The 242,802-nt window shown below is 47.4% G+C and overlaps 4 protein-coding genes and 1 non-coding gene across 8 annotated transcripts; 1 reads left to right on the forward strand and 4 right to left on the reverse strand.

Annotated features, from left to right (window-relative positions):
- Positions 1-8,267: 8,267 nt before the first annotated feature.
- LOC118080897 (putative peptidyl-tRNA hydrolase 2) lies at positions 8,268-20,119 on the reverse strand. Of its 2 annotated transcripts, none has more exons than XM_035106912.3 (6): positions 19,995-20,119; positions 19,766-19,840; positions 16,210-16,290; positions 14,292-14,389; positions 13,983-14,097; positions 8,268-10,981 (listed from the first exon to the last, which is right to left on the reverse strand). In XM_035106912.3, exons 1-6 carry the CDS (start codon positions 20,088-20,090, stop codon positions 10,892-10,894), a joined length of 555 nt encoding a protein of 184 aa, XP_034962803.1. In that variant the 5' UTR covers positions 20,091-20,119; the 3' UTR covers positions 8,268-10,891. The 2 variants fall into 2 exon arrangements, with proteins under 2 accessions (XP_034962803.1, XP_060127224.1); XM_060271241.2 differs by having other exon boundaries at positions 8,268-11,008.
- An 8,392-nt stretch (positions 20,120-28,511) lies between these two features.
- Positions 28,512-44,395, reverse strand: LOC118080898 (SRSF protein kinase 3). The gene is made up of 12 exons (XM_088662669.1): positions 44,340-44,395; positions 42,022-42,132; positions 40,184-40,292; positions 39,769-39,856; positions 38,420-38,509; positions 36,560-36,664; positions 34,942-35,104; positions 33,875-33,960; positions 31,579-31,686; positions 29,715-29,784; positions 29,523-29,615; positions 28,512-28,811 (listed from the first exon to the last, which is right to left on the reverse strand). The coding sequence occupies exons 2-12, from the start codon at positions 42,065-42,067 to the stop codon at positions 28,627-28,629; spliced, it is 1,143 nt and encodes a 380-aa protein (XP_088518795.1). The 5' UTR covers positions 42,068-42,132; positions 44,340-44,395; the 3' UTR covers positions 28,512-28,626.
- Positions 44,396-49,390: 4,995 nt separating this feature from the next.
- LOC118080899 (ankyrin repeat and SOCS box protein 5) lies at positions 49,391-59,902 on the reverse strand. Of its 2 annotated transcripts, none has more exons than XM_035106915.3 (5): positions 59,776-59,902; positions 57,124-57,347; positions 55,889-56,082; positions 54,738-54,866; positions 49,391-51,916 (listed from the first exon to the last, which is right to left on the reverse strand). In XM_035106915.3, the coding sequence occupies exons 2-5, from the start codon at positions 57,332-57,334 to the stop codon at positions 51,695-51,697; spliced, it is 756 nt and encodes a 251-aa protein (XP_034962806.3). In that variant the 5' UTR covers positions 57,335-57,347; positions 59,776-59,902; the 3' UTR covers positions 49,391-51,694. The 2 variants fall into 2 exon arrangements, with proteins under 2 accessions (XP_034962806.3, XP_034962805.3); XM_035106914.3 differs by lacking the exon at positions 59,776-59,902 and adding an exon at positions 59,295-59,591.
- Positions 59,903-61,206: 1,304 nt separating this feature from the next.
- PLXNB1 (plexin B1) lies at positions 61,207-204,178 on the reverse strand. 2 transcript variants are annotated; one of them, XM_060271238.2, is made up of 39 exons: positions 203,628-204,178; positions 172,402-172,451; positions 171,251-171,375; positions 138,826-139,951; positions 126,514-126,696; positions 122,715-122,843; positions 119,983-120,083; positions 115,567-115,699; positions 114,432-114,588; positions 113,346-113,454; positions 113,149-113,257; positions 109,650-110,510; positions 108,877-109,002; positions 107,695-107,817; positions 104,080-104,173; positions 103,423-103,589; positions 100,840-100,991; positions 98,542-98,647; positions 96,003-96,139; positions 93,987-94,163; positions 92,947-93,115; positions 91,186-91,428; positions 89,197-89,373; positions 85,042-85,190; positions 83,526-83,626; positions 82,817-83,034; positions 80,978-81,156; positions 79,940-80,006; positions 78,243-78,389; positions 77,666-77,843; positions 76,305-76,408; positions 75,454-75,538; positions 72,714-72,880; positions 71,370-71,530; positions 70,682-70,829; positions 69,779-69,843; positions 69,604-69,679; positions 68,152-68,226; positions 61,207-67,265 (listed from the first exon to the last, which is right to left on the reverse strand). In XM_060271238.2, exons 4-39 carry the CDS (start codon positions 139,948-139,950, stop codon positions 67,161-67,163), a joined length of 6,603 nt encoding a protein of 2,200 aa, XP_060127221.2. In that variant the 5' UTR covers position 139,951; positions 171,251-171,375; positions 172,402-172,451; positions 203,628-204,178; the 3' UTR covers positions 61,207-67,160. The 2 variants fall into 2 exon arrangements, with proteins under 2 accessions (XP_060127221.2, XP_088518794.1); XM_088662668.1 differs by lacking the exon at positions 203,628-204,178 and adding an exon at positions 177,055-177,074.
- On the forward strand, positions 165,826-165,900 carry TRNAV-UAC (transfer RNA valine (anticodon UAC)). The gene has a single exon. It is a non-coding gene; the product is annotated as a tRNA-Ala (tRNA).
- Positions 204,179-242,802: the final 38,624 nt, after the last annotated feature.

A 242,802-nucleotide genomic window follows, 5' to 3' on the forward strand; every position in this document is an offset into this window, starting at 1 on the left:
CTGGGTGGCTGGGCTGCGGGAGGGGGGGTGACTGCAGGGGAGATTCGCGCCAGGAAAGGGGGTGTGTGCTAGGCTGGAAGCGCTCTCGTTACTTAGGGCAGGTTAGGGCTCGCACTGCTGCAGGATGTAATGCTGGCTTTGCCAGTAAGCCCTATTGTGGCGGCGGCGGCGACCCTCTCGTCTTTCCACCGTACGCCTGCTGCCCTCCCCACGCCAGGATCGACCGTCTTTGCCTGCTCTGCATCGCCTCGCGCTCCCCCGCCCCCCGTGATCTTGTAGCCCAAGCCTATAATGCACATATTTACTCGGTGCCCTGCCGAATTGGCCGGGATTTGCTCCGAAGTAAGCGTGCACAAGATCCGGAAAACCTAACCATTTGTAGCTTACCCTGTCCACCTTCTTCTACTCTATAAACATTGGCGGTGCTGTGCAGTAATTTCATCCGCCGCTCTCCTTGCGCAGCCTGAATTTGGGCGTACCTCCTTTTCTAACGTCCGTCCGCCCTTTCTCACAATGCTTCGTGTCAAAATGAGGAGCAGCGCTGTTTAAAGAAGGGAGGAAACGCGTGTGGAGAGAGATCAAGACCAGTTCTGGACCAACAATCGAGTAAAAAGTGATGGTCGGAGGAGCACCCTTCCTGTTGTGTCGCGATGGTCTTAGGTGCTCATTGCAAGTGCTCAATCACAAATAGTCCCCTTTGCCTGCTGACAATATGTTATCGCAGAATTCAGAGAAAGCCCAGTATCACATTTTGCAGTGCATTAAAGCATATGCTGCAGTAAATGTGTTAATCATTAAGGTGCCACACAAGTCTCCATTGTTTTCGCCGCAACAGGCTAAAAGGGCTACGCCTCTGGAAAGTCAAGATAGTGGCTGGCAAGTCCTCCAGAGCTGCCAAAGCTAAGAAACAACATCGATTAGAGTGATATACAGTAGAGGTACAAGGTTTAGAGGCTGGGGTACAAAACCAGGACTCCTCATGGGCAAAGATGGAGAATGTGTGGACTTGCAGGTGCTGTGGGACAACCGCTCACCTTGTCTATGACCTTTGGCTGTGCTGGGTGAGGCTGATGAGAATCCTGCCTACACCTGCAAGGCCACAGGTGTGTTAAAATGAGCAGCGTCCATCTCTGCCCATGAGGAGTCCTGGTCTCGTACCCCAGACTCTCTGTACCTTATGTGGGTCATACTCTGATATCTATTCTTGATCCGGGTGGGCTGTTTGCATTTGAAGAGAAGCCGAGTGTGGCCCTCTGGTCATCTGAAGTGTCTTTCTTAGATACATTTGCAGAATGCAGTTCCACGAAGTATTTTTCTCAGCCACCATCTCTCCTGTGTCTGTGAAGATTTGTTTCCCACCACCCCTCCCACCTCCCCCCACTTTGGGAGCCAGCTAAACAGACCTGCGTCTGCTGCAGAGCAGGAAGCTGCGCAGCCTGATTCTACGCCGAGCTGCGTGTACCTAACTAAGCCTGGCAAAATTAATGAGCATGCCCCTGGCTGCATGCATAGTTATATTTTCGTCCCTCTTTTCAGACCGGGATTGCTTCCCCAAAATGGGTCAGAGCAATTAAAACTCAGTACACAACGCCAGCGATGGGTGCCAAACAGAAATGGCAGAGGTGCGCAAATTAAAAGGCACGTACGGGGAAGGTGCTGGTGGCAGGGGAGGAGAGAGATCTGCTTGGCAATGCCAGGAAAAGGCGTGCGATTCCCTTTTGCTGTAGATTGTGCTGGGACAGAGGTGGCGTAGCTATCCAGCAGCTCTGGGTTTGGTGGGCACTGAGAGAGGGCCTTAACCTTCCCTCTGCAGTTGCTGCCACGAAGGAAAGGAGATCCTGTAGCAATGCCAACAAGGACAGGGAGAAAAAAGTGGGAACTGCAGGGATATGTTGCAATGTGGAGAACTCCAGTTTGCCAGTAGGGTGTGTAGATGAACATATATGGTGTTCCATATTTCATACACGGTAAGAGCAATCCACCTTTTTGGTTTTCTAGCAGAGCGGCTGTTTTTTTCAGAGCTACGTGACTCACAGAAAACCAGATGACTTTTCCCATGACTCTTATCTGCATGTTTGTGTGTGTGTGCGTGGAACTTTACCTACTAAATATCTGCTTTGTCACTCAGCGGCAAGTCCTGGCCGCGTGTCACCTCTAAACTCAAGACCCACGAACCTACAGCCTTGTATTTTTAGTTCTTAGCCCCTCCAAAACTCCCTTCCCCATCTCAGTATTCCCTGCCTGCGTTTGCAGGATGTAGTAACAGTTAATATCGGCGCAAGGGACAGAAGGCTGCCTTCCGGTAGGCCGAGATTTTGGAAGTCCCATCCCCCACTTTAAAAAAAAGAGAAAAGAAAAAAGCAGCAGCCACCACAACCCTGTTTCTATATCAGGCCCCATAATGCAACAGTCCAGCCTCCCTCCTCCACCAGGATGTGGAGAACAGGAAACTGGCACAGCTGCTCCCCATGTCTGTGGCAAAGCAGGGGACAGACAGCGGCACCTGGTGGCCAAAAAGGCATTGTACACGCTGGACGATTAGGTCATTTTCAGAGCGCTGGGCTGGCCACTGTGAAACACACCCTTGCTCACTTTCATCAGGCATGTTGGGTCTTCCATCAACAACTTAAATTCATATTGGGGGGTGGGGAGGTGATAAGACAGCAGTTTTCACCGCCTGGTCATATGAAGCCAGAAAACTGCCTCTCGAAGTATTTGTCCGTCTAGTCCACTATTGCCAAAGTCTGGGGTGGGGGGTGGGGGAACTGAGGCCTGCCAAATGTTTCTGGGCTACAACTGCCCTCTGGACTGCTGGGTGGATCTGAAGGGGGTTGGGGCCCACCATCCAGAAAGGGGACGGGTGCCCCAGGTCCAACCAAATCCGACTAAAACCCATCTTCTCCACCATCCTGTATCCCAAAGCAGCAGCAAACTCAATGCCACTGGGAAGTCCTAAGTAGGACCCCAATGCTGTAGCCCTCTGCTGTTATTTCACAAAATGATGAGAGTTGGACGGGGACCCAAGGGTCATCTAGTCCAGGCATCCCCAAACTCGGCCCTCCAGATGTTTTGGGACTACAATTCCCATCATCCCTGACCCCTGGGTCCTGTTAGATAGGGATGATGGGAGTTGTAGCCCCAAAACATGTGGAGGGCCGGGTTTGGGGGTGCCTGATCTACTCCAACCCCCTGCAATACAGGAATCTCAACTAAAGTACAGGGCTGCCTCGCAAGACGGATTTAATTCGTTCCGCGAGTCAATTCGGTTTGCGAAAAATTCGTCTTGCGAATCGCAGTTTCCCATAGGAATGCATTTAATTTTTTTTTGGCCCATAGGAATGCATTAATTAAATTTCAATGCATTCCTATGGGAAACCGCGATTCGCAATACGAATTTTTTGCAAAACGAATTCGTCTTGCGAGTCACCATCAGACCACAAGACGCATTCGTCTGCGAAAAATTCATCTTGCAGGGCATTCGTCTTGCGCGGTACCACTGTATCCAAGTCAAGTCACAGTCTGCCCGGACTGGCAGTCGTCCTTGAGGGTCTTCCCTATCCAATGCTCCCTGCTTTTTTTCTCTTTCAGATGCCAGAGGCTAGAACTGGAACCTTCTGCATGCAAAGGATGTGCTGTGGTGGAAATTATAATAAATGTATTCAATAGAATTTTAACCTCCCACATGACAAAGGAACAATCCTTCTCCCCAGACATCTGTGGTTAAGAGTCTATTGGTTCTCATTCCTGCTATGACTCTTGTACTTTTTTTGGCCTTGCTTATCTCAAGGATTTCTCTTCTCACAAACAGCTTTGTGCTCAAAACATGGAACCTCGTGGCAGATTTTTATGCTTAGGATCCCAAGTGTTGGAGCTTGCTGGAAGCTACGCCTCAACTCAGCTGGCTTTTAAGTTTCTAGCCCTCATGTCTATCAAAATAACACCTCCAATTATGTTGTAAATGAGACAGAAGTATAACATGCACTTTTATGATGGTAAAGGTAAAGGGACTCCTGACCATTAGGTCCAGTCGTGACCGACTCTGGGGTTGCGCGCTCATCTTGCATTATTGGCCGAGGGAGCCGGCATATAGCTTCCGGGTCATGTGGCCAGCATGACAAAGCCGCTTCTGGCAAACCAGAGCAGCACATGGAAACGCCGTTTACCTTCCCGCTGTAGCGGTTCCTATTTATCTACTTGCATTTTGACGTGCTTTCAAACTGCTAGGTTGGCAGGAGCTGGGACCAAGCAACGGGAGCTCACCCTGTCACAGGGATTCGAACCGCCGACCTTCTGATCAGCAAGCTCTAGGCTCAGTGGTTTAGCCCACAGTGCCACCTGGGTCCCTTGATGCTACTGAGGCATAATTTCCTTTTTTCATGTTTACTGATACATGAAATACTGATATTGGGTGGCATTCAAACAAACTTTAGTCCGAGTAGACATACTGACATTAACGGACCTAACCTAGTCATGTTCATTAATTTCAGTGGGTCTATCATGAGTAAAACAGAGCTGAATAACATCTGCAATCTGATGATACAAAGTAAGATTTACCCGGACTAGTATATTACTATAATGCAAGTTATTTAAATGCGATGTAGGATGTCAGGTATATGCAAATGTAACGTTTAATTAAAAACACAATACGCTTGGAAGCTTGCATACATTTTTAATCATTTATACAGCACTATCATTGTACATGGAACCCTTACGGCGCTGATTTAAAAAGAAAAAAAGGGAGGCAGGTCCCTGCCCCCATGAAGCAGCAATCTAAAATTTGACAGTATTAGGTAGAAAGGGGAAAGGAGAGGAATGGGAGCGAATGCTGTCAAAATAGACTTGGAGGAGTCTTTTAGTCTTCATCCACGCGGCTAATAATAATAGGACATGGCCAAAGGCTTCAACAAGGAAAAAACCCAGCAAATGCCGAGAGAAAACACGGTCGCTTCACACGGTATTCACACTGATGTATAAAACCAGACCAATGAACTGCAGTGCCACCCACCTGTCACCTGCATTGCAGAGAGTTGTGACCACAGGGTGGTGTCTGCACTGCTACACAAAGCCCTGCTTCCCTTAGTCGTCATGAAGGTGAGACCAAGGGGCCAAATCTGCTCCCCAAATTGCCAAATCCGGAGCCAAGAGGAGCAACAGGGGAACCGGTGGTGGCGGCAGCAGCAGTAGGAATGCCACAATTTTCACTTACCATACAGGTGTTTTAAAAAAAGGCACAGGAGCTACCCTATTAAGGGGGGGGGGCAAGGCAAAACTAGCAAGCTGAACGCCTCCTGTCGAAACGAGACAAGTGCAAAAGCGGCCGGGGAAGCACACAGCCACACACAACGGGTTAAAGCAACCGTCCGGCGGACGCACATCTATAGGAACGAGTTCTCTTGTAATAAGCAGGATTGGTCTTCGAGCCTTGAGAACAGGGATCAGGCTGTACACAGCTTTAACCCACCTAAGTGGAACCCGTAGCACAGATGGGAATGCCAAGCAGCTTCCAACAGGACTCTCTCCCGCCCTCTTCTTGCCTGCCTGCTTTCACTTTTTCTAAATCCTCTGCGCTTGCCGCTACAGAGAAGCGAGGAGACGGGAGGCAGCTGGCTCTGCCACCGTTCCGGCCCTCGAGGCTTGCCAGCGCTAAATACGCGGGGCCATTTGTTTCTTTACTTTGCCGGTACATAAACTTAGCAAATTGCACACCTACCAGCAGGACCCTGTATTAAGAGTCACTCCAAACCATCGGGGGGTTTATGACTCTGCTGTAAACATCACGTTGTCTTTATTCCAAGAGGCTCTTAACCTAGTTGCAAGCTTTTTTGTCTCTCCCCCCCACCCCACCCCCCGTCCGCCTGCAACATGGGCTTCTGCCAATAATTTGTCTCATTGTGTGGTGAAATACTTGACCTAAATGGCAGGGTGAGAGAGGCAGGCTAACAAAATGCTTTTATTGGATGACAAAAAAAAGGACCCCCCAGTCAACCGTCCTTACCCAGAAACGCTCCTTGTGACCTGTTAAAACGGGGCCAGGCTATTAAAGCTGCTGGTTCGTGCTGAACGGATCAGGCCAATGGCCCATCTAGTCCACCATCCTGTTCTCACAGTGGCCAACTGGATGCCCGTGGGAAACCCTCAAGCGGGACCCGAGCACAAGAGCCCTTTCCCTCTCCGATGGTATCCAGCAACTGGGATTCAGAATCATGACTGCCTCCCAAGTGTACGCAAGCGGCTAGACTTATCCTTCATGACTTTGCCTAATCAATCCTCTTTTAAAGCCATCCAAGTTGGTGGCCGTTCTTTATCTGTCCTGAATCTTCCAACATCCAGCTTCATCGGAGGACCACGGGTTCGAGGAGCAAAAACTTCTCTACCCACCTCCTCTGGGCCATGCCATAATCCTCTTATCAGGTCACCTCTCCTCCAAATTAAAAAGTCCTCAATGCTTCAACCTTTCCTCCACCCCCTTGATCGTTTTGGTTGTCCTCCTCTGAACCTTCTCAAACTCTGCAATATCCTTTTTGAGGCGAGGCGACCAGAACTGGACATGCCAGTATTCCAAATGTAGCCGCACCGTAGGTTTGTATAACGGCATGATGAGATTCTTTTCAGCTCCTTTAATAATGACTCCTAGCAGGGCAGTTGCCTTTTCCACAGCTGCTGCTGCTGCCAACATCTTCAGGTCTCAAGGTCTCGTTCCTGGTCAGTCACCGCCACTTCATATCCCATGGGGTTATATGCGAAACTAAGATTTTTCTTGCCCCCAACACTTGTTTACATTGAATGGCATTTGCCATTTTACCACCCGCTGGAGAGATCCTTTCGGAGCTCTTGTTGATTTAACAACACTGAACCGTTTAGTATCGTCAGCAAGCCTTGGGCCACCTTGTTGCCGACTTCCAACTCTTGATCCTGAATATAACTAGTTAAAAAGTGCAGCTCCCAATAGTGGCGGCGCTCCACTTTTTACATCTCTCTATTCTGAGAACTGCCCATTTATTCCTACTCTGGGGCCTCCAACCTAAGCAATTCCTGATCCTTATTCCAGGACTGCTAAGATTACTCAGGAGTCTTTAGTGGGCTACCTTGTAAAAAAGCTTTTTGAAAGTCACAAGTCCACTATGTCAACTGGATCACCTCTATCTATATGCTTGTTAACACTCTCAAATACCCCAATAGGTCCGTGAGACAAGACTTGCCCCTACAGAAGCCATGCTTGCCTCTGCTCCAGCAAGACTTGTTCTTCTACCGTGTTTCTCATATTATAAGACATGTCTTATATGTATTTTTTCCTCAAAAAACACACACTATGGCTTATTTTCAAGGGATGTCTTATTTTTTCCTCCTCCTCCTGCTGCGGCCGGCATTGCTGCTGCGCCTATCACTATGTCTTATTTTCGGGGTATGGCTTATATTCCTTGAATGCTTAAAAATCCTGCTATGGCTTATTTTATGGGTATGTCTTAAAATATGAGAAACAGGGTATATGTTTGGTTATTTAATCTTTAACAATACTTTCCACCAGCTTACCCAGGACAGGCATTAAGCTAACGGGCCAGTAATTTCCAGGATCCCTTTTTGATGTTACATAGGTTACTTTCCAGCCCTTGGCTATAGAAGCTGATCCGAGTAACTTTTTTTGTGAGAAGTTCTGCAGTTTCAACATTTGACTTCTTTGAGAACTTTTCAGGTGGACGCCATCCAGACCTGGTAAGTTGTCAGTTTTCATTTTGTCTGTTAGACCTAGAGTTTCGTCTCTAAACACTACTAACTGCCTCAGTTCCTCCAGCTCCCTTCCTGCAAAAAAATTAGTTCTGCCACTGCAATCTGCCCTGCAAACTTCCACTGAGAAGACAGATGCAAATAATTCATTCAGCTTCTCCATCTCCTTATCATCCTTTGGCTTCCTTGTCATAAAGGTCCAACCACATCCCTAGATGGTCTCCTGCTACTAATGTATTCAAATTCATTTACGCATCCATTACTGTGTGCATGCACTTGTTTTGCCAAAGCTTTTGCTTCCTTCTTGTTGCTTTTCATTTAGATAAGGCTTCCGTATTTTGAAAAGGGCCTCCTTAACAATTTCCCTGACTCTGCTCTTTAATCATGCTGGCATCCTCTTGGTCTTGGGCCCTCATGACATCGTACCTGGTCTGCCGCAAACATTCCTGCTGAGCTTCCAATATTGCCCTTTTTAACAACTCCTAAGCATTTTGGAGCGACTCGATCCTCTGGGTTTCACCTTTCAACTTCCTCTTTTTTTAAAAATCTATCTCCTCACTTGGGGAAAGTTTCCTCTTTTGAAGTCAAATATTGGGCCACATCACAATACTGTGCCGCGTTTTAAAGCAGGGGAGTTTGTCGGCAAATCTTATCTGGACTGCAATATCCTGGGACTGGGTGAATGGCCTATTTGCAACACTCGTAAGCTTTTTTTCCCTTTTTTGCAAATTTACTATAACAGAATCGTCGTAATTCTCATGGACACAGAGCTATGCAACCAACCCGCAGGGAGTATTTTTATATTAATTGAAGCTACAGCTAGAAAAAGACCTTCAACTAGAGTTCCACCTTAAAACAAAATTAGGGGGTGGGGGTGATATTACATCTTCCATTCCAACTTTTGGCACCCATTTCCACAGCTGTCAATGTGTACTGAAAACTGAACTGGACAAGCGGCAATACAGGTGTTACAGGTGGCATCTAGAGTTACCTATGTATTTTTTTTATTTTAAAAAAAACACTTAAAAATTAAAGCAGACAGCTTTTCTCATCACGTCATCTGCATGCTGGGAAAAATGAGACCTAGGGAATATCTGTTTCAACAGGCAGAGAGCCCCGTCGGAAAAGAGCTGGTAACTTTGGTCGAGCAAACCACACACCAGGTTTACCTTCTTTCATCTAGACAAGCTAACAGTTTTGGCCTTCAACTGGCTGGGCCACTGACATGGGTGTAGGCAAGGGGGGAGGCAACTCCCCCCCCCCAAAAAAATCAATAAAAACACATAGCTAACTGAGGTCCTGCCCCCCCCCAAACAAAAAACCTGGCTACGCCCACCGACACTGACCCAAATTTTATGACCCAAGACTTGAGCGAATACAACCCTATATAAAAGCTAAGCCGAGCCATGCAATCCCAGGCTCCCCTATTGACTGCACCCCCAAGTTTCTGCTGTCAGAAAAATTCAAAATGCCCACCATTCATTCCTTTCACAGCAGAAGGACGAAAAGTCCAAAAATGGAAAGGACGAAAAGTCCAAAAATGGATTGCAGGTTGCAATTTGGTATAGGGGGAGAGTCCTGGAAATATCAATGTCTAGCAGGTAGAAAAACCGCTACAACAAGAGACCCACGCCTCTGTCGCAGACCTGGTGTGCGAGCCTCTTGTTCTGAATGTCTTAGAATCTGGAACAAACACTAAAACATGCCTTAGGGAGGTGTTATGGGAACGGCACCAAGACTACTGGACTTCTGTTTTGCCACCTTGGAAAAGGCCCCGCCACTCGACAAGTACCTGCGCAGCAGAGCTCTCAAGTCTGTCTCCCCCTTCCCCCCGCTTCTCTTCTCAAGAGGCACGTTTTTCATTTATTTGTTGAATACTGTTGTTCTACCGAAACAGGAACAACTCACACTGGGCTTTTAATCGGACGGGAGGGGAAAGGAAGGAACGCACACCGCCGAACCCCAGCAAAGCTGCATTCTCTTCTACACCGGTCCTTAGCTCTAGGCTAGGTAGCAAACATTGGGCCTTCCAGGTTTTTGCTGAACACACCCCAGATTATTGGTCATGCTGGCCGAGGCCAATGAGAGTTGGGAGTCCAGCAACGTCCGGAGGGCACCATGTTGGCTACCCCTGCTTTGGCTGCCTCTCTCTGCTGCTTTCAACCAAGGGTGGGCAGCCTAATTTCATGTGGGTGGCTGGGAAAGGAGCAAAATTGGGGACGTGTGTGAGAAGGCAGGGGAGAAAAGACTAGGATCCCGCCCACTGCTAGCATGCAGCCCTAATGATTACCCCACCCACCCAGGAATACAGCCCCCCCCCAGCACAAAAGAAAAACGTTCTCCATGTCTGCTTTAACCCTCCTGTGTCAGCTATGGCCTATTCCTACAGCCATTCCTTATTCCATCCGCCCATCTGTTGGCTGGAGACATGATAGTACGTTGCGAGCTCTACTTTCAAAATCCGTCCTCCCCGCCCCCCCCCCCCCGCCTTGAAGTCATCTGAAAAGGGCAACAGGAAGGATGCCGCAAGGATTGGGAAAACAGTCCACGAGCAGGAATACAAAGACAAGGGTTTCCAACTACTTTTGGCTAAAACAGAGACAACGACGGCTCCCTAAGAGCAGTTCAGCGACATAACAAGCGGTCCAGAGAGGCTGCGGCATCTTCATTCCTTCAATAATAATAATTAATAATAATGCCCCAAACGAGACTGACAAATGCTTTAGGTACAAGACCAGCCGTTTCGCTGCCAGGTTACCCCGGCCTTCCTTCCATGGTTTCCCCCACACACGGCGCAGAAAGCAAGCTTGGGCGACACCTGTACATCATCTCACCTGGTTTGAGGGTGGTATGGGAAATGCAGAACTATCCATGACAAGAGCCAATTGGGGAGAGCACCCTAACAATCCAACTGGGAGAGGAGAGAACTTCAAAGCCTCCGCCTTAATGGAAAGAAAAAGAAAGGGGGGGGAGAAGGAATGCTCTTCTTATCATAAAGGAGAGACACCCCTCTATTCGGCATGCTGCCCTGACGGGCCTCGAGAGCTGCTGTCGGCAGGAGCTTCCTCTTCCCACGAGAAAAGCGTGCGCGCGCACACACACACACAGGGGCGGCTTGCCCCGCGGACTCCACGTGGGGCAGAGACAGAGCCACGCTCTGAAGCGCTTCTCAGTTCAGCAGTTTCAGCTGCCCGGTCACCTGGTTCACCATCTCTTCCTCCCCCATGATGGCGAGGACCGTGTGGGAGCCCGTCGGAACCTGAAACACAGAGAGGACACCCCACAGCTGGGGCAAGCAAAGCACTGAGGAGAGAGCTGCCAGAGAGCTGGGGCCGCCCCTCGATCTACCGTGCTCTCATTCGAGGTTCAGCACCGCAGACCCCCTGCTGAATACTTTTTTTTTTACACCATTAAATTTTTATTGTTTTCATTTAACATTTTTCAATTCTTAAATATAATACATACATAACATTTGGATTTGATATCCCGCTTTATTACTACGCTAAGGAGCCTCAAAGCGGCTAACATTCTCCTTTCCCTTCCTCCCCCACAACAAACACTCTGTGAGGTGAGTGGGGCTGAGAGACTTCAGAGAAGTGTGACTAGCCCAAGGTCACCCAGCAGCTGCATGTGGAGGAGCGGAGACGCGAACCCGGTTCTCCAGATTACGAGTCTACCGCTCTTAACCACTACACCACACTGGCTCTCTATTAACCAGTTTACCAGTAATTGTGTTGCATTGGGGTAAGGAAAATCACCTATAAAGCCTGTTCCAATTGCTCCTGAACCAGCTGAAATGGGTGGAGAAATGGGAATATTTTCTACAGTGGACTGGCAATGGGAGTTTTCAGAGCTATTCCCTTTAATTAAAAGCTGTATGTTTATAGAACATACAGCTTTGTCAAGCTCCGACTTCCCTCCCCCCCCCCACCCGCTGTTAAAATATATCTATCCGATCGTGCATTTACTTAATATCAAAGATGTAGGTTTTACATCAGTGGAAATTGCAGGAGGTACCCTCGATAGCGGAGCAGCGGATGAAAATGATAGACTACGTGGAGACGGCCAAACTAACCCATAGAATTCGTGACCAGGACGACGGGAGATTTCGGAAGGAATGGAGTAAATTTGTAGACTATGTAAAAGATACTTACAAAGAGATGAATACACTAGCGGGAGTGATGTAAAACCCCTGCTGAATACTTTCCCAATGTGGGATTTAACATCACTGAAGCAGTCAAGTACAACATTTCCTGTTTGCCCAGAGTGGACACACAGGGGAATGTTCCTCCAGCCAGGAGGACTTCCTGTCACATCTGGTCTGGAGCACCAACCCCCGGCATGGGACCAGGTAGATGGGCGTGACCCTGGCAGACCCTATAAAGGGGCCATTCACACAGCCATCTTCCTCTTACTCTCTTGATCCCTCCTCTCCATTATGCCTTTTGCTGTCTGCTGGATCTCAGCCAGCAGCACATGGACTCATCCCTCACAAGAGAATGAACCCACACATTTCTCTGTAATTGTAACCAGGGCTGGATTTAAGTTTGATGAGGCCCTAAGCTACTGAAGGTAATGGGGCCCTTTATATGTCCAGCTGTCCTTTGTCAACAACAAATTGTCGCTGTTTGTTGTGTTGAATGTATGCTATATGGTCATTTATGGACCTAATAGGTCTCTAAAGCCATTTGCTGTATGTAGGTTTTAATTTATTTGGTTTTTTTAATCTTATATTTTGGAAATGTACATCAAGGGCTTTTTTCCTTTCAATTTTTTGGGAGGCCCCAAGAGAGTGGGGCCCTGAGCTATAGCTTGTTTATCTTATACGTAAATCTGGCACCGATTTACTACAAGCTAAAGCCCGCCTTCAGGACCGTACTGTGAACTGAATGTAAGTAAACCTTATCATTACTTTTAAAAGAAGACTGTTGTGTCATTATTGTTTTTAAAAGGGAACTAAAGGGGATTTACCAGGAACAATCCAATCTGGATTGCTTAGCTCATACGATTCTCACAAATCCATCAACCAGCTTCCTGCAATGTACAAGGGAATGTGCTCTGCTACTAGCTCATTAGCGTGAGTGAGGAAGAATATTATTTAATCAATCTATCCTCTCCTACTAGCCTCAACATTCCAACGCTCAAGGTATCGAGAGATTATTTCGCTGGGCTACTAGTTTAAACCAGATCTTTGTAAGGATTCAAAAGAGGAAACTGTTGAGGTCAGCAAGATAAGCCTCATCTAAATTGGAAATATGTGGGGTTTTTTAAGTGGATGTGAATTTTGAATGTTAGGCTGAATTTTTCAGGTTTGTAGCTTGCCCCTTGGCAGCAAAGGATCTCCCAAAATGGCAACTGTACAGCTAGCCGCAGAACACAGCTTTTGTTATCACCTGGAAGGAACCTTTCATAAATAAAAGTTGCGTAAGTTGGGACCCAGGTGGCGCTGTGGGTTAAACCACTGAGCCTAGGGCTTGCTGATCAGAAGGTCAGCGGTTCGAATCCCTGTGATGGGGTGAGCTCCTGTTGCTCGGTCCCAGCTCCTGCCAACCTAGCAGTTCGAAAGCATGTCAAAATGCAAGTAGATAAATAGGAACCGCTACAGCGGGAAGGTAAACGGCGTTTCCATGTGCTGCTCTGGTTTTCCAGAAGCGGCTTTGTCATGCTGGCCACATGACCTGGAAGCTGTACGCCGGCTCCCTTGGCCAATAATGCGAGATGAGCGCGCAACCCCAGAGTCGGTCATGACTGGACCTAATGGTCAGGGGTCCCTTTACCTTTAAGTTGCCAACTCTGCTCAATCTTGTAGGGGGGGGGGGAACCTTAATAGACACCAGTTTCAACTACAGGCTTAGAAACAGCATTCCAGTGCTCAAAAGGCAGAAGCTTTGTTTATTTTATTTCTAAGTCCTCCCATAGCCAGCATTCTCCAGCATTCGGTGGAAACCTTCATCGTTTTGAAACCTACTCCCCTTAATGAATCCTGCCCTATAGAGAGCCTAACTAGAAAATAAAAAACATCCTTTTGCTCTCCTTCAAGTTCTGAAACCAGAAGTAATTAAGGTATTTGCAAACATACCCAATCTGCCCAAGAAGTCATCAAGCCCCACCCCATGTGCAGCAATTAAAGCCCTCTTCCATTACATACATACATACCTGCGTACTATCCCAGCAGAACTCAAGAACAAGGTACATTCGCTTTGTCCAAGGCAACATACCTAGGAAGCGCGAACCGACTTTCAGAGGCTTTGGCCAATTACCTGGGTCCTCCCTGCATCTTGCACTAGGTACGTTGGCAGTTCCAGGCTCAGGGCCAAGGCATGCAGCTCCAGCAACTGGTCCGTGTTGGAACCCTGCAGTACGACTTTCTTTGCGCTGAGAGAAAGGCAAAGCAATCTTGAGTGTAATACCAGCTCCCACGCCACCCCCGACGCAGAATCTTGCACCTCCAGCCCAAGAGTCTGCCCTAAGGCAGCTACAGAGACCAGCAGCCCAGGAAAAAGTTTGCTAACCCCTGTCTTAGGAGGATGGTGTCCTCCGCAGGCCTCATTCCCCTTTTGCTTCCTTACCCTTGTTCATCCCATTGGTTGATGATGTCCCTGTGAGACGACTTCTCCTGCAACAACTGGAACAGGCCAACTGCAGCATGCCCCACTTGAGCGGCGATCTGCAACAATAAGCACCAGGAATCAAAAAACGGAAAGAAGGCAAGGCCCCTGCCAGAGAGGAATGGCAAACCAAGCTGATGGACCAGGCCAAAATGGCAAAACTCCGAAACCAAGAGGACAAAAAACTTTTTAAAAGAATGGGGGGAAACTATAAGTTATTTAGGAGACCACTATAGGCAGATGGAAACACTGGCAGGATTTTTATTTCACTTGTAGTTTAACAAATACCATGGACAATATGGACTGATATAAAAGTCAGGATACAGGCAGGTAGCCGCGTTGGTCTGCCGTAGTCGAAACAAAATCCTTCCAGTAGCACCTTAGAGACTTAGTTGTGGTCTCTAAGGTGCTACTGGAAGGAATTTTTTTGTTTTGTTTCGATAAAAGTCAGGATTATGTAAGAATATGCAGTTGTAAATGTTCAAAATGGGACCCCATGGAGGGGGTGGGGGGCATAGCTGCCAAGTTATCCCTTTTTTTAAGGGATTTTCCCTTATGCTGAATAGGCTTCCTCGCGAGAAAAGGGAAAACTTGGCAGCTATGGTGGGGGTTAAGTCGTGAGATTCGGAGTAACCTCTGTACATGGATTTATATTTGGATTTTAATAACTTTGTATTTGTAAAAATCAAATGAAAATGAATTCAAAATGGGGGGGGCGGAAGAAACAAGAAACCCACTTCCCTCGCACGGCTTGTGCCAAAGCATCGTTACAAATCTGCTGTGCCTCTGCTGCGACAGAAGACAACAGCCGGCTGCAGAGATACCCTGCCATTACCTGCAAGGCGCAGGCTGGCAACAAGTTAGGAATCTTTTTTTAAAAAAAATGATTTTTATTATTTTCTCAAATACAAAACAAATATGTCCAAAGTAACCTTAATCCACAGTTTCCCATATTGATACACCTCTAATAAACATTGGTTATCATATTAATACAAACCTCTATTTTATACAATTAATACATCTATGATTCTATTTATACAGATTTTTCATCCATACTCATGTTTTGCCAAACCAGACTTCCCTTCTTCCCCTCATTTGGTTTTCCAATTTCTTCTCTTATTTTTATGTGCTTTCCCCATTTCCCCCGTCTTTCTCTTTAATATTTTCCATTTTATCTTATTCACAGACATAGGTATCTATTCTTTTTGTTGCAGTTTTTATGTGAATCCTACCAGCGTCTTCACATTTTTACAATATCCCTTTAAGTATTCCACAAATTTGTTCCAATCCTTTTGAAACCTTTGGTCTTTTTGGTCTCTTCTTCGTCCTGTCATCCTTGCCAACTCTGCGTATTCCATTAGTTTAGCCCGCCACTCGTCTATTGTTGGGATTTCTGCTGTTTTCCACCTTTGAGCTAAAACCACTCTCGCCGCTGTGGTGGCATACATGAATATTTTTCAATCGTTCTTACTAATTTCACTTCCCATCAGCCCTAGCAAGAAGGCTTCGGGTTTCTTGGGGGAAAGTATATTTTAGCATCTTCTTTATTTCATTATATATTTGCTCCCGGAATGTTTTCACCTTTTTACATAGGAATCATAACCCAAATCATCTTCTAGATAGGGCTCAACAATAGCAGGTAGACTTATTTCAGGAGCAATAGTATTGTTACTGGGCCTCCATCCACAAATTTATTGCAAAACCAGGAGCCCCTCATTACTCAAGGACTCTTGTTTGCTTTCACTTTTCAGCCCTTGTGTGAGCCAAGGATGAAGAACCTGAGGACCATCATCCTGCCCCCATGTAAGCAAATCAGCAAGCAAAGCCAACTGCCACTTAAAAGGGCCAAAATGCTGGAACAACCCATGAGTAGCTTTACCTTTCCAGTCCCCATGGAGAGCTCCATGTTCACCACAAAGACCATCTTATAGTAACCGCTGCCTTGTGCATCCTCTTCTTCCTGGAAAGAGATGGTGATGAACAAGTCCCTTTCGTCACAGCGCAAGTCACCTGCCTCTCCTGTTTACAGCTCAGGTTCACAGATAGTTGCGTCATACTGAGTTAGACCACTGGTCCAGCCATCTCCGTACTGTCTACACTTGGCCAGCAATGGTCATCCAGAGTTTCAGCCAGAGGTCTCTCCTAAGGCCTGTCTCTGGAGATTGAACCTGGGACCTTGAACATGCAACGCATGTGCTCTGCCACTGTGGTACAGCCCTTCGCCATTTCCCACAAGCCAGGTCCTGCCCACAGCAGCTAAAAAAGCCAATGCAATTCTGGGCTGCATCAATAGGAGTATAGCATCTAGATCAAGGGAAGTAATAGTACCACTGTATTCTGCTCTGGTCAGACCTCACCTGGAGTACTGTGTCCAGTTCTGGACACCACAGTTCAAGAAGGATACTGACAAGCTGGAACGTGTCCAGAGGAGGGCAAACAAAATGGTCAAAGGCCTGGAAACAATGCCTTATGAGGAACGGCTTAGGGAGCTGGGTATGTTTAGGCTGGAGAAGAGAAGGTTAAGGGGTGATATGATAGCCATGTTCAAATATATAAAAGGATGTCATATGGAGGAGGGAGAAAGATTGTTTTCTGCTGCTCCAGAAAAGCGGACACGGAGCAATGGATTCAAACTTCAAGAAAGAAGATTCCACCTAAACATTAGGAAGAACTTCCTGACAGTAAGAGCTGTTCGGCAGTGGAATTTGCTACCAAGGAGTGTGGTGGAGTCTCCTTCTTTGGAGGTCTTTAAGCAGAGGCTTGACAGGCATATGTCAAGAATGCTTTGATGGTGTTTCCTGCTTGGCAGGGGGTTGGACTGGATGGCCCTTGTGGTCTCTTCCAACTCTATGATTCTATGATATATAGCTGTTTAATACCTGTGGAATTAGGTTCGTTCTACTTCACCGTGGAAAGAGGTGCTAAGGAAGCCTTTACGAGGGTATCATGTACTGCAATCGCTTCACCAGAATAACAGGGTGAAACAGTTGCAGGACCAGAAATCTCAGCTATGTTATTTACACATGATAGCCCTTCGGCAGGCCTGCCAGAAGCTTCTTCCTGCAGCAGAGCTGAATGAACTACTACCCGTGTTTCCCTGAAAATAAGACACTGTCTTATATTTATTTTTCCTCAAGAAGACACTATGGCTTATTTTCAGGGGATGACTTATTTTTTTATTATGCGTTCAGGCTCGCCTCGTCCTTGGCGTCCTCCAGAACTGCGCCTATCACTATGTCTTATTTTCGGGGTATGGCTTATATTGCACAAATGCTTAGAAATCCTGCTACGGCTTATTTTATGGGTATATCTTATTTTCGGGAAAGCAGGGTATAATAATAATAATTTATTATTTATACCCTGCCCATCTGACTGGGCTTCCCCTGCCACTCTGGGCGGCTTCCAACAAACATTAAAATACATCAAATATGATTATTCTGAATGTGTAGACTAGGACTCCGAAGGGCCAAGGAGAAAGGTTATGTTTTATGTTGTGAACCGCCCTGTGATCTTCAGATAAAGGGCAATATATTACTACTACTATTACTAATAATAATTTTCTGCCACTAAGATAAAGGGCAGGTTTTTCCTTTTTCCAGTATTTTTTTATTAAAAGGACAGATTCTTCCCCAAGGAGTTTTAATCAGCAGAAGGCTGGGGAAAGAGGAAAGGTTATTTTCCTGATCTAACATTGCTTTCAGAGCAGGGCACCTATAAGCTTTCTGCTTCCTCTTGCCAAGATAATGTAATTGTCTCAGTTGAGGCAACAATTGGCTTCGTTTCTTAAAGCCAGTTGTGCTTCTGGCCCACAGAGAACCGCTAACAGTGTTCCCCCAGGATTGTCGAGTTATAGATTTGGGCTGTAAAGAGGAAGGCAATCCTCAAGCAGTCCTGGGCCTAAGTTATTCAGGGCATTGTACATCAAAGGATGGAAGTGTAGAGTTAGAAGGGAAACCCATGGTCATCTAGTCCAACCCCCTGCAATGCAGGAATCTCAACTAGATCCACACATGACAGATCCACACATCCAACCTCTGCTTAAAAACTTCATGGAAGTTGTCTCCCACACAGTGTGGGAAAAGGAGATACTTAAGAGGGGGCACAACACACAGTCAAAGGCCACACAGACTATAGAAACCCGGAGTATTGACAGGCAGCTGGAGGTTGAAGCCATGGCAGATTTGGTGGGTTCAGTCCTTTGCACAGGTCTGGTACAAAAACCTTGAAATTGGCCCAGAAGCAAATGGGAAGTCAATGCAGGTCTTTGCAGCAACACCATGTATTGCTGGTAGTCTCCTTCCTATCTAGCCAAAGCGTTCTGCACTAACCAACGCTTCCAGACCCAAGAGATTTGCACTAATCAAATCTTGAGGTTACCAACACATAGATTATGCATATTGTAAATCACAAGTGGACTTGCTTTTTACATAAAACAGGGCTTCTCATTTTGCAGGAGGCAGGAGGGATGTCTTCCTGCATGTGTCAGTACCCTCCAAAGATCAGTAGGCTTTCTGGAAACACTCTCCCCCCTTCTATTGATTTAATGTAAATCCAGCATTACGGCCTTCTGCGCATATCACAAAAATCTAGGCGCTAAATACTCTCGTTGCTGGTCATCCTCCATAACCATTCAGTATGAACCAGTTAAAGGGCACTGTGCCAAGTTGCATCCTAACAACCAGATAGGTGTGGTGGATGGGATCATTCATTAAGTAGGTTAGCAGAGCAAAATGGAGAATGAGGAGAAGAGCTCCAGTTATAAGTATTTAACATGCTTATAGTTAGGTGTTTCAGACACAGTTACTCAGAGACAGGCTAAAAAAGTAATGGCTGTGAAACAGGCAACAGCGATTAGTTTCTATTGTCACAGGTCACCAAGGTGGCACCCACAGACATACATAGACACGCAAGAGGCCTTCCCTGACACTCACAGGTTCCTATTATTTCCACTAAAATTAGGCTTGGGGAGGTTAATCCTCACCTGCGCTTTCCAGGAAAACCACACGCGAGCAAACACATTAGTGGGTGGGTGCGGGAAGGAAGCAAAAACCCGTCTTTCAAGGGATGGGGAGTAAGAATGCGTGCACGCGGTTGCTGGGCACGCGTGTACCGTCGCAACACAGGGTCAAAAAATCTCGGCGAGCTGCTCAGTCGCCTCTTGAGGATCACCTCGGGGCGCCACACCCTCCGACGCGGGAATCCCCAGTATCCAATTCCAGAGCGTGCCGGACCGCAAAAGAGGCGCTCTTCACATGCTCAGAAACCGCGTCAGCCGAAAGAAAGGTTTGCGAGTCAAGGATTTTAAAAAGCGTAGCAGCAGCAGCAAGGCAGGGTCGATGAAACAAAGAGTGCGTTGGGTTAGGCCGTAAAATGATCCCCGGCGGGATCAGGAGGCAGGAAAACGGGATCGGGCGGGGGAGATCGGGACGGATTACCTGGGAATCGAGGCCGCTGCTGAAGTAGAGCTGCGCCGCCGCCTCGGCCGAGCGGCCCCCGGTGAGCGCCAGAGCCTGCGGGAAGGGAAAGGGAGACGGCCGTAAGGATCGGCTTCAAGGGGTGGATCCCGGCCCACACCCGGCGCCGCCAGCGCCACAACGCGCAAGCGGCCCCCATCCCCTCCTCCCACCCCACGAGAAAAAGAGATCCGCCGGCCGGGCGACCCACCCGCCGCGCCGCCACCTCAGGGATCCCAAGCTCCAGCAGCGGCGCGACGAGAGACTCGTCCACGCCCGAGTCCGAGTCTAGCGCTTGCGACTCCATTCTTTTACAGCTGCTGCTGCCGGCGCTCTGCCCTCCTATTGGCCTCCCCTGCCGCCTCCCGGCCAATGGGAGCCGCCGCCGCCGCCTCTCGGCCAATCGCCGCGTTGGCTCCCCGAGGCTGCGACCAGTGGCCGGCGCCCGCCGAGCAGCGCTTTCCCCCTCGTGACCGCCGCGGCCAGTCCAGGTTCGTGAACTTGCGCGCGCCTTTGGTCGCTTCTTCCGCACGTGACGCGGTCGCGTTCCAGCCTCCCTGCTAGGTGGGTAGGCGGGGTAGGCATATATATATGCAAGCGCTCCTGCAAGGAAAAGCCCATATACAGTATATATATACGGTGCTGGGGCGCACATTTTTATTCTTATTTACGGTATGTATGCGGTATATATAATATTTATAATAATACATACCGTAAATAAGAATAAAAATCTGCGCCCCACCACCAAGTATGATTTCAATGCGCGGAATGTGTGTTTGAATGAACAAGGCCACACACAAAAAAAACAAACCGCCAATGGGGGGGGGGGGAAGAGGCCCAAAGGCAATACTGTATAAACCTCGCCTATGAATGTTGGCATTGCAGGGTGAAAAGAGAGCAATTTTGTGGAGCGGAGGGTCTCCTTGGCCTTGCACACATTCAGGCCACAATCCTATACACACTTATGGGCCGGAGTCAACACAGTGGTACTTACTTCTGGGTGAGCAAGTACCGTATAGGATTGCCTGAAAACCCCGAAGTAAATTGTGACAGACTGCACTTTGAATTAAATTGTGACAGACTGCTTTTTGCATTACTGTTTAAGCCCCACTCTTTACATTACTTGCTTCTTTTACACCCTCGTGTATAAAAGACGCCTGGATGGCTATGTCCAGTCAAAGGCGACTGAGGTGCGGTACTCGTCTCGCTTTTCAGGCCAAGGGAGCCGGCGTTTGTCCACAGACAGCTTTCCAGGTCATGTGGCCAGCAGGACTAAACCACTTCTGGCGGGACACTGTGACAGAAACCAGAGCGCACAGAAATGCCATTTACCTTCTCGCCACAGCGGAACCTGTTTATCTCCTTGCACTGGCATGCTTTCAAACTGCTAGGTTAGCAGGAGCTGAGACAGAGCAACGGGAGCTCACCCCCTCGTGCAGATTTGAACCGCTGACCTTCTGATCAGCAAGTCCAAGAGGCTCAGTGGTTTAGACCACAGCGCCACCCGCGTCCCCCATATGTAAATGTCCCTGTGACAACTTTCCAGGTCTCTGCTCAGCATTATGAGGCAGTAGTGCAGAGCTTTCCAAACACGTTAGTGTATCGGCTGCAGTGTAGGTGTGTTGCATGAACACTCCCTGTGCTCCTCCCGGGGTAGGAAAGGGGTTCGTTTAACCTCGTTTGCTAGTAAAGGTGAATTCCTGTGTCACAAAATGTTGCATGTCTAAAAAGTGTGCCACCAACGTGAAAAGTTTGGAAGAAGAGTTTGGATTTGATATCCCGCTTTATCACTACCCGAAGGAGTCTCAAAGCGGCTAACAATCTCCTTTCCCCTCCTCCCCCACAACAAACACTCTGTGAGGTGAGTGGGGCTGAGCGACCTCAGAGAAGTGTGACTAGCCCAAGGTCACCCAGCAGCTGCATTTGGAGGAGCAGGGAATCTTACCACTCTTAACCACTACACCACACTGGCTCTCTGCAGTCAGTGGCTGCTGCCCATTGAAAACGAGAGGGTAGAAGGCAAGGAGGTCAACAGCAGGGGGAGCCAGAGCCAACGACGGGCAGAGCCAAACCATCCTCATTCCCCCCCCCCCCGCCCACGATATCTGATTTTTCAACATCGTGATAAATGAGCAGCTAAACATGATATACCACAATGTCTGAAGCTGGATCAGAGTGGGGATGAGGCAAGGAGCAGTCATGAAGATTGGCTGCATGGAGGAGAGGAAGCAGAGTCTCCTCCATTGCATGGTTTGAGTGGGAGAGGGTGGTGATGGTGGTGGTCCATTGAGCTGCCTCAGTGAGACAGCCAGGAAAGATGCATGTCTACTGTGGCGGCGGCGGCTGCTTTTCTGCTGAATGAGAAAAGCTGCTCCGCCTCAGAGCCAGGGGGAGGTAGTGCCCTGGTCCCTTGAAGTGAGGGTGATCATAGAATAATAGAGTTGGAAGAGACCACATGGGCCATCCAGTCCAACCCCCTGCCAAGTGTGGGAGTGGCCGCCAGGACCACATAACACCGGTCCTGAGAGATCTACACTGGCTCCCAGTACGTTTCCGAGCACAATTCAAAGTGTTGGTACTGACCTTTAAAGCCTTAAACTGCCTCGGTCCAGTATACCTGAAGGGTATTCAGCCCGGACACTGAGATCCAGCACCGAGGGCCTTCTGGCGGTTCCCTCATTGCGAGAAGTGAGGTTACAGGGAACCAGACAGAGGGCCTTCTCGGTAGCGGCACCTGCCCTGCGGAACGCCCTTCCATCAGATGTCAAGGCAATAAGCAACTATTTTACTTTTTTAAAAGACAACTGAAGGCGGCCCTGTTTAGGGAAGTTTTTAATATTTGATGCTGTACTGTTTTTAATATTTGGTTGGAAGCCGCCCAGAGTGGCTAGGGAAACCCAGCCAGATGTACGGGGTATAAATAATAAATTGTTCATAGAATCATAGAATCATAGAGTTGGAAGAGACCACAAGGGCCATCCAGTCCAACCCCCTGCCAAGCAGGAAACACCATCAAAGCATTCTCGACATATGCCTGTCAAACCTCTGCTTAAAGACCTCCAAAGAAGGAGACTCCACCACACTCCTTGGTAGCAAATTCCACTGCCGAACAGCTCTTACTGTCAGGAAGAACAATCAGCTTGCTTGTTCTCCCTCAGCGTGAGGGGAAGGCAGCTCAGATCAGCAGCCTTATCGGCTGGGATCATTGTGCAATATTGGTGGTGTCTTGAAATTGGCTGCCCTGCAGAAGGTTACGTTCTACCATATGTGGTGGGATTGCAAAAAGGTAAAACTGTACTGGGAAATGATATACAATGAATTGAAGAAAATGTTGAAAATAACATTTGTTAAACAACCAGAAGCTTTCTTGTTAGGCATTTTAGGCCAAGATTTACCGAAAAAGAAGAGGACGCTATTTATGTACGCTACTACAGTGGCGAGAATCTTGATAGCACAAAATTGGAAGACTAGAGAAGTACCAACTAAACAACAATGGCAAGAAAAACTGATGAACTATGCAGAAATGGCAAAATTGACAGACAGACTTCGGGGGAAAGACAACAGTGACTTTGAAAGAGAATGGGAACCATTTATAATCTACTTGCAGAAACAAAGGAAGATATTGACTTGATGACAGGATTTAAATAAACACTCACACCTTTATCAACAAAAATATGTAGAAAATAAAGAAATAATATGTAGAAAATAAAGAAACAGCAGTGTGTAATAGGTGAAAAATAAATCAGAAGTCAAAGTTGGGGGAAGCCCAGGAGTGGTGGGAAGAGGGAATGCAATATGAATGTTATGGATATGTGATGTGTGTAATAATTGAAAAAGAAAATGGAATAAAAATTTAATAAATAAGAAAAAGAAATTGGCTGCCCTGCTCTCCCTTGGGCAATGAGTGATATATTCCTGCCTATTGCTGGGTCAAAAAAATTCCTGTGGGTGTGAATGGTTAGGGCTACACTGGGACCACACAGGAGGAAGTCTAGGAAGCCACCTCCTAGACTAGTTGTAAGAAAGAAGGCAGGAAGGAGTTGGGCTGGTAAGGGCAGACTTGAGGTCAGTGGGGCAATGTCCATTCGCCCTAATGGGCCAACCTTCCATGGCTGGGGGGCTCCCAGAGATAGCCAGCTTACTACATTCTGAAGTAGGTGAAACCATAAACATTGTCATCCCCGAAGAGCCACCACCACTACCATAAGGCCAACAAGTCCACAGTCTAGATAGAACAGCCTTTCTAAATGTTGGGTCCCCAGATATTGTTGGACTACAACCCCCATCATCCCTGGCCACCTTTGGTCCTGCTAGCTAGGGATCAAGGGAGTTATAGTCCAGGGGTCCCCAAACTAAGGCCCGGGGAGTCGGATGTGGCCCAGTCACCTTCTAAATCCGGCCCGCGGACGGTCCGGGAATCAGCATGTTTTTTACATGAGTAGAATGTGTCCTTTTATTAAAATGCATCTCTGGGTTATTTGTGGGGCCTGCCTGGTGTTTTTACATGAGTAGAATGTGTCCTTTTATTTAAAATGCCTCTCTGGGTTATTTGTGGGGCATAGGAATTTGTTCATATTTTTTTTCAAAATATAGACCGGGCCCCCACAAGGTCTGAGGGACAGTGGACCGGCCCCCTGCTGAAAAAGTTTGCTGACCCCTGTTATAGTCCCTTGGACCCCTGTTATAGTCCCTTGGACCCCTATTGACCCTTGGAGACCCAAGGTTGAGAAAGGCTGGTCTTGATTTCCACTGTGTTGCCACTAGCGTTCAAGTGGTGATTGGGGGTGGAGAAGGAAGGCGGCAATGCCACTGAAGGATAGGGAGAGACCGTTATGGAGGTTGTGGTAAGAGGAGAGAGAGCTTAGAGCTATGGGGAATTGTTGAGGTAGGAAGGGAGGGGGCTGTGGTAGCTCATGTAGAAGATTCCAGGTTCAATCCCTGGCTTTTCAAGGAAGGTACTAAGAGATACGCATGTCTCAGATCCTGGAGAGAGTCTAGTAGTGTGGACCAGTGTTCTTCAACCGCATGTCTCCAGATGTTGTAGGACTAGCCAGGAATGTTGGAAGTTGGAGTCCAACCACGTATGGAGACATGAGGTTGAAGAACACAGGTGTCAACAGTCCTGAACTGGATGGCAAGATGGGTCTGACTCAGTAGAAAGCAGCGTCCTAGGCTCATTTCTGCATGCTGCAGCAGCACCAAGGAGGACTCTTGACTTTCCACCATGAGGAGTTTTGTGCATGCAACTGTTCAGTTTAAGAATTTTGGCCAATTTTGCAAAAAATGGAAGTCGAAAACCAGAGTTATGTATACAGTATTTACACCAATGCATCCTTTGCTACAACTCATTACATTTTATTTTGCTAAACCAGTCGTGCTCTTTTCTGTATGTTTGCATTCTGTTCTTTGCTTGTTTCCTGCACGGATGCACACAGTTCTGCCTTCTTCAGATTAGCAGGCCATTCATTGTGGTTGCAGTCTTTTTTAAAAAACGGTATTTTAATGAAAAATCAAGTTATACATGGGGCCCCTACGAACACAGCCAAAAAATAATTTTGCCGATGAGGTGCGTTAACACCAAAGGTGACGTAGGGGGACCTTAAGACATCTCTGTGAGCTCATGCAGTACAGATCAAAAGTCAAAAACCAACAAAGGTGTCTAAGTGGAGTGGGTGGGGTGATGAACAGGTGTGCACATGCTCACAAAGCTCTTAAAAGTGGGTGAGGGGGAAAACAGCTTTGAATTTTGTAACATGGGGAACTGGATGGGCTGAAACATTCATCTAGATCAGTGGTTCCCAACAGGTGGTCCGCGGACCCCCAGGGGTCCGCGAGCTATGCCAGAGGGGTCCGCAAGATGCTATTAGAATAAAAAATATATTAAATATATTTTGTATGATAACAGATTTTTTGTTTTGGCCGCTTCCTGCATGAGCAGAGTCTAGCGCAAAACTAGCATTAGATAGAGGCAGTAGTTCTGCTGTATGCCGTTAGGTGGTGCTTTACAAACACTACTGTTTTGCAAAGAGGCAGCGCGCGCACTCTACTAACGCTCACCTCCCCAAGATGCTTTGCGCGCGTCGGCTTCATTTGTGTGCTACTGCGCAGGTACCCTGTCTTCTCCATTCCCCTCCCTCCTCCCTTTGCCTCTTTGCAAAACAGTAGTGTTTGTAAACCAAGCGTTGTTTTCCGCGGAAGCTACAGTTTGCGTAGTTAAAAATGGACCGTTGGTTAAAAAGTGGTTCGTTAAAACGACAAAGGCCTACAGATGAAGAGGAAGATAATGCATTTGATGTTCAAGCAAGTAAGTCAGTGACTCTCGAACCGATCTTGTCAGTGTCCATTGAACCTAAATCGTCGGCGTCCCTTGAACCTAACCCTTCCAAGATCAGTGTTAAGCTTACTGGAAAAATTAGATTAGGAATTAGGAATTAGATTTAGGATGAGGAATTAATGGGGGTCCTTGTCACAATAGCGGCTCGATGAGGGGTCCTCGAGAAAATTTTGTTGGGAACCCCTGATCTAGATAAATAGATGGAACATCATGAAAAGGTTACTACTGCTTGTTCTTATTAGACACTCAATTTCACATTAAGAGGGTGGAATTGGCGCACCAACCAACTCAGGATGAAGTATGGAGTGTGCAAGACTCTCAAGATTTCTGCTTAAAATCCTGCAAAACCACCAGGCACAGAAAGGACTGGGTGAACCCTGATGATGTTTCTAGAGCAGAGAAACCTCCATTTCCCAAGCACTCTGGTGGCAACTGTGTCTCCCTACTTTACAGGGGACAATCCTCTATTTGAAGGAGTCTTCTATAGGAAGGTCTGTCTAGTCCAGGTCTGTTTCAGTGATAAAGAACCATCAGAAAAGGGAGCAAAGGACCTGACGTTTCTCCACCACCTAGATAACAGACTGACACAGGTAACCTGGTCACAGTCTTTTCCTCTGCTGGGGAGGTGAAACTCGGAAAATTAAAATATCGTCGAAAAGTGCATTTATTTCAGTAATGCAACTTAAAAGATGAAACCAATATATGAGATAGATGCATGACATGCAAAGCAAGATAGGTCAAGCCTTTATTTGTTGTAATTGTAATTATTTGCCGGGTCAATTATAAATGGAATGGAATTAATGAAATGTAATAGCGATGTTTATTTTTGTATTATTGTAACTGTTTTATTATTGTGGAATTTCCAAAAGAAAGCATTTGTAAAAATTAAAAGAAAAATAAAAAAATAAAAAGTTGCATTACTGAAATAAATGCACTTTTCGACGATATTCTGATTTTCCGAGTTTCACCTGTACATGCAAATTGGCACATGCCGATCTAATGCAAATCTCTGCTGTCTCTTTTTGGGTGATGTATATGCGGCTACCCTAGGAAGCATTCTCACAATCATCTCCTTCCTCTCTGTGCTGTAGCTCTGCAATTATATACTGTATATATAGGGGTGTGTGTGTGTGTGCGTGTGTGTGTGTATATACTGCAAGCTTGAAGCAGAAGATCTCCTAACCTGTACCTGATGCTGATTGGCTTGCCCCTCCATGATGTCACTCCGAAGCCGGATCCCAATCCCCAGAGCAAATCTGCTCTTCTAAAACCACGGCAGCAAAAAGTCATGGGTGCATAAATGCAAACGTGGAGAAATTAAGGTTCTGAAGCCAGGAGGAAGCCAGGCTCACCCCATGGCAGAGGAGGGACGTGCCTTTTGTCTTACGTTACGCCGGCCCTCACCCTGTAGAACTGGTTTGCCAAGATGGATTAAGAGGAGACGTATCCAGAGTTAAACCATGACTGTTTGCTCTTGTGAGATGGGCTTCAAGAGCATCACCCATCCAAGACTAAGGGCAGCCAGACTAGGCATGATGTTGACTTCATCAATACAATTAATGTGCATGTGTTTTGTTACATAAGCAGATCTGGGACTCGTGAGGGTGGGAAGAATTAAATTCTCTCTCCCAGCTAAATTTGCCCCTCCAAAGGATCCACTTCCATTCCAGGGGATGCAAATGCAGTGGTGCCTCGCAAGACGAATTTAATTCGTTCCGCGAGTGAGTCAATTTCTTTTGCGAAAAATTCGTCTTGCGAATTGCGGTTTCCCATAGGAATGCATGGAAATTTCTCTTTTTTTGCCCATAGGAACGCATTAATTAAATTTCAATGCATTCCTATGGGAAACTGCAATTTGCAAGACGAATTTTTCGCAAGACGAATTCGTCTTGCGAGTCACCATCAGATCGCAAGACGCATTCGTATTGCGAAAAATTCATCTTGCAGGGCATTCGTCTTGTGAGGTACCACTGTAGCAGCTCCGGAGAGTTGTTTTGTGTTCAGTTTAGCAGGGAGTGAAATAACTGAACTACCTCTCTGCACCCCGTAAGGTCCCAGGCTGCTTAGGCGTCTTTGAGGCCGGGGCTGTTGAAGTTCAGTAGCTCATTGTGACAGCCCCTAGACAGCCACACCCCAAGGAGTTGTTGTTGTTGTTTTTAAAGAAAAAAGCAGGTATCAATCCATTATATCAGCTGCTATCAACTTCTGACTTCCCCTGTGCTACAGTGAAACTTGAAAGCCTCATTATCACCTCATTCACTTTCCAGAGCAGTAACCCCGCCTCTCCTGTAGATGAGGTCATCGCTCTCACTCCGAGAAAAATCCCAGATCTGTACTCCCCTGTGTTCCCTTGCCCACGACACCCCTGCTTGCTTACATAACAAACAAAAAAACCCACATGCACTTTAATTTAATTCATGCCTAGTGTGCCCCTAAGATTCCTTTGTGAGTGTATCCTACTTCTAAACCACCCTGGCAGAGAGAGCAGCAGGATCAGACCAAGCCTGCACTAGGTATTGAGCCAAGGATGCTGAAGGCATTTGTCAGCTGCTGCCCTCCTTTCTGGGGCATATTCCAGCATAGGCAGGAGAAAACTGGCAAGCGGAGATGCCTGGTGCTTGGGCCAGCTGTATTTATCCGTGAGGATATGGTAGAGGCCATAGGGAGAGAGCCAGGACATCCGAAGGAGAGCACCTGCCGAAGGAGAGAGGGGGAAAGTAGCCGCAGTCATGTTCTGGAAACCTGTTAGATTCCTCCTGGGGACAAGGGCAGGGACACTGACTTGAGCCAAGGTTATGGGTGTCAACAGTGCTGCGCCGCTTCCGAGGCCTCGCGAGAAACCGGAAGTTGCACTGGAGTCCCGCGTTGTGGGTGCTAAGCCCAGGGCCCCCTGGAGCTGTCACCTATAGACGAGGGTGTTGCATTTTTCCTTTACAAATTTGTCTTTTGCAATTGCACTAGGCAAGTGCAGAATTTCATACAAGACTTGGGCCTGACTATGCAAAGGCCTGACTATGCGATCCTATGCAATAGTGTAGTGCCAAATTCAGAAGCAAAAGGTCCTTCATGACAGCCACAGCCCCTTCTAAAATGATACAACCTTTGAGGATAATACAATCATCATAAAATTAAACATGCATTGCAAACATCACTGCAGATCGCCATGTGTTGCCTTTCAGCTAGATCTACTATTTTCTGTGCATAATATTAATATTATTAATAATATAATTTTATCAATAATAATAATAATAATAATAATAATAATAATAATAATAATAAGTGAATTAGACTTCTTCTGAAAAGCTCTCTGCAGAAATAGTATCAGTCCTTTGACACCCCACCCCCCACCGCCAACCCCTCCCACTGGATCTCTGCTCTTATCTCCAACTCCCGCTGCAGTCTCACCTTGTCTGTTGAAAAATGTTGTTGCCCGCTTCCAGAACAAAGCAACTTTGGGTGGGATTCTGCCCAGGAGTTCGATGATCCGAGCCACGTGATCTGAAAGGGGGGGAGGGGGACGGGACAAAGTTAGAAGCTTTACTGTACGGTTTCTCCTATCAAATGGAGTTTAAGAAGACAGGCTAGATTCTGACCTACCATCATCCCTGGAAAAATATTGCCCAGCCTGGGGATCAAAGAGACGGTCTCCAGTGGCCAGTTCAAAAACCTGCAGGATGACACACAACACACATTGAGTAAGTCCATTGTGAGCCAATTCATAAAGGTAAAGGGACCCTGACCATTAGTTCAGTCGTGACCGACTCTGGGGTTGCGGCGTTCATCTTGCTTTATTGGCCGAGGGAGCCTGCGTACAGCTTCCGGGTCATGTGGCCAGCATGACTAAGCCGCTTCTGGCGAACCAGAGCAGCACATGGGAACGCCGTTTACCTTCCCACTGTAGTGGTACATATTTATCTGCTTGCACTTTGACATGCTTTCTAACTGCTAGGTTGGCAGGAGCTGGGACCAAGCAACGGGAGCTCACCCTGTCACAGGGATTCGAACCAAGCTGGGACCAAGCAACGGGAGCTCACCCTGTCACAGGGATTCGAACCGCCGACCTTCTGATCAGCAAGCCCACAGCGCCACCCGCGTCCCTTGAGCCAATTCATATGGCCAATAAATACATTTGTTTCTACAATACACTTAGCAGTTTGATCCGAATGACTGTAAATATTAAAATATGCACTTTATGTTTCTGAACCATTTTCACAATGAGTAAACTAGCAGAGAGAAAAGTGTGAGACACACACAGGAGTCTCCAGGCAGGTATGTGTATCGAGGGTAAAATCTCAACTATGGTCAATCTCAAAGGTGCCTCCAGGCTATTTTACAGGAGGGATTCCATTTTTTATATACAGTGGTACCTCGGTTTATGAACACAATTGGTTCCGGAAGTCTGTTCATAAACTGAAGCGTTCATAAACTGAAGTGAACTTTCCCATTGAAAGTAGTGGAAAGTGAATTAATCCATTCCAGATGGGTCCGTGGTGTTCATAAACTGAAAATTCGTAAAACGAGGTGTTCATAAACCAAGGTTCCACTGTATATATTTCTGTTTTAGAGTTTAGAATATTCATTTAAACAACCTTAAAACATCATTGACTTGCCTTCTTCTCTTTCCATGGTTGATTTTGCACAACACAAATCGCCACATGTTTTACATAAACCAAGCCATTCAGTATTCCATTATTACATCCATTATTTACACTGCTGAATTTATCTTAATGCTGCCATCGTTTTCAAGTGCAATTTCCCCCATATATTCCAAAAAAACATTTTCCAATCTTCTTTAAATGTATGTTCTTTTTGTTCTCTTATTCTGTGTGTTAGGTCCACAAGCTGCGTATATTCCATCAGTTTAAGTTGCCATTCTTCTTTAGTTGGGACCTCGCTCGTTTTCCTTTTTTGGGCTAACAAAACACAAGCCAAGGCAGTGGCATACATAAACAACCTTATTTGACAACTGGGAATTTCCACATGCCATAAATCTAGGGTTGCACATTTAAAGTGGATTGAAGCACTCTGTCGCCCTGGCACAAGAAATTCGCAGATAAGCACAGCTTTTTTGCAGCTTGCCGAGTGACGAAAAAATGAATGAATGAATGATGAATGGGAAGACATGTAAACACCCCACAAGCAAATCAGGGTGAAGGCAGGATGACTGCTCATTGTCATATAACCACTCCAGAAACAAACCAGAACGAATGCTCAATAAAGCCTGGACATAATCTAAGCACTGCATAAGATTTGTGCAAACAAATTGGGATGAATGCTGAGCAAAAAGGTCATTGGGTCCTGATAGTCCCAAGGCTATCAGTTCATATCTCTGGCTGCCCAGTTCTTATCTTCCATGTTCTCCTTTTTGAATACAGTAGATGGTTGGGATTCTAATCCGAGGAGGACCTCCAAGGCTCTGTAAGAGCAGTAGCAGCGTCATTGCCAGAGAAACATTCCTTACCAGGCACGCTGTGCTCCAGATATCCGCTGGGGTGCCGTAATCTAATCCGAGGAGGACCTCCAAGGCTCTGTAAGGCTGGGTCTGGATCTTCTTGGAGAAGGGCTTGTACTGGAACAAAAGGGACAACGGGCTGAGTGAGAGTGGGTGGCCCAATGCACCTTTGGATAAGCAGGCGGCCTAAAACAGCGGCAAATCCTTGAAGACATAATACTGGGCAGGATTATTTTACTCATTTGTTCATTTCATAAGATTTAAAAACTGCTTGATAGCAAAACCAAAACCAAAACCACCCTCAAAGCAATTTACAAAACCATAAAAGGTTTAAAAGGTAAAGGTAAAGGACCCCTGTCTGTTAAGTCCTGTCGCGAACGACTCTGGGGTTGCGGCGCTCATCTCGCTTTACTGGCCAAGGGAGCTGGCGTTTGTCCGCATACAGTTTTTCCGGGTCATGTGGCCAGCATGACTACGCCGCTTCCGGCGAAAACAAAGCAGCACACGAAAACACTGTTTACCTTCCCGCTGGAGCAGTACCTATTTATCTACTTGCACTTTGATGTGCTTTCGAACTGCTAGGTTGGCAGGAGCAGGGACCGAGCAACGGGAGCTCACCCCCGTTGCGGGGATTCAAACCGCCGACCTTCTGAACGGCAAGCCCTAGGCTCAGTGGTTTTATTAAGGATGCAGACCTGGGAGTAAGCCCCACTGCAGTCAACAGCACGTGGTTAGGATTGTACTTTTCAGAGGATATACCTCCATATATAGCAGTTTGGGGGGGCGACAACAGGTGGAGAGGGCTTTTGCCTTAGAATCAGTGCTTTTCTTCTTACAAAAATGTTTAGGGGTACTCTCATTTTCCTACTCATATTGAAACACTGCCCCTCAATGAGACCAAACTTAGATTCACAAAATGTTTAGGGGGTATGCGTAACCCCCCCCCCGCGTCCCCCAATAAAAAAGCACTGCTTAGAATCATAATAATAGAATTGTGGGGTTGGAAGGGACCACAGGGGTCATCTCGTCCAACCTCCTGCAATGCAGGAATCTTTGGCCCCATGTGGGACTCAAACCCACAACCCTGAGATTAAGACCAGTGGCATAACCACCTGCCACACAGCCTGGAGCAGAAAGCTCTTGTATTGTGTTATTGGCTCGTGGCAAAGGGACAGATGCCTCTGCCAAGTTTTAGTTTCTCATTTTTCCAATTTCAATTGGATTGTTTTAAATTGAAGATTGAATAAAAATGTATCATTTTTTCCAGCTTCTATGGTAGTTTGTGATTTTTTTTTAATATAAAAATGAAGCTCATTAAAAAGTCATCAGCATTTTTTATACGAGTTTCTCCTACACACACATTTCTGTGAGGTTATTCCCCAATATTCATATATTTTGGAATCAATTTCCTCAAATACAATGCACTTTTGTACATTATTGTCTCCATGAACTTTTATGCATGCTTGACACTAATACAGTGGTAACTCGCAAGACGAATGCCTCGTGCAACGAAAAACTCGCTAGACGAAAGCGTCTTGCGATGTTTTTGGTGACTCGCAAGATGAAGTTTTCAATGGCCGTGCTTCGCAAGTCAAAGTTTTTTGGTGGTGGTTTTTTTTTTGCCGCGGCAACCCGTGCTTCGCAAGATGAAATTATCGCTAGACGAAGTGACTCGCGGCACAAATTAATTTTGTCTTGTGAGGCACCACTGTATCTGAATTTTTTTTGGCAGGGCAACACATGACTTGGCTGGAAAACTGCACAAGATTCAGAGAAGCAAAATTTTGAAGCAAGAAGAAGAAGAAGAGGAGGAGGAGGAGGAGGAGTTTGGATTTGATATCCCACTTTATCACCACCCGAAGGAGTCTCAAAGCGGCTAACATTCTCCTTTCCTTTCCTCTCCCACAACAAACACTCTGTGAAGTGAGTGAGGCTAAGAGATTTCAGAGAAGTGTGACTAGCCCAAGGTCACCCAGCAGCTGCAATGTGGAGGAGCGGGGAAGCGAACCCGGTTCCCCAGATTACGAGTCCACCGCTCTTAACCACTACACCACACTGGCTCTCTTCAGTTTGAAGAGTTGAGCGTTCAGTTTGAGCGTTGTTGCGGAACATGCAAATTGAGTGTGTTCACCTTTAAGCGCGAACTGACGGATTTCCCCTCCATCCCTACTACTTGTGGCAGTCTTGTGAAAAAGCTTAACAAGCCAGCTATGGGGTGATGGCTAGTGCACTTAAAGGGAGAGCAATGTACTCACAAGCAACAATGGCAGAAAAGGGATGGGTGGCTGTGCTGTCATAGACTCACCGTCCAGCAGGCACTTCCCAGGTCCGCAATTTTCACTCCCAATTTCATGAGGTTGCAGCAATCCAGGACAGCAGCCACGTCCTCCCCTGGACGGAACCAACACGAGGAAATAAGCTCCGGAGGCAATAGAAAACCGTGGGTTATATATCCCTTATTGCACCTGTATTTCACACCAGCCCTGACTCAACAGCAGTAGTGTGAGATCTCATCCTGATGGAAACCAATTCCGAAAGAAGACCATAAATGTATCTTGCAAGCTTCAGCCCAGGAGGAGTCGGCTGCAAATTATAGCACAGCAGACCCTCCAAGTGCCCCTATTTTCCAGAGACAGTCCCGGATTTACAGAAGCCATCCTGGTTTCTGATTTGATCCCAGAATGTCTTGCTTTTCCTTAGGACATCCCTATATTAATTGGAGAAATGTTGGCAGGTATAGAGTCATGCGACCCCCGAGCCAAGGAGATAAGTAACTATACCTTTAGAAGGCAGCCCTGTATAGGGAAGGTTTTTTTTTAACGTTTAATGTTTTGCTATGTTTCTGTATAGGTTGGAAGCTGCCCAGAGTGGCTGGGGCAGGCATCCCCAAACTTTGGCCCTCCAGATGTTTTGGACTACAATTCCCATCTTCCCTGACCACTGGTCCTGTTAGCTAGGGATCATGGGAGTTGTAGGCCAAAACATCTGGAGGGCCGCAGTTTGGGGATGCCTGGGCTGGGGCAACCCAATCAGATGGATGGGGTATTATTATTATTATTATTATTATTATTATTATTATTATTATTGAATAGGATGTCCCTAGTTTCATCAGAGAAATGCTGGAGGGTATGGCATAGGCATTGCCACCCTCTCCCAATTAACCTCCATCTCCTGAGTCGGCAACCCTAGGGCCTGCCCACCACCAGCATGCGGCTCCAGAGGTTAACCCACAAGGGGCTGCAGCCCTTGACCTAAGAAAAATGGTTCCCCACCCCTGGCCTGAAGTGACCAAAGAGGGATTCCTCAGTGTTCCTGGGGGGACGTGCTCTCCCCTTCCAAACAAACCGCGGCCTTTTCTCCTGCGCGGCGTACCTGGCCTCTTGGGCTCGGCTCCTGTGCCGTGTTCCTGGAAAGCCACCTTGTGGAGAAGCGTCTGCAGGCTCCCTTCCGCGACGCAGAGCAGGATGTTCTCCGGTTTGATGTCTGCATGGATGATGCGACACTCCTTGTGCAAGAAATGCAAGCCTTGGAGAACCTGCCGCAAAGCAGAGGCAATCAGTGGCCCAAAGCTGTTCCATGTGTATTGCGTTGGTATTTTTGCGGTACTGAAGAACATACAGGAAAAACTCCAGAGTTGGAGAGCGGGGCTCAGAGGCATGGTGGTCTGTGGGGCGTATGGAGATCGAAGACCCATATCTCTTTCTGCAGCAGGGTCCCTGTCTCCAGCACCCTAGAGCCGTCCGATCAGCATGGAAGGGGAGCTGAGAAGAAGTCTTCTCACTCTTTGGGCTGACTGGAGCTCATCAGAGTCACAGGGGAGGGGAGTCAGCCAAGGAGGATTGCCTCCTGGGATCACTCTGGAGAAGGCGTGTGGAAAGAAGTAGAGTCGCTCTCTATGTCCAAAACTAAGTATTTAGGAACACTGAAAACACAAGGGGCTTCCAAGGGAATGCTGTGCAAGTTCTGTAATGTACAAAACGCCAGACACTCCAAAAGAATATTTCCAAATCAAGATTTCAAGATATAGGGTGTGTATCTGAAGAAGTGTGCATGCACACGAAAGCTCCTACCTATGACAAACTTAGTTGGTCTCTAAGGTGCCACTGGAAGCATTTTTTAAAAAAATTTTTTTTACTACGTCAGACTAACACGGCTACCTACCTGTAACTAATCTCCAAATCAGTTGCTCATGTATGTGCACAGAAAATAAACAGAAGTAGCTAAAAGGCAACACCTTGCATTGGTCGTTGTAATGCACCTGTGAGTATTATTATTGTAGAATTATAAGATTATTGTATAATCTTAGAAGGGGGTGTGGCTGTGGCTATCATGAAGAGGCCCTGCGCTTCTGAATTTGCTGCTACGGTACGGATAGGTATTTGCCTTTAAAAAAAATCTGTCATGGACTGGATGTGCTCACACCTCAGGAAGGAAAAGGAGGGTGTAGCATTGACTGGCTGTGATTGGCGGGAAGTATGGGAGACCTCCGGATTGGCCTTGTTAAGTCTCTCATTCCGGGAGAAAATAATTCTGCACATGCTCAGAAACACCTAGGTGCCAGGGTCGCTTACCAACTTTGCACATGGCACAGGAGGGGGATGTGCCAGGGACTCAAGCAGCCCCTGCGGAGGGGGCGGAAACAGCCCGATTTCCATAACCCGCAGCGACTTTTCCCCTTCAGTTTTTGGAGGGAAAAAGTGCGGGTTATGGTCTGTAAAATACGGTAAAAAATTTTTGCTTCGGGGGGGCAGCTGCCCCCCCTGCCCCTCGCTGGGTATGCCCATGAATGGGAAGACACATGAATTTATACTGAGCATGCATGGATTCTGGTGAGGCCGGGGCTATGAAGAGTTCTCCCCTCCAGCCACCCAAGGCATCCTTTGCGGCAACTGTTGCCTGAGAAACATCCCCACAGCAACTGCCTTGGTGCATCTTGGCTGGCCCTGATGCTGCCTGGCTCAGCTCTCCAGGTAACCCTGTACTTACTTACCTGTTGCGTTGCTTTCTTCACAAAGGGCAACGGGAGGCCCTGGACTCCTTGGCTGCTCAGCAGAGACTGCAGAGAAGGCCCCAGCAGCTCAAACACTAAGCACACATGTGGGAGGAGATATTGTCAGGGATCCAGTAACTGGGAAACTGCTGGAATTTGGTTCACTTCAGCCGCAGCTCCCCAGGGTCTCATGCAGAGGGAGTGGAGGATGTGAGAAACAGCTTCCAGAGAACTGTGTCCCAGAAGGAAAGTTAACTGGGAGAGATCATCAGGGGGTTTGCGCTGGGTGTTCACCAGTATGCAGATGATAACCAGCTCTACCTCTCCTTTAAATCGGAACCAGTGAAGGCGGTGAAGGTCCTGTGTGAGTGCCTGGAGGCGGTTGGAGGATGGATGGCAGATATCAGACTGAGGTTGAATCCTGACAAGACAGAAGTACAGTGGTACCTCGGTTTGCGACCGCAATCCATTCCGCGGAGGCGATTGCTCGCCGAAGGCACGCTTCTGCGGGTGCGCGAAGCGCTGATAGAGCGCTTCTGCACATCTGACGCCGCAGAACCCGGATGTAAACCCTTCCGGGTCCGTGGCATTCGCTCGCCGAAGCGTTCGTAAATGGAGGTAGTCGTTGGGGGGACAGGGTGGGCGGGGGTGGGGGGACTCCCTGGTCCTGAATGGGGTAACTGTGCCCCTAAAGGACCAGCTGCACAGCCTGGGAGTCATTTTGGACTCACAGCTGTCCAGGGCAGCTGTCTACCATCTCCACTTGGTATGCAGACTGTCTTGCCAAAGTGGTGCATGCTCTGGTTATCTCCCGCTTGGACTACTGCATTGCACTCTATGTGGGGCTACCTTTGAAGGTGACTCGGGAACTACAGCTCATCCAGAGGCGGCTACCAGGGACCATATAACACTGGGCGGCTTCCAACAGAAATATTAAAATACAATAATTTATTAAACATTAAAAGCTTCCCTAAACAGGGCTGCCTTCAGATATCCTCTAAAAGCCTGGTAGTTGTTTTTCTCTTTGACATCTGGTGGGAGGGCGTTCCACAGGGCGGGTGCCACTACCGAGAAGGCCCTCTGCCTGGTTCCCTGTAACTTGGCCCTAAACGGCTTCGGCCCAGTATACCTAAAGGAGTGTCTCCACCCCCATTGTTCTGCCCGACACTAAGGTCCAGCTCCGAGGGCCTTCAGGCGGTTCCCTCACTGCAAGAAGTGAGGTTACAGGGAACCAGGCAGAGGGCCTTCTCGGTAGTGGTGCCTGTCCTGTGGAACACCCTCCCATTAGATGCCAAGGAAATAAACAACTATCTGACTTTTAGAAGACAACTGAAGGCAGCTCTGTATAGGGAAGTTTTTAATGTTTGATGTTTCACTGTGCTTAATATTTTTAATTTGTTGGAAGCCGCCCAGAGTGGCTGAGGCAACCCAGTCAGATGGGCAGCATATAAAGGAAAATACAGTCAAACCTTGGTTATCGAATGTAATCCATTCCGGAAGGCTGTTCGGCTTCCAAAATGTTTGACAACCAAGGCGCGGCTTCCGATTGGCTGCAGGAGCTTCCTGCACTCAAGTGGAAGCCGCGTCGGATGTTCGGCTTCCAAAAGCATTCAAAAACCGGAATACTTAATTCTGGCTTTTCGGAGTTCGGGAGCCAAAATGTTCCAAAACGGAGGCATTTGGGAACTGAGGTTTGACTATAATGATGTTGATTATTATAGCGAATTCCGTTAAGGACAGCTGGGTGTGTTAGGACAGCAGCTTAGTACAATATCAGTGGAAATGTCCAACCTTGTTTAAAAGCAATGCCCTGTCCAGCTTTTTGTACCCTTGTATTGCATTATCTACCAATCAAAGGATATGGAAGCCATTGTCTCCAATCATTTTGAAATCGTCCAGGAAGTGGATGACACGGTCGCTGGCTTGGTCTTTCCTCCTCTTGCTGTTCACCTGCAGAAATATAAATAAGAAGCGTGCACAAATTACTTTTATGAGGCCTTTGACAGCCTCCGGATGGCTTGCGATTAGAGGAGGTATCAACTGTTTTTGAAACGGCCCATTAACGTACACTCCTTGGTAGCAAATTCCACTGCCAAACAGCTCTTACTGTCAGGAAGTTCTTCCTAATGTTTAGGTGGAATCTTCTTTCTTGAAGTTTGAATCCATTGCTCCGTGTCCGCTTCTCTGGAGCAGCAGAAAACAATCTTTCTCCCTCCTCTATATGACATCCTTTTATATATTTGAACATGGCTGTCATATCACCCCTTAACCTTCTCTTCTCCAGGCTAAACATACCCAGCTCCCTAAGCCGTTCCTCATAAGGCATCGTTTCCAGGCCTTTGACCATTTTGGTTGCCCTCTTCTGGACACGTTCCAGCTTGTCAGTATCCTTCTTGAACTGTGGTGCCCAGAACTGGACACAGTACTCCAGGTGAGGTCTGACCAGAGCAGAATACAGTGGTACTATTACTTCCCTTGATCTAGATGCTATACTCCTATTGATGCATTTAAAACACAGTGTTAAAACAGTTTAATACAGCTTGCAATATTTTTTAGGTGTGCCCTAAAAATATGCATCTCAAGGGTCATAACCTTCAGGGGGTTTGGAAGAAAAGAGCTGGTTTGCAGGGGAAGCTGGTTCAGGAGGGCGAACAGCAGGGCTGTCTTAAGCATGCCCAGCACCGGGAGGTGGGCAGTGGATGGAAGGCGGCTCCTCCGGCACAGAAGAGGTGGAGGCTGGACACGGTGCCTCCCGGCTCAGCTGGCCGCTTCGTGCCACAGTGGCCACGGCGGACAGAGGCTCTGGGCGCGGCGCTGCTTTAGCGCAGCATGGCGGAGGTGGGCAAGGGCGGCGAGCTGATGCCGGGAGGCGCTGCGTCCAGCCTCCGCCTCCTCCCTGGCGCCCCTGCCACTAGCCTCTATGGGTAAGATGCCCCTGGCGAACAGGGCACTTGTCCCACCAAGCTCAGTCCTCTTCCAGCCCCTACCTATCAGCCTTCTCAGTTTATCAGTCCATAGGGTGGTACCAGCTAACGGCTCCGCCACCCCCGTCTCAGCATTGCACTCAGCAGGGGAGAGGATGAAACACAGCTGGTTCAGGTTGGCTCTGCCTGCCGTCAGCTCCGTCGCCACCTACTGTTGGCCTCCTGCCTTACACCCTACCGGCCCCAATGGGCCACCAGTCCCCCAACTGGCGGTTTGTTACCTACGCAGCGAAGGAGCATGACTTCATCCAGGGCTGCCTCAGCAAAATCCTCCCCGCCCTTGGGCACCTTGACAGCCACACACCTCTTCTTCCTGAAAGAAGATGCATAGATTGAGAGCGAGAACTGATCTCCGGGCTCTGAACTGTTTTGCAGCCCTCTTCCAACTGTTTCAAGGATGGGTTCAAACCTATCCACCCAGTCAGCAGAAGATTGTTGACCAGGCACTCCTTTCCCCACACCCCACGGTATAGCAGCCTACTTTGCAAGGTTGTTGTGAGGAGTAAATGATAGGAGGGGCCTCGTGTTCACTGCCCTGAGCTCCTTTGAGGAAAGGCCAGCCCTTCCTCAGCCAACAGAATGTGTTCCTACCACATGACTGGCCTCTGCAGTTTGGAGCAGGCCGTTTTTGTTTACTTACCCCAAGTCTTGGCAAAGCCAGACCGTTGAGAAGTAGCCGCACCCGAGATTCTGCGCTACGTGGTACCTTCCATTGAACACCTCTCCTTTCCTCACGGGATAGTAACCTTCTGCACAAAGGGAGGGAGGATGAACAGGCGTTAATGAAAGACACCAAGAGACTTAGGCTCTGCAGGTCATGCAATAGTATAAATCAGGCATCCCCAAACTGCGGCCCTCCAGATGTTTTGGCCTGTAACTCCCATGATCCCTAGCTAACAGAACCAGTGGTCGGGGAAGATGGGAATTGTAGTCCAAAACATCTGGAGGGCCCAAGTTTGAGGGTGCCTGGTATAAATCTTCCAAGGCTGAACAGTAGAAGGTGTGAAGCCTCCGATGGTAAGAATTTGAGAGATTCCCTGCAATTCTGTTCATAGAGGCATAGCGGACTACGCAATCTGGCGAAAACATCCCTATCTTCTACATTACACCTGTATTCTCCCATTCCAGTAAACAGGGTATGATTTATGGAAAGACAAAGAAACAGCTATTTCTGTATCCCCCCCCCCTTAAAAAAAGAAAAATAGAGAAAATAGGGTGCCGATACGGCAGCAGCCCAGATATGCTTGGTGCCAAAGGAAAATTACTTTTATGGCAGCAGATTAGTTTTTAATTAATAGTTCTACTTGGGTGGGGAAAACAGCTGTTTGGTGATGCTGGCTCATTTGCTGGTTGTTATGTACTGCTGACTGATCCGCAGGCCGCAGGAGCCACCCAATCCAGCTCCAGGTGGAAGTGAATCAGCAACCTGATTGGCCTGCAGGAGCAGCCAATCAGGCAGCTGGCATAAGTCAATCCGCAACCTGATCGGCCCACAGGTGCAGCCCTGAAGTAGCCAATCACGCAAGGCCCATTGTGTAAATAATGAATTTCACTGGTGGAAAAGCTGGTTTTATAAAATTGTGACCAGCTTCTTTCCCCCCTGCTAGGAACAATAGCTGGTGTGCAATCATGTATCTGGGAATGATAGGAGCTGTGGACAGTCCATCTTGGGCAGGGGTTCCCAAACTAAGGCCTGGGGGCCGGATGCGGCCCAATCGCCTTCTCAATCCGGCCCGTGGAAGGCCCGGGAATCAGCATGTTTTTACATGAGTAGAATGTGTCCTTTTATTTAAAATGCATCTCTGGGTTATTTGTGGGGCCTGCCTGGTGTTTTTACATGAGTAGAATGTGTGCTTTTATTTAAAATGCATCTCTGGGTTATTTGTGGGGCATAGGAATTCGTGTTCCCCCCCAAAAAAAATATAGTCCGCCCCCCAACAAGGTCTGAGGGACAGTGGACCGGCCCCCTGCTGAAAAAGTTTGCTGACCCCTGATCTTGGGGGAAGGCCGAATTGGACATTGTGGAGGGGTTCACCTGCGGCCCTCTTGTTATTGCTGGACTTCCTCTCCCATCAGCCACAGCCAGCCGGGCCAGTGCTATGGGATGATGGGGTTGGAGTCCAACAACATCTGGGAGGGCCACAGGATAGCTACCCCCCATGGAGACCAACCTGCATTCTTTAGCTGCAATTCACAGGGGGGGTGGACTGGATGACCATTGGGGTCCCTTCCACGCAGTCTATGTCCCCTGACTTTTCTGGATCCATTTGCCCATCTGACTAGCAGCCAGAAATATTCCCTCATCTATAAAGCTTTCTGGATAACCTTTTGCTGGCTGCTGTATCTCAACCTAATTGACCTTCCGCGTAGACGAGGGTAGGGAGCACAGCCTCCTTTGAGGGGGTGATAAATGTCACAAAGAAATTAAATGACACAGCTTGGGGCAAGACCTGTGCCTGCCACTTCCTCCCAACTTACCTGCGCAGGAGGCCGAGGCCTCCTTCTGCCACTCACACCCATCCATAGCAGGTGTGCAGCCCTCTCTCTCAAGGATGCTCAGAATTCTCCAGGGTTGAAGAAGCTTCACATCTAAGGGCAGAAACATTTAACTCTTACCCCTCAAGCTGCAAAGCTAACTGAACAGAACTCTGCCTTAAGCCATCACTGCAAAGACCACTTTGTCAGGTGAAAATAATTCAGAGGAATTCTGCAGTTCTACAGCATGGAGAGGGGGAATCTGTAGAGGTCACAGGATTCCGATGCCCAACAAGGCCAACTGTCAGAGGGTCGTCGTGGCCACTCTAGAGTAACTCCTCTTGAGTCCAGTTTGTCTTTAAAGACGTTTATTGTGCTATTTATTTACAGTGTAGAGACAGCTTAAAACATGGGGGAAATGTTTAAGCTTTTTTTTTTGTTAACTTTGTTTATGTTAAATATGTATTCTGTAGTTGACCTTCTTTGTAATGTTTTATTTTGAAATCTTTAAGATGATATTTCAGTTTTCTGCTAATTACCGTATGTTGCTTTGACTGTACAGTCATACCTCGGTTTGAGAACGCTCTGGTTTGAGTACTTTCAGTTTAAGTACTCCGCGGACCTGGAAGTGTTTACTTCCAGGTTCTGTGACACGCACATGCGCAGAAGCGATCTGCGCAGTTCGTGCATGCACAGAAGCGCTCTAGTGGCGCGTTGCGCATGCGCGCTATCGGCGCTCGGTTTAAGTACTTTTTGGGGAGTGAATGGCACCCCGGAACCAATTGAGTACTTAAACCAAGGTACCACTGTATACTAGGGCGTGTTGGTTTTTTCCACCTTTAAAAATCCTGATTTGAGGGGTGTTAAAAAGTTGTGGTATGATGAGGTAATTTGAAATCTATTTTGGTTCCTTGTAAATCTTGAGAGAACTACAATACAGTGGTACCCCACAAGATGAATGCCTCATGCAACGAAAAACTCACAAGATGAAAGTGTTTTGCGTTGCGCGAGGCGACTCGCAAGACAAAGTTTCCTATGACCACGCTTTGCAAGACAAATAGGAATGCATTAACTAAATGGGTAGACCGGGTAAACCGGGAAAATTTTTAACCATGCTTTGCAAGGTGAGTTTTTTGCTATACAAAGTGACTTGCAGAACAAATTAATTTCATCTTGCAAGGTACCACTCTATCTTGTCATCAATTTTAGGCACTTAGCAACATCGGTTTTCATCAAAATTGGGGAATAACCTAGATGTTTAGAAATGACAGAAAAATTTAAAAAATGTAAAAAAAGGAGGAACTTTTCACATAGAGATTTACCAAGCAAGACCTCAAGATTTACAAGGAACCAAAATAGATTTCAAATTACCTCATCATACCACAACTTTTTAACACCCCTCAAATCAGGATTTTTAAAGGTGGAAAAAATCAACACGCCCTACTGTATACGCTATATTTGACTTTCTTCAGAAATGTTTGATTCTGGATTGTTTTATTGATGTTTTAATATGCTGCAAAGCGCTTTGAGATTAAAGGTATAAAGGTAAAGGGACCCCTGACCATTAGGTCTAGTCGCGGACGACTCTGGGGTCATGCCGCTCAGTTCCCTTTACTGGCCGAGGGAACCAGCGTATAGCTTCCGGGTCATGTGGCCAGCATGACAAAGCCGCTTCTGGCAAACCAGAGCAGCGCACGGAAACGCCGTTTACCTTCCCGCCACAGCGGTCCCTATTTATCTACTTGCACTTTGATGTGCTTTCGAACTGCTATATTGGTAGGAGCTGGGACCAAGCAACGGGAGCTCACCCCGTCACAGGGATTCGAACTGCCAACCTTCTGATCGGCAAGCCCTAGGCTCTGTGGTTTAACCCACAGCGCCACCCGCATCATAAAGCGGTATAGAAATGAAATAATAATGATAATAATGATAATAATAATAATAATAGCTGATGCTTAATGATATTGTTAAAAATAACAAAAATGTAATACAAGGTTAATTATAGGGAATGGAACGCGAATTAGAAATAACTGGGGGGGAATGCAGCAACAAGAGGAAATTATGGGCACATCAAGAACGGAGTGCGGGAAACCGATGTTTGGAAAAATGGTATTAAATTTGTTTTAATTTGCAACATTAGGAAAAATAAATAAAAACGATTTGGTTGGCTCCGAGCAGGAGCTTGCTGGTTCAGAACCTGGAGGTGGAAGGAAGACAAGAGATGGGAGTATCTGCTGCCTTATACCATTGGCCCATCTAGCCTGGAGCTGCTTACACTGACTGGCAGTGGCTCTCTGCAGTCCCTGGCAGAAGGTGCCTACCTGGAGATGCAGAGCACTGAGCCTCGTCCTTCCCTCTCTCTTCCCCAGCTGTTATGACTTCCAATCCTCCTGGGGTTTTGCTTCCCCTTGAATTCTGAGAGTTGGCCTGGCAGGAGAATTCCTAGCATTTCTGATAGGGTCATGGCAGAGATTATTTCAGGGGGGCTGCACTGGGCCTGGGCTTTTCAAAATGACGGCAGCTATGCCCGTTCTGCTTTCCGCACTCCACTGAGCTGGACCAAGGCCAGGCTGAGAGCTCAGCTTCCTGGCTGCCCTTCCTTGGATTTTCAGATGGGATTAGTGAGGATTGCAAGGAAAGGCCCAGGGAGGCTTCCCTGCTGAAAGACTGCCCTGGCCTTCTGCTGGGAGCTCTCAGATCACCTTCTCCAGGCGAGGAGAAAGGAGAGGCTGTTCTCGCACGTTCAAGAGTTTCACATGTTGCACAGTTCAAACGTTTCAGAGTCTTTGGGAGGATGGAACCCTGCACGTCCGTCATGTAGCAAACCCCTTTTAGCAGCTGCAATGTTAGCACAGATCTGGTCCAAGATGAATGTTAGAATTATTCCAGTTCAGGTTGTCCGGTAGCACAGCAATCAAATCAACCTCGTGTTTGTGCGGAACAAAACGGACGGCACCACCAGCCAGCTTTCTTCCTCCTCTCCTCCCCTTCTCCGCTTTACTTACCATCTAGCCTGATGAAGAGTTATGCAGAACTAAAAAGCTTGCCCATTAATGGTCATGTGGGCATTTCCCCCCCCCCTTGCAAAAAACCTGACCCTTCCAACGCTGCTTGCTTGTGGATGCACCTTTCTTTCAAGATAAGTATTTAAACATCAGGAAGAACTTTCAGACAGTAAGTGCGGTTCGGCAGTGGAACAGACTCCCTCTGGAGGCGGTGGATTCTCCTTCCTTGGAGGTTTTTAAGCAGCGGCTGGATGGCCATCTGTTATGGATGCTTTAGCCGAGATTCCTGCATCCCCCGGGGGTTGGACTAGATGACTCTTGGGGTCCCTCCCAACTCTACAATTCTACGATTCAATCTAAGTGTTTCATTGGTTAGCGATATAAGAGTCTGGGGATCAAGAGCAGTGCCCAAGCTGGGAGTTTCTGAACTTCCTCCCCCTACTTTCTGTGCCCTCTGCAAAATTACAGAGCCAAACGACAGTGACTTAGGTACACAATCCCTACGTAAAAATGCGTGAAACTTACCTTCGTTGCGGTTCAGGACTTAACCAGCCCCGATCGTTCCATTCTCACCCAGGGAAAGGCAGCTTGCAGGGTTGCCAGGCTTCCGAGCTCTGGGGAGACTCGACCAACCAGCTCCCACTGCTTCCCTTTTTAGTCCCTGTTGCTGGAAAGGAGGCGGGGGGGAGGGGGGGCGTCCCAAGTCCCCCAGCATAGCTGTGGTGAGGATAGAGGGTCAGGATTGGATCGCACTGAAGTCTGTGGAAACACACGGTGCTTCGATACAGTTCACGGAGCCGGGACAGCTGGGAGGGTCTCGTTTTACCATCCCTTTTCAACCCTACACCTGTTGGAATAGCTTCCTGCTATGCTCTCTAATACTTTCCTGGCTCCATCTCTGCCCAGCAAAACCCGGAATCTCCAGGGTGTATATTTATAGATCAGCAGTGACCGATTGCCAAGATGGAAATGCAAACTTTTGCATTGTGCAAAATGCAGCCCTGTGCCTGGAAGAGCAAGTCTCAATGATGTCGGAAAGACTTATGTCTGAGCAGGCAGGCATAGGGCTGTGTGTTAATAAGCATACTAATACAAAGATTATTATTATTTAAATAAATCAGAATTTACAGATTGCTAATACATGCTACCTTATTTATTGATAAAAGTATTCGTATACCGCTGTCACACACAAAAAAAGGCTTACAGCAACCAAAACCATACATTAAAAAGCCATTTAAAAACAGAAATCAGCTGTTATGGAAAGACGTGTTCTTAATTGCCTGCATAGGCCTGGCAGAATAGAAATGTTTCCAGGAGGCACAGAAAGAGCCTGCTGAATCTCAATTGGCAGGGTGTTCCACAGGACTGGGCCAATGCCACGAAAGGCTCCGTTTCTTCTTGTTGTTAAATGAGCCTCGCCAACTCGGGGAATGAAAAACCAACGCTCCTGCGGATGATCTCAGCAATTCAGCCAAGATCAACCTTGGGAGTAAGGCCTAATGAACTCAGAAGAACTTGCGCCTGAATCCCTGGGCTTACCAGTGCCATACTACTTGTGCTATCACCAACATGGCCTCGTCGCTTGCCGTTGCTTTTATGTAATTGCCACTGTCCTTTTTGCACTTTGCTTCCCTCCATCACCACTCTACTCCAGCCCCCCATTCCCAAGCTATGTGTATATATGCCTGCTGCATCTGATGATTGCACAATAATACATTTGCCGGTCTTTACGGTGCCACAAGACTCTCCATTGTTTAGAATATAGATACAGACCGTCCTCTAGCAAAGGGTCCTACATTGTGCCAGAGGAAGACAAACCCAGGACACTTCTGCCTTGAAAATTAAGAACCTAGACAACCATTAACTCTGATGGCAAATCAGTGATGTCAAGGCAGTGGGTTTTTTTTTTTAAAAAAAGGAACGGTCTCAGCAACTGCGCTTGTGAACTCTGAGGGTGCATTCAGACATGCCTACTAAAAGAAGCCGCTCCATGTTTTTTCTGCTGCAGGGAGGACTCTTCCTTGCTCTTACTTTCATCCTTCTAATGACAACCACCAAAACCGGCTTAAAATCCAATGCTGATTTTAATTTTTTCTTTAAAAAACCATTTCTTTTAAAAATTCAGGTGGTTAGCACAGGGGGTCAGCAAACATTTTCAGCAGGGGGCTGGTCCACTGTCCCTCAGACCTTGTGGGGGGCCAGACTATATTTTTTTGGGGGGGGAAATATGAACGAATTCCTATGCCCCACAAATAACCCAGAGATGCACTTTAAATAAAAGGACACATTCTACTCATGTAAAAACATGCTGATTCCTGGACCATCCGCGGGCCGGATTTAGAAGGCGATTGGGCCGCATCCGGCCCCCGGGCCTTAATTTTGGGACCCCCTGCGTTAGCATGTTCATCAAGTTCAAAGGTAAGAACGTGGCCCTGAGACTGAAAATAATTCCCCACCGCAATCTAGGTAGTCAAATGATTACTAATCCCCCCATCAAAAAAGGGCCACTCCATTGTGTTGTTTAATGAAACCTTGCTTCAGACAAGGCAGCATGCTTGTCTTCTGTGACAGATTCTAATCCAACCTAGCATGGAAGAGGCACGGTTCAAATGAGTCTTCCTGATTTGTAGCTCAGTCTCTTAGCCACTAGTTTTCATTGTGGTCCCCTGCTTGTGGAATGCCTTCTTAAGAGAGGCTCACCTGCCAATCCATCACACTGTGGCCTTTCAGACCTTTTCATTTTCCCAGGCTAGTTTAACGGTTAATAGCCCCAAAAGCTTTGGTTATTGTGGCTTGATACGGTAGTAGCGTAGTAATGCTGGTGGTCAACAAAAGAGGTTTAAAGACTCTCTCAAGGCAAATTGATTTTTTTTATAGCATAAACACCGACATCTGGGAAACTCTGGCCTGTGACTGCTCCAATTGGAGAACAGCCTTTACCAAAGGTGTCATGGGCTTTGAAGAAGCACAAACTCAGGACGAAAGGGAGAATGTGCTAAGAGGAAGGCACGCTTGGTAAATCCACACCATGATCAATTCCCGCCGGGAAACCAATGTCCCCACTGTGGAAGGACATGTGGATCCAGAATTGGCCTCCACAGTCACTTACGGACCCATTGTTAAAACCGTGTTTATGGAAGACAATCTTACTTGACTATGAGTGATTGCCAAAGAAGAAGAGTAGATGAACGAAGTGAACATAAAAGCAGCAATGTAGCAAAATTTAAAATTCCGTGCACACAGTAGTAACTCAGGGAAAAACAAATACCAAAAAACAACAACCCAGCAACAGTTGTGGTAAGCCTTTGATATAAAAGTTTTTAAACTGCGATGTGCGTTACACACACACCTTCGACAGCAGATGAGGCTAAGAGAAGATCAAATTAAGGTATTATCATGGAGACAGACAGATAAGTCGTATATCCATAGCAGTGACCGAAGGAGAAATGACGTCTGGGAGGAGCACAGAGAGAAGAAATGCCATGGTGTACCTGAAACAGCAGGAAAACTGTTTCTGTTTCAGTGTATCTGAAGAAGTGTGCATGCACACGAAAGCTTATACCAAAGACAAACTTAGTTGGTCTCTAAGGTGCTACTGGAAGGAATTGTTTTTTATTTTTTGTTTCAACAGGAAAACTGGATGCCTTCATCTGCCCCAGCTGAAACAAAACATGTCTCTCCCACTTCGGTCTCTACAGCCACAACAGGCGCTGCAACTTTCCAACATCTTGACCTCACCCCCAAAGCACATTCAGGGCTGGTGCTAGGGGTTTTTGCGCCCTAGGCGAGATCACCTTCTGGTGCACCCCCGGCGTCTGCCTCCTCCCTGCAGACCTGGCCCAGCCTTCACCCCCTTCCCTTCCCAGCGCCCCTCCCGCTTACCTGCGACGTTGACAGCTGGGTTGCTCTGGCCACCCTTGGGCTTCAGCCATGGGCACAACAGCAGCTGCTCCTGCCTGCCCAAGAAGTAGAGCACGGTGCCGGCGCCTGGAGCCGAAAGCCCGGCTCTGGCGCGCGCCGCGGGAAGGGGCTGCTCTCGCCCCATATGTCCTCCACATGCTGCTGCCCTCGGCACTCTGGGCACCCCTGGGCTGCACCGGTGTTGGGGCGCAGCGGCAGAGCGAGTCCTGCAAAGCCAGCAGTGCTCCCCCATCGTGCCAGCGCCCCCTCCATTTTTGCGCCCTAGGCAACTGCGTAGTTTGCCTTAATGGACGGATCCAGAGACAGACGGATGCCAACATACAAGCAAAAGGAACAGGTGAAAAGAAAAAGGAGGTTCAAGCTGCTGAGATACAAACTGATTACTCCAGATAAAAGACCGTTTCAGTGCTGGCAGGGTCAAGAAAGAAAAAAGAGAGAGGTCATCATCCCAGTGATGAATTAGCTTTATTAATCTCAACATCAATTAGAACAAGAATCTTGGAGCTTGGGAAAGTGGATAGTTATGCAGTAGTTCGGACAGTTAAGGTATCAAATTATAGCTTTTCTTGTAATCAAGGCGCATATCACACCCAACTTCGTCGCCCTTTGCCGATTGGGACATATCGCTGAACGTGGGGAATTTTTTGGGAGTGATTGGGGCAAGAAGTTCCTAGGAACCCTAGCGCTTTACAGAGGATTTTAATGCCAGAATTGGTGGGGAAAGAAGTGAACATTTAAACTGGAGTGATCAGGAATTCCAGGGACTCCAAAATCCAAGTCCTGAGAGGTTCTGGTCGGTTTATTAGTCAAAGCTAATCTTCGTATGTTGAATGGCAATGAGGCAATGAGAAGGGAGAATTCACTTTTCTTACAAAGGAGCAAATGTAATGGATTATATGGTTGCTTCTCCACTCTGGTGGTATAAGTGGAAGAGTTTCTTAAGTTCTTCCCGAACTGGGACGTGACCACCAACCCCTCTTCCGAAAACTGCACACTGGAGAGGATGAACTGAAGAAAGCCCAGCAACGTACATCTTCTCATCTTAGGGGGAATAGAGAATTGGGTGTCTAAATTCAAGTACAGATCCGAGGACATTACAGATACCATATGGTATGCCTTCCTCTTGGTTACGAGCCAAAGCTAATCCACCCATGTTAGATTTTAGTAAATAATAGGATGACGGTAGTTTATTGGATTAAGTTATCCTATGGAAATGGCTGGAAAATTTCCAAGTTAACACTTCTTACTATCCTGGACCAGAAGATCTCTGGGAGATTTCTTACAATAATTTCTTATTCCCCCGCTGATTAACGGTGGGGGTGAGGGAGGGGGCAAAGGAGTAGCTTTGCTTTATTTGTGGTTTTTGTTTGTTTGTTTGTATGGAAGGACTATGAACCCAGTTCAGTTCTGTGGTACTTGAAACAAATTATTTAATGCTAACAGTGTGTCTTTTCACACCTGGCTCTGGTTTGTGGATCTGGTTTGTATTGTTCTTAAAGTAGGCCCTGCATGCTTGAAGCCTGATTTTCCCTTGCGCTAAAATGCATGTGGAGTCAGCTAGAGATAACAGGGGCAAGCAGCAGGAGAAGGTAAGGCATCACCTTCAAGTTCTCCTTACGACAGGGGTAAGGAACCTCTGCCCCCATGGACAGCCAAGGGTTCAATTAGCCCCACAAGGCCATTTCCCCACAACCATGTCAGCTGATGTCACCGGATGACACCACCTGATAGGCAGGGGAGTAGGGTTGAGTCCTGCTGGGTGCCGCTTCACTAGAGCGCAGGATTGGACCCGCTGCTCATCAGCTGGCGAGCAGAGAGTTCAATCCTGCTTGGTGCCGCTTTGAATCGGACTACTCCATCGCCACCCCAGGTAGGTCAACATTTGACAGGTGGTCATCATGATGGCTGACAGGCAGCTGGCCTCGTCTACCTGTCAACGTTGGGATGCAGAGAGATAAAAGATCTGGCCTACTTACTGTGCCAAAAAAAGCTCCCCCCCCTCGCCCCCCAGTTTACAAGCTTCCCAGCAATATCAGGTTTGGTCAGGAACAGAGAATCCAGGAAGGCAATTCGGCCACCCAAATGCCAAGATGACAAGCAGAAGAGACGAAGGGCGGCCAATAAGGAAGGAGGTGATTCGCAAGACCATAAGACACCACACACCCACACCCCACATCAAACCCATCTAGGCGAACAACCGCTTTCAGAAAGTGACCAACTAGTTTCCCCCGGGAAGTTTGCAAGTAGGGCATGAGCACAACACACATCCTCCCACTATTTGGAGAAATCGTGCCTCTGATCCCACGTGATCATTGACAACGTTACCCTCCGTACCCCTCTCATAGCCACCCAGTTTGGTGATGGTCGCAGCACCTTCTGGCAGCAAATCCCCTCATTTTATCAATGCGCCATGCGAAGGAGTCTCCCAGCACTGAGCTTCCTTGTACGACCCAGCCCTTGCGGGAGGAAAAAACGTCTTTGTTCTCTTTATCTGCGCTATGCATTGCTTTATGTGCCTTTCTAGCATGTTCCCTTCGCTCGCCTTTCCCTCCTCAGCTAAAAAAAGTTGACATGATCTCAGCCCCTCGTCTCCTTCTTGGAGAGCCCGACTCCTGCGTGAGATGACGCCGCCGGCACCCCAGTCGAAAGACAAAGGTGACATATGCTGGGCAAGGAAAAGGCGCCGCCAGGCCCTCTCGCAGCGCAGAAGCAGTGCCAGCCAGGAGGGGCCGATTCTGCGCCTCGCTGGGCTACAACCCGTCGAGCAGAGCCAGGTCTTCAAACATAAGGTATTGCTTCAGCAGAGGAGGAAGGTTGAAGTCCCCGATGGCTTGGAGCCTCCTGTGGCCCAGGGCAGTCCGGATGGACAGGCGGCTGAGGTGCTTGAGGGAAAGGGGCTGCTGGCGGCAGGAATCCATCCAGGACATCAACGCCGGCTGCGAGACGAGGCGCTTGGGAGGGGCTCCCGTTTTCTGCAGCCGGGAAAGAGAAAAAACAGCATAGAATCATAGAATCATAGAGTTGGAAGAGACCACAAGGGCCATCCAGTCCAACCCCCTGCCAAGCAGGAAACACCATCAAAGCATTCTTGACATATGCCTGTCAAGCCTCTGCTTAAAGACCTCCAAAGAAGGAGACTCCACCACACTCCTTGGCAGCATATTCCACTGCCGAACAGCTCTTACTGTCAGGAAGTTCTTCCTAATGTTTAGGTGGAATCTTCTTTCTTGAAGAAGCATTTCGGGTTGCGCTCCCAAAGTCCTACTTGGAGAAGGCGCACTGAAATTAGTGTACGTGAGTTAGCCCTGTTCCTTAACGCCAAAGGGTCTACTCTGAGTTGGGCTGGCACTCGAGGCAATTCTTCGGTTTGGGTGGCGAGAGATCAGATGGAAGAATGGCAGGGTAGCAGTGAAGCTAATCTGGGACACAGAGGAACTTTGCCACCTTGGAATTAGATATAATTATTATTATTATTATTATTATTATTATTATTATTATTATTATTATTATTATATTTTATATGCCTGTTGTCTTTGTCCATGGAGTTTTCTTGGCAGGGATACTGGAGTGGCTTGCCAGTTCCTTCTCCAGGTGGATCACGTTTAGTCAAAACTCTCCACTATGACCTGTCCATCTTGGGTGGCCCTGCATGGCATAGCTCATAGCTTCTCTGAGTTATCCAAGCCCCTTCGCCACGACAAGGCATTGATCCATGAAGGGGATCAATTGATCGGCTGATCGCCGAAGAATTGATGCTTTTGAATTCTGGTGCTCGAGGAGACTCTGGAGAGTCCCATGGACTGCAAGAAGATCAAACCTATCCATTCTGAAGGAATGAGTGCTCACTGGAAGGACAGATCGTGAAGCTGAGGCTCCAATACTTTGGCCACCTCATGAGAAGAGAAGACTCCCTGGAAAAGACCCTGATGTTGGGAAAGATTGAGGGCACTAGGAGAAGGGGACAACAGAGGACGAGATGGTTGGACAGTGTTCTCGAAGCTACGAACATGCGTTTGATCGAACTGCGGGAGGCAGTGGAAGACAGGAGTGCCTGGCGTGCTATGGTCCATGGGGTCACGAAGAGTCGGACACGACTAAATGACTAAAAAACAACATTATTATTATTTGCTATCATCTATTACAATTAAAATATTTATCATTGCTGGGAAAAGTACTGAAGAGGACTTTATTGTGACTCTGTAATCTCTAGGTAGGGTTGGGAGAGAACACTGAGAACAGCTCTATAGAGCTGCTGCCAGCCAGAGTGGGCAATATTGAGTTAGATGAGCCAGCCTGCAGCCCACAGGCCACATGCAGCATCAAAAGCCATTTTTTGGCAGCGCTCAGCAACAATCAAGAGAAAACACCTTAAAGCTTTAAAAACATATGTTTGTGCCATGCACTGTTATCGAAATGCATGAATCTGTTTGTGTATCAAATTTGCTGAATAATTAAATATATTTAATCTATTGTGGATTTGATTCTATATATTTATATTAATTGTATATATCAAATAATACTACTGGATGGCTGACTGTCGTGGATTCTTTCGCCGAGATTCCTGCATTGCAGGGGGTTGGGCTAGATGACCCTTGGGTTCCCTTCCAACTCTATAAAAATGGAAAATGAGCGAGGTCCCAACCAAAGAAGTATAGCAACTTAAACTGATGGAATACGTGCAGCTTGCAGAGTTAACATATAGAATATGAGAACAAGGTGAATGCACATTTAAAGAAGACTGGGAAATGTTTACTGAATATATGAGTGAAAATTGTGTACATTTAAAAACGCTGGTAGCATAAAGATGAATTCAACAGTGTAAATAAGTTTTGATGTATGTAACAATGGATTACTGAATGGTTTACGGTAGTTCATGTAAAACTTGCAGGGATGTATGGTATGCAAAATGAACCGCGGAAGAAGAAGGGAGGCCATTGATTTAAGGTTGTTGAAATGAACATTTTGAAATGCATATATATATATGATTCTATGATTTTACAATATGTTGCGACCGCTTTAATTTGTGATACAGAAACTGAACTTGGCGTGTGGTCTGCTTCGTAGGACTCTTGCAGCCCACTTGGTATGAAAAGTTGGGCGGCCCTAGCGGGCAACTCCCTATGTATGGGAAGACCATTTTCGGGGAATCCCTACGCTGGTCTTTGTGGGATGTGATACGTAAGTAGCAGTCAAGTACAACATTCCTTGTTTTCCTAGAGTGGACATGCAGGGGAATGTTTGGTCCAGCCAGTCGAAAAATTCCTGTTTCCTCCTGGCTGGGACATACTTCCTTTGCATGTGACTCGAGGTGGGCGTGACCTTACCTTTCCAGGTAACAAAAAGGACAAGGCACTCAGCACTCTCTCTTTTTTTGACTTCCACCGTTGTTGGAGCAGCTTTTAGCTAGAGATGCTCTGTTGGCTTCCAGCCAACAAAGGAAACTGGGATTATCCCCATATGGGATAGCTCCACATGTATATACTGTACTTTGTAACTAAGTCTGCCTTCAGGGATCCAACTGTGAACAGAATGTGAGTAAACTACTTTTACATACTTTACACAAGATTGCGGCGTGTTCGTTCATTTAAGAGGGATATAAGGGAACTTACCAGGAACCCAATAGTGAGAGGCTTACACAAGCCTGCAACCAACTACCCGCTGTGCGTTTAAAAGGGGAATGTGAAACTCTACTAAGTAAAGGAACTTGCTAGCGCAAGTTAGGAAGGATATTAATAAACAATATATCCTCTCCTGCCTCCCTGGAAATTCCCAGAGTCTTTTGTAATGGGCTACCTTGTTTCTGTAGCAGATGCAGGCCCCAGCCTGCACCAGCAACCGGATGCACTCTGTCTGTCCACTGCATGCAGCCAGGTACATGGGGGTCACCCCCCAGTTGTCCTTCAGATTCACATCTGCGCCGTGCTGAGGAGAAACAACAACTCATTAACACCACAGGCCTCACCCCCACCCCAAGTCCTGGCTTGCTGAAGCCATATGGTGTGAGCAAAGTCCAGAAGTCCATTCTGGGCATCGTTAGGGCCAAATTGGATGCAACAGATACCTGATTCCCTCTCCACCCACCACAGGCCAAACAGAACAGCTTCTGTGTAAATAATGTCCTGCAGTGATTGAATTTGCCCTCCCTTCCTCCTGCCACCCTCAGGAATGGCAGCTAGGAATGCAGGAAGCTGCCTTGAAATGCCTCACGGAGCAAAAAAATACCAAGGGAGCAAAAAAAAGCAGAAGGAGAAGATCCCTATACAGTACAAGAGAGGAATGGATAACAAAACTGATGGACTATGCCGAAATGGCTAAAATGACTGGGGAAATCAGAAACCAGGGTGATAAAAATGTCAATAAAGACTGGGGGGAATTTGTAGCTTATATCTGAGAGAACACTGTAAACAGTTAAAAATATTAGCAGGACGGCAGCAACACTTCACTTAATATTGAGTATATTGGATAGACAGATGACGATATGATACGCAACAGAAAGTGACTATCTGCGGACTCCACGGAGGGAAGGAAGGAAGTTAGAGAATTCTTTATTTTATGATGGTATTTTATGTTTGAACATAAAATAATTTTTTTTTCAAAATAATGAAATTATTTCTCTTGTGCAGAGAAACTTCTGAATAATTAAATGAAGTCAAACCACAACCGATACACAAATAATTAACTATTATTATTATTATCAACAGGCCACCATGCCCCTCTGGATCCAAGCAGTGGGGATGTGGATTAGGAGCAGAGAAATTTGCCTTACACCATTGGCCCTCAGCGTCACCAGCACTGGCTGGCAGCAGCACCAGATAAGGAGGTTCTCCCGCCCCACCTTAAGAGATGCCGGGATTGAACCTGGAACCTTCTGCATGCAAGGGAGATGTTTAACCCCTGGACGATGATAAGGATGATAAGGATGATAAGGCCTTTGACGATGTTACCTGGATCAGCAGCAGGGTGCAGTCGGGGAAGAGGCCGACGGCTGCGTGGAGAGGGGTCCCCCCGTGTTTGCAGCAGGTGTTGACGTTGGCGCCATGCTGCAAGAGCAGCTCCACCGAATGCCTCTGCCCCTTGTAGGCAGCCCAGTAGAGGGCCGTCTTGCCGTAATAATCTTTCCTGTCCACCAGCTCCCTGCCTGAAACCAAAGGGCAATGAGCACCTTCCCAAAAACAGTGCAGCACAGAAACAAACCGAGAACTTAAGAAAAGCCAGCCGGATCGGGCCAGTGGCCCATCTAGTCCAGCATCTTGTTCTGACAGATGCCCCCAAATATAATAATAATAATTTATTATTTGTACCCCCCCCCCAAAATCTGGCTGGGTTTCCCCAGCCACTCTGGGCTGCTTCCAACAAAGATTAAAAATACATTAAAATGTCACACATTAAAATCTTCCCTAAACAGGGCTGCCTTCAGATGTCTTCTAAATGCCAGACAGTTGTTTATTTCCTTGACATCTGATGGGAGGGCATTCCACAGGACGGGCGCCACTACCGAGAAGGCCCTCTGCCTGGTTCCCTGTAACCTCACTTCTCGCCATGAGGGAACCGCCAGGAGGCCCTCGGCGCTGGACCTCAATGTCCGGGCAGAACAATGGGAGTGGAGACGCTCCTTCAGGTACACTGGGCTGAGGCCCAAGCAGGACCCAAACACAAGAGCCTTCTCCCCACCTGTGGTTTCCAGCAACTGGTACCCGGAAGCATCGCTGCGGAGGTAGAGTCTAGCCATTGCGGCCAGTTGTCCTCGATAGCCCTCTCCTCTGTGATTTTCGTCTAGTTCTCTTTTAAAGCCCCCCAAGTCGGTGGCCATCGCAGCCTCCTGGGGCAGTGAGTTCCACAGTTTAACTGTGGAAGGGCATTCTTTTATTCATCCCAAATCTTCCAACATTCAGCTTCACGAGTTTCCAGTGTTAGGAGAGAGGGAGGACAACTTTTCTCTGGCTTTCTCCGTGCCATACATAATGGCCTGGATTAGGAGTGGAATACAACCACCCCCTTGCTCCCGGTCCCTCTTTTTTTTGGGTGTGGTACAGCATTTGGATTGCCTGTGCACAGAATTTTTTATTTTATGTTATGGGGTTTTAATAATAAACCACCCAGGCGCCTCTCCTTCCCAAAGTCGGGTTTGTTCCATTTTTAGCCCCGTGTGCAACCTGGAAACATGATATAGGACACACACTTGAGGTCAGCAGGAGTTCCTTCAGCTTCTCCACGTTGCCACGGCTGGCCTCGTAGTGCAGCTCTGTCCACCTGTAGTTGTAGCTGGGCGCCGCCTGGTAGCGCTTGGCAGCGGGGCGTGAGGACTCTGGCGGGGCCCCATTGCCATAGGGTGCTCGGGAGAGGGAGCTGATGTAGAAGCCCATCTCTGTCCGTCCTCCCTCTGTCCACATGCAAAGGTTTCCCCTGTATGGTAAGGTAAAGGACCCCTGGTCAAAGGCGACTATGGGGTTGCGGCGCTCGTCTTGCTTTCAGGCCGAGGGAGCCAGCGTTTGTCCACAGACAGCTTTCCGGGTCATGTGGGGACAGCATGACTAAACTGTTCTGGCATAACGGGACACCGTGATGAAAGCCAGAGCACACATAAACGCTGTTTATCTTCCCGTCACAGCAGTACCTATTTATCTACTTGCACTGGTGTGCTTTCGAACTGCTAGGTGGGCAGAAACTGGGACAGAGCAATGGGAGCTCACCCCGTTGCGGGGATTCGAACCGCCAACCTTCCGATTGGCAGTGGTTTAAACTCCAACGCCACCCGCGTCCCCTGTATGGACTGGGGTGTGTGTGTGTGTGTGCATTGAGCTTCAGGTTGGTGATAAGGTTAAGCACCCTTAGGTGTCACATGAGACCCACTGGCCAGATTCTCTCTACCACAGTGGTTTCCCAGGACTACTTTGAAACTGCTGAGGGTCTTGTCGGACCACTTTATGGTTTTTCTGCCCATTGTAGCAATTGGCAAAAGTGCTCCTAGCCATGTACAGGGTTCCTCCCTGCCATGTTCCCCCCCTCTCTCTTTCCCCACTTCAGCCATACCACAGCTTCTCAGGGACACAGGGGGGCAGACACGGTCATCCATAGGAGCCAACCCCAAGGGGCCAAGGTCCCTTCATAGAATCGTAGAGTTTGAAGGGACCCCAAGAGTCATCTAGTCCAACCCCCTGCAACGCAGGAATCTCAGCTAAAGCGTCCCTGACATAGCCATCCTTCTTCCCACCCCAATAAAATTTGCCTCCTCCAAGTTGATGGGCATTGCCGTTCAAATCGTGTGGGTGTGCCCCATCATGTGATCAATTATGCAGGGTGGGGCTTACCTCCCTCCCCCCATATTTTATTCAAGTTGGCACCCCTGTGGTCATCTGTCAATCCCACTACCACTAGGAACACGGCCTGCCCCATACCCAAGAGTGCCAGCTTGGCCCCCCCCCCCACTGTGGGTGCCATGCAGTGTGCATGGCCCTGGCACCAAAATTTGTGGGTGCCCGGCCCTTTCATGGGGAATGTTGTGGGTGCTTGGTAGGGCCAGAGTGAGGTTTGATGAGGCCCTACTGAAGGTACCGTAATGGGGCCCTTTATATGTCCAGCAACAAATTGTTGCTTTTTGTGTGTGTTGAATATATGCGATATGGTAATTTATGGACCTAATAGGTATCTAAAGCCATTTGCACATAACAAAATATGTATTTTATCAAAGTAAATTTTGAACTGAAATACAATTAAGAATAAATATATTAATAGTGAAAATTTTTGGTGGCCCCAAGAGAGGGGGCCCCTAAGCTATAGTTTGTTTAGTAAATCCGACACTGGTGCTTGGGAACCCAGGGGGAGTTGGCACCTATACCTTAACTCAGCTCAAGCCTCTTGCACCAGAAGCACAAGGCTCCAAAGAGTCAGAGAAACGAGCTCAGGGGTGCTGGAGCTTAAGACCCGCGCTCAGCCTTGGGTGTCGAGCGCACTTCTGAGCATGTGCGGAGTGCAGCGGCCCTAACCGACCCATTACTACTACGGTACCAGACCACGCACCCATCGGAGCTCGGGGGAAGGACCTCCCAAACTTTCCGCAGGGAGGACAGGGGGAAACTGATCAGGGCCGGCAAGAGACGTCTCTGTTGTCCCAGTTGCAGAACGAGAGGCTCCCGCTGAACCGACGCCTGGCTCGCTGGACCGAAACATTCCCTCCCCGTATCCGGCGCGGCGCGCGGATCCGGATTAAAATCCGCTTCGACACCGCCCCCCCCCGCCATGCATTGCTCCCTTGAACGCCAAGATGGGTCGTGGTCGGGGGGGGGGTGGCCGGCATCTCCCCGCTGCGGCGGCTCCCCAAATACCCCCCCCTCCCCGTTTCGGCGCGCTTACCCGGCCGCGCTACGCCCGGCGCCGGCTCGGAGAGACGCGGCCGGCCATCTCGGAGCGAGCGGCGGGAGCTGTTCTGCCTCGCGAGGCTCCGGGGAGGCCGCTTCCCAGGGCTTTCCTCAAGGCCCCGGGGGAAAGGCGGCCGAGCCTCCGAGCTCCCTCCCCGTCTCGCCCCGAGGGAGGAGGAGGAGGCGCCGCCTGCAATGGCTGCCGCGCGGAGAGAAGGAGGGAGCCGCCCGCCCGGGCGCCGCTTCCTCTGCAGTGCGAAGCCGCAGCGAGAGGCGAGCGGAGCCTCGAGGCGGAGAAGCCTGTAATAAACCACGCAGGGAACCCCGGGGTGTGTCGCCGGCGCGTGGGAAGAGGACTCTTCAATCCACACACCCCTTCATTTTAAATTCGTTTTTAATGCCGTGTAACAACACCGTGGTAATCATGGGCATAGTCAAATCCTCAAAAATCATGGGAAAGCATTAAAAATACTTACCGCTTGGTAGATAAGGTCAAAGAAGAATGGGAATGCTTCCAAAATTACCTAAATAAATGCGGTTCCAATAAAAACACTTGGCTGTGTTTGGATTAATTTCACAGAAAAAAAGGGGGGTAAATTATTCCTATTGTTTGGATAAACAATAAAACACAGATTATTTAATTGTAATGGTCGAGTCCAAACCGCGGAGAGAGGAAGTCAACTTCTGTAACTCACGAGGGAGTCAAACCAGGGACTCAAAAAAAACAAAACAAAAAAAACCAGCTGGAAGGACTTTGTGTACAGAATATTCCAAGTATTGGTTTGAATAATGTTCCTGAATAATGTTTTGTCTTAGAAAAATATTTCTTTCCTAGTTTTTGTCGTTTTGTTTTGGTTCCCCCCCTTTCTTATGTTATTCTGTTTACCTTATATCTTTAAATACTTCTACCATGTATATTGTAACACCTATTTTTACCTTAGAATATGTAGTTGAGGATCAAATTATTCTTTTTATTTGTTCTTTGTAAATTCTGAGAATTTAATAAAGTTTATTAAAAAATAAAATAAAAATACTCAATTAACTGAGTGTGACAAAAGCCTGCCCCCCATGATGTCCTCTTTTTTTGAGGGGAATTTGACGTGTGATCTCATTTAATACCCCACAACAACCCTGTGAGGTAGGTTAGGTCACCCAGTGATCCACATGGCCGAGTGGGGATTTGAACCCTGGTCTCTCCCAGCCCCTTGGCCAACATACCACGTCACCGCATGTGAGAGCATCATAAAAACCTTGCTGGATTAGCCCAATGGCCCTTCTAAAGTCCAGCAGCCTCTTCTCACATAGGCCTGCCAGATGCCTAGGATCTAGGATTCCCTGAAGTCCATCTGCTTTCACCAGTGTAATTACATGGCCAGTAGTCCTTGATAGCCTTATCCTCAATACATGTGTCTAACTCTCTCTAAAAAGCCATCCAAGTTGGCCATGCTGGCACTGCTGGGAGATGGTCGTCCTCTCAATACCAATTGCTAGGAATCGCAGGTGGGAAGAGTGGTGGTTGTGAGTTCGGGTCCTGCGTGCTGGCTTCTCACAGGCATCCGGTTAGCTGCTAAGAGAACAGCAGGCTAAGTAGGGCTCTTCTGTTCTTAATAGTACCAGTTAAGTGATGAGTTTTTCCAGGCCCACATCTTGGCTGGTGGCCTCCCACAATAAGGTTTGTTCACACACACACACACACACACAGCTTTGATCCTCTGCTTTTTTAACAGTAGTGTGGCACAGAAATTAAGCTGGTGAGGTTTTCCGCAGCAGAATATACAGTCTAGGAAAAATGCAGTTTCTAAATTTATGTATCCTTCTGTTAAAAGCACAGGAGCAGCGCCAATTTTTTTTTAAAAAAAGGCAATCAGACCTCCCACATCATTAAGGAACTGGAAACTCGAGCCTTCTTCTGTGTTGTATATTAAAGTTTATTGAATTACCGTGTAAGAATTTTGCTCTGTAATAAAGTCATCTGGGATCTAAACTGATTATTTACAGACAAAACTTCTCATTTGATGATAAAACTCCTACTTTGCTCGGAACAGTATCTACAATAACATTATTATACTATGGAACAACAACAAAATCAGGCTGGCTGGTTTGTCCATCAAGCTTTCCAGATTGGAGAATTTATTATTATTATTAATCAGTTGAGAGAGCGAGAGAGTGCATTTACGGAGCTGGGCCAGAATGGGAGAAAAAAAAGGGAAAGTGAGATGCTGAGCACCAGGGATGCAAGAGACTAGAAAAGAAACACAGGCAGAGTCCAACCCACCCACCTCCGGCAGCCCTTGCCCAAAAAGAAGCTACCTTACACTGAGTCAGGCCATTGCTCCATCTAGCTCAGCATTGTCTACAGCAGGCATCCCCAACCTGCAGCCCTCCAGATGTTTTGGCCTACAACTCCCATGATCCCTAGCTAACAGGAACAGTGGTCAGGGATGATGGGGATTGTAGTCCAAAACATCTGGAGGGCCAAAGGATGGGGATGCCTGGTCTACAGTGCAGGCAATAGACTCTACACTGACTGGCAGTGGCTGCCCAGGATTTCAGGCAGGCATTTTCTCAGGCCTACCTGGAGATGCCGGGGATCAAACCCTTCTGCATGCAAAGCAGGTGCTCCGTCACTGAGCTGTGGCAGGGGCCAAGAGCAGTTTCTTCCTACAGAATTTATTCCCCCCTTGTAGAAGTTCCTACCGCTGTTTACGCTGCAATGGAAATCTCTTGGGGGGGCCGAGCTGCCAAGACATATAACCTGAGGAAATGTCCAAGAAGCTCGGTCACCTACCAGCGCTTGCAGAGACTGGGCTGGTGTCAAAAACACACCACAACAGAGACAGTTAAAAGAAGAAGTTGGCATTCTGTTTCCCTTCTGCTTGTTGCAAGAGCACACGTGACTCTCGTGCGTGGCACAGGAAGGGTGGGCTACAGGACACGAGACGGGTCAAGGAGCCGAGAGGCAGAGGAGCTCCACCTTTCTTAAGATAGTGCTAAATATACGACATGCTCCCCTGGGCAAGCCGAGTTGTGCAGGGACCACTTTCCACAATGGACAGCTGCCGCTTTTCAGTCTCTGAATGGCCATTGCCACTAGAGGAGGATCCCTGGGGTTGTGAGTAAGCACCAGATTTACCACTGCTGCACCCAAACGCCTTTTTAGCATCCACAGAAGGCAGTGGGTGCTGGGACCCCCTAAGAGGGCTCACCACCTCAAACAATGCTCCCCTCTCACTTTGCTCAGAGCACCCCACAGGATTGGAGGCATCCCGAGGTGAGGAAAGGACTGATGTACGCAAGAGGGTACAGGGTGTGGGGGAAAGCATCTCTTAATACTAGAACCTGGAAAGAGAGCATTGAAAGTACTAGAACCTGGACAATCCAGGACAAAACAAGGTGCTTCTTCACGCTTGGGATACCGTTCATGAAGAATGCTTGTGTATTCGTGTCCGCAGGCACTCGGAGAACAGACTAGATGGGCTTTTGGCTTGACCCAGAACTGACTCTGCTGCCTTCCTCTCTCAAGAACCACAAGCTCCTAGGCATGATTAGAATCATAGGGTTGGAAAGGGTCCTTCACTCCCAACCCCTTGCAATGCAGGAATCTCAATTGGGTGGTTGTCTCCCCATCCAATTTGAAACCATACCGGACCCTGCTTAGCTTTGCAGTTTTATTATAGGAGGGATTACAATACGGAGCTCCTGGATTCAGAGGCGTCTCTCTAGCAACTGCTAGGGAGCAACAACGGGAAATGGATATTGCCCTTTGCGTCTCGCTTGTGGCCTTCCAGAGACACCTGGTTGGGCACTTTGGGGCGGGGGGGGGGGAAGAGAAGTATACTGGAGTAAACAAACCTTTGGCTCTTTCTTACATTCTTATCCTTGGGCAGCGGGGCTAAAGAGGTAAGTTGCTGTAGGTTGACGAGAGTCAGCTGGAAGGTAATGGCAATTTTGTCTCGTAATGCGGTGACAAGAGGCCACCCCATTCTGGAAAAGGAAATGGGCGCCCAATAATCTGTCTGTGCACGATATACACTTTTCGTGGTACAAATCTTTACGGGACAAATTCAGAGCTGAAGACTAAGGCTCCAAGTTACGAGCCTGGTTTTAACCATGGAACAGGGGAATAATAAAAGGAGCAAGAGAGGCCTGCTGAGCATGTACAATGTGCTCCCTACCCAGAGTAAAACCAGCCCCGCTCTGAGCTACCTGAAATTTGGGGGGAGGTTGTTCCAGGTCAAAGGGCATGGCTTCCAAGCAGGGTTGTGCTCTCACCTGAGGTATTAATGACTAGACTGAGATAACAGGTGGGAATATGTATGGCTGGACAGCCATGTTGGCTGGATCTGGAGGGCATCAGACTGGAGGAGGCCGATGCGGCCTTTTCCCGAAATGTGTGACACACATAATCTCAGCAATCCTTACAACAGCTATGCAAGGCATACCAGTGCAATTATCGGCGTTCCTGGAGCGTTGGGAGTTCAAGCGGCTGGCTTAAGGCACCTGGAGAGTGTTATGGCTAGGCTCTGATCTGAGCCAGCGGTGCCGGAGCTGGCAAAAGGTGCTCTTCCTAAAACCTGTGCTACCAAGGTGGCACCAGCCTTTGAATCTCTTAAGGCATGATGCAAGGAGATCCGTGAACAGACTCGCCTGCATTTTAAAAAGTCGGGGAGGAGAAAAAGGCGATTCGAATTCAGACCTTGGTGCTAACAGACGGGAGGGAGGGAGCTGGCCTTTTCGTGCTTGTGCCATTTCCTCAATTCAAATCCCCTTCCCCGAGGCTGGTGTTTGATTTGTTCCTGCTGCAGCTTAAAATATGCAAGCCCACCTGTATGGTACCTGGAAGTCTACCTGCCACAGGGCAAGTAGCAGCTTTTTTTGGGGGGGGGGGTTAAAATCAGGGAAATGGCACAGTTGAGAAAGGCGAACAAGCACTGCGACTCTTAAGCTGACTCCTCCTCCCACTCTGCGCCTGCTTTTAAATTACAACAAGGGTCGAAGATATATGCTATTCATGGATGTCCCACAACTCGCCTCATATGGCTCTTGTTGACCTATTTTGATGCTGGCATAGGCATTCTTTTAAAATTGCACAGAACTCTCCATAAAAGCTCACTGGAGTGTTCTAGGAAGCCGGACTAAAAAAAGCTGGGCATCTATCTGCAACAGAGCCTAATCCAAGGGAAACATGCCACCTCTTCTGTTTCGTTGCCTGACTGCGCAGCTGTTGAAGGAGCAGGAGCCCTGCCAAAGTAAAGAGATGGAAATCCTTCCCCCACGGCTTGCAAGGAAGTGGGCCAGAGCCTACGATGCAAAGCGGCAGTTTGGAACGGTTTACTGTGGCTGGATCTCGCCCGAAACTGTGGCATTAATGCTGTTTTGTGTGGGCTGCAAACATACAAGGAGAAGCCGAACTAAAACTGCAGAGGCAATAAAGGGGAGAAAGAAACCACCACAATCCAGGGTTTCTTTCCCCGCTGTGAGGAATGACATGGAATGATTCAACAGCGCTTCAAGTGATCGTTCCTTTTCAGCTAACCTAAGTAAGGTAGAGTTGTCAACTGACTGGGAAATAACTCATAGAATCATAGAATCGTAGAGTTGGAAGAGACCACAAGGGCCATCCAGTACAACCCCCTGCCAAGCAGGAAACACCACCAAAGCATTCTTGACATATGCCTGTCAAGCCTCTGCTTAAAGACCTCCAAAGAAGGAGACTCCACCACACTCCTTGGTAGCAAATTCCACTGCCGAACAGCTCTTACTGTCAAGCCGCAAGCCACCTGGGCTTGCAGCTTAAATCAGCAGGGGATAAATATTGCCTCCTGCTGATGCCTGTAGGTTGGCGGTGGGAACCTGCGACCTTCCAGATGTTGCTGGAGTTCAAGGGCGCTTCCAGACTGCTGCTATTTTGGGACGGGATCAGCAGTGCAGTGGCAAATGCAGAAGTGTAGGGCCCCTTCACCATAGGCACTGGCACGCTCCCTTCTAAGAAGGCTGCATAACTTTATAATTATACAATACTACTAATAATCAGGGGTGCATTGCAATGATAAGGGCAGATCTCCATGTGTTTCCTTTGCTCGTACACTGGCAAATCATTTGGAGTGCTCCAGTATCTGGAGCGACTTAAGCTGTATTTGTACATTACGGAACATGCACGAGATTCTCCCGAAACTGAAGCAGCTTGTGTTCTCAGTGCTCCTAAAGAATGACCCCGGGAGCCAATCCTCCATGGGTGGCTCACTTCCTTTCCCTCCAATCAGCACGAAGGGTGAGAAGACTTCTTCCAAGTAGCTAATAGACTTCCCTTTCCTGTGGCTTCAGGACCCTGGAGACAGAGACCCTGCTGCAGAAATCGTAACAGGCCTTTGACGCTTCACACCATCCCAGACCACTAACACCTCTGGGTGAGATTCAATCACTTATGGACAAATTCATGTTGGGTAAATAAATCTGATTTGGAGCTCTTGCTGGAGAACCTCATTCCCACCCCCAAATCTTCTTTTTTTTGTAATAGGGAAAGTGACAGGAAAATGCACTGGGAAGTGTGGTATGATATTGTGAAATTAAAAAAAAATTGGAATGCTAAATAAACAGCTGAGGTTGTCTAGCTTCCCCACATTTTTTGTGCAAACAAATCCCAAGTAAATAAACAGAATGTCTGGAAGTGACCCAACTCCCATCAGCCCGAGGACAGCATGGCCAATGGTCAGGGACGATGACGGGAGTGGTCGCCTAGCAACTTTTGTTGCAGATCAAGCAGCTCTCAAAGACACAGAATGAGAATCCGGCGAAGTATTGGCAACCGAACTGCAGGCAGAGAAACAGCAAAAGCCGTCACAATGGGCCTTGGGGGAAGCCAGAGGCACGGCCAACTGGTGCAGAAAAAATTCTGAGCTGCCTCTGGCAGACCCAGGAAAGACCCCCGTGGGGAAGGGGGTGTGGCGTTGGACAGAGCAAAGCCATGGCGTGAGAGAGACAGGAACACGAGGAAAGAGGGTGTTTACTTGAGGAGAAGTGCTAACTCAAAAGAGGAGCGGGAGAGGGGAGGAAAGGCTCCCCCTCTCTGCAGCTCTACAGTGCGATCCAGAGGTCCGTTTCCCCCCAAACAGCAGCAAACAGGAGGGGGCGAGGCAGTCGGAGGGAAGCAAGGTCTCCTTTGTGCTTTCTGGGGAGCAGGACAGGCTCTGTGCTTGGCAAGGGCCTCCCAACCAGGTGTGGGTGAGTGAGCAAGGCAGGCGCTGTTCCAGGAATCTCGGCGGGGTCCCAGCTAGTGGCAGGCCTTTCCCAGCCCGGCGGTGGCTCCTCTGTCCTCCATCCTCAGCCTCTTCCCTTTCGCTTGGTCCCAGTCTGCTTTGATGTGCCAGGGAAGGGCACTGCTGAAGAGATGCTCCCCCCCCTTCTCTGATTGCTTAGGCAGTAGGATGCTCTCTCCTCTCAGGGCGAAAGGGAGCCTGGAGGAAGCTCGCCCAAATCCAGAGGCTGCTGCCTGAGCCTTGGCTTCAGGCGTTGAGGCAAAAAAATCGCCGCCTGCGTGGCTACACTAGTCTCTAACCCTCTTGGCACATCCGTAACTCCCGGCCTCCTGGCTCAAGCTGAATGGGAGAAGCCCACAGCTTCTGAGGAGGGAGACACTCCCCTAAAGTCCATTACCATCATCATTATTGTTGCAAAAAAAAAAAGGAAAAAAGAAGAATAAAGTTCTCTGGCACCCTCGGCCCTCCGCGGCGCTTGGCATTTCCTGGTCTGCTGCTGCTGCTCCTCCCTCCTTCCACGTCGTCGGTGTGGCGTGCCTTGTCCCGGCTGCAGCAGGTGCCATCTGCCCCCTCCCCCCTCCTGGCTGACTGTCCCCTTGTGCACATCACAAGTCCGTGACTTTGTTCTCTACGGCGGCAGCAATCTGCTGCAGGCGGTAGCCCAGCTGCATCTTCTGCGCCGTCGGGTCCTCCTCCAAGGCGGTGATGATCTGCGGGGAGAGGAAACCTGGAGCTGTTAGCTGGTAGTGATCGCCTTCGCCTCTAGAGCCGGATTTTTTTGTTTTGTTTGGTGGTGGGGCAGCGGATGCTCTGCATCCTAGAGAGGCCTCTGAAGGGTTGGTGCATGGATTGCTAGAGGTCAGAATCTCCATCAATAAGCTACAATGCGAACCTACACGGGCCTTAAGACATCTGAAGGCAGCCCTGTTCAGGGAGGCTTTTAATGTTTAATAGACTATTGTGTTTTATTTTTCTGTTGGAAGCCGCCCAGAGTGGCTGGGGAAACCCAGCCAGATGGGCGGGGTATAAATAATAAATTATTATTATTATTATTATTATTATTATTATTATTATTATTATTATTATTGGAGGGCCTCTGCTCTAGGTGCCTTCCTTGTTGGCATCCAGGAGGAGCAGGGCCTTTTTGGTAGAGGCACCCCGGTTAAGGAATGCTTTCCTTTTTGAGGTCTGGGGTCAGCTTGATTCATTCTCCTCTCTGCTCTCAATTATCTCCCCACTTCTGCCTCCTCTCAGCAGCCAAGTGACAAGCACCAAAACAAATCCTTTGGTGGAGGGAGCAGTTTCGAGTTCCAGGGCAGCCACAGAGTTTCTTTGGGGGCAGTGGGCTCATTTACACCCAGTCTGCAATTTTCCTCGTTGTGTGTTCATTGTGCCACTGAGTTAGTAGTAACAACAGCAGAAAAATGAACTGAGAAACAGTGTCATATAAATGGTACAAAGTGGTACAAAGTGAAATTTGCACCCACGTTTGCCTCTGGCCCCACCCACCATGGGCATGTGGCCCCCGGCCTGAAAAATGTTCCTTTCCCCTACAAGGAAGTTTTGGGGACCACATTAAAAATGAGCCACATTTACCTGGTCATAGTACTTGTTGATGTACTTGTAGAGTTCATGCAGAGCCACCAAGGAATTGAGGTCACCTGAGTAATTCTGTAACCGAGAGAGGATAGGTTAACACTCATCAAGAGAGTAACATCCTGTGTCCCCCCCCCCCTTGAGTCACTTTCAATGATTTTGTGGTGGCCCAAGTTGCAAACAGGGCTGGCAATATGGTGAAGTCACTTCATGGCGGGGAACTCTCAATGGATGTATGGAACATGCCTTAAATAGGACTAGGAGAGATGACTTGTCCACCTAGCCCAGTTCTGTCTGCTCTGAGAGCCTCGCGCAGAGGTCCTTCCCATCATCACCTGTTATCTTGGTATTTTTAACTGGAAGGCGCCAGGGTCTTAACCTGGGGCCTTCTGCATCCAAACTTGTGCTCTGTCATTAAGGCACACAGTCCCAGTCCACAAGCTAATACTTATTTTCCTTGCAATAACCTCTACTCTAACCGAGTTGCTTCAGGGGAGCTGGAAGCCCCAGATGCAAGGAAGTTGGGATGGAGGGTCAAGATGTTATCTCGGCTCCATCTTGTCTGTGAGTCCTGTAAGACCAGCTTCCTGCCTTACAGACCTTTCCCACCTGGCCTGGGAGAGCAGGGCCCTGACTGACTCCAGCTACAAAAGTGCAGAGGCTGCTGAACAGACTCTTGGTCCGGGGTACTGTTTAGGGGGTTTTGTTTGGGGGGGGGCAGAGTTTCCTGTTATCAATGTTAATTTTTTTGCATCTTTATTTTCGATCTTATGCGTTTTTTCTGATGCTTCATTTATTGTTTATGACTGCTTTTGTTATGTTGTAATTACGTGTTTTGTTTTTGCATTGCCACCCACCTTGAGCATGGTTTCAACTACGCAAAGGTGGCATACAAGTTCAATTATGTCAAGTATGCATCTCTGCAATGGAAGACAAGGGTGGCAGAGAGCAACCTTCTGTGCCCATTATGCAACCTGACCTGGTAACTCTAGAGGAGCGGACAAATTCATGGAAGAGAAGGCTATTTTGGGCTACCAGCCACAAGGGCGATGCTCAGAGACAGCAATGCTTCTGAATACTAGTTGCTGGAAACTGCAGGAAAGGAGAGGCCTCTTGTGCTCAGATCTGGGTGACCACTGCCAGAATAGGATGCTGGATCAGATGGGCCAGCATCCTCTCCCCTGGGATAGCTCAGCTGGTAGGAAGAGCATGAGACTCTTAATCTCAGGGTCGCGGGTTCGAGCCCCACATTGGGCACAAGATTCCTGCATTGCAGGGGGGCTGGACTACACGGCCCTCGTGGTCCCTTCCAACTCCACAATTCTATGATTGCCTTGACCCAGCATGAGTCTTCTTCCGTTCCAAAAGAAGGCTCCTACAGAGGCCTTGGCTCAGCAGGGGGAAAACAGAGAAAGGAAAAAAAGACTGCGATGTAGCTCGTAGTCTACTTACTCGTGAGAGTTCAGCCAGGGCGGAATTCATTTCCTGGTCACTTGCAGAGATGGTTTGTCGGATATCTGCATAGTACCTGCAGGAGATAAATAACGATAACCATTCATTTATTTGGCATGTTTCCTTCCTTTTCTTTCTAGACACATCCAGCCGGCTCCCTGGCCCTCCTCCTTACCTTTCCACCATCTGCTTGTAACGTGGAATGTCGCGGGCGTAGAGAAGCTTGTTAATTGGAGAATCCTGGAAATGCCACAAAGGGAGCAAGACATTAGGAACAACACCCAGCAGAATTTTTAGGTGTCATGATAACGGCTATCCAAATGGTGGCAGCGATGAATAGGGCAAGGAAAGTTTGAAAGAGGAAAATTTGAAAGAGATGGGTAAGTTTAGGGTGTTGTTAGCGCTCCCAACTCCCTTCCGTCTCTGCCAGCATGGCCAAATGCTCAGGAATGATGGAAATCATAGCCCAGAAGTTCTGGAGCGCACCAGGTTCGGAAGGCCTGTTCTGAGCGCCCTAAGGTGCACACAGTGACTGACAACCGCCCTGCTGAATGGAGGTTGGAAAGCAAAATATTGGTTTGGGCAGCCACTCTCGCTGCAGAGAGGAAGCCTCGCATTCATTTTTTAAAACAGTAAATGCGGGCAGGGGCTCTGCACTCACATTACAATGAATGACAACAGAGACATTGCAGCAGCAACAACAAAAATGGGCTGGAGTCGTGTCCCTCGGCGTTCTTTGCATGGCAGGTACTAGCCAGGAGTCGTGCAACTGTAAGATTCCTGCATTTCAAAGGAGATGGGTCTCCTTTGGGCCCTTTCCCTACGATTCTCCGACAGGTTGCGTCAGTGCTGGAGAGAAGCTCATTTTCTGAGCAAGAAAGCACTGTGGGTTGTGCTCAGGAGAAAGGCAACATGCCCACAGCAGAGGAATGCCTGGATCCTCTGCAACAAAAGGGAACAGCCCCGCTTGACTTGCGTCAGGAAAAGATGGCGTGGAAAGCATACGGCTACCATATTTTTCCCGACTGACGTCATAGCAGAAACTCAAGGGAGCTGCCCATGCCTTCTCCAAGCTCACCCGGCCCAGCTTGTGGTCAGCGAGAGTGCAGGAGTCCATGAAGGTCTGAGCGATGACCAGCAGCACAGCATCCACATTGTCCGACGTCTGCACATCAAATACGAACTGGGGGTTCTTGATTATGTTGATCCAGAACCTCAGGGGAAGGCTGCGGAGAGAAGAGGAAACGGTCAACACACTAGCATGCGATGCGAGTCCTATGGGCTAAGTGCTTCGGGAGCTGAACTAGGGTAGCCCAGTGAACAGGGGCCAAAACCCACAACCCAATTGCAATCCTGGCACACAGCGACAACCCCATTAGGGGCAGCAGAGATGGGTGCTGTCAAAGTTCTGCTAGAGCATAGGTAGACAAACTAAGGCCCAGGGGCCGGATCCGGCCCAATCGCCTTCTAAATCCGGCCTGCGGACGGTCCAGGTATCAGCGTGTTTTTACATGAGTAGAATGTGTGCTTTTATTTAAAATGCATCTCTGGGTTATTTGTGGGGCATAGGAATTCGTTCAACCTTTTCCCCAAAATATAGTCCGGCCCCCCACAAGGTCTGAGGGACAGTGGACCGGCCCCCTGCTGAAAAAGTTTGCTGGCCCCTGTGCTAGAGTATTCTCTGTCACAGAGAAGTGGAGAGCATGGCAGCAGAAGACAGACTCCAGTGGGATATTCCACTCTAGGCAGCAGCTTGGGCTACACACCTGTTTGTCTTCCAGATGTGGATGGTCTCTGGGTCCGTGATCCCATGGCTCAGCGCTTGATCATCCAACAGGTCAAAGAAGTACTTCACAGCCAGCGGGACGGGGCGGGAGGTACTGAGGATCACCTGGAACAGGTCGTCTACAAACTTCTGCATCGTCCCCTGCAGGCGAACAACCCAGGTAGAAAGAGAAAAGCCATCAAGAAACATCTACAGTGGTGTTTTTCCAGCATGGAGCCAGCGGGGAAGAACTGCCAAGCTACATGGATTTCCATCGCTGTTTGGCGTGGGGTAACCTTGGTCTTCTTTTCTTTACATAAAAGGCTGCTGGGACTGTACAGTGGAACCTTGGTTCTCAAACTTAATCCGTTCCGGAAGTCCGTTCCAAAATCAAAGTGTTTCAAAACGAAGGCACACTTTCCCATAGAAAGTAATGCAAATTGGATTACTCCGTTAGACTTTTAAAAACAACCCCTAAAACAGCAATTTAACTTGAATTTTACTATCTAACGAGACCATCGATCCATAAAAAAATGAAAACAATGAACAATGTACTGCAGTCACACAATCAATCCATCAGCAGCTGAACTGGGTTCCACACAGTCACAAAAACAAAACAAATAAGAGCGGCAAAAACAAAAACGCAAAATAAATAGCAAAAACAGACACACCTCAGCATAACACTCAAAACGGAAGTGTGACACTCAAAGCACATTCGGCTTCCAAAATTTTTTCGCAAACCGGAACACTTACTTCCGGGCTTGCAGTGTTTGGGTTCCAAGTTTTCTGAGTACCAAGGCGTTTGAAAACCAAGGTACCACTGTAATCGGAAACTGAAGACCACTGGAGTGGGGGGGGTCTTCTTTCCCTCTTGCACCCTCTGTGGAAAATGTACCCCTCCTCCAAGCCTTTGCTTATGAGTGACAGAGCTTTACACGCCATAAGCAATGACAGTAGCAATTATCAATAAATAATAGCAATTACTGATAACTTATATATGTAATACATAAATTATCAATGCATCATGGAAAAACAAACACTAAATTGTGAAATGCATCAGAATTGACAGATGGAGCCATGTAAAATGTGTATAGAAAAGCAGTGATTTTCATTTCCAGATTACTGCCTTTCCCCCAAGTAGGTTCAGCAAGGGCATCGTGGGACAAGGTCCCAGGATGCAACAGGGTCAGCGATGCCAAGTCGCAATGCAGTTCTGTGCATGCTTACTCAGAGGTAAAGTTTCTCTGCTTTTCCACTGGGGCTTATGCCCAGGAAAGCGTGCCTAGGGTTGCAGCCTGAAAGGATACCGGGAATGGGAGGAGGAGAACAGGGAGCTCCTTCTTACCTTCATGGAGAGGAGGCGGGTGAGATAGATCTCAGGAATAGCCTTGGCCCTCTCTCTCTCCCGGACGCTCCCTCGCCGATGTTTAGGCAGCTCAGGCTCCTCTGTCGGTTTCACCAGGTGCCAGAGCTTCATCCCACCCTCATCAGCATCCTCCAGCATTGGGGTCTCTGTAATGCACAAACCGGTAAACACCAACAAATGTTTAGAATTTGGATCTGTCTTTTAAAATGTTTTCATTCTGTCTTTTCTCCAAAGGTACCAAGATGGCATAGATGGCTCCTGCCTGCCATTCATTCTTACAACAGTCCTGTGAGGTAGATCCCTTTGTGTGTGTGTGTGTGTGTGTGTGTGTGTGTGTGTGTGTATGTATTTGTGTGTGTGTGTGTGTGTGTGTGTGTGTGTGTGTGTGTGTGTGAGAGAGAGAGAGAGAGAGAGAGAGAGAGAGAGAGAGAGAAAGTGACCCTAACAACAACAACAACAATTTATTTATATCCCATCCATCTGGCTGGGTTTCCCCAGCCACTCAGGGCAGCTCCAAACAAAATATTAAAAACACAACAAAACATCAAACATTAAAAGCTTCCCTAAACAGGGCTGCCTTCAGATGTCTTCTAAACGTCAGATCATAGCTGCCAAGTTATCCCTTTTTTTAAGGGATTTTCCCTTATGCTGAATAGGCTTCCTCGTGAGAAAAGGGAAAACTTGGCAGCTATGCGTCAGATAGTTGTTTATTTCTTTGACATCTGATGGGAGGGTGTTCCACAGGGTGGGTGCCACCACCAAGAAGGCCTTCTGCCTGGTTCCCTGTAACCTCGCTTCTCGCAGTGAGGGAACTGCCAGAAGGCCCTCGGAGCTGGGCCTCCGTGTCTGGGCAGAACGATGGGGGTGGAGACACTCCTTCAGGTATACTGGGCTGAGGCCATTTAGGGCTTTAAAGGTCAGCACCAACACTTTGAATTGTGCTCGGAAACGTACTGGGAGCTGATGAAGGTCTTTCAAGACCAGTGTTATGTGCTCTTGGCGGCCACTCCCAGTCACCAGTCTAGCTGCCGCATTCTGGATTAGTTGTAGTTTCTGGGTTACCTTCAAAGGTAGCCCTATGTAGAGCGCATTGCAGCAGGTCTTTCATGGCCAGTGTTATGTGGTCTCGGCGGCCACTCCCAAAAGCTTCCTGGTCAAACGGATTTGAATGCAGGTGTGCTTAATGCGCTCAATGCTCTGACTACCACACCATATACTGTAGATCCTTGCAAGCGAATGACAGACCTTTTCTTTTTTCGCCTCTCTGATCCAGGGGCAGGCAGACTTCCAAGCTTAGAGAATTATGTTGAACCAAAGGTGAACTGTTCCAGAAGCTCTGCAAATGCCATCTTGGTAGTCAAGATAACCCCACAATTAATAGGCGGTTATTGCAGCAGTGAGCTCATATATGTTTATATTCACTTGCTCTGCTATTAAGCTAATTGGCTTTCTTTGATGTTGTCCTTATCTGTGGGCTTGGGGTGCTGGGCTCAGAGCCCAGAAAGAGGAGCTGTCTGTAAGATTTGGGTCAGGCATAGGCAAACTGCGGCCCTCCAGATGTTTGGGACTACAATTCCCATCATCTCTGACCACTGGTCCTGTTAGCTAGGGATGATGGGGATTGTAGCCCCAAACATCTGGAGGGCCACAGTTTGCCTATGCCTGATTTGGGTTGTTGTTTAGTCGTTTAGTCGTGTCCAACTCCTCGTGACTCCATGGACCATAGCACGCCAGGCACTCCTGTCTTCCACTGCCTCCCGCAGTTTGGTCAAACTCATGTTCGTAGCTTCGAGAACACTGTCCAACCATCTCGTCCTCTGTCGTCCCCTTCTCCTTGTGCCCTCCATCTTTCCCAACATCAAGGTCTTTTCCAAGGATTCTTCTCTTCTCATGAGGTGGCCAAAGTATTGGAGCCTCAGCTTCACGATCTGTCCTTCCAGGGAGCACTCAGGGCTGATTTCCTTCAGAATGGATAGGTTTGATCTTCTTGCAGTCCATGGGACTCTCAAGAGTCTCCTCCAGCACCATAATTCAAAAGCATCAATTCTTCGGCGATCAGCCTTCTTTATGGTCCAGCTCTCACTTCCATACATCACTACTGGGAAAACCATAGCTTTAACTATACGGACCTTTGTCGGCAAGGTGATGTCTCTGCTTTTTAAGATGCTGTCTAGGTTTGTCATTGCTTTTCTCCCAAGAAGCAGGCGTCTTTTAATTTCGTGACTGCTGTCACCATCTGCAGTGATCAAGGAGCCCAAGAAAGTAAAATCTCTCACTGCCTCCATTTCCTCCCCTTCTATTTGCCAGGAAGTGATGGGACCAGTGGCCTGATTTGGGTATTTCCCACCTATGCCCTCAGCTGGTCAGGCGAAGCAATGGGAAGTTCTATCCAAAGTTACGTGTGCTGCTTTGTGTATAAATAGTATGTAAACACCTTCCGAGGGACTCTGTTCCACTTATCAGAGCTGAGCTCACAGTCCTGTCTTACAAAAATCCAGTCCTAGTTTCCTCCAGAAGCTTTCTTCATTTCATCAGCTTAATTTACAGGGGGAAGAGGGAGGCTTTCTGTTGTTGCTATTGTTAAAACAACCGGCAGTCAGAATATTTTCCAATCTACTGACAAGCATTCAGAGATTTACCTTCTGCCCACCCAAGCTGGCACTGATCATTTCTCCAGATTTTCCTCCAACATTTAAACAAGAGTTTTAGAGTGACTTACTCTCTCCAGGGATATAGTCCTGATTCTCCCTGGGAAGATGCTTGGTCATACGGGGGACAAGAGCAACAGTGGCTCCATCGGGTACCTGAGAGTGAAGGGGGAAACTGAGTTAGGCAGCACCGCACATTCCTCTTTTCTCTCTATATAATAAAAATGTCATCATGTCATCATGCAGCCCCTACTGGTGGATCCTGTAGTGGCTCATCACAACCCTGGATTTGCATAAAGTCAGGATGGGATAGGGGAGCAAAACCAATGGCAGGATGCACAACACAGAATCTTAAGTGGGAAAGGACCAAAAGGCCAGGAAGCCCAACCTCCTGTCACAGAGTAGGACAGGGGTCCCCAAACTACGGCCCCCGGGCCGGATGCGGCCCAATCGGCCTTCCAATCCGGCCCGCGACGACCGCCGCCGCCCGCTGCCGCCGCCCGCTCTCACGGCGCGCGGCGCAGCGACGATCTAAAAAACTGGCAAAAAATCGCTGAAAATCCTTTGTGCGCATGCGTATGGGCCTCTCCCGACCCGGAATAGGTCATTTCTGGTGCACTTCCGGGTCGGGGGAGGCCCATACGCATGCGCACACTCCCCCGCCCTCCGGCCCGCTGCGCGCGCACTCCCCTGCCCTCCGGCCCACTGCGCGGTCGGCGCGGCGGGCACCGGCCCGCCGCGCGGTAAGTCTGGGGACCCCTGGAGTAGGACCTTTATTTCACCAGACCCTGGAGGTCAAGAAGAGGCTGAATCTGTAGAACCATTGCGCTCCAAAAAAGGTCCTTAGGGAAAAAACAGCTCAAGGCAACCCATGCACTGAGCCAAGCCACCCACTGTAGCCACCCAAATAATTCTCCCTCACCTTGTAGTGTTGCAGTGTGTTGAGACGCTTCCAGGTGCCCTGGACAACAGAAGTCACGTCCTCATCGGAGAGGATGAGGTGCCCAGCCAAACCTGATCTCCACTCTAGCACCATCAGAAACGAGGGGGAAACAAAAATCGATAACCAGGTTGGAATACAGCACAAAGTGGAGGCAAGCGGCTTTTAGAGGTGGCTCGTGCCCAGATGGGGAGAGAGGAAGGCAGGGAGATCAATAATAATAATAATAATAATAATAATAATAATAATAATAGGTGCAGCCCGATCCAGTTCTGTCCCCAACCTTCTCTTCCCTGCTTAGTTTTACAGGAACAACACTGAGACTGAGGAGGAGGAAGCTGGCAAGCAGAACAGGCAGGTGGAAGCTGGAAGAAGGGAGACTAAGGTTGGTCTGGCTGTGCCTCCTTCGTCCTAATGGACCAGACTTCACTGCGGCAGCTACAAACCCATAATGAGCACGGGGGCGGGAGACACTTCCTCTATGTATCATGTTCCCCACAGCAGGGACAGGAAAACCTGTGGCCCTCCAGACTGCTGGACTCCAACTCCCATCAGCCTCAGTCGGCACGGCCAATGGTCAGGGATGATGGGAGTTGAAGTTGAAGCATCAGTTGGGTGGCCACAGGTTCCCTCCATCCCTGTCTTACAGCCAGATAGTCCATCTCCTTGGGACCAGCTCCCACAGTGACTTCCGCTTCTCTGACTTGGGTTGACGAGGAAGTGGGTGGGGAGCACTGCTTGCCGTTGCCTACCAACCATGCTGGTGTTGGGAATTTCCATTCCACCTTTAGTTGCAGATACGGGATTACTAACTGTCTCATGTCTGTTTACATTCCAGCACTGTTTGCTGGCGTAAGCGGAACTTCTGCTGGGTTGTTGCTTTTGCTTTTACCTCTCTCCCCGAAGAGACGGCAAGGAGAGAGGCGACATGTTTCTCTGTTCTGATTGATGATTAATAAATCCGTAGTTCCTAGTATGTCTCCACAAGCTTCAAGCCTCTTTTGTTGCGCAGTTTTGCTCTGCTAAGTAAAGTGTGCCCATGTCCGCAGACTTGGGTCACTGATTTATGACGCACCAGAGGTCGAGGGATCTTCCAGCGTGCCAGCTGGAAGGAGACGATCCAGCTGGGGGCTAGCCAGCTGGCCTTTCGACCCCTGGATGCCAACAGCTGGGACAAGGATGGTAGAGAACGGCCTGGATGTAGGCACAGTAAGGGGGGGGAGTGAGGCAGAGTTTCAGAAGTGGGGGGGTGAGCAGAGGTGGATGGCCATTTGGGGTACCATACCGCAGAGCAGAGTCCCACCATAATCGCTCTTTCTTCCATTGCCTGGAATTCTACTCACCCAAGTCAAGCGTGTCTGGGTCTGGCCGGTGGCAGTAAGGTGTCCCTTTGTAGACCTGGTCGAGAATCTTCTCCTTCACTTGGGTGATGGTGTCGCAATCCAGCCCCTTCACCAACACCCCCTGGGAGCCCTCTGGTCCTCCCACCGTGCTTCCAGTTTGAGGCAAGGCTGTCAAGGTCTGCAAAAGCAAGGCGGGCAAAGATGAGCTGACTCCACTCGCCCCCACTTGTTTCTCGAGGCCCAAACGCTGACTAAGCACTATAAAGATGAGTGGCGGTGCTGCTGTGGTGCAAAGGAACAGACCGCAAAGAATTCTGGGAGCTGTAGTTTGTTAAGGGTGTTGAGAGTTGTTAGGAGACCCCCCTATTCTACTTCCAGAGCTACAATTTTCCGATTGGTTTAACAGTTCATTCCTCTTCCCAAGGAACTCTTGGAACTGTTAGCTCTGTGAAGGAAAAGGACAGAGGGCCAGAAGAGGAGGTATGCATTTGGGTGGCCAGAGAAGCCAGTGTTTAACTGAATGAGAGAGTGGTTCTAGGCGGGCCTCTCCCCCCAGCAGGACTTTGGTCGCTCTCACCAGTGTGCGGTATTCCAGGTCTTCTCTGAGAAGGCGGTTGTCATTCAGGGTGTACTTCGCCTTTCCCGTCACCCAGTCCACTGGCCCCTTATCCACCTGGTGCTTTATGCCCCGGAAGAGCATATAGAGAGGCTCTCCAACAGAGTCCTAGAGGAGAAATGGGGGAAAAAACGCCTCATCAGACACAACACAGCAGCTCTGGGAGCTTCTACCTGCCATTCTGGGCCATCTCACGACAGAAACAGGTCAGGTGGAAACATTTAACCAAATCAGGTTGAGTGGGTCAACTGGTGGGCTGAGACCCACCAGTGGGTCCTAGCTTTACCTAAAGTGGATCACACCAGCAGCGTTACCACCGCTGAAATGCAGGGTGAAAAAAAATTAAGGAATTAATCCCAAAATGCACGTTTGCGCTGAAGGTGGGCGATAGGTCTGAAAAAGTTGATTAGTGTTAGCACTGAGCCACGGTTCCTCTTTAAAACGTTAAAAATGTTCCTCTTTAACCAGGCCTTTGGCTGATTTGACAACCAATGTCCTTTAAAAATGTGTTGGGGAGCTTGTTTTTGTTCTTATTTATTATGTATATTGTGTTTTTTATATTGTGATTTTATGTTGTCACTGCCCTGAGACCTGCAGGTATACAAATGTAATTAATAATAATAAATAATGATCACGGTGTGCTCGCAGGTGTGAGTAAAAGCTGATTTAGCAAGCAGCTGGCTTGAAAGCATCTGGTTTCAGACAACAACAACAACAACAACAACAACAATTTATTATTTATACCCCACCCCTCTGGCTGGGTTTCCCCAGCCACTCTGGGCGGCTTCCAACAAAACATTAAAATACAATAATCTATTAAACATTAAAAGCTTCCCTAAACAGGGCTGCCTTCAGATGTCTCCTAAAAGTCTGGTCTTTTTGACATCTGGTGTGAGGGCGTTCCACAGGGCGGGTGCCACTACCGAGAAGGCCCTCTGCCTGGTTCCCTGTATCTTGGCTTCTCGTAGCGAGGGAACCACCAGAAGGCCCTTGGCACTGGACCTCAGTGTCCGGGCAGAACAATGCGAATGGAGACGCTCCTTCAGGTATACTGGACCAAGGCCCCACAGAGCACATTGCAGTGGTCCAAGTGAGAGATAACTAGAGCATGCACTACTCTGGTGAGACAGTCTGCGGGCAGGCAGGGTCTCAGCCTAGACGAGATGCTAGTACTGTCAAAGGAGGGGTTGTGTCAATCCACATTTCACTGTTCTGAAGGACAAATGTTCCTGGTGTGTCAAGACAGCCGACCTTTACATGGCCTGGGCTTTAATGTGTTGGGTTCCTGCTCCAGGGACACCTCTGAATCCTGTTCCCCTGATCTTGCCACCTTTATCTCAGGATAAAGCTCTTGCTTCTCCCTGCAGGCCAAGAGATTTTGACAGTTGTCCCCAATCTCACGGGGATGGGCCTTATTAAGTTATTCAGATGACAACAGCAGGCCAACTGCACAGGAAGTTGGCAGCATAGTGCTCTCCTGACGCAGTTGGCCTCATATTCCCATCATCCCCCGACTGTTGGCCATGCTAGCTAGGGCTGATGGGAACTGTAGTCTAACACCAACTGGAGGGGGCCATTTTGGCTAGCTCTGTTCCAGCAGCACATGCAAGCTCTACCTTGACCTCCTCTCCCCATGGATGACTAGGAGGATGTCTTACCCTCACGAACGTGTATAGGCAGATGGACATCCAGTTTGTCAGCAGCTTCTCCACCACCGTCTCTGTCCTGAAAGAGAAAGAGAAACCAAATTTATCAGGCTTCTGTCCAGAGTGGATAAAAATCAATGATTTTTTAAAATGATTTTTTAAAATTTAAATTGGATTTTTAAAAATTTTTAACGGATTTTTTCGATTTAAATTGGATTTTTAAAATAAAATGCTTTTGCAGGAAAAATCTTCCTAAAGATAGTTTTCAATTTAAGTTACGTTATAGTCCAAAGGCTATTCATCAGGAAATAAGGATTTGTTTTAAGTTTTTCATGTGTGCTAAAACTCAAGTCTAAGTTTGTTTTTTTTAAAAAGTTGTTTGCCCACATCAGTTAACAAACATGGATAACACATGCTACAATGTTATTATTTTAGTTACATAAATTGTTTAAATTGTTAATAAGGAAATGGTTACTTTTCTCCTTCCAATAAAGTACAGCAGAAAAGTTGTCCAAATATAACGAGTTAACTTATTAAACCTCACCACAATTTCATAATTATCTGTCTATGTATTTCTAATAGTACAGTATAACCAAATCAGTAACTTTTGATATAGCTGTAAAAACTACTCTGAAAATTCATTATTCCAAAAACGAAACCTTCATCTGGTTGTAAATATTAAGATTATACCAGCAGGAATGAGTCTTTCTGTAAAAAAAGAAGATTGAAATCAAGTCTTACTGACTAGTGATTTAAATCGATCTGATTTAAATCAAATCCACCCTGCTTCCATCTCACAGCTCAAAAGAGACAGTAACACAGGGGTGCCCAAACTTTTTTCAAAGAGGGCTGGATTAAATTGACCGGCGGGCCAAATTAGGCCCCTGAAACGGACTTTGGACATGCCTGCAGTAACACTTCTCTACGTCTCCTCCCCACAGAGATATGCTGGGCACTCAGTTTCCCCCCTAAAACATCATGAAGTTGGGCAGTGGGGCTGTCAACACCAGAAAAAGTGACGGACTCTCTCTCTCTCTCTCTCCTGCCCACCTTCTCAGCATCAGTTTGGGGTTCTTGGCGACATACTGCTCCACCAGGTCATTCAGGAGGGTCTTGAGGATGTCTGTGAAGTACTCGAGTTTCCCGTGCAGCGAGACTGTGAGAAGAGACGCAACGTAGGCCCGGTCCCTTGGGGAGAAAGTGCGCTGGATCTCCAAGGTGTGTATAAACTGGGCGCATCGAAGGAGGGGACAAAAACACAGAATTGTCATTAGGAAACAACTGATTGGTTGGGGAGGAGATATTTTAGCTGGTTGATGGGTCGTAATTTAGAGGCTGGCCCTCACTTTCCCATAAAAACAACAACCGTGGAGATTAGAAGCTGGAAGGGGTTAAATTTGGAAAGGCCAAGAGGGGCCAGAAATGCACAAGAAGCTCCCTACTCCTGTGTCAAGGCTCAGGGAATCCTATCCCTTCCCCGGTGGCAGATAACATGAAGAGTCCTTACCACATAATCTATTCGGTATTCACAGAGAAGAGACAAAGGAATGTAGTCTCTATGCCATGATGGCGTTGCTCTGAGCAAAGCCTAACCCCCTTCGTCTCTCTTATCGTATGTCACCCCTGCTTTCTGTCTCTGATCTTTCTGTTCAGCTACTCTCACTGCACGCCTAGTGCTTGGGGAGGGGGGCTCAGGAATGCTCTCCAAAGACACTGAGCCTGCCAGCTGTCTCTACCCCAGTGTTTCTTCTACCAGTATTTCCCAGCTTTTACCCTCTGCAGTCTCTGAACTATGTCCTTCCGCAAACCGCTGTTCTGAATCTATACTGCACTCCTGTTCTCGGGAAGGTTCAAAAGAAAAGGGGCGAGGGGCAACCATTCTTCCCCAGTCCAGCCCCCGACATCCTGCAACACCAAGTGATAGTTCAAGTGTTGAAATGAACACCTCCATCATGTGGGCAGTGAACAAAACAGCTTGGAAAACAGGGGACTGAGAAGAGATATGACAGCCGTCTTCAAATATCTCAAGGACTGTTACTCGGAAGTTTGTTTTCTCCTGCTCTGGAGGGTAGGACTCAAACCAATGGCTTCATGTTACAAGAAAGGAGATTCTGACTAAACATCAGGAAGAACTTTCTGATGGTAAAAGCCAGGGGTTGGCAACCACAAGTGGCACACGGGGGTCGTTTAAACGGCCCCCGAGCCGAGCCGCCTGCTCAGCGAGTCCCCACGCGCTGCACTAAACCGGCACAGCATGGAGTGGGGACTCACTTCTGCAGCACCAGAAATTGCATCTGCGCAGACACGATCCGGTCCATGGAGCAATCTCCACGGGAGTGAGCCCACCCAGGCGAAGTAAACTTTGCCGACCCCTGGTGAAAGCTGTTCAACACTAGATGGGACGGTGGAATGGACTCCCTCGGGAGGTGGTGGACTCTCCTTCCTTGGAGGTTTTTAAGCAGAGGTTGGATGGCCACCTGTCATGGATACTTTAGTTGAGATGCCTGCATTGCAGGGGGTTGGACTAGAGGACCCTTGGTGTCCCTTCAGACTCTACAATTCTATGATTCTAACCAGGGCTTGGGCCCTCTGAGCCACCCTCTAACAATGCCCCTCTCCCCGAATGAATGATAGCCCCACATTCTGATCCCTTTCTAAACCTACAGCAGAAACTGCCAATTAGCTTTCATTTTACCCCACAATAGTGAGAAGTAGAAGCTTGAGGTTGAGCAGCAGCACACAGTGGGCTTTTGCTCTGAAGGACAAGCGCTGTGTTCCGCAGCATGGCTTTAGCCTCCTTAGTGCTGCCTGAGACCTGCCTTGAAGATTTACAAGAGGCGTGATTTTTGTTTTACTTCAATACGAAGGCATCTGTTCCTGAAAACATACCTTGGTGAGAAAGAGCTTACTGTTGAGGAGGTTGGAGAGCTGCACCAAGCCCTGTTCGACCGTCTGCCTCCGGCATTCTGGCACGTCCAGGTCCCTTTGCAGCGGCGACTCGCGGTGGCCTGGGAAGAAGACACGCTCTGCATAGGACTTGTAGTCCAGGAAGGGGATCCCGGTGCCAACCAAGTCGCTGGTGAGGTCCATCATCTCCGTCATGAGGTCTGCAACGAAAGAAAAAAACTCAGGTGATGAGGAAGAGGACAAGAGTGTGGGAAACAGGAAATGAAAGGAAGCCTTCTTATATAAACTCAGACTATTGGTCCGTCCAGCCCAGTATTATCTATTCTGGTTGGCAGCTGCTTGCCAGCGTATCAGACAAGAGTCTTTTCAAGCCCTCCCTGGCTTGAAAATTGTGTTTATTTGAAAATGTGGGCAGCATTAAGATAAATCCAACAGTGTAAACAAGTTTTGAAGGATATAATAGTGGAATACTGAATGGTTTAGTTTATATAAAAATATGCAGGGATTTCTGTTTTGTAAAATGAATCATGGAAAGAGAAGAAGGGAAGTCATCAATATTTTAAGGTTGTTTAAATGAATGTTCTAAAATTTAAAAAAGAAAATTTAATTAAAAATTATAGAAAAAGGAAGAAGAAGGGAACCTGAATTTCCAGGGGCAGATCAAGGGGGAAGCTCCTTCCTCCCCTCTTACCAGTGAATTCTTTTTTGCACCGGTCCCGGACACTCGTCTCCAGATTTTCCAGCTGGATCTGAACTTTTTTGTAATCCCTCAGGGCCTGCTTGCTCTTCCTCCTGGAAAGAAAAACCATCAACAACATATGCCAAAGTCAATCCCCTCTACTCACAGCGTAGCTTTTTATTTCTGTGCAAGAGAATCACCCTGGGTTTTGCAACCACAAAACCAAATTAACCGTGCAAAAAGGAAACAGCGAGCTGTACAGCTAGGCTGATATTTTCATTCAAGCCATTTTTGGACATTCTCAGACGCAGCACAAAAAGGCTTTATCTTGAAGAGCAAAAAAAGAGGACAGCCAGAGTGTGGCGTTTGCCCGTTCTTTTGGAAATGTCTGTACAGGGGGAGAGAAAGGGTTCATAGGTAGACCAATAGAAAAGTCCAGAGGCGGAGCCTACCTGCTTTTAAAAGGCTTAGCCAGAAGTTTAGACAGAGGGGAAGACAGTTGGAAATAGAGAGACAGTTAGTTCGGTTGGTTTCTTGTGGGTGGCAGGCATAGGAGTCAGAGTGGGTTAGAAACAGAGAGAATGAATCGGATTACAGTGTTTCAAAGTATTTAAAACTTGTTTGCGTTCACAATAAACTGGAATCTTTGTTAATATGTTACAAGTCCTGGGGAAACCTTGTTGGTGGCAGTGGAAGAGAATAGACGTGGTGGCACCAGGTCAATAGTCTGTGGAACGACCGGGGGCTCTGTGTGAACACCCCACCAAGCCACTGCCAGCCCAGGCCTCTTTCCCTGGCTCGGGCTGGCAGCTGCCGCAGTGTGCCAAGCAGCCCAAGCCAAAAAACCCCAGACATTTCCTTTAAAATGAAAAAATCCGCTTGGATGGGCATGTTGGTCCCCCAAAAGAGGACATGTCTGGGTTTCCCCGGACGTATGGCCACCCTACCCCCCATGCTGCACTTTGACGTCCCAACAATCGAGGCTTCAAAGTGCAGCATCACCTGTTGTCATAGTGATGACAGGTGACTGGCCCTGACCACCTGTCTAGATTTATCTGTCAGGAGTCAGGGAGATGAGGATCTGGCCCAAAGGCAGAATATCTTCCTTGCTCCTGCCTTACAGGGTTGCTGTAAGGGATGCAACAAGATAATGCATGGGATGCTCTTTGAAAGCTCCATCACCAACTTTCCCGAAACTGGTGCCCTTCAGATATTTTGGACCACAACTCCCATCAGCCCCTGCCAGCTGCTAAGTATGATCTCTGGTGTGGAAACAGGAAGAAAGAAACCTCCAAGGTTTCCACTGCTCTAAGCAACTCTGAGCAGGTCCCTACAGAAAGCAGTTGCTGCTTCAGTGCCAATTTACTCTATCCCCCCCCCCCAAAAAAATCTGTGTTGTTGTTTTTCCACAAACAGAACAGGTCACACTACCCAACTGGCTTCTCTTGCATGTAGACTGCAGTGCCAGGCTAGGCCTATGGAACATGGTCCTGCAGACAGGCTGGCAAGCACCCTCCTTCCTCCTCACCTGTAGATGAAGACGATGATGAGGACGATCAGAGCAACAAAGGAGGCGACAACCCCCAAGCCAATCTGGGCCTCTACAGGAAAGGTCAGCTGACTCTCTGTGTCATATTGCACACGGCCCAGGCGGAATTGGTTGTTGCCCATTTGAACCTGCAGGAGGACAAGAGGATGGAAAACTGATTTCATGTGAAGATGAGGAGGAGGAGCCTCCATTATTAATATTATTATTACTGCTACAATTTCTATGATGTCTGTCCAAATCATTATCTATCTATCTATCTATCTATCTATCTATCTATCTATCTATCATCTATCATCTATCTGCACACATAGATTTACTAAATTTGGGAGGGATTATAATAGTGGGCTGACACGATCTTTCAATATCGCACATAGTTCAATCTGAACAAGGAAACCAAATGGAAGAAAAATAAACAAAACGATTTATCATCACTGACCATTTTATCTTTTTCATGGGGTTCAGCAAATGATGCTGTTGGAGATGCTTAAGATATGGGATGTATATTACTGCTATAATAATTTTTACTTTTTGTGCTTTACCAAGCTAAAGTTACTGAAACCTCAGTTCCTTCGTTAATGCATTAAAAATAAATAAATCATCCCATGAAAAATAAAATGCTTGTTGTTATGCCTTCAGATAAGCATACCTTATGGGCTAGCTTTTCAGATAGAGCCAAAAAACAATGACTCAGACCCTATTATACCAATACAGTATTCTAAAGTGGCAGTTTCTAAGTATTTCCTGTTTTTCCCCACCAGGTGGGCCCAGTGTCTCAGAAGACCAAAGATCTCCAGAACTTGGTGCTGGAAGGAGAAAGCATGGTGTGTGTTGTTGCTAGTTTGACGCTATTCTGGCATAGTCTCCATGCATGTAAGCAAGCATGCAAGGGGACGTGAGGGTGCATTGCTGAATCCTGCCCCCCCCCCCCGTATTATCGTTTTTCACCCACTTCAGCACCCTCCACACCCACTTAAGGGCAAAGGCCCGAAGTGGGGAGCCTCCATGATTCCTGCGCAATTACAAAAACCTGACTGCTCAGTAGGAATCATAGAGTTGGAAGGGACCCTAAGGGTCATGTAGTCCAACCCGCTGCAGTGCAAGAGGAAAGTGGAGAGGTGGCTCCTCACCTCAGAGTTTCGACCCTCAAGCTCCTGGAGGGCCGTACACAGAAGAAAGTTAAGGTGCCGGAAGAAGAGGGGACTGCCAAGATGCTCCCTGCCTGTTCCTTCTCATGCGATTGCTTATGTGTGGCTACAGGAAAAGGCTGGATTGGGCTCTGAACAGTGAGGACCTTCTCTCGTGATCATCCCAAGAAGGTACCTATCAGCTCTATCTCTGTTACTTTATGCCAGTGGTTTCCAAAGAGGTAAAGGTATAGGTAAAGGTAAAGGACCCCTGGATGGTTAAGTCCAGTGAAAGGCAACTCTGGGGTTGTGGCACTCATCTTGCTTTCAGGCAGAGGGAGCTGGCGTTTGTCCAGACAGCTTTGCAGGTCATGTGGCCAGCATGACTAAACCGCTTTTGGTGCAATGGGACACTGTGATGGAAACCAGAGCGCATGGAAACACCATTTACCTTCACTGCACTACACTGCAGCGGTACCTATTTATCTACTTGCACTGGTGTGCTTTCAAAATGCTAGGTTGGCAGGAGCTGGGACAGAGCAATGGGAGCTCACCCCGTTGCAGAGATTTGAACCGCCAGCCTTCTGATTGGCAAGCCCAAGGGGCTCAGTGGTTTAGACCACAGCACCACCAGCATCCCAAAGAGGACTCGTTTCCAAAGAGGACGGTACTGCCAAGAGGTGAGGGGATGGCAGGGGGCCCCTGGAGGTGTAAATGGGTCTTGGACTTTGAAAAGACACTGGATCAGACCAAGTACTATTTATGTATGCGACAACCGCGGCTAGAACTTTATTAGCCCAAAAATGGAAGACTCAGGAGTTACCGACGATTGAAGAGTGGCAGACAAAAATGATGGACTATACGGAATTCTTAAGGAAATCAGCCCTGAGTGCTCCCTGGAAGGACAGATCGTGAAGCTGAGGCTCCAATACTTTGGCCACCTCATGAGAAGAGAAGAATCCTTGGAAAAGACCCTGATGTTGGGAAAGATTGAGGGCACTAGGAGAAGGGGACGACAGAGGACAAGATGGTTGGACAGTGTTCTCGAAGCTACGAACATGAGTTTGACCAAACTGCGGGAGGCAGTGCAAGACAGGAGTGCCTGGCGTGCTATGGTCCATGGGGTCACGAAGAGTCGGACACGACTAAACGACTAAACAACAACAATACGGAATTAGCAAGACTGACTAGCAGGATCCGAAACCAGGGAGAGTCAAAGTTCCAAAAGGAGTGGAGTAAATTTGTGGACTATATGGAAAAGAACTGTAGAAGTTTAAAGACACTTGCAGGACTGAAATAAATCCTACGAATTGACTTTAGATAGAAGGAATAAAGAAACTGTAAGACAGGAATGGACAAAAAAAACCGACTGGGGGGAGGGAGGGAAATAATTTTTTGTGTTTATTATGTTGTGTTTGTTGTTGTTTGTTCCGTTTTGTTATTTGTTAGATGTGTTTAATTGGAAAATTTAATAAAATGCTTTTAAAAAAAGAAAAGACACTGGATCAAACCCATCCATTTTTGTTGAATTAATTAAACTAAATAATTTTAATTGGATTTTGAGTAAACGTGCAATTGATTATTTCTGTTTTGAATTCTATTGTGCTCTTGCTATCCTTAAGGGGTCGTGCAAACCTGAGCAATGCACTTCATAGGGTAGGGTCAAGGGCACAAGGGATGAGTTTATGGAACCAAGGGGGGCAGTGACCCAAAAATGTTTGCAACCACAGCTTTATGTGATATCCCTGCAAACTGCTTTTTACTGCCAAGATCCTCAATCCACCACAGTATATTAGGGGAATGATTGGCAAAGGGGAGCTGGATAAAAATAGCCATTCCTGCTCAGAAGCTGTGCTGCTTTTTAAACTTTTATCATTAAACTTTTGTCAAATTTTACTTCCAACTGCAATTGAAGAAGCAGCCCACAAATCGATAGAATACTATTGCAGGGCAAGAGGTATAACAGAAGAGTATTCTTGCTAGGGTCTGCCACCATGATTTTATTTTATTTTACAGAATGTGTGTACCGCTAATTGTATAGAAGAAGAAGAAGAAGAAGAAGAAGAAGAAGAAGAAGAAGAAGAAGAAGAAGAAGAAGAAGAAGAAGAAGAAGAAGCAGCTCAACACGATTTACATAAATATACACGTTAAAATGACGGGGGAAAGTCAGAAGCTTGAAAAAAACACAAGCTGACCTAAAAAAATCCAAAGGCAAAATATAAATAAAACCAGCATTTTATCTATCCAAGTGAACAAAAGGTTTTTAACAAGTTTGGCTACATGATGTGAAGCAGGCAGAAAGGGTCTCTGCTGTGGTTTTTTTTTTCCTTCCAGCTTTGCTAATTTGCGGCTCCACAAGGCCCACTTTGAAGATAAGGGACCTGTTGTTCTCAGAGGGCGTGTTTCACCCTTCCTTCCCACAGCCTCTGTAAGAAGTAAATCCCACCCACCCACCTCAACTGCTTTTAATCCCATGAGGCAGGCATGTCAAACCTGCGGCCCTCCAGATGTTTTGGACTACAATTCCCATCTTCCCCAACCACTGGTCCTGCTAGCTAGGGATCATGGGAGTTGTAGGCCAAAACATCTGGAGGGCCGCAGGTTTGACATGCCTGCCATGAGGGAACAAAAGAGCACCATTTATACCCACTCTCTCCACCCCTCACAACTCCCAACAACACCCCAAAATGGACTATTAATAACCACTTTTTTTTGAAAAAAAACCTAACAATCCAACTCCCCCCCCCCACAATGTACCCTCTTTTAGGCCCGCAAGAGTTCCTTACAGATGGAACTCTAAAGAAATTATTTTCCCTTCCTTTCCTCAGTCCTGGCCTGTTGTGTTCAAATTCCCAGCCCTGCAACTCTTCCACTAGGCATTCCCCCCTTCGCCCACTGCGTTCCCTGTGCCCCTCCCCGCATCTCATCCAACTCTTCCCTTTCCCCCCACGGTCCACCCTGCTCCCCATCCCAGTTCGAGTTCTTCCCGTTGCCAATATCCACCCCTTACTGTGAACTCTGGCAAAGAGTCTGTGCCCTCCCGCTTGGCCCGGTGCAGAGGGGCTGGTTGCTCGGCGGGGGGTTCGCAATAGAGGTGGTTCTTCGTCAGGGTCTTGACCGAGCAGACGCCGACTCCGATCATGGCTTTCACCTCCTCTTTGGAGATGGCCAGGTCCAGGTTCTCCCCCTGGAGGAAAGAGAATGAGGCAGTCAGGTGAAGGCAAAGCTGTTTTTATTGCTCAGTGGCCCAGTTTGCACGCAACGCCAAGCCAAACCACGGTTTCGTGTTGATATACAGTGGTACCTCAGGTTACAGATGCTTCAGGTTACATACTCCGCTAACCCAGAAATAGTACCTCGGGTTAAGAACTTTGCTTTAGGATGAGAACAGAACTCGCACGACAGCGGCACAGCGGTTAAGGTTAGGTTAAGAACAGTTTCAGGTTAAGAACGGACCTCCAGAACGAATTAAGTTCTTAACCCAAGGTACCACTGTATATCACCGTTTAGCTGACAACAGTGGCAGGAATGGAGAAGCAAAGTGATGGTTTGCCTTAGCGTGTTGTCTGAACGCAGACTTTTTTTTTTGTCTCGGTCCAAATAAACCATAGCCTGTAAACAAGGCTTGTTCTTCATTCACAGCTTGTGGCTCGTTTTGTCTGTTTATTATTCATAAAAAAAATACCAGAGTGATTTACATCAATTGTACATGACAGCATACGGTAAAATCTATATGAAAAAGCTGAAGCCAGTTAACTATGAGAGGAGACAAACTACGAGCCCGGGTTTGGACAACATGCTATGCCAAACCATGGTTTAGCTCGCAGCAGTACCGTAGCAGCAGCAGCAGCAGGACTGGAGGAGCGAAGTGTCCACAGTCTCAGCCCCAGAAACCATCCCAGTCGCGTTATAACATGTTTTGGCACTGCATGCAAACCGAGCCAATTTACTTTATTATCAATGCATCCCGCAACACTTTCCAAATTAAATAGTGCTATCGTTAAGGGCCGTTACAGGCACAGATATAACTTTAAAGGTCTTGTGACCTACATAGGACAGTGCTTTTTTGCATGACACTGGTCCATTAGTATCGTCTACACTAATCGGCAGCAGTTCTCCAGGGTTTCAAGCAGGGAGTCTCCCACAATCCTACCTGGATCTGCTGGCGATGGAACGTAGAACCTTCTGCATGCCAAGCAACTGCTCTACCACTAGCTATGACCCTTCCCCACCAAAAACAGTCTAGAGATTATGGCTTCTGTTGGCATAACCAGGCGGGGCCTTTGGGTAGCGTACATTAGGTAGGGCATTACAGAGGAAGGAATTCTTACACCACACCTGCCGCTTTCTACCCTGTTGCATTTGCACAATGCATAATGAACTTATTGAACTCACCGCCACAAGACACAGTGGCGGCGGCTGTCATGGATAGATTGCACAGGGGGATTAGATGGATGCAGAATTATTATTATTTTTTAAAGTTTTTATTTATACTTTTCAAGTTTATACATTTCATTAGTTTTACAATCAATTTACCATTTCAAAAACCGACTTCCTTCTCTCCCTTTCTGCGGCTCCTTAAATGTTTTATTTTAATACCTTCTGCATATCCAAATTCATTTCACTTGCTCCTTTAATTCTCTCCTGCAAATATATTCTCTTGTGAAACTGCAGGTTATTACAATAATCCTGCTAATGCTTTTAATCGGTTTATAATTTATCTGTAAATATTCAATAAACCATTTCCATTCTTTTATAAAAAGTTTGTTGTATCTTGATTTCTTATTCTTCCGGTAAGTTTCGCCCATTTCTGCATATTCCATGAGGTTTCGTATAAAAAGCTTTTGTATACAGAGATGGATGCAGAATGAGACCTTGCTTAGGAGGGACTGAGCTACCTTGGAAGACGAGTTGTGGTCTATACCCATATGGAGTACCCAAAATCTACAAGCAAGGGACAGGTGTACCTGCTCCTTGCATGGTGGGGCTGCACCATTACCTCCACAGAGATGACGCTTCCAGGCTTGTGACGATAGGGCTTGGTGTGGTCATCCATATTGAGGGGGTGCAGGACGGGATCCACCTCATAGGAGAAGCCGCTCGGATGCACGGAGTTGAAGTCGAAACTGAGGTTATCGAGGACAAACTCCAGCTTCACTTGCATGGAGAGAGAAAGCTGCTTAATGTCAGGCGTTTTGCACAGGATGAGGCTAGAGGAGTTGACCTCGCAGGGCTCTTCAAACTAGGATCGGAAATAAAGGAGAGTGAACGGCTGGGCCCCACTCTCTCCTAGACACACACATTCTCCAGGACACCCCAGAGCACAGGGAATTCCTGGAGTAGACCTTGCTAAAAAAACATCTGCAGGACACTCTCTGTAGAAGGCCTTGGGCGCATCCCTTAGAATCATAGAATCATAGAGTTGGAAGAGACCACAAGGGCCATCCAGTCCAACCCCCTGCCAAGCAGGAAACACCATCAAAGCATTCTTGACATATGCCTGACAAGCCTCTGCTTAAAGACCTCCAAAGAAGGAGACTCCACCACACTCCTTGGTAGCAAATTCCACTGCCGAACAGCTCTTACTGTCAGGAAGTTCTTCCTAATGTTTAGGTGGAATCTTCTTTCTTGAAGTTTGAATCCATTGCTCCGTGTCCGCTTCTCTGGAGCAGCAGAAAACAATCTTTCTCCCTCCTCCATATGACATCCTTTCATATATTTGAACATGGCTATCATATCACCCCTTTACCTTCTCTTCTCCAGGCTAAACATACCCAGCTCCCTAAGCCGTTCCTCATAAGGCATCGTTTCCAGGCCCTTGTCCAATTCCTCAAGACCAAAGCCAAAAGCCAGCCTACTTTTGAGGAAACCCAAGTCCAAATTGCCTTTCGATCATCTGACTGGTCACTTCCAGAATAGGATGTGGGACTATATAGGTATTGAGCAGGCATCCCCAAACTTGGGCCCTCCAGATGTTTTGGACTACAATTCCCATCTTCCCCGACCACTGGTCCTCTTAGCTAGGGATCATGGGAGTTGTAGGCCAAAACATATGGTGGGCCGCAGTTTGGGGATGCCTGGTCTTGAGCCTGATCCAGCAGAGGGTTTTTGGTCTGTGTGTTCAGCCTTCAAGTTCACTGGGTGAACTTGGGCCAGTCACATTCTCTCTCTTCGCGGGGCTGTTGTAAGAATAAACAATAATGTTTTTGCGGGGGATGGAGGCAGGGAGAAAACATGTCGTCGTCCGTCCCACCCACCTCCCCGGAGGTCCTTAGAAGAAGGGTAGAATCTGAAGGAAATGAATAAGGCCTGTCCCAAAAACGCGTTGATATTAAAAAGGGGGAAATCCAAAACGCCACTAGGGCTTGCAATGAGAAGTCAGTGGTCCCTCGACTTACGAATTACTCGACATCCGTAGGTTTCAACTTACGAACGGGGCAAATGGCCGCATGCTTACGAATTTTTCTACATCCAAACGGAAACCGTTGGCAGCTTTACATGTGGTTTTTTCGACTTATGAATGTTTCCGATTCCCTCCCCCGCCCCCCCGGGAAGCCGCATTTCGACTTCCAAACTTTTCGACCTACGAATGTGCATTCGGAACAGATTAAGTTCGTAAGTCGAGGGACCATTGTAATAGTAAATGTAGCTGTTTTTTGCTACCCTTTAATTTGCAACCTGAGGCAGCCAGAGATCCCTCACACACCCGGTAGCTTAGAACAGAATAACACACTGGCAAACATTGTACTGGCAAACCTACTTGCTGGACGCTGCAGAGGGCATTCTCAGGGCATTCTGTCTCCGGAATAATTCTGCGCCACCTGCTCAAGCCCCGGCGTCGGCGCTCCAGCGGAGAAACCGTGACGCGGATTTTGGGCCACTGCACGACATCAAGGTTGTGCCCACGAACTCGGATCTCCCTCCCACCGCTGAAATACACACACACACACACACACACACACACACACACACACACACGTTAGGGACTACAACCAGTGCAGATCTGAGGGCCTGCAGCTTCAAGATTTAAGATTTGCCCTTTAAAGCAAGTGCTGCGGCTCAGTGGAAAAGCACCTGCTTTTCATCCAGAAGGTCCCAGGTTCAACATCTGGCATCTCCAGGTAGGGCAAAGGAACATTCCTGCCTGAAAAGCTGGAGAGCCGCTGCTGGCCAGAACTACAGCCAAAACAAAAGTCTCGTGACACCTTTAAGCAGTGGTTCTCAAACTTCCTTCTCTGGGCCACACTTTAAGAATAAAAATTTGCTCATGCCACGCCAATTATGTGCATTGGTAAGAAATACATTGGAAAACAAAAAGAAACAACTCCTAGCCATGTTTGATTTATAGCCTAGAACATAACTCTTCGTAATATGATCACGGGGCATCCAGAAAGTATAAAATAACGCAGCTACATAAGAACACGAATCATTCCCAAAATATAATATTGATCGCCCTTGAATCTTCCCGCCACAATTGCCACCCTCTCCCTGTGGCACGCCACACCCTTTGAGAACCACTGCCTTAGAGGCAAACAAATTCCCAAGCTTTCTGGTCTTTTAAACTGTGATTGCATTGATTAAACTGCTTTTGCATTCATCTGTCCCATTTCCCTCTTCCTCCTCCCACAAGGTGGGGGTAGATACCAAAGGCAAAGGAAGGGTGGTCTGATAATACCGAAGTGATGGAGGACCATTCCAGGTAGGTGGAGCGAGAAAGCAAAGGGTAAAAGGCTCAATAATTTTTTAAAAATCGCCTTACAAACTTGTCTTGGCGGGGACGGGGACAGACAAGTCGTTTACCTCTGGAAACTCTTGGCTGGTTCTGCATACGTGATGTTGGGGTCCAGGGTGTATTTGAAGCGGGGGTGCTCCAAACTCCGTTCCTTATCCCCGTACTTGATTGTGACGTTGAGTTCCACAGATGCGTTACTGGCGCTAGTCAGGCACTGCAGCTCCTTCTCTTGCACTTCAGAATGACTTGTGGGAGCGAGAGAAAGAAAGAAAGAAAGAAAGAAAGAAAGAGAAAGAAAGAAAGAGAAAAGGGGCTGATTTCAATTTAAATATCATATATTCAGCCACCCGCCTACAAAATCTATTCTAAACTAGTTTTCTTCAGCCTTGGGTCCCCAGTAACTGTTGGACCACAATTGCCATTGTTCCTGACCGCATCGGGCTAAGCCAGGCATGGGCAACCTTGGATCTCCAGATGTTTTGGAACTACAACTCCCATGATCCCTGACCACTGGCCCTGCTAGCTAGGGATTGATTATGGGAGTTGTAGTTCCAAAACATCTGGAGAGCCAAGCTTGCCTATGCCTGGGCTAAGCTGTGGTTGGGGATCATAGAATCATACAGTTGGAAGAGACCACAAGGGCCATCCAGTCCAACCCCCTGCCAAGCAGGAAACACCATCAAATCATTCTTGACATATGGCTGTCAAGCCTCTGCTTAAAGACCTCCAAAGAAGGAGACTCCACCACACTCTTTGATAGCGAATTCCACTGCCGTACAGCTCTTACGGTCAGGAAGTTCTTCCTAATGTTTAGGTGGAATCTTCTTTCTTGTAGTTTGAATCCACTGCTCCAGGTCTGCTTCTCTGGAGCAGCAGAAAACAACCTTTCTCCCTCCTCTATGTGACATCCTTTTATATATTTGAACATGGCTATCATATCACCCCTTAACCTTCTCTTCTCCAGGCTAAACATACCCAGCTCCCTAAGCCGTTCCTCATAAGGCATCATTTCCAGGCCTTTAACCATTTTGGTTGCCCTCTTCTGGGCACGTTCCAGCTTGTCAGTATCCTTCTTGAACTTTGGTGCCCAGAACTGGTCACAGTATTCCAGGTGAGGTCTGACCAGAGCGGAATACAGTGGTACTATTATTTCCCTTGATCTAGATGCTATACTCCTATTGATGCAGCCCAAAATTGCATTGGCTTTTTTAGCTGCTGCATCACACTGTTGACTCATGTCAAGTTTGTGGTCTACCAAGACTCCTAGATCCTTTTCACATGTACTTCCTGACAGTAAGAGCTGTTCGGCAGTGGAATTTGCTACCAAGGAGTGTGGTGGAGTCTCCTTCTTTGGAGGTCTTTAAGCAGAGGCTTGACAGACATATGTCAAGAATGCTTTGATGGTGGTTCCTGCTTGGCAGGGGGTTGGACTGGATGACCCTTGTGGTCTCTTCCAACTCTATGATTCTATGATTCTACTGCTCTCAAGCCAGGGGATGATGGGAGTTGTAGTCCAATCACCCTTGCTAGTTGTTGCTGTCGTTTTGCCTAGGCTGAGCGGCCTCCAAACTATCAGGGCCCACCCAAAGGAGGTGAGGAGAGCATCCAATGATATGAGACTTGATGAAAGGCCTCTTCCTTATTTCTCCAGAAAGAGGTTGCTATATCTGACTAGTAACGACAGATTACCTGCTTTCTTCCTGAGCAGGTAAAAGCAGACCCGTTTCTCCTTGTTAAGAGGGCAATGTTACCTTAAAACCGGGATGGAGAATTTGTGACCCTTCCAGAACCCGTTGGATTTCAAAGCAGAAGCAGCCCGTACGGCCAATGGAAGCCAACATCTAAGGAGGCCTCAGGTTCCCCAACTCTACCTCGGATCTTTCCTGAAAATGCTGACCCAAAGCAAACTCTGGCTTATGACAGAGGGTCCCCATGGCTTACAATGCCCCTGACAATGTATAAAAACTTGTCGGGGTCTATGTCCCAGTAATCCAAATCAGCGACCACCCTGAGTCAATAGCCTGATGTGGACAAATTGGGGGGGGGGGGAGAGCAGCAGCCTGCTGCCCAGCACAGTTTCTTACATATAGCAGGGAAAGCGTCCGACCAGAATGCTGATTTTGCTGGGGTTGCCAGTCAGCAGCTTGGATCCCGTCAGTGTGAGGCAGGTTCCTCCAGCCTTGGGGCCTCGTGTTGGGTAAATGGATTTCAGCTCTGGGTTCTGAGCAAAAGGGAGAGGAAGGAAAGAAGGATCATTCAGCCAAAGGAATTCAAGAGGCAGCGAACAACATCTTAGTGTTTTTAAGTGTCAGGTGTAACTTCAGCCTGAACACAGCAGAGTTTGCGCAGGTTTTTCCGGAAGCTTCTGGAGGTAACTTAAATGACTAGACGTCTGGACGCAGAGTAAACTATATACAGGATTTATTAAAATAAAATCCAGAGTTTCTATGTACAGCTTTAGAACTCAAAAACAAAGTAAAATAAATCATTTCCTCTCTCTCTCACACACACACACAACTGATACAGCACCTCTCCTCCTACACTGACCACACTCACCACACCACGTACTGTGCTAGCTTTCTCTGATAACAGGTCTCAGTGCTGATCTCAACCAATGAGAGCGCAGTTACTATGGCAGAAGTAGACCTTGGCTTTCTGCCCAGTGTTAATTGCTTGTCCTAGAGTTGATTGTGTGAAGAAGCAAACTGATGGTTTCTCATGCTACCAATTTTGCAAAACCCGAACACAACAGTCCTGGCTTGGACTGAGAGTGCAAGGAGGAGGCCGAATGGCCCATCTTGTCCAGCATCCTGTTGGTGCCTCTGGGAAGCCAGCAAGCAAGACCTGATCACAAGATCTCCCCACCAAAGATCCCCAGCAACGGGTGTTCAGAGGCCTCTGACAGCAGAGGCACAACCTAGCCACTGCTTCTAGTAGCCACGGAGAGCCTTCTCCTATAGAAATGTGAAGAGGAACCCGGCTGGATGAGGCTGCCGCAAAAGGGTGACTTTGGGCATATGCTGTGCTTGCAGCTCCTTAGCTGCTTATGCACTTGCTGCTCAGGAAACAAACACTTTTCTGGCAACCATTTCTGGGAAAATACGGAGCAGCAGGTTCTCAGGGGCTGGTGGCAAAGCCGTCCATTTGTAAGGGCCACGGGTGGGAAAAAGAAGCCTTGGGGAACCTCAGGCCATGGGCCAAATGTGATCCTCCAGGCCTCTCTATCTAGCCTACACCAATATGGTGTAGTGGTTAAGAGCGGTAGACTCGTAATCTAGGGAACCGGGTTCGCGTCTCCGCTCCTCCACATGCAGCTGCTGGGTGACCTTGGGCTAGTCACACTTCTCTGAAGTCTCTCAGCCCCACTCACCTCACAGAGTGTTTGTTGGTGGGAGAGGAAGGGAAAGGAGAATGTTAGCCGCTTTGAGACTCCTTAGGGTAGTGATAAAGCGGGAGATCAAATCCAAACTCTTCTTCTTCTTCTTCTTCCCCCAGGCCACATGCCTCACCAGCCTTTGCTCTGCACCCCCCTCAAGTGTCTCTTGCCTGCCTAAAATGTGCCCTTGATGGTCCCTTGTTTGCCTGGATGGAGCACATGAGCAAACTAATATTTACTGATGCACTTGCTTTTGCTTCTGGCCCCACCCACCGCTGGCAGGCATGTGGCCCCTGAGCAGCAGCCTGGAAAGGAATGCAGCCCTCGGGCCGAAAAATGCTACCTGCTCCTGATGTGGCTGCTCTACGCAACTAGGGTGCTCTGTGCACAAAGGCGCTCCTATTTACATTCAAAGTGTTGGTGCTGACCTTTAGAGCCCTAGACGGCCTCGGCCTGGTATACCTGAAGGAGCGTCTCCACCCCCATCGTCCAGCCCAGACACTGAGGTCCAGCTCCGAGGGCCTTCTGCTGGTTCCCTCATTGCGAGAAGCGAGGTTACAGGGAACCAGGCAGGGGGCCTTTTTGGTAGTGGCACCCGCCCTGTGGACATCAGACGTCAAGGAAATAAACAAGTATCTGACTTTTAGAAGACATCTGAAGGCAGCCCTGTTTAGGGAAGTTTTTAATGCTGGGTGTTTTATTGTGCTTTTAATATTCTGTTGGGAGCTGCCCAGAGTGGCTGGGGAAACCCAGCCAGATGGGCAGGATATAAACAAACAAACAAACATTATATGCCCCACACAATGTGTTGCTGACACCAGGGCTAGCAGGGCATGGTCCCTCTCCCTAATCATGTTTACTGTATGTGTGGAGCATGCATGAATAGGACCACGATGCATTGTGAGTTTCCTGGTTCCTGCAAGTGGTACTGGGGAAACGTGCAGCATATCGGCATCACAACATACTGGATTGTTCCATGTATAAGACTAGGTTTTTTTACCTAAAAAATAATGTCAGAAATCTGGGGGCGTCTTATACATGGATACACCCCCCCCCCATTTTCTTAAATCAGAGTCCCCCCAAAACAGGGGGCATCTTATACATGGGGGCATCTTATAGGCGGAAAAAATACAGTATATTCCTTCCCTGTTATGGGAAGGAGGGACTTCTTCTTTTTATCTGGCAGGCCACGGGCGTTCTTGCAACCGGCCAGCTTTAGCCTGGGAGTTGCTGTCCAGAGACCTTACCTGGTAAGTAAACACATGTCCAGAAACTCCCTGTCCTCCTCCGGGAACCTCCACGACCACGTGCCCAGACCTCTCTACGCCGCTTCCGCCCGTGGTGCACACGATACTGCAGGACAAGGGCAGAAGAGAGGATGGAGAAGAACACCCCACCAAGGGGCACCACATGGGCTGCTCTAAACCTGAGTTAATGAGAGGGGGGGCACTTTTAGCTCTCGTCCTGGCCAAGGGGGAGACGTCACCCACCTGAACAGTCACGATGCCAAACGATTCCCCCCCCTTCCTCTGCCCCGCGTGGCTTGGCCCGCTCGGCCTTGAGCCGCACGGGAGAGAGTGAGCTGTGCAAAGCACTTTTCTGCAGCGCCAACAGATTGGATCGCACAAGGTTGCTGTTTGGTTATGGGGATTTGTGTGTGTGTGGGGGTGTGTGGCATTCCTGATGCACAGCAACTTGTCTCTGGGCACCTACCAGTTCCGTCATTCTATGTACAGTGGAACCTCCACGGAGGCGTTCGTAAATGGAGGCGTTCGCTCCCCGAAGGCACGCTTCTGCACGTGCACGAAGCACCGATAGAGCGCTGCTGCGCAGATCGCTTCTGTGCATGCGCGAGCTGCGCAGATCGCGTCTGCGCATCCGACGCCGCAGAAGCCGGATGTAAACACTTCCGGGTCCGCGGCGTTCATAAACGGAGGCGTTCGTAAACAGGACTGTTTGTAAACCAAGGTACCACTGTACTGCATTTCATTAACCTCATTTTCAGCCTAGAGGAACCACTTCAGGCAAGTTCCTTTATCCCTTTCCTCTTGGGCCCCACAGACAGGCACCAGCTTAGGAGATGGCTCAGAGTCAACACAGAAGAGAATATCCCTGCACTTTGCATGGCAGGTGGGTGTGATCAGAGCTGGTGTCTCTGCTGCGTCAAGATCAGAACGGACCAGAACCATGCCACACTGTTAATGTTCAATAAGACATACCTGCCAACGCTATACAGTACAGGTGAAACTCGGAAAATTAGAATATCGTCGAAAAGTGCATTTATTTCAGTAATGAAACTTAAAAGGTGGAACCAATATATGAGTTAGATGCATGACATGCAAAGCAAGATATGTCAAGCCTTTATTTGTTGTAATTATTTGTCGTTAGGCGGGTCAATTATAAATGGAATGTAATTAATGAAATGTAATACCGATGCTTATTTTTGTATTTTTGTAACTATTTGTTTTATTACTGTGGAATTTCCAAAAGAAAGCATTTGTAAAAAGAAAAAGAAAAAGAAAAAATAATAAGTTGCATTACTGAAATAAATACACTTTTCGACGATATTCTAATTTTCCAAGTTCCACCTGTAAACCAGGCATGTCCAAAGTCTGTTTTGGGGGCCTAATTGGGCACCCCAGCAGTTTATTTATTGGGGTAAAACCGTAAAATGCTCAAAAACTTAAACCCTAAAAAAAGCTAAAGAACTTCAATCATAAAAAAAGGTGAACAACTTTTGGGGGGGGGATCCGAAAAAAAGCTGAACAACTTTGGTCGGCCCTCACTTCATCAAATCTGGTCCTCTTTGAAAAAAGTTTGGGCACCCCTGCTAAACCTCCCTCCCTCTTTGCCCCTTTAGTAGCGAACAGCATCAACTATCCAGGCTTCTCCGCTAATAATTTTTTTTGCAGATTTCTTTCTCCGAAATGCAACTTCAGGAACAGGAGATTAGGAGGCAGGCAAATCAACGGGGAGTGAATCACAGGATAATTGGGGGTCAACCTTGCCCAATTAACATGGCGCAAGGCAGCGCTACTGTTACTCTTATTAATAATCATAACTGAATTTGTTAGTTGTTTTATCTTGCCCAAGGCAACCCGAAGCAACTTACAACAACCCAACCAAGAGTGCTGGGAGTAATTTGGTAGTTCTGCCCCCTTATCGGCCAGAAGGCATTAGAAGGCTGCCCGAAAGCTTGTCCAAAGGTGGGGTTTGTTGACAGTATATATCTTACACTTCCTTGGACGTGTCAGTCCCTGTTTCCTTTCCACCCAACGCCTGTCCTGCAGTCTTTTAGCCTGCACCTGTCTACCTGCCTTTCCTCTATGGGACTGATCCTCGGAAGAAGCCGCTTGTGCCAAAGCTACCATTCGATGGAAACGCAGTGGAATTAGAAGGACCTGGCTGAAAGAGAGAGGATTTTCTTTCCAAAAGCACTGCTATCTTTAAAAAAGGGGGGGGGGATTTCCACCTGTTGCTGCCTAGGTTATGATGGAGAGCCAAGTATCAGCTCCCTCCCGTGAGCCCCTGGGAAAGGCACTTACCTGCTAGAGATTTCATACACCAGAGCATCAACCTCGCAGGGGATTCCGGCCACGGTGACTCTCCCAGCAATGTCCTGGTGCTTCTGACCAAGGTTTGAGCCGGTGATGGTGATTCTGGTACCCCCTTCAACCAGTCCAGTTAAAGGATAAACCTGAGAAGGACAGAGGGGAAACCATCCAGGTCCAATTAAAAGCCAGGGAGAATGCAGGTGTTTCTGGTGCCAGGTTAAAAAAAATAGATTAACCTCCATAGGGAAGGGAATCTTAAAACTAGGGAGCTTCGAAACAAAAAGGCCCTTCCCCATGTTTCCAGTAACTAAACCTATTTGGATGATGGGGCGCATAACAAGACCTTGGGAAATGATACCAGCCTACGGGAAGGCTCATGTGTTAACATTTCTATCCCCAGCTTTTCAGGACTCAAACGTTAATGCTTAAAATTCTCCACTTCTCTGCCCTAGATTGCTCTTCTCATCTCTTGCTATCGGCATGAGCTTATCTCCAACACAGGCGTCTCTGCCTTTCATCTTCCTCTCCCACGCTCTCAGTGTTTTGTCTCTGTGCTGCTCTCCGGAGCCTTCACCTCCACTCTGCCCTCTATTCATTAAGCCTCTGCCGAAGTTCATCTTCCAAGACCTACTTCCTCTGCAAAGATTGCCCTTTTTAAAAAATTTAAATGGTATTGATTCCTCTCTTCAAGGTTACTTCTGCTATAATCCCTTGCAAACACACAAGGGAGCTGGGGAAACCATTCCCTGATTATGGGGTCTCAGATATGCATCTCACGATAAATCCACATGAGCAGGTCTCTTATCCTGCCCCACATTCATTCTGCAGGCAAAAATAATACAGTGGAACCTCAGGTTGCGAACATGATCCGTGCAGGAGGCACATTCACAAACCGCACCATTTGCACCCGCAGCACCACGTCTGCGCATGCGCGTGATGCAATTTAGTGCTCCTCAGCATGCACCGAAACCTGGAAGTAACCTGTTCCGGTACTTCCGGGTTCGGCACATCCATAACTCGAAAAAGTGCAACCAGCAACAATTGCAACCCGAGGTATGACTGTAATAATAAAAATTACTTGTGTGGGTGCTCTTTATAAATTATATTTTGCACATGTGCTTTGTACACTGGACTCAGCTTCCTGAACCCAAGAGTTACCACCGCCCTTCATAAAACAGTGCATTGGGCCGAGCTGAAAAGAGGGTGAACTTTTGTGAACGTTTTCCGCATCTTCCTAAAGCAGCAATTCTTTTGGTGACCAATGAGGGAAGACTTGAAAGTGCTTGCTAATTCAGACAACACTGCCCCCATTCTAACTTGGCATCCTTTGCCCCTTGTGACATAATCAGGTAGCCAAATTTGACTGGCTATTGTGATGAAATTCCATTCGGCATGTGATCCCTGATTGGCTGGGATCACCCCTCTGAAAGGAAGCATCACCATCACACACCATTAGCTTTGTTAGCCCTAAGTGAGAGCGAGGCCTCCCAATCTGATTCCCTATGTAGTGCCATTGTGACGTTGTCTCATTCACTACATGATCCCTGATTGGTTGGAATCACAAAAGTCACTATTCCCAGGAAACTATAAAGCAGGCTTCCTCAAACTTGGCCCTCCAGATGTTTTTGGCCTACAACTCCCATGATCTCTAGCTAGCAGGACCAGTGGTCAGGGATGATGGGAATTGTAGTCTTAAAACATCTGGAGGGCCGAGTTTGAGGAAGCCTGCGATAAAGCAAGTCAGCAATAACTCACAAGGTGTCATAGAGGGGTTTATTCAAAGAAACAAAACACCTCAGGCCTAGTGAGCCCAGCAGCTCTTCCCAGTACGTCATGCCCCGATGAGGCAGTTGCGAGGATGGAAGGTCCTTGCCTTCCCACAGCTCTCTTAAGTCACCTCCTCCCCCAGGTCCTTCCCAAGCAATATGAGATCTGAGATTCTGGTGCCCTGTCTGTCTCTGCTCCATCCTCTTCATACCTCTGTGGGTTCTGGGAGACTGGGGTGTGGGGGAGCTGGTAACAGTAGGAGGCGGAGAGCCCTTGGCTTCTTCATCAGCCTGACTCTCTGCCCTCCTCCTTCCCAGCCTCTGATCCTGAACTGCTCTCTACCACAGCCTCTTCCTGCTCACTAAAGCCTGTCGCCCCTTCAGCTTCTAACACCTCCTCCTCCCAGTCTGCTCCCTCTTTTCCCTCTGGCCACTCATCATCGTCACATCACCATTCCCTGGACTCTGAGCCTTCCTCTCTTGGGTTTTCCCCAGCTGGTGCCTCCCACCCCTCCTCTGCAACCAGCCAGTCCATAACCCCTAGCTGGGACAGAATTTGGCTGAAACGAGGCAGCTGCCTACGCTCCTAAATGCCAGGCTGCACAAAACGGGTGGGGATTCGTGCCCTTCTCCCTCTGCGGAGAGGGCAGCTGCTTTCCGGCATATCAAATTTACCACATCAAAAGAAGCCGCCCCCACTTCAATAGCAACCTTGGCTACCCTCGTTGGGCCATTTGGGAGCATCCTGGACCCCTGCCGGGTTTCTCCGCCAAACGCCTAGCTCCCACCCCACTGTGATGATACTCACGGCGTGAATCAGGGGAGCTGGGCATGTGTCCGCCACCTCTTCTTTGCAGGAGTCGTGGAACAGGCAGCTGGGCTGCTCCCCACTGCACCACACGCAGCCGTACTTGGCATCGGCGGTCTGGCAGCGGCTGCAGTCCAAATGCCCCACAGAACAATTGTACAGGGTCACTGCGGAGAACGAGGGAGAGAGAGAGAGAGGCACGGGTGAGCCCCCGCTAGCACAGTCCTCTGGATGCGGAAATGACATGTCCCATTTCATCTTGTCCTGGCTGCCACTCCCACTGCCGTACCTATCGCTGCTGGCACAGCTTCTCCACCCTCCTTGCAGTCTCCACCCCAGGTGGAGAAGAGGCATTGGCACCGGTGCCAATTTCGTGAAGAATCACATAAGATGCTTCCACACGGGGCTGCCACTAGGGGGAGCTTTCTGCTGCCTGAGACGGCTGCCCCAGTTTGCCTAACGGCAGAGCACTACACAACTGGACCTGCAACTAGACTGCAACTCCCATCGGCCGCAGCCACGGCTGCTGTGCTAGGTGGAGATGATTGCAGCTGCAGCTCGGAACATCTGGAGGGCACCAGGTTGGGGAAGACTGACCTAAAGCTGCAGTGATTCCCTGTCTCCCCCACGATTCTCCCCATGCCCCTTTTCCTGTACCGTGGAGATCATCGACGCTGTCCACACGCAGGCGCCTCTTCCGCTGCACGAAAATCACGGCACTGAATTCGAGCTGGGGGGCTGAGTAGCTGTACTGAAAGAGAGACCAAAAGCAAATAAATTAATAAATCGGTATTACACAGAGTTAGGAGAGTCACCGCAGCCCAACTCCATGCAATGCCTTCATCTTAGTAAAATAAGGGAGGGGGGAATAGTTCAGCTGGGGAAATCATAAGTTTGCCTTCGGAACAAAAAGGTTTTAATAAGAGAATGTTATTTTTCTTGGACCTCCAGACGCTGTGGCATTTGCAGGCAGACCTTGTACAGTTATGGAGAGCCTCCTCCTTGCAGAGGTCTGTTGGTCCCCCTTCCTGCTTTTGGGTGGGTTTAATAAAACCTTCATTTCAACAGGCCTTCAGAGGATGACTTACTGGGTGGGCTTCTTAAAAATTGATTTCCTGCTAGTTTTACCACTGCTGTTTCGATTGGGGCTTCTAAAAATGTGACTTTAGAATGATCTTCTGATTTCTTTTTAATATCCCAACCAGCTGCATCAAAGGGAGAGAGAATGGGCCAGTCCATCGGCCTGGCTGGGACCCACTGAGAATTTAAACCACAGAGCCTAATGCTTGCCGATCAGAAGGTTGGCGGTTCGAATCCCCGCGACGGGGTGAGCTCCCGTTGCTCGGTCCCTGCTCCTGCCAACCTAGCAGTTCAAAAGCACCTCAAAGTGCAAGTAGATAAATAGGTGCCACTCCAGGCATTTCTGTGTGCTGCTCTGGTTCGCCAGAAGCAGCTTAGTCATGCTGGCCACATGACCCGGAAGCTGTACACTGGCTCCCTCGGCCAATAATGCGAGATGAACGCCACAACCCCAGAGTCGGTCACGACTGGACCTAATGGTCAGGGGTCCCTTTACCTTTACCTCTCTAGAAATTTTCCCTCCGTTGGTCATTCCACCCAGTCCTTAAACATTCATGGTCTTTTATGAAAAATCAGTGCCTGATTTTGCTTGGTCTCAGGATCCCTCCATGTTCTATTTGTCTCATGACTCTTGGGCCCTGTCTGCAATGACGCTTCTGGCTGCTGAGAGTAGATGGGTTATGAACTCTTTATAAAGTGAGTGGGCATTGTTTTCTTGGAAGATGTTCAGTAGGGCCAGTTCTGGGGTGATTTCTAATACTTGTTTAGTTGTTTCTTGTACGACTGATGTCCAGAAGAGTTGGGTTTTGGGGCATTCCCGCCACATGGGGAGGTATGTGCCTGTGGAAGTGCAACCACTCCAGCATTTTGGGGAGGCTCCTGGGCGTATCAGCGCCAGTTTCCGTGGTCTTACGTACCACCTGTAAGTGAGTTTCAGGGTGGGTTCTTTTCTTTTCAATGATATGGATTTAAAGAGGGGGTTGAGACCACATTCAAGTCCATTGGGTGGGGTTCATTTCATAGCCTGTGTCGTCCTCCCATTGTTTTTTGATTATGTCGATGTCAGGGGGACTCCATGCAGGGACCCTCCCCCAGTCATCCTGACCAGCACTTCGCCCAGTGACAGCACTAGCAGCGGGTCAGGAGGAGGGAATGAGGAATGGGGCGGAGTGGAGAGGGGGCTCTCAGTCGTGTCAGAGCCTAGGCACCGACCCAGCTGGCCAGAGGAGGAATGACAGCGCAGCCTCGGCAACTCTCAAGCCAAAGGACGGGAGAAGGAACACAGCCCCTTCCGGCGCCCGAATTGAGGCGCGCGCCCACACGTAGGGCTAGGGGGAGGCGCTTTGGGGTGCCCAGGCTGTTATGCTGGTCCAAGACGTGAAGGAAGCCATTGCCAGGTTCTGAATCAGACCAGGCAGTCATGTTTTCTGATATCTCTGCACTGTAAATAATATGCACAATAAAGTTCTTAAAGACAGAGCGGACTGGAGCGTCTTTACTGGAGAATAGCCGCAACAATCCCCTGACAGTCGAGAAAGATTCTGGAGCAGCATTTAGTATATTATGGATACCACCCCCTTGTCGTGTCCCTTTGCTGTTAGGAGGAGGTTTTCAAAAGTGGTCACGGGTCTAATTGCTGCCGCTTTTACTACTGGATTGCTTAAGAAAGCATGCAATTGGTGGTGTGTTAGCCAGGGTATTTGGGTGTCCCCCTAGTTTGTTTTGTATTTCTGTGGGCTTATTATTTTTGTAGAAGTCTGCTAGGCGATATAGGCCTTTGACTTGCCAGGTTTTTATCTGGAAGTTTTGTGCTGTGTGGTGGAATAGTGGATGGTGAGCCAAGGGGATTAGTGGGGATGGGGTTGGGGACAGTTTGCCTCCTTCTTCTTTCCATACTTTAAACATGGTCTGTGTGAACCTGTTAAGTGTTGTGGGGATTTTCCTTAAGTTTCTTTTGAAGGAATGGCTATGCTGTGGTGGGGGTATTTTCGATTATGTCTCTCACTAGGTCAGGCATTCCCAAACTTCGGCCCTCCAGATGTTTTGGACTACAATTCCCATCATCCCTGGCCACTGGTCCTGTTAGCTAGGGATCATGGGAGTTGTAGGCTGAAACATCTGGAGGGCCGCAGTTTGGGGATGCCTGCTCTAGGTGTACAGGTTCAGGTAGGTAGCCGTGTTGGTCTGATGCATAGAAATATATATATATATATTTAAAAATCTCCAGTAGCACCTTAGAGACCCACTAAGCATGAGCTTTCATGTGCATGGTATCTGAATAAGTGTCATACAAAGAACAAACTTAGTTGGTCTCTAAGGCAGGCACCCCCAAACTGCGGCCCTCCAGATGTTTCGGCCTACAACTCCCATGATCCCTAGTGTAAGGGGGAGGGCTTATAGAGAACCCCCCCCCCTCATCCGAAGCAGCCCGTCGCCCAGCAGTCATGAGAGCGAAGGGTCTGATGGAGGGAGTCAGGAAACGGAGAGGGAGTGCCAGGGCTCTGGCAACATCCAAGAGGCCCTGCTCCATAGGCAGGAAGAAAGGGAGGCGGAAAGAGAGGACAGGAATCGGTCAGACAGAAGACCCGCCCCCCCCCCCGACACCGGAATGGAGGAGGAGGAGGAGGAAAGGGAGGCGCTTCTCAGTTCCGAGACTTTTATGTTGGTCCAGAACGCGGAGGGGGGCAGTGCAGGAATCTGACCTCAAGCGGGTAGACATGGAATCAGCAGTTCGTTACACTGTAAATAATGTGCACCAATAAAAACGTCTGAAAGACAAGCATGTGGAAGGTCATTACTCAAGAGTAGTCACTACAACCCTGACACCTAGCTAACAGGACCAGTGGTCAGGGATGATGGGAACTGTAGTCCAAAACATCTGGAGGGCCAAAGTTTGGGGGTGCCTGCTCTAAGGTGCTACTTGACATTTTTTAAAAAAATTAAAATATATTTCTAGGTGTACACATTGCTTCGTCTTGTTTTCTAGAATGTATGGGATTATGTGGCAATGTAGTATAGTTCTATGTTGGGGATTCCCCATCCTCCTTCTGAGGAGGGCAGGTGCAGGTATTTGGGGTTTATTTTGGGGTTTATTTTGTGTGTGCGAGGTGATAACTACTTCTCTTTATGAAGCTTCTGAGGTCAGCACTCGTGGAAACTCGAGCAGAGGCTCCTCTTCCGTGAAGGCCTTACCTGGTGCAGCTGGCATGTGATGTAGCAAAGGGATGGATTGCTTTCGTCCTGTTCGATATACGCCTCCACGCTCAAGGTCTTCCCTTCCAGCACCAACACACATTCATATTCCCATAGATTATCCTTTTAAAAGAAAGAAGAAGCACAGGGGCTGAATCCTACGAACCCTCACTACGGTGCTAAGCTCCATACAACACTGTGGTTGTCCCGTTCACTTTCACCATCTATGGCTAATTCCCCATGTCAGTGTCTCTATGCTCGGTCCTGTGGCAGAGCAAACAGCTTCTGGGGGAGAGGCATTTGCAGATCGCAAACTCCTGAGCCCACTTCTGGCATCTTTTATGATGGGATGGGCTGTTCCTGCTCATCCACACAGGTGCTCAGGGCACAGAGTGGGCTCCCTTTATTACTGCTGAGGATAATTTGTTGGGGGAGGGGTCTGCATGCCAGGAGTGGGTGGGGCCAAAGCCAAAAGCAGGTGGGCCCATGTCTATCTAGATGACGGAACATATCAAATATCCCTCCACGCAGCTCACAGTTGCATTGAACAAGAGAGATCTGCCGCCATTGCCTCTCTACCTTGGATCCAAGGGTTAAAAATCAGTGCCAGCATTGGATCAGCTCTTAAGGACAGATCAGCGGCAGAGAACATACCCCCCGGTATAGGGTGGTACATAAAATAAATAAATAAATAAAATTTTGCACAAAGAGGGTCCCAAGTTCAATTCCTGGCATCTCCAGGTAAGCCTAGGTGTGTGTCTGCTGCCGGAAACCCTAGAGAGCTGCTGCCAGTCAGTGTTGGCAATACTGAGCTAGTTGGGCCAACAGTCAGACTTGGTGAAACACAGATTCCTATTCTTATCCCAGATGTTGCCTTTTTCTTGGCCAGTTCTGATATGGTTGTTTCCTATTATTAATATTCCTATTATAATTAATAATATTATTATACATGTGAGTAGAGAGTGGTATAATAATAATAATAATAATAATAATATTGGATTTATATACCACCCTTCATCAAAAGATCTCAGGGCAATTCATAAGATAAAAACACAAGAAAAAAGCACAAATAGTTAATGAAACAGCAATCCTCCCCTTGGAAAGCTTTTGATAAGCATCTTCATAAGCAGAGTTTTGCACCGCCTCCCGCCCAGAGTGCCTGAGCTCAGTCTCTCAGCTTACCTGGTAGAGGTGGAAGTTGCTCCCTATCAGTGTGATCTTTCTCTGCACATTGACGGGCATCAGCGAGGACCCCTGAATGCCCCGCACACAGGGACAGGCTTCCGGTCCCTGGTTCAGCTCCTCATTCTGAAAGCACACAAGCGAGGCAGAAAGGAGTAAGGAAGACAGCTTTGCTGCTGCTCCAAAAAAACCTCCGGCCCAAAGAAGAAAGGCAGTGGATCAGAAATGTTACGGCATCGTTGGAAAATCGAAGGGGCTTGGACGAGATGGGTCTCTTACAACTCTACAGTTCCATGACTCTATGAAACGGGAGGCTGACTCTTTCAACCATGCTGGAAAGGCCATGGATTAGGGAACCATTACAATATGTTTCCATGGCAAGATTGGAGCTGTGTATTGCAGTTGTGTCTGTCGGGCCTTAAATAATCCTTCACCAACATGGGGGCCTCCATGTGCTTTGGACTACAACTCCCATCAGCCAACGGGGGAGGGCCACAGGCTGGTGAAGGCCGCAATAAAAATAGTTTGAACACAGCATACCTTAAGGCAGGATTGGGCAAACTGTGGCCCTAAATCCATGTGCAGCCTTTGGCCTAATTTCATGCACCTTTGGTTTTGCCTCCAACCATGCCTGCCCACCATTGGCATGGGGTCCATGGCAGATGACCCCCAGGGAGACACACCATTCAACAACAACAAAAGGTTGCTCCCTGCCTCGCAAAGTTCCAGTCCTCAAGTTTCTAGTCCTCATGCCTGAGGTTCTCGAGACTCACCAAGTCGAGGAACCCAGGCGCGTCGTACTGGTAGTCCAGGCCCGGGTTGAGGATTCTGGGGATATCGGAGATGTCGCTCTCCGAGGAGTCCCCGTCGCCCGAGAGAAGGATGGAGGCAGAGGAGGAGGACGTGTCGTTCTCGGGCGGCAGAGAATCCATCCATTCCGCACTGTCCTCGAGCTCAGAACTGTCCCCCGGAGGCCAGTCGGGAAAGCCCGTAGCAGGGGGCGCCTCAGAAGTCGCGAGCTCCGTCTCCAGATCTTCCGGACGCAAGTCAGCCGAAGAGTTGGGGGCGCTTCCTGTCTGGTTGGGGGCGAGGGAAGTTGGGACGGGAGAGGTGTGGGCCTCAGGGGCAGGCGATGGAACCGTCGAGTTTTCGGCATCCGGGGAAGGCGTCTGGGCCTCCACATGAGGCCACAGGGTGCTGTCAGCCACAGTGGCAGGAGGGGACGTGGACCAGTCTTCGGGGCCAAGGACCGGCTCAGAGGTAGAGTGCGTCATGGGGCCTTCTGTCTCCGGCTGGGCACTGGAGACGGCCTCGGAGGTAGGGCTGGCGGTAGTAGGCACGTCGGTTGGAGGCAGCGTCAGAGCGTCCGTCCCCAGCGAAGTGAGGCCGTCCGTGGTCGGGGCTGGCGCAAGCGTGGGGCTGGGGGTTTCCGGCGGCAGAGGGGTCGTGGCAGGAGTGGCCGGCGGGGTGGTGAGGGGGACGGCAGGTATGGTGGTGGGACTGGGAGCGGAGGTGGCCGCAGGCGTGGCCAGGAGAATGGCGGGTTCGGTGGCCGTGGTTGGAGGAGACGAGGGTGACACTGCTGCGTCTGGGGTGGCCGCAGAAGGCCATGGGGTAAAGGCTGGTATTTGAGCCTGGAGGGGCGGAAAGGGAGAGAGAAGAGGCAGCCAGTCAGGGCCAGAGGAAGACAACAACAGGAGGAAACCGTTTTTGGACTCTTGTGGGTGGGAAGAGAACAAAGTGGCTCCTTGCCTAGCAGGCATCCCTTCCAACTTTTCCTCAACAGGCCTCACAAGTTTCCTGGTCTGAGTGAAGGCCTCTTATGGTGAGTCAGACCATTGTTCTACCTACACTGGCTGGCAGAGGCTCCCCAGAGTGTCAGGCAGGGCTCTCTAGAATTGCTGAAAATTGAACCTAGGGCCTTCTGTACACGAAAGCACATGCTCCACCCCCACACTACACCCCAGTCCTTCCCCCCACTGCATAACTGTCTATTTGTTATCCCTATGCTGCAAAGCTCCTCTGGTTTCTCCATCACGCAAGAGCTTCCAGAAGGACAGTCTCCTGTAGCTCAGTCAGTAGAGCATGAGACTCTTAACCTCAGGGTCGTGGGTTCGAGTCCCATGTTGGGCAAAATATTCCTGTGTTGCAAGGGGGCTTCAACCAGATGATCTTCGTGGTGCCTTCCAACTCTACCTTTCTATGAGGCTCCCTGCAGATTTAACAAATACAGTGAAACTCGGAAAATTAGAATATCGTCGAAAAGTGCATTTATTTCAGTAATGCAACTTAAAAGGTGAAACCAATATATGAGATAGATGCATGACATGCAAAGCAAGATATGTCAAGCCTTTATTTCTTGTAATTGTAATTATTTCTCGTTAGGCGGGTCAATTATAAATGGAATGGAATTAATGAAATGTAATAGTGATGTTTATTTTTGTATTATTGTAACTATTTGTTTTATTACTGTGGAATTTCCAAAAGAAAGCATTTGTAAAAATTAAAATTAAAATTAAAAAATTAATAAGTTGCATTACTGAAATAAATGCACTTTTTGACGATAATCTGATTTTCCGAGTTTCACCTGTATATCATGGCTTAAGCTTCTGTGGGGCAGAACGCATCTGATTAAATTCAGAGCAGGTCTGCTACCAACAGCTAATATAGCAGGCTGAATTTTCACAAAGTGCTGCTTCCCCTGCTGCAGACCCAAAGCCCAATCTCTGGCAGATTGCCCTGCTTTCGGAGGAATTCAAAACGGGAGCAAAGGCAAAGGATATGCAGTTGGCACAAGGAACTTGTGGCTCCTCAAGTGTTGCTGAACTCCCATTAGCCCCAGCCATCTTGACTAATGGTTAGGGATTCTTCTTCTTCTTCTTATTATTATTATTAGCCACCCATCTGACTTGGTTGCCCCAGCCACTCTGGCGGCTTCCAGCAAAATATAAAAAACACCATAAACCATTAGAAGCTTTCCTATATTCGCAGGCTATGAAGGACTTGATCACAAACTTATTGACAGCTACAGGTAGGTAGCCGTGTTGGTCTGAGTCGAAGCAAAATAAAAAAATTCCTTCAGTAGCACCTTAGAGACCAACTAAAACTTAGTTGGTCTCTAAGGTGCTACTGAAGGAATTTTTTTATTTTATTGACAGCTGCACGAGTTATTCTAGCTAGGAAGTGGAAGGGGCAAGGTGAACATAAAATGGAAGAATGATATAAAGCGGTGTGGGACACAGCTATTGATGATAAATGAACATGTGCCATTAAGGTAAGACGGGGAATATGCAGGAGAAATGATTTTGAGGAAGGTGTTTGCAGAATTTGTACTGTTAAAACAGAAAGGGGTCAAACCATCGCAAGAGGTGCTGAAATTTTGGGAGGTTGGATAGTTACAGTGGAATTGTCTCAGGGGTGGAGGTGCACATTTTTTATTTATTTATTTATTATTATTACTTTGTCAAAATAAAATAATAATAATAATAATAATAATAATAATAATAATAATAATAATAATAATAAGCTTCCCTATACAGGTCCGGTTCAACACCCCTTTTCTACAGGGAATAAATTGTTCACTTGAGCAAAGGGGACTTGGGTTACTCATTTTCATGGTCCTGAGGTACCGTAGCTATCTTCATCCTAGATGAGCACCTTCTGTTGGAACCACCCACATACTCTCTAGAGCAGGCATGTCAAACATGCGGCCCTCCAGATGTTTTGGCCTACAACTCCCATGATCCCTAGCTAGCAGGACCAGTGGTTGGGGAAGATGGGAATTGTAGTCCAAAACATCTGGAGGGCTGCATGTTTGACATGCCTGCTCTAGAGCAAATGTAAGAAACCTCTGATCCTCCAGATGCTGCTGAACTACAACTCCCATCAGCCCTAGCCAGCACGGTCAATGCCCAGGGACAATGGAAACCGTAGTTCGGCAACATCTAGAGCAGGCACCCCCAAACTGCGGCCCTCCAGATGTTTTGGCCTACAACTCCCATGATCCCTAGCTAACAGGACCAGTGGTCGGGGAAAGATGGGAATTGTAGCCCAAAACATCTGGAGGGCCAAAGTTCTGGGGGGTGCCTGATCTAGAGCACCACAGGTTTGCCCAGCACGTTCTCTAGAGCACGGAAAGTTCTAGAGGCCCACTCTCTTGGTGCCCTGAATACTAGGGCTTCAAAATGGCCGCCCCCTGGCTACTGGGACGTCATCTGACAGGAACTAGTAGCAGACCAATCAGCAGACGAGAGCGACGAAAGACACACACACCCTCTCATTGTAGATAACGGTTCCTTTCTCGCAGGCATCTTTATGTGTACAGAGGTGCTGGTGGACGCACCAATTGCATCCCCAGTGGCTGCTCACGCATCCCTGGCACCTGAAAACGACGACACAAGAACAAGGTTGAGTAGGCCCCATCAAATTCTGATGCCTGCTGCGATAATGCGGAAGCGGGCAGGACTCACGGTGCCGATTTCCTCAGAAGAGCCACCGCCCTGCAGTCGTAGAAGGAGAAAGGCGTTGAGGTAATGAAGACGTCGTTGAAGCGCACCATCAGCTGAATGGTTACGTGGTCTGGAAATGGAAATAAAAAAAGGCATCCCTCAAACACAGTTCGGCAGCATCCCACCCTAGACGATGGGAAAAGAGAGAGAAACGTGTATCTACTCTAATGGAACATAGTCAAAGATTCTAGTTTTTAGCAGGTTTTTTTGTTTCTTTTAAAAGCAGGGAAGCCGCATTCTGCAAATCCACCACTTGAAGAATAAATTTTGCAGTTTTCTTCAGATCTTTTTTTAACGTGAGAAAAAAAACCTGCACGTCTTACTAAAATAAGGACGCATGATTGATCAGATGGCAGAAACAAATGTCTCTCAGCATCATCTTGCCGTAGGGGGTGTTTATTCATGACTCAGGCGAGGGCAGGCACTTCAGTCGCAAAATAGTGCATTGGCAGAGGAAGAGGAGGAGGAGGAGGAGGAGGAGGAGGAGGAGGAGGAGGGGACGTCAAGACTCATGAGATTTTTTTGGCAGGGATCACATGGGATCTTGGCAAGGGATCAGCGACTGGGGTCAACGGAGAGGGAGAGAGACGGCTGGGAAGAGAAAAGCCGTCTCTCTCCCGGCGTGGATGAAGGGAAAAGAAAGTGGGGAAAGACTAACGAAGCAACAAGTGGCCAGATGGGAAAAGACATTTTAAAAAGCAACAAGCTGATAAGAGCACAAAGGTTCGGATCGCTTCACAAATGACTCCCCCGATAAAAAATGCCGCGTTTAATCAAATGTTTTAATCTGTTGTGTCAATGTTTTGATCTGTTTTAGAATGTCCTCTTTGCTTTAAACGGTGCATCTGTGTGTCACCCTGGACTCCGTGGGGAGGAATATAAATTCAATAAACAACTCTAGGCAGCTACAGACCCTGAGAAATGGCCCAGTTGCCCTTCGTGAAACACTCACAACCATGCACACACTGTGGCTTTTATATCTATCTATCTATCTATCTATCTATCTATCTATCTATCTATCTATCATCTATCTATCCTGGCACTCACCTGTCCCTGCTTTCAAAACTGGCGCATGGCTGGGATCTGGTGAAAGACACATGATGCCTGATCCCATCGGCACTGCCGGGCTCTCATACTCTTCAAAGAAACACGTGTAGGACTCTCCGTCCAGCAGGGCCGGCAAATCCGAAAGAGTGAGGAATACCTGCCAATCAAGAGAACGAACAGATCAATACCTTGCCGCCCTGATTAGAATTATCTCACCTTCTGAAACTGGAGGAGAATTGGGGGGGGGTGCGCGTTATGGAAAGAACAAGGGCATGAAAAAGTAGGTGAGTAGAACACATTAAGTACCGGTTCTCAAGAGCTCGCAACATCTTCCTACTAACTCTTTTTATCTGCAGGTTATTATTTTTTTAAAAAAAAAATCCTCCTCAAAATATGCAAACTTAAAGCATCACGCAAACACCAAAGGCTTTGTTTCCAAGGCGCGTTTTCTAGAACTGTGAGGACGACATACTTTGTTTAATACAGAATAAAAGGAATGCATTGTTCTCCCAGACGCCAGATTCTGCACTTGCTTGGGGAACATCATAAACGCATGAGATGAACACGCTCTTGTACACGAGATCAGAGAATCATAGAGTTGGAAGAGACCACAAGGGCCATCCAGTCCAACCCCCTGCCAAGCAGGAAACACCATCAAAGCATTCCTGACAGATGGCTGTCAAGCCTCTGCTTAAAGACCTCCAAAGAAGGAGACTCCACCACACTCCTTGGCAGCAAATTCCACTGTCGAACAGCTCTTACTGTCAGGAAGTTCTTCCTAATGTTCAGGTGGAATCTTCTTTCTTGTAGTTTGAATCCATTGCTCCGTGTCCGCTTGTCTGGAGCAGCAGAAAACAACCTTTCTCCCTCCTCTATATGACATCCTTTTATATATTTGAACATGATAGAATCATAGAATCATAGAGTTGGAAGAGAGATGCTACGGTGCATCAGCAACATAGGCTCCCAGTCTATTTATTAAACAGCTATTGCACACGTGGGGGGCAGTGCAAAGCACAAACAACTTCCCAACCCCCCCCTTCACAAATGACTTCACAGCCTTCAAAAATGGGGGCATGGCGGGGCTGGGGCGGAGAGGAACATTTTACTCATTTTACTCATCGTCACAGCTCACGTTTTTCTGCTCTTCTCTGCTGATGTTGGCCGGGCTCAGGGACTGGACGGAGAGACATTGCTGGGTGGACTCAAAGCCCCACAGCCACTGCTCACTCACTTTAAACCTGGAGCACTCAGAGCGACGGCTGCACCTGCAGAGATACGTATACAGGAAAACAGAACGGAGACCTTAGACTGCCCTAAAAGGGAGAGGACCTTTTTTCTCTCCGGTCAAGTGCTCATCCATAAGCAAACAGACAGAGAAGATTATCTGGCACAAAAATGGATGCGTCCAGAATGTCAGGCAAGTTTCTCCCTGCCCAGAAAGCACACAGCTGTTATGAATTTGCTGAGCATGATCCAAATGACATCCGCATAATGCTAAGCCATGGTTTGCCTGGCCTAGGCGTAGCTTGCTTGAACGTCCGAGCCCAGTCTAACAGACTAGCTATGGTTTGGTTCCTTTTATTATTATTATTATTTTTGGATAAGATTATTTAAACATTAGACAAGTATACAGTCATATCTTGGTTCTCGAACGCCTTCTTACTCGTACATTTTGGCTCCCGAACGTTGAAAGTTAAGTGTTCCGGTTTCCGAACATTTTTCGGAAGCTGAATATCCGATGCGGCTTCCGCTTGAGTGCAGGAAGCTCCTGCAGCCAATTGGAAGCTGCACTTTGGTTTTCAAACGTTTCAGAAGTCGAATGGACTTCTGGAACAGATTACGTTCGAGAACCAAGGTATGACTGTATATGGAAATGTAATTGTTACCTTTTATAATTATACAACAGGCCTTTTCATTTTCATTTTGTTCAATTAAACAAAAAAAGCTATGGTTTGGCTCCTGATAACAAACCATGGTGTGGTGCCATGGTTTGTTGCTGGCTTGCTTTAACTGTGGTTCTGCCAATGCCCTGCTATGTTGTGGCACTGAGTCATTCCACAAGCACTGCTGGCAGAATAGATGGTGGCCTCAACTGTGGCACACTGTGTGTGTGTGTGTGTGTTTGTGTGTGTGTGTGTTGTGAGGATGGTCCCTGACAATTGTAAAACCTTGCAACTGCCACCACTTCCACTAAGCTCTTCTGTCCCAAAACAAGTCACGCAGAACAGTTATCTCCCTCCAAGCTGGCTGGTAGCTCCCCACTCTCCTCTGAGTACAGGCTGGATGGGGTATCTGTGGCTCTCCAGATGTAAGAATCATAGAATCATAGAGTTGGAAAAGACCACAAGGGCCATCCAGTCCAACCCCCTGCCAAGCAGGAAACACCATCAAAGCATTCTTGACATATGCCTGTCAAGCCTCTGCTTAAAGACCTCCAAAGGAGGAGACTCCACCACACTCCTTGGTAGCAAATTCCACTGCTGAACAGCTCTTACTGTCAGGAAGTTCTTCCTAATGTTCAGGTGGAATCTTCTTTCTTGTAGTTTGAGTTCATTGCCCCGTGTCCGCTTCTCTGGAGCAGCAGAAAACAACCTTTCTCCCTCCACTATATGACATCCTTTTATGTATTTGAACATGGCATACCCCTTAACATTCTCTCCTCCAGGCTAAACATACCCAGCTCCCTAAGCCGTTCCTCATAAGGCATCGTTTCCAGGCCTTTGACCATTTTGGTTGCCCTCTTCTGGACACGTTCCAGCTTGTCAGTATCCTTCTTGAACTGTGGTGCCCAGAACTGGACACAGTACTCCAGGTGAGGTCTGACCAGAGCAGAATACAGTGGTACTATTACTTCCCTTGATCTAGATGCTATACTCCTATTGATGCAGCCCAGAATTGCATTGGCTTTTTTAGCTGCTGCATCACACTGCTGACTCATGTCAAGTTTGTGGTCTACCAAGACTCCTAGATCCTTTTCACATGTACTGCTCTCAAGCCAGGTGTCTCCAACTCCCATCAGCCCCAGCAAGCATGTCCAGTGGCCAGGGCTGATGGGAACTGTAGGCCAACAAAATCTTGAGGGCCCATAGCTGCCAAGTTTTCCCTTTTCTCGCGAGGAAGCCTATTCAGCATAAGGGAAAATCCCTTAAAAAAAGGGATAACTTGGCAGCTATGTGAGGGCCACAGGTCCCCCATCCCTGGCCTAAGGTGTTTGCAGGCCGACAGCTCCCAACACAATTCATTTGTTGTTCCTTCGCCATAAACTGCACACCTAATTCCAATGACTGCTCTGTGGGGGTGATTGCACACTTTGCAATTTTCTGTCCAAGTTAGCAGGCAAAATGCAGCCCTGTGGCTCGGAAAGATATAACCCACCACCCAACTAACGTATTTTAAAAAATAAAAAAATAAATCCCGTTCAATCCCAAGTGTCAATCTCTGCTCCTCCAGCGCCCTCTCTGCCCCCTGGCCAGTTGGCCCAGCCTCAGCCACCAGCTGGCAGAAATCCGAGCTGATCGGCCTGCACCCCCCAGGGCGGCTTCTTCTGCTGTGATCCTCCTCTGGGGGACAGGAAACAATTCCCTTCCCTCCCTGCAGAAGATGTCATTGTGTTCCCCGCCTCCTTTTGAACCCCTGTGGCCAGCCAAAACAGCTCCTCTCTCCTGCGCTCAAAACGTAAAAAAAACCTAGGGTTTCGGAGGAGAGTTTAGCCAGTTTGAAGCAAATGAGGAAACTTTTAACTCTCCAAACTAGCTTGTCTCTCCCTGGGACTTGTGCAAGTTGCAGTCCTCTTTCAGAGACCGCGAGCAACTCTTGATGGAGTGATCAGTTTCGAATTAAGAACATAAGAGAGCCCAGTTGGGTCAGGTCAAAGGCCCATCTAGTTTTATCAGCTAAACCCGGCTGGGTCAGGCCCGTGACCCATTTAGTCCAGCATCCTGTTCTCACGGGGACCAACTAGATGCCTGTGTGAAACCCATCGGCAGGGCCTGAGTTTCACTGTGTTTCAATGATGCCAAGGCTAGAGAAGAATGAGAATCACATGTGCTCTCCTGTCTTGGGCCAGCCATTTGCTAATGTTACATTTTTTAAAAAATACTGTTGGCTTGTGTTGTGTTGTGTTGTACTGTATGTTGAAAACTCCTAATAAAATAGATTTTCTAACAAAATTACTGCAATTGTGCTGTTGCGCAACATGAAAGAGCTCTGTTAACATACATACGTGTGTGTGTGTGTGTGTGTGTGTGTGTGTGTGTGTGTGTGTGTGTGTGTGTGTGCAGTCATACCTTGGTTGCAGGTATCAGATTTTTAGAAGACATCTGAAGGCAGCCCTGTTTAGGGAGGCTTTTAATGTTTAAGAAATTAGTGTATTTTAATGTTTCTGTTGGAAGCCGCCCAGAGCGGCTGGGGAAACCAAGCCAGATGGGCGGGGTATAAATAATAAACATATTATTATTATTATTATTATTATTATTATTATTATTATTATTATTATTATTATAGTTCTGGAATGCCTTTGACTCGAATATTTTGGCTCCTGACCACCGCAAACCCGGAAGTGAGTGTTCCGGTTTGTGAACGTTTTTTTGGAAGCCAAACGTCCAACGTGGCTTCCAATTGAGTGCAAGAAGCTCCTGCAAGCCAATGGCAAGGCGTGCCTTGGTTTTCGAACGTTTTCATAAGTAGAACGGACTTCTGGAACAGATTCCGCACACACACACACACACACACACACACACACACACACACACCCCAGTACAGGGACAATTTAAAGGCAAAGCAGTAGGAAGAGTGGAGAACACATGCTTTGCAGGGGGAAACAGGCTTTTGGGAACAGACTGCTTTTAATGAAAGGGCTGGTGCCATGCTGTTTTTATTGCGATGACAGTGGTACCTTGGTTTAAGAACAGCTTAGTTTATGAACAACTTGGATTAAGAATGCTGCAAACCCAGAAGTAGGTGTTTTGGTTTGTGAACTTTGCCTTGGAAGCAGAACATGCTTCGCTTCCTGTTGAGTGTGTTCCATTTGTAAACTGAGTCCCCCGCTGCTATGGGAAAGCGCGCCTTGGTTTAAGAACACTAATGGTTTAAGAACGGACTTCCGGAACGGATTAAGTTCGTAAACCAAGTAACCACTGTACTTGCAAGGTTTTCAATGATTTTATCATAGAATCGTAGAGTTGGAAGGGTCCATAAGGGTCATCTAGCCCAACCCCCTGCAATACAGGGATCTTAACCCTATGTGCGGCTTGAACCCACAACCCTGGGATTAAATATGTCTATAGTTTTAATTCTATCCATGTTTGGTTTTTAATGATTCCCCCCCCCCCCGCCCCGGTTTTCAGCAGTTAGCGTTTTTATCTGTAAGCTGCCTTGAGTGCTGTTAAGGAAAAAGGGTGGTAATAATAATAATAATAATAATAATAATAATAATAATAATAGCTAAATCAGCCATTGCCCTCCCCTCTGCCACTGCACCAGCCCTCTTGCTGCCACAGGAAGCATCGTGCCTGCAAAGCAGCCGCTGCATTTTAAAACTGGGTCTTACCTTCCTTGGAGGACGCACCAGCCACAATAGGGGTCCCTCAGAGCCAAGCACGACTCGCAGTCGGGGTACTGGGAACACTCAAATATGGGGATCTTGGTCACCTGAAAAGGCAGAGCCACAGAGGGGGCCTGTCAACTGGCATCCACAGATTGGGAAGTCTGCCCATGGAAGCCCCTTTGTTGCAGCTGTGTAAATCTCTGGGGTTGTCCATCCTCCCCACTGTTGGTACTCCAATAGCAGAGATGACGACAGGTTGGGATTGGGTCAGGGAAGCTTCTCAAACGCTCCCAGATTGGTTGGTGGAGGGGGCAAGTACGTGAGACCTTAAACTGGCATACAGATTTCCCTATTTTTTTTAAAAAAGGGAAAGCCCCCCCCCAAAGGGGAGGGGAGGCAGCACCCCCACCACCACCACCTTCCTTGTGTAAATACAAAAAGGTTTTAGATTCGGCAGTTCATACACAACCACTAAACCCCACCCCTACCAGCACCCTTGCCTTGTTAAGAATCACGGCACCTTTTCAGCCGCTCAGTGTTTCCATCTCACGGTATTCCCAGATAAAAGTGAGATACGAGAAAGTACATCAAGAACCAAGGAAGAGAGCCACGCTCTTTGAAGGAAAGGAAATCAGAACATTACTCCAGCGCTAGCAGGATTAAATAGAAGCAGCCTTCCATAAAACTTTGTGTTCCAGGGAAACAGTCCCGCCCCCCCCCCCACTACCCAAACATTGCAGTTCTGCTTGTCGCCATCTTACATTAAAACCATTGTCCAGTACAATAGATTAAGAAATGTTCCTGTGCGCCACGTTTCAGAATGACAGAAAAGCAAAAACGTTACAGGGCCGTATTGCGTCTTGGTACTTAATTGTTCCGAAACTTAACCAATAAGGTCCAACGTTCGAAGAACTTACCTGGTGGCTGTTCCCATGATCTTATGCCGTATGCTAATTTTCTCATTATTACAATACCCCATTATTTTTCTTTATCCCATTAAAGAAAAATACCCACGCCATTCTTAGCAATGCTGCAACATTACTTTTTGTTTCCCTTTCATTTTGCGAAACCATTTTCCCACCCCCGCTGCGGTGAGCCAAGTAGCCGACGCTTCTATTTCTGGAACTGAATGCTTTAAAAATAACTCAGAAGCAGCATTTCAGGTTTCATCGGTAATAAATAACCTGAAATTTCATTTGCTGCATTTCTGGTTTTAATTATATGGAACATACGCCCCTCCAAGGCTGCCTCTGCCTCTGATGGGAAAATTACCAAAGGAGTTAGCAGACGACAAGCCCGGAAGGGGTGATTATGCTGCCTCTGGGGTTGGAGATGGAGGGGAGCGAGCAGCTCTGGCTTGGAGCAGCCAAGGGAGCCTCTCAAGGTTTGAAATTCCCAATCGACTTGGACAGGGCACGGTCATGTGAGTGGGAACCTGGTGGAAAGCGCATAAAGAAATAGACAGTGATAAATGACACCCGGCTGGGGGAGATGCTTAAGATAGCCTGGGCTGCAGAGCAGCCAGCCCAGCCTCTTTGTCTTAACGGACACTTCCCATCTGCTGGGTTTTTCTTTCCCCCGCTGCGCTGTCTGCTTTTTGTCAGGAAGCCCTTCTTATTTGTCCAAACCACTTTTACAATCAGAAAGATGTGGTTGAGTTAAACACACACGAAGGGAAGGAACCGAGATGCTTTGATTTGGTGGCGCTCACCTGCGCGGAAATCTACAACACGGTGCCCCCTCTAGGTGTTGCCGTACTACAACTCCCACCATCCCACGCTGGCTGGGGCTGACGGGAGTCATAGTCCAGCAACATCCGGAGGGCATCACGTCGGCTATCCCTGCGCTACAGGATGCAGTGACGCCAGCCTTCTCCAACCTGGTGCTGATGGGAGTTGTAGTCCAAAACACCTGGAGAGCACTCAGCAGGTTGGGAAAGGCTGGCCTACACCCCACTCTGTGAGCCACTGTATGATGAAGGATGGTATATATAAATCCAATTAATTTATAAATAATAAAATAATAAATTAAAAAACCTGGTCGGGCTTAAGTATTGTTACTGACCTTGCACCCTCGGGATACAACAGGGTAGGGCTCAAACAAGGTAAAATAAATGAAATGAAAGCACGCTTAGGAACCGGGTCCCCTTCTCAAGCCTAACCATTTTACAACTGTTAATGAATGAATGAATGAAGGCCTTCCTCTTCCATTACTCAACAGCCTTCAGATGTTCATGATCCCTCTGGGATATTAGCATGACTGCCGGAGCTTTTGTTATCTATAAATAGATATGGATTTTCATCCTCCTCTGCGCTACGAGTTCAAAGGAGGTCACAACATTCAGAAGGCTCTCCCCAATTATTCTCTGCAGGACGCAGGGAGAGAAATCCATCAAATGTGCTTGAAAGCCCAACAAGAACCACTGCGGTATTGTGAGGATCTCAGCAATTCCAAGTTGTTCTACATGACGGTATTATTTTGGCAGGGTACTTTTTTTGACCATTAGATTTTTAACCCAGCCTCTCAAGGAATCTGTTTGGAGATTGATTGACTGACGAGTGATTGATTGGTTTGTTTGTTTGTATTATCAGGTTTCTAGGTGAAATAATACATTTATTTTTAAATTTATCCTAGTGTTTTGAAATGTTTTAATTTGTAATGCCAATAAAGGTATTATTGTATTGTACAATGGCTGACATCAGCAATACACAGCAGGGACTTTCACTTGCTCTCACCATAGACTGGGTCATGACATACAGGTGCTTCTTGGGCAGGTCGAAGAGGAGGTCTCCACTCACGGCACTGTTTGGCTGTATCACTAGAGAAGCGTACAGGTTGGCGTCTCCCGTAGGTCCCAAGTACACCTGCAAGGCAGCCAATGAAAACAGGGAAAGAAATAAAATGCCTGGGGAGGGACAGCTGGACGCCATTGTTGCCAAGCCTAAGACTCCTTCAGTAATAAATCTATTCCTCACACTCAGTGAGCAGAAACCCTCATTGAATGTGTCCAGAACAAACCAGGCAAACTGGGTGCCTTTCTGCGTTGTAAGTCAAACCAAGGACCAAATGCCATTTTTGCTTTTAAGCAAAGACCACAAGCTCCCAAAACACAGTATTTTCTCCAGGAAGTACTGGGATGAGGGAGAGAGAAAGCTTGATGTCTTGCACAGGGGGGAAATGACTGCTGTTTGCCTCCTCCTGCCTCCTCCATATTCAAGCAGAAGATGGGAGTGCACAGCTTGCAAAGAAAGGGAACGAAAACAGCAGGGCGCTTCTAAAGTATCAGGCCATTGCATCAGAGGCAAGAAGGGAAAAGGGAAGGGTTTCCCTTGCTGGCGTTCGCATTAAACAGGGTTTCCCAAACTTGGGTCTCCAGCTGCCTTTGGGCTACAACTTCCACCACCCCTAGTTAGCAGGACCAGTGTGGTCCCAAAACAGCTAGAGACCCAATTTTGGGAAGCCTTGCATTAAATGAATAAGGCCGGGTGAGTGTTCCACAATGGAGATGGGCAACTGTCTCCAAAATATGATGGAAAGGCAAATTGAAAAACCCAGGTAAGTTGCTTGTTGGTAGGGAAGTAAGAGGAGACGGTGTCCCTCGGGTTATCTCGTTCGGTCACACACTGGAAAGAACATTGCCAGAAGAAGAAGAAGAAGAAGAAGAAGAAGAAGAAGAAGAAGAAGAAGAAGAAGAAGAAGAAGAAGAAGAAGAGAAGAGTTTGGATTTCATCTCCCGCTTTATCACTACCCTAAAGGTAAAGGGTAAAGGGACCCCTGACCATGAGGTCCAGTCGTGACCGACTCTGTGGTTGCGCGCTCATCTCACATTATTGGCCGAGGGAGCCGGCGTACAGCTTCCAGGTCATGTGGCCTACATGACAAAGCCGCTTCTGGCAAACCAGAGCAGCACATGGAAACGCCGTTTACCTTCCCGCTGTAGTGGTTCCTATTTATCTACTTGCATTTTGACGTGCTTTCGAACTGCTAGGTTGGCAGGAGCTGGGACCAAGCAACGGGAGCTCACCCCGTCACAGGGATTCGAACCGCCGACCTTCTGATCAGCAAGCCCTAGGCTCAGTGGTTTAACCACAGCGCCACCCGGGTCCCTTGTTATCACTACCCAAAGGAGTCTCAAAGCGGCTAACATTCTCCTTTCCCTTCCTCCCCCACAACAAACACTCTATGAGGTGAGTGAGGCTGAGAGACTTCAGAGAAGTGTGACTAGCCCAAGCTCACCCAGCAGCTGCATGTGGAGGAGCGGAGACGCGAATCCGGTTCCCCAGATTACGAGTCTACCGCTCTTAGTCACTACACCACACTGGCGTGGAAAGTTAGCAGCTCCTGGATGTGCCGACTGCCACAAAACCCAGACAAGGAGCTGAAGCCCAGGACCACCACTCAGCAAAGTGCAAAAGGTGGCAATTGCTTCTGGAGGGACCTGGGGCACATTGTGGGGACAAGCTGCCACCTGCGCTGACTTTGGAAGAAGGCCACTAGGTGGCACTGAGGCACAACAGTTGACAGGGGAAAGTTGTGAGCAACCAACATTGCCATTTTTGCAGGGCAGCTCCCAAATGCCCATTGGGTTGATAGGTCAGGCTAAGTGGGAAAAGGGGAAGAGACTGGTAGAGTGTTGGTTTAAGACAGGCACCCCCAAACTTTGGCCCTCCAGATGTTTTGGCCTACAACTCCCATGATCCTTAGCTAACAGGACCAGTGGTCGGGGAAGATGGGAATTTTAGTCCAAAACATCTGGAGGGCCAAAGTTTGGGGATGCCTGGTTTAATTAAGAGAAGGGCAAGCCAGGACTCGCATCAGCCTCAGACAGCCAACGGTCAGGTGATGGTTTGCTTTATTTCTTAGTTGCTTTTCTTACAGCTCAAAGCAGTTTAAATTAAAAACTATGGAAAACAACAATAAACACCTAAAGGCTAAACAAAAAGGCAGGGCTATGTGTCCCACTTTCAGTGAGATACCGGTAAGAAAATCATGGAATCACAGAATTGAAGAGCTGGAAGGGACACCAAGGGTCATCTAGTCCAACCCCCCGTTCTGGGCTTTTTAAGAGTGAGAGTCTTGCTAAAAATGCTGCTGCTGCAGTAATTTGGGCACACTTCAGTTCCAGGGTTGATGCCCCAGGATACCTACCACATAGAGGAGAATGAGGCTAAGGACGAACTTGCGAATTCTGTAAAGTGTGCATAGCAGAGGAAGGGTAACCTTCTAACTACATCTATCAACACCCTGGGTCTGTTCATGCCCCCAACTGAAGCGGATTTCATTTTTTTGGCTGCGTGCTCCCCATTTTCTTGAAGTGCAGACACTGGGGCTGGATGCAAAACCTTAGAGATTTAAAAGAATGTATCTTAAAAGCAAGTTTCGGGCCCTCGGTGCTGTACATAAAAGGTGGGATTTGATATAGCAATAAGGAGATTGTTCCATCTGCGCAAACATTTCTGCTTGCCCAACGGAACCATCTTCTTCTGACCTTCCAGAGCAGATGTAGTGGAGGTGGGGGTCATATGGGGGGAGGAGGGTGGGGGGAAGCCCCGTTGCATAAGTGGGAGTCCTTATACTGTCTTCCACTAGTGTAACAGTTTAGCTGAATCCGGCCCAAAGGCTACAGAGCTTGTATGAGTCTGGTGAAGTCGTGGAAGCCAGAAAAACAGCAGTAAGCAAGATTTCCAAGGGTCAGTAGTGGTGTGGGGTGTGTGTGTGTGTGTGTGTGTGTGTGTCTACATCTACATCTATCAAAAAAAGGTAAAGGTAAAGGACCTCTGGACGGTTAAGTCCAGTCAAAGGTGACTATGGGGTTGCGGCGCTCATCTCGCTTTCAGGCCAAGGGAGCCGGTGCTTGTCCACAGACAAGCTTTCCGGGACATGTGGCCAGCAGGACTAAACTGCTTCTGGTGCAATGGGACACAGTGACAGAAACCAGAGCACACGGAAATGTCGTTTACCTTCCCCCTGCAATGGTACCTATTTATCTACTTGCACTGGCATGCTTTCAAACTGCTAGGTTGGCAGGAGCCAAGACAGAGCAATGGGAGGTCACTCTGTTGTGGGGATTCGAACTGCCGACCTTCCAATCAGCAAGCCCAAGAGGCTCAGCGGTTTAGACCACAGCGCCACCCACGTCCCTATATAGAACCTGAGTCTGCACCCCTCCTGCTAGGACCCATCCAATCAACTATATAAAAGAACCAAATAATATTCCTGCACTTTCCACAATTTGTAGAGGTTGCAAAATTCAGCTCCCCTCCACCCCGATCCAATTTGCAGTTCATCTGAGCACGCACAGCCCTGCCTGTACCGGCAAGCACACATTACGTAATGAACACTTTTCCTGATCTGCGGATCAATCTTTGTTGAGACAAGATATTATGCAATGCAAACCTCGCCTTGCTCGTTTCAAACACACACCACACGACTCCACTTAATAATAACGGGGCACCCAGCATTAGTGACGGGCTCCATGGTATGTTAGGGCAGGCGCCAGCCCTCCTTCCCATGCCAGGCCCACCTCGCTCCTACCTTGTGCAGGCAGCCTTTGCTGTCTCCCAGGAAGATGACAGTGTGCCCATCTTCAATGCTGACGGCCACAGCAGTCAGGCGGGCGTCCGGCTTTTCCAAGATGGGCTCTGCTTCAAGAGGCACACGGCTGGCCATTGGACTGGGGGTGTGGTCTGAGCCACAAGGGTAGGCATCCAAAGTATCCTTTTTTGGGGAGAGGGAGAGAAAGAAGATGATGATGAGAATAAAGCTATTCCAAGCCAGCCAACATTTGGGAGGTTGGTTGCAATCATCTGATATAAACAAAAAATACATTAAGTGTTGGAACAGCAGAACTTGGGAGCAGCGGAGGATCTGCTGGGATCTACTGGAAGATCGATTGAATATTTGCACTAGAATATGCACAACCTGCAAGGGATGCGGGTGGCGCTGTGGGTTAAACCACAGAGCCTAAGGCTTGCTGATCAGAAAGTTGGTGGTTCGAATCCCCGCGACAGGGTGAGCTCCCGCTGCTTTGTCCCAGCTCCTGCCAACCTAGCAGTTTGAAAGCACGTCAAAGTGCAATTAGATAAATAGGTACCGCTCCGGCGGGAAGATAAATGGCGTTTCCGGGCACTGCTCTGGTTTGCCAGAAGCGGTTTAGTCATGCTGGCCACATGACCCGGAAGCTGTACACCGGCTCCCTCGGCCAATAATGCGAGATGAGCGCCACAACCCCAGAGTCGGTCACGACTGGACCTAATGGTCAGGGGTCCCCTTTACCTTTACCTTATGTTTTGATGCAAACTATTTGAGATCTACTGACAGTAAGCCATCTATAAATGCCTTGGGGTGCATCCGGACTGTTAGTATTTTGTGGGATAGATAAATGGACCTAATGGTCAGGGGTCCCTTTACCTTATGCACAACCTGCAGACTTAACATACAGAATAGGACAGACATAGGCAAACTCAGCCCTCCAGATGTTTTGGGACTACAACTCCCACCATCCCTAGCCAACAGGACCAGTGGTCAGGGATGATGGGAATTGTAGTCTCAAAACATCTGGAGGGCCGAGTTTACTGTGCCTGGAATAAGAGAATAAGAAGAGCATATATTTAGAGAAGACGGGGAAACATTTATTGAATGTATGGGAAATAACTGTGTATAGCTGAAAACGCTGGCAGCATTAGGATAAATTCAACACTGTAAACAAGTTTTGATGGATGCAATAATGGAATACTGAATGGTATAGTTTTTGTAAAATATGCAGGGATTTATGATATGCAAAATGAACCATGGAAAGAGTAGAAGGGATGTCATTGATATCTTAAGGATGTAAAATAAGTATTTTAAATTGTAAAACAGAAAATTTAATAAAAATTATATATACAGTGCCTCGCTTAACGAATGCCCTGCTTAACTAAATTTCTGCTTAACGAAAGGATTTTTCGAGCGGAGGTTGCCTCGCTAGACGAATTTGTTTTATGAAAAATTCGTCTAGCGAATCGCGGTTTCCCATAGGAATATGCACTGAAATTCAATTAATGCGTTCCTATGGGCAAAAAAAATTTCAAAAAAAATTTCAATGCATTCCTATGGGATTCGCTACACGAATTTTGCGTTATAAGAAAAGACCCGTGGAACGAATTAAATTCGTCTAGCGAGGCACCACTGTATGTATATGTATATATATATAGAGAGAGAGAGAGAGAGAGAGAGAGAGAGAGAGAGAGATTTGCACTAGATCAGCAAACGTTAGAATCCCAACAGTTTAACAACAGCAATAACAAAAAAGCCCTAGTACAATTCCCGGTGTGGAGTAACTCAGGTGTAGATTTGTCCTTTCAGATTCAGCCCAGGTGAGTATAGGGTTGATAAGGTTAAGTGGCTCCAACCCAGGAGGGTCACTGCTTTGTTCCTAGCTCTGGTTGTTTGATTGTGGAGCTCCAGTAAAAAAAAGGGAAAACCGATCCCATGAGCCTGGAATCTGCCAGCGCTTGCGTTATTGAATATGGCACTAGGAAAACGGGACTTTATGAAACTCAGAAAGGCGGTGAAACAATTTGCGCATTGGAACGTAAGAACATGGGAAGAGGGCAGCTGGATCATGTCAATGGCCCTTCTAGTCCAGCAACCTGTTCTCACCGTGGCCAACCAGATGCAGGAACCGATTGGATATATACACAATATACAATGTGAAAAAACAAAGAATATGTATGTTTAATATGTTTTAGCTTTTTATTTTTGTTCTTTTGTTCTTTTTCTTGTCTTGTTTCTTTTTTCTTTGCTTTGTGTTATTGTTGTATTTTTTTTTCTGGAAAATGCTAATAAAAATATTACTTAAAAAAAGGAACCGAGTGGAAGAGCACTGTATCTCCTTGCCATTTCTGGGAACATTACTGCAACCATGGAGATAGAGCATAGCCCTTGTGGCAATAGCCATTGATAGCATGCTACCCTTCACAAATTTGCCTAATCCTCTTTTAAAGCCATCCAAGTTGATGGCCAACACAGCCTCCTGTGGGAGTGAGTTCCATAGTTTAACTACACGCTGCATAAATAAATACTTTCTTTTGCCCGTCCTGAATCTCCCAACATTCAGCTTCACCGGGTGTCCACGAATTCTAGTGTTCTAAGGAAGGAGAAATGTTTTTCTCTATCCACTCTCGCTAGGCACATTTCCTCCTTGCATGCACACACACATGCTCTCTCCACCCCAACATTGATGGTGTCAGAATTCAAACCCAGACCGGTTCCTAAATCTAGACCTGGCTTTCCCAACCTGGTACCCTCCAGATGTTTGAGACTACATTTCCCATCATTCCTCGTCAGCCCAGTGCTGCTTGCTGAGGCTGATGGGAGTTGCCGCCTAAGACGTCTGGATTGCGCTAGGTCTGGGAAGGCTGCTCCAGGGCTTAAGGGCTAGCCTGCAGGAAGGAACCAGCCAGTTTGCCATCTCCAAGCTCTGGCTAAGGGAAAGAATGACAAGAGAACAAGCCTGGCCAGCAAAGGAACCTCTTCGACATCAATAAACTGAAGCAGATATTGCAAAGGAAAAGAGAGGGTGATCTTTCCAGTTCAGGTTTTTGTTCCTTGGTCTCCGGGCAACAACGGGACTCAGTTTGTTGCTGCTGCAACCTGGCAGAAGCCAATTCTTCTGACGAGAAGCCAGCTTGTAGCACAAGGAACCCAACAACATGGTGTCGGAAGCACAGTTTGTGCCCAACATCATGTCCTGCTCTGACAGACATTCTACCTCTGGGCTTCAAGCACTAAGGTTAATAGGAAGCTTCCTAAGACCAGATGGGGCTCTTTTGGGCATCTGGCTGAGCATTGTAAATTATGACTGGCGGCAGCTCTCTGGGGATCTCAGGCAGAGATCTATCACATCACTTGCTAAGAAAACCTTTTTTAAAAAAGGGGGGTGGTGAGAGAGAGATGCCAGGAATTGAACCCGGGACCTTCCGCATGCAAAACTACGAGTCACTGAGCTGCAGTCCCTCCCCCCCCCCAACAACTTTACACTGTACTAATGCTAACAATACTATTTGGGGAAACGTTTTGCAACTCCTTGCAACCCAGCCGTTGCTCTGCTCTTCTCCGATTCGGCCGCCTTTAGAACAGGACACACCTGCCTGATTGCCAATCATTTGCACACAAGAGAGGCCAGTTTTCAAGCTGTGGACCTCCAGATTAAGAATGGGCACAGCTGTCAATTTGGACTCTCTCAATCAACCTCTCTTTCCAATCTTAAATTCACTTCTCCACATATTGCAGCAATTTGACCCCCCCCCAAAAAAACACCCAACAGTTTACTAAAAAGAATCCTCATGAAACTTCATCAGCATTTGGGTGCAAATTTCTCCTAATGAACACAATTTTGTACGCAGTTTATCTAATGTACACATTTCGGCAAGCCAATTTTTTCCTTAAATGATAATTAAAAAAAAACCACAAACTAATGTAGTATCTTCATTTTTATGCACACTTCATTAAGGTATGCATTTTTATGCAAACACTGGTTGGAGAACTGCATTGCAACATTCAGGCGGGTGTGACTTTTGATGTGTGTGTTTCACTTCACTTAGTGCTTGGGGAAATCGCCATGCAAATTAATTCCTTTTAAGCTCTCCCTCCTGGAGGTGCTGTTTGCTGCAAACACAGAGAATGGGGGGGGGAGAGGGGCAAATAACACCTGCAGAGAGAACATTTCAGCAGAAAGCAGCGCAAGGAGGACAGGGTTAAGCTTCTCTCCACTCCCCAAACACGTTTCCAGTGCCGGGCCGACCCATCCGTGAGGCAAACTGAGGCAGCTGCCTTAGGCAGTGGAATCCAAGGGGTGCTGCCCAGGTGCCCACACCACTGCTGGAGAAGTGAGGACAAGCAGTGGCAGCTGTTTCCAGGTTCCAGAAAGATTTTGAAAGCTATGCATGCTTTTTCATTTTCTAAAAAGGATGCTTAAAAGTATCGTACAGGCATAGAATCATAGAGTTGGAAGAGACCACAAGGGCCATCCAGTCCAACCCCCTGTCAAGCAGGAAACACCATCAAAGCATTCTTGACATATGCCTGTCAAAGTATTCCTGACATATGTCTGCTTAAAGACCTCCAAAGAAGACCTCCACCACACTCCTTGGTAGCAAATTCCACTGCCTCGGAAGAATGCAAGCAGAAGGGGCCACTGCAAGAAACCAGCCAAGCTCAAACTGCCTCCAGGGTGTGTGTGTGGGGGGGGGGGGAACTGACAGGCATTTCATTTGTAAGCTGAAACGGAGTAATTTGGGAACTGGCCACAACAAAACATGCACAGCTCGATACAAGCGTTTTAATGGCAAGCCCCTTCCCAAGGTTGGCGTTCACATGTGTGGTGTAGTGATTAAGAGCGGTAGACTCGTAATCTGGGGAACTGGGTTCGCGTCTCCGCTCCTCCACCTGCAGCTGCTGGGTGACCTTGGGCTACTCACACTTCTCTGAAGTCTTTCAGCCCCACCCACCTCACAGAGTGTTTGTTGTGGGAGAGGAAGGGAAAGGAGAATGTTAGCCGCATTGCGACATCTTTGGGTAGTGATAAAGCGGGATATCAAATCCAAACTCCTCTTCCTCCTCCTCTTCTTCTTCTTCACACGCCACAGGATAAACACACCATAAAACAAGGTCTGTGTCCGACACATGCCACCTTTGCGTTCTAAACTATGCAGCTGGAGCCACAGAACGCAGAGCCAGAAAACTCTGGAGATTCATGTCCCAGAGGCCTTCTTCCCCTCCTTGCTCGGCTATTTATTTTGATATTAAATTCCATTTATAATGGCATTCACCCCCCACCCCTCCTCCTAGTCCGGTACGCTGCACATTTAAGATGTTTGCAAAAAAATAGGAGTTTGTGCTTCTGCTAAGGAAGGACCAAGGGTCTCACAGAAGGGAAAGCTAAGAAAAAGGGGTGTTGGAATTATCTGCTGATTTGTCGCCCACAGGCTGGATTTAGAAGGCGATTGGGCCGGATCCGGCCCCCGGGCCTTAGTTTGTCTACCCATGTGTTACACACTGGAAGATTCAAATGAAAGTACTTCTTTGCACGGTGTATATTTAAATTGTGGAATTCACTCCCACGAGGATCAGGGATGGCCACCAACGTGGACGGCTTTAAAGGAGGATTAGACAAAAATCCTCGGAGGATCAGGCTGTATCAGTGGCTACTAACCCTCGTGGATCTGTTCTACCTCCACTGTCAGAGGCCATAATGCTTCTGAATACCAGTTGCCGGAAACCTCAGGAGCGGAAAGCGCTGCTGTTCCCTGGCCGTTTTTGCAGGAATCTGGTTGGCCGCTCTGAGGAGGTGGGAGGCTGCACTCGATGGACCAGAGGGCTCCTATTATGTGCTTACGTTCATTCTGAAGATGGCTTGGAAGCTGCCGCTGGTTCTAAATAAGGCTACTGGACTGTCGCAAGCATACTGCACTTCTGCATTCTCTCTCTTTTGGGGTCCAATCCAAAGGAAGCTGCCCTATACCAAACCTCCTAAATAATAATGCAGCTTCCTAAGCTCCTGCAGGTGGGACGCAGGTGGCACTGTGGTCTAAACCACAGAGCCTCTTGGGCTTGCCGATCAGAAGGTCGGCGGTTCGAATCCCCGCGACGGGGTGAGCTCCTATTGTTCAGTCCCTGCTCCTGCCAACCTACCGTGTTTCCCCCTTTTTAAGACACCGTCTTATAACTTTTTTCCCTCAAAAAAACACACAGTGGCTTATTTTCAGGGGGTGTCTTTTTTTTAAAAAAGTGCTGGTACAACTGGGACCCACTGGCTCAGGACGCTCAGTGCTCTCTTCTGCGCGCTGCTGGGCGCGTTGTTGGCGCTGCCAGTTCCGAGCGCCTGCAGGGTGGGGTGGGGGTGGCAGTGCTTTAAACCCCCAACCCTTTAGAAAGCAATGGAAGTTATGGACCGTAACAATCCTTAAGAGGCGCAGGTCTTAAAAAACCCCTGGTATCACCCTTGAAGCACAGCCTTCCAAAGTCAGGGGGGAAGAGGTCTGTTTAGACAAAGGAAAGGATCGGGGGTGATTCTGCGCCCTGGGACCCACAGAACTACTTTAAAAATCCCAACCTGGGGGGGGGGGGTCAAATAGTGAAGCCCCATAGCCCTGTAGCAACAGAAGGCACATTCTGAAGCACCCGAGCTGTTCGGTTCCATAAAAAATCCAGGAATTGTAAAATTAACAACAATAATGGGGGGGCACTCTATCCAAAGAGTTAAGAAGGAATGGGAAAGTGTTGAGTTATATATGGAAAAATATGGAAAGGAAAGTTAGTTAAAGATAAAAAATAAATAATTATCGCAAGGGAAAAAATAACATCATAAAGGGTAATAATATTAAATATAAAATAGACAACACAACAGAAAAAGCAAGTATATGACTAAATGAGATCGCACAGGAGTGAGGGAAGTGGGGAGAGAGGGAGGGGGGGTAAGGAATGGAAGGAGGCAATGGCTGGAGGAGGGTATAGGGGGATGAATTAAAGAAAAATTAAGACTGAGAGGCGCATGGTTTTTGTTTTTTAAAGATGCAAAGGCTTGCAATCAGCCAAAGTATAGAGCCCAACTTCCAGGAGACTGCGATCTACTTGCGGATTTATAAACTGGAGGTGATCTACTCCCGTTTTATTGGTGTTCAGGTCAGAGTTGTTTTTAGAGAGAGGAAATATCCCATTTTTGAGGTTAAAGTAAAAGTTCCTGACCTTTTTTTTATAATGAGGAAATGCTGCTAAAACTCCGTTCTTCATTCCACGAAGGGGAGAGGGGGCGGGGCCGGGTGCTCAAAGACAAAAGAAATGGAAAAGGAGATAGCGATCAACTGCAGCCTCCTGCAGCCGCGGGGAGAGGCAAGGGCTGCAGCCGAGTGCTGCTTCGCAAACAAACGGGGGAAAGTGCTTAGAACCCAGAGAATCCAGCTGAAAAACACGAAGCAGCAACAGCAATTGCACACACACCATCCCAAGCCAGCACAGTAACCAAGTCCCAAAAGCAAGAAAGGACTCAGCAAACACTGCTGCGGCCGGCGTTGCTGCTGCTGACTCGGGGAGCTCAGTGCTCTCTTCCGCACAGCGCCTATCACTATGGCTTATTTTCGGGGTACGGTTTATATTTCTCAAATGCTTAGAAATGCTGCTATGGCTTATTTTATGACTACGCCTTAAAAAGGGGGAAACACGGTAGCAGTTCGAAAGCACAAAGCACAAAGTGCAAGTAGACTAATAGGGACCGCCCTGGCGGGAAGGTACAGTGGTGCCTCGCTTAACGAATACCCTGCTTAACGAAATTTCCACTTAATGAAAGGATTTTTCGAGCGGAGGTTACCTCGCTAGATGAATGCATTTTACGAAAAATTCGTCTAGCGAATCGTGGTTTCCCATAGGAATGCATTGAAATTCAAATAATGTGTTCCTATGGGCAAAAAAAATAATAATAAAAAATTCAATGCATTCCTATGGGATTCGCTAGACGAATTTTTCGTTATAAGAAAAGACCCGTGGAACGAATTAAATTCGTCTAGCGAGGCACCACTGTACTGGGGAAAATAAAACGGGAAGTTTGTCCTGAATGGCAGCCCTTTAAAAGTGAGATACTTTTCAGCATGGCTTATTTTCTCAGGTTGGGGGGTGGGGGGAATAAGCTTTTGCAGAGCTTAAAGGTAAAGGTAAAGGGACCCCTGACAGTTAAGTCCAGTCATGAACGACTCTGGGGTTGCAGCGCTCATCTTGCTTTAGAGGCCGAGGGAGCCGGCGTTTGTCCGCAGACAGCTTCTGGGTCATGTGGCCAGGAAACACCGTTTACATTTTTTTTTTGCCCATAGGAACACATTAATTGAATTTCAATGCATTCCTATGGGAAACTGCTATTCGCTAGACGAATTCTTCGTAAAACGAATTCGTCTAGCGAGGCAACCTCCACTCAAAAAATCCTTTCATTAAGCGGAAATTTCGTTAAGCAGGGCATTCGTTAAGCGAGGCACCACTGTAGATGATCTACAAGTCTCCCTTAAAAATACATTCTGTGCTCCTTTTGTAATGGAAACCACAAAGTACAGACAGAGAGAGGCCTTCTCTCTCCAGTTGCCCTCCAGACGGAGCTGGTCCAAGATTTTGTAGCTGTTGTTACCAATCTTCCTATGCAAATTAAAACTTCCCCGTTTTTTGGGGGGGGAGGAAGGGGGTCCCGGGGTCTTACAGCAATGTCCAAGGTCAACAGGCATGCTATTTCTCTCTCTCTCTAAGTATTTTTTTACTTCCTTCCCTTTACAAGGGTGCCTATCCATGCCTCTGGGCAGCGGAAAGAGATTACGAGGCTCTTGAGAACAAGGGATATAAGGCTTGCCAGCTTTCGAATTGGCCCCTGGAGCCAGGCTTTTAACGCCTCTTTGATCTGAAGCAATTAGCAGGTGACTGGGCTTATCTCAGTGCCCTTATCTCTGTCCCTTTTACCAGGTGTTGGCTGGTAATTCTGCATTCCAAAGCTGCTGTCTGAGTCACAAGAGCATGTCCACAGCAACAAAGAGAGGCTTGTGTCCCCTTAAAGAGTAAGAGCCACAAATAGCCACTCCTATCAGCCCATCACCCATTCCCATAACCCCCACCCCCCACCCTCTGAATATACATAAGGGTCTGGCTACTTCTGTTTCGGTGTATCTGATTAAGTGTGCATGCACACGAAAGCTCATACCAAAATAAAAAGTTAGTTGGTCTTTAAGGTGCTACTGAAGGATTTTTTTTATTTTGTAGCCACAAATAGATTGGTTAAGCTTTTGAGGTGCCAGAGGAGTCATGAGTGTGGGTGTTGTGCTGAAACAGACACAACACCAGGCTCCCACCCACCGACCCCATCAATTGTCAACCCCAGCGGACAACTATTATAAGACAAACTTCTAAGTCCTACCGTCTTCCAAAGCAACTACTCTATTCCAAACTTTAAAATGGAAAGTGTAATGCTGGTGGTCCACAAAAGAGGTTTAAAGACCGTCTCAAGGCAATTTTTTAAAAAAATGTAGTATAGACACCAACAATTGGGAAACACTTGCCTGCGAGCGCTCCAATTGGAGAACAGCCTTTACCAAGGGTGTCATGTGGGCTTTGAAGACACTTGAACTCACGACGCAAGGGAGAAACGTTCTAAGAGGAAGGCATGTTTGGCAAATCCACACTGTGATCAACTCCTGCCTGGAAACCAATGTCCCCACTGTGGAAGGATGTGTAGATCCAGAATTGGGCTCCACAGTCACTTATGGACTCATTGTTAAAACCATGTTTATGGAAGACAATCTTACTAGGCTACAAGTGACCGCCAAAGAAGAAGAAGAAGAGAAGAAGAAGAAGAAGAAGAAGAAGAAGAAGAAGAAGAAGAAGAAGAAGAAGAAGAAGAAGAAGATCCCTTTTCCCAAAGGGAAGGTGCTCCCTCACTCTCCAAGGAACTAGGCTTGTTCACACATTGCGCTGAATATGGGTGTAAGCTCCCTCAACACATGCAGTGTTAGAAATTTCCCATTTTTTGTGACTGGCGCAGTTCCAATTGTGACCGCGTGGTGATCTCTGGATGCCAAGTTGGCAACTGATGTCTCCATCTGGCTGGCCTCTCCAGTTTTCTTACGCAGGTAAGCAGAAGTATATCCAAACTTAGGAGTGCATGGTTCACCTCCCTCCTCCAGTTAATCACTACAATTACCCAGTGAGGTAAGCTTAAGAGCCTGTGACTGGCCCAAGTTCACCCAGTGGGGATTGACTGAGTGGGGATTCGAACCCGGATCTCCCAGGTCCTAGTCCGACACTCTGACCACCATACCACACTGGCTTCCTAGAGTACTTCTGCTATGGGCTGCTATATAAATTAAGTAGGGAAATATATATATGGGGAAAGCAACATGTCACTTAGAGAAAGGTCTGCAATATTTTCCTTGAAGCTTGAATTTGTTTTGTTCTGGATTACTTTTTTTGATGTTTTAATGTGCTGTGAACTGCTTTGAGTTTTCCCCCCTTTAAAATATAAAGTTGTATAGAAATGAAAATATCCACCAACAACAACTGGGGGGGGGTGGTACTTAGACATTCCATTGTGGCGACCGTAATATAGGTTTAAGGTGACTAGGTTTAAGGCTGACCACAATAATTGCAAGCAAGAAGAGCTTTTCAGCTATGAGCGATTAAATCTGCCTTCCTGACCACTCCCTCTCAGACTTCTCCATCTTTTTTCTAAGAGGAAAGCAGTACAAACATATATTCAAAAGACTTGCCCTGGAGTTATTATTTCTGAATTACAATCATCGTTTATAGAACTCTAAACAACCAGGTGTAATTTGAAATTCAATGGCGGAGTACAAAAGACAACAGCTCCTGCGGAGATTTTGATTCTTGCAGTGCTCATTATATAACGCACTTAATTGTCGTATGCATTTCAAGTATTACTACTTTTATACTTCATCATATTTCTCCGAGATGCAAAAGAGGTGTTGAAGTATGGCTAATATCTACCTGAGTCAACTGAAAGCGTTAATCAGCAATCTTTCCTCCGTACATGGCTGAAGATTTAACAATTTTTTACTTTCTTGGAAAGTGGTCAGTGGCAGGGGTGGGCAGACTTCAGGCTTGCGAGATCTACTTAGGGTTTTGTTTTTTGTTTTCACTAGAACCCCAAGATCCACCAAACAGAGGCTGGTGGAAGAAGAAGAAGAAGAAGAAGAAGAAGAAGAAGAAGAAGAAGAAGAAGAAGAAGAAGAAGAAGAAGAAGAAGAAGAAGAAGAAGACACATGCAGAAGAAGAAGACGACGACACACGCAGAAGAATCAAAGGCTGTGGAGCCCAGGAATTTGTACTGAGTACCATGACTGAACACAGCTCACCGGGTTGTTGTAGCCAACGGTAGAGTAGGCCCACTGAAGTTGACAGACATTACTAACTTAGGTTTCATTAACTTCAATGGGTTAATGAACTCTTGAGTAGAACTCACTTGGTGAGCCCCATCAGCAGAAGCCTGCACAAGAACTTCCACCTGCGCAATGGAGTTTCCTGCCTGTGCTAGAGAACCCCCAGAACAGCATGCGGGGGGGGAGGGGGGAGGAGATGTGGGACCATCCCATCAGAAATGCCCATCCCGACAGAACCATCAGCCTAGCAGCATGTTGAATGCCTCCTGTACTCTTTCCACAAAGAGGTCCATTCCTAGTTACATACCCATCCACCGCCACTGGGGGAAGGGAAGTTGTTTTTTTTAACAATTGGGATTCAGAAACTTGTGCTGAAATAGTTCAAATTTTGCAGAAATCAACCGGGAAAGGCACCTACCCATCTTCTACCTACCTCTGATCTGTGGAACTCGCAAAGGTGAGTTCCTTCTGCCTATAGGTTAAAAAAAGAAGTAAAGGACCCCTGGACGATTAAGTCCAGTCAAAGGCAACTATAATCTCGCTTTCCAGCATTTGTCCACAGACAGCTTTCCAGGTCATGTGGCCAGCATGACTAAACTGCTTCTGGTACAATGAAACACCATGAAAGAAGCCAGAGCACACAGAAACACTGTTGACCTTCCCGCTGCAGTGGTACCTATTTATCTACTTGCACTGGCATGCTTTCGAACTGCTAGGTTGGCAGGAGCTGGGACAGAGCGACGGGAGTTCACCCCGTCACGAGGATTTGAACTGCCGATCTTCCGGATCAGTATGCCCAAGAGGCTCAGTGGTTTAGACCACAGTGCCACCCGCACCCCTTTATCTCCTGCCTATAAACCAATCTGGCACAATGAACGCCATCTTGCCTCCTTGAAGGTGTGGGTTCCCATATGCACGTCGCAGGACCCCCCCCCCAAAAAAAACTTACCGCTGACAGCTGGACACAGTTGGAGCTGACGTCGTACTCTATATAAGCCACCTCGACACCTTCCTCCGATTTCCCGTCCTTGGTGTAGCAAAGGTCCCTGGTCCGCGTGGCGAGGCGCTCCACCTCGTCCATCGTATAAATGCAGAGTGCAGATTCCTCGCTCAGCTTCCCGGAAGAAGCCTGCCAGGCGGAAAAGGCAACAAAAAGCACGTCTCCCCGGGCTCCGCCGACACCGCCTTCTCCGCCCGGCTGGGAGACATAGGCGGCCTGGAGGTGGCTGTACGTCTTCCCTTTACTCCGGCAGAGCAAGGGCAGCTCCACGTAGGAGTAATAGTGCACGTCATCCAGGCAGATGCGGGAAATGTAGGTGCGGTACTCGCGCGAGTGCGACTTTAGGTCCCGCCGGTAGAACAGAAAGTAGACGCTGGAGCCGTGCGTGAACGACTTGACAAAGTGGTGGTTGTATTCCGAGAGACGGCCCACGGCCAGCTTGGCCGTTTCCTCGTAGGAGAAGATGGAGTGCGGGTCTTGCCCAGGGTGGGTCCCGAGATTGCGAGTCGTAATGGGCGGGATGCTGCCCCCCACCCCCCGGCTGGTGTACCCCCGGCCCACGAAGAGCAGCGGCATGTTGTCTTTGGCATATCCGATCAGCCCCACGGTGGAGATGTTAGGGTCGTTGGCTGCCACGTACTGGGTGTCCCCCGGCGTCTGGGGCTGGAAGAGGATGCGGTCGATGAAGCCGAGTCTCCTCTTCTCGCAGATGCCCTGCCACACGCTGCCGCACACGATGAGCTCCTCCTTCGGCGAGTTGACCAGCAAGAGCTTGTTGTAGTTGTCCGTCTCCTGCGCTTGGGGGCATTCGTGCTTGGTGACGGGCGGGAGGCAATCCTTGCTGTCCAAAGAGGGCCCGGTAGAGACGGCTTCCTCCAGAGCCAGGCCCGACGTCAGCTGGAAGAGGAAGTTTGTAGCCCCCAGGTAGAGAGTCCCCGAGTTGGGATCCATGATCAGATGGAGGAATTTGGTGGCGTTGTGCGAAAAGGTGGCATACTGTAGTCCCGGCGGAATAACTGCCCCCAGGAAACACAGAGCAGGAAGAAGGAGTACCCCCAGAGGCATCATACTCATTCTACGAGAAAAAGGTTGAGGGGGAGACACACAGAGAAAGTGCGGTTAATTCATCTCAAAAAGACTAGCCATTATCAAGTCTTTCCCTTACTCTTTCATTATAAAGAAATTTCACAAAGAGGTTGTAGCACTGGGAAGGTCTCACATATATCTAATTTATATTCTGCATTCTTGTAAACAAAAAAAGGAGATCAGGAAATTTCTGTATATGACTTATCTGCCATCACCTAATAAAGGTAGGCGGATTGGGGAAATGGGTGACGGTGTAATCTGTCTTGAGATCCTTAGAGGAAAGGCAGGATATGGTTGTAATAAATAAAATCTCTCATGCGGCCTTATTCAGTCAGTTTCGCCATTAAGACTACACTCCATGTCCCCTAAACCCATTTTTTTTCCCATGCTGGAGGATTATGACCATACGGTTCCAACACAATTGCTGATTTTTTGCTGCAGTTATTTAAATTCCCAAAAAAATATATATCATGTTCGCAATCGAACCACGTCCGCAGATTCTGAGCAACATAATCAACAGATTAAGTGGGAGAGAATAATTGTCAAACCCAAATCAGTCATATTTCCCCTCACAAAAGCCAAGATCAGCTTAGTTCTTCCAGTGATTCCCAACTCTTCATCTATGCATGTCCAGTATTAAACCAGCACCGAGTCTTAGAAACAAGAGCTGAAAGAATTTTGTATGTTATTAACCTCGTTAGCATATCTTCTGCCGAAATTAGAGTTGGTGGGCAAATGTCACTTTTCCCGCAAAAGCTTTGTGCAAGAGAAAATCCTCATCCTACATCAAGGGAATCCAAATTCTTCATTTAAAAAAAGCTGAATAATGCAAGTTGCATGCATTTCCATAATTCTCCATTTGCTTCGGCTGGCCATGTGGAAGGGAAAGGAGCTCCTCATATCTGAAACATTGGAATGATCTAGTAATTCCCTCCCCAGTTAAAAAAATTGTACTACATGTTGCCTACCCCTTTTCATAAAAAGGTAAAGGTACCCCTGACCATTAGGTCCAGTCGCGGACGACTCTGGGGTTGCGCGCTCATCTTGCTCTATAGGCCAAGGGAGTCGGCGTTTGTCCGCAGACAGCTTCAGGGTCATGTGGCCAGCATGACAAAGCCGCTTCTTGTGAACCAGAGCAGCGCACGGAAACACCGTTTACCTTCCTGCCTTTTCATAGGGACATAAAAAAGCCCTGCTGTATCAAATTAAAGGTTCGTCTAATTCAGAATCCTGCTTCTCATAGCAGCCAACTGGCAGGTGGGTTGCAGTCATGTGCTGGGAGGGGCAAGGTAGCAGGGAGGTTGGTGGGGTGCAAACGCTCCCCTGCTGGCGCATTTGCACTGCACTGACCTCCTTGCCCTGCCCTGCTCTCTCCTGGAAAACAACAGCAACCCACCTGCCAGGAAGTTAGCACCATAGCTGCCAAGTTTTCCCTTTTCTCACGAGGAAGCCTATTAAGCATAAGGGAATTTCCCTTAAAAAAAAGGGATAACTTGGCAGCTATGGTTAGCACTCTGGCTTCATCCAGCGAACTGCTTCTGTTCATAGGAAGCCCTCTGTGAACACAGAGCCCCCAAGGTCTGACGGCAGCCTTCCAGGACTTTCTCTTATTGTTAGGATAGCTCAGCTGGTAGAGCATGAGATTTTTAATCTCAGGGTTGTGGGTTCAAGCCCACATTGAGCAAAAGAATCCTGCATTGCAGGAGGTTTGATTAGAAGGTGTCCAAACTTTTTTCAAAGATGGCCAGATTTGATGAAATGAAGGGCCGTCCAAAGAGCCAACCAAAGTTGTTAACCTTTTTGGGGGGGGGGTTTGAAGTTGTTGAGCTTTTTTATGATTTTACCCCAGGAAATAAACTGCCACAGGGGCCGGATTAAACCACCTGGCAGGCCGGATTAGGCCCCTGAAACAGATTTTGGATGAGATCATGAATTAGATCATGAAGCGAGATGAGTGCCGCAACCCCAGAGTCGGTCACAACTGGAACTAATGGTCAGGGGTCCCTTTACCTTTACCTTTAGGCAAACTAAGGCCCAGGGGCCAGATCCGGCCCAATCGCCTTCTCAATCTAGCCTGTAGACGGTCGGGGAATCAGCGTGTTTTTACATGAGTAGAATGTGTGCTTTTATTTAAAATGAATCTCTGGGCTATTTGTGGGGCATAGAAATTCATTATTTCTTGCAAACTATAGTCTGCCATCCACCCCCAAGGTCTGAGGGACACTGCTGAAAAAGTTTGCTTATCCCTGGATTAGATGACTGGCCCTGGGAACTTTCCTCAGCCCACACCCCTGATTTGTGCCCCAGGTGTTCTGGTCTGGCTGGAAGAATGCATCCTTGAATTCTAATGACTGGCTCTTGTTTGCCTGGATACAGGATAGAGTGGAGGAGCAGGTGTGTAGAAACTAGCCTACTCTACAAAAGCTAAAATGTACATTTGTTCCTCTGCCCAGTTTTGCCCCTGGCCCTACCCACCTCTGCGAAGTGGCTGTCGGAAGGTTTTCCAGAAGAAAATGTGACCTGCGGACTGAAAAAGATCTCCCCCCCCCCCCGCCACGACTTAGCCCAGTACCGTGGCACCTCAGTTTTCGAGCGTCTATGTTTCGGTTTTTGAACGCCAAAAACCCGGAAGTAATTGCTTCCGTTTTCAAACGTGCTTTGGAATTCGATCTGCTTCCGCTGCATGTCTTTCAATTTTTCCAACTGAACTTGCAGCCAGCCCTTTGCGCCTCGGTTTTCAAACGTTTCAGAAGTCGAACGGTCTTCTGGAACGGATTATGTTCGAGAACCAAGGTACCACTGTATTACCTCCTTTGACTGGTTGTGGTTCTCCAAAGTTTTATCCAGCTCTGCTACCAAATATCTATTACAGTACAATGAAGATACTGGGGACTGAAGATGGGATCTCAAGCAGGCAAGAGGTGTGGTCTACTATGTAATATGAGGCCGCGCCTATCCCCCGCACTGTGGAAATACATTCACAATGTTTATGATGGACATAGTTATCCTCCTTCTGTACTGAGCTTGAAGGAAGGTGGTTCTGTGGTGCTTGGAGCAGGGCTGACCAGCTGGCAACTGGGTTGCGCAATGTACACAGTGTGAACTCACCAATAGTTGTGGGTCTAGAATCATAGAATTGTAGAGAGTTGGAAGGGACCGTCCGTAAGGGTAATCTAATCACTCAACCCTTCTCCAGAAAGTGTGCTGTAGTTTTTTAAGGTGTTCAATTAAAGCAGACATAGGCAAATTCGGCCCTCCAGATGTTTTGGGACTACAACTCCCACCATCCCTGACCACTGGTTCTGTTAGCTAAGGATGATGGGAGTTGTAGTCCCAAAACATCTGGAGGGGTGAGTTTGCCTATGCCTGAATTAAAGGATAAATGCACGAGTGTTCGTGTTGCAGCTGACGCTTTTTCAGAAGCACAATTCCTCTGTAAAAATGTGATCTGCTCCAGGAAGGAAGGCTCACAGCCACCAGCCACTTAGTATTGCAGACAGCCAGCGATCAGCCAATCAGCACTGCAAACAGCAAACCCTCCAGTAAAAAAAAATATCAATCAATCTGCAGAACCAGTGAAAAATGGGGAGGGCACCAGATTCATCTCATCAGAAAAATAAACTGCATGGCAACAGCTGTTTACAGATACATCTACCGGACTATGCACATACCCCAAGGGTGCTGAAATGGTGTTTTATCATCCTTACAACCTGGAAGTGGATTCCATAGGGCTAGAGGAGAATTATCGCTTATAATCAGGGCCTTACGTGTCAAAATCACAGATCATCTCTAAGCAAGGTGCAGCAACAGAGCGCAGCAGTGCAAATATAATCATAGCTGCCAAGTTCTCCCTTTTTTAAAGGGAAATTCCCTTATGCTGAATAGGCTTCCTCACGAGAAAAGGGAAAACTTGGCAGCTATGAATATAATGGAGGAAGCAGTTGTAACAACGAGCACAAGGTGATTCCCAGAAAGGAGGGAAGCTTGTGGGTGCTAGTTGTCCAATTCTGCAAAACACACCCACACACCAAAAATCAGAGACCGGCAGACAACAGCGCTAGGCCGGTGGAGGGGTGCAACATCAGCCGGGTCTTATTGACAAAACTACAGATCCTCCCAGTTCTTAATCCGTTGTTATGGAGACTGCCCATGAAGGCGTGAAAGGTCAAAGTTGCCTTGGTGGTGAGAGCAAAGCCCCAGGCGATACTTCCCCCTGTGAAATCCCGGAGCTGGGAGTGATCTTTGCCCCACCGCACTCCAATTCGCTGGCAGGACAAGCGTTATCGAAGTGTGACTGGCCACGACTTTCAGGGCCCACTGGAGGGAGGGAACAGGCTGTCCTCTGGGCCAAAGTCTCCCTTTGTTGCTGCTGCTGTTTTGCTTGACCTTGTGGAGGGTTTTTTTTTAAAAAAAGCTTCCAATCTGGAAGCTTTTCAATGCAGTTTCTTGACAGTGGTTGAAAACCGGGCCGGGGGCGGGCGGGCTTATTGACAGGGATGTTACTACTCAAGTCTTTTGAGATCTCTGCCAATATCACTTTGAAATCAGTGTTGCTTTTGCTTTTATTTAATTCCCCAGCGAAGGGAACAAGAATCTTAAGCATCCTAAAAATCATTCCGGGGCAGCTGTTTCGCCCCTTCTCCATGTCCCCTGTATCATAGAATCATAGAGTTGGAAGAGACCACAAGGGCCATCCAGTCCAACCCCCTGCCAAGCAGGAAACACCATCAAAGCATTCTTGACATATGGCTGTCAAGCCTCTGCTTAAAGACCTCCAAAGAAGAAGACTCCACCACACTTCTTGGCAGCAAATTCCACTGTCGAACAACAGTATCGGATCAGACGACGAAGCAAAATGTACAAATTGCAATATATCATGGACGCTTTAGCTGAGATTCCAGCATTGCAGGGGGTTGGATTAAATGATCCTTGGTATCGCTTCCAATTTTATGATTCTATACTGTATTGTGAAATAGTAGTAAGTAGCAACCTGTTAGGCACTTCTGCTGCCATTTCTGCCGTCGAAAAACCACAACATCAATGGTGAAAGCAAGAAGAGCTGCTGGGCTGGGGCTCTATTTGGTGGAAGAGTTGATCTCTCGCCCTGCCCACTGTATATTCAAGAAGGATAATGACAAGCTGGAACGTGTCCAGAAGAGGGCAACCAAAATGGTCAAAGGCCTGGAAACGATGCCTTATGAGGAACGGCTTAGGGAGCTGGGTATGTTTAGCCTGGAGAAGAGAAGGTTAAGGGGTGATATGATAGCCATGTTCAAAAATATGAAAGGATGTCATATGGAGGAAGGAGAAGGATTGTTTTCTGTTGCTCCAGAGAAGCGGACACGGAGCAATGGATTAAAACTTCAAGAAAGAAGATTCCACCTAAACATTAGAAAGAACTTCCTGACAGTAAGAGCTGTTCGGCAGTGGAATTTGCTACCAAGGAGTGTTGTGGAGTCTCCTTCTTTGGAGGTCTTTAAGCAGAGGCTTGACAGGCATATGTCAAGAATGCTTTGATGGTGTTTCCTGCTCGGCAGGGGGTTGGACTGGATGGCCCTTGTGGTCTCTTCCAACTCTACGATTCTATGATTCTATATAATTACAAACTCTCCCCACTTTCAAAAGCAGTTTGAGCAGAAGCCCAAAGGGCTGTCCTTCAGACACAGATTTCTCATAAAGTCTCCCTGTGGTCACAGAACCAGTTCCACCGTCCTTTTGATCCTGGCCAGCTGGAGGGCAGGATCCTGCACACCGCATGACATTGGTTCAATCTGCTAATGCCATTCACAGATTCTTAAAGAGAGTTTAGGAATTCTATGCAAAACGGGCCAAAACTCTGTGAGATGGTTCTGGAGAGCAGATCGTCTTTCTCTGGGATGTAAAGCCCTGTTGCATGTTACCCTCGAGGTACCTTCCTGCCCACGTCTCTCAAAATGTAGTGGTTGGAACGGAAGGATCGCCTAGATTTCCTTGTGGGTTGACGGTCCCCTGTCCAGGGTTTGCTCTACCTGGAACACAGGGGTCCGTACATATACAGCCGCCCGTGTGCGTAACCTTCGTGCCAGGGCAATTGAGCACAATGGCTCTTGTGATTATAACGGCCAGCATTTTGTTAAGCTCCAAAGTCCAGCTCTCCATGCTTATTTTAGGTAAGTAAGCAAGACGGCCGGGACACTCGCGCTCACTGATGCTACTTTGGCACGCTGCCCTCGAAGCTCACATACGCCGATTCACATCACACCAGCTCCGGCTGCTGTTTAGGTGGCACAGACAGAGGGGCTTTTGTTCCTGGGGGGATAATGGGCACTCAGAATTCCCTCCCTCCTCCCCACCACCACCACCAAGCCTCTGGAGACACTCGCTTCTCTTGCATTCCCAAGCAACTCTGCCCTGGGCTGCGGAGATCATCCCTTCCCACTCTCCTCTCCCTTTTTCAGGCTAAGGGATGGGAAAGAGAGAGAGATGGAGGTGCATTTAGTGTAACTAGATAGTCTTTTGTGGGGCTTAGGGCAAGGGTTACAGGCCCCCTAACATACCTGCCCTCCAAGTCACTACAGGGCAGGGAATAAATGGTGTCGTTCCCCCCCCCCCAAAAAAACTTCTTCCTATCAGCTTTTCTGTGGACCTAGAAGAGAGTGATTAGAATTGAGTGCATGTGAGAGGCATTAATAGGGTTAACCTAAGAATGTTAAGCCCTGCTGGATCAAGACCATGTGGAGTCCGCAGCATTCTGCTTCCCACAGCAGCAGCCAATCAGACGCCCCGGGAAGCCCTCCCGAAAGGCTATTGGCCACAACGGCTATGCTCTGCCTCCAAGGTCAGAAGCAGTCATGCTTCTGAATACCAGGCAGAGTCTTCATGCACCCAGGTCTTGCTTGCGGGCTTCACACAGGTTGGCCTTTGAAAGAACAGGATGCTGGACCAGATGGGCCACTGGGCCACTGATTCTTATGTCCTTGGGGTAACCCTGAAGCACAGCCTGGTGGCAATTGTCCCCTCTTTCTGCTGTTCCTCACCAACCAAATTCAGAGGTGTGCTGCTTCTGAATATGGCAGTTTCATTTAGCTGCTGTGACTAAAAAGCTGTTGGATAGACCCACCCTCACTCACTCAGAAGTGTTTGGAAGCCATACCTGAATTCCTGCCCATCTGCTACAATGGTTATAGCCATCAATGAAGGCTTAGAAGTATCGCAACACTACCTGAAAGCCAAAGCTGGCAAAGAAATCTTGTGGTAACACCTGAAGCCTGGTTCTGGTCATTTGAGGCCTTTTAATATGACTGGGATCAGTTAACGCCCTCCCCCCCCTAAAAAAACAAAACACCCTCTCATTTCCGCCTCTTAACATCCATACGTGTTCACGGATGTTAATCGCAAGTGGATGTGATCCAGGCGAGACTCAACGACATCTAGAGCGAGAGCAGACACCGCTGACTCAATTTCCTTCCTTCTTAGGAAAAACTACCCTCTAAACCAGGTGTGGGGAGCCTGGTGTGATAATAGCAATAATCCAATCTGGATGTTACCAGAGCATGGAGTACAGAGTAGCCTATATGCATTGATCTTATCACTTACAGGCCCCCATTTGTGCAATCGTTCAGGGACAAGAGAACAATGATCTAGATTGCACCTACACGTGTGTGCCACCGTTGGAGCATAGCATACAGTGAGTGTCTGGTGGGCGCATGGGCAGAAGCACTAGGAGGAGACAGTGGTAGACAGGCTAGTGCAAACCCAGTCCTGCTTCGTACATGGGAACTTACATACCTGCAGAAGACTTGAGTGGCCTTTGAATGGTGCAAGACAGCCGTTCAACGCCTTGAGATGGGGTCAAGAATCCTTATGGCACAGTGAGTCGGATTCTCATCTCCTGCTCAGTGGTCAAGTTTGACCTAAGGTGCCTGACAGGCGGGTGGGACCCCACCTACCTGTCAAAGTAAACCTGCATGGAGGGGGTCTGCTTTCTTGCAGGGAACATGCTGGTGCCGGCAAAGAATTTAGGGTGACATGGGAGATTTTCCCCGTGCAGGATGCTGATCCAAGGGGGTAAAAGGTAAAGGTAAAGGGGCCCCTGACCATCAGGTCCAGTCGTGTCCGACTCTGGGGTTGCGGCGCTCATCTCGCTCTACAGGCCGAGGGAGCCGGCGTTTGTCCGCAGACAGCTTCCGGGTCATATGGCCAGCATGACAAAGCCGCTTCTGACGAACCAGAGCAGCGCACGGAAACGTCGTTTACCTTCCCGCCGGAGCGGTCCCTATTTATCTACTTGCACTTTGATGTGCTTTCGAACTGCTAGGTGGGCAGGAGCTGGGACCGAGTAACGGGAGCTCACCCTGTTGCAGGGATTCGAACCGCCAACCTTCTGATCAGCAAGCCCTAGACTCTGTGATTTAACCCACAGCGCCACCTGGGTCCCTATTTGTGCAATCCAAGGGGGAGGGGGGCACAAAATTGAGGAAATCGATAAATGAGAAGATCCACTTGGGGTCGCCCAATTCTTGCCTCGCACAGGGCGCCATATTACGGAAGATTACCAAAATCTGCCCCTGATGGCGTAGCACAGGCATCACCAAACTTTGGCCCTCCAGATGTTTTGGACTACAATTCCCATCATCCCTGACCACTAGTCCTGTTAGCTAAGGATCATGGGAGTTGTAGGCCAAAACATCTGGAGGGCCGCAGTTTGGGGATGTCTGGCGTAGCATCACCCAGCTAGATTGAACGCTCTGCTCATCACCTGTCAAGCAGGTGTGGATAAGTCCTGCTGCTTTGGAAGGCATGGCCAGTGCAGAACTGAACCCCACCTGTCAGCTGACATCACCTGCCAATCACAGTGACACCAGCTGGTTGGCAGGGTGGGCGTAGTTTGGGGAAATGGCCTTATGGGCCACATTAGACTCCCTGGAGGGCCAAGAGTGGCCACCCACCCACCTTCCCCTGACTTCCCACCCTGCCTTCAAATGTCATATAGACTGGGATTATAATCAGAGGATTAACAATCCTGGGGTTAACAAATCCTGTTCTGGAAACCACAGGAGCTCTTGTGCCCAGGTCCTTTTGGGCCTCTATTGGGCACCTAGTTGGCCACAGTGAGAACAGAATTCTGGATGTGCTGGGCAACTGGCCTGATCCAGCTGCCTCTTCTAATGTTAAGCTGACCGTACAAATGGAGGGGGAAATTACACGTTACATGAAATGCTTAAAATGGAACCCTGCTGTTGTTTTAATGAAAAGCAGTCACTCCCTGTGCCAGGATTCCAGCTGCATAATTGCCCTTTTAAAACACACACATCTGGAACCCGGGTAGAGGAACAGATTGGGGGGTGATTTTCACTTTTAAGATGGCTACCAGGCGCTCTTCCCAGCCCCACCCCAGCAACACACAGAGCACTCCTTCGCTCAAAATAGCAACCTCTGGAGAGACTACTTTTCATTTGAGAGAAATACCTGCCTGGGCTTTGTTATGTACATTTGTGCATAAAGTGCAGTGTTGTGTATTGAGTCCAAGGATTTTATATCTGTATTATTATTGCCTTTATTTGCATTAGGATAAAGTAACTGCCTTTTGGTTCCAGAGGGTACAGCTACTACTGGTTCATTTAAGCTGCTGTATTTGGATCCTCTGTCTTATTGGTTTCCTCCAAAAGGCATCACTGTGATTGCCTGATATTGTTCCCTCCAAAATGTATTCCTTTCTAGCTAGTCCCCTGTCCCTATAAATGTAGCTTTGCTCTCCTCAGTCTTCAGTCTTGTTTACTTTAATAAAGACGTGTTACTAGAGAACTGTCTCCAGCATATTATGTCAAGAGAGCTGAAATCACAAACCCCACGTCGCAACATGCAGAAACTAAAATTAAAATCTGATATATATATATACACCCCAGCTCTGGACAAATGTTTGACATCTGTACCTGAGGTTTTGAATGTAATTTACAATCTAAACATTCAGTCTTGCTAACAAATGTTAAAAGGTAGTAATGCCAAGCACAGCTTCCCCAACCCATCTTTTTTTTTACACTCTGTTTTTCTAAAACCCTTGCCTCCACCAGCACCCATAAATGTGGATCACAATATTACAATAGGGTTAATTATTAGCAATTATTTCAAAGTAGCATTAAACAAGCCCAGGCAGATGGGGAGGGTGAGCATCGTGCCATACCTAAAAAAAAAAAAAAAGCAATTGCCTTTTATAATTTTGTAGCAGTTATAGGTGCCTGTGATGGCTGAAAAGAACCACTTTGCAAATGTTTACACAACCAACAGAAGACAAAAGGGAAATAAAAGCTACCACCAGCATTTGGCAGAATGGAAGAAGATCCTTAAATGTTTTGCTTTGGCAGAGGGCAAAACAGAACAAAATTGAAGGAATGACATGCAAAGGGTTGCCAAGAAGGAAATAAAAGATGAGAAGGCAAACAGACAAAGACCAGGAAGGAAAATGGAGAAAATAGGATTGGGGAGGGGGGGCATACAGCCCAAAAGGTCACAAACGCCACCGCTCATTCCCACAGGAAGCTGATTTTTTTTCCATGAGCTCTGCAGAATCTATCACAGCAAAAGACACTGGACAAAAAGACAAAAGCTCACTGAACTGCACTTATTTTGAATGAGACCATCTGATGTTACAAAAAAACAGCGCATCATGTGGAAATACTTTTTCTAGACCAGACCACTTGATACTTCAGGTGAGGGCGATATGATTTCAGTGCTCTCTGTGTACAGAAAACTAGATCTTAGGAGGAGGTTCCTGGCTTTCACCACAATAAAGTTTTGTGTGTGGCTCAAGTATTATTATTTTTAATCTTTACAGGGAAGCATTGCAGCATTTCACTCTTCCATCCACCTGCCACCCGAGATGGTATATAGTCCAGGAATGTGTTACCATGTGCTTTGCTATTTAAAAGGCCTTTAGGTCATCTTTAAGGGGAAATCCCTCCAATTAAACCCCCTTATTATGTGACACTTACAATGCTATCCTACATGCATCTAATCAGAAGGAAGGCCCACTGAGCTCAATGAGATTTACTCCCAAGTAAGTGCATACAGTATAGGACTGCAGCTTTAGTGGGTTTAGTGCAACTGCATGGCAGGTGAGCAGAACATAGGCCGCCTAACTCAAATGATAATACAACGCAAGAAATAAAAATCAATAAAATACAATTGGAAGTTAATATGAACATTTAATGCAATGTTATGTGCTATTTCCTGTCTTCCGCCACAAATCCATAGGCCAGCTGCAGGCCGCCTGAATGAAGTTCATGGACTCCTGGTGTACCGGAAACCAGAGTTTGGGTACCCCGTGGTACAATCCTTAGTATTTGGATGGAAAACCCATGAAAGGCACATTGTCATCAGCTTTCTGTACATGGGATCTTCTATATCAGGCATGGCCAAACTCGGCCCTCCAGATGTTTTGGGACTACAACTCCCATCATCCCTGACCACTGGTCCTGTTAGCTAGGGATGATGGGAGTTGTAGTCCCAAAACATCTGGAGGGCCGAGTTTCTATATTTTGGTGACCTGTTTTGCTTCATTCATTCATAGACAGTTGCTTCTCCCACTTGCAGCGTATTATCTACACAGCTGGACTGGTCTGGTATTGGGCAAGAACTCAACACTGCAGCTCCTACGACAAACTAACCCGGGCACATTGATACGCCTAGACAACACCTTCCCACGCCTGCCTTTGGGTGATGTAGCGCCATATTGTTAATGCTTCACTGCTTACAAGAAGCATCCAGTTCAATTTACAGCCGAGCAGATTAAGATCAGGTATCAGGAAGTACCATAAGAATGCAGGGGGAAGGAGCGGGGAGGCATTTAGCTTGCATTCTCCAAGCACGTCCCACAGATTATTAAGAGCACGATGACAAGCATAAGGGTTTTTCGTTTTGAAAGCTAAGCTTGGGGATCTGGGCAGCTTAAAACCACTGATCTTCAGTTGGCAGGTCGGCCCGGCCCTCGACTGGGTCACAATCTGGTTTAAGACGGGTTGCAACAGCAGCACTCGCACCGTACCCTCCAACATTTCTCCGATGAAAACAGGGACATCCTATTCCATAATAGCAATTGTATTATTTATACCCTGCACCAGCCACTCTGGGCAGCTTTCATCATATATAAAAAGATAATAAAACATGAAAACACTTCCCTATACAGGCCTGCCTTCAGATGTCTTCTAAAGGTTGTATAGTTATTTATCTTTTAGGCTCGGGGGGCCGCATAACTCCACACACCCCAACATTTATCCAATGAAAATAAGAATGTCCTAAGGAAAAGCAGGACATTCTGGGATCAAATCAGAAACTGGGACTGGCCCTGATAAATAGGGACAGTTGGAGGGTCTGCTCTCCTTACCTGTGATTCCCAGTATTCAGACATTCTCCCAAATAATATTTACTCATTTTATATGGAAAAAAAATACAAAATACATAAATATACAAAAAAGATCATAAAACACAAAGATACAAAATACAAAAAAAGAAAAAAGAAATTCATATTTATAATTCTTTTATCTTAACATTTATGACTTCCTCATGCCCCCCACTGTGCATAGCTGCCAAGTCTCCCGTTTTTCACGGGAAACCCCCGTTTTTAAAGCCGTTTCCCGCTGTTATCCTGAATGGCGAAATATCCCGTAATTCCCCTGGATTTTCAAAGCAACTCCTGCCAGCCACGGAGGCTCCTTCTGCGCATGTCTGGACATGCGCAGAACCAATTTCGGGTGCCGCTCTGCCCATGTCTGGGCACCGGAAATCGGGCAGTGCTGGCACAGGAAGTCGCTTCTACGCATGTCTGGACTTCCGGTGCCGCGCCGCTGCTGATCCTGGAGATTTTTCAACCTGGGCGTTGACGGGTATGTCACTGTGTTTCCTTGTAAATCATCTTTAGTATCATTCTCATTCATGCTTTGCATTTTTGCAGAACGCAAAAATTTCCGACTGCTCCTAAGTGTGGACTGTCAGTGAGGCTTCTCTCATGCACTAGAAATTAACACCCGAGGCTGCCTCGTGGCGAGTCAGCCTATAGGCCCGCCTAGCTCTGCCGAGACTACTGGCCCCACTCTTCTTCTATCTGGAAATGCCAACTGTTGGATCCGGGAGGTTGTGCTTGCAAAACACACAGTCTACCTTGTCCCAGCCAGCCTTCTACTGGGATCCCTAGCTTGCCCTCTCCCTACAATGTCTCTCCATGAGCCTCAAGCCCAGGAAGTCAACTTCTTCTCCACCCACGGTCTATTAGGCTCTTTTCTACAGGGGCCAAGAAGCAGCATCCCATCGGCCTGCATGGCTCCCTGCCCAATCCCAACGGGAGCACAAACCTGGAAAGCAAGGAAGTGTACATGCGCTGCCCACACTATCGTGTGGGTTGCAAGAGAAGGAAACAGGCAAAACCCCCAGGCCCTGCTGGGCTCAACCTGGTTTTTTAGTGTGCTGTTTTCGTTTATCCTTTTCTACATTCCATAGGTGCTGTGAGAGCTGCTGTGTGAAAAGTGGACTACAGTGGTACCTCGGTTTGCGACCGCAATCCGTTCCGCGGAGGCGGTCGCTCGCCAAAGGCACGCTTCTGCTCGTGCGTGAAGCGCCGATAGAGCGCTTCTGCGCACGTGCAAGCTGCGCAGATCGCGTCTGCACATCCGATGCCACAGAACCCGGATGTAAACACTCCCGGGTGTTCGCGGTGGTCGCTCGCCCGGGTGTTCGCTCGCCCGGGTGTTCCCGGGTGTTCGCGGTGGTCGCTCGCCGAAGCGGTTGCTCCCCAAGGTAGTCGTAAACCGAGGTTTGACTGTACAGGTCATCTCCAAGGCTGCTATTCTGCTTGCGCAACAGAATTTCCCTCTCCTCTTCCCTCCATCAGCATCACACAGAGGTTGGGGGACCCCCCTGCAGCAGAATCTGGGGTTGCAAAGGGAGAAGAAGAGGCAGTCCTGTTGCACAAGCGCAACATCGCTCATGCAGCTATAAACCCTAGTAAACGAAGCAAAGAGATAAATGGCGTCATTTGAACAGATCAGAAAATCTTGGCAAACTTTTTAAGTACACTGAGTTGCACATCCTTGGCTAGAACCTCCCTGCTTTCCTCTGCCCCAACTGCTTCTGAAAAATAGGATATACACGCGCCATTCCTTCCTTCCTGCTTTTTGTAGCAGCAAAAAACAACACAAAAAACCCTGCCTGCTCTGCACTGATGCTCTGCATAACTTTCTAGTACCACTTTGAGTAATCCCAGCATCATAATCCTTAGCAGAAGGGAGAAGGATAATTTGCATATGCATCTGCAGATTTTGTTGGAATTGGCTAAAATATACTAGTACAGCCGCAGCACGTTGCTCCTGAGCCTCTCCTCTCCTGCCTGCTCACCGAGATCCCCCTTTTAGAAAGACACAAATCAGGGTTTCCGGCAGTTTCTCGATTCTCCTTCATCAGGAAGGTGTCACAGTATATATTGTTTCATATACCTCCCCAAGGAAATTTCCCACTCCTCGCTGTTGAAATAACACTCCCAGGTCCAGTGTATTTAATCTGGAGTGGAGCAGAAGGCAATACGGGATTAATTGCTTCTGCAAGAGAAGCCTATATCTCCTGTTACGTGGGAACTGCGAAGGAAACCTGTGACATTTTAGGAGTTCCTTTGTGCTTTTTTTAATGAAATGCACGTTGATTGGTATTGAACTGCCCTCCTCTGCTGTGAGTATGGTGGTCTTTGAGCTCCTCCAAAGGCAAGAAGTAAGAGAGATCACACACTTTTGAATTCTCCACCCACCTACCCTGCCACCAGTGGCAAATTTTAATCCCATAGCTGCACTCAAGAGATTGATTTCAACCCTTTTTTATTATCCACCTCAATAACAATTCCTTGCTCCCTCCTGGATGCGTCAAGTGATGGAGGATGATGCCTTCTGCTTCCAGGCTAGATTTCACATTATTAGTTAATAATCCCAAAGGAGTTTTGTAAACAAAAGCCTAGCCACTAATAAATGCTGCTTTCTCTAGTGTGCAAACAACCAACATGCTTCAGGAGAACCCCTAAACAGAGATTTTTATTTTTTTAAAAAAAGGATTTATAAAACTGTCTCCATTCCTGAGGCTGAAAGTGTTGGGGAGGTTGTGGGTGTGTTTTATCCAGTGCTTCCGCAAAGAATGGCATAGCCAAAGGAGACTGAGCCATTCCTAGCCATAGCATGACTTCAGGGCCGGCTCTAACGTTAGGCAGGGTGAAGTGACTGCCGGTTTTCATTTGGCAGCTGGCTTTTCAACTACCTGCTCTTATCTGTTGCTTTATGATTGTTCTGCATTTCTGCATCTTGCTATGCTTTGCATGTTTACATTAAATAACTAACAGTGATTGCAAATAAAACATTGTTAGGGACGGAAGAAGCACCGCTCTCTTTGCACACTCCCATCCATCTGACGGGCCCCAGCTGCTGCTTCTTGCTGTGCTCCTAATGCCCAAATGTGCAGCCATCTATTTAAATGGCAGATTTTTCACCCACTTGGAAAACAACTCGTGAGATGAGTAACTATTTCCCATTTATAATCCCGAAGAGCTATTAATAGCAGGCAAATAAAGTGCTTCCTGCCAGTTTGGTGCCTACCCGTTATACGTCTGAGAGACGTTGGAGGAGCGCATATCTTTTTAAGGCTCAGCGGAGCAAATATTTATTATAATCGCCAATTATAGAAAAGGCAGAAGAAAGCAACAGAGCTATGGCACTGCAGGTGCTCCAGTTTGGTTTTAATTAGGAGATAGTAAAAGAATCACATAGAAGAATATTGCAGGGGCGGCTTTATTTTTTTATTTTTTTAAAAGAGTAAGGCACTTTTGGGATTTTGTACGTCATTTGGATACCATGATCCCCCATACAGGCTTTTTATATATTTGCAGGGATTTTTAACCATCTTAACAACCAGTCCTGAGAAAGACCTCTGTGTGGTTAAACAACCCGATCATACACAACGAAAATTACCTGGAGGGGAGAAAAGTCTTTTTGCTGAGTTGATACTTGTTCTGCTATGTATATGTACATGTTTTTACAGGAATTTGGAATCGATTGTGTTGGTTTCGTGCTGTGGGTTGTGGGAGCTATGATGATCCAAGGCGATCCATCGCTCGGCTACATGAAAGAAGACAAAATTCTGCAGCCAGGCCCATGATTCTATCACGAACTACCGTATGAGCTATATATCATTTATCATGATTGCCACTGCTTGTCGGTAAGAGCAGTTTGACAATGGAACCAAATCACCTAGCAGGGTGGTGGGCACACCCTTGCTGAAAGGTCACTCAAGCAGACGCTGGACAGCCCCCTCTTGGAGATGCTCTGGCTTTCCCGTGTCAAGATGGCCAACAATGACGATGTGCAACCTCATACCCGGGGGCCAAATATGGGCCCCCGGGGCCTCTCTATCTAGCCCTCTTGACCACCCACCCTACCCACAAAGCCATGCCCCCTCACTGGTCCTGCTCCGCAGCCTCCTCCCATTCTTTTGCCTGCTGAGAAGATGCAGCAGAAAAGGGCCTACGGTTGATATCCATCTCCCATCCAGCAACAGTCCGGCTTTTGCCCAATATACCTGAAGGAGTGTCTCCACCCCCCATCATTCTGCCCGGACACTGAGGTCCAGCGCCGAGGGCCTTCTGGCAGTTCCCTCACTGTGAGAAGCAAAGCTACAGGGAACCAGGCAGAGGGCCTTCTTGGCAGTGGCACCCGCCCTGTGGAACGCCCTCCCATCAGATGTCAAAGAGATAAACAACTACCTGACATTTAGAAAATATCTCAAGGCAGCCCTGTTTAGGGAAGTTTCTAATGTGTGACATTTTAATGTATTTTAATACTTGTTGAAAGCCTCCCAGAGTGGCTGGGAAAACCCAGCCGGATGGGCAAGGTACAAATAATTTATTATTATTATTATTATTATTATTATTATTATTATTATTATTATTATTAGCACTACCTGTTTCCTAGGTCCGGATTTACTGCGCCATCCATCACCAACTTGTTTGTGAAACCATTTATAAAGATAAAGGTACCCCTGACCGTTAGATCCAGTCACGGACGACTCTGGGGTTGCGGCGCTCATCTTGCTTTACTGGCCAAGGGAGCCGGCATACAGCTTCCAGGTCATGTGGCCAGCATGACAAAGCCGCTTCTGGCGAACCAGATCAGCACACGGAAATGCCGTTTACCTTCCCGCTTGGAGCGGTACCTATTTCTCTATTTGCACTTTGATGTGCTTTCGAACTGCTAGGTTGGCAGGAGCTGGGACCGAGCAACGGGAGCTCACCCCGTCGCGGGGATTCGAACCGCCGACCTTCTGATCGGCAAGCCCTAGGCTCTGTGGTTCAGACCACAGCGTCACCCGCATCCCGTGAAACCATTTATAGTGGCATGCTAAATTAGGAGCAGGCCTGGGCTATGAGCCTCCGGGGCTGTTCTCCAGCTCAGTGGCTTGAGGTGCGGCACTGCGGCAAATGCTCTGTTGAGTAGGCAAAGGCAGAAGGAGCAGGCTCCTGGAAGATACACCAGGCCTGGCCGATCCAAAAGCTGCTGCTGACATGGCGCAGTCCTTCTGTTCCTTTCTGCTCCTCTAGTAGGATTGAGACAATACTGTGGACAGTAGCTCACGAGACTATGGCCACATACACACCACACATTTAAAGCACTATCATAGCTTCCCCCAAAGAATCATGGGAGCTGTAGTTCATCAAGGGTGCTGAGAGTTGTTAGGAGACTCTGATTCCCGTCACAAAGCAACCGTTTCAGAATGGTTTAACCATCAGTCCCTCTTCCCAGGAACTTCTGTCACTTTTTTCCCTTAACAAACTACAGCCCCCAGCATTTTTTCCCTTAACAAACTACAGCCCCCAGCATTTTTTGGAGGAAGTCATGACTCTTTTAAAGTCTTGGCCTCAAGTGGTGAAGTCCCCGTGGTTCGAGCTCTGGAAACTCCTCCATCCCAGCTTGATGCTGGGATGGGTAAGGGGCAGCTGGGAACTGGGAAGGCAAGTCCTTAATTGTGGCCCAAACATGGAAGGACCTCTGCCTGACATCCTGTAGATCTGCTGCCCATCAGAGTAGACAATACTGGTCTAGATGGACAAAGTTGCAAGATGTCTGGTATAACGAATCATCCTACGAAAACGAGGACTTCTTTTTTCTCCCCACTCTGTCCAGTTTCTCCACTTGCCCAGGTATGGCACTCAAGCTACCACCCGCTTGGTGGTCTCTGAAACAGCCAGTGCTCCTGTATCCCGCCCCCCCCCCCTCAGGATAAGCGCTGAAAATAAACAAAACACAGCGAGATTGTGCTCCACGATGTGGGTGACCAGTTCATAGCGAAGCAGCTTCAAGTAAGCTGCTCCCGAGATGTGTGTGTAATTTAGCTATTGTTTAAACAGCTTTCATAACAGACAAAGCCTTAAATTATCCCCTCCCCACCTCCACACACACACACACACACACACACACACACACCCCTCAGGCTACTCAGAAGCAGCCAAGTTTTTACAAGATACTTTCCAAAAAGAAAAACAGCCAAGCCCCGTTCAGTGGCTAAATATAGAGAAGAGCCTATTTTTTCATTAAGAGTGCGATTCATGACCCAGCGACGTTTAAAGCCCAAACTATGCAAACGGCAGGTCTCAAGGTAGAGCGCTGCTGCTGAACTGTACCTACCAGATGGTGGTGGTGGGGATAGATCACATGACAGAGGAAGCCCCTAGATTTAAGCAGCAAAACAGCCAGGCCAAAGAAAAAAACTATGGTTTGGTGAAGGATTTTAATGCAGACTTCCCCACAAGAAGCTGTTCTTTCTCTTTAATCAATATACAGTCATACCTTGGATCCCGAACGCCTTGCGAGTCTAACGTTTTGGCTCCCAAACGCCGCAAACCCGGAAGTGAGTGTTCCGTTTTGCAAACGTTTTTTGGAACCCGAATGTCAGGCGCAGGTTCCGCGGGTTCCGATTGGCTGCAGGAGCCTCCTGCATCCAATCAGAAGCCACGCCTTGGTTTCTGAGCATTTTGGAAGTCGAACGGACTTCCAGAACAGATTCTGTTCGACTTCCGAGGTACGACTGTATGCCCAATCGATCACTGTGCTCTGCGGGAGAGGGCCTCCGGAAAATACCATCTTAACAGGGGGTCCATGCCACACAATACATATAGGAATTTGGGATCCTCACCTCACCTCAGTTAAATAATAGGGCAGCACCACCTTTGTTGTCTGAAAATGTTCCTCTTCCCACCAACCTTTTAAAAAGCAGAGATCTTTCGCAGTCAGCATCTGTGCTGGAATTGCTTTTAGACATTTTATCGCTTTTGTGCTTGCCGCACCAGACTCCTTTGGGAGAAAGGTGGGATATAAATTAAATAAACAACAAACAAATCATCCTTAAGATCTGAAACAGTGGTGTCCAGAAAGCTGCATAATCTGCTGCTTTTGTTTAGTGGGCCATGATTCACTCTATGAAGATGATGATGGGTTCAGCATTTAGAATCACGGAGCCGGAAGGGACCCAAGGGTCATCTAGCCCAACCCCCTGCAATGCAATCTTAGCTAAAGCATCCAGGACAGATTTATCGCACAGTATCCACTGAAGAACAAAAACTGAGGCCTTGGACGGCTGCTGCAAATTAAAGAGTTGGCCAGGGATTCCACAATTATTCCCACTTTGAATGCTGGGGCAGATTATGCACTGTAACAGATGTTGAAGCATGCCTTAAAAAATTAAGCTACGCCATTGGCCATACTCACTGCCCCTCAAGAGTGGGCAGGCCACATGCAATGCTAATCCCTCCATTCCCCATCACACTCAGTCACTCACTGCCAGTAAATGACCAGTTGCATCATCCTGATCACACCCTGGGATTCCCCAATGCAGCCTGCACTGCAGGTGACAAAGGTGAGGGAAGTTCCGAAGCATCATCATTGCTCAGAATCTAGCCAGGGTAGCCTATGAAAGACCTACATTGGCTCCCAGTACGCTTCCGAGCACAGTTCAAAGTGTTGGTGCTGACCTTTAAAGCCCTAAATGGCCTCAGTCCAGTATACCTGAAGGAGCGTCTCCTCCCCCATTGTTCTGCCCGGACACTGAGGTCCAGCTCCGAGGACCTTCTGGCGGTTCCCTCGCTACGAGAAGCCAAGTTACAGGGAACCAGGCAGAGGGCCTTCTGTGGAATGCCTGTGGAATGCCCTCCCACCAGAGGTCAAAGAGAACAACAACTACCAGACCTTTAGAAGGCATCTCAAGGCAGCCCTGTTTAGGGAAGCTTTTAATGTCTGATGGTTTTCTGTATTTTAGTGTTTTGTTGGAAGCCGCCCAGAGTGGCTGGGGGAACCCGGCCAGATGGGCGGGGTATAAATTAATTTATTATTATTATTATTATTATTATTATTATTATTATTATTATGAGCCAGTTTAGTGAAATGGTTAAGAGACCAGGGTTTAAATCCCCACTTAGCCATGAAGCTCACTGGGTAAATTGATGGCAACCTCGCCTACCGCCCCCACGCAACTCTTAACCTAAGCTACCTCAAAAGGGTTGTTGGGAGGATAGAAAGAGGTGGGGAGAACCCACATACGTCAGCGATGGCCGAACTTGGCCCTCCAGCTGTTTTGGGACTACACTTCCTATCATCCCTGACCACTGGTCCTGTTAGCTAGGGGTGATGGGAGTTGTAGTCCCAAAACAGCTGGAGGGCCTCGTTTGGCCATCAATGACATACGTCATCTTGTGTGCCGTAGGATATAAAGGCAACATAAATAAATAAAACCCCAAAGTCTGGGCGAAATCTGGGCAAATGGGAACGGATGGAAGGAGGGGGTTGTTGGTTTGTTCCTGTTCTTGTTTTTCATTATATATTTTGTGTTTCTTTCAGTTTTTATTTTGTGAACCACCCTGAGATCTACAGATGATACACAAATTTTAACAATAACAATAGGCCTATCCTTCATTTACAAAGCAGGGTGCCTGCGCTTTGTTCTGGGAGCCAAGTGAGAACAATGTGAGTGTCTATTTGAGTGGCATGTGTCACAGATAAACTGTGCCACGGATACAGTTGGTAAACTTTGGTCAGCAGAGGCCTAGATGAGCCAACGTCCTGACTTAGGATAAGGCCGCTAATAACCTTTCCCGTATTCTCTTTCTGGTCCGTTAGAAACACACCGCCAACCGGTACTTTTTGTCAGGCATTTCCATATGTTTCTCCACACACAGCCTTCCATCACGAGGGAGAGAAATGGATGTAAATCAAGAGTCTGAGGACCTAGGTGCCAATGGTGAAAAGGGCAGGATTCACGTTGCCCATCTCAGTGGCAGCCGCTCAAGACCTCTGGATCCTCAGCTATAACGAGCGCACAATAACAGCCATAATGAAACCACAGAAAGCTCCTGGGCCAGACAGTGCTGTTATGCGAGAGGGATATAAATTGACAGGAAAGCGACAGTGATCAATTGTCTAGTGACATACTGGGAGGAGGCTCTGGCTGGAGCTGGCAGCCGTTCAGTAGTATTCAACATTTTAATTAGATATTTGAAGGGCTGTGTGGTAAATACAGTAGCTGGATTCATGAACGGTTTGAAACTGAGGAGGGAGATGGTAAAGACTGTGGACAGGGATCATAAAATAAAAAAATAAAAGGAGGCCTGACCTCAATAACATGGAGAAGCAGGCTGAATTTCTGGCCTGGTGCCACACAAAAGCTTATACTCAGCAGGCTTCAGAGAAGCCTTTCTAGTGTATTTTTAAAAAAATTAATGGATTTGAATTCTACCAGTCTTAAAGGATTTAGGCTAGAAAGCACAGAGCATCTGCTTTTCTCTGGGGCAAATCCCCTGCCAACGTACAAAGTTCAGCTTCAAGGGGGGGGGGTGGCAATATTTTGGGCAGTGTGGGTAGGAGAGATTGGAGAAGTGGAACTTAATTGAACCCGTGGCCGTGTACCTTTTTCTCGGCCAATCTTGTAACCAGCCAGCCCCTCCCTGCAGAATTTTCACTGCCAGTGAAAAAGACCCTGGAAAGTGAAGGAAGGCAGTCACCTGCTGCTGCTTGGACTGGAAACTTTTAGGCACGGAAGGAAATCAGGGAGGGGAAGGAAGGCTGGCATTATGAGCGAAGGCTGTGTACGGTGTAAGAGTCAAAGGCTACCATATCAGGCCCAGGAGGTTGCATTGGAGAACAGGTGGCGTATACTGTACATTGGTACCTTGGTTTACAAACTTAATCCGTTCCGGGAGTTTGTTCTTAAACCAAAGCGTTCTCAAACCAAGGCGTGCTTTCCCATAGCAGCGGGCGACTCAATTTACAAATGGAACACACTCAACAGGAAGCAAAACATAGAATCATAGAATCATAGAGTTGGAAGAGACCACAAGGGCCATCCAGTCCAACCCCCTGCCAAGCAGGAAACACCATCAAAGCATTCTTGACATATGCCTGTCAAGCCTCTGCTTAAAGACCTCCAAAGAAGGAGACTCCACCACACTCCTTGGTAGCAAATTCCACTGCCGAACAGCTCTTACTGTCAGGAAGTTCTTCCTAATGTTCAGGTGGAATCTTCTTTCTTGAATGTCCTGCTTCCAAGGCAAAGTTCACAAACCAAAACACCTACTTCCGGGTTTGCAGCATCCCTAAGCTGTTCTTAAACCAAGGTATCACTGTAATATAAATCGCATACAATAAACACACACTTTTCTCCCACCCTCCAAGGAACTCAGGGCAGCATACTTACTTATTCCCCCTCCTTTATCCCCACAGCACAGACTGTGTTCAGACATCAGGCTAACCCATAGTTTAGGCTAGCCTTGCACTCACACCCTTCTCCTCCTCCTCTCCAGAGTCCAGAGCCATAGTTTCAAGGTAGTTAAAAAAAAAGTAGTGGCTTCCGGTTCAGCGCCAGCGCCGATCGGCGGGGTCTCGTCTCGCCTCCGAGACGGCCCGTCCCTGCTAGGAGTGGGGAGGGCAGCGAGAGCGACGCTGCGCCCCTTAGAACCCCGGGAAGGGCGTCCCGGGGGCAAATTTTGCTCGGCAGAGCCCCAATCCGGACTCCCCAACTCTCCGGCAAGCTCTAATAAGAGCTCCGGAGTGAGGAGGGTAGAAGTCGCGGGGGCCATTTTGAGCGGCAACGTTATCCTAGCGGTGAGAAGCTTCAAGCCGAAGGCGGAGAGCGCTGGATTCTTCTGAAAATAAAATGATTGGAAATAAGACTGTAAGTAACCTCACGATTTGGATTATAAAACAATTTGGATCTGGGAGAGAGGGGAGAAAAGAGGAAGCCACCCCCCCCCCCACGGCAACATAAGAGACAGTAAATAGAAACCCGAAGCCGTAAATAGAAGATTTCAATTTAAAAGGATCCCTCAAAGGCATCAAAGAGAATCTCCCCTAAATGCAGGGTAAAAGGGGAGAGAGACTGTGGTTGTGAGTGCCCTGCAGTAAGAGGTAAAGACTAAGAAATACCTTTCTTTTCCTCGGGAGCCGGCAGCCCAGACAACCCAGTGAGTTGATCAGGGTTTATAAGTCAAATTTTATTTCAATTTTTATTTCTGGACTTTGTGGAAATTCTTTTTTGGTTTAAATGTTTGTGAAATGTGAGTTCGAACTTTATTTTTAATAAGACTTGAAGGATGCAGCCAGCTTGTTAAAGTGGAGTCGAGAAAATAAACTGTGATCATATTCCACCCCATGTGACAAGTTTTGACCTTGACAGGATTGAACTATGTCAACAAAAAGGTATTCGCCTGAGTTCCAGCGGACTGTTTTGACCTTAATGTGGGAAGCAAGAATAGAACTATGTCAAGAGGAGACACAACGGCAAGAGTTACAGCAACAATTCCAGATGGTGATGGCAGAATATGATTTTTTAGAAGATGAAGCTATTGAAACTGAAGAAGACGAATGTGAGAATGACAATGATGGTGACTGTGATTTGGAAGGAAAAGATGAAGATGAGGACTGTGATAATTTAACGCAAAATGAAGCCCACCACGAAAAAAATGATGATTTTACTCTACAAAAAGTTGGACGGAGTGCCTTTCCTTCGAGGGGGGCACGATTGGTATTACTGGAATTTCAGAATGCCCACAGGGAAGAGGGAAAAAATATGCAGAGAAGAGAAGAAACTCAGGGGTTTTGTATGGAGGCCTGGATGGCAAAAGGTTGTAAACAGGGGGTGGGGTGAAGGGAAAGTGAAGTTGTGATTACAAGGATGGATTAACAGGATTACAACTGGTCTGCTGACTATGGAATTTGCTGGATTGGGGGGGTGGAGCCGGTAATCGGGGATGTAAGGTTAGATTGGGAATAGTTATAGTTTCAAAAGTGAATTGATTCTGGAAAAATGTGAAAGTATGGAGGCTTATAGAGGGGGTAAAAATTAGGCACGGGAAGAAAAAATGGGAGTTTGATTTTTTTTTTTAGTGATTTGGACATTAGGTGAAAATGATAATAATCAATTTATAAGTAGTATAAGGTATAAAGGTGTATTTTTATAAAATAAGAAACTGTTGAAGATGATAAAAAAGGGATGAAAACCGGGGAAGGGGGGAGGGTGGGGAAGCCCACAAAATATGGTTTAATAATTATGAATGAAAGAAAGATTTTTTCTGTTTTGTATTGTCTTTTTCTCTTTTTTGTTATCTTTTTCTTCTCTTTTTTTTTCTTTTTTCTATTTTTACTCTTTTTTTTTTTTTGGTATGATAATAGATGGTTGGATGGATGACCTCCTGCGTACTGCCCTGGTTTACTGGAGCTCCCTGGTGGCAGGGGGGGGGGGGCTTTGGGGACAGGGGAGGGGGAGGAGGACAGAAATCCAAGCATAAAATGGACCATCTCTGACTGTTCACCTACGTGGGATACTTCTGTGGCAGGGGAGGACCCATGGAGGGGGGTGGGAAGGAGGTGGAAAAGGTGTTTATGTATGTACCGTCTTTTGTAATTTGTAAAATCAATAAAAATTATGTTTAAAAAAAAAAAGTAGCTTGAGGGGAGTGTGAATCAGGCCCCACCCCACCCCCGCACAACAAACATTAAACTATGGAACTCACTTCCAAAAGACAGCTTCAAAACTGGACAGCGCTACAAGGGAACTAGACAAATTCATGGAGGATAAGGCTCTCATGGAGGATAAGGCGTGCTAAGGTCCATGGGGTCACGAAGAGTCGGACATGACTAAACGACGAAACAACAACAAGGCTCTCAATGGCTGCAAGCCACGGTGGCTTTGCTACACCTCCTGTGTCGGAGGCAGCAGGCTAGTTGCTAGGAATTGCAAACTGGGGAGGGTGCTGCTGAATTTAGGCCCTGCTGGCTGGCTTGCCTATCTAGTTGGTTTACTGGGCTAGATGAGCTGGCCTCTTCTTATGTTTATTTTTTGCGCTGCAAACTCCTCCAACCACAAAGGTCCCTTCATCTGGACTTGAACTCTCTACCAACCCACATTTTGCAACCACACATGCCTTGGGGCTATAATGACAGTTTGCTGCAATTCTGCCACCGCCACGGCCACGAATTCCGTGCTAAAACAAGAGCTGAGCGGAGCTCCGGCAGGGCAGGGCAAAAGAAAAGGAAAAAGAACAACAAACCGAAATGAAGAACTGCCTAATTTAGCAGGGTTATAGCCCCGCAACAAATGTAAACGCAGTGTCTTTCTTCTTCTAAAACTCTCATCAAACTGCTTTTTACCGGGGTGTTTTCCTTTTGGTCTCTGGGCTTTTGATGTTGCCCACACAACCTCTTCTTCTTCTGTTTTTACTCTGACCATTTTCGGCTTCAAGAGGAGCTGCAGGAGGCCTGACATTTTTGCTCTGTGCTTCCCCTTCCACCCGTGTGGTCCAGAGCAGACATGACAACATGGCACCACGGAAAGGATGTAGCTCAGTGGTAGAGCATCTGTTTTGCACTCAGAAGGTCCTGGGTTCCATTCCCAGCATCTCCAGATAGGACTGGGAGAAACCCTGGAGAGACGCTACTGGCTTTGCGTACGCAATACTGAGCTGGATGGAGTAATGGTCTGGCTCAGTAGAAAGGCGGCTTCCTCGGTTCCTAACGCTTACCCAACCAGAAAGCCTGCAAAGCTGGACACGAGCACAACAGCGCTCTGCCCACCTGTGAATCTCAGCAACTAGTATTCAGGCTCCAAAGAGTGGAGACAGACATCCCCAACACTTGTATAAATTACATTCCAGAAATCATTCACCATCACCACGGATGCCATTCTCTGGTGGAACAGTAGTTAAGTTCATTCATGGTTCTGGGCTTTGAAGAGGCTCGAACTCAGGACAAAAGGGAGAAACGTGCTAAGAGGAAGGCACGCTTGGCAAACCTTCACCGTGATCAACTCCCACCAGGAAACCTATGTCCCCACTGTGGAAGGGCGTGTGGATCCAGAGTTGGCCTCCACTGTCACTTACGGACTCACTTTTAAAACCGTGTTTATGGAAGACAATCTTATTCGGCTACAAGTGATTGCCAAAGAAGAAGTAGTAGTACAGAAGCTGCCGAAATAACCAAACAACCATAGGAAACCATTGCCTAGAAAGGCCCACAAAGTCCAATTCCTTTCTTGCCTCTGTGCTCTGGAATACCCAGTCTGTCTGATCATCTGAATCAAGGTGGAACTTAAGGCCCGGTTCTGCAATGAGTTTGCTGGAAGGCTCTCTTTCATCATGTGAAACGAGAGAGGGCGAACGTCTTGTGGGATCTACTTTGTTGTTGTTTTCTACCAGAATGCCAAGATCTACCAACTGGTGCCAAAGACAACAAGGTAGAATTAAGGAATTCTGAGCCCGAGGAATTGTTTCAAGTACCAAAACCTCACAATCCTTCCACAAAAATAAAAACACACCCGCTTTCCCGCCCCCAATCACCAGCTTATTTAGGGGGCTCTTTTGTTGCTGCTACTGTTGAACAAATGGGCATAAGAAATCCTTGCCAATGTACTTAAGATACTGATCTACTTGCAGGTAGCTAGAGGTGAACAGAAGACTGGGAAAAGTGAGGCTTAAACCCTAGCAGAAGTATGCTCAAACATTATCACCTCCTTCCCCTGAACCTGCAGCTGATCTGTAAAAGATGCAGGGACACATCCTGTATCAGGCAAAAGTGTGAATAGTCAGACAACAGGGGGGGGGGAATTAAAACAACACTGCTACCTCATCTCATCCTCTTCTGCATTGCAGACTAAACACTCTTGATGCTTTTACTTCCCCTTTATACAGACACCCACTCAGAAGCTTTTCATCAAAGTTTCCAGGCCTCTCTTTTGTCTAAGCTCAGCTGTCTGACCACGAACCCAGTCATAGCAGTAGGTAATATCTGGAGGAGGCCTGTCTAAGGTGGACACATGGGAACAGGTGCTCCTGCACCTTTAATAGCTGGGTCCCGGCATTTTATGGATGACAAGCCAAAATTCCCATTTCCATGCAACAAAAAAGGTGCAGCAGCCCTCTCCTGTTTTGATCCTGGGCCCCCTAATCTTGTCCTAGACTAAGGAGACAAAGTCTTGACATGTGTGGGCCTTAGGTATGTCCCTCTCCTACTGCTGCCTAAAAACTAACAGCACAAATTACTATTAATTATTATCACTGAATTTATTTGCATCCTGCCTTTTTTCCCCAAGAAGAGGTTCAATGTGGCTCGCAAAAGAGCATTATAAAATACCATATGTATCAGTAAAGGTAAAGGTAAAGGGACCCCTGACCATTAGGTCCAGTCGTGACCGACTCTGGGGTTGCGCGCTCATCTCGCATTATTGGCCAAGGGAGCCGGCGTATAGCTTCCAGGTCATGTGGCCAGCATGACAAAGCTGCTTCTGGCAAACCAGAGCAGCACATGGAAACGCCATTTACCTTCCCGCTATAGCAGTTCCTATTTATCTACAGTGGTGCCTCGCTAGACAAATTTAATTCGTTCCACAGGTCTTTTCTTATAACGAAAAATTCGTCTAGCGAATCCCATAGGAATGCATTGATTTTTTTAAAATTTCTTTTTACCCATAGGAATGCATTAATTGAATTTCAATGCATTCCTATGGGAAACCGCGATTCGCTAGGCGAATTTTTCGTAAAACGCATTCGTCTAGCGAGGCAACCTCCGCTAGAAAAAACCTTTCGTTAAGTGGAAATTTCGTTAAGCTTGGCAGCTATGACGATTCGTTAAGCGAGGCACCACTGTACTTGCATTTTGATGTGCTTTCGAACTGCTAGGTTGGCAGGAGCTGGGACCAAGCAACGGGAGCTCACCCCGTCACAGGGATTCGAACCGCCGACCTTCTGATCAGCAAGCCCTAGGCTCAGTGGTTTAGCCCACAGTGCCACCTGGGTCCCTTTTATGTATCAGTAGTGGCACCAAATTAAAGTTGAATGGCAATAGATGTGTGATATTCACAAAGAGTGAAACACAAGGCAAAAGGATAGACTAAATTGACATTCAAAGCAATTGCTATCACCTATTAGGGTTCACACCCAGCACGATTCAAAGCATTACTCAGAAGCTCCTTTGGCTTTAGTGGGACTTAAGAGTGCAAGCCTACATATGTTTACTCAGAAGTAAGTTCCCGTATGCTCAGTGGGTCTTAGTCCCAGGTAAGTGCTGTGTGGTCCAGAAGCTTTCATCCAAATGGCTGAGGGTCTTGGTAGACCAATTAACGATTTGCATAGCTGCCAAGTTATCCCTTTTTTAAAGGGATTTTCCCTTATGCTGAATAGGCTTCCTCGCGTGAAAAGGGAAAACTTGGCAGCTATGACGATTTGTCCGCCTGTTGCAGCAACCTTAATTCACTGTGCTAGATGCTGTATGATTTGTATTGCTTTTTAGTTTTTTTATTTTGCCTTACAATTTGCATTCCACAGTTCTGCGATACAATAAAACGCAAGGTAAAGAAAATTAGAAGAAATACAGTGGTGCCTCGACTTACGGATTTAATCCGTTCCGAAGGCACCTTTGTAAGTTGAAAAATCCGTAAGTCGAAAAACGCCATTGGAAACGCGATTTCCCATAGGAACGCATTGGAAACGGAAAAATTCGTAAGTCGAAGCAACCCTATCTAAAAATTCGTAAGCCGGAAAATCCCTATCTAAAACCGCCGTGGTTTTTTCCCGGATGTTGAGAATATTCGGAAGCGCACGGCCATTACCCCCATTCATAAGTCGAAAAATTCGGTTGTCGAGTCGTTCGTAAGTCGAGGTACCACTGTAAAAATACTACTGTATTAAAAACCAACAAGAGCATTTCATGCAGGCATGCCACAGACCACCTGAATGAAGGTCGGACCACTTTAGGAACCCCCGTTTTAACCTCTGGTAATTGTCTTTATTTCATTTACTGCACTTGCGGCTTTCTTGCATAAAATGCATTCAAGGAAGCTTATAATAGTAATAATATAAAACATAGCGTTGCTGACATCAGAACCCAGCAGGTTAAGAAATGAATAGTTCACAAAGAGGCAATTGATTTCAGCCACGCTAAGCACTTACTTCCTGCCTTTCTCCCACATTGGCACTCTCAGCAGCCCACAGGAATCTCCCAGGTGGCTTTCCATCCAGGCTCCTACATCAGGTGTCTTTGGACCATAGCCCTGGGACGGCTGAGCTCTGCCCTTATTCAGGCTGCCCAACTGAGGACTCCAGAATGACACTTCCAGCAAAAGGTGGCAGCCTGCTGTGGGGTACGAGTCACGGCTATTAAGAGCCAGCTGCATCCTGCGGAGCTGCCAATCAGCTCTCCTTAAGGAAGTAGGAAGAGGCTGCTGGTCAGCAGTTGCTTCCGCTCTGTGTTCTTGCCTGTTTCTTACATTGCCCTTTTGTTTATCTTGGTCCGTGTTTGTGTCATACGTTTTAAGCACGGTGATGCCAATTCAAACCGTTATGGTGCCCCCCCAAGGAATTATGGGAGCTGTAGTCTGCTAAGGGTGCTGAGAGTTGCAAGGAGAGCCCTATTCCCCTTGCAGCTGGCACCCCCAAACTTCGCCCTCCAGATGTTTTGGGACTACAATTCCCATCATCCCTGACCACTGGTCCTGTTAGCTAGGGGTGTTGGGAGTTGTAGTCCCAAAACATCTGGAGGGCTGAGTTTGCCTATGCCTGCCTTGCAGTTCCCAGAGTTCCCTGGGAGGAGGGGCTGACGGTTAAATGCAGGTATCCCCAAACTTCGCCCTCCCGATGTTTTGGGACTACAACTCCCATCATCCCTAGCTAACAGGACCAGTGGTCAGGGATGATGGGAACTGTAGTCCCAAAACCTCTGGAGGGCTGAATTTGGGGGTGCCTGGTTAAATCACTCTGAGAATGTCTCCTAACAACCCTTAGCAGACTACAGTACTAGAAGGGTAGACAGTACAGATCTTTTAACAATGGTGTCACATATTGTCAGCCAGATGCCCCCATCAGCAGTCTGGCTATAGCACTGTGCACCAGCTGGAGCTTCAAAAACAGGCCCAAGGCCATATCCACATGGAGTGAATTGCAGTAATCCAGTTTTGAGGTTACCACCACATGAACTACGGTGGTCAGGCTATGCGCAGCTTCTCTTATTAACAGCACTTGTACAGAATGGTAATGTTCAAATGATCCTCCACACCATAGTTTAAATCAGGCATCCCCAAACTTCAGATGTTTTGGACTACAATTCCCATCTTCCCCGACCACTGGTCCTGTTAGCTAGGGATCATGAGAGTTGTAGGCCAAAACATCTGGAGGGCCACAGTATCGGGATGCCCGGTTTAAAAGAATCAGGAACGATTATCATGGCTCACGTGCCCCCTTCTCCCTCCCTCACACGCACAGCGTAATGTATTACTTCCTGTTTAGCTCAAACTACCATGGTTTGATCAAAGCAAAGTTTGCAACATTCAAACACGACAGCAAACTATGGTTTAATCGAAACAAGCAGGGAGTGCAGGTGTGGAGCTCATTCTCAGTCATCCAAACTGTGGCTTACAGGATGACCAGCATGCAGCCAGCAGAAGTCCTTTTCTTTTGCTACCTAAAAGCTGCCTGCGACAGCAGCACAACCATGTTCCAATACGGACAATTTTGCCATCAAGGGGACAGTAGATTTCAACTAGAAACACCCAATTTGGCTTTGAACACCGGGATCTCTGCAGCCAAGGTACAACGGGAAGTGTGGGTGCCCGATTAGTCACAAAGAATTATGAAAGTGTGGTGATTTGTCCTCCAAAATGGCAGGAACTTTCTTCACCTGCAAAAACTCGACAAGCAGCCATGCAATTTTTGCTCTCCTCTGCACAGCGAGCTGCATGCATGTTATATATCTCAGAGCAAACTTACCTGAGTCCTATAGGCAAGCTCTGGCAGGAGTCCACAACCGATGCAACGGCAGCAGTTGAAAGTCTGCTGGTAAATAGCTTAGAGCCGCAGCCAGAAATGAGTGGGATACCTGGGGTTCAGGCAACCTTTAAGAAAGAAAATGGGGTTGGTGGGTTGGTTGGTAAACTTAATCTCCTACTGGTCAGTATAAAATGTGCATAAACCTCCCTCCTACAAACAAAGTAAAAACCACACGTGTCTAGGTTTGCTAGGTTGCAATCCAGCGATGTAAAAAATTCTGAGCTTGCATGAAGCAGTCGTGGCTGCTCCTGCCACCCCTAATAATAATAATAATAATAATAATAATAATAATAATTTATTATTTATATCCCGCCCATCTGGCTGGGTTTCCCCAGCTACTTTGGGTGGCTTCCAACAAAATATTAAAATACAACAGACCGCCAAACATTAAAAGCTTCCCTAAACAGGGCTGCCCAACAGCCCAAATACATCGCCCAACACCAGGACCAACCTGCCCATGAGGCAGATTGAGGCAGCTGCCTCAGGAAGCAGAATCCAAGGGGCACCACTGTGCCCCACCTCCCAAAAAGTCAAGAAGAAAAGCGGCTTCAGTGGCTTCCAGTAAGTGAGGCTTCAGTGGAGGGTGGTACCTTCTCATTTCACCTCAGGAAATATATAAAAGGATGTCATATAGAGGAGGGAGAAAGGTTGTTTTCTGCTGCTCCAGAGAAGCGGACACGGAGCAATGGATTCAAGCTACAAGAAAGAAGATTCCACCTAAACATTAGGAAGAACTTCCTGACAGTAAGAGCTGTTCGACAGTGGAATTTGTTGCCAAGGAGTGTGGTGGAGTCTCCTCCTTTGGAGATCTTTAAGCAGAGGCTTGACAGGCATATGTCAGGAATGCTTTGATGGTGTTTCCTGCTTGGCAGGGGGTTGGACTGGATGGCCCTTGTGGTCTCTTCCAACTCTATGATTCTAGGAGCCCAAACGGAATAAGCCACTCCTGCCCAACACCCACTTTGATTGACTGCAAATGGGGCTTCTCATTCTGGGCCAAGAGCATCACCCAGAGTCTCACCCTCCCTGGCCTCTGGTCCACAGCTTGCTCCTCAGTAGTACAGCATGGAATTGTAACACCTTTTACTTACCATCTGGACTGCCTGGGCTTCATTTCTCTTCTCAGTCAATGGACCTCAAGCTGTAAAAAAAAAAACACAACGAGAATGTCTCATCCCAAGCAAAGCAAATGCAAGTAACCTTGGGCCTATATATTTCTTTAGACGCATGGTACATTAAGAGTTTGGGACTACTGTACTCTCTGGAGAGTTGACTAGTTGTGTTAAAAAAGCTCAGGGGCAGAGAAGCACGGATTGCTTTATTATTGATTGGTATCCTTTTATTCAACACATGACAACAACTGGTGTCAATAGAAAGCCGCCTCGCTCCCTGCCAAAACGGGGGGGGGGGGGGATGGTCAGCTGTAGCTAGATCGAATACCAGACTGATCCCTCCCTTTACAATAATTCTTTTGTCCTCTATTGTCTCATCAAAAGATGCTTGTTTATGATGCAATATTGTCTTCTTCCTGAATTCATTCTGCACTCTCTTCCGCTTTGTTTTGCAGTTTTGACTTGTAATTTTGACTTAGAATTCGATTAAAAAAAATATGTTGGGCCTAAATGTAATAACTTGTTCTTTCCATATGTGTGCTTGGGGCATGATGGGGCAGTGGCAGCACTTATCACAACCTGAGTTCCTTGGAAAGGCCGGGGGGGCGGGGCGGCTGTAATAAATAAAGGAAGGACCACACATCTTCCGTCAATGCAGTACTGCAGCATAATATTGACTCAAAAACAGGTACATAAGCTTTCAGGAGCGATCAACCATATTCACAGAAGATGGACCTCTCAATCATCAATCAAATGAACAGTAGTGGATGGCTGGATGGGGCAGTGGCACTCACCTGACCTCTCTTTGCCTGCATCACTGCAGCCAGGGCAGAGAATGGGAGGCTGGCACGGTGCAAACACACCAGCAGGGCCAATCTGATGTTGCCATTGGTGCAGTTACATCCCACCAACCTCACCCCTTTCCCTCTCTGTTTTGTTACACAGCAGTGGCACAGGCAACTAGAAATCAGGTGAATGCCAGAATGCCACTCCACAGGCCTTTGTTGCAAATTATTAATGGAAGTGCACTGGATGCTAGGAACAAATGTCAGGGTGATGTGATAATGAATTAATGAATGGCCAACCAAGGACCCCATGCACGCACATGGGTGCATACCTGCACCTTACATCAGAGCAACGTTGTGATCCCAGAACATGAATACCAACTGTAAAAAAAAGTAAATAAAAGAGCACAACATATAACTAACTTATAGAATTTATGGCTGCAGGTTATGGCGATGACTCAGCTAGCTTTAAAATGTGCCAGACAAAGTAATGCAGAACAGGCCTGCTGATGGCTGCTACTGCAACTTGTAAATAAGCTCACCCAAGTTACTAGCCTGCAAAGATGTTTACTAGCCTGCATTTCCATGTTAGGGTAGCAGCCAACTTAGCAGGCTTGTAAAAGAGGAAAGGGAAGGGGGAGAAAAAAATTCCACCCAGGAGAAAGAGTGATCTACCCCTCCTCCGCAAGCTCTGCTGGTCATGATGGGCTCTGTGGTTGGCACAGAGGAGGAGGACAGACTGACTGGTCCCGCCACTACCACCCACTCAACTACCTTGAATTCCTGGTTGCCTTGGTTTCCCAGTTGTTAAATACACGGCTGCAAAAAGTATTACAATTTGTCATCGCTAATGGGTCCTCCATGTTCAGGGACAATATGCCTCTGAGCAGCAAGTACTAGGGACAAACAGCAGAGGACATTACAGGGGTGTAGCTCGTCGAGAGCATACCCTCCAAAATCCAGGTGATCCCAGTTGGGATGCTCTGCTGACACATGCCAGAGTGCTGGACCAAAAAACAGGACATTCTGGGATCCAACCAGAAGCCAGGATGACTTCTGTAATTCCGGGATGTCCTGCTTAAATCGGGATGGCTGGGCAGCATGTGGTACAGCCCCTGCTTTGCAGGTGAAAGGTCCCAGGTAGGACTAAGAGTGTCCCTTGGTTGGAACCCCAGAGAGCCACTGCCAACCACTGTCCATAAAACTGAATCATGAAGCAATGATTCTTCAACATCATGTTGTGCGGATGCCTGATGATCGTCTTCCAAAGCAACTACTCTATTCCGAACTTAAAAATGGAAAGCGTAATGCTGGTGGTCAACAAAAGAGGTTTAAAGACTGTCTCAAGGCAAATCTTTAAAAAATGTGGTATAAACACTGACAACTGGGAAACACTGGCCTGTGAGCGCTCCAGTTGGAGAACAGCCTTTACCAAAGGTGTCATGGGCTTTGAAGACACTCAAACTCAGGACGCAAGGGAGAAACATGCTAAGAGGAAGGCACGCTTGGCAAATCCACACCATGATCAGCTCCCGCCTGGAAACCAATGTCCCCACTGTGGAAGGACGTGTGGATCCAGAATTGGCCTCCACAGTCACTTACGGACCCATTGTTAAAATCGTGTTATGGGAAGACAATCTTACTCAGATACGAGTGATGGCCAAAGAAGAAAGAATAATACTGAGCTGGACTGACCAGTTGGTGTGACTCAGAATAAGCTTCCTATGTTCCTGTGCTTTGCTTCCAATAAGCTTCCCAGAAACTTCTGCCTGGCCACTGCAGGAAACAGGATGCCGGACCAGATGGACTTTTGGCCTGATCCAGCAGAGCTCTTCTTTCATTCATATCACCCAGCAAAGGCAATTCTTAGGCTCAAACCTTATAGCCCAAGAGGATGCTGGTGAGCCTAGCTGGGCTATGCAACAGCTAGACCAGGGGTCCCCAAACTACGGCCCCCGGGCCGGATGCGGCCCAATCGGCCTTCCAATCCGGCCCGCGACGACCCCCGCCGCCCGCTGCCGCCGCCCGCTCTCACGGCGCGCGGCGCAGCGACAATCAAAAAAATCGGCAAAAAATCGCCGAAAATCCTTTGTGCGCATGCGTACAGGCCTCTCCCGACCCGGAAGAGGTCATTTCTGGTGCACTTCCGGGTCGGGGGAGGCCCATACGCATGCGCACAAGCGATTTTCGGCTATTTTTTTTCCGCCCGTGTGCGTGTGCGCATGCGCACGGGCGCGCACTCCCCCGCCCTCCGGCCCGCTGCGCGCGCACTCCCCTGCCATCCGGCCCACCGCTCGGTAAGTCTGGGGACCCCTGAGCTAGACAATCGCTGCATGGAAACCGCCTTCCCTTGCCAGTTTGTCAAGTTTTGGCTCGTCTGCTTCACCTTTTCCAAACAAGGATGGAGACAGAAGACACCCATCACCCCCTGGGGGCAGAGAGGGTGGGAGATTTTGTTGGCATGGTGACTGACATTAGCCCTCGCTTCCTTTTAACTAACAGGAATAAAAATGTTTTGTTCTCATTAAGGAAAAAAGGAGCTGCATTCCTGATTGGTGAGTAACGTCTCTGCCTGTGAGTTAATCTCCCAGAAAGTTGTGGCAGCCTGGGATGGGGTTTCCAGTCCAACCCACTCATCCACTTTTCTCCTGAGCCTCTCTAGATACTCTTGAAGAGGGAGTTTCACCCAGGTCGGGGCTCACACTGCCCCACCCCACTTCGTGCTAGGGTCCCAGAATAGACAGGTGTTTCCTCACAGTGCTCAAGGGGGTATTGAGACGCACAACTGGTTGAAGGGGTGGGGTGGAGGCAAGGATGCAATTCTTCAACTCTTATTTGTGATAAGGCTGATCAGCCATCAAGGTTCGCAGTTTTCCAGGTCAGGGAAAGCTTTTCACACCATTCTGTCTGATGAAGCATCTACCACACTGATTCCAGCACGTTGCAAAGGATTCGGGGGGCATGTTCTGGGGTGCACGCTGTGTTCATACAGGCCACTGTGGCCAGGGCTATCAGCCCATTGAACCACTGAGAGTGCACCCTAGAATACACACCACAGTCTTCTGCATTTCTATCTATTGGGCTCAGAATTGGCAGGGGGTAAGGGAAGCTGGGAGATGTTAGGGAGGTGGGAAGGGGAACAAAATACCGGTAGTTTTTGCAGCAGCAGCTACTGCAAGCAAAACTGTTTCAGATAGCCGCATTGCAGTTACACATTGCTGGCGAAAGTATCAGCAGCAGCAAGCAATTTTATCATAATCATAATCTTTTTCGTAAACCGCCTTGAGGTTTTTTTTTCTACGATCAAGCAGTGTATAAATGTTACGAAATAATTAAATAAATCACCAAGCAACTTGCTTTTCAAGGAAACTTATCCACCATTAATAACCTTTGAATTGTGGAACCCCTCCTCCTCAGATAAGTTTCCAAGGAAATTCGTGGTTCAAAAGCCAAGTTTTGCAAAAGCTTGTTTAAATTTGCTTCTGGGGAACTGAGCTGCGTTGTGTGACTGACACACACACAGCTTTGATCTAGCAAGCTCAGCATTTGGAAAGCTGACCTGGATTGCCAGCATACTTGAATGAAGGGCCACGCCGAAAGGCCTGCATTTCAAAGTGTTAAAATGAAATAAAATATGGCCATTTGTTAAGGGTGCTGAGAATTCTGTTAGGGATCTCCCAACAGTTCTCCCAGGAGCTTCTGACAGAGGGAAACGTTACTAAAACCCGTCTCTTCTGTAGCATAGAAAGGCTGCAAGTATCCTTGGATTGAATTAAACTGGCTTTCTCAGCACCTTTGCAAAAAAGAAAAAGAAAACTCAGACAACAGCCAGGAGAGGACCCGTTACCTGAATTTCCCCCTCTTCTTTTTGTGCCCAGAAGAATGTGACTTGCAGATCTAGCTCGCAAAGCATTCCTCTTACAATGCCGACTCCCTGGCAGGTGGCCGAGGAGCCCTCGAAACCATCTGTGATATGAGCAATTAGCGCAAAATGCCAGCTTCCCAACTGACAACATGGGCAAGTTATTTCCAGCGGACAAGGAGTTGCGTTCCAATAGGCCCAGGCAGGCATTTCACACCCTGGCATCTAAGCTTGCTCTCGGGTAGGAAGTTCTTCTGCAGCTTATACCCCACCCCCCACCCCTCCTCCAGAGAGACAAAGGGCCTTCTCACAAAACACCTCAATGAAGGAGGCAGCTGAATGAACAATGATGCAAACCAACCTTGGCTAACAAGCTCTGCCCAGTGTCCATTAGCTCAAATTTCTCCCAGTCCAGTGAGCAAAGCTGAAGAGGCTACAGCACTGGGCACTTCTGCCCACCCACCCACCCATTCACCCTGCCTGCAAATTTGGGTATTTGTGGGAATGACTCCGCTCCTTACTCACACACACACACACACACACACACACACACACACACAAATGTATACACTAACCAAGCATTGGCTAGAATAGAGCACAACCAGAAACAGCTGGTCATAATATTAAGAGCTCAGAGCCATTCATTGGGTTTGGCCATACGATTTCTTCACACATTGTGTCTATCTACACCAGGCATGTCCAAGGTCCGATTCGGGGGCCTAATCTGGCCCGCTGGTCGATTTAACCCGGCCTCTGTGGGTAAAAACCTAAAAAAAAGCTCAATCCTAAAAAAAGCTCAACAAGAGCTCACTTCATCAAATCCGCCCCTCTTTGAAAAAAGTTTGGGCACCCCTGATCTACACCATACGTTTAAAGCAGTATTATACCACTTGTAAACAGTCATGGCTTTCCTCCAGAGACTCCTGCGGTTTGTGAAGGGTGCAGAGAGTTGTTGGGAAGAGGGGTTGACTTTTAAATACCTCTGAGAAATGCAGCTCTGTGAGGGGAAGTAAGGGATCTCTTAACCCTCAGCACCGACAGTACCCAGGGTGGCAATAATAATAATAATAATAATAATAATAATAGGTTGTCCCAGTCACACTGGGCAGCTTCCAGCAAAATATAAAAACACAATAAAGCATCAAACATTAAAAAACCTCCATCGCGGTGGGGTGGGGGAAGCAATGCCTGTTTAAAGTGGTATGATCCTGCTTTAAAAGTATAGTGTAGACAGGGCCAATATGTGAGGAAATGGCTCCTGTTGCCTCTTCTGAATGTAGCGCCATACCCATTTCATTGATTTACGCCGGAATACACTTCCACAAAGATGTGTTGGCAGTCTCTGCCTCGGACAGGTTTAAAAGGAGATCAATTCTTGGGGAAGGTTAAGTGTAGCAACCACCACTACTAGCTATTTTTGTTTTATATGAAGAAGTGTGCATGCACACGAAAGCTCATACCAAAATAAAAACTTAGTTGGTCTTTAAGGTGCTACTGAAGGAATTTTTTTATTTGTAAGAGACGCTCTAGCCTGCCCTCTGTCACGTGATCCAAAGGCAGTTCGTAATAATACTGTGAAACGACACCGCCATAAAACCAAATCGACAGAAAGGAGGTCAAAATAAAGTACGCCTTAAAAAATATCCCAGCGAGCCGCAACGTGGGCTCTCCACTTGCAGTACCGATGGGATTTGTAATAACATTAAAATGTCCAGGCAAAGAGGGCAGTTTTCACCTGGCACCAGCATGACAAACATTTTAAGAACATAAGGAGAGCTCTGCAGGATGAGGCCAGAGGCCCATCTGGTCCAGCATTCTCTTCACACAGAGGCCAACCAGATTCCTGTTGGCGGTAGTTGTGCCTGCAGGGCAGAGGTGGCCAACATTTACGGCTGAAGGGAGGCAGACACAGGTTGCTGTGGTCAAAGTAACTGTGCCCTCTCGCCCACAAACACACATGCACAAGCAGATACTATGCATGCAGACCACATGCACACGCGCACAAAGTTTACGGTCTGCCTCCACAGTTGGAGGCAACAATGCTTCTGAATACCAGTTTCTGGAAGAGTGATAGCTTTTGTGCACAGGCCCTGCTTGTACATTTTCCACAGGCATCTGATCAGCCACTGTGAGAACAGGATGCTGGACTAGGTGGGCCATTGGTCTGATCCAGCAGCCTAATAATAATAATAATAATAATAATAATAATAATTTATTATTTATACCCCGCCCATAATAATAATAATAATAATTTATTATTTATACCCCGCCCATCTGGCCGGGTTCCGCCAGCCACTCTGGGCGGCTTCCAACAAAATATTAAAATACAGAAATCCATCAAACATTAAAAGCTTCCCTAAACAGGGCTGCCTTGAGATGCCTTCTAAAGGTCTGGTAATTGTTGTTCTCTTTGACCTCTAGTGGGAGGGCATTCCACAGGGTGGGTGCCACTACCGAGAAGGCCCTCTGCCTGGTTCCCTGCAACTTGGCTTCTCGTAGCGAGAGAACCACCAGAAGGCCCTCGGCGCTGGACCTCAGTGTCCGGGCAGAACGATGGGGGTCGAGACGCTCCTTCAGGGTATACTGGACCGAGGCCAGTATTCATGGTCACTGAACACCAGGCACTTTGCTCTCTCTCAATTTACCTAGTTATGAATGGAAGGGAAAGTGCCACGGAGATAACACTGAGGTAATACATAACCTGCTTGACATTCTTTTTATATATAAAAAAATAACAACTCTTTGAGGAATGAGCACTCCAGCACATGAGATGGCAGGGCACTAGCAGAGGAGGAGGAGGAGGAGGAGGAGGAGGAGGAGGAGGAGGAGGAGGAGGAGGAGGAGGAGGAGGAGGAGGAGTTTGGATTTCATACCCCGCTTTATCACTACCCGAAGGAGTCTCAAAGCAGCTAACATTCTCTTTTTCCTTCCTCCCCCACAACAAACACTCTGTGAGGTGAGTGAGGCTGAGAGACTTCAGAGAAGTGTGACTAGCCCAAGGTCACCCAGCAGCTGAATGTGGAGGAGCGGAGGAGCGAACCCGGTTCCCCAGATTACGAGTCTACCGCTCTTAACCACTACTGCACGTTAGCCATGTCCAGATGACCTGTTCAACAAATATTCGTCCCGATTTATTTTTTGCAAAGAGATAAGATGATGATGCCCATTTAATGAGCATTCCTCCTTTTTTTGTTTGTGGGAAGGTTTAACCCCCTTGCCATCAAGCGTCATCCCATACTTTTCAATGCATTTCCCCCCAACCCACCCACACTCTCCTTATCCCCCCCCCCAGTCCAATCTTTTCAGGGAAGAAGGGGTTTGTTTTGCGAGAGCTTCAAATCAGGTTCAAATGTGCAGCTGGAATTTGGTGGTCTTCTTACTGTTTGAACTGTGCATCTGCTATAAAGTGGATAGAGTGTTGGGCCAGTCACTGTCCCTCAGCCTAACCTACTTAGAATCATAGAGTTGGAAGAGACCACAAGGGCCATCCAGTCCAACCCCCTGCCAAGCAGGAAACACCATCAAAGCATTCCTGACAGATGGCTGCCAAGCCTCTGCTTAAACACCTCTAAAAAAAGGAGACTCCACCACACTCCTTGGCAGCAAATTCCACTGTCGAACAGCTCTTACTGTCAGGAAGTTCTTCCTAATGTTTAGGTGGAATCTTCTTTCTTGTAGTTTGAATCCATTGCTCCGTGTCCGCTTCTCTGGAGCAGCAGAAAACAACCTTTCTCCCTCCTCCATATGACATCCCTTCATATATTTGAACATGGCTATCATATCACCCCTTAACCTTCTCTTCTCCAGGCTAAACAAACCCAGCTCCCTAAGCCATACTTCACAAGGTTGCTGGGGGGGGGACTGACTGGATATGAGCTCCTTGGAAGAAGGGATATAAATTGTGCTCATGTCATCCCGTGCTCCCAATCAATTCTCCACCACTCTGTCATTTCCTCCCCTTCCCACATCGCCTGACTTGCACCTGTTATTTTCTGGTGTTTATCATCTTATCCACACACACAACGTAACACATTTTCCTCCATGGGATATTTTGCTGCTGCTGCTGCTGCCATTGCCATGTCTGTTTTGTTTGTGCTGCAGTAAGCATTCAAAAACCCAAAAGTTTGGGTCAAACTGAGGAAGGGGCTTGGATATAAGAGAGGGCAAAATTGCCTCCCTCATTTTTGCATGTTGGGGGTAAATTTACGGCTGGGGGAGCAGAATCAATTGGCACATGAATGCTCCGAAAGTTCCTATGCTGCTGCTGTTATTTAACACTGACACAAGTGCCTAAAACTTGGTTAAGTGCTGCACATATATTAAAAATATATGAGTTGTGGCCTCAGACCTCAAAAGTTCCTTCCACCACAACTTTCTTCCTCTTTGAGGTGCCACATGGGTCTTAGTTAAAACATTTTAGGATATTTGAAAAAGAGAAGGATAACTGAGAGACCGGAGGTAATGTTGTGTGAGTTTGAGGCTGGCCAACATCTCTGTTTCTTGCCCTAAAAAGAAAATTATATAACATCTTTTACCAATATATCTGCATGGATATTAAAGATTCATAGCACTGCTGGAGATGTGTGGCAAGTCAAAGCCCTGGCAGTGGAGGCAGCAAAAGTTTTGTTTGTGCTGGAAAACTTTCACCTTCTCTAGGAAATCCAGGTGACAAGGGCAGTTTCCTTTTGCTGGGAGGCAAGAATCGCTGGGTGGTCTTGTGGATCTTTGTAAAAAATAGGCCACAAGCTACCCTAATGGACTGCAGGTACTTGCAATGATCTGCCTTGTAAAAAACTTTTGCCTTGCACTTAAGGTGAGCAAACAGCCACACAGAAAATAAAAACATATGCAAGTTCTTGCGGGAAGGGTTACAAAACATGGTTCTCCATGCAACAACAAAAAGGGGGGGCGGAGAGGAGAGAAGCAAGCACCTATCTGAGCAGGTCTGAGGGGAATAGCTTTCTCTTAACTGCTCTCAGCTCCCTTGGGGGGAAACTACATTTCCCAGGATTATTTGGGGTATGGGAGAGGAAGAAGCCATGACTGTTCAATAGGTATTATAGCGCTGTGGTGGTCATGGGGCCCTGAATTTCATTACAGTATTTGGCTGCCGCTGTAATGCAGAACGCCATGTCAGAAACGCATGCCCCTCACCGACAAACTCCTTACAATAATAATTTATTACTTATACCCCGCCCATCTGGCTGGGTCTCCCCCGCCACTCTAGGTGGCTTCCAACACACATCAAACTACATTAAAATATCACAGACTAAAAACTTCCCTAAACAGGGCTGCCTTTAGGTATTTTCTAAATGCCAGGTAGTTGTTTATCTCCTCTGGTGGGAGGGTGTTCCACAGGGCGGGCGCCACTACCGAGAAGGCCCTCTGCCTGGTTCCCTGTAGCTTTGCTTCTCGCAGTGAGGGAACCGCCAGAAGGCCCTCAGCGCTGGATCTCAGCGTCCTGGCTGAACGATGGGGATGGAGACACTCCTTCAAGTATACAGGACCGAGGCAGTTTAGGCCCAAGGTGCCCCCCACCTATAGGGTTGCCAGACTCAATAGAGGACAGGACTTCTGTGCCTTTAATTGCCCTGCTCTCTTTTGAGTCTGGAAACCTTAAAGAGAAACCAGCAGACCCTTTGCTTGGAAATTAAACAAAGGGTCTGCTGGTTTCTTTTTAAGGTTTCCAGACTCAAAAGAGAGCAGGGCAATTAAAGGCACAGAAGTCCTGTCCTCTATTGAGTCTGGCAACCCTACCCACCCAGCCCCACAGCTCCCAAGTGCCTGGCTGGCCACTTCCTGTCCGGCACCTCGTGGGTTAACGCGAACATTCCTCTCTCCTTCTGACCTGAGCAGTGCAGCTTGAGTCCGAGGCTATTCTTTGCGCTCTTGATAAAAGCATGTGAAAGCTGAAGGCCTCACACATTCCTCCATTCAGGGCTTGGCTGCCTGCCTGTAAACTGTCACTCCCTGGCACCCAGGCCAGAGAGGGAGAGAACGGCAGGGAACGCAAGCCAAACTCCCACCAGGGCCAGCTGCACTTAAAACTGCACCCTCCCCATCTTTCCCCACCAGGGAGAGCAGATCCCTTCTTCCGGTGAGTGGAATAATAATAATAATAATGCTCCGTTTTGGCTCCAGTCAGCATCTTTCCGCAGAAGCCGCCCCCTGTCCCCAAACCTGTGCAAAGGAGAGCGCCTTAACCATCCCTCGGGAACAACTCAGAACAAGCCCCGCTAATAGCAGGGTTGTGCCCTGTTTACGTAAAACTTTTGAGAAAGGCGGGAGACAGGACTGTGCTAAGAAGGTTCCTCGGGATGCAGTGACATTTAATTACCCAGGCCCCACCTGTCCCAGGCCGCAGACTGGCATGGCTGCGCAGCAGGCAGTTACGGGAAGAACATGTTTAACAGCACATCGTGCTTATATTGCGAGGGGATCTTTGCAACCCCTGGGAAGCTTCCGTTCGTTAAAGACACAACAACCCAGAACCAAATTAAAACCAGCAACGCCACCAAACCCAGCTCAGTATTGGCCCGTAACACTTTAAAACCACCACCATCATTTTTTTAAAAAACAACAACAACAACCACCCAAATCACCTTATTTTTCTTCTCCTAACTTTATATTGCACGTAAAGGAGCACATTTTTTAAAAATCAATCAATCCCGTGTTAGTGACAATGAAGGTATTTTTAGATATTATATATATTAAAAAACCAGCAATCTGGAAATGGGTGATGGGCAGGCAAAGGAGCCTCACTTCACCCGTCGGATTTGCAGCTGTAAACTTGCAAGGCTCAGGGCTGTTTGAAATTCTGCGCCCCGAGTTTCTTAACATCAAAATTCTGCACTAAGACGACAGACAGGAAGAAGGAGGGAGGATTGGACAAGTACGGGCACACATTAAAGGCAAAGCCAAGAAAGGAGGAGGGATTAAAAAGAATAGCTACAGGGAGCTTTAAGAATCACAAACACAGTGCCAAGATGATCTGGCATTTGCGATCAGTCACAAATGAGGATTGCTCACAAAAGCTTTCCATGGGTTTGTACTTTGCTTTGTACTTCAATTCACTTTCTGCCACTTTTTTTGTTTTTGATTGTTCTTTAGCTTATTATTATTATTATACTCTGTACATCGCCTTGGGCCATAAGCAGGACTGATAGCGACAGCAGATCTGCACTGGCCGGGTGGCCCTTGGCAGATCATCTGTTGCCACAGGTATCCCTTCTGCCCCTAGTTTTTTACACTACGCACAGCAGCAGCTGCAGCAAGCCTTGCTGCTAGCACATCTCCACAATCAGTGGGTGAGGCAGGTGTTTCCATTCGCCATGATCGCAAGAGTGCTGGCCCATTTTATGCATTAAGGCTTCCCTCCAGCCTCGGAAGTGCCCAGCATATACCTCTCAAGTCGCACTCAAGCGAAACCCCACCTGACACAGCCCGAGCTGACAAGGGGCCAGCTGCTCCCGTTGGAAATCGAGAGGCGTCAGGAGCTGAAACAACGCAGGGACGATTTTGAGAATGGACACGCCAGGGCCCTTAGGAAGCTAAAGGAAATGCCATTTCTGATGTGAGACATTACAGCTTTGGGCCGCCTCCGGATGTCACAATAAAACATGTCCTTTTTCCCCTGCAAGGTTTGGGGAACCTTTTTTTCCCGGGGGACCTTCTGGGGTCTGCATGGAGTCATGGGCAAAAGCAGAAAGAGGGATGGCTGCGACTTCCACCTCCCAGGAGGCTACATTCCAACCACACCAAAGTCAGAGGTTTCTACATGCACCCATCCAAGCAAGCAAGCAAAAGGGTGTTCTCATAATTCAAGGACATGTCCCGACCCAGGAAAAAGCATGAAAGGAGGGCATGAAACAGGGGTGTGGCCTATGGAGAGTCTGATAAGAGAGGCCTAGACTGGGATGCAGGTCTGAGGTTCCCCACTCTTGGGTTATTTTAGTGGGAATGAGCCTGTGCATGTTTCAGGCTCACACAATCCCCGCTCTCCTAGGCCTGCATGGCCATGAGTTCAGAAGCTTTCACTACCATTTTCGATTAGTTACAGTTTAGTTAATTTGGGGTGCTAAGGGAGAAGTATTATTATTATTATTATTATTATTATTATTACTATTACTATTACTATTACTATTACTATTTGAATTTATATACCGCCCTATACCCGGGGGTCTCAAGGCTGTTCACAGAAGAAAATCAAGATATAAAACCACAAAACACATAATAAAAATAAAAATGCAACTTTCAGAAAAAGGTACAGCTCATTTGAGCACATCAACAACAAATTTTTATTACGGTCGTAGACCAGCATAAGGAGGGAGGGGTACAATAATTTAAAATCATTTAAAATCTAAACAAAAAACATGTTTTGGTTTTTTTTTATTAAAAAAAACCCTAAAAGGAGTTTATATATATATATATATATATATATATATATATATATATATATATATATATATATGTATATATATGTATGTATGTATATAGCCCATAAGAATCCAAAAGAAGCCAAGAAAGTCTAAAAGAAGGGTTAGGAACATCAGACAAGGGTGAAAGAGCGCAAAAGGCTGGTATATATAAGACCACAGCTATCAGTCTACAGAACACTCCAATACGAGTGCTCATTATCGAGCACATCATCATTCCTAACACTACTCTAAGAAATACACAAGTGGTCAAACATTAGTAAAATGTAACAATAGAGCCAAAGCGTACATTGATTTTTCACTACTCTATCTAGGCTTCTAACTTTATTGACTCAAGTACCGAACGTGCTTCTTTATATCCTTCAGCTTCTTCCAACTCTTTTTCATTTTCTAATAGCTGAGCTAGATCTGCATGTGCAGCTTCTAACCTGCGTTGGCAATCAGGAATCATCATTCGAAATTCTTGCAAGATCTCAATCTGTTTTTCAATTGCATAATTTTCAGAATCTTCAAATCTTCTCCTCTTGCTTGTTTTGCTTCTTTTTCATACATAGCCTTTTATTTTGCCAAACGCTTCACTAAGCCCGTTTAGTACCTCTGCTGGGGGAGACACATTGTGCTCCTTCTGAGGTGGGTTGTCCACCTTTGGTCCCCATCCTGCACTCAGCTCTCCCCTGTGGTTCCTAGCTGCTGTCAGCATGCAACAGCGGCCGCACCCAGGAATGGCTTTGACCAGGTGAGGGTAGCCAATGGGTCTCAAACCCTGGATGAGTGGACTTCCCCTGTATGCAAAGACAGGCACTGGTGGATTAAGGAGACGAGACCAACAGCGGGTCCAACAGTCAAGAAGGCATTTTCTGCACATGCTGCAGAGGGAAGTAAGGGGCAGGTGGGGCTTGCCAACCTGGGAAGGTAGCCCATCTAGAAAAAGGAAAACTCTTATCCTATGCTGCCTTGAGAGGAGAAAAGGCTAAGGAGTAAACCCTACATGAATCCGGAGTGGAGTCTCCAAGACGGTTGGATGGCACCTTAGATGCCTCCTTCCAGCAACTCCTGCGGCCAAGCTGGCTTCAAACATATTGCTCTGCTTGGACCACATCAGTCTTGTCATCTGGGCAGCCCAGGACCTCCAGACACACTGCCCAGGCTTTAGCCCCAGGGAGGTCACTTTGGTGCACAGGTGCCAAGTTCTGGATTGAAAAATCCAGGATCAGCAGCGCCGCGGCACCAGAAGTCACTTCTACGCATGTCCGGAAGTGCGTAGAAGCGACTTCTGGCGCTGTGGACATTTTGGAAATGGGCACAGCAGCATCGGAAGTTGCTTCTACGCATGTCCAGAAGTGCATAGAAGCGACTTCCGGTGCCAGCGCAGCATCAGAAGAACATTATCGCCGGCAGGAGCTCCGTAATCTGGGGGAATATGGGGTATTTTGCCATTTGGGACACCTGCGGGAAACAGTAAGAAAATACGGGGGTTTCCCGGGGAAACTGGGGTACTTGGCAGCTATGCTTTGGTGCTGCTAATTCAAAGGTCTGACTTCACCTCCAGAGACATACTCCATTGTCTCTCGAGACAGACGGATGCCAACAGCAGTTTAGAACCCCAAATTGTGGTTAATCTTAACTGGAGTTGGTTGAATCAAGCAAACTTTATAACCCATGGCTCATGTCCAACAAAGCACAGTTTAGATTAACCAAAGGTAGGGTTCAGACAGCACCATGAGCAGTGATTTATCTGAAAAGGGTAGGAAAGCTTCCAATGTTCCCTTTGCAGCGGAGAGGGGAGTCGCCAGCCAAAGGCTCACATAGGTTTGTTACCATCACAACCCTGCCCACATGCAGATGACGACCAAACACAGCCAACTGAGGCTAAGCGCAACTTACAGTCTAGAGCAGGCATCCCCAAACTTCGGCCCTCCAGATGTTTTGGACTACAATTCCCATCTCCCCCGACCACTGGTCCTGTTAGCTAGGGATCATGGGAGTTGTAGGCCAAAACATCTAGAGGGCCACAGTTTGGGGATGCTTGGTCTAGAGCAGGGCTTACACGGGTTCAAAAACCCTGCTCAGCTATCAAGCTAACTAGGCAGAGCCTATATTGCAGGGTTACCGCGAGGCCAAACAAGGCAGGGAAGAACTATGCATGCTACCACAAACTCCTGGGAGGAAGGGTGGGTAATATATGGCATAAATGGTTTTTGTTTTTTAAAGGCCAAATTCAGTGGTTACTAGTGGTTACGAAACTGCATTGCTACTAGCAGCAGATAACTATGACCGATTAGAGGCTGATTGCTCAATTTCAGAATCCCAGTAATAAGTGGTGTTTTTTTTTTAAAATCAACTAGGTTACACTTACATTTTACGGCACTTCAGTAACCTCACAGAAGCTTACCTGGGGCTCTCCGCTGCCCATCCAGGTCGAGCTAAAACTTGTTCAGCTTTAACAAGGTAGCAGCATCAGTACCCTCAAACCATCCCCTGGAATTATCCTGCTTCAGCTTTTCTCCTCCAGGCCCGCAAGGCACCAATTTCCCGCATGATGCGTCCTGTGTTGTTTTGCTTTCCGCCCCAGCAACCTCTCCTCTCACATTAACATGGGTGCATGTGCCAAAGCGACTAGGCCGTAGCTGTAAATGCCTCCAATTGCCGGAATCAGATGATGGCAGGTGGGAAAACTATGTTCTGTGTCCTCTTTCCCTCCTCACAAGCAAAATTCCTGCCTGCTATTGAGCGTGGGGCACAGAAGTGATAAGTAGGGTTTCCAGACTCAATAGAGGACAGGACTTCTGTGCCTTTAATTGCCCTGCTCTCTTTTGAGTCTGGAAACCTTAAAGAGAAACCAGCAGACCCTTTGCTTGGAAATTAAACAAAGGGTCTGCTGGTTTCTCTTTAAGGTTTCCAGACTCAAAAGAGAGCAGGGCAATTTAAAGGCACAGAAGTCCTGTCCTCTATTGAGTCTGGCAACCCTAGTGATAAGTGTTCCTATTTGGCTTTAAAGGAAAATGAAATGCAGGCACAGCAGTACGCTACACCAAGGCAGTTTGGATTAAGGCCACACACTCATGCCATACATTTGAAGCTGCTCCAGTTCAGCTGCGGTTTGTTAAGGGTGCTTGGAGTTGTTAGGAGACCCCTCACAGAGTTACAGTTCCCAGAGTGACTGAACCGTCAATTCCTCTTCACAGGGAACTCTGGGAATTGTAGTTCTGCCAGGGGAATAAGAGGCTTCCTATCAACAATCAGCACCCTAAACAAACTACACTTCCCAGAATTCTCTGGAAGAAGCCACGATTGCTTAAAGTGGTATCATAGAACTTTAACAACAACAACAACAACAACAACAAACTTTTATTCATATCCCGCCCTCCCCGGCCGAAATCGGGCTCAGGGCGGCTAACATCAAATATATAACATTAGTATAAAATCAAACAATAACTAAATTGCCTCCTAAAAACAGGTCAAAATCAAATGTTTAAATGTTTGCTGTGAATGGCCTTAGGGAAGACAATACTCTTAGTTTAAGTGTGAACAGGGAGGTTCGTCTGACACTTTCCTTACATATCTTTAGGCACCAGGCAAAAAAACCCCACACCTTCCTCTGCTACCAGGCCTTTGGCTCATTAATATTCTACAGCCTTAAATGTGTTTGTGGCAGAGGGGGTTACTGCTTCGCTGATTCTGTTTTAACTATAGTGGTGCCTCGGTTCTCAAACGTAATCCTTTCCGGAAGACCGTTCGACTTCCGAAACGTTCAGAAAACAAGGCGCAAAGGACTAGCTACAAGTTCAATTGGAGAAATTGAAGAACACGCAGCGGAAGCCGTTCGACTTCTGAGGAGTGTTAAAAAATGGAAGCAATTACTTCCAGGTTTGCGGCGTTCAAAAACTGAAACATTCGGCTTCCGAGACACTCGAAAACCGAGGCACCACTGTATTTATTTGTGCTTTTATCTTGTGAGATCTTTTAATGAAGAGAGAGAGATAAAATAAATAAACTAAATATAGAAATAAAAATATCCACTCAAGAAACTGCTATATTGATGTAGTTGGACCAGAGCTCCCATCAACCCCAGCCACTATGGCCAATGGTCAAGGATGATGGGAACATTTGCAGAGCCACAGGTTCCCCATCCCTAGAGCACCAGATGCTGAGAGCAAACTACAGTACATGGAGGTTTCAGGCTGGTTGCTATCAGAGGCAGAGTGCTGGGTTTGATGGCCCAATGCAACAAGTATGAGGGATCTTCCTCGGGAGTTTTTCCAAGGCCCAAGCATTTCATAGAAGCAACTTAGGGCACTTTGACGGGCTGCCCTTTGGTCCCGAGGGCAGCTTTTAGCACTGCATTTTAAAATCAGTTTTATTGCATTTTAAGGTGCTGGTTTTACGTCTTTCGAAATATATAGTCACCCACCAGAGCCTGAGGAAGTGGACAGGTTTACAAGAAAACACTTGTGAATCACTTGAGGCTCCTTGAAGACTACTTGGAAACTACAACTGCTTCAGAACAGCAGCCAGGTTGTTAACTGGGCCCTGCCATTCTGAACATTTTTCAACAGCGTTCAAAGTTCTTGACTGGCTTCCAATTTGTTTTCTGGGAGCTTATTTTGACCTGTTGCATGTATAATGGCAAAACAACTGAGTGCTGATCCCTTTCGCAGCATAATGGCACAAGAGGAAGGAATTAGCATGCCTGAGGAACCCCAAGCTTCGCAAAAGGATAGGACCAAAAGAGGGGTAATGGAATGGTTGTTGTTGTTGTTGTTGTTTAGTCGTTTAGTCGTGTCCGACTCTTCGTGACCCCATGGACCATAGCACGCCAGTCACTCCTGTCTTCCATTGCCTCCCGCAGTTTGGTCAAACTCATGTTCGTAGCTTCGAGAACACTGTCCAACCATCTCGTCCTCTGTCGTCCCCTTCTCCTTGTGCCCTCCATCTTTCCCAACATCAGGGTCTTTTCCAGGGAGTCTTCTCTTCTCATGAGGTGGCCAAAGTATTGGAGCCTCAGCTTCACGATCTGTCCTTCCAGTGAGCACTCAGGGCTGATTTCCTTCAGAATGGATAGGTTTGATCTTCTTGCAGTCCATGGAACTCTCAAGAGTCTCCTCCAGCACCATAATTCAAAAGCATCAATTCTTCGGCGATCAGCCTTCTTTATGGTCCAGCTCTCACTTCCATACATCACTACTGGGAAAACCATAGCTTTAACTATATGGACCTTTGTAGGCAAGGTGATGTCTCTGCTTTTTAAGATGCTGTCTAGGTTTGTCATTACTTTTCTCCCAAGAAGCAGGCGTCTTTTAATTTCGTGACTGCTGTCACCATCTGCAGTGATCATGGAACCCAAGAAAGTAAAATCTCTCACTGCCTCCATTTCTTCCCCTTCTACATTTGCCAGGAGGTGATGGGACCAGTGGCCATGATCTTAGTTTTTCTGATGTTGAGCTTCAGACCATATTTTGCACTCTCCTCTTTCACCCTCATTAAAAGGTTCTTTAATTCCTCCTCACTTTCTGCCATCAAGGTTGTGTCATCAGCATATCTGAGGTTGTTGATATTTCTGCCTGCAAAAGGGCGTGGCTGGCTTAAACAGGGGAAGTCCATGCTGGATTTTGCTGCAGGTCTCACTGATAAAGCTCTAAATGACCTGGGATCATAAAACCCAAATTGCTGAGGTCTTCTGGTGGACCACATTTGGTCCACCATGAGGTTCAGCTGGCATTTACCCAGACGCCCAACAAGAGATGGGACTTACTTTTGAGTAAACACACACAGCGTTGTGCTGCATAAGTACTTGGCTTTAGCTAGGCTAGGCTAGCTGAAAAATCCATGAGAGCTTCCCCCCCCCCAAGACATTTAAAACTGGAATATGAACGCACGTTTTATCTGACCTTGAGTTTGTGTTTTATTCTTTTAATTGTCTCATTAGCAGCACATCGTTCAGCTCTGGCATGAAAGACACCTTGAACTTTTCAAGTCATAGTAAAATAAAAAAATTCCTTCAGTAGCACCTTAAAGACCAACTAAGTTTTTATTTTGGTATGAGCTTTCGTGTGCATGCACACTTCTTCAGATACAGTGAAATGGAAGTCAGGTAGCCGTGTTGGTCTGGATCGAAGTAAAATAAAAAAATTCCTTCAGTAGCACCTTAAAGACCAACTAAGTTTTTATTTTGGTATGAGCTTTCGTGTGCATGCACACTTCTTCAGATACAGTGAAATGGTACATTTTTTTTGGAATTTTTTAGGAATTTTTTTATTTTACTTCGATCCAGACCAACACGGCTACCTACCTGTTTTCAAGTCATAGAATTCTAAGTCCACAAGCCCATCAAGGAAAGGAGAGTTGGGGGAACATCTGTAAATCTGTGTCTTGTTACCAAGTGTGTGCTGTGGGTTAGGGCCATCATCATCATCATCATTATTATTATATTTGTTACCCACCCTTGACCATAAGGTACCAGGGTGGATTATATCTATATATAAAAATGTAATACAACACAGTAAAACAAATAAAACAACCCTTCCCCAAAATACCATGCAGCAGGGGTGGCCAACTCCGAAGAGACTGCGATCTACGCACAGAGTTAAAAACTGGCAGTGATCTACCCCCTTTTGGGGGGTTCAGGTCAGAGTTGTTAAGCTTTTCTGAGGCAGGAGGAAAGCTCTGTTTTGGGGGGTGAAGGGCTAAAATGTCAAGCATTTTTTAGGGGAGCCAAAGTTGTTGAGCTTCTTTGGAGGGGAGCCAGTGAACTACCACAGACGTCTAGTGATCTACCGGTAAATCACGATCTACCTGTTGCGACGTGCCTGCCATACAGTATACATGTCAAATAAGGTCTTTTTTAAAGGCTACATCAACTCCTTTACAAGTTGAAGAAAACATACCGGTAGCTTTTTTGTAGTGCATAAAGGTAAAGGTAAAGGGACCCCTGACCATTAGGTCCAGTCGTGACCGACTCTGGGGTTGCGCGCTCATCTCGCATTATTGGCCAAGGGAGCCGGCGTATAGCTTCCAGGTCATGTGGCCAGCATGACAAAGCCGCTTCTGGCAAACCAGAGCAGCACATGGAAACGCTGTTTACCTTCCCGCTGTCTGTAGCGGTTCCTATTTATCTACTTGCACTTTGACATGCTTTCGAACTGCTAGGTTGGCAGGAGCTGGGACCAAGCAACGGGAGCTCACCCCGTCACAGGGATTCGAACCGCCGACCTTCTGATCAGCAAGCCCTAGGCTCAGTGGTTTAACCCACAGCGCCACCTGGGTCCCTTTGCTAACTCCTGAGAGGAACCGGAGCCCCAGGGGAGGCCGTTGTATGTATGAAGCTCTGAAGCAAAATCTGCCATAGTAAAAGGGTGGCGCTTGAAGCGAGAACAGGAAGGTGTCAGAGTCGAGAAGAGAACAGTTGTCCCAGTATAGGACCAGCCCTATCATTATGCAGAGTGAGGCGGATGCTTCGGGGGGAGAAATCGGAATTGTCATGAAAAGAAGCACAAATTTATTATTGTCGTAAAGAGGTGGAGAGGCACTTGTGGGACAGTGCCACAAAAAGGGGGGGGAACAACTTGATGGGCCTTTGGCACTAGAGAAAAGGGGAGGGCACTACCTCAGGCAGCAAAATGTCTTGGGCCAGCCCTGACACTGTGACTGCTTTGTCTGAAACTTCCTTAATAAAATATATCACAGTAAGTTGGAAATGACTGGTTTTGGTTACACTAGAAGTGGCACATGAAACACCAACTCGAGTTAAGGAGCAGGACTGAGGAACAATGGTCAATAGCGGGGGGTTATGGGACTTGTAATCCAACATCATCTAGAAGACCAAAGCAGGGCCGTCTTGAGCATATGCAGCGCCGGGGTGCAAAGATCTGCCTGCCGCCGCCCCCCCCCCCGGTTGCCCAGAGTTGTTGACCTTTTTTTAGGGAGTTGACACCACACTTATCTCTGCGCAGGAAAAGAAAGAAAACAGGAAGTATAAGGAGCCCAGCGCAACAAACCAGCCCAAGGCATTGGCGACTGAGCAAAGCCGGGCACCTCGTGGCGTAACCAGCGTACGCTGGGCAGGCCTCTCCATGGCCCTATGCCAATCCCAGGCGCGCAGGAGGGTGGAGCCAGCCGGCCGCCTCAGCACCTCGCTGGTTCGGTTGCCCCCAAACTCACGGCGCAGAGCCGATCACAGCAGAAGAGTGCTCTAACCAGCGGGCGGGCTCTTCCTCAGACTCCAACTCTCAGGCCCCGGACTCTCAGCCTGGCACCCCTGAGAGCTAGGCGCCCGAGTGCCCCACACCCCTGCCGCCTATGGTTAAGACAGCCCTGGACCAAAGTTTCGCCACCCCCAAGGATGTCAGATAGCAGTACTACTCTGGAAGGCCCAAAGGAAACATCATGTGCTCATTGTTGTTCAATGCAGACTTAACATTACAAACTTAAACCACCATTAAAGTCTTATTGTTATTCCTTGCCAAAAGGAAGTTGGGGAAATGCGAGCATTTGTGAGGGACCAATACAGTAAAGTGGTGCCTCGCAAGACGAATTTAATTCGTTCTGTGAGTCAATTCGTTTTGCGGAAAATTCGTCTTGCGAATCCCACAGGAATGCATTGGAATTTTTTTTTAAAAAAATTGCCCATAGGAACGCATTAATTGAATTTCAATGCCTTCCTATGGGAAACCGCGATTCGCTAGATGAATTTTTCACAAAACGAATTTGTCTTGCGAGGCAACCTCCGATCACAAAACCCATTCGTCTAGCGAAAAATTCGTCTAGCAGGGCATTCGTCTAGCGAGGTACCACTATATGTCTCTTCTGTATCAGTCTTTACAACCACAGCATGCACAGCATCCAATCGTTTGACTTCCCCATCAAAGGCACACTCATCCACTGTCTTCCGAGACAGATGCCAACAAGTTGGACTAGGTATAAGGTAGCTTCCTACCTGGGACGCGGGTGGCGCTGGGTGTTAAACCACAGAGCCTAGGACTTGCCGATCAGAAGGTTGGCGGTTCGAATCCCCGTGACGGGGTGAGCTCCCGTTGCTCGGTCCCAGCTCCTGCCAACCTAGCAGTTCGAAAGCACGTCAAAGTGCAAGTAGATAAATAGGTACCGCTACAGCGGAAAGGTAAATGGTGTTTCCGTGTGCTGCTCTGGTTCGCCAGAAGTGGCTTTGTCATGCTGGCCACATGACCTGGAAGCTGTATGCCGGCTCCCTCTGCCAATAACGCGAGACGAGCACCGCAACCCCAGAGTCGGTCACGACTGGACCTAATGGTCAGGGGTCCCCTTTACCTTTACCTAGCTTCCTAAGATAATAAATAACCTTTACGCCTTCTTCATTTGCCTTTTCAGTCTAGTTCCTACCTCCCCCCACCCCCACCCCCCGACAGGGGCTAACTAAACCTTCCATCCCAACCTGGACTTTCTGTATTCCATCTTTCTCCTAGTCTGGCTCCAAAATATGGCACCCTGGGCATTGTTAGAAAAATAAGAAAGAAAGAAGGAGGGACTCCAGCTAGAGCCAAAAGGAGCAGCAGAAAGGAGCCTGCAAAGATTTCCATGCCAGCACATTCTCCCAGGAGATTAACAGTGTGCTATGGGGAAAAGGGGAGGGCGATCTTTAACAAAGCTGTTTCCCAAATGAGATTTTACAAAACTACAACAGATGTAGAGGGAAGGAAGAGGGGAACTGGTAAATTATTAACCTGTTTGGCTAATTTGCAGAGAGAGAGAGCGCATACGTTTGTGCAGCAACGCAGAACTTAATACAGATTTCTCGCAAAATACAAAACTAACTTTACTGATCAAGTCCATGCTGCAAATGCAGAGAACACACTTTCATCTTAAAGTCATCTGTGAGACCCCTTACGAGCATTCAGTAGCTGAGAAAGAGGAAACATTCCCAGATCTCCTGCATGCGTTATCTGTACTGGAGATCTAATATAAAGTATTTGGCTTCTTTGACACGCTTCCTTCATCCGGAACTAGCAGCTCCCACAAACACCTTACTGTGATTCATTTTGTCACTGGTGCCAGGAGCTTGTGGCTGATGTAGAAAAATGAGAGGGAGCCAGCGCAGAGGCTTAAGGAGATAAAGGGTGATAGCGACGGGATAAGAGTGATGAATTTAGCAAAGATATTACAAACTGTGCAACGGAAGGCCTCCCATCACGTCTCTGGCTACTGCAGACTGACAGGTGCTTTCCATCTGCTGCCTTCTGTGATTCCTTTCCCTGTCCTGTGATTGAGGTACATCAGAAACTTAAGCAAGCCTTAATCTCTGCACATGCAGGTACTTCCTTGCTTGCCACTGGAAATCCTTCACCCTCAGTGTGAGGATTGTTCGCATATACAGTGGTACCTCGGTTTATGAACACAATTGGTTCCGGAGGTCTGTTCATAAACTGAAGCGTTCATAAACTGAAGCGAACTTTCCCATTGAAAGTAATGGAAAGTGGATTACAGTGGTACCTCTACTTACGAATTTAATGCGTTCCATTACGCACATTTGTAAGTCGGAAAAAATTGTACGTCGAATCCCATAGGAATGCATTGGGAGAAAAAATTCATAAGTCGAAGCAACCCTATCTAAAAATTCGTTAAGTAGAATAAATCCTATCTAAACCGCATCCAAGATGGCGGACCGGAGATCCATTCATAAGTAGAAACATTCGTAAGTAGAGGTACCACTGTAATCTGTTCCAGATGGTCCGCGGAGTACTTAAACTGAAGCGTTCATAAACTGAAGCGAACTTTCCCATTGAAAGTAATGGAAAGTGGATTAATCCGTTCCAGACGGGTCCGCGGAGTACTCAACCTGAAGCATACTTAACCCGAAGCATGGGTGTAATTGGTTCCGGAAGGCTGTTCATAAACTGAAGCGTTCATAAACTGAAGCGAACTTTCCCATTGAAAGTAATGGAAAGTGAATTAATCCGTTCCAGATGGGTCCGCGGCGTTCGTAAACTGAAAATTCGTAAACCAAGCTGTTCATAAACCGAGGTTCCACTGTATGTGAATGTCCTACCAGCGGCATTCAATCGGAAACATTGCTGGTTGTCAGAGAGCTATTTCAGCTATAATGAGATCACCTTGTGAGTTTCAGGTGGGAGATAAAAAGCACCAGAATGAACACACGAACATCTCAGTGTCAGGTGCTTGGTCCATCTAGGTTGGTTTTGTCCACACTGATGGCTCTCCAGGGTCTCAGACACTCGCCTTCCCCAGGCAAAGTACGTGAAGCTCCTCCCCAAGATATCACAGTATCTCGGACTTTTCATAGAATTGGAAGAGGGTCATCTGGTCCAACCCCCTGCAATCTGTTCCCCAAAATGGGGCTCGAATGCACGACCCTGAGATTAAGAGTCTCATGCTCTACTGACTGAGCTATCCCAGAGCATCAGTTGGGAGCACACCCTAACTATTTTAATGCTCCCATGAATTAGTCATGGCCAAAATGGCCCATTCGTGTGCTGAGGAGGGTTTTCCCTCGCCTCGCCCATTTCAGACAATAAATAAATAAATACCCCCCACCTCACTGCCTGATTTATTATGAGTGAACAAGGCACACAGGTAAGCAAAATACAAGTGGGTGCCCCATCACATTTGCCTCAACCCTCCATCAAGGTCTTCCTCAAAGCTGTTTCTGAACTTTCAGCTTTCCCCTCTATTCAGACCAGTTATTGATAAGAAATACATTGGAAAACACAAAGAAGCAACTCCTAGCTGGGCTTGATTTACAACACAGAACACAACTACTTTGTATTATTATCACAGGACACCCAGAAAAGTATCAAACAACACAGCGACGTGAGAACATGGATCATTCCCAAAAAATAATTCTAAACCAGCCTCTTAAATATGAAGCGTGTATACAAACTCCATGAGAGGTGAGTAATCTCCTTTATGTGAGGTCTAATTTGAGACAAACATACTCTCGTCTTCTCACACAAAGAAGCCTTTCTCTTTTCTGATCTTTCGTATTTGTTTAAAATCCCTGTTCACAACAATATGTTGTGGAGAACCAGAGAGCAGAATAGCCAATATTCTTGGAGAGAGGCATGGATACTGTTTCTGGTTGTATACACACACACACACCCAATTTTTATTATTATTTTGATACTATGCTATACTGTACTCTGTTACAATGCACTGACATGTTTACATGTTCCTTTGATTGTCCATGAATCTTTCCGCGGCACTTGCCACACCCTTTAAGAACCACTGCAAACCTTCCCACACAAACCTGCCATGTGCTTTCTTTTTCTGCAAGGCCATTTGTACACCTCGAAAGCAATGCAGAACTTTTAACAGTACAGATAGCTGCTGCAAGTACCTGCCGTGTGTTTGGGTAGCCTGCGGCCTATTTTACAAACATTAGAGAGCACCCAACACATTCAAGGCCACCCAACGATGCAAAGGGAAACTGGCCTGGGTTTCCTGCAGAAGGTGAAAGTTCTCCGGCACAAACAAGGCTTTGCTGCTTTCCAGTGCCAGGGCTCCAGAAGTGCCATGAATCTTTAATGCCCATGCTTTTTAAAAAAGCTGTTATGTAATTTTCTTTTTAGGATGACAACCAGAGATGTTGGCCTTGAATGCACACACCAAAACCTCCAGCCTCTCAGCTATTCTTTTTTCCCAAGTATTCCAAAACGTTTAAGACCCCTGCAGCACCTTAAAGAGGAACAAATTTCTGGTGGAATAAACCTTTGTGGATTCATGCCCTAGTACAGGCATCCCCAAACTTCGGCCCTCCAGGTGTTTTGACCTACAACTCCCATGATCCCTAGCTAACAGGACCAGTGGTCAGGGATGATGGGAATTGTAGTCCAAAACATCTGGAGGGCCGAAGTTTAGGGATGCCTGCCCTAGGAAAACACCCATGCGTGTGTGTTCCTGCTTTCACCTTTTTAACCTCAACTTTGAAAGCAATTCTTCTCTCTACTATGGATGCACTGTATACCCCACACCTCATGACCCTCCTGTTGTCGCTGGACTCCAACTCCCATCAGCCCCATTCAGCATGGCCAATGGTCAGGGATGATGAGAATTGTAGTCCAACAACATGCAGAGTCTCCCTCTCAATCTGGCAGTAAGAACAGGTTGAAAAATGGAACCAACAGAGGGGAAAGCGTTCTCTCTTGCTGGAGATCTTCAAGCAGATGCTGAACCACCATGTGCTCAAAAGTTTGCACCGGCTGCCCATATGATACTGGGCCAGGTTCAAGGTTCTTGGGTCAATTTACAAGGCTCTTAACAATTTGTGGGCCCAATTTTACGGAACTCTTTCCAGGTGAGGTCAGACAGGTTCCCTCCCTATTGAACTTCCAGCGCCATTATATTATTATTATTATTATTATTATTATTATTATTATTATTATTATTCCAGCAGGCGATTTAACTGTTTTTTATATATATTTTTGTATTGTGTCTTTGTAAACTGCTTTAGAGACTACTGTAGTTAAGTGGCATATAAATTGTTTAAATAAATGAATAAATTGCAAGCACGCATAAGCCAACGGTTGGGTGTTCCCTGATCACACTACAAAGGGAAAAGGTAAGGTAAAGGACCCCTGGACAGTTAAGTCCAGTCAAAAGCGACTATGGGGTTGCGGCGCTCATCTCGCTTTTCAGGCCGAGGGAGCCGGCGTTTGTCCACAGATAGCTTTCCAGTCATGTGGCCAGCATGACAAAACCGCTTCTAGCGCAACGGGACACCGTGATGGATAATAATAATAACAACAAACAACAACAACAACAATTTATTATTTATACCCCACCCATCTGCCTGGGTTTTCCCAGTCACTCTGGGTGGCTCCAAAGAGAATTAAAAGCACAATAAAACACCAAACATTAAAACCTCGCTAAACAGGGCTGCCTTCAGATGTCTTCTAAAAGTCAGATAGTTGCTTATTTCCTTGACATCTGATGGGAAGGTGTTCCACAGGGCGGGTGCCACTACTGAGAAGGCCCTCAGTGCACGCAAACACTGTTTACCTTCCCACCTATTTATCTACTTGCACTGCCGTGCTTTCGAACTGCTAGGTTGGCAGGAGCAGGGATAGAGCAACAGGAGCTCAGCCCGTCGCAGGGATTCGAACCGCCAACTCTCTGATCAACAAGCCCAAGAGGCTCAGTGGTTTAGACCACAGCGTCACAGAAAAGGACTTTTGAGAAGCCGGACAGATGGATGCATGGGGCATCCATAACCTTCAATGTCCATGTTGCACATCAGATTATGAAGACACTTGCTTAGAAAAACCTGGTCTTAGTCCTATGGACGCTTTCTTTCTTGCTGCAAGAGACTAACACGGCAACCCTCTGTGATTGCAAACCTACGCAGGGAGACCACAGAACCAAATATAGTATTCCAAAGCCTTCATTCGTACACATGGTTATATTGGGGCTCCTTGTCTTTTCTTCCCACACCCATGCACCCAGTGACTTAGCCTCTGCTAAACGAATGAAACAAAATCTCGGCACCACCCACTTGACCCCAGTAAATCCAAGAGCCAACAACCAGCAGCAGCGTTGCCAGATGTCCTTCATTTAAAGGAATGTTCCTTCCTCTCCCCCAAGCCAACCCGGCTCAGCGTCCCATGGAAGTGGTCCATTATTTCTGGACTTTTGACCCAGCAGCGCTGTCAGCTCGATTGGAAATGCAGTTAAGTGGCTTGGGGGCGCAGATGCCCCCAAAGCCCTCAACAGACGATGGGGCGACAATAGGATTTGGCCTAAAAGAAAAGGCAGTGGTTTAACAAAGCCACCAAGCCCAGCCTCTGCCCGGAGGAGAGGGGGAGAGAGAGAGAGAGAGAGAGAGAGAGAGAGAGAGAGAGAGGGCATCCCCTCCTCCCCAAATCTTCAGGGACTCTTCCCATTTTTCTCCAGTGCAGGGGGTGACATCTGCTGGCAAACGGTCACACCACAATGTGTTACATTTGCTCCTCTGCAGGCAGCGCAAGGTGATGAAAGTGGCCGTCTGCCACAGCTGTTGGCGAAGAGAGTCTCGATTCTCCCCCCTCTCTTTTGATTCACATCTGACACACTTGCAAAGGAAATCTCCTGGCAACCCACCCACAGCGCAGGCAACGCTGTCCTCCCCAAAGCACGAATTCCCCTCTCTCTAGGTCAGCCACAGCAAAGTTTGGCAACTTTTCCAAAGAAACACAATTATTTTGTACTATGAGTCCACAACTAGTAATATTTATTGCCAGGGCAGATTCCCAAGTCTACACTGCTAAAGGAGGAGGGCTGGTCCTTTTGGGGAAGAATTGGCTTTTTTATAAAAGAGGGGAGGGTTTCACGTCTCAGGTTTTCTGTAATATCCAGTAGCTAGAGGGCCGGTGGGAAAGGCAAAATCCCACTAGCTGTCCCAGCAAGGGGATAGTTGGTTTTCTTAACCCCCCACCCTGAAAACAAGCCCAGTTATTCCAAACTGAAAGGGAAGCGTTCCCTGTCGTATTGATAGATTACATACCCACCGGGTGCGCTAATGGTAATAATGACTCCTTTACGGGGAAATCCCAACCACGTCCAGCCCAGAAGCTCTGCTGGATTAAGATCGGAGGAAGGGCTGTTGCTGAGTGGGCAGAGCATCTGCAGTGTCAGCAGAAAGTCCCAGGTTCAGCCTCCAGGAACTCACAGGTTCACTCCCCAGAGTGGGATTGTCCAGCGTCTGAAATTCTGGAGAGCTACTGCCATTTGTTGCAGACAACACTGAGCTCAACTGGCCACTGGGCTGACTCAGCAGAAGGCAGCTTCCTATGTTCCAGTGGGGTTTACTCCCAGGTTAAGTGGCGCTTGGATGGCAGCCTCAGTTGTGACCCAAACGGGGGTCAGGGGAAAAGAAGGACCCCCCCCCCCGCTTGCTTTTGCCACTTTCCTATCCTTTTTTTAAAAAGATAATATTTTATTGGGTTTTCTGCAAGTGCAACAAACATCGCAAATGAACAAAAGAGAAGAAACGCTAACAAATACTACAAGAACAAATTATAAAAAGAAAAAGAAAGCCATATTCTTATTCTGACATCTGATGAATGAACACAAAGGCCTCCACTGTCAGAGGCTGCATGACACAGAATTCCGGTTGCTGGGAATCACAGGTGAGCAGTGCTGTTGTGCTCCTGTCCTGCTTGGAGGTTTCCCACAGGCACCTGGCTGGCCACTGTGAGAACAGCTTGGCCCTGCAAATGCCCTTCCCCTTTTTTTTTAGCCATAAACATCTGCCTCTGGGGGGGGGGACCTGATCCAGACTGGGACCAGAGCCTGCGGGAGACAGGGGTTTAACCCAAGCCACAATCCCGACCCCGCCAAATAAAAAATAAAAAAATCCAGAAGGGGAGCTCCTGTGTGTGAATTATAAACTCTGTTGATAAATGAATCTGTCTTTAATGAACAACTTCTAGCATGCTTGCAAAGCACACACAGGTTTGATTCCGAATTAATTGCCATGTAATAACTACCGTTTGCCCAGGATACTGTACATAAATTTTTTACTACCTCATTAACATGCACAGAGGGGGAGAGAGGGTGAATCATCCCATTCGCCTCTTTGATTGGGATGAGCACAAAAGGATGGTCAAATGGGGAACTATACCCAACAATTAAGTGATTTTAAGCACACGATTGTTGGGTGTTTTTTTTTACTCAGAAACCGCCAACTCTGCAGACAAAGTTCTTGCACGCCATCAAATCTGGGCATGCTTAGCCTAAAAGTTGGGAAGAGGTGAGAGTGCAAACTGAGATCTTCTTTACTTGCACTGAACATCTCCGAGAATCTTGTTGCTAACAGATCACAAGAAGGGTGTGCATGTGCGTAATAATGTACACAGAGAGGGACACTCCCTGTTCAAAACACAGAGCAAAAATCGCTGGAACTTTTGCAGGGCTATCTTCCGTCTCCCCTTCAGCAGGACTTTCCCTCCCTAAAGCCCTTCAGCCTCTCCCTCTAAGCATGCACATGGGCAAAAAAGTACACCAGCTATTCTGTCGTCGTCCCCCCATTGCGTGCCCCCAACTCCCCATAATATAGACAGGTTTCAGAGAGGAGCATGGGGCTCTCCCCGCATCCACCCCACTTCTCCCTCCTTCTGGTAAGCAGGTTTCGTGTTTCTTCCAGAGCTCCCAGTGGGACAAACAAGCACCTCCATCTGAACAAAGGAGGCAGAGGGGGTGGGACCAAGTCCAGCCCTCGAGTGCTCGGAGGGGAAGGGTCTCTGCTGCTGCTGCTGCCACTGCTGGATGGCTCTCCTCTCCCCCTTCTTCCTCCACCAGACAAATGGGACAGGGAGATGGGGGCCACTCTAGAGGGCTATGATGGCTGAAACCGAGAGATTCCCAAGGAACACTGCTGGTCTCTTTGGAGGGAAAAGTCCAGCCAAACCCATCTTCCCTTGGCAAGGCTTAAAAGTGGCAGAAAGGCGCCCTTACACACACACCCCTCTTGCTAAGCTGCCGGGGTGGGGCTGCAAGCGAAATGGGGGGGAGGCGAGCGGGCAGGCAAGAATAAAAGGGTCATTCTGGAAGGCCGGAGGCTCTCCTTGTAAACACACCTCGCTCTCCCGGGGACGCAGCGGCCGGCCAACTCACACACAGACGCACAGATGTGTATACAAGTGCTCCTCAGTGCCCGGCGAGGGAGGCGACGCCGGCCCCCCATCCCACCCCCCAAACCAGATCGGCGGCCTCCCAAATAAGTTCCGAGGGACCCGGCCCAGCAAACCGCCCAAACCCGATGCCCTTTTGCGCGGCGTAGAAAAGTTGCATTCAAAAGCCGCGTGCGCCGCCTCGATTGCGCCGGGAAAGGGAAGGGAAGGGAGGGCAGGGGAAAATGAATGAGCGCCGGAGGGGAAAACTTGGGAAGACGAGGTGCAGAAAATGAAACTGGGGGGGGGAGAAAGATGGGGAGGGGGAAGGGCTCTGCGCGATCCCCCTTTCCACCACTCTCAATGCAAAAAATATTAAGCACACATACCACAAAAGCCCACTTTCCCTTCTTTTCTTTTCTTTTCTGCTGCTGCTGCCGCTTCTCCCAGCCCGGGCAGAAGCCACCAGGTCTCGGAGGGAGCGTGCAAACAAAAGAGAGAACGCAAATTTAGCCGGGGGTGAGGTGGGAAAAGCAAGTGAGCAACTCACCCAAAATGCCATCTCCGGCGAAAGTGGACCGGGGAAGAAGCGGAAGAGAGCAGGGGTGGTGGATCGAGTCGTCTTCTCCCTTCTTGATCCAGGACAATAATAAGGGACGTTAAAGCAGTTAAGTAGCAGAGCCTCTTCCGCGCACAGCACTCTTTTGCACCAGCTGCAGCCGCCAGGGTCCCCCGTCACCTTCGCGTTGGGTGTGTGTGTTTCTGTGGTGTGTGTATGTGGGGGGAATTCCAACTCCCGGGATCGTGCCTGTGTCAACAAGCCCCCCCACGGTTATCCCTCCTCTTCCTTGGGCGATCGGGCTGCGCGGAAAAGGCACGGCTCCTCCAGGCACGCTGCCGCGGGGCGCCCCAGTCAATCCGTCGGGTTTCCTTGGAAGAGAGTGCGGCGCGCGCACTCACACGCGCACAAAAACCCGGGAGGGCGACGCGGCTGTTTGCTGCTGCTGCTGCTGTGTGCGCAAAAGTAGTTCTGCGGCCGGCCCGCCGCTAAGCAAACAAGGAGGCAAGGCGAGGGAGCCCCTGCTGAGAGCGAGCGGCTACTGCAAAAAGAGAGAGAGAGAGAGAGAGAGAATGAAGGGCGGACAAAAGCCAAGCCAAGCCCCCAGAGCTGCTCCTTCTCTCTCTAACCCCCACAACTCCGCAACGCCCCGCCTGGAATGGTACACAGCGCTGAACCCAAGTGGGGAGATCCCTTTGGCAACATAAGGCGGACCCAGGAGACCACCGCGCTGCCTGGGACTTTATTAATCCCCGGCACGTAGAAAGGGTAAGACAGGAGCGCATGGGACGCCATGCGTTCGCCCAGCTCTCCAGCCAAGCCAGGCTTAGGAGTTTTGTTCGTAGGTACTGTAAGTTTAAGAGGGGACCCGTCGCCACCCAAGACGAGGCCCGCGTTCAGTGGATAGGATCGGGTCAGGTGCCCCCCGCCCTTCCCCAAGTGTTGGATGCAAATGATGCAGACTTAACTGGACGCGCAGGAGACTCTCAATTTACACGGGGCACCAACACCGCATATAGCCAAAACACATTGGGTTCAATGGCGTGGGTGGGGTTACCAAAGTCCCCCCAGATGGACGGGCTCCTTTCCACCCCCTTAAAAAAATTTTTTGCCAGGCACATAAAGGTGAAGATGTTAAATGTGCCTAAGTTGCAAGTTACATGTGTGCCTGTGTATTATTAAATGTGCTTTGAAATGTGGTAAGCCAGCCCAGCTGCATTCTGGGGACCTGGATGTCTGCCCCAAAAAACTGCCCTGGTGGAACCCACTGTGTGCCATGCTCCCCTAGCCTGCCCAGTCTCCTATGCAGGGTGCTGCGTGGAGAAAAGAGCACTTCTACAAATGTATAATGTTGCATATGGAATATATAGATATGTAGACTTACTTCATTAACCACAATCATCTCAGCAACGCTGAGTAAATTATCACCAATTTGCTATTGTAAAAGGTGAGCCCATTTAGCATAATGCTCTAATGATCACTGGCTGCAGTTATTTGCATCTCGTTGCCATCCATCCTGCATTTTACAATTTTCTCCTTCATATGCTTGCCAATTAAAATTTCTCTTAATGCATCTGACGAAGTGGGCTTTGAGTCCACGAAGGTTTAGGCCAGGGATCCCCAAACTAAGGCCCGGGGGCCGGATGCAGCCCAATCACCTTCTAAATCCGGCCCACGGACGGTCCGGGAATCAGCATGTTTTTACATGAGTAGAATGTGTTCTTTTATTTAAAATGCATCTCTGGGTTATTTGTGGGGCCTGCCTGGTGTTTTTACATGAGTAGAATGTGTCCTTTTATTTAAAATGCATCTCTGGGTTATTTGTGGGGCCTGCCTGGTGTTTTTACATGAGTAGAATGTGTCCTTTTATTTAAAATGCATCTCTGAGTTATTTGTGGGGCCTGCCTGGTGTTTTTACATGAGTAGAATGTGTTATTTTATTTGGAATGCATCTCTGGGTTATTTGTGGGACATATGAATTCATTCATATATATTTTTCAAAATATAGACCGGCCCCCCACAAGGTCTGAGGGACAGTGGAACGGCCCGCTGCTGAAAAAGTTTGCTGACCCCTGGTTTAGGGCATTATAAATGGGCTAGTCTTTTAAGGTGCCTCAAGTCTCTTTATTATTATTTTTTTGCTACTCTTAAAAAGGCCTTTTGTACCATTTGCTAATTGCAAGGATGGCATCAGGTCTTGTTTGCCCCCCGCAAGCCCAACAAAGAACAATCTTATCTTTCTTATACTAACTTCAATCTTTCACATTGTACATTGTGCTCTGCCGAGAACCAAACCGCTGATTACCTTAAGCATACTGCTTAAAAACCACTTCAGAACCTGCCACTTTTCTCAAAAAGGGAGGTCAGGAGGAGGAGGAGCGGAAGCAGAGATCTGAAGGTTGTTATTTGACTGGGCAACTTCCCGTCCTGCAGGTTTTCGAGTTGCCATGCCAGCTTGCTTGCCCTCGATTGACTGCAGTGCATGCTATTTCATGCAACAGGCCATTTCGGATTCTACTGTTCGTGCTCATTGCTTCCCCATTCCTTTAAAAAAGGACAAACATCTTATCTATGTGTCCGAGGGGCGGTGGGGAAAGGAGTGACTTAAACTGCATTAATATGTGATATTCCTGAACTTTATTCCTTAGAACACAAGCTGGGTTGGTGCTGTGCTGACTGCACAACATCCTAGGCAAGGAGTCGTCTCTTTTTTTTTGAAAACCTCTTACTATGTTCAGGACCAGGCACCCCCAAACTTCGGCCCTCCAGATGTTTTGGACTACAATTCCCATCTTCCCCAACCACTGGTCCTGTTAGCTAGGGATCATGGGAGTTGTAGGCCAAAACATCTGGAGGGCCGAAGTTTGGGGGTGCATGTTCAGGACATTTATTCACAGCTGCAAATGTGGGTTTTTTTTTTGTTTGTTTTGTTTTTTTGCTCCTGAAATGGAGAAACCACAGGTATCTGTCACACATCCATTGCGTTCTGGGTATGGTGAGAGGAGAGGTTTATGCCCTTTTCCCCAACTTTTTTTTTTTTACGGCTGTGTTCTACACCACATCGTTGCACAGTAATAGTGCATTGGTGGCAAATTTATACTGGACCATCCACACATCACGCCGCTGTATTAGTTGTTCTGAGATGCTCCCCCCGTGCTGCCACATGATTGCCATCCAGAGGGACACTCTTGCACTATAGGATGCCAAAAGTGGAACAAGAATAAATAAAGAAACAGAAAATTTGATTGGCTTCTGGTTGGCCACTGTGACAACAGGTTTCTGGACTAGATGGGCCACTGGCCTGATTCAGCAACCACTCTACAGTGGTACCTCGGTTTACAAACACAATTGGTTCCGGAAGTCTGTACTTAACCTGAAGCAAACTTTCCCATTGAAAGTAATGGAAAGTGGATTAATCTGTTCCAGACGGGTCTGCGGAGTACTCAACCTGAAGCGTACTTAACCCGAGGTGTGAGTGTAATTGGTTCCGGAAGTCCGTACTTAACCTGAAGCGTACTTAACCTGAAGCGAACTTTCCCATTGAAAGTAATGGAAAGTGGATTAATCCGTTCCAGACAGGTCCGCGGCGTACTTAAACTGAAAATACTCAAACCAAGGCGTACTTAAACCGAGGTATGACTGTATTATGTTATTTTGGAAATGAAGCAGTATGACTGCCCCATAACTTTTGCAAATGCAAACTGTATTGAAGACAGGATTGTGTATAATTGCCCTGATTCTATCATGAATGCACAATTTAAAAGAATGTCTGGAGGAGCCCTAAATGCACATGGCTTCCCATTCAAACTGCAGACCTGTTTGCTTCCGCAGTTACTAATACTTGTTCCCCATTGCAAACACTAACCAGCCTAGAGGGCACTATGATATTGAAATGCCCCACCCTGATCTCAGAGCAGCGAAAGGCTCAGTTCCTGCGCTTATCCAGGTTTGGTTTCCTTGGAACGAAGGCCAGCAAAGATTGTGGTGTCTTTAGGATATATATGGTTTTATTTGTACATATTTACAACCCAAGCATAGGGTGGAGGGGCTCACGGCATTAACACCCCAACAGATCTTGCCTCTTCATTAGGTTTCCAGGGGAACCCCAAAGAGCAGCACAGAGCAAGACATGCAGCTTCCGGCTTTCCACCTCCAGTTTCCAGCTCAGATACACCAGACTCTGGCTATTGTTCTCCTACATACATGGGAGCGGGGCAAGGCCAACCCCGCTTGCTTCTATGGCACAGCGCAACTTCTTTGAATATGCTAAATTTTAGCAGGCATCCCCAAACTGCGGCCCTCCAGATGTTTTGGACTACAATCCCCATCATCCCTGACCACTGATCCTGTTAGCTGGGGATCATGGGAATTGTAGGCCAAAACATCTGGAGGGCCGCAGTTTGGGGATGCCTGTGCTAAATCATGCTGCTTACTAGCCAGCCAAAGCCATCACCTTGACAAAGGAACTGCAAGCTTCCCCGATTACATTCTACCTTCACAGACACAGGGTCGCAGGTCTGGAAGAGGACGCAGGGTTTTATCCAGAATGACATGCACACCCCTTCATAACATTATCAGTATGCAGATGACACCCAGCTCTACCTCTCTTTTAAATCCGAACCAGTGAAGGTGGTGAATGCCCTGTGTGAGTGCCTGGAGGCGGTTGGAGGATGGATGGCGGCTAACGGATTGAGGTTGAATCCTGACAAGACAGAAGTAGTGTTTTTGGGGGACGGGGCAGGCGGGTGCTGGGGACTCCCTGGTCCTGAATGGGGTAACTGTGCCCCTGAAGGACAAGGTGCGCAGCCTGGGAGTCATTTTGGACTCACAGCTGTCCATGGAGGCGCAGGTTAATTCTGTGTCCAGGGTGGCTGTCTACCAGCTCCATCTGGTACGCAGGCTGAGACCCTACCTGCCTGCGGACTGTCTCGCCAGAGTGGTGCATGCTCTGGTTATCTCCCGCTTGGACTACTGCAATGCGCTCTATGTGGGGCTACCTTTGAAGGTGACCCGGAAACTGCAATTAATCCAGAATGCGGCAGCTAGACTGGTGACTGGGAGCGGCCGCCGGGACCACATAACACCTGAGAGATCTACATTGGCTCCCAGTAGGTTTCCGAGCACAATTCAAAGGGTTGGTGCTGACCTTGAAAGCCCTAAACAGCCTCGGTCCTGTATACCTGAAGGAGTGTCTCCACCCCCATCATTCAGCCCGGATACAGATCCAGCAGCGAGGGCCTTCTGGCGGTTCCCTCATTGCGAGAAGCAAAGCTACAGGGAACCAGGCAGAGGGCCTTCTCGGTAGAACACGCTTCCAACAGATGTCAAGGACATAAGCAGTGATCCTATTTTTAAAAGACATCTGAAGGCAGCCCTGTTTAGGGAAGTTTTTAATATTTAATGCTGTATTGTTTTAATATTCAATTGGGAGCCGCCCAGAGTGGCTGGGGAGACTCAGTAAGATGGGCGGGGTACAAATAAAATAATAATAACAATAATAATAATAATAATAATACCTAATAATTTATTTTTGTTCTTGAGTCAAAACACTGGCTGGCTTGCTATTGTGCAGAGTGTACAATCTTGTGGAAGGCATCAGTGTTGCTTCAGGTTGTTGGGTATCTTTAACCAGTTCTACGGTAACTTTTCAAAAAAACCTGCTGCTGTTTTTGGGACGCTTATTCAGGGCGGCAGATCTGTGGCCCTTTGTATCTTCTTGCTTCCCAAACCAAGAAACGATGGAGATTCCTTGCATCCCCTTTTCCTCCACACACAGTGAACAGGGCAAGTCCTGTCCAAGGCGAGGGAAAAGTTCTGCATTGCCATCTGCCCATCTGCTCCCTTGCCTGAGAAATAGACGGCCCAGTTTTATGCACGGCTGCGCGAGAGCCAACTGCATGATTGCCTCTTTCCCAAACCGTGTTGGCAGCAATCTCTTCTCTCAATGGGAGGGCGGGAGCAGGAGGCAGACTGGGATGAGGCTGGGCATGGGCAGGAGGAGGGGGTCCTCTGCAGGAAAGGGGGAGGGGAAAGAGCTTTGCTTATAAGAATTCTGAAAGTTTCTCTCTGCAGCAGCACCAGCACATAGCTGCCCTTCCCACACGCCCCTTGGTCGCGGGCAAACCTTCCTCCAGGTGTTTCAAAGCATTCCTGCCATGCTAGAAAACATTCGTGGGAGCCAAGCACACTTTAGAAATCGGGGTTAGGCAGGTATCGATTTTTAAGGCAGAGACAAAGGCGACCTTTTACGTGCCATTTACGTGCCGTTTTTATTTCGCGCGCACACAAAAGCAATTAAGCTGGCTGGTAGTCATGCAAGCCCAGAGAGAGCCAACCTTTCCTTCATCTCTTCCCCATTGCTGCCACCACACCGATTTTTTTTTGATTTTTTTATTTGCAAGGAGGGAAGATTCTCAGGAGCCTGCCGGGGAGGGAGGAAAAGACTGACCTGGAAAGTTAACAGCTATGCCAAGGAGAGCATCGCTGTCTCCCTGTGGTTGGCAAATCTTGATCTATGTACACATTAATAGCTCCACTTCAGCTTCCACAGTGAGAGAGGCCAAAGGAGGATCTGGTGGGGATGGAGAGAGAGAGAGAGAGAGAGAGAGAGAGAGAGAGAGAGAGAGAGAGAGAGAGAGCAGTCAATCTATCACTGTCAATCAGCCAGCCAGTCACTAAGCACAAAGTGCAGTCAGTTCAGTTGGAATTCAAAGCAGCCACACAACCTCTGGACCCTAAGGAGAGCTGAGGGCCGTCCTGCATGTTTCTCGGCATTTTCCCAGAGGTGCCGGCAGAACACAGAGCTGGAAAGAAACAAAATGGAAACTCTTTGTTAGAACAAAAAAGTTAAACGGTGGTGAATTAAGTGTCTGCAAACCCAACCCCCTTAGCTGAAACTAACAAATTATGACAGGAGCCTAAAATTAAAAGGACAGTAGCTACCCACTAGAAAAAAGCTGCCATGTTTTGACCAAGTGATAAAAAAACAAACCAACAGTGATGGAGCCTCCTTGGAGGCACCACCATTCAAAAGGCCCTGCCTAGCCACCTGAAGAATTTCAGCCAGTGGAGAGACTCGGAGCAGGCCCAGCACCTGATTTTCATTTATGTACGGCGGTACCTCGGTTTACAAACACAATTGGTTCCGGAAGTCTGTACTTAACCTGAAGCGTACTTAACCTGAAGCGTACTTTCCCATTGAAAGTAATGGAAAGTGGATTAATCCGTTCCAGACGGGTCCGCGGAGTACTCAACCTGAAGCGTACTTAACCCGAAGTATGAGTGTAATTGGTTCTGGAAGTCTGTACTTAACCTGAAGCGAACTTTCCCATTGAAAGTAATGGAAAGTGGATTAATCCGTTCCAGACGGGTCCGCGGAGTACTTAAACTGAAAATACTCAAACCTAGGCGTACTTAAACCGAGGTATGACTGTATTTGCTCCTTATTTATTCCACCCTTCCTCCAAGGACCACAAGGCACCACACGTGAACCTCCTCACTTATTCTCCTCACTTATCTCCTCCTTATTCTCACAACCTTGTGAGAGGTAGGTCAGGTTGAGAGACGGTGACTGGCCTAAATGAACTTGCGGGAGGTGGGGATTTGAACTCAGGCCTCGCTCCTCCTAGCCTGACACCCAAACAAATGCACCACACTGGCTTAAATCCTGCAAACAAACCGGCAGCCCATGCTAATCATGTATGTCAGCCACTTGTTCCGTATCTTATGGTTGCCGTATAAGTATATGATGTTTTCATTATTTCGCTGGTACTGTTAATGAGTCAGAGGTTTATAAATACAGCATTAGATAAGAATACAGTGTTTTACTACAAATGTATAAGAACAGAGTTTTTAATATTGTAATTTACTTGTTGAAAGGGATCCCTAAGGGTCATCTAATCCAAACCCCTGCAATGCAGGGTAGTGTAACTAGTAGTAGTACTACTATGAGTAGTAATAATGTTTCATCCTTCCAGCCTCAGTCAAAACTCTGGTGGCAACTTTTTCTCCTTTTTGGGTAGCAACTGAGTTTTCTGGAGACTTTTTCAAGCTGGCCCCCTTACAGCAGCCCAGTTAATAGTTTATTATTATTGCTGTCATGTTAAGCGTTGATCAAGGTAATTAACAGATTCCCTTCTTAGCATAAAAAAGCACACCCTCTCGAACCGTCCTCTTTGAAAGAGTGTCTTTTCCTAGCATTTTGATGCTCTCCTATTAATCAAGGATAGATGTCAGTGCAGGGCCCAGCGTTTCCCAAAGGAAGAAGGGAAAGCGGGCGGGTGCGGGGAGGGGGAGAGGCAATCTGTCAAATTCTGACAGGTCCAGATCTTCAACGCTAGACTCGGGTACATAACAATTTATTAACCATCTGTGCCATCCAAGGTCACACACCACGCTGAACTTTTGTTTAAGCAACGTATCGCGCAGCATTAAAACGGCTTAGCAAAAGACTTTCGCTGCCAAGCCTGTGAAAGTCTACTAAGAGGTAAGTCACATTTCAGGAGTCCTGTTCCAAGGAAATACGGTATGATCAAGAGCTAAAGGCAAAGAGAGGGCAGACCGGGGGGGGGGGTTCCCCCACTGGTTGACCACAAATAAATCTACCATTAAAAAACAACAACAACACGAGATTATTAAGGTCATAATGCAAGATTCAGGGACAATAGAGAGTGATATAGGAGTTATGACGCCTGAACTGCTGAGTTTAAAAATGAAACACTGTGAAATATCAATATGCCTCCTGAAAGGCAAAACCAGGAATCTAATAAAAATGGGTCAAGGAGGAAATTGTCTGTCATGGAGGAAGAACTGTAGGCTCCCTTTTAGATCCTATTAAATGGATATGCAACTAAGGATTACACTGAATGCATCCGATCGTCTGACTTTAGACTGCAAAAGCTTATGGAGCAGAAGCTGAAGGAGCGTCTCCACCCCCCATCCTTCTGCCCGGACACTGAGGTCCAGTGCCAAGGGCCTTCTGGCAGTTCCCTCGTTGCGAGAAGTGAGGTTACAGGGAACCAGGCAGAGGGCCTTCTCGGTAGTGGCACCCACCCTGTGGAACGCCCTCCCACCAGACGTCAAAGAGAACAACAACTACTGTACCAGACTTTTAGAAGACATCTGAAGGCAGCCCTGTTTAGGGAAGCTTTTAATGTTTAATAGATTATTGTATTTTAATATTGTGTTGGAAGCCGCCCAGACTGGCTGGGAAAGAGGGAATCTAATGAGTTAATTTACTGACCGGCCTGCAGCCGCAGAAGAATTATTCTAGTACCTTTAATCGTATTAGTCATTGCTATGTCAATCGCTTTATTAACCTAATTCTCTTCACATGTTTGAGGAAAAAGGAAATGGAATCATGTATGATCCCAGCCGGTGGTCTGCTCTTTAATTAAATTCTGACTTTGAGCTAACCGCACGTGAAGTGCAATTCTAGACTGTGTCTAATGGGACTCACTCCCAGGTCTAAGTGTGCGCAGTGGAGGTGGGGAGCCTGCTGTGGCCTGTGGAGTCAGCCCCAGTCAGCATGGCCAGTGCTCAGAGATAATGGGAATTTTAATGCAGCAGTACCTGGAGGCCACAGGTGCCCCCAAACCCTGCTATATAGAATTACATTGTTACGGTGCAAGCTTAAATAGGTCGGCTCAGAATAAGTCCCATTGAATTCAAGAGGGCTTACTCCCAAGTAACAGGGTACAGGTTTGCAGTCACAAACAGCTCTTCCACATCTGGTTGATGCTGAAATCAATGGGTGTTCCCCCACCCCACCCCCGAATCTCAAATCTACAAGTGGAAATTCGCCCTCAGATTTTCACATTTGAATTTTTGACTGCAGACATCAAAGAATCAAAATACCTCAGCCCCTCATTTTTTTATTTTCCGGTGCGTATTTTGTCTGATAGGGTCCTATGCCCCTCCTGTCGTGCCCCATTCATGTTCACATAGCATGAGATAGCCTGTACAGAACAAAAAATATTGGCATGGTTTAAATCCAAAGCGGAATCTCTCAAGTCACACCTGTTGTCAATTTCCACATTTCATTGTACATTTAGAACACTATTATACAACTTCAAACAATTGTGGCTCCCCCCGCAAAGGATCCTGGGAACTGTAGTTTGTTCAAGGTGCTGAGAGTCTTTGGGAAGATAATAATAATAATACTAATAATAATAATAATAATATATTATCATTATCATTATTATTTATACCCCGCCCATCTGGCTGGGTTTCCCCAGCCACTCTGGGCAGCTTCCAACAAAAGAATAAAATAATTGATTAAAGATTAAAAGCCTCCCTAAACAGGGCTGCCTTCAGATAAGATAACGTTAGCCCGTTTGTCTTGTCAAAAGGGACAAATTACTGCCCCCCCTCCAACATCTGCCCTTACACGGATTCTTCAAAACAGAGATTGGGGACCTCTGGCCCTCCAGATGTTGGACTCCAGGGGTTCCAGCCACCATGGCCAATGGTCAAGTATTTATTTATTAGATTTATTTTAAATTTATATCCCACCCTTCCTCTCAAAGGTGCCCAGGGCGGCAAACACTTCTGTGATTAGAAAAGGCAAATAAAATAAAAAATAAAAACATGCTGAAAACATTTGAAAATATCTAAAAGCAATTAAAGCACAACAAAACATTTAAAATGAATTCGGAAAATAGAAATAACCAGATTTTGTGTCTGGATGAAAATGGTAAAGGTAAAGGCAGTTAAGTCCAGTTGCGAACGACTCTGGGGTTGCGGCGCTCATCTCGCTTTACTGGCCAAGGGAGCCAACATTTGTCCGCAGACAGGTTTTCCGTGTCATGTGGCCAGCATGACAAAGCCACTTCTGGTGAAACCAGAGCAGCACACGGAAACGCCGTTTACCTTCCCGCCGGAGCGGTACCTATTTATCTACATGCACTTTCTTGGGGTGCTTTCGAACTGCTAGGTTGGCAGGAGCTGGGACGGAGCAACAGGAGCTCACCCTGTCACGGGGATTCGAACCGCCGACCTTCCGATCGACAAGCCCAAGTCTCAGTGGATAGGCCCATCTGAAAACTGAAAAGTTTTCAGCAGGTATCTAGAAAAGTGTAGTGACGGCACCTGCCTAATTGCAAGAGGGATGGTGGGAGTTGTAATCCCATGACATCAAAAGGATTGCTATCCATGGGCAATTCAGACTGCTGATATTTTCAGGCAGAATTTAATCACATACCAGCAAATTCAGGGTGCATTGTCAAACTCGATTTGGAACTGGTGTGCAACAAATTCACTTCCTGCATCCTCACCCGGCCCTCCTAATTGGACTTGGAAAATGCCCTGGAAAGTGTGGGATGAGGCTTGCTTGACACAATGTCATGTAACCTCCCCACAAACAAATAATAAACAGCCGGGGTCTAAACTCCCTCCTCACTTTGTGAATGCTCAGTTAACAGGTCACCTGTTAAAAGGATGAGCAAAACTCTCTTTGAAAGAAGGTGTGCTTCTCGATGCAGCAAAAAGTGTTTGTGAAATACCCACCCACTTTCAGCTCAGCCCTGTTTGCTGTTGAGAAACTGCTAGATAATGTATGGATTGCAGACCATGGAAGTCTTTGCCCAGAAGGCTTCTGCAGTCTGGCACTCGGGTCCTCCTGGCAAGGCAGCGCTCCTCCAAGCACTATATCTCAGCCCCACTCCACTGTGAGCTAAGCAACCTTCGCCTTCCCGCATTTCAAGCAAATCTCTGGTTGCACTAGTAGACAGCAGGAGCACCTGTTCAAACGGCCTCAGGAGGAGTGTCCTTGCCATGACTTCGCACTGGTAAATCACGCCTTTTAAATGACAGAATGTGCTCATTCCGAATGCGGGCAGGAACATCAGAGCCCAGAGAACAGTCCTTGAACAGCCGCCTCCCTCCCTGCATAAAACATGTGGCTTTTGACTGCAAGATTCCAGGGTAGGGCAATCTTCTTCCTCTTTTCGTTAAAGCCAAAATCAAAAACCATTGCCTTTTACTATCAACCATATGGTGGGCCAGTTGGGGAACAGATTGGAAAAGTATAGAAGATTTACCCTGCCAGATGCATCAATCATTCAGTTGCATTTGGAATGCCCTGGCATTTCAATTATTAACATTCGGGTGGTGGAAAAAAAAGGGCATTCAAAGAAGAGACAGCCGAGGAGAACATTATGTCCTGGGAAGGGCAAAGAGGGTAGAGGATCTGCTTTGCACATGGAAAGTCGCAGGTTCAGTACCTTGCATCTCCAGGTAGAGAGGGGAGAGACCCCTGTCGGGAATGCTGCTGTCAATCAGAGTACAGTGGTACCTTGGTTTTAGAACAGCTTAGTTTGTGAACGACTTGGAAACAGAACGCTGCAAACCTGGAAGTAGGTGTTCCGGTTTGTGAACTTTGCCTTGGAAACAGAATACGTTCCGATTCCTGTTGAGTGTGTTCCATGTGTAAATTGAGTCTTCGGCTGCTAATCAGAGGCTTCCTGGTGAGTGTGTCAGCTGTTGAGTCCCAAGCACCTACCCAACACAGAGGTGATATTTGGAGCTTCTGTTTTTGCTATTTTTTTGCGTTTTTGTTTGTGTGGCTTTTTTGTTTTATGTTTAGCCTGGAGAAGAGAAGGTTAAGGGGTGATAATGATAGCCATGTTCAAATATATAAAAGGATGTCATATAGAAGAGGGTGAAAGGCTGTTTTCTGCTGCTCCAGAGAAGCAGACACGGAGCAATGGATTCAAACTACAAGAAAGAAGATTCCACCTAAACATTAGGAAGAACTTCCTGACAGTAAGAACTGTTCGACAGTGGAGCTTGCTGCCAAGGAGTGTGGTGGAGTCTCCTTCTTTAGAGGTCTTTAAGCGGAGGCTTGACAGCCATCTGTCAGGAATGCTTTGATGGTGTTTCCTGCTTGGCAGGGGGTTGGACTGGATGGCCCTTGTGGTCTCTTCCAACTCTATGATTCTATGACGGTGACTGTGGCTTGTGACTTCGTTTTTGTGACTTGTTTTTGTGACTGTGTGGAACCCAGTTCAGCTACTGATTGATTGATTGTGTGACGGCGGAAATGGATAAAAGCCCCCCCCCTCCAAACAATGACTATTATCAGTGCACGTGAGAGAAAAAATTAATTTGTATTTTTATCATCTATTTATTTTATAGTACAGTACAGTGATACCTCGGTTTACAAACTTAATCTGTTCCGGAAGTCTGTTCTTAAACCGAAACTGTTCTTAAACCGAGGCGCACTTTCCCTTATGAGGCCTCCCGCCGCCGGTGCCCTTACACCGTTTGGCTTCTATTCTTAGACTGAGGTAAAGTTCGCAAACCGGGAAACTACTTCTGGTTTTGCAGAGTTTGCAAACCAAATAGTTCGTAAACAGGGCTGTTCTTAAACCGAGGTACCACGGTACATTGATTTTTGCTTTCATTTTATGGATCAATGGTCTAGTTAGGTTAGTAAAATTCATGTTAAATTGCTGTTTTAGGGGTTGTTTGTAAAAGTCTGGAACGGATTAATCCATTTTGCATTACAGTGGTACCTCGGTTTATGAACACAATTGGTTCCGGAAGTCTGTTCATAAACTGAAGCGTTCATAAACTGAAGCGAACTTTCCCATTGAAAGTAATGGAAAGTGGATTAATCCGTTCCAGACGGGTCCACGGAGTACTCAACGTGACGCGTACTTAACCCGAAGCATGGGTGTAATTGGTTCATAAACCGAAGCAAACTTTCCCATTGAAAGTAATGGAAAGTGAATTAATCCATTCCAGATGGGTCCACGGCGTTCGTAAACCGAAAATTCGTAAGCCGAGATGTTCATAAACCGAGGTTCCACTGTACTTTCTATGGGAAAGTGCGCCTTGGTTTTGGAATGCTTTGGTTTTGAAATGGATTTCCGGAACTGATTAAGTTTGGGAACCAAGGTACCACTGTAGGTTAATACTGAGCTGGATGGATCAAGGTAGCTTCCTATGGAATTATGGGAAATGAAATACAGTACAATGAATTGGGGAAAAAAATATGTAAAATAACTTGTTAGAAAACCAGAATCCTTTTTGTTAGGATTTGTAGGTGCAGAGATTCCGAAGGAACTGAAAAGACTGTTTCTGTATGTTACAACAGCTGCAAGGATGCTTCTTGCCCAGAGTTGCAAAAACGAGAAGACCCTTACCAGGTGGACTGGCAGATCAAACTATTGGACTACGCAGAGATGGCAAGACTAACCGGGAAGATCAGAAACCAGGAGGATCAAAACTTCAGTAAAGACTGGGACAAATTTATATTATATTTGAAAGACCACTGTAAATACTTGAGCGCTTTGGCAGGTTTTAAATAACTCTTGCAGTGGTAGACAGACATTGTATATAATGGGGGACTGTAAATTAGATCAGGCACCCCCAAAGTTTAGCGCAAATGACAAACATTTCGGTGCAGGCAACAACTTAGAGCATGTCGTGCTCCTTCCAAAAGCCCAAATCTAAGCATCTCTCTGAAACATCCTTTGTTGGGGGATGGCATTTGGAGGCTGGAGTTACGTTACTTGGCCTGCAAAATATTTTTAAAGTCCTGCTGGGGGCCAACAGAGAAAGGATGGAGAGCTTCAGGCCTCTTTCAGAAACAGCTCGCTGCATTTTTATGGCCGGAGCCAAGGGGGGCGGTTTCGCACCTCTTCTAACAGCCTGTTTGGTTTCCATGTGAAGAGCTGAGCTGGCTTGCGAATTTTTTGCTTAAGCCCTCAGGAAAAAATAGTCAGAGAATTCTCCCCAAATGCTTAACGGACATGTTTTTGCAAACACCCCCTGATACGACACATTTTTAATATTATTTTTTGTTGACGTATGCATTTGTATGCGCAATTTATCATAGTTACACGTTTTTTGCACATGGATTGGCTAGAGAAATGCATCACAACGTTTTGAGATGCGCCAGTTTTGAAGACTGGCTCCATTTTGGCTTGTGTTTCGTTTCAGAAAGTGCCACTTAGGTAGTGAGTATGAATTGTGATCCATTCTCTCCTCCATCCCTCCCAAAATGCAAGGCTGGGTTCAGCTGCTGTGGGAGGGCTGTTTGGATTTAAAAAAAATAAAAATATTGACCAATGTTGATGTTATTTCAGGTGTTGTTGTTTAGTCGTTTAGTCGTGTCCGACTCTTCGTGACCCCATGGACCAGAGCACGCCAGGCACTCCTGTCTTGCACTGCCTCCCGCAGTTTGGTCAAACTCATGTTCATAGCTTCGAGAACACTGTCCAACCATCTTGTCCTCTGTCGTCCCCTTCTCCTAGTGCCCTCAATCTTTCCCAACATCAGGGTCTTTTCCAAGGATTCTTCTCTTCTCATGAGGTGGCCAAAGTATTGGAGCCTCAGGAGATAGGGCAGGAAGTATTAGAAATCACCCCAGAATTGGCCCTACTAAACATCTTCCAAGACAATAATGCCCACTGTCACATTACAAAGAACTCATAACCCACCTACATTCAGCAGCCAGAAACATCATAACCAGACACTGGAGAGACCTGTCAGGAGTAAGCATGGACCAACGGTACCGAATAGTATGGGAAACAGCCCTACTAGAAAAATGAACCAATAAACTGAAACTGTCATGGGGACAAATGGAAGAAGACGCCTTCACCCCAGTATGGCTCCCCTTTATCACATACACAGCCCAACAAGACAACGACAAGAATCCACCAACAGCATTCGAATCAATATGGCTAACCTGGCTGTCTACCAGCTCCATCTGGTACGCAGGCTGAGACCCTACCTGCCTGCAGACTGTCTCACCAGAGTAGTGCATGCTCTAGTTATCTCCCGCTTGGGACTACTGCAATGTGCTCTACGTGGGGCTACCTTTGAAGGTGACCCGGAAACTGCAATTAATCCAGAATGCAGCAGCTAGACTGGTGACTGGGAGCGGCCGCCGAGACCACATAACACCGGTCCTAAGAGACCTACATTGGCTCCCAGTACGTTTCCGAGCACAATTCAAATGTTGGTGCTGACCTTTAAAGCCCTAAATGGCCTCAGTCCTATATACCTGAAGGAGCGTCTCCACCCCCATCGTTCAGCCCGGACACTGAGGTCCAGCGCCGGGGGCCTTCTGGCGGTTCCCTCACTGCGAGAAGCAAAGCTACAGGGAACCAGGCAGAGGGCCTTCTCGATAGTGGCACCCGCCCTGTGGAACGCCCTCCCATCGGAGGTCAAGGAGATAAACAACTACCTGACATTTAGAAAACACCGAAAGGCAGCCCTGTTTAGGGAAGTTTTTAATCTGTGATATTTTAATGGATTTTGGTATTTGTTGGAAGCCGCCCAGAGTGGCGGGGGAAACCCAGCCAGATGGGCGGGGTATTAATAATAATAATAATAATAATAATAATAATACCTGATTCAAAAACACCCACCCACCCCACTCACACACGAAAACAAAGTTCACCACAGCTAACCACAAACAAGCAACCACACCCTAGGCCAGGCTTCCCCAAACTGCGGCCCTCCAGTTGTTTTGGCCTACAACTCCCATGATCCCTAGCTAACAAGACCAGTGGTCGGGGAAGATGGGAATTGTAGTCCAAAACATCTGGAGGGCCGAAGTTTGGGGGTGCCTGCCCTAGGCCAACCAAAACTTCTCTCATCACCAAAGGAACACAAGCAAATAGCACAAATGAAGCTGACACAACCCCACACATACAGTAAGTAAAACAGAAACATCGCCACCCGACCTGACCCCAACCCACCATGGCCTTCTCCATCTCTTCCCCCCCCTTTTCTTGCTAATGTAACCCTAATGTTTCAACAAATGAAACTGACCTACAGGAAATGTAATTTGAAAAAAGAGACATTGTGCATACCTTTGTAACCCAAGAAATAGGGCGACAACACTGGGATGCAACAGTCTGGGAGCAGTGTTGTCTGTGAAGTTAAAGAACGATGGGGAAAGCAGGTGCTCTGGGGAAGCAACTTAAATGATGTGTGAGGGAAACTTGTGTGTTGTTGTTGTTGTTTAGTCGTTTAGTCGTGTCCGACTCTTCGTGACCCCATGGACCATAGAACGCTAGGCACTCTTGTCTTCCGCTGCGTCCCGCAGTTTGGTCAGACTCATGTTCGTAGCTTCGAGAACACTGTCCAGCCATCCCGTCCTCTGTCGTCCCCTTCTCCTAGTGCCCTCCATCTTTCCCAAACTCAGGGTCTTTGTGTGTTACTTGTGTGTTACTTGTGTGTTACTTGTGTGTTACTTGAGAACAAAGAAGGGAAGTGCAGGAGGGAGCTTATGTTAGAGGATCTTCTCCACCTACCACATGTGAAGGAGCCATACAAAAGAGAGGGGGGGGATTTGAGGCTCAAAGGACTGTATCCAACGTGGTGGGGAGGAGGAGGAGGAACATAAGTAAGACCCTTGTATATGTCCTTAATGTATTCCCTAAGTGTGCTCCAGGTAGCAAAAAGCCAAAGGTTTTGCCTTTCCTTTGGCCAATTTCATACTGAACATCAATTTTACGTGAGTACATTACGCCAATGTCTATGGAGCCATCGCTGCAAAGTTAAGCTGACTGGTGGCTTCCAGGGTTTTGCGATTTCTAGTCAAGCCTGATGTCCTTTTTATTGTACATTCATTGTGGATTTTGCTGCTGATGATATTGAGCCGGTGATCCTGTTTTCAGGAGTTTGCACCTGCGAAAGGTTCAGGACAGAAACACTGGTTCGTTCCCAATCAGTGTGTGTCCCACAGCTTCCTCCCGAAATTCTTTTACTTTTAATTCCACAAATATTTCGGGGCGCGCTGTGTCTCCCACTTTTGTCGCACTAAGGTGCAAGAGCGCACTGCCAGACAGCGATAATGTATAGTAACATTGGCGGTTTCATCACAGAACAACTAATAAAGCAGACTGATGCGTGGACATCCCCCTAGAAACCCACCACAAAATGCACTGTCATTGCCTCAGGGACATGTTGCAGAATACACCCCACCCCCCACCCCCGCCAAGAAAAAGTCTGTATTGGCCCAAAGTAGGTATACGTATTCTATTATCGCAAGCTTTATTTGCTTTTTAAACTAGCCCTGGCTTATGATTACAGATGATTTTGCGTTTTTACGAGTTAACACCCCCCCCCAAACAGAACACATTAATGACTGTTGAAACAAAATCCACTCAGACATGGGAAGTTGGCGCCAGAATCTAAATGGCTTGCCCTGCGTATGACATACTTGATTCTGTCAAGAGATATGAATGTGCTATCTCCAGAGGAGGCCTGGCAGCTCCCAAGACAGAAAACAGGCGGGCCTGATTGCTAAGAATAGGCCCTGCAAAGTTTTTATTGCGCTTATCTTTATTTTCCCTCCCCGACACTGTCCAAAAACAGCCCTGAAATTGAAACTGGCCCTGCCTAGAACATGATTTTTTTTGCGTTGTTCATCGATTTAAGACGCAGGGCCAGATTAGGACCAAAGCTCAGCCGTCCTGGATGATGATGATGATGATGATTGGATTAACACCAAAAAAGGACATAGCACAGTGTGTTATGAATGTAAATGAACGTGGGCAGAGCCACTCATTGTTCCTAGATATCTCAATTCATATTTCACAGCAATACAGAGAAAACGATAAAAGATTCAGACGGCAATAGTCTCCGGACTGTATGAACAAAAACATTTTCCCTTAGGTGTTAGAAGGACTGCAATGGAGGTGCCTGATAACCCACTCTAGAGAGGATGCGGGTGGCGCTATGGTCTAAACCACAGAGCCTAGGGCTTGCCGATCAGGTCACTTGGCCAGTAAAGCGAGATGAGCGCCGCAACCCCAGAGTCGTCCGCGACTGGAGAACGGTCAGGGGTCCCTTTACATTTACCTTTTACCACCATGCCTCTGCTTCTAATTGCTTGGTGATTTTGGCCATGTCTTACGTATAATTTTATCAGCACACCACCTGGGAGTGTATTTATTTTTTATCAGAAGGGTTTGTAAGTTTTCTAAGCAAATAAATAAACGATCGGCTTTCCTATCATGGACAGCAGATACGGGTTTTCTGTATAGCTGGGAAATGCAGTTTTTTAGTCCTAGAATTAATGACTGAAACACGGCCGCTATCAGCCGGACCCTGGAGCGCGTGTGATACTGCTTACTGTCAGCCTCGCAGTGAATAATTACAGTTGTGTAATCTGTGCGTCCCCGTTTTGTGCTGACAAATGTACGAAGGACTTTCCGAGATGGTGACAGAAACACACACAAGCTGGAGAGGCAGCCTTCTGCCAGGAGCTGTGTCTTGCTTGTGCACCCTACATTGTTTGTTGTTTATTCGTTTAGTTGTGTCCGACTCTTCGTGACCCCATGGACCATAGCACGCCAGGCACTCCTGTCTTCCACTGCCTCCCGCAGTTTGGTCAAACTCATGTTCGTAGCTTCAAGAACACTGTCCAACCATCTCGTCCTCGTCTGCTTTTCCTAGTGCCCTCAATCTTTCCCAACATCAGGGTCTTTTCCAGGGATTATTCTCTTCTCATGAGGTGGCCAAAGTATTGGAGCCTCAGCTTCACGATCTGTCCTTCCAGTGAGCACTCAGGGCTGATTTCCTTCAGAATGGATAGGTTTGATCTTCTTGTAGTCCATGGGACTCTCAAGAGTCTCCTCCAGCACCCTACATTAGTTTGAACCAAACAGCCACCAAAACTTGCCAGCTCTTCCCTTCTTATACCTGAAGGAGATTGCAAGGATTTAGGCAACCGGCAGCCACTGGTGGCAGTACACAGACTCCCTCCAAACCGAGCCACCAATCTGGAATCACAGCTTCGTATGCGCAAACATTTCTGCCAAAGGCTTTGGCCAGAAGGAATTACACACAAAAAGGGGAACGGTCACCCTCTGCATATCAAGAAGACCCCACCAGCTTCCTGGTAGGAAAGGCCAGCAGCCTTTCTCATATGCATTTTTTTAAAAAAAATAATGTTTATTAAGTTTTCCAAATAAACAAAAAATAAAGAAATTTTTTACATTCCATCTTATATTCCCCTCTCATTTCAATTTCGCTCTGCCGAGCTGCGACTTCCCTCCCTCCCTTCATTCGGCTTTCTTGTTCCCTCTTATCTCACACTTGCTTTATACAAACATAAATAAATAAAGTTCGTAGGATTTCTTTCAGTCCTGCAAGTGTCTTTAAACTTCTGCAGTTCTTCTCTATATAGTCAATAAATTGACTCCATTCCCCTTGGAACTTTTGTCTCTCCTTGGTTTCGGATCCCACAGGTCAACTTTGCTAGTTCTGCATAATCAAACATTTTCGTTTGCCACTCCTCAATTGTTGGTAACTCATGTAATTTCCATTTCTGGGCTAATAATGTCCTCGCCGCGGTTGTGGCATACATAAATAGTCTCTTATCCCCCTTTGCTATTTCCTCTCCCGTTAGTCCCAGTTTGGTTTTTTGGGAAGCGTGTAAATAAACATCTTTTTCAACTCCTTATATATCATTTCCTAGCCTTTCTCATATGCATTTTGACACTTCTGACGTGGAACCTTTTTCATCAGGGAACAACCCCTCTTCTCCTCCCTCCTTTGCATCGCTATGACTATCCCACAGACTCCTCCACCCTGCGAGGCTGCTGCATGCGAGCATCAGCTGTTGCCATGCGACTTAGAGGGGGATGCACTGGTGCCCTTCCCCCTCTGCTCGTTCTCAGTCGGCCGGTCGGAGTGCAAAGTTGGCTCCTCTCAGAGTATGGAGATCAAAGGCAGCTCCCCCAGCCTTGGCAAATGCAGGCCTAGAACTCAAGGTGAACAGAAACGAACATGTTGCATCTTTGCCGGAGAGTCAGAAATCAGATTACGGTTCCTAGTCAGGGCTGCCAAGCGGTCAGGAAAAAACTTTTTTTCTGACAGTACCTAGTGGAGATAGGTCAGGGCTTCAAGATCTGGGGTTGTGGCGCTCATCTCGCATTATTGGCCGAGGGAGCCGGCGTATAGCTTCCAGGTCATGTGGCCAGCATGACAAAGCTGCTTCTGGCGAACCAGAGCAGCACAGGGAAACGCCGTTTACCTTCCCACTGTAGCGGTTCCTATTTATCTACTTGCACTTTGACATGCTTTCGAACTGCTAGGTTGGCAGGAGCTGGGACTGAGCAACGGGAGCTCACCCCGTCGCAGGGATTCAAACCGCCGACCTTCTGATCAGCAAGCCCTCGGCTCTGTGGTTTAACCCACAGCGCCACCTGTGTCCCTTAATGCATCAAAACATAGAAATACATAAACCACCTCAGCAACTTAAGAAGAAAAACTGAAGTACAATACAGCACAGTATCCAAATAACTAGCAATAATCGTAAAGCAAACACTTTTTTAAATTAAGATGACAAATCAAACAAAGACACAGGGATTACGACAAATGATTCAGGCACTTACATCTTATATGAGCATATTTGCAAGCTGCTGTCACACAGGGACGCAGTAGCAAGGCATGTCCCCTCCTGGTCCCAGCTGAGAGTATCCATGGTAACTGTCCTCACTTATCAGCCAATCCACAGCATAAAAATCATACCAGTCCATACCCCATTCAGGATCCCCTCCTGGCCTCTCTAGGATATTGATGTTATTGCTTTGCCACAGCCTAGTTGGTTTCCTTACCGTATCTCTTCCCGGTTTACCACACTATCAAGGAAAGGTATGTGCTAGCATCTACACTACAAGCACTCGAGTTTACCTTTTGTGGCTTCCCACAAATTTTGGGAGTGCTAAGAATTATCCGGTCTCAAGCCGTAACCCAGCCTTCCCCAATCACCAGGCACTGGTGGACTACAACTCCCATCATCCCTGGCTATTGGCCATGCTAACTGGGGCTGATAGGAGTTGTAGTCTAAAAAAATCTGAGAGGCACTACAATGGGGGAAGATTGCAGTGCAGACCCTCCAGGTGTCCCTGTTTTCCAGGGACAGTTCCGGATTTAGAGAAAGCCTTCCCAGTTTCTGATTCGATCCTGGAATGTCCCTCATTTCCTTAGGATGTCCCTATTTTCATCGGAGAAATGTTGGAGGGTATGGAGTTATGTGACCCTCCAAGCCAAGGAGATATGTAACTATACAACCTTTAGAAGACATCTGAAGGCAGGCCTGTAGAAGGAAGTGTTTTAATGTTTTATTATGTTTTTGTATATGTTTCCGAGCACAATTCAAAGCGTTGGTGATGACCGTTAAAGCCCTAAACAGCCTCGGTCCAGTATATCTGAAGGAGCGTCTCCACCCCCATCATTCTACCCAGACACTGAGGTCCAGCGCCGAGGGCCTTCTGGCGGTTCCCTCACTGCGAGAAGCCAAGTTACAGGGAACCAGGCAGAGGGACTTATCGGTAGCGGCACCCACCCTGTGGAACGCCCTCCCACCAGATGTCAAAGAGAACAACAACTACCAGACTTTTAGAAGACTTCTGAAGGCAGCCCTGTTTAGGGAAGCTTTTAATGTTTAATAGATTATTGATGGATTACTGTATTTTAATATTTTGTTGGAAGCCGTCCACAGTGGCTGGGGAAGCCCAGCCAGATGGGCAGGGTATAAATAATAAATTATTATTATTATTATTATTATTATTATTATTAGCCACCCAGAGTTGCTGGGGCAACCAAGTCAGATGGGCAGGATATAAATGTTGTTGTTGTTGTTGTTGTTGTTGTTGTTGTTGTTGTTGTTGTAATAATTTATTTATTCCCCACCCATCTGGCTGGGTTTCCCCAGCCACTCAGTGCGGCTTCCAACAAAACAATAAAATACAATAATCTGTTGTTGTTGTTGTTGTTGTTGTTGTTGTTAGAATAGGACATCCCTATTTTCATCAGAGAAATGTTGTAGGGTATGAGAATGGTCGGAAGGCGTCCAACATGCTACTGAGGAAGAGCGGAGGCCAAGTACAAGTAGATTCAGAGCTGATGAAGCGGCTGGGCCAAAGCCGAAAGGACGCTCAGTTGCGGATATGCCTGGAAGCGAAAGGAAAGTCCGATGCTGTAAAGAAAAATATTGCATAGGAACCTGGAATGTAAGAACCATGAATAGAGGTAAGCTGGATGTGGTCAAAAATGAGATGACAAGAATAAATATCGACATCCTGGGCATCAGTGAACTAAAATGGAAGGGAATGGGTGAATTCAGTTCGGGTGACTATCATATCTACTACTGTGGGCAAGAATCCTGTAGAAGAAATGGAGTGGCCCTCATAGTCAACAAAAGAGTGGCAAAAGCTGTGATGGGATGCAATCTCAAAAATGACAGAATGATCTCGATACGAATCCAAGGCAGACCTTTTAACATCACAGTAATCCAAGTTTATGCACCAACTACCGGTGCTGAAGAAAGTGAAATTGACCAATTCTATGAAGACCTACAACACCTTCTAGAAATGACACCAAAGAAGGATGTTCTTCTCATTACAGGGGATTGGAATGCTAAAGTAGGGAATCAAGAGATAAAAGGAACAACTGGCAAGTTTGGCCTTGGAGTTCAAAATGAAGCAGGGCAAAGGCTAATAGAGTTCTGTCAAGAGAACAAGCTGGTCATCACAAACACTCTCTTCCAACAACACAAGAGACGACTCTACACATGGATATCACCAAATGGGCAGCATCGAAATCAGATTGATTATATTCTCTGCAGCCAAAGATGGAGAAGCTCTATACAGTCAGCAAAAACAAGACCTGGAGCTGACTGTAACTCAGATCATCAGCTTCTTATAGCAAAATTCCAGCTTAAACTGAAGAAAGTAGGAAAAACCACTGGGCCAGTAAGATACAATCTGAATCAAATCCCTTATGAATACACAGTGGAAGTGAGGAACAGGTTTAAGGATTTAGATTTGGTGGACAGAGTGCCTGAAGAACTATGGATGGAGGCTCGTAACATTATACAGGAGGCAGCAACGAAAACCATCCCAAGGAAAAGGAAATGCAAGAAAGCAAAATGGCTGTCCAACGAGGCCTTACAAATAGCGGAGGAGAGGAGGCAAGCAAAATGCAAGGGAGATAGGGAAAGATACAGGAAACTGAATGCAGATTTCCAAAAAAACAGCAAGGAGAGACAAGAGGGTCTTCTTAAATGAGCAATGCAAAGAAATAGAGGAAAACAATAGAATGGGGAAAACCAGAGATCTGTTCAAGAAAATTGGAGATATGAAAGGAACATTTCGTACAAAGATTACTATAATCAAGGACAAAAGTGGTAAGGACCTAACAGAAGCAGAAGACATCAAGAAGAGGTGGCAAGAATACACAGAGGAATTATACCAGAAAGATATGGAGGTCTCGTACACCCCAGGTAGTGTGGTTGCTGACCTTGAGCCAGACATCTTGGAGAGTGAAGTCAAATGGGCCTTAGAAAGCACTGCTAATAACAAGGCCAGTGGAAGTGATGATATTCCAGCTGAACTATTTAAAATTTTAAAAGATGATGCTGTTAAGGTGCTACACCCAATATGCCAGCAAGTTTGGAAAACTCAGCAATGGCCAGAGGATTGGAGAAGATCAGTCTACATCCCAATTCCAAAGAAGGGCAGTGCCAAAGAATGCTCCAACTACCGCACAATTGCCCTCATTTCACACGCTAGCAAGGTTATGCTTAAAATTCTACAAGGCAGGCTTAGGCAGTATGTGGACCGAGAACTCCCAGAAGTGCAAGCTGGATTTCGAAAGGGCAGAGGAACCAGAGACCAAATAGCAAACATGCGCTGGATTATGGAGAAAGCTAGAGAGTTCCAGAAAAACGTCTACTTCTGCTTCATTGACTATGCAAAAGCCTTTGACTGTGTCGACCACAGCAAACTATGGCAAGTTCTTAAAGAAATGGGAGTGCCTGATCACCTCATCTGTCTCCTGAGAAATCTCTATGTGGGACAAGAAGCTACAGTTAGAACTGGATATGGAACAACGGATTGGTTCAAAATTGGGAAAGGAGTACGACAAGGTTGTATATTGTCTCCCTGCTTATTTAACTTATATGCAGAATTCATCATGCGAAAGGCTGGACTAGATGAATCCCAAGCAGGAATTAAGATTGCCGGAAGAAATATCAACAACCTCAGATGACACAACCTTGATGGCAGAAAGTGAGGAGGAATTAAAGAACCTTTTAATGAGGGTGAAAGAGGAGAGCGCAAAATATGGTCTGAAGCTCAACATCAAAAAAACCAAGATCATGGCCACTGGTCCCATCACCTCCTGGCAAATAGAAGGGGAAGAAATGGAGGCAGTGAGAGATTTTACTTTCTTGGGCTCCTTGATCACTGCAGATGGTGACAGCAGTCACGAAATTAAAAGACGCCTGCTTCTTGGGAGAAAAGCAATGACAAACCTAGACAGCATCTTAAAAAGCAGAGACATCACCTTGCCGACAAAGGTCCGTATAGTTAAAGCTATGGTTTTCCCAGTAGTGATGTATGGAAGTGAGAGCTGGACCATAAAGAAGGCTGATCGCCGAAGAATTGATGCTTTTGAATTATGGTGCTGGAGGAGACTCTTGAGAGTCCCATGGACTGCTAGAAGATCAAACCTATCCATTCTTAAGGAAATCAGCCCTGAGTGCTCCCTGGAAGGACAGATCGTGAAGCTGAGGCTCCAATACTTTGGCCACCTCATGAGAAGAGAAGAATCCTTGGAAAAGACCCTGATGTTGGGAAAGATTGAGGGCACTAGGAGAAGGGGACGACAGAGGACAAGATGGTTGGACAGTGTTCTCGAAGCTACGAACATGAGTTTGACCAAACTACGGGAGGCAGTGGAAGACAGGAGTGCCTGGCGTGCTATGGTCCATGGGGTCACGAAGAGTCGGACACGACTAAACGACTAAACAACAACAACAAATGAGAATGCCCAATTAAGGAATATGCAGCTGCCCCATATGGGGATCGAACCTGCAACCTTAATGTCATCAGACCACGCTCTAACCAACTGAGATCGATAGATGAATACAGCATGCAGAGGATAGGCCAATAGCACCCCAGGAGATGACATCGCCATCCCTTCGGTGACATGTGACCAAGCGCTAACTGCCCCTGCTCCTCTACATCACGGCAGAGCGGCGCATTCTGCTTCTTTCACCTTCGTTGGAGATAGTGTCCAGGTCTGTATTTAAGTGCCGCTGTCTAAATCCTGGCTCTACCCTGACCGTTTCCAGCGTTCCCTGAAGCCAAGAGGGAATAACAAACGCCTCCTGGCACGGCAGGTAAGGGGACTTTAAACCTTTCCCTGCCCCCGTGATCCCAATCCGGATTGTCTCCCACCCACTTGCTCCTTCTGTTCGCATTGGGGAGAAAAACTGCCATTGGAGCTAACTGCGCCAGTTGCGCCTCATCTGATTTATTTGGCCCCCTCCTGATCTTTTTATTTGAAACGATGGTGCTTTCGGTTTTAGCTGCTTCTTTGTTAATAGCTATGGGTTACCTAGCCAGCCCTACACTACTCAACTGCATGCCTGCTTCGACCGCTATGATCTACTGTAAGTTGATCCAATAAAAGATATGATTTCCACCGTACTTCATACCTCTTTGAAAATGAAACAACATAAGAGCTTTGAGCCTGACATTTGCTATTTCCTCCTTACTCTATCAAGCCCATTACATTGTGTTTGGCTAAAATGTCCAACCTTGATTCCAAGGCCGCAAGGCTTTGGAAAATCCATCACTCTCCGGGCAGAGTTCATCCTCTTTAATAAACAGTGGGCTCCTATTTCCAGTTTGAATTTGTCTTGTTTTATCTGGCCCCTTTGTCATATTAAAGCCTTTCAGAATCCAGAAATATTCCTGTGTGACATAATTAATCATGCTCTTGGGGCAGCAGCCAGTTTGATCCTGGTTTGCGAGCCGGGTTTGTAGTTAAGAACTGAAACCAGTTTCCTGGTTCAGGCATTACAGGTATGGTAACTGCGGTGTAACAAAACTCAGAAGTCTTGCATCAAGGTGCGTGAGAGAAACATTTGAACAGTGCCCACTGCCATATGTTTCATAGGGGTAAAAAAAAAAAAGGTAAATAAAGACATCATTTTAATAAGGCCTGGTGCACAATGTAGCCTTGGCACTTTAGAAACCATGGTTTGTAAACAAAAAAGTGTGCTCCTTCCTCTTTTTTTTCATTCTTCCAAAGTTTAGTTCTCCCCATTTTCACATCGATTTGTAACTTTTTTAAAAAAAGTCTTCACGAAAATTCACCAGCATTTCACTGCAATTCCCCCCTCAAATATAAACATTTCAAAGAATTGTAGAGTTGGAAGGGACCACAAGGGCCATCTAGTCCAACCCCCTGCAATGCAGGAATCTCAACAAAAGCATCCATGACAGATGGCCATCCAACCTCCGCTTTAAAACCCCCAAGGAAGGAGAGTCCACCACCTCCAGAGGAAGTCCCTTCCACTGTCCAACAGCCCTTACCCTCAGAAAGTTAAAAAATTCCTTCAGTAGCACCTTAAAGGCCAACTAAGTTTTTATTTTGTTATGAGCTTTCGTGTGCATGCACACTTCTTCAGATACACTTGAAACAGAAGAGCCAGACCCTTATGTATATACAGAGGGTGGCGGGGGTGGGAGGGAATGGGTGATGGGCTGATAGGAGTGGTAAACCTGTTGATGGCTGTTAACGACTGCTGATGACTGCAATTGGTCCTGCGGGGGAAAAGCAAGGGCTGAGGCGCTAAAGAAAGCTTGATCATGCATAATGAGATAAGAATCCTATGTCTTTGTTCATCCCAGGTGGCTCCATGGTTTTAAGCTTGGTAATGAGTTCCAATTCAGAAACTTCTCTTTCCAGTCTGTTTCTGAAATTTTTCTGTAATAAAACAGCTGCTTTGAGATCTTGAATAGAATGTCCGGGGAGATTGAAGTGTTCTCCTACTCCTCAGAAAGTTATTCCTGATGTTTAGTTGTTATCTCCTTTCTTGCAAGGCTAGGGAAGTCTACTTCCTCTCCTTCTTCTGTGGACCAAGCCAAACATAATGTGGGAACGTAATGTGGGAACGTAATGCTGTCTGGCTTCTTCCTCATAGTCTGGTGTGACTGACCATGCCCTGCTCACACACAGGAATGCTGGTGGCACTGTGAGGATAAAATAAAATGTCTTGAGCCAGAAACTTGTTCCCACACACATTGCTGGCATTTTAGAGAGCAAAAACATCCCATTTCGTGGAGTTCCATTCTTCTCTCAGCCCCTTTATGTGCCAAACCTCCTATCTTAAAGAAACGGGATGCTTAACACTGTGTTCATAAGCAGCGCAATGAGGCCATAGGAAGTACCACGATCCCTCTTTGCAATCAAATCACGACCGCCATCACAACAGCCGATTCCATCGGGACAGGAAAGAAGTGGTGTCCTTTTGTGGCGGCTTGGTAACCTGAGGATATGCTTCTCAGTCCTTTGGGATACAATTGCCTAAAGCTGCAGTTTGCAGACTCCGACCACATCCATATTCTACATTCTACATCAGAGGTCAGAGAGATAAACAAATGCCTGACATTTAGAACAGGCATCCCCAAACTTCGGCCCTCCAGATGTTTTGGACTACAATTCCCATCTTCCCCGACCACTGGTCCTGCTAGCTAGGGATCATGGGAGTTGTAGGCCAAAACATCTGGAGGGCCACAGTTTGGGGATGCCTGATTAGAAAATACCTAAAGGCAACCCTGTTTAGGGAAGTTTTTAATCTGTGATATTTGATGTATTTTAATGTTTGTTGGAAGCCGCCCAGAGTGGCAGGGGAAGCCCAGCCAGATGGGCGGGGTATAAATTATTATTATTATTATTATTATTATTATTATTGTTGTTGTTGTTGTTATTATGGCACTATGAACAGTCATGGCTCCCCAACCCAAGAATCCTAGGAACAGTAGTTTGTTAAGGGTGCCAAGGGAACTATAATTCCCAGAGTGTTTTAACAGCCAATCCCTCTTCCCAGGAAGATTCGGAGGGAGATTTGGGTGGAGTAATGTCTACCAGCTGGTAGCTGCTCAGTGGTGGTGTGAAGGCATGACTTTGGTACAGAAGTCCAGGTTTCCACACCTCAAAACAATAAGCCGCCTGATTGGCTGCTCCTGCAGGCCAATCAGGTTGCGGATTCACTTCCACCTGGAGTTGGATTGGGTGACTCCTGCGGACCAATCAGACTGCTGATTCTGGATCCTATTGTTCTATGATTCAGCTCAGTACATAACAGCATGTTATTATCTAAAAGGGGGAGGGAGCAAGACATTGTCAAGAGTATAAAATTACCTAACTTGTGGGATGGGACCCCTGTGGCCCGCTTGACATTGTTGGACTACAATTCCCATCAGCCAATGTGGTCAGCGGTCGGAGGTGATGGGAGTTGTAGTCCAGTAACACCTCCAGGTCCCTGTAACCTCAGTGCACCATTTTTTGTGGCTGACACATTTGTAGCAGCAAATGTGTGTGAAAAGGGTTCCCTGGAGGTGGAGGGTTTGAAAACTTCAGGCCTAAGACTGTCCTCCATGAAAATATGGGAGCAGAACAGGAATTTGCAGAATGGTTGCCGCATACACACCATAAATTGACTACACATTCCCACCCACTCCTGGGAATCCTGCGAACTGTAGTTTGGGTGCTGGGAATTGTAGCTACGGTTCCCAGGATTCTTGCGGAGGTGGGATTGGGGTGGAGGTTTGCTTCAAATGTATTTTGTGTGTGTAGCCTAGACACAGCAGACACAGCTTGATTTTGAATACAGCTACCTTGGACCCAGCTCCTGCCAACCTAGCAGTTCGAAAGCACGTCAAAGTGCAAGTAGATAAATAGGGAAGGTAAACGGTGTATAAATAGGGAAGGTAAACGGTGTTTCCGTGCGCTGCTCTGGCTCGCCAGAAGCGGCTTTGTATTGCTGGCCACATGACCTGGAAGCTGTACGCCGGCTCCCTCAGCCAGTAAAGCGAAATGAGTGCCGCAACCCCAGAGTCGGTCACGACTGGACCTAACGGTCAGGGGTCCCTTTACCTTTACATCTCATGTTTGCAATGTGTGTGTCAGAGTGGCTGCTAATTCAGAAGTTGTCCAACCTGGGATGTCAGCGAAACAAGGCAGGAGAAAGACAAGCCCTTTTTTTCTTTGCTTGCTTTCCATCCTCTCATAAGCCCAAAGGGTTCCAAGTTATACATACTGATCTCACAGCAAAGGCCTTTGGGCCTGCCCGCCGGTCACACAAACATTTTCTCTGCTCCCCAGACACTCTAAAACTCAAGCAGGGTTTTTATTTTTTTCCTTTCCCCTTCCTTCTCCCACCCAAATCCCAAACTGGTAACTAGGAGACGGGAGCCAAAAACACACTTTTTGCCTTGCTACGATCCATTCATGACTTTTAAACACTAATCCCCTTTGTACCTCTCCTCCGGAGCCAATCCTTGCCTGCAGCCCATTCAACTGGGTACAGAGTTTTCTTGCAAGCTTCATTTAAAGGACGGGGAAGGGAAGGGAGGGGCAGGGAAAGGGGGGGGAGGGAGAGAGAGAACATTAAAAAGGAAAGGTTGGAAAAAAGTAGTCTTTTCTTCCTGTCCCGATCTCAGTCTGGAGTGGAGAACTGTGTTTGTATGTTCTGTGTCTTTGGAGCAGCGTAAAGACAGGGCTTTCACTGAGAGCGAGTGCCTGTCTGTCACAGCTCAGAGCATTCATTCCCAAACACTGCATGCCATTCACGGCCTGCCAGAGCCGGGCTCAGAATACAGCTTAACTCAGGAGACGACCACGAGAGGCTGAGAAAAGGAGCCGAAGTGGGGAAAGGAGTGGAGAAGAGAGAGGCCGAAAATGGAGGAGAAGGACGGGCCATGGGGTGTTGCTTTGCGCGTGTGGAAGAATCGCCAAAAGGAGAATGGGAAGGGCGTCATGTTCAGACCGGCTTCAAATTTGCACTCTTCAAGCTCCCTGGGTGTTCTGGTGCCTGCCGCTCCCACTAGGCCTGAGCCTACCTCACATGGCCGTTGTGAGGGCAAAATGGAGGTGTGTGGGAGCAGCAGCCGAAGCCGGGCTCTCGCATTTCTGCGGCGCCCTGTGCGTCGCTAAAATCCGGCAGCCCCACCTCTGTTCTGCAGCATCGTTGTGGCGCCCCCTCGGCGCAGCGTCCAGTCACCCTAAAACTGCCTCTGTGGGGAGCCACCTTGCCTTCACGAAGGAAAGGTGGAATGCAAATGTAATAAGGAATATAAATTAAAAGCTGTCCACGTGTGTGTATGTAGCAACCTGGGTCCACCAGGTGCAGCTTTTCCTGACATGGTAGTGTTACTAAAACTACCAAAAGTTGTGGAGCTTTTTTTTAGGAAGACCACCTAAAAAAACCACCAAACGTCATTGAGTTTTTTAAAGACAAAAACGCCCAAACCCCCACAATATTTTGATTGACTTGCCAAAGCATCGGGCGTCAATTCTGCCTTTGAAATCCTACTGATGCCCGTATGGCAGCCCTATGACATGTGAATGCAAGAGATGAAGCACCCCTCTCTTCTAGGTCAGATGCCATGACTTCCAGATATGATGTACCGATAGGGTTGCCAGACTCACTAGAGGACAGGACTTCTGTGCCTTTAATTGCCCTGCTCTCTTTTGAGTCTTGAAGCCTTAACGAGAAACTAGCAGACCCTTTGTTGAGAGCAGGGCAATTAAAGGCACAGAAGTCCTGTCCTCTAGTGAGTCTGGCAACCCTACCCAAAAATCAGGAAAAATCAATACAAGTATGAGGTTTTGCAACCCCTCTCCACAACCTAGCACCCATGCTATGTGATTCCCCCCCCCAATTTTGAAAAAAAAACTTTGCCTGTTGAGTATCTGCTTGCTCGCAAAATAGATATTAAAATTGCAGAACCACTCCTATTGGGGAGTGAGGTTGGGGGAAGGGGAATTAGTACCCTCATTTCAGAACTTGTCTTTTGTGCTGGAGAGTTCTTCCCCCTGCTGGTTCGCAAGATGAATGTGGTCTGGTAGTTAGCGGGAACTCTTGGCGAGCCCAGGGAAGATTGGTTTCTATCAGGGGGTAAATAGGAGGATGGCTGAATATCTTCCAGGCAGCCTTCCAGCAGCCACAAAAAGCCTCTCCCAGCTTGCCCTCTCCCAAATTAAACATGGAAATTAGTCAGTTCCCTCATTACAGGCACCTGGGAACTGGAGAGGGCTTTCATTGTTTCTATAGTTGCTTTTTTCTCCGCAAAGCCGCTGCTGTGCTGAATAAGAGGCGAGTCCACAGCCCTCTCCCACAGCTCGATGGGGGATACTTTTCGAGCCTTTGGTTTCTGCTGGAAGGCCAGAATGAGGCCAGAGTGCGACCCGATTGCAGAGCCGAGCGCTAACAAGCAGGGCATTCTTTTGGCTTGGCCAACGCCGGTCTCAGTCACAAGGCAATTGTGACCTTTGCTAGCCTAAAAGAAACAGCTCAGTAACCCCCCAAAAAGAGCTTATAAATAAACCCCCACAATTCCGGCCGAGTTTTACAGGGGATTGTTCCCAGCTTCCTCCGAGACCAGAGTGTTGCAAGCGTCGAAAGAAAGGCACCATTAAATTAATAATTAGAGCCCTTCAGGGGGATGTCAAAATTTCTTTCTAGGAAGCGTTCAGGAAATTGGCATACAGAGCTCTAGTAAAGCCAAACCCTTTAAAAAACTTTTGTGGGCCTGCCTGCTTTGAAATAGCGGCCTTGGGTTTCTAAATAGGTCCTTTGTCATCCGAGTTTCTCCGTGGTTATGACCGAGGGGTTTCCTGAAAACAACCTTGGGAGAGGTAGTTTGAAAGGTTTGTGGGTGACCAAATAATAATAATAGTAATAATAATAATAATAACAATATGATAGCTATGTTCAAATATATAAAAGGATGTCATATAGAAGAGGGTGAAAGGTTGTTTTCTGCTGCTCCAGAGAAGCAGACACGGAGCAATGGATTCAAACTTCAAGAAAGAAGATTCCACCTAAACATTAGGAAGAACTTCCTGACAGTAAGAGCTGTTTGGCAGTGGAATTTGCTGCCAAGGAGTGTGGTGGAGTCTCCTTCTTTGGAGGTCTTTAAGCAGAGGCTTGACAGCCATCTGTCAGGAATGCTTTGATGGTGTTTCCTGCTTGGCAGGGAGTTGGACTGGATGGCCCTTGTGGTCTCTTCCAACTCTATGATTCTATGAGTCTATGATTCTAAATGGCAGGCTGCAAATTCACCAGGAGCAGCTTTTCCTGGCATGTCAATGCAAGGCTGGTGGAAAGCCAATGCTAAGATATAAAAAAAACAGTATCAACCCTGAAAAGAAAAGAAAAGAAATTAAACATGAGCACAGAAGCAAAAGTCAGTTTGATATATATGAACGCTCAGGGTGGCATGAATCTGTCTCACAGAGACCTGGGCCAAGCAGTTCAGTGCCAACAATTTTAAATTAAACTGAGATTAAAAATATTGTTATTGCACTACACGTAATAAAAATTTATTAAGGGTAAACAATGTAATCAATATTTTTTATCATGCTGCACATTCGCTTACTGATGCCAGGATGCCAGTGCTATCAGTAACTGTTCCTCCTGAATGGCTCCCAGCTCCACAACAGGCGATACTGTACTTCTATACAGAGTATAGAAGAGCCGTAGCTCAGACGCAGAGCACCTGCTTTGCATGCAGAAGGTTGCAGGTTCAATCCGTGTTATCCTCCCAGTAGGGCGGGGGGGGGGGAGTCTCCTGCTGGTCAGTGTAGACCAGGCGTCCCCAAACTGCAGCCCTCCAGATGTTTTGGCCTACAACTCCCATGATCCCTAGCTAACAGGACCAGTGGTCAGGGAAGATGGGAATTGTAGTCCAAAACATCTGGAGGGCCGAAGTTTGGGGATGCCTGGTGTGTAGACAATAATAAGCTAGAATAGACCAATGGCCTGACTTGGTGTGAGGCAGCTTCCTACGATTTCCTCGAATCATTCGGGAGGAATTTTAAAACACGAAATAGACTGGGTTGCATCCAGCTTTCTCTGCCTGCTAACACAAGGGCTCTTGAGTTAATGGGTGGTTGAGATTTAATGCTGGGCAACCGAGAGGAATCTGATGAAACAGCTGCGCAAGCAGAAACTCCTCGCACAATCAGTGTGTGCGTGTGTGTTTTTTAAAAAAAACCTTCATTGGATGTTTTTAAACAGAAGTTGGATGGCCAGCTGTTGGGGATTCTTTAGCTGCGGTTCCTGCACTGCAGGGGGCTGGACTAGATGACCCTTGGTTCCCCCTTCCCATCCCACAATTCTATGAAAGTTACCAGCAACCCTGTTTAATGCGCTGTCTTGTGAAGCAATGGTCTGCAGCTGGTGCAGAAAATTTCAAGTATCCCACTAAGCGAGTTGGCACCACGCTGGATGCAACCCACTGATCCTGGCAACCATTAACTGATTATCTGTAAGAATACTGTTTTAAAATGCTTTTAACTGTGTTGGTTTTTTTAAAATATATATATATGGGATTATTCTTTGCAGCTTTCTGTTCCTTTGGGAGTAAGGGCAGATGGACAGAAATCTAATAAAATAAATTTAAGCTTGGATTAGGAACACAGGAAGCTGCCGCATACAGAGTCAGACGCATTGCTCCATCTAGATTGGTATTGTCCACACTAACTGGCAGCAGCTCCATAGGGATTGCGGCGGAGAGTATTTCTCAGCCCTACCTGGAGACACCGGGGATTGACCTTCTGTGTAGAAGGCAAATGCTCTGCCACTGAGCTACCACTCTCCCCTCAGTGATCACCAATTGTAATGTTTTGCATTTCATTGTCATTCAATTCCCACCTTGCAATTTTCTCCTTTACATGCCTGCCAACTAAGATTTCACTTCATGCATCTGACAAAGTAGACTTGAATTCATGGAAGCGTTAAAGCCTTTTAAAGTGCCGCAGGGCATCCTTGACTGTTGTACCTTCTGTTGTGGCTCTTGCCCCAATCCTCTCCTTCGTCTGTCCAGTCACCTTGCCCTCTTGTCTATTGCAGCGGGGGAATGAATGAATGAATGAATGAATGAAATCTTGCTTACTTTGGATCATAGGAGAAGAGGGAGGATGGCCTTTCAGCAGAGAACATGGCCGAAGCTTTTTCTGCTGCTGTGGAGCATTATAGAGACTCTTGTGTACGACTGGCTCCACCATGAGGCAAAGAGGCTGCCCTTTTCCCTTGGAATTCTCTCTCAGAACACCTAATTATTCCCATTAACTATTATTATCATTATTATCCCACCTCTTACCCAGATCATGACTCAAGGCGGCTTACACATATAAAGCAGTACAGGTAAAATGGATAAAACTAAAAGCGTGTAAACTATAATACAGTGGTACCTCGGAGCAGGGCCGGCCCTACGGCCAGGCTGGGTGGCGCAGGGCACCACGGTGCCAGCCCGCCAGGGGGGCACCACGAGCTGCGCCCGCCCGCTGGCCGGCCAGTCCGCCGCGCAGCTGTGCCCACGGCAACCGCATTGTGCCTGGCCACCCGCCGCGCAGCAGCGCCTGTGGCAGCCGCGCTGCGCCCGCCCGCCCACCATGCTGGGAAACGGGGCGGGGGGGCGTCGGAGGGATCCGGCGCACCACGGCGCCAGGGGCGCTTAAGACAGCCCTGCCTTGGAGGTCCGTTCTGGAGGACCGTTCTTAACCTGAAACTGTTCTTAACCTGAGGTACCACTTTAGCTAATGGGGCCTCCCACTGCCGCCATGTGATTTCTGTTCTCTTCCTGAGGTAAAGTTCTTAACCCGAAGCAGGCCCGGCTCTAGGTGTAGTCCCGGTGGCGCGGGGCGCAAGGGTGCCGGGCTGGCAGGGGGGCGCTGCACGGTGAAGCCGCGGTGAAGCCGTGCTGCGTGCTGCGAGGGCGCCGGAGCGATCTCCGCGCCTCAGCGCCAGGGCGCCCGACCTGCTTGAGACGGCCCTGACCCGAAGTACTATTTCTGTGTTAGCAGAGTCTGTAACCTGAAGTGTCTGTAACCCGAGGTACCACTGTAGTTAAAAAGCAATTAAACTACAATAGGTATATTTTGCAGAGTTGCAGAACTGAAAACAATAGTTGTTACAAAGCTCTTGGTTCTCAAACTTAATCCGTTCCGGAAGTCTGTTCCAAAACCAAAGCGTTCCAAAACCAAGGTGCACTTTCCCACAGAAAGTATTGCAAAACGGATTAATCCATTCCAGCCTTTTAAAAACAACCCCTAAAACAGCATTTTAACAAGCAATAAACAATGTACTGCATTCACACAATCAATCAATCAATCAATCAATCAATCAATCAATCAATCTGTAGATGAACTGGGTTCCACACAGTCATGAAAACAAAACCAAAAAGCCGCAAAAACAAAAACGCAAAAGAAATAGCAAAAACAGACAGACCTCAACGTAACACTCAAAACGGAAGTGTGACACTCAAAACGGAGCACATTCGGCTTCTGAAAAATGTTTGCAAAAAAGTTTGCAAACACTTACTTCTGGGTTTGCAGTGTTTGGGTTCCAAGTTGGTTGAGTACCAAGGCATTTGAGAACCAAGGTACCACTGTACTTGCATGCAGCCAGGCAGAGTCCTGCAAGGGGTATGGTAGGTGCAGACAAGCACAACTCCCCCTGCACCACAGGAAAGGTTGTGCCATGTGAAGTGAAAAATAAATTGGGGGGGGGAGTGCGAGGCAGGGATGGAGGTTTGGCAGCACACACTCCCCCTGCAAATGTGCATGGACTGGCCTCACTGTGCTAGAGCTGGTCCCAGGCCCCTCCGCCTAGCCTAGCCTACAAAAATGGTGGTGAAAATAAAAGGGGTGGGAGAATAAACCCATCCATGCAACCTGTCATGAAGGGTAAGAGAGCTGAATGGCATAATGGCAGCTGATGGGATCAAGGGCTTGAAGAAGGATGGCATATAAGCCCGAGGAACGAACAATACAGGCACAATTATTGACTATCGAGAGGAAATCGGCAAAAGTCAGCAGAGATGTTTAACCTTTTAGCACACAGCTGTACATTAATAATAATAATAATAATAATAATAATAATAATAATAATAATTTGTGCCCCGCCCATCCAGCTGGGTTTCCCCAGCCACTCTGGGCGGCTTCCAACAAAGATTAAAATACATTAAATGTCACACATTAAAAACTTCCCTAAACAGGGCTGCCTTCAGATGTCTTCTAAAAGTCCGATAGTTGTTTTTCTCTTTGATATCTGGTGGGAGGGTGTTCCACAGGGCTGGTGCCACTACCGAGAAGGCCCTCTGCCTGCTTCCCTGTAACTTGGCTTCTTGTAGTGAGGGAACCGCCAGAAGGCCCTCGGACCTGGACCTCTGTGTCTGGGCAGAACGATGGGGGTGGAGACGCTCCTTCAGGTATACTGGGCCAAGGCCGTTTAGGGCTTTAAAGACACATAGACACAGAGAGCCAAGCCTTGGTCAACCATGAACTGTAGCAGCCGAGTGTGAGTTCGACAAAAGCTAGGGGAGGTCAGGTGACTTGTGTCTGAGACAGGACATGGGCTTTCAATCCAGCACATCTCTGGGTACGAACAGCGCAAGCTTTCCCTGCCTCCATTCTGAATCGCAGTTGCTCATTCTGACCCAGGCAAACGGCCCTTTCATTCTCTCCATCCTGGCCTCTCTGCACCTCGATGACTCAACCCCATTTCCTGGAAAAGACACAGGGGGAGCTTAGCACACCCGCTATGAAGGTCTGTTGACCCACAAGAAAAATCAGTTAGCTGCGAGAGCTGATAATGGTCTGAGCAACCCCGTCTCCCTTTGTCTCTGCTATAAGGGGGGGGGAACCCCAAGCTTCTGCTGCTGTTTGTGGTAGGATAAGGGAAGCAGGGTGTTAGGTCTGCTCATTGTGGGAAAAAATGGCTGAGCTGCCTAATGAAAGTCCCTGGGGTTTAAGCTGTAGGGCTGAACACTGCCCAACCCCACAGCAGTGGCTAGGGCAGGACTCTAGAGCGAGTGTACTTGTTAGTGCCCTCTGAAAATCTTTATCCCGGGCAACATCCTGGCAGCAGGATGACTTCAGAATGGCATTGTTATGAGTTTGGGTGGGGGGAGGTAATCTGTATGCTGGATCCTTCTAACCCCAGGTTAGTGTTAAAATATAAGCCAGGCTAGATTCCTGTGTTGAGGTGATTGCCTGGATAATGGGCCATTTCGTCTTCCAAAGCAAGTACAGTGGTACCTTGGTTCTCGAACTTAATCCGATCCAGGAGTCCATTCGACTCCCAAAACTGTTCGAAAACCAAGGTGCGGCTTCCGATTGGCTGCAGGAGCTTCCTGCACTCAAGCGGAAGCTGTGTCGGACATTCGACTTCTGAAAAACGTTCACAAACTGGAACACTCACTTCCGGGTTTGCGGCGTTCGGGAGCCAATTTGTTCGACAACTAAGCCATTTGAGAACCAATGTACTGTACCATTGTACAGTAGTACCTTGGGTTACAAACACCTTGGGTTACAAACACTTTGGGTTGTAGACTCCACTAACCCAGAAGTAGTACCTCAGGTTAAGAACTTTATCTCAGGATGAGAACAGAAATCGGTTGGTGGCAGCGGCGCAGCGGCAGTGGGAGGCCCCATTAGCTAAAGTGGTACTTCAGGTTAAGAAGTTTCAGGCTAAGAACGGACCTCCGGAACAAATTAAGTTTGTAACCAGAGGTACCACTGTATTCTTTTCCGAACTTAAAAATGGTAAGCGTAATGCCGGTGGTCAACAAAAGAGGTTCAAAGACTCTCCGGTTTCAAAAGATGTGTGATAAGAAATCCCACAGGTGAGGTTTTCTCCATTTCTTGCATTCCCCTGTCAGGAAAATCACCTGGAAAATCATGCTTGTGTGCCTGCTGTGAAGGGAGGGGAGGAGGAAACTTCTTTTTTGAAAGGTGCATGAGCCACAAAGGTAGTAATGCCTCCCTCGACTCAGAGAAAGGACGACAAAGCTTGAGTTGAGAGTTGCAGCGATGTGACCTAGGAAGTACAGCAGCAAGCTGGAGAGAGAGTGAGTCAGGGCAATGTTTGAGAGCAATGCTTGATTTTTGTTTGAATCCAGGGCTGCGGCTATGGGATAATCAAGACCCTTTTGGGGTGTTAATGCTGTGAACCTCTCCATCATAGGCTCAGGCCGTATATATGTGTGTAAATAAACCGTATATCATAAAGACACCACAGTTTCCGCTGTCTCTCACTTCCAAAAGGAAACATGAACCCTGGTTAAGCGCTTGCAACCAACCCCTGGAATCTTGCACCGCTTGGAGATCAGGG

Source organism: Zootoca vivipara, chromosome 2 (genome assembly GCF_965207765.1).
Source record: "Zootoca vivipara chromosome 2, rZooViv2.hap1.1, whole genome shotgun sequence".
Classification (NCBI taxonomy): domain Eukaryota; kingdom Metazoa; phylum Chordata; class Lepidosauria; order Squamata; family Lacertidae; genus Zootoca; species Zootoca vivipara.

Bases quoted from the DNA above. Each gene is read 5' to 3' on its own strand.
- LOC118080898 (XM_088662669.1), bottom strand. From the start codon at position 42,067: ATGGATGGGTGTGAGTGGCAGAAGGAGGCCTCGGCCTCCTGCGCAG. The intron at 40,293-42,021 runs GTAAGTTGGGAG...CCCTTTGTGCAG, and splicing joins GGCCTCGGCCTCCTGCGCAG to AAGGTTACTATCCCGTGAGG. The intron at 29,785-31,578 runs GTAAGGAATGTT...GTCATCCTGCAG, and splicing joins TCTGGAGCACAGCGTGCCTG to GTTTTTGAACTGGCCACTGG.
- LOC118080899 (XM_035106915.3), bottom strand. From the start codon at position 57,334: ATGTGGACAGAGGGAGGACGGACAGAGATGGGCTTCTACATCAGCTCC. The intron at 56,083-57,123 runs GTGTGTGTCCTA...CTTTGGTTTCAG, and splicing joins GGAACTCCTGCTGACCTCAA to GCAGGGAGCTGGTGGACAGG. The intron at 51,917-54,737 runs GTAGCCCATTAC...TCCCGGCTGCAG, and splicing joins GCATCTGCTACAGAAACAAG to AAAACGGGAGCCCCTCCCAA.
- LOC118080897 (XM_060271241.2), bottom strand. From the start codon at position 20,090: ATGGAGTCGCAAGCGCTAGACTCGGACTCGGGCGTGGACGAGTCTCTC. The intron at 14,390-16,209 runs GTAAAGCTACTC...TTATTGTTGCAG, and splicing joins TCTCCATGGGGACTGGAAAG to ATCGCCGCTCAAGTGGGGCA. The intron at 11,009-13,982 runs GTAATTGGCCAA...TGCTTGCCCCAG, and splicing joins AAGATGCAGGGAGGACCCAG to CTGTGGGGTGTCCTCTCTGT.
- PLXNB1 (XM_060271238.2), bottom strand. From the start codon at position 139,950: ATGAGTATGATGCCTCTGGGGGTACTCCTTCTTCCTGCTCTGTGTTTC. The intron at 113,258-113,345 runs GTGAGTCCTGCC...CGTCGTTTTCAG, and splicing joins CTTCTGAGGAAATCGGCACC to GTGCCAGGGATGCGTGAGCA. The intron at 68,227-69,603 runs GTAAGTAGACTA...TCTCGGTTACAG, and splicing joins CCCTGGCTGAACTCTCACGA to AATTACTCAGGTGACCTCAA.